This window comes from Perca fluviatilis, chromosome 3 (genome assembly GCF_010015445.1).
Source record: "Perca fluviatilis chromosome 3, GENO_Pfluv_1.0, whole genome shotgun sequence".
NCBI lineage: Eukaryota > Metazoa > Chordata > Actinopteri > Perciformes > Percidae > Perca > Perca fluviatilis.
The window spans coordinates 2,821,731-3,110,088 of NC_053114.1; the positions used below are offsets into that span (position 1 = coordinate 2,821,731).

Sequence of the window (288,358 nt, forward strand, 5' to 3'; positions counted from 1 at the left end):
AATTTCTGTGGCTATTTTGCATCCCATATGTATACAAGTCTGTGGGGATTCAGAATAGTTGCAAGACTCGATAACACTTTATAATAATCCATCGCTAATAAATGGTAAATTGGTAGTTAATTAAACTTAAATTAATAATTATTTTACTGTTAGCTAACAACAAATTGATAATTTATAATGTTTGCTAATTATTAGTTATGCTTTAATTTATGTTATTTTAAAAGTTTATTGTTCACATCAAAACATTTTATGTATTACATTAACTTTTTGTAAATGATTAAGAAATCATTTGTGAACCATCAGTAAACATAATTTGGATGTCTACTGTAAAGTTGCATCTGATGAAAATAATACCTTGTTATTGGTTAATAAAGACTTTGTAAAGCATCTATAAACATGATTTAGATAGCTATTATCAGTGCTCAAATAATAAAATAATCATCTCTTTTATAGATCACCAAATAAAGATCTAATGGGGCCAAATTAATGTTACTTGATGCTTTATAAACCATTTATTAATCATTACCTTATTATTATTTATTATTAATCACTGACAAAGTATTACCTATCTATCTGAAGTTATACACTTATTATTGTATATGACACTAAACTAGTGATAAAATAACATTAATTATAACATTTTGAATGAGTAAACATTATAAATCATCATTTCATTGTCTTTTAACAGTAAAATACCTAATAACTAAAGATGAATTAACTATCAATTTACCATTTATTAGTGATGGTTATTATAAAGTGTTACCGTTAGAATTACTACAGTAGGGTCTGATTGTACACATTGACAAATAAATGCCAAAAGGACGAAATATCCTCCAGGGTTATTACTATGCTTCCATTAAGGTTCCTGTGCCATTCATTTATCCACTAATATCACATTTACAAATCATGTTGGATTTGCAAACACAGCATACAGATTTTTAAATTAATCTAATCTCATCTTTAACTTTGCTCTTGCACGCTATGCAACTCAAGTGGGTAAAATACAGTAACGTGGCCGTTTTGTCAATACACAGAGAATCATTAAAGTTTTACAGCCGCATGTTAACCCTCTGAAATTGGAAGCCTCCACTCCCTCGAAACGCACAAAGTCAGCCTGAGAGGTAGAATGGTAACACTGGCTGTGAGCTCACAACATGTAAAGGAAACAAGTTTGTACAAGAGTCACACGCAAGACTGAGAGGACAGGAAGTAACACACACACGCTACAGTGCTCTCCTTTCTCCATCCCTCTCTTCATCCCTCAACTCCCTCCATTTGATTTTGTCTGGGGTCAGCAAAGCTTCCTTTGCTCTCTTCCTCATGGATGCATGCCAGGCTGAGTTTCCACATATGCTAGGTGGTAGGGAAAGTTGCTGACGCCGGTGTAACAATGCGGAGCCCTGTAGAGCACATCTGTGATTTCAGCCCTTACTGAAACCATGCAGCGCAGCAGAAATTAACCTACTCTTGTACACACTGGTGGAAGGCTAGAATAACATGTCAATTTTTCCCAAATACCACCAAGTTTTCCTGTCTTTTTTATAGATTTTTAAACCTGCACTTGAGTAAAATAAATATTTGCCATTGATATTCACATTGAAGTTTCATCGCCTGCAGTCACGGCAATGCTAGCAGAAAGTGAAAAACACACAACAACAGAAAAAACATTGCGCTGTTTAAAAAAAAGTGAGTGAATTTGTCGCAATGCATCATTTGTCATGCAACCATCTGTCATGCTACACATAGTCATCATTTATAGTACAACATATTGATCTGTTCAGCTTTAAGAACAAACAGTTGTCATTAGAATTACTTTGACATAAAGCACATTAGTGTTTCCAAATCAGACTGGAAGTAAAAACAGCACCAAACCATAACAGCTGCTCGGTGGCCACCCATATTCAGATCAATAAGACAAATAGGGACAGGGTATGAAAACAAAGAGTGTGCCGTCCAGAATGCCATGAACCTATTTATAACTGAGGCTTTGTCCATCGGAATAATGTTCCCACAGCAAGGCTGAGACATCTCCCCAGGACGGGATCCATATCCCTGTTAAGGCTGCCACCGCTGCAGCCAAACACAGGCCAGGAGCAAGAAAATAACCCCTGGCAATAGCCTCTGTCATGTCTTGCAAATTACTCAAACATGCACAGTGGGCATCATCAATCTTCTAAATGATTGTGGATGTTGTTTGTTAGTTTGAAACTCCCAAAACTTGACCTCAGCAAACCCGATAAGCTTATTAACTTTGGGTACAAAGAACGTGTAGTCTCCTAGAAACAGTGATTTGGTTACTGTGTAGATAAATTCCAAATATCTAATATATGCAGGCCTAAGTAAAGTAAAAAATGAAATACATTTTAGAGGAAAGGCTGCATGCAAATGTTTCATCTACGCACAAGCTAATGTGGTTTTCAGGGAAGACGAGGCACTTAAATATTAGTAAATTCAATAGATGGTCTCATCCACTGTGGTCCCTATGAGAAACCAAATGCAGGAAATGCAATTACATACTGTAGGTTTTTGTCTTTATTTCCTTAATGTAGAGATTTAATGGAATTACTTGACTAAGAGCAGGATTTCCATTTATCATTTGAAATTCAGTGGGGAGCATTGTGGGGAAACTTGCTGACAAAATTGAAACACATAAAAGTGAAACACAAGGCTGTTTCACCCCATTTAATTAGACGGCAGAGGAGAACAGAAAGAGAGAGGAAGCATAAAGACACTCAGAGTGTGCTTACAGAGGAATATTAATAACCTTTTTTTTTTTTTTTTAACAATGCTGTGGAAAATGAAGACTAAATACTCTGCTTGATCTCTATTATGTCACTATCAGTCACGTTGGGGCAAACACACGCTGGCTGACAAAGCTATTGGATTTATAATGCATCAAGCTAATATACTAGCACAGTTTCATTAAAGCCAAGGCCAAAGCTTTGACACATTGATCATGCAAGGATAATTCAGGGTTAATGTGTCTGTTTCCTCATCCAGCATCCTCTGCATGTATACATTTTGTCAGATTGTAGTTGCTTTGAATTTTTTTTCTGACAATGCAGAACTTTCTAACTTTTTAAATTATTATTTCTTAAAATTTGTATTATCTTTTTTTTGCTTCAGGCAGTATTTAGGGAGGGTTTTTATATTTGACTTTTATTTTATCTTTTTACAAGACTTACTGAGAAAAAAACAACCATTTAATACGTACTTCATAGTTACGTCTAAAAATGCCTTTTGTGTGTGCTACGGACCATAAAGATGCATTTTGCCGTATGCAAAATAATCTTGTCTCTATGTTAAGGCTTTATTTCACACCCAACATCAATGCTAGTTTTGAGACACAGTACATTATATTATATATATTTACAGTTAGTAGGGTTTGAACACACTGTAATCTCTGGAAAGAGAGCCATTAATGCTAGGCAACAGTCAGCTTCACTTTTTCTGCCTCATAACAGAAGTACAGTAAAGTTAAATAGATCATATCGAGTATAACATAATGCATGTTCACAGGGGCATAGGTTTCATTTCAGCATTGGTGGGGATATATACTAAGTGCACACATTCCACATTTCCTACATTCTGCTGAATGTTTCTGCACCAGTGTCTGCATCAATAAATGTTGGAAATGTCTTTATTTGTGTAGCCTAAAGGAAAACAGGTACAATTCAAAATATATAAAACATAATGGAATATAACGAAGTAAGGCTCTCAGGCATTCTGCGTTAAAATACAGGACTTTCAAACCAGAGAGCAGGGAAAACTAAAGCCTTTCACCCAGGAAATGTGTGTTCCTTAGGAGTGTTTTAATCCAAACCATGATCTTTTTCCTAATCTTAAATTGTTGTTTTGGTGCCTAATCTTAACTCTCGAACGCTCATATTTTGTGGACTAAATTTAACCGTAATGTCCGCCGAAACGACCGGCAGCACGCTGTGCTTTGTATCTGGCTCAAAGTCAGCTATTTTCGTGTAACTGAACCATCAACTACCGTTGATAGAACGGAGGTCTGTAGCCGGCGTCACGAAGCTCTGTAGCGGCTTAAACAACTGACTGCTGCTGCTCGGCGTCATGGAGCTCGTAGCCAGCCGGCGCCATGGAGCTCGTAGCCGGTGTCACGTGACCAGCCGGCCGTCTCCTAATTTCGTCGGATATCATACATTTTGGTGTGCAAACATTTTCGTATGATATCATATGGACCCATTCAGGAGAATGGGTTGAACACACATGTAGGCAAGATTTACTCGTTTGTCCTTTTTTTGTGTCTTTTGTTTAGGGAAGTAACCACTTTAAATGTGCACGTGGCACCTCCCCATCCTAATCAGGGGGGCCTCCCTACCCATCCTAATCAGGGGGGCCTCCCTCCCCATCCTAATCATTCTGTTAGTCCCTAAGTAAAAATAATATCCTTTAAGGAGAAGAAAGTGAGAACAATGCATTTTTTTTTTCACCAGTAGTAATGACCACTGCAGATGCAAGCTCATCAGAAACGTTGTTCCATAGGACCAATCCATGGCAATTCTAATGATAGTGCTTGACATAAAATCATAATAGACCTTTGAAATGCACACACCCACGCACGCACACACACACACATGCATTTTATACAAATTGAAAACGGATTCTGTTCTGAAAGGTAGTGTGCGTGGAGAGCAGCACACTGCAGAAACAGAAGCGCTCTGCACACTTGGCCAATCATTGGACGCTCACTTCAGTTCTGCTCTGCCGCCTGGAACACCAATCCAGGGCACATTCTGCAGTCATCTAAGTAATCAGTTAGTACTTCCACCATCCACAAGCTGCATTTAGAACAAGTGTGCCATTTGGAAGAACACAATTAAAATTTAAATGTGAAGCTAAACTCTTTGTGCTTACTTATGTGTCACTTACCGTTGTGCAATGATCACAGTGATGATGAGATGATGAGAATGCTGTAATTCAGTCTGAAAATAAGCTTTTGCTGGAGTTTTTCTTTTTCTTTTTCAGCTTTGGACAAATCGTGGAATTCATCATATTTTTTTCTTAAAAGCAATCAAACTGCAATTATCACAGCTTCATGTCATGTTATTGGTGTCAGGGGAGTGTCTCGCATTTCCCCATTCACTTTCTATTCAACCCGAGAATTTCTTTCAACATGCACAAACTGAGATGTTTTTCTCACTCAGTCACAGATGAACTTTATTTTGGACTTTATAAATGGAAAGCCGTGAATGGGAGCTGATGTGGGCTTCCACAGGAAATTCACGCAGATACAAACATGTTTGGCTTCTAAATTGTGTGCAAACTTCAAGCAAATATCCATTATCTTCTATGAATTCTGGTTGATTTGGTGACATTGGTGATTACTGATGTTACCGGCATGCACATTATAATAATACAGATCCCAAATAACACAGCAGTAAACATGCCTCGAGCAGCTACTCCCAAAAAAACGGTGGGCTGAGAGGAGTCGGCATGTCACATCGTTTCAGTATAGAAAACTAAAGAGGACCTTGGTGTTTGACACCCAACACATTCATACTTCATAACACTTCATTCAAGCTTGAAGTCTTCGTTGTCATATATGCACAGCAATTACAGTGGAGTAGTCGTTGGCAATGAAAATCTTAGATGTCAGTCTTCGTCTAACAAATATGTATGAAAAGAAAAAGTAAAAAAAAAAATTGATCTAGGACATAAAATAGTGCAGAAGTTAAAATATAGGGATACAAGATAACATATAGAAAATGAATAATATATATACTTGTGGTAGGCAAGTATATAAATAATAAATAGGTGAATAAATATAAAGTGATTCTGATACAAACCCATATATATTCATGTTTGACAGTGTTTGGATAGATATTGAACAGTATTTCTGAAAAAATCTTTTTTCATACCATTTGTAATAGTATCACAAATGGGGTTTCATGTAATTAAAATCATAACGATTATAACTTTAAGGTATAAAGTTATATTGAGGGTACAAATTGGTAGTATAGATAGAATAACAACATACTGTAATATAACAAAACTAAAACAAAGGATGCTGATGCTGAAGTTGAATGCTTGCAAATACCGACAGTATCCACCTGTGATGGTCACACTAATTCCTGTGTTGGCACTGAATGTTCTGGTTGGCTGCTTGCCTTAAAATCCTAATGGCTGATGTACAGAGATGGGAAGTAAGTAATAGTTTGTTACTGTACTCAAGTAGATTTTTCAGATATTTTTACTTTACTATTTATTTTTCTGCTGCCGTTTTACTTTTACTACTTACATTTTTAACACAAATATGGGTACTTTCTACTCCTTACATTTTACAAAATTGGCACATTACTTTAGTTTCAAATAATTTCAGTGGAGTTACTATTATTATTTTTCACGTCATCAATAACGAATTCAATCTAATTGGATGGGAATATACGTTGCACTTGACGCATCTCTACAAGACGATGCGACAGATTCGGCGGCATTCATTCGCGGCAAATCATTGCGGCTCGATGGCAGTAACAGTAGCACATAGTAGTAGGGACGGCGACATGATTGAAAATGAAGAAAACAGAGATCCCAGAGATTCGGCATGTTATCCTTTATTTTCTTTCCAGAAATTATATTTGAGCAAACACACATACATGTAGATTCCATTAAATGTTAAGGGGAAGATTAACAAAGAGAAACTAGATCTGTGAATTCTCACAGAATCACAATTGAATTCATATCTTGCTACTCAGTCAGAATTATGTTAACCTGGAGTCCCAGTCTCTGTCACAATAATCATATATATGATGTTTTAGGCCTATTATCCATTTAAAGGGGTGATAGAATGCAAAATCGATTTTACCTTGTCATAGTTGAATAATGACAGTTTAGTGGGTAAGTAGGACATACATAGAACCTCTACATCCCATTGACACCTCTTTTCTCTGCAAATCTCACAATTTGAAACTGCCTCTGAAAACGGGCAAATCTCAACGAGTTGACATCAACTATGGGGCTCCTCCTCATTTGGCTCTAGTCTCTCTCTTTGTCACGCCCCAACATTTGCATAGGCTACACAACTGACCTGAGATCAGTTAGTCTTCTGACTCTAGGTCGGGCAGATCTCAGAAATTGTATACATTGTTCATCTGCTATTTTACCATTCAATTCACTTCTGAGACTTTTTTTATGCGAGAAATCAACAATGTAGAGGTCAAATATGGGCCATTTTACAAAAATGTATGTCTAATTGCAAATTTTGTCCGACTGTGTGTCAATGAGAGCTAGCTAGCTAGCCTCCTCTTAGAATTCCTCTGGAATTCACAAAAATTCATTAACTTGAGATCGGACACCATTGTTAGCTTTATAAGACCCTTAGGTAGATGTTGTATACGTGGCGAATTATGCCGAAAATGAAGCTAATTATCCGTGATTTGTAGCTACACATAGCTAGGATTGAAGGGACAGTCGCAGCTAACGAAACAGTCTTCACAAATATTCATTAACTTGAAATCGGACACTGTTGTTAGCTTTATAAGACATTTAGTTAGATGTTGTATAAGTGGCGTGATGAAATTCAAACTGTAAATATACTCGAATTACACCGAAAATGAAGCTAACTATCCGTGGTATGTAGCTACACATAGCTAGGATTGAAGGGACAGTCGCAGCTAACAAAACACCTAGCTAGTCTTCACAAATATGCATTAACTTGAAATCGGACACCGTTGTTAGCTTTATGAGACATTTAGGTAGATGTTGTATAAGTGGCGTGACATGTGTGTAACATGTGGTAAGAGATTGCTGGTGTAACAAGCTCGCTGACAGCGCTCTCACTCTCACACAACGGGCCATTTAGCTAGCAGGAAGAGGGGAGCTGAAGGCCCTGGAGCTCTGTCAGGGCAGCGGTGTTGGTAGTCCCTGCTGTGGGCTGCAGCCGTGACCGAGCTCCAAGTACCTCATAGCAGGCCGGGGTCTGTGAAGGAAGGCAGGCCGGGCGAAGAGGCAGCACCGGCGGCTGAACTCCGACACACAGTCTTACCAAATTTGCAATTAGCCATCAATTTTCGTAAAACGGCCCATATTTGAGCTTTATATAGTTGATTTCTCGCTTAAAAAAGTCTCAGAAGTGAATTTAATAACAAAATAGCCCGACAAACAATGTATAACTTTGCAGTGTCTGAAATATGAGACCTGCTGTCGAGTCTCCCATATGTTTCTATGTAGTTTGCTCAAACCAATCAGCGCGTAGCTCATTCTGAATATTCATGAGTATACCATATTTGGAAGAAAAGCTCTTGTTCCAAATAGAGCCATATTCACAGGGTAGTTAAGGGCCTGATAAAATAGCATTCGGGCAATTTTCAGCCCAACCAATGTTACATTCCCTATTAGGAGACCCTAAGGAACAGTGAAAAATACCCTATATAATCATTGTCAAAATGTAGGCAATGGCATATAAAAAGAGCCTTTTCTCCACGTCCACTGAAGTTTCTCAGCTTGCACTCTAGTAACATTGTGTGGTCCAGGTAGCTTTGCATAAAAAATGATTGTCATTCGCAAGCCTACTTTTACTTTTATATTTTAAGTAGCCTGTACTTAAAATATTTCCAAGCCTGTACTTTGTTACTTTTACTTGAGTAAAGAAGTTAAATCAGTACTTCTACTTTTACCAGAGTATTTTTTAACACAAGTATCTGTACTTCTACTTGAGTACGGAAAGTGAGTACTTTTGCCATCTCTGCTGATGTAGAATAGATGTGAATGGGACCTTTGGAAGACGAAGGGTTTTCTGGCTGAGGCTACAGAGGCAGCCATCAATATCTGCATTTTACTGTAGCAGCATGTTAATCATTACATGTAATATCCACAAATACATTTTTTTCCTCTCTTGTATTTAGTGTGGCACAAACATCAATTCAATATTTTCCCTATGGTATACAACTTGAGTTCCATTCTTTTTCCATATAAATAAGCTGCTTCTTTTTAAATGCTGTCAACCTGACTTCAACAAACCTGGATTAGAATCTTTTCAACTTTCAAAAACCATCAACAAAGTACTTTTGTACTTTTATAGCGGCCTTGAACTGTAAAGCAGAGAACATGTTTTATTCAGATTTTAGACTGAGGTGGAATTGGGTTCCCTCCACTTCCAACTGCAGCTGAGAGATAGCCAGGGATTGATGCACAATCAAGAGAGGAGGGTTTCAGTGTAGTGGAAATCATATCTCTCTGTGTCTCTGTCTCTGTCTGTCTCTCTCTCTCTCTCTCTCTCTCTCTCTCTCATTCCTTCTTTCTTTTTTTCCTTTTTCTTCCTCTCTGTTGCTCCCAAAAATCAGTGCTGTTCATGTAGTTTTCGCCTGCTTGTCTGCCCATCGTTACCTCTCTTTCTCCCTCGCACTCACACCACTGTCGATGGCTCCCGCTGAATTAGTTACTTGGGGAAAAGGGTCTGTGAATGCACGCCGATCATGTTGAAAGAACAGAGAATCTAGAGTGTCTATTACCTGAGAGAGAGAGAGAGGGAAAGACAGGGCCTGGGGGTGGGGGAGGGAGGGGGGAGGTATAGTAAGAGAGGAGGAGGAAGGAACAGGGAAAAAAAAATTGTGGAATAGGAAAAAAAAGGTTTTGAGCGAAGGGGAGGAGAGGAGTGCCGTTGTCCCCAGGGACATAATTAGGTCTAAGAAGGCTAATCATTGGACATAAAATACAACCTCTCTTCCTGTATTAACACATAACCTCTTCCCTTCACTGCCGGGGGGGGATGGAGGACCCCATAATCATTTATCCGGTGTCACATCACATCCAAAGAGCCGATGCGGTGGGCTGGGACCAGGCGCGTTGAAGAAAAAGTCATCTGCATCAAAAGCTTCCAAGAATCAAACGCATTACCATGGGATTGCGTAATGAAGTGCTCTTCCTGTCTTTCTTTCTGATCTCCAGTTTTTAGAGAGGGGGATGGGGGAGGGGGCAAGAGAATGATATGGAGGATATGGAGAAAGTGTGAGAAAAAAAAGTAAACCTATACGTCTGGAAAATAAGTAGGCCTCATATGTTCCGTTTTCCTATTAATGACTTTAATATATGGCTGCCGGTTCGGTTCCTGTGCTCTCCTGCTGTTCTGTTGCGTGGTAGGTATGAGCCATTTGCCAGCTCACCGGGGGGGGGGTCTTTAGATCTGTCTCCCAGTGGCCACTTGTGGGAGAAAAAAAAATCTGAGTGTGAGAACATATTTGTAATGATTAAAACATGCAGCGGTTATAAAAGATTCAAATCAAATTTTTGAACTTTCAGTCCGTTTTATCCATCCAAGGTTGTTTGAGGAAATTAATTGATTTTAATGATGCATGGATCGGAGATGAGTCAATAATGAAACAAGCTGCTGTTGACCTGAATACTGTATGCTGTCAGGGTCAACACAGGAAGGACAGTGTGTAAACTTGACAGAAATTCAGCTCAACCAGAATTCAGTGTCTCTTGATAGCAACATTTGGCCTACAACAACCTCAGCAGTGTTCCCATTTTTTTTCCGCTCTCTATCTCTCAGTCTCTGTGTATGCCTGATTCTGTCTTTCTTCAAATACTTTCCTTTCTGGCTGTCCTATCTTACCTCTTGCCGGCTCTGTGTCCTTTGGTCCCCTGGTCGCGTCTTTCTCTCTCCTTCTCGTAAAATACAATATTTATCTCAGTCTGTTTGAGTTCACTTACCCTTATCATTGGGTGTGCTCCCCACGGCTCCGAGGTGGATTAGTCTAGGACTCATTGACATTACATTGGTCATGAAATATGCATATCACGATCAAAGGTGATGGCAAGAGAGACGGCATCTCTACAAGAGCTCACAACCTGGAGCTGATACGCTCCTCGAAACATAACCGTCTGTGGATCACATCTGGCAAAGCTGCGATGTTACAAATAAATGACTCAGATAAAACGTAATTTGAGTGGATGTATTTGTGAGGATTCATGTGTATGCGAAGGAGGAAGAGAGAGAGCGACTATCCGTTTATCTGTTTCATATATACACATGTGCTTAATTCCTGGATTTGGGTACTTACTATACAGAATGTTTAGGTGAGGGTTAAGATATTAAAGAACAACTGTAAAGTGTCTACAGCCTTGCTAGCAGTTCTGTGGGCTGTACTAAGGTACAGCTGTGCTTTGACGTTAGTGCTAATGTCACGCCATCGAACTCTAGGGGCAGTAGTAATTATGGCAGGCGCAAACGAGGAAGTAAGGGGACAAAGTATAAGAGCGCCAAACACCACATAAAGATGCAGGTTGCGGTGGTGGATTAGTCAAACGAACAGGACTTTGACTCAGGAGACCTGGGTTTGTGTCCCATGTGTCACATTCTTTTTTGATGTTACGTTAAATAGAACAGTTGCGTGTTAAGGTCACGTGTATGGTCACGTGGTCATGTGTTTAAAACGGTCACAGTGTAGCCGTAGCACAGCGTTGAATAGAACACTCTATACTATACTCTATATGTCATTTTAGGAGTCATTGGCAATCAACCTATTCTGTCATTTAAATATTTTGATTAGCAGGTATGATCTTCACCATGTTGCATGCTTATATTGTGCAGCTAAGGCTGATGACAATGTCATTAATTTTGTAGTTATTTCGTCAAATCACAGTATTGAAGATATTTAAATTTGACCTGATGATGGTGCTTGATAAAATAATAATAATAAAAGAAATTTCCACCTCATTAAGGTGGAAAGTCACGGCAACACTAAAGTCAGTACGATTCATCCTCTGAGGATCATGGATGTCAGTAGAAAATGATATAAATTGGATGGATGGTCCTTTTCTCCTCTTTGGTATATACAAAATTAATTTTAAAGTATTGGAAGGATACAGAGGCCCCACCGCTACAGCAATGGAAAGGAATAATGAAATATTATTAAAGTACCAATGTTTGAAGACCGGTGTGTGTGTGTGTGTGTGTGTGTGTGTGTGTGTGTGTGTGTGTGTGTGTGTGTGGTGTGTGTGTTTGTGTGTGTGTGTGTATGTGAGAGTGTATGGTTGGGGAGGTGTGTATGTAAAAGTATGACTATGAGCATATATGAGTGTGGTTTAAGATCCTGTGGAGTAGAGGAATATTGTTACTAGTAGGAGTTGTACTCTGATTGGAGTATGAAATTACACAGTATGCTGGTATATGTATTACTTCTTGATGGAAATAATTATATATATTACACATAAAAGAAGAAGATATAAATAGTCCTTCTGTTGGATTTCGAGATATTTCAGGCTGGACTGAGGTGGTGGACTAACCAACCGACAGATCAACATTTCTAACCCTGAGCCATGCTGCTAGCTGGCTAAAAAGATCTAGCCTCCAACCACAGAACCATTATAATCCTTTGTTATGTGCTTCAATCTTGAATACTGACACTTTTTTGGCTGTAGACATCCATGTAGACCACCTTGATGTTTTTTCTGTTATGTTACACTTACATTTAAATTCAGATAGTGTCGCATAAGTTGCCATGCAGAAGAGGTCTTTTTGATCGACTTGGCTTTGATTTGTCTAAACTTTTCCACTGTGAAAATGTTGCCTCACATAGCAAACTGCACCCATCTGTCACATAAGTAAGTTCAACTAAAAGCAAAAGGCAGATCTAAACAGTTCTCTGGCAAAGATCTTTAGACAAACAGACACTCCTAACAGTTCTCTGGCAAAGAGCTTTACACAAGCAGACACTCCTAACAGAACATCACAGTTTGAAGTGAAAATGTGGGTCTAAGTCATTTTGGGCGGACCAAAGTGGCTCTGAAAATATATATTTAGTATATTGTAACTTTAGTTGCTATATAACATGTTGCTTACATACATCATGTTAGGATACAAGTAGCATACAGAGGGTTTTCAGAGCATTTTTCCTGAGAAAAGGTGCCACTGTGGCCAGCTGCATCAAGCTAAAAAAGCTATTTAGAGCTGAAGGGGCACGGCAGAGTCAGATGATAGGTGTCTGAAAGTCCATCACCATGAGTGACCTCTTTCACATTTTACATAGTCATTTGATCCATTGTAAATATAAAAAAATATTGATTATAGCCGCTTTAAGGATGTCCGTCTGTTTCAGGCTTATATATATTAATCACTGCGTTTATGTGTAAACCGTTGGACTGCAGCGTCTAGTCGTTTTAAACATTTTCGTACCTTTATAGAGTTATGGACAATTTTGAGCATACATAGAGATATAAACAACAATATAGTATAAGTTATAGCTTCATATTCTCAGGGTTTCTGAAAAGATGTTGCTGTAAAGTAACCAGCTGTAATAACTTCCAACAGAGCAGTGTCCAACAAAGATAAGCCAAACACAGCCCCATGCATCTGCTCATGAGACCCGCTGTGTAGTCCAGCAGAGCCAAGCTTCGTTCATCCCATGAGCAGCTGTGAGGGGACCAGCCGGCTCAGGAACTGATTTAGGTCCCAGCAGTCGTTTGGCTGAAGCCGAGACAGTGGTGCACCGTCAAAACGACAGGACAGTTATGGTGCAATTCTGCTGGCTTTGTTATCCACCAACAGAGGTGCTAATTAATGTTAATTGCAAGAGGGGGTCAATTATACACTCCATGGTGCATGATTAGGACCACCGTGTTGGCGACCAATGAATCAAAACAACAGCTATCCTCTCGTCCGCTGAAAGCAGAACACAAAAACATATTGGTGTTGAATTAAAGGTGTATTACGAGGGATTTTCTCTTCCCCTCAGCACAAAATGACCATAATATTTCTCTAGGGGAAGGATAGAGTTGCAAACCAATACCTTTTAACAAATACTTGGATTTGTGCACATATTTCTTACTTTACTTTTGACTTTCCAGCCCGTACTCTTTGTGGTTTGGAACAATAACTTTACACCCACTACAGTCTCAAAACAGCGCAGAGGTGGAAGAAGTATTCAGATCCTTAACTAAAGTAGAAGTACTACTACCACACTGTAAAAATACTCTGTTACAAGTAAAAGTCCGGCATTGAAAACGTTACTTAAGTAAAAGTATGTAAGTATCATCAGGAAAATGTACTTAAAGTGTTAAAATTAAAAGTACTCAATGCAGAAAAATCGTCACATTTTAGAAACTGGAAAGGTTCCAAACAGTTATGTCAATCAACTACGTGTTTAATCATCTAATCATTTCAGCTGGACTGGACCTGTATATTGTTGGGTAGTTTAATTTATAATAAAAAATTGTTTGTAAAAGCGTTTTGTGTGCAAAACTCTTAATTTGTAAAGTAGCAGATGAATGTAGTGGAGTAAAAAGTCCAATATTTCTCTCTGAAATGTAGCGGAGTAGAAGTCAAAAGTGGCATGAAAAGAAAAGACTCAAGTAAAGTGCCGCATATTTGTATTTAAGTACAATACTTGAGTAACCCACCACTGAAACAGCGAAGTTCCTACTTGCCCCCACCCACCTGCGTTTCCACTGGTTGGGCAGCTGAGGATGCTGGGAGAAATAATTAGCATGCAGATACATTGTGATTTTATCAGACACTTCTTCTCCTGGCTTGCTTTCTCCTCTGAAAACGTGACTTTATTGTCGTTTTAATTACAGGTTGCTATAGGCCAAGCGGGGGATGTGAGAGAAGGAAAGTTCCAACTTGAACTTTACTAGGTGGCAGCGTTTGCTGAATTAGCTTTGGCCACATAGTCCTTCATGTCAACAAAACTTGAAAAGTGCTAGCAGGATGAAATAGACCAGCAGCTGCGACCATATGGTGTTTACGAGGTTTGGCGGTTCAGTGACCCAATGGTGAAAAAACACAAGATTGGTACGACCATTAGTGTGATCTTTCCCAGAACAAAACATTAACAGGGGCCCAAAATACTTTGTCCACTCCTGAAACAAACTTTGAGACAGCCTGCCTTTACACTTTGATGATTTCCCGTTGTTTCGACGAGTCTACTTATTCCACTACATATAGCGGCACCTGATCACACGGTTTACTTTCATTTTCTTTTGTAGTGGTGTTGTGGAACATTTCACGCAGCAACCTCGCAGAAGATCAAAGTGGACTAAATTAGACACTGTTTGATGGAACTTAATTAAAAAGGTACAGTTAAGGTTATTATGCCTGAATATGTTCAATCATAATGAGGGAATAAATTCATATAATAAAGAAATGGGTTTATTTGTGATCGCATCTTGGGACTTTGTTATTGAGAGGAAAGGTGTGTTGAAGACAAATCACAAAGGGCTTCTTTTGTAATACAGTCATATGTACACTGTACATATATGTGTTTATCGAGGCTCATGAACTAGTTTTAACTAAAACAAAGCCGTTTGAATTGTGCTATGAATTAGATTACAGATAATTAATGATAGTCATTTCTGAATTCTGAAACATGTTGTCATCCATTTTCCTATTGGCAAAAGAAGGACCCCAGACTCCAAGGGGCCCCAATGCCCTCAGGATGATGGTGCTTCTCTTGGTCTGTGTTAATTTATCCATCCATCCATCCATCCATCCATCTTCGTCCGCTTATCCAGGGTTCGGGTCGCGGGGGCAGCAGCTCCCGCAGGGGACCCCAAACTTCCCTTTCCCGAGCCACATTAACCAGCTCCGACTGGGGGATCCGGAGGCGTTCCCAGGCCAGGGTTAATTTAATTTGTGCAAAAATATTTTGGAACATGTATCATGTATTCACAACCCGTTCTCACTCTCAACTCACATACTGACGCCCGGTCAGTGGCTCTCAGCGTCAAAAACTGACTCAAAAATCACCCTTTAGCATCTGTATTAAACACAGCGGGAAAAGCATCAGCTCGACCGTGATGTAGATGACGTTGTATGAAGAGCGACAACAGTAGTGAGTAGTAAGACAGACCGACCCAAAGGAGGTTGGTTTGGGTGGTGGATGGGTCAAAAAACGCAGGACTTTCACCCAGGAGACTGGGGTTCGTGTCCTGTTCTTGTCCCGTGTGTCACTAAAACATACATTTTGTAAGCCCACCCACCATCTTCTCCTGAACCTAACTGTCCCTTTTTTGACTTTTTCTTATGTGTCAGGGTAACCGAAGCGATTGTTGCCTGTACAGTGCAGATACTGCAGATGTGCCAATAAGGTAATCATATAGGCTAAACTATACTCAATACTGAGACGTTCAGCCATGTTCATCATCAATAACTTCAAAAAAGTGCATGCTAATGAGCATCATATTTTTGTTCATCGCTTTCTGTTTTTATTCCAAACATTTCAAACATAATACATTTTCTTCCAGACCTCCTCCCGCTGCATGCATAAAATCCTTTTCTTTTGAAAAAGGCCCCATGATCTATTTGTTGTATCTATAAAAATCTGAACACAATTTGTAACAGGACTGCACTTTACACAGGGGCGTTGGTGAGTTATCCTGAGTAACTGGCACATTGTTGGATCAGACTTGCTATTGATTTATTCAGCTCATCTCATTTTTTTATGCTTTTAGTAGCAAATAAAATTCACTCTGGCCCAAAATAAATGTAATAACTGGAAGTGCTTGATACTACTTGAGGTAGAGAAAGAAAATATACAAATACTGCATTATTAACTATTAACTTGGGGCTTCTGCTTGTAGAGGGCCCATCTAGTTTTGCAACCTTTATTACTTCTGTTGATAATGTGCTTACATGGTGCGTATTTCTAAATGAATTTCTGTTTAATCTAATTCTCACAACTTTATTGGCTCACAGCAAACCTGGGGCCAGGTAGATTTCCAGCACATGATGACTTGAGCTTTAGGCAAAATGAAGCTTAGCGAAAATTCAGAAAGACCCTCTTTAGGCTCTCATTCATTCATGCACAATCTCTAGGTTTAACCAACCAGATTTCCCTAAGCCTATCAAACTTTAAACTTCTGCTGCTGTCAGTTGCCGATGCAACCCTCATTCACCTCCAGTCTCCATTCCATCCCTTGCCCAGTCCTGCTCCACATCCAATCATCCAGACCTTCAGCCAACTCGCTTCACCTCATCCCCACCCTCACCAGTGTCTAGACCCCAGGGGAGGGGGAAATATTTCTGGACTAATCATATCATTACTACTCCCTTAATATACTATGTCACGATGGGGTCTAATCGCCCAAAACCCTTCGTGATTCACTTTATTGTGCACTATGTAATCCATTCATATGTCATTGTAATAAAGACTGATTGGAATATCATTCATCTGTCGTCTGCTGTGTGCTTGATGGGTGCTTGAAGGGGTCTGGCTACATATGCAATACAGAGAGAGGTAGGGACAGAGCTAAAGGAGTTAATCTAGCCATGAAAACACTACACTGGTAAATATGATGAAAAAAAAAAACATGGGGTGCGACATACTAACCAATTATATCCCAAATCCCATGAATTCTCAAAATCCAGAACAGAAAGTGGCTTTCTTAATTTGTATGCACCAAAGTTTGTTTGTAATTGAGGGCATCTCTGCCAGGCAACAGTAATTACAGTTTCTACATCACGCGAGCAGGAGCCACAGGCCTGCCTTATAAAATCTGGCGCATATCAGCAGGGAACAACAAGTGCAAGGTTGTCACCCGAGGGACACTTCCATTACGTGACAAAAGTGAGAAGATAATTTGATTTACTGTTTAGTTAGGCAACCTCTGTCAGACCTGCAGCCATACACGGCAGTGGGGGTGCATGAAGATTGACTACAAATGAGTCTGCTGACCTGCTGGGGTCGCACATTCCGGAAAAACAATTTGTGCTATCATTTAGCAGGAGATATCAGTCGCTAAAATGTGTTCCATGGCAGATTTTTTTGACTAATGGATCAGGTGCGTAAAGATAGCAGCCTTCAGGTTTAACATCACTTCCAATCCCAGAGGGCAAAAGCATCTGAAACACCAACACCACTTTGGAAAGTTTGGAAAACGTAGATGTATGATGCAACGTGGCATCAAACGAGAAGACGTCTGATATTTCAGATTTTTTACAACTAATGTATCTAATCTTTTTGAGTAGTATCCATATTGTTTTCAGTACAAGGACATTATCAAGTAGTTGTACTGTCTTCATTGCGTGTGTGTGTGTGTGTGTGTGTGTGTGTGCGTGTGTGTGTGTGTGTGTGTGTGTGTGTGCGTGTGTATGTGCGTGTGTGTGTGCCTGAGTGTGTACTGCAAGCTCTATATATAGGCATATGTGCGAGTGGATTTGTGTGATTTTGTGCCTTTGACTTCAGCGAGGCACAGCCGGTAATTGATACGATCAAAAGCTTTTGTCATTTATGAGAAACCGTAATATCAGATAAAGCCGAACAGAGAAGTCTAATCTTTCAACAAGATTAACAAAGAGGAGACAATGTAAAAAATAAAGAAATAAAAGAAAGAAAGGATAAAGAATAAAGGAAATAAAAAATAAAAAAAGGCAAGAGATGGGAAATTGCATTACATCTAATCTCCTTTGCTCATAAAAAATAAAATAAATAACAGGGGCAAACGAGTATTACTGTAACACAACACCACAATTTACATCCCAGACTAATTAGTATAATGCCCTTTCTCATGCAAAACTTTTATCTCCTTGGGTACATCTCTCAGATGGGAATAACAAATCAGGATTAATACAATGGTCTTCAGGTCTTATTTATTCCTCTTCAATAAGACATAGATAATGATAGACAGCAGATTAGGTTATGCTAATCAAATTATGTCTTAATGTTTAGAATGATATATACCGTCTTGGACGATGACACACCACATATACAGTGCTTGTTGATTTTATCCTCTTACCCTCTGATACATTGTGGCCATATTTGAAAGGACTGCGATGTTCCAATCAATGTGGCAGGGCCCCCTAATGTTCAATCCTGCAAGTTATTTGCACATCACTGTTGGCTATATCCTTCTAAAAGTTAAAATGTCACAACTTCATAATGTCAAACTGATAAAGCACATGCTTAAGACAGTATATTTTCTGAGCAAGCAAAATGGCAACGTTTAGGGATGAAAGGTTGCCTTTAACATCAGAGGCGTTTTCAAGCCGAGGAAAAAAGTGCTGGCAGTCAGAGACGATAAGCATTTTACCTTCTTTTTTTCTTTTCTCCTTGTTGATGTGTTTTCCTATCCTGCTGCTGTTTTGGGGTGCAGGATCAGTCTAAATCTGTAATAATAGAATGTTGAGTCAAGTGGGTTAAAAGTCCATTTTTGCTTTCAACATCAGCAGCAAACACAGTGAAACATACTTTTATAGCATTCAAGGAGCGCAAGGCCAGAATATGCTAGGTGACTAAGTGAAGAACAGTCTGGGAAATATAATGGTAGCCTCCTGGGTTTATTTTGTGTGTATGACACTGTTTGATGACGCATAAGCCAGCCAGAAGCATTTTTAGAGATTCAGCACAGCCGTCCTGTTGTTTTGACAATGGCTCCAGTTGTGCTTCTTGCTTTAGGATTCTATTGTTGGATCTATTATTCTGTGATGTTCAAGGCTTTCCAGGAGCTATTTTGTGATGAAATGTTGCAATTTACTTTTTTGGTGTATCTACTTTCAGTCAAACTGCTTTGTTAACTAGATACATATTGATCCAAAATACACTACATACTCTGTACTGCACTAATTTTACCATATATATTATATTGTGTGGATGTTTTGGGAAATACCAACAAAAGCACCTTACAAAATATTTCCACTTTGCAAAAGAGAGCAATCAGGATAATAAATCACACCGGGTATTATGAGCACACTAATCATCTGTTTTTAAATTCACATTTGCTGAAATCTATGGACATTGTTAAATTCAAAACTACACAATTTATGTTTAAAGTTAAAGAAAATAATTTACCATGTAACATATGTGCAATGTTTAATGAAAGAGACGGGGGGTATCATCTAAGAGGACACTGTATGTTCAAACAAGCTCTTGTGCGAACTGCAATTAGAAGCATGTGTGTTTCAGTTTGTGGGGCGACCATATGAAATGGACTAAACAATGACTTCAAACAGATTCACAATATCAATCAGTTCAAAAATATATTAAAGAAATCAATCCTTGACCAATACAGAAAGAAATAGACCGAAACATAGGAATGGAATTGTAATGTAAAGGTATTGTTGTATTGCTGTAAGGTATTGGAAGATCTGAAAGATGGTATGCTGTATTTCCATATCTATTTGTTTCGTAATACGATATTGTGAAGTAGGGGCAGAACCTTCTTTTTTCGTTCTTTTGGGGAATGATTGTAAAGATTTAAAAAGAATATTTACAGCATTTAATCTAACTGCAACATTTTGGACCCGATTGGCGGAGATTACTATGAAAGAAGTACACATGCTGAATATACTGGTAAAAGCAGACGACTTTTAACCATGTATCCAGCTAATTTTGAGAGCTCACGTTACTGTTTTGTGTGAACAGGTAACTTCATTTAATATTGTATGAGGCGTTTTCTTTTGCGGGGTGCAAACGTTCCACCAAAACAAGTTTCTACCCGAGAACATTTTTCAGAGCTACCGTCGCTGCGTCCGGAGCTTAGCGTCGCCCGAGACGATTGTGATTGGTTTGAAGAAATGCAAACAACTTAGAGCGTTTTTTCCTCCTATCCTAGAATGTATGTGTGGTGTAGCCAGACCTTACTTCATTCAGCTCTGTGGAGATAGATCTGCCGATGCGAGACTATACTCCTGACGACAAATAAACTGACCCTCGTGTAAAATTGGCCAAGTGCCCCTTTAACAGTGTTAATGTTCTATCTGCGACTTTTGATTGTCCGTAACTTCTGCGTAAGAAAACCACACCCATTCAGCAATATTTATAAAAATATATTTCACAAAGTAGGAAACAATACAGGGTATCTTAGATTACAGTACAGGGAGTAAATAATTGAACATACACATTTATAAGCATTAAAGCACAGTACAAAATATGATCTGCATGTAGGACTATTCCATATATATTGTTTAGTCTACCGAGAACCGAGCCATAATACTGTATCAGTACAAACTGGGTATGCACGCGGCTGTAGTGCCATTGAAATTCTCATTATGTGCAAGAGCTAACGTGCAGAGACAAACCTACCACCTCATTGAAAGCTAATGACGTTAGCAGTAACTCTATGTACAGTACAAGTCTTTTTTTTTTATTGATATCATACAGTGTAAGCACAATATGCACATGGTCTAGATTTGTGTCTTCATTTTTCTTGGGCTAATTGCAACCTGCGTTTCCTAAATGAGATTTGATGTTTGGAGATAGTCACATACTCAGGTATCAATTGGACTATTGTGCTCAGACGCTCACTGGCTGTACCTCAGAATATGTTATGAGATATATGTTACAGAGAATTAGCATGTGTCAGAAAGGTCCCATTCCTGCAGTCCCAATTAATTTGATCATCTGTGTTGTTACAGTAACTTAGAGCTTGTGTTTGCTTGCTTACATCTAATCTATATTATCAACTGCAATAAATTCATGATATGGTTTGACTGTTATGAAATAGTATTCAAGTGGTTGGAAAAAAACAGCTGAATGTGAAATAATCTAAACACACTCACTATAAATTGTCAGCACAGGAAAAAGTGATTTAAGATAACAGAAATACAAAAACTCATAGAACAAGAAAGAAGAATCAACACATCTCTTGTCAAAAAACAGTAGATTACAATTGTATTTAATGTTGCTTCTGTAAAAAGAAGGCCTCAGAGTTTCTACATTTCTCTTTTTTGTCTCCGCTTCAGTCTTTTATAGGCTAGTAACACTTGCGACTCACACCTGTAGCGTGTAAATACAAAGAGTTGTATAAAGCAAGCCTTTCCGGGCTTTAGATAGTTTATAAATGTGGCCACCAGAGAACATATCAAATAATAACAAATTCATCTTAAAGCCAATACTGGTTTGTCTTATGCTTTTTCTTTTTTTTCAAATCATACATACATTCATCATTTTAATGTAGACCATATATTGCTTTTTCATTGTCACTTTGTTTCAGATCACCGGCCAGCTGGGTGGCTTCGGCAGACATGAAATACGAGTCTCTCTGCAGCTTCTGAGGTCCAGCTTGTTGTCCATGGAGCATGGAGTGTCTGCTGAAGCTTCAGGGAACCCAACGACATCCGTGATTTCCTTTCATCGGGCAACTACCAGCAGTCCCAGGGTTTTTCTGCTACTGGCAGTCATAGCAAATCACTAACACCCAAAATACTGTTAGACACTCCACAACGGAATCTAAGTTACACTCCACAAGAATCATAGATCTCCTAATAAAGACATTGTTTGGCTCAACAATTACAATGCGCTTGACGTAGTGGATGACGACTGCTATACCTCACTCTAAGAAGAATACAAAAAGGTGGCCTCCCTTGTTATTAATGGTTATTTTTTTTTTTTTTTTTAAACACCTGTTTCTAAAAGCCAGCGAACCCCCTAGCGTTTAATACACAAGTATGTGGACAGGAAAGAAATCGGAAAAGGTCTTTTTTTTCTAACAGACCAAAGGTCAGGTCTCGCGGTCGCTCTCGCCCACAGAGTAGAGCTCCCCAAGTCTTCTGAAGCGCGGGCCCCACTCTCTGAGATAGTCATAGTTCTGGTCCGAGTCTGACGACGCCGTCTCCAATGAGCTGAGGGAACCGGCGATGGATCCCCTTCCCTCGTATCCATAGATCTGGATAGAGTCGTAAGGCGGTGCTGTGGGATCATTGTCTGCCTCATGGAGCCGTACATTGATGAACTCGTCCACGTCCACGCCGTTTGGGCCAGAGTGCTGTCCCGCTCGGGGCATAAACTGCAGGTCGGGCTTGATGTCCTTGCGTGGCAGGTAACCATTGATGCCGTCCGGGTTCTGCAGAGTCGCGATGTCGAAGGCCTCCGTGTCCTCCTCGCCGCCTCCTTCGTCATCGTAACGGATAATATTCTCCCTCACATCTTCATCATCCTTTATAATCAGAGGCTCATTCTTGTGTCTCCTCAGGGTCACAAATAGTACTACTATTACTGTCAGAAAGACAGGTGGAAAGAAAAGAAGAAAGAAAGAAGAAGTCTAGGTCAAGCTTTGACGAGTTAGTACAAACTGATCATTTATTGAGGATTCTGAAAGCTTTCATCTACATCTTTTAAAACTGTAAATGGTAATAATGGGTAACATATAATGGGTAATAATGTGACACTGTAAAAAAGAAACACCTCACCTAACAGCAGTATAATGCAGGCCAGGATGGCAATGAGAGCTCCCATACTAAGGCCAATAGGTAAGACGTAGGCCTCCACGTTACAGGACTGGACAATGCCGTCTTTACTGCACCCACAGACCCGGATGGTCAAGGTGTTGGTGCTGCTCATCGGTGGATTCCCATTGTCCGTCACAATGATTGGCAGGAAGTACATCTCCTGTTTCTGTCGCCGGAAGGTATCGTGCTTGGCCAAAACACTGATTGAATTGTCTGTCAGAGAGATAAAAAAAAAAATAATATTTAGAATGTGTGAAAAACCCATTATTATTCATGGTAGCAACAGACTGAATTTCTATTATTAAATTGTGTGAAGATCAGTGCAGCGTGAGGGTAAACTAATTTCACATCAATCGTCACCGGGCTTTCTAGCACTCTTGCATCCCAATGCCGTAGATGCATTTCAGCCACCTTCCTTTTTCTCGACAGTCCAATTTGGGAATTCTGAAGGAAGGCGAGCTCGAGTTTTCTGTCCCCCTTTGAAAGCTGAGGAAATGAAGGGACCACGGCAGGCGACACCAACTTAGAAGATGGCACATGTCGACCCAGAAAGGTGCCAGCTGCTCTTTGATGACACTTCTGTGAAGCTGTCTGCTCATTAGCTGGCTCTCCTTACCCTGCCCACATTATCAAACACTCGCATTCCCATAAGAATCTACTCCTGCTGATCTTATGGAAAACGTACAAGATTTCTCATAGTCTAACCTTTGCCTCTCTGCTTGAGGGTGCACTTAAGAGGGAGGGGAAAATAAATCTGGTGATATACACGCTATACCAGAGACGGGCCATGTTGAAACATCGGCATTGACTGAGCCAACTTAATCAAAGCTGGAATGCCTCATGATAGAATTATTTGCTTTGCACAATCTGTAATTGATGTGAACATATGCTCAGATTTATTTTCTTATGAGTGCTGTCACAAAGTGGTACACTCTGCTTTGTGAGCACCAACATGTCCTATTTCATTTGGCTCATTCAGCAGGGCATATAGAGTATGCAAGTATCTACTATACTGTAGTCAACCATCAGGGCTTGTCCTCGTATACAGGTCATTTTCTTGGCAACTATTGATGGTAAAAATAGAACTAAACACGTCCTGCCCGTCAGCCCATCCACATAATCAGCCTGCTACTCAAAGAACCGGCAGTTGTGAAGATAACCTTTAAAGTGATTGAACTCACTGGAGTTACAAAAATGCTGTTTTTATTATCTTTACATATATTAGGGCACATTAAAAGTGGTTCATGCAGCAACTGATGGAATTTGATGAAAGAGACGGTGTACATTGTAATATTAATCATCACCATAACAAAAGCTTAAGCTCATTTGAATTAAGTTTTAGCCATAAATAACTTAATATGTGGGAGGTTCCAAATGACAGCTGTGACAGCAAAAGTGACACTAAAGAAACTTTTTGCACTTCTGAAGTCTCTTCAGATTATGTGTGCCTCTCAGTACGCACAACACATTCAGCGTGACAGATCAGTCAACACATTCTCACTGCCAACTCGTCAAGTACCGACGCTTGGTCCGGACCCCTTGGCGTCACTTTTTAACGCTCTGGGTGCCCCTTTGGTGTCATTTTTCAACGTGTAAGGTAAAACCGCTTAGTTAGGGTTTAGGAAAAGAATGTGGGTGGGGTTAAAAGATGTCCGTTTAAGTGACACACGGGAAAAGAACGGTGCACAAACCCAGGTTTCCTGGATGAAAGTCCCATGTTGTTTGACGTAATTTTTCAACAAGCTTGGTCAGGACTCCTTGGCGTAATTTTTCAACGTGCAGGGTAAAACAATTTAGTTAGGTTTAGCAAAAGATCTTGGGTGAGGTTAAAAGATGTACGTTTAAGTGACACAAACCCCGGTCTCCTGGCTGAAAGTTGTCTGTTGTTTGACCCATCCACCACCCCAACCAACGTCCTTGCGTGGAGTTCCGGCCTTTCATAATACTCACTACTGTCGCTCGTAATACTACGTCATCTCACAGTGCCGCGGTCGAGCAGCTGCTTAGCCCGGGGCGGCCCATTCAGACGCTTAAGGGTGCCTTATGTGTCGCTATCTGACGCTGAGAGCCACTGGCCAAGCGCCAGTATGTGATTAGTTGGGAGTGAGAACGTTTTGAATAAGTAGGACTTGAATGCTTTTATAGTATCATAATACAAAAGGATTGAAAGAAGCAGAAGAGGCAATGTTAGGCCTACCGGTGGATGCAAAGTGTGTATGATTTTTTTCACACTGCATACTGTTTGTTTGTTAGTATGTGTTATTGTGCATATGTAATTGTATATGCAAATGATGCAGTATTGCATGTGTATGCAACACAGAGATGAAATAATTGGTCCCTAATTACCTAATCATAATACATTCAACCTGCATGTACTTATACTTAATTCATTATAATTATATACTTACTTGAAGTCCAACTGAAATCATAAAATGTATTATTTTTAGAATTCAAAAATCACTGTCAAAAATAGTTTTAAATTGTTACATTGTTTTACTGTATTGCTAAAGGCAAATTTTGTTTTTACTGTATGGCTAAAGGGGAAAAAAGGTTTTCAGAGATACACCAGAAATGCTCCTTTAGCCTCCAAGCCTCTTTGTGGATGAGCAGGGTGATTGACAACTGGTCCGGCATGGGCACCTACAGTACATATTAATAGCAAACCTGCAATAGGAAATGTAGCTTACAAGATAAGGACATTGTTGTGTTGGCAGTGGTATTAAAGAAAAATGACTGCAACAATTAACATCTAAACTGATGATTTGAACATTTTGCAGGTAGATTTTTATACTGTCTAGTGTGCTTTAGCTGCTAGCTAATTTGCCTGAAAATCAGCAATCATTAGCAAGCACTTTTCCCTTGGTGGATGTTTCTCTGGTAGCTGGTTCAGCAAGCCGATGTGCAACACAAGACATGTCTCCGTGATTGTAGGAGGAGAAGGAGACAGCCACAAAGCCACAGCTGGTTTTGGCTTTTTGTGTTTTGTCACAACTGGCTATTAGTTAGTGTAACTGTCAACCTATAATTAAACAATGACGCATACTGCCTAATCCCACTGTAATCTAAATATAAAGCAAGGATCCTCTGTGTGTGTGTGTGTGTGTGTGTGTGTGTGTGTGTGTGTGTGTGTGTGTGTGTGTGTGTGTGTGTGTGGGTGGGTGTGTGTGTGTGTCCGTTGTCTTTAAATATCTCGAGAACCATTCATCCAATCTACTTCACCCTTGGCGAGGTATTGCTGTGTACACAATGAACATGGCGTTTGGGATTTGGAGCAGTTTGGACAGCGTTAAATGTGAATAAATATGAATGAAACTAAGCATTCAAGTTATTTTCAAGTACTGTGGTTCTGGAGAAAGCTACAAGCAGCAACACAGAAGGCCGAGCAATCGGTTTTGAACAGGCACTGCACTAGTAAGTTAAAAATGCAGTGATTTGAACAGCTTTATGGAAAAATGATTCTCCGTCTACATAGACAGATATTTTGTTTTCCAACAGCAATTTGGTTTACAGTCTGCATTTCAGTTATGAAACCAAGAAATGCTAAAGATAAATTTCCCCTTTTTGGGGTACAAATCACGCTCTAACAGAGGAAAACATGACACCATTTTTTTTCAGTTGGACTTCAAAATCAGTCTTTGCAATTTTTACTAAACAGCAGCCCCTGTGGCCACAAGTAACGATTATTGGATAAGACTAAAGAATAAACATGGTATGTGATTAGCATCGGTAGAGAGGAGTCATAACGTCACTGAACTGACTCATACTGTCAGTTTTAACGCAATGCAGTTTGCTAACATTAGCCACCACAAGGTCCTGTTCAACAGACCAAGTTAGGCTGTATCTGCTAAACCCTTGATTGAATTGAGCAAGGGTGAATTTTGCTACCAACGCATTTACCTTTACATTTGTAAGAAGATGCGATATCTTAACACAATTTGAAAGCGTCTGAAAAGAGTTTCTATCGGCAGAATTTCATTCTTGGCAGAAAGGTAAATGTATGTTGTCTCAATTACTGATAATGGGATGTTGAAACTCCGCCTGCTGAACACAGTCGTCAGAGTGCTTGATATCTTGTATACAGCTGGTCAGAACCTTAGCCATCTTGCTCAGAGTGGGCAGCTCCTAACCCCTTCACTGTGCAATCCCTACAATTAGACTCATCATCGCAAACAAAGGCAGCACACAGGGGCTCACAGGAGCCCGACGCTCTTCACTCAAGTGTCTCCCACAGCTGCCGATTCAGATAGAAATAGTCACTGAAGTGCTGGGGGATATGGTGCGGTGGGCTTGGGATTAACAATACTATAGACAAGTGGTTGGTGCAGTATGTACGTAATATATAGAGAGCTGAATCTTAACATATATCTGCTGTGGTTTCAGGCAAGTGAGAAAAAAAAATGCAGGCTCTTTTTGTTGTACACAGAGCTGTGCTTATAGTGGTGAAACATTTCTAGTGGCGTTTTTATCCGTTACATCATCTAAAGAAACTATTAAATCTCTTCTTACCGAAAGGGCAGGGTTCAGGAACCTGCATTTTTATACAGGTTTAGGTTGATCCGCAGTTAAGACTGAGTGTTTTGCAGCAAGTCTCTGCCTGTTAAACAGACCTTCATTTTCTGACAGGGCTATTTGTGACAGGAAAAATATGATTTTTGTTCCTTTAGTTATTGCTCAATGTGTCAAAAGAGGTATACATGTACTTAGCCAAGGCTATTTCTGAGTTGCCTGCCATTATTACACTGGCATATCATGTTCCTGCCTGATAATGTTTCAGAAGTAAAAGGTTTTACCATTCTTTAAAAAAATGCAGACTCTATTTGATGACCTGATTTTTATGGCCTCTTTCCTCCGTCAGAGTGTGGTTGCAGTAAGTTAGCCTGCAGCCTCTGCGTCGAAACAGAAGGCTAGTACCATATGAAGATGATTCGCCCCGAGCTGAAAACATTACACAATGTCATCATGAACGCAGCCTGTTCAGAGCCCGTTATGGAGGAGAGGCAGGAGAAGAGCAACGAGATTAAGGAAAGAGAAAAAAAACGGCAAATAAACCAATCAGAGTATTTAGCAAATAAATTTAGCACCATCTGCTGCAACAGCTCATCGGAAGTCATCCTACATTGAGCTGCAAGACTACCAGGAAAAGCCATTTGGATCTCATTCATTTAGCTTCCCTCAAAACGCACTCGTGAGTAAAAAGAAGCTGGTGTCCAGACAATTTCACATCTGCTAATTGTGAGCTACACTGCTTCACCAGATTTCATCTCGAGTACGGCTAACGGTTCAGAGATTAGACTGGAAAGCTATTGGAGAAATGTAAAGAACCCTCGGCCATTCTGCCAGGAAAAGACTTACTTCGCTGTGATTTTCTTCTTTTTTTTACTCACCTTGGTTGTTTTTGATGGTGAAATTGGGGTTGTTGAGCATCTCCGGGACTAGACGGTAGTCAAAGTAGTGGCCCTGGATTGGGTCGTCTTTGTCCACCGCGCTGACAGTCTGGATCACCTGTGTTGAAAACAGAGAGACACAAAGATGTACAGAGGAGTGCTCAAAGTCATTAGAGCAGTGGTGTCAAACTCAATTTCACTAATGGTGTAGACAAGTATAGCTGACGGGCGACCGCTGACAGAAAACCCCGTCGATATGATCACCTCGCGTCCCCGAGGTCCAAAACCTGCCACAGAACAGACCAAAAAGACGAGAGGAGACGAGACGTAATACATCTCTATAACAGCAGGCGGCGCTAATCTGTAATGTTGCCCAAGAAATGAAAACCGGCAGCTGATTGGACAAACGCGTCACATGGGTTTGTTTTCTCCGGAAATTCAAAGCCAGACTGTCATGGTGGCCGTTCAGAATACGATCTCATATTGTACTAAAATAGTTCACTGAAACATGTTTCTGAAAACATTTTAAGCGAGAAATAGGCCATGCAGTTCCTGAATCTGTCTTCATTTCAGATCAACAAAAGGTCAGTTTAAAAGATTTTCATCAGATTTTGAGAGACTCTAGTCACCTCATCCCGCTCGCCATTTCCTGGTGAGTCCCAACTGCCCTGCTGCCGACTGAACATGTCAGGTCGGCCAAAATGAACGCCGACAGCCCCCCAGACTGACGACGGCACGGGACACACCGAACAGATTTGAGTCACTGACCTCGCCAGACTGCCCCACGGCCGATAATCGGCCTGATGTGTCCCGGCCTTTAAGGGCCACACTGGAAAAAAGGAATCACATCAAGGGCCAGACATGTATACTGTAGTTTATTGACATGCTATTCATTACGACATACCACCGCAGATTGCCTCAGTGTAATACTGGCTGGATCACACCTGATGAAATACATGCTCTATTCATTTCTGGAGTTTGAGATTCTTCTTCTTCTTCATATTATTATTATTATTATTATTATTATTATTATTATTATTATTATTATTATTATTATCATCAATGAGGTCCTGTCTAGTCTGGCACACTTTCAGGCTCCTGGCTCTATCTGTTAATCTGTCATCATAGGTCTTATCGTGCTGTATGTCTTTATGATTGATTGGAAATTAGAATTCAGGCCCTGCAGGATGGTTTCCCTTTTTTTTCTCCTTTCAATAAAGCTCCCCATTGTACGTACACAGGTCCCCTGAATGAGGTCGATTGATGAGAAGGAGAATGCTAAGTACTTGTCCAGATTTTTTTTGGCTGGAGGAAGCATTGTGCCATCTGGAGGAGGACATGAAAGACAGTCTTGAATTATGACCCACTCTGATCAATCCTGACTGCTCTCATTTCCCCTCTGCTCCATGCACACTGTGTCAAGGGAGAGGACTGTTGCGGGGGGGGGGGGGAGAAAAAAGCACTGCACTCCCACCTCTGTAGTTTCCCAGTGAAATAAATAGGCTATAATTCACTGTGGCCAATCATTACAGTGGAGGAGTGAGAGACAGAAAGAAAGAAAGCGAGAGAGAAAGAAAGATAGATGACTGGTTTGATGAATGAGCCACTTCTTTCCTTACCTGTCCAGGTTTTCCATTTTCACACAGAAAGGCCTCGTATTCGGTGGCAAACTCCGGGGCGTTGTCATTAATGTCCATTACTCTGATGGCCACAATCGCCCTCGATATCTGACTGTGGTTTCCTAATATACAGTGTGAAATAAAGATAGATAGATAGAAAAGGGGAGAGACAAGAGGAGATAAATAAGAAAAGACAATGAGCAAAATATAAAACTGGAAGAAAAAAAAAAACAAAGTTACGTGTGAAATCCCAGGTAAATTCTGTGACCTAGTTTTAATTTCCTTTATTTTCCATCTTTATTTCACCCTTCATTTCCTGAGCTGATGGGAGGACAGATGATAAGCCACATCAATCTACATTTCAGCCGGAATAAGCGATGCAAAGCAGGATTCGAGGCAACAGAAAAAAAGAAGGAAAAAAAATCCCATTCAAAGTGCTTTTGAAAATCCCCTGTACACTGCAATGTTTAAAACATGAGGGTTAAAGTCATGCATATTAATGAGTCATTGGTAACTAAAGTCGAAAAAAGACAATAAAAGGCAGTTTAATTAGATTAGATTTTGATTGGAATTATTCATCACTGGTAATTGACAGTCCCTTTCGAGAGTCCCTCCGAACGGTTGTATTTATTAATTAGTAGCAAATGCCAACTTTTAAAGCAATTATGTATTAATGTTGCCCCAAGAGGGCTGTGTCACTGTGGCCAATGACACTGGTGTGTTTTTATTTTCTCTTCTATTGATTGATTTATTAATTTGGTTTCGTGAAGCATGCCCCTGCTGTCACATAATAAGAAAAATGAGTGGAAAGTGTATTGACTTGATGCTTAGACAAACACCTGAGATCTCCCTAGCAGTGAGGTTGTCTCTCATGGTAGTCAATTGCAAATAGAGACTCTTAAGGGTTTTATTTTCCTTTTATCAAAGGGGGTTTTAAATCAAAGTAATCTTGAGTGTGTCAACTGTTTGGTTAAAAACTGGAATTAAAGTGAGCCTGAACAGCGGCCACTGTAATTACAACATAATGGCAAATTCAATTTGCCTTCATTTCCCAAGATACTCCTTAAAAAAGAAGATGTTTATTAATAATAATGTATACTTTATTAATCCTGCTAGTCCCGAGTGAGGGGGCTGCCCATGCAAAGGCACCCCGAGCAGTTGGGGGTGCAGTGGCTTGCTCAAGAGCACCTTGGCAGTGCCCAGGAGGTGAGCTGGCACCTCTCCAGCTACCAGTCCACCACCCTACATTGGTCCGTATGGGGACTTGAACCAAGAACCCTCCAGTTCCCAAACCAACTCCCTACTGACTGAGCTACTGCCATTCATGTGTAAATGTAGTGTAGCAGGAGCACAAGCACACATACGGTCAGCAACTGTACTCAAAGTCAAAAGCAAGTAAGTTAAAGTAGCTAATGTTAGCAGCAACTGGTCGTACCAGAGCTGTAGCAGCAAAGTCCTGAATCTTGTGTAATGAAATGTGTTTGAATTAAATCTTTCATTTACAAGAGGAATTGTGGTATTTCTTCTTTAAAATATATCACTTTTACTGCTACTTTCCCAGACAAATGTGTTGTGTTTTTGTCTATTATTTTTACTGTTGAAAATTTGCCATCTGGCTATCATTTACAGAAATGATGATTATATGTGCATTGTTCTAATAAAATAAATACATCTTAAATCTTTATTCTGGTTTATTTTAAATAAAACCTTAACATTGAGCGGTGGACAGGATGCCCCAGAAAACCAAGGCCACCAGACAGGCTAGGAGATAAGTTGAAAAAGAGGTAAGCAGTGAGGAGAGTGGAAATTGACAGTTTGATAGACAGTGATAGATGGATTAGGGCAGAGAGAGAGAGAGAGGGAGACAGAAAGGCCCCCCCCCCCTCCCCACCGCCACAAAAGTGACTTTCCTCCGGCAGCAGACAGGGAATAGAGTCTGATTAGTCAGATGTCAACTGGTGCGAGGCGGCAGAACGCGCCTCCGTTTGGGTGGCAAATGGCATCGGGATAGAACTGGGAACACATCTATTCCTCTTCACGCCAGAGAAGACACCGGCTTCCCTCCCATCCGTGAAGAATAGCAAAACTGCCGTATTTATTTTGGCAAATTCCCATTAGGTGGTCTCAGAGATGCCACTATCTCGAGCCACAGTTACTTTGCCAAGAGGCATGAAAACACGCTTTAAATGTATGGGTGCGAGGAATGACAAGGCAACCGGCTTATCAAATGAGACATATTCAATTCCTCCAACGGGCTGCTACAATGGTGGGATTTGTCTGTGCCGCATGGCCAAAACATTATGACAGCGTTTGGGCTTTCATTTATTCTGACAATTAATGTGTGTTTCCTTTGATTAAGAAAAGAAAGGAACAGATAGAGGATGAGACAGAGAGAGAAGGAGAGGGAGATAGAGTGGAAGAGGACAGGGACAAAAAGTTACAAGCTGTGTACATTTCTATTCCAATAGCTTTAAGGGCTACATTAAGCTTTATCACAACATACAGCCCCCCTGAAACAATCTGTATGCAAATAAAGCCTTACATCTGGTTTGAGCTGTTTGTAGCTCTGCCGGCAAGATTTTCTACGCAGTCAGTGAGTTTTGCGGTTCGCAGATGTTCTTTAATCTGTAATGGATGCTGGCGTTGGAGCAATCCACTCTGGAGCATGTCTTTAAAACTGTTTATTTGATACGTCTTAATGTTCTTGCACTTCCACAAATTGACTACTGAGCTGTTTAATTCAATCAAAACTCAGCAAATTAACGTATTTAATGCCTCTGTGGATTCAAATGCTAATTGTTTGTGCCATACTCTTGGAGCGATTAAAAACGTTGGTTTACAAAGCGCTATACTGTTGAACAGAGGATTGTGTGTAGCAGGTCAGTGATTCCTTTGACGGAGACAACCCAAGAAGTGGCTCAGGAGAAGGAGATATGGTACGTGTCTCCCTGCAGTTCTCAGTTTTTAAACCCTGCGTGCCAATGAATGCCTAATGGTATGTTGATTTTCAAAATAGGACATTACAATTCACTAGGAACAGTGTTCACATCAGGGGGGGCAGAGCATAGTCAGGAGAGGTTACTTACTGACTTCTGTGGCTGTTACTGTGATGTTGTGCCACATGTCCGTCTCCCGGTCCAGCGGTTTGGCCAGTGTGATCTTCCCATCGTCCACGTTGATGTTGAACTGCCTCTCCAGGTCCGTGTGCCGATCGATGAAGTACCTGCAAAGACAATCAATCATCAGAACATACATTTTTTTAAAGATAATTTTAGCATTTTGGTATTTGATAGGACAGCTTAGACATAAAAGAGAAGGGGAATATGCAGCAATGAAGATTTGAGCCCGCTGCTGCTGCAGCGAGGACTGAGCCTCTGTAAATGGGGCGCACGCTCCACCAGGTGAGCTACCCAGGCGCCTCCATCATCAGAAATTTGAGACAAAACTCTTTAGCGACCCACCACTGCAGCATCATTTGCAACCCAGTTGGGTGTTGTGGCTAACGTTGCTATCCATCAAAAGATATTTGTAGATGAAAGCACGGCAAAAAAACAGTTGGAAATCAATAGTTATCTAAGAAATTATTGCAGCCTTCACATGAGCAGCAGGGGGCATTAAAGCCTGATAAGGTTTCAAGAAGCCCTCCCCCACAATCACAGCGACACCTCCCTCCTGCAAAAAAAAGACCGTTAGTATGTGATATGTCAGGGTAAGAGATGGGGTGTTAATAACCCTGTTTGTGTGTTGTTAACCCTCTCTCAACACTAAATGGCCCCCAAAGGCTTTGCATTAATGAGTTAGGACAGCATTGTGTCACACAATGGGGGGGATGGGGGGGGGGTGTTATGGATCTAATGAAGATGAACCAATGACCTGCCTGTTTTGTTGGACCTTGTATGACCTTTAGTTAAATGAATGTGTTTGCTTTTCAAGCCACTAGCCACTTTTTGGTCCCAGTCAACAAAGCCGCACACTTTTAACATTAATCAAGAACTGTTGCAAAAGATACATTGGTGAAGCGTTCCTTATCCTGATGCTGTTTTCTCTGTGACCCTTCCCGGGACACACTGACGTTTTGTGAGAAAGTGTTAAGAATACAGTGGCAAGACTAAAAACTCCCCAGAAAAAAAAAAAATAAGAAACCCAAAAACTCCAGCAGCGGGTATGAAATTGGAATGCACATAAAAGAGAATTTTTCCGTCGCCACTTGAAGCTGTGAAATCGCTCTTTCATGTTGCAACTCGCACAGCGCCAATTCTTGGGACAAGCCCACACAAAACTGACTAAAAAAAGAATCTGTCATTATGGGTCATCTTTGGTTTCACACGTTTCATTTGCCATTATGCGTGACTGTCATAAACATCCTACTCACCTAAAACGCTGGGCCGCGGTGATTCACGTGAGCTAAATACACCGTGTACCGCACAAGTGTTTCCTCTCCCTCTCTGTCTCTGTCTCACTCTCACCATCTCATCCCCCTCTTACTCACTCAACAGTCAGAAGTTTTTATTTTTTATTTTATTTTCCACCCAGCTGGGTCTCTAGCTCTTCCTAATCCACCCCCCATCCATATCTTTGCAGACCCCTTCCCCACACAGACACACTGTCTCCCTTCCTTCCCAACCCTGGGTCTTATAACAGTGGAACTGCTCATCCCTATCAGTGCAGACCTGTTGGCAGGAACCCTACAGTGTCTCTATGAGAGAAAGAAGAGAGAGAGAGAGGGAGGAAGGAAGGGAGGGATACAGAGGGATGGAAGGGGGAAAACAGAGAGAGCACCAGAGAAAGCCAAAGACAAAGTGACAATAACAACAATTTATATGAAGGAGGGTTGCTGCTCATACAAGAATGATGGGAAATGAAATAAATAAACCACTGGCCCAGTTTTCCAATTGTTGGGGAGATGTACCGAGCCGTGACATTTCCATTTTTGAGATGAAATGGTGTAAAATCCTCTAGACGCCGGGCTGGGAGAGGTCCATGAGGACCCCCCCCCCCCTTTCTTTCTCTCTTTTGCCCTGCAGACGCAGCGCACTTTCAAGACAGGCAGACAGCAGCAAACCACCTGGGAGCAGCCTCTCTCCTGCAGACTGAGTGGATCCCAGTCAGACTCTGACAGCCTCACGTGGAAGCGCGGGGAGACAGACCCTGAAATGTTCTGCCACCTGTCACTCAAACTGACAACGTGATGTGAAAAGAATTAAAAGCAAATAAAAAAAATGATATCCAGCGTTATACGTGCGTGGTTTTCCTGAGTGTGATGCGAGGATCTGTGCAAATGTGTGCGCACACGTCTCGGGTGTGTGTGCGCCGTCTCGTTGCAGCTTCGCTTTACTTTTCACAGGCCTTTAAAGGGGCTGACCTCAGTCTAAAGGCTAAACATGGTGGAGAGGTCCTTTGTGCCAAATATCAGAAAAGAAATAAATCATTTTTATTTCAGACATCAAAATATATTCAACCTCTATACGAAACAATAGGCTTAACGTAACATAATAGGCTAATCAAAATGCATTATGTGTGACAGAAGCTGTTCCATGCATTAAAAAAAAGATAACCATAAGTTGTAATCGGTGAGATCATTATTCATTTTTTTTCGCTCATTTATGGTCCTTTGGTGCATTGATGCGGCGTCTCCGCACTGCATCACCTGTCAATCAAACAGTGTGTCCAGGACATCTTCTCTGCTTGCGTTTCTGTGGGTGGTAATCCTTTAGCCTCTTTAGTGCCGGTGGCTATCATTGCTCATGCTAACTACCCAGTGGTTTTTCTTTTCCATCACATAATGTGTGTCAAAGGATTTTCTCTAGGAAAGATGTACCATTGGACCATTGGAGAGCAAGTGTAAAAGCTTTCAGCAATAATAGTTTAACTGCAGTTGTGCTACATGCAGTAACACAAAGCATCACAAACATTTATTAGTATGACATAGTCTTTTATCTTAAATGTAATCAGTCCCTCCAGAAAAACGCGATTATGCAATCGCATAATTCAATGCATAATCAGCCAAAGTCCGCATATTTATGCGGGGGCCGCATTTTTTCAAATAAGCCGCACTTTTGCCGCATAAATTGCCAATTTCCGCGCAAAATATGCGGGGCTTGCATGATTTCATAATCCCCGCATTTTCGTTGCAAAAAAGTCCCATATATCTTAGCAGAAAGTTGAAAAATGTTGCGTTTACTTCACACAAGAGCAGCCTTTTCCCCTGTTGCCATGGGAACGTTATGAAGTGACGTAATTACGCGACGTGAACATCATCGAAAAGCAGGGTGTTGGGGGAATCACTTTTTTTCTCTTTTTCATCAAACCGCAGTTTGTACAAGTTCCCGCAATTTTTGCAAGTTCCAGCAATTTCATCAAATAAAATTGCATAGATATCCATCATATTCCATCGCACTTTTTAAGAAAGCGTGCCGCATAATAAAGGATTTTTGCCCGCAACAATCACAAAAAAACTCCGCATTTTTCTGGAAGGACTGTGTAATGTCAACATTTGCTGTACAGCACCTTGAGACAATGAATAGAACATAGTAATTCATTTGCACTGCAATGTTAAATATCAGAAATGAAAGCGAAACTAATCACACTTTCTGTCTGACTATAAAAGTTGTGTCCCGACACAATAATATCAGAACCCCGTGAACCCCCCCTCCGAGCCCTCCACCGTAGCTCGACGTACACCTCCAAAAATGTGTAACTTTGCATCGAGGCGACGCAGACCGCAAGGACTGTGATTGGTCAACTGGTCCTGTGTGTTGATAGTTGCTGTTTCAAGCAGCCTACTGTGAGGAGTAGCAACATGCTAGTTCACTGACATAGGCTTTGCAAATAAACTCAGACATATTTTGGTTACAATGACGGGGTTATCCGTTTGTAAAGGGTCTATATGTCAGTAACGTTTCGAAATTAGCACTTCGCCAGAAAGCAGTACTTGGTGGGGAGTTGTGCTAAAGTTAGCTTGCTGACACAGCATAAACTGGCTGGCAGAAACCTCGCAAATAACCTCAGACTTATCCCCCCTTAGCGTTAAGGCGGTGAAATGCACCGCGATGCAAATCAACCCCGATGCAGAACTCTGAATGGGTCACGATGCCGTAGGAGCTACGGCGTAGCTACGTAAGCATAAAAACAGCCTTTAGGGTTAGGGTGGCTCACAATAACCTCCAAGACATTGTGTTGACTGAGCTGAACAACACACAGCATCACTGGACTATTACTGCATCGAGTAGCAGCATGGACATATTTTTGCTACAACAATAAAGTCATATGGTAAATGCGTAATATTGTGTCACAGTAGCATAAGTAGTAAAAAGTAAATGGAAATGGAAATGGACTCGGTAATGTCAGTTACAGTACAAAGCGATTCCTATCTATAATTTGCTAAAATTCTGCATACCAGACCAAGCGAGGCTGTATAAGCAAATCTCCTGAGTTTATTTCATTAAATAATGGTGTTTTATAGCTTTTGAATTCAAAATGTCTTATTGTATGATGGTGAATGTATTTTTTTCTTTGCTTAAAATGTACATATTGTCCCTTTAAATTAGCTTTTTAAAGCATTGTGACCATCTGAGCGATCGTAGCACATTACAATTGAGAATTAAACTCGTCAGTGATCTCTGATGAGCCGTGTTATAATAATGACAACTAGGACTGGGTTCAAGTAATCTGTTCTCCATTTAAAACCAATCTTTGTTTGAGTAATCTGATATCGAATAATACACATCCTGAAATTGATCTTTTAACATATGCCTTTTCCCCATGGATGTATAAGGGCATCAGGTGACTGGCAGGGAGTTCCAATTTCACAGTTTTTTTATGTTCAATTACCTTCAAATTTTAGGGTTCCTTCTTGCATGTACAATTTATATCATAAGTTCTCTGAGAGTCTTTTTTGTTTTTTTTTCCAAGATATTTTTTAGGGATTTTCCTTTATTTAGAACAGCTGAAGAGAGAGAGGGGGGGATGACATGCAGCAAAGGGCCTCGGGTTGGATTCAAACTCGGGCCGCTGGCAAGGACTGAGCATACATGGGGCGCGCACCCTACCAGGTGAGCTAGAGGCCACCCCCTCTGAGAGTTTTTTATATCCAAGCAAAATTGGTATTGTAACTTTAAATGTTCCTAACCTAATTCATATTGAATGGAATCGGGACCTTGTGAATCGGAATTAAATCGATTTTGAAAATCATTGTCAAGACCCAGCCTGAATGACAACACGTTATGTAACGATGATTGTTTTGTGAGAGAACTTTCACACTTATGTTCATAAATTCACCCAAATTCACATGTCTGTGGCGCGAGTCGCCTAGGAACAACAACACAGCTGCTTGGCGGTTATTCTCTGCGCAAATTTGGAATTAACTAATGTGAATGACTAAAGTAGCTATATGAAACAAAAGGAAATTTAAACTACACTCTTTCAGAGTTTTCGTAAGCCCGCCCCTGAAGCTATACTGCCGCTTCGAGTGACGCTGCAGCAGACGTTAACGTTAGACTACAGAAACTACAGAAAAAGAGCCAGATGAGGCTGATGCTTTACGCTGTAACGTTACAAAAAACCTACGGGGTTGTCGCTGTCGTTGCTCCGGGACGCGCCTCTCAGGGACGGGCGAGTCTAATGCTGGGAGAGAAAAAATGACAGTATACTCACTACAAAAAACTAGACTACCCCACTGGTTTTATCTCCGTTAAGAGTGTGAGCGTGTGACTGAGTGCCTGTACAAGTTGGAGGGAGAAGAGGTGAACAGATCCAGAACAAATGTTTCATTTTAGTTTTTTCCTGCAGAGAACAAAATGCCTCTGTGACGTGCCTGCTTGTTATCAGGTCAGTAATTCCACTAGGACCAAGTAGAACTCATTTTGCCGTCCCCTGAATGCTGACCACTTGCGTTTCTATAATACATTGTATTCAGGTTGGCCTTTTTTTCTTTTTTTTTTTACCAAGAATGTGATTTTCCTTGAGCGTTCAAAGTAAATCATGAATAGCAAACTATCAAGTCCTACGTAATGTACCTTCCTGACATCACATTTCCATCCCCTTTACATGACTGCTTGTATTACCATATGCAGCGTGTTCAGCTGTCAGCTGTGCTAAAACAACATAAGGAAGTCTGCAGTAAGAAATGAGCTTTACAGAATTCCATTACAATTGCCCTTAACCATAAAAGAAGAAAAAAAAGAACGGGGAAAAAAAACAACAAAGAATGCGTTTAAAATCCAGTGCAGATTTGTGGCAATGCTTGTGACAGTATCAATACTTTGCAGTTTGTGTCAGACAGCCATGGTGACTGCCAGATGACACATAGCGTTTTATTTGTGATCAGTCAGGTAGAAAACGACAGAGCGCTGGCTCCAGAGAGAAGCAATACTGAGGGAGGATTTCACGGAGTGCACCTGAAATGTTGTTGGTTGGATGCATTAAGTACAGCTAAGGGCTTGTTTGTCTCCTGAGTGCAGAGGACATGGCAGCCCACCAGAGCACTCGCCCCGAGTGCTCTCGACTCAGACTGGTTCAGTCTGGTCCTGCTGCAGGGGGTGGGGCGGGGGGGTGGAGAGGGATTCTAATCAGAGGGGTCGATTGAGAGATTGTTCGGTGGCGGTTCAGGAGAGAAAGTCCACGCTCAGTCTGCTATTACTACTGCCACTTCACCACTACAGACCCACCTTCACTAACTACACCTTTCATTATTTTTGGGAGCACCTTCTCTTACCAGTCGTTGAAACAGAAAGTTAAAGAATAAGAGGGAGAGAAAAAGCGACGGGAGGGAGGGAAGAAAATTGTAGGCTGATAAAAGTATAATTTACGGGTAATTCAAGGTGAATGTGTTGGCTGATTCGTTTTCAGGACAAATACTGAAATATATACAAAATAGTTACACAGTTAATAAAATACTTTCTTATTTGTAATCGGTTTCAAAAGGTGGAAAATAACATCTTTTCTCCAGTAACAGCCTTGTTCGCGTGTTTTTTATTCACCGTTTGTTTTGTTACCTTACCTAAATAAAGACCAAAAGACAGTATTTGCATTTAGAGCTGCAGCCATTCGTCGATTGATCAATTAGTTGATTGGCAGAAAAATAATCAGCAGCTATTTTTGACAGCTGGTTACATCATTTAAGTCATTTTTTCAATCAAAAAGTCAAACAATTTTCTGGTTCCAGCTTAATTAATAATTGTTAACTGCAGCCCTGTATGTCCTGCGAAGTCTAATTATTTGGCTTATTGTTTATGGCTTATTGGCTTATTTGTAAGAGGCATTATTGAGGCTACAGCCTTCTGTTAGCCAGTATATCTGGAAGGATTACAACCTTCCAGACTGTAATCATTCTCCCAGCCTGAAGCTCAGAGTTACAGGGTAATACAAAAGCAGTAAAATCAAACAGTATTTGGTGAGGGTGATGCGGCCTATTAAAGCCCTCCATGACAATAGTTTGTTTCATCTCATCCCCCCAACAAAGCAAACACTTGACCTTTGTGATAGATCACGCTCATCTTGAACATTTGTGGGGGGCGTTTGGACTTCAAAGAAAATCACATGTTCCGGCAAAGCAATTTGTTGTGACAAATGCAAACTGGCAAGAAAATGTCTGGTTGTGCATGTAATCTTTGAGCATTTTTTTCCTCCACGCTGATCAGTGGCTTTACAGGAGTTGGCAGACGATTAATGCAGCATTCTCTTAGCCACAACTTCCTCTTCTTTCCCTTGGAGAATAAAATTGATACTTTGAGAATGAGCTGCAATGAATACATCTAACAGTTCTTTTTTTATTTTCAAAAGGGTCTATTCTGTTTCTCAGACTGCAGTGGGACTGTTTGGGGACTAACAGTCGCACTAGGGCTGCACAATTAAACGCAATTTTATCCAAAACGCAACATGGACTAGTGCAATATCCAAATTGCAAAGGGGACGCAATATTTGTTAGAGCAAACAAATGTGTCAAACCATCCGGACTACAAATCCTATCCTACACACTGACAAAAAAAGTCTTTGTTTTGTACAGATCCTCATATCGTCATATCGATCATATCGTGATTCAATATAAAGGCAATTACATATTTTCCTCATGTCGTGCAGTCCTAAGTCGCACAAAACCCATGAGCAACAATCGATTCTGAAAATGACAACTTCTACACAAAAATGGGGGAATCGGCATATAAAGCTATAGCGCGTAGTTTCTGTCTCCCCCATGAGGAATTCTAAGTAATGACAACACTACTGTCGTATCCACGTGACACAAGCATTCAGTGATCGCGCACCATAAAAAAAGTTTACGCACTAAAGCTTTAAAAACGGAGCACTTTGAGAGCAAGCCAATGACCTCAGGAGAAATGAAAAAAGCAAGACAGAGAGAGTGCAAAGAGCTGAGTGACCTGGTGCATAAAGACGGCAGCCTACAGGATGACTTAGTTCCACTGCATCGTGCTCAAAGCATTTAACATGGAGGTAAAACAGGATGTTGATATCTGGACAGTATCGCAGCAGCAAAAGTGTGAAGAGATCATGTCAGCAGGGTGCTGCCATCTGCATGCACACTCATTCATTATTCACTCACTTTTTCTTTCAATAATGATGCACTGAAGGAGGCTAATAACACGAATGTAGGCAAACGTAACTAGCTATTAACACTGCACACAATTCAGAAGGAAATGCTATTTTGAGGATATGAAATGTAATAATAGGCTAAACCAGACTTTTTCCACTTAAAATTAACACCCCCGCACACTCATTTACAATAACAGCCCTGTCAATGTATGTTTCCTTCATCATATTTATTTAAATAAAGACCAAAAGATGTGCATTTAGAGCTGCAATGATGAGTTCTTTAATTGATTGGTTGATCAGCTGGTTCATCATTCAGGTCCTTTTTAAATCAAACACTAGGGCCCCGTTTACATGAAGGGAAGACGCAGATATTTTCCTGCGGTTTGGCCTCTCATTTACACGAAAACCCCGTTTTTATCACAGAAAACGATTATTTCTAAAAACTCTGGCCAAAGTGGAGATTTTGGAAAACTTTGTTTGCACGTTTGTACGTAAACTGAGACAAGCGGATGTTTAGGCAGCCGAGAGAGAGAAAGAGGACGTGACTGGTTGCTGTTGTTGCTATTGTCGGGATTCTGATTGGCTAACGTGGGCTTGAGCTTCTCGTTACACCGCCACCTACAGGTCTGGCGTGCTCTTGACGGCATATATACACGGGTACATATAAACGAACACTTTTCTGAAAACTGAGAGGTTGAAATGTCCGTTTATGAAAATAGCCGGCCACGTGTAAACGTAGCATAGAACAGTTGTCTGGCTCCAGCTTCTCTAGTGCGACAACTTACTGCTCTTCTCTGTTTCATATCCTTATAAACTAGAGCTGGGCAATATATCTATGTTATATCGATATCGTAATATGAGACTAGAGATTGTCTTCGATTTTGGATATCGTAAAATTGTAATATGGTTAGTGTTATCTTTTCCTGGTTTCAAAAGCTGCATTAGAGTAAAGCGATGTACTTTTCTGAACTCAGCAGACTGTTCTAGCTGTTCTATTATTTGCCTTTAGATAATTCGATTGACAAGTGGATGGAAACTAAGCTATTGTAAACTTTCTCTGTTTCTCATCATTGTAAACTAAATAACTTTGGGCTTTGGACAAAACAAAAGACATTCAAAGAAGCCACTTGCACGAAATTCAGAAGAACATTTTTGTTAGATTAAATGTAATGATATACTGGACTTTTATGCATTATTCATGCATTTAGGATGTACAAATAAATAAATAAAAAGCAGTCATTTATAATACAAGCCCTCTCTGTGTCTGTTTCCTTTATAATTTTTTGATACTTCAACTAAATAATGACCAAAAGACTATTTAGCATTTAAGAACTTGTTTGATGAAGTTGATTATTCAAGTAGTTCATTGGCAGCTGTTTTGACAATTGGCTAATCATTTCCTTTTTACTTTTACTCATTAACTCAGCTATCACCCTCTAACAAACACAGACTTGCTCAACAAACATAGGAGCTCTGCTAGGACACCAAATAAGGACAGAGAGAAGCAAAAGATGCCATTACATTTGAAATATAATTCTCTTTTACCAGGGTAGGGACATCATGCAACCTAAGGGCTCAATTCCTCCTGGCAATCTCATCACTAAACATGAGGATGCCACCAGAAAAGGAAAAAAAAGAAAAAAGTAGAATGAACCAGCCTTGCTCTATAGCCTCGTCCAATCTATGAAACCCAGCCTACTCTCTGCTCGCCATGCAATTACACACAACCTGTTGAGTGTTGTCCCGGGAATGCGGTCAGCAAGTCGCTGGAGAATTAATGAAATGCCAAGATGGAGGGAGAGAAATTGCCTATATAACCTCTCCACAAGGTGCCCTTGTGGTATTTCCAAGAATAAGTCACACAAGAGGAGAATATAGCAGGGCTGGGCATACATTGGAAGTGAAAGTTGTGCTGCCTTCAACTCATAATCTACATCTGTGGAAATGAGAGCAATCATTGGGTTGCTTCCTCATTGCCAAAGACTCTACCATAGTCTCCAAAGGTCACAGGCATGAGGAGATTTAATTGCATACCTCAGTGTCAACCCTTTTATTAAAACAACTCATTATAGTCTGAAAAGGCTCATTGTTAACCTATACTCCCCATCACTTCTTGAAGTTACACTAAAGAGCTTTTTCTTTCTCAGTTTATTTATTTATTTATTTTTTTACATTGTATAGTAGGGTTGGGGGGGAAAAAATCATCGATTCACATATGTATCGTGATTTCTTTTGTTGGGACAATTTTAAAAATCGATTATTTTCCCCAGAACCAATATTTTTTATTTTTAAGATAATTTGTGGGGCATTTCTGCCTTTATTTGATAGGACAGCTTGGATATGAAAGTTGAGAGAGAGGGGGAAGACATGCAGGAAAGTGCGGCAGGTCGGATCTGAACCCTGCATTCCTCTGCGTCAAGGAATAAACTTCTATATATGGGCGCATGCTCTAGGTGAGCTACCCGGGCGCCCATTATTTATTTATTTTTTACCAATGATTCTCCAAAATATTTTCTGTTTATATGGTACCACAGACGGCGACTACATAATATCTGTTTCCAGCAACAACAAAAAAATACATGTTATGTACTTTACAAATTAAATAAATGTCAGACTGACTGAAATGTGATGTGCATTTTTCTAAAAAAACAATTAGTTTTTAGGAATGTTTTTGTAATGTCTCTAGAATTGTATTATTTAGCTTTTGTTTTTGTGAAAGAAGGTAAAGAAAATCGCAATACTCAATTCTATCCAATCGCAATACTTCTAAAATCGCAATACAAATCCAATCGGCACCCATGTATCGTGACAGAATCAAATCGTTCCAGCCCTACTGTATAGCTCCTGTCAGTTAATAGCAAATATGTAAGCAGTAAAGGTTGAGCTCTCTGTAAACTGCATCCACTCTCTTACCTGACGAGGCTTCCAGTAGAGTCTGGGTCCCTGGCGGTGACTGTCCCTATGACCGTGTTGATGGGGGCGTTCTCATTCACTTCCAGTAAATACACTGGTTTGACGAAAACAGGAGGTTCATCTGAGTCTTCTATCACGATCTTTACTGTAGCTGTGTCCTTGAAGGGCCCACCACTGCTGGGCTCCGAGCGGATGTTGGTGGCTTCAACCTTCAGGGTGAAGGCTCTCTTGGTCTCGTAGTCTACAGGCTGTAGGGGGGGGGGACAAAGACACAGGTGGTCAAGGGCTGCTTCATTGTCCAGAAGAGGTATTATCCTGCGTCCTGACCTGTCCAAATCACACATTTACAATCTAGGCCTAGTGGTACATTTACTCAAGTACTGTATATGAGTATAGGCTTGGGTATCGTTTGGGTTTTTCCAATACTGGTGCTAAAATTATACTTTTAAAAACGGGGCTGGTGCTTCAACAATAAACAAAAGACAATTGGCGACAATAAAGTTGTTTATTGCCAAGGCCATATCAAATTTAAATAATATGTTTGAAATGGAATAAAAATAACTTATTTCAACAGTCAATTGATGTTAAACAACAAAAAGCACAGTTAAGTCCCATTGGTGTTGTTTCTCCTACAAATATGACTCAAAGTGCGCACACAAACACACACACACACACAGTGTCTTTAGTTGCCGACTGTTGTACGTCTCGGTGTTGGAATCCCTTCCAGTGAAATACAGCCACACATTAGACCGTTCAGGTTTTAGCATTTCGACCGTGTTTAAGTCAACCAGTAGCTAACGGTAGGTTAACATTACAGGTGCTGGTCATATAATTAGAAGATCATCAAAAAGTTTATTTATGTCAGTAATTCCATTCAAAAAGTGAAATTTGTATATTATATTCATTCATGCATTCATTACACACAGACTGATATATTTCAAATGTTTATTTCTTTGAATTATGAGGATTATGACGGACAACTAATGAAAATCCCAAATTCAGCATCTCCGAAAATTTGAATATTACTTAAGACCAATACAAAAAAAAGGATTTTTAGAAATGTTGGCCAACTGAAAAGTATGAACATGAACATGGGCTCCTGTTGCCTGAATTACTGCAGCAATGCAGCGTGGCATGGAGTCGATCAGTCTGTGGCACTGCTCAGGTGTTATGAGAGCCCAGGTTGCTCTGATAGTGGCCTTCAGCTCTTCTGCATTGTTGGGTCTGGCGTATCACAGCTTCCTCTTCACAATACCCCATAGATTTTCTATAGGGTTAAGGTCAGGCGAGTTTGCTGGCCAATTAAGAACAGGGATACCATGGTCCTTAAACCAGGTACTGGTAGTTTTGGCACTGTGTGCAGGTGCCAAGTCCTGTTGGAAAATGAAATCTGCATCTCCATAAAGTTGGTCAGCAGCAGGAAGCATGAAGTGCTCTAAAACTTCCTGGTAGACGGCTGCGTTGACCTTGGACCTCAGAAAACACAGTGGACCAACACCAGCAGATGACATGTCACCCCAAACTAGGCCTGTGCAATTAATTGAATTTCAATTTCGGCTCCCAACGATCACCAAAATAGTATAATCGAGAAAAAACGATTATTTTGCCATGTTCTGTGTTGCAAGAACACTTATTTTGTCTTGTGTTCTGAATGACACGCGCATGCGCACATCCGCACACGCACATCCGCCCCTCCCGAAGCCAGTCAGGGAGGCAAGTCGTGTGCATATCATCCGCTGGAATTTAAAAAAATCAGCGCGAGTAAAGATGGCAGCAGCGTTTGGTGAGCAAAAAAAGGCAAAACCAACTCAGTTGTCTGGGAACAGCTAACGTTAGCTAACCCTGCGGTCCCTCTGCCTTTGACCCCCCCCGCTGTAGTATACTGTCTATAGACGTTGTATTCCCCCGACACGCTGTATTCACTTACTGTTTAAAACTTGTATTTCAATATTGACCAAAATAATCGTGATTATTATTTTTTCCATAATCGAGCAGCCCTACCCCAAACCATCACTGACTGTGGAAACTTTACACTGGACTTCAAGCAACGTGGATTCTGTGCCTCTCCTCTCTTCCTCCAGACTCTGGGACTCAACCCCATGGCTTGCATCCGTCTGTGCGTGGTGGTTCTTGAAGCACTGACTCCAGCTGCAGTCCACTCTTTGTGAATCTCCCCCACATCTTTGAATGGGTTTTGTTTCACAATCCTCTCCAGGTGCGGTTATCCCTATTGCTTATACGCTTTTTTCTACCACATCTTTTCCTTCCCTTCACCGGTCTATTAATGTGCTTGGACACAGAGCTCTGTGAACAGTCAGCCTCTTCAGCAATGACCTTTTGTGTCTTGCCCTCCTTGTGCAAGGTGTCAATGGTCATCTTTTGGACAGCTGTCAAGTCAGCAGTCTTCCCCATGATTGTGTAGCTGACAGAACTAGACTGAGAGACCATTTAAAGGCCTTTGCAGGTGTTTTGAGTTAATTAGCTGATTGGAGTGTGGCACCAGGTGTCTTCAATATTGAACCTTTTCACAATATTCTAATTTTCTGAGATACTGAATTTAGGGTTTTCATTAGTTGTCAGTAAGTTATAATTATCAAAATTAAAAGAAATAAACACTTGACATATTTCAGTCTGTGTGGAATGAATGTATACATTATACAAGTTTGACTTTTTGAATGGAATTACTGAAATAAAAACTTTTTCATATTCTAATTATATGACCAGCACCTGTACCTGCTTCCAAGTATAATGGTAACTAGCGTCAGATGCAGTGATGCTTCTGTAGTCTGTAATGTCCGTTTCAGAGCACCAGAGAGCAAAGCAGGAATTTAAGTGGCACCGAAATCTGGGTTGTCATTTGATCCGGCAGATACCGGTCGCTTGTTTCGGTAACCAACTCTACTTCAGTATATTTAGTTGAATATGTTCGAGTCATTCTATCGTCTACTTCTACTGCAATGCATTCAAGAGGAAAATAATGCACTTATATTCCTCACGTTGATCTGACAGGTAGACAGATTTTACATGCAAAATATAATGTATGAGCAACTTATAAAATACTATGCATTGTTATAGAACAAAGGGCACTCCACCAATTTTACAACTCAAGTTTAGTTATCGTTATTAAGTTTCATTATGGGCAAGGTGGGGTCCAATGTTTTTGGAGGTTGGTTTTCTGCTGCTTTGATTTTGACCTTTTTATTATTATTTTTATCTGCCTTTTGTGTCCTCTGACTTCATTAAAATGCTATACTTGGCTAGAGTACCATTTTAAACTACCCAACAATATATATGTAAAGTAAAAGTTACCTCCACCTCAACCAGCTACAACATCACAAGCAATACAACAATCTAAAAACAGCCATTCTGTACAATGAGTACATTTACTTTTGATACTTTAGGTATATGTTGCTAAAGAAATGCATCTGTACTTTTATTTAATACCATTGGGAACAGAGGGATTTTACTCTGTAAATGAGATTTTTTTCTGTTATTGCTACTTTATTTTTAGTATTTATTTCAACGCTATTGAAATCATATTTATTTTTTGTTAATTTTAACATCATGAGGCATACTGTTTTGAGATGCATCTTCACAAAGATGCTACACAGGGAAAATTAAAGGGAAATTAGCATTTACAGTAATGTGAATTGATTGTGTCATTGGCTGCAATTCAAACTTAAAGCACATGTGAGTAAAATTTGAACATTTCTAAATTAGGCGCCCCCCCAGTGGTAGTATCCAAAATACCCCGGGCAGACAGTAATGCATGCTGCTATCCCATCCCTGAGCTGAGTCGATTGAGCATCCAAACTGTAAACAATTTTCTCATTTTCTACTAAGAAAAATCATGCCATCATAATCGTTTAAAATAAGTTGTAACAACATAACCATTACACACACAGGGGCCCTTAATCTGAAGAGATAGAGTTTGAGAGTGACTGTGATACTGTCTAATGCAGCAAACATAATTTATTTGATCATCATTTTCATTTAAATCAAAGAAACACAATAATTGTAAATTTCAGAGTGGCACAACCTGAAAATATTTTACAACCTTTATAGGCATGAAAGAACACAAATCTCCCTGCTAATGCTCTCAGTGACAGCAGATTATTAAAGCTTTCATACTGCTTTCATAACCAGCTCACATAAAATACAAACAGGTGCTTATTCAAGACTATCAACAAAAGGTGTAATTCCCCAAAGAGAACTAAAAACATTTTGCACGGAACATGTCATTGTGTGACTGACATATCCGTTTAATCGGAATTTCAATTTCCAATTGCTATGCCAGTATTTCCTTAACAGATGGCTCATCATTAATATTTAAAAGAAAGAGAAGAGTCACAATTTTAGTCTCCTGGCATCTACGAGGACACCCCGGACTGTCACAATTTCATTCTGAATCACCTCTGGTCGCTCTCATACTACGAGAATAATGGGATCAAGTCACTTCCACGCTCCATAACCGGGATTTATAGGGAAATCAAAAGTGGGCCTTGCCGCTTGAGGGGATAGGAGCTGGCTTGGGGAGAGAAAAGGACGGAGAGGATGGAGATGAACAAAACGAGTAATGTATTCAGTTTGAGAAAGAGGCAGGGAGTAAGAGGGATTGTCCCTGGGGTCAGACAGGGCCAGTGCTGAGAGCTCCGGGGGCAGAAGGGGGCCGGTGCATGGAGGGGTATTTGGGGGTCCAGCTGTGACTCCTACACTCCTGTCATCAGGAAACTAGTAGGCAGACCAAGCCCCTGAAGTCTCTCCAAGCCCACTCCTCCATGGTCGGAGAAGCTATTTGGAACACTTTCATTATTAACCTCCCCTTCTTATTCTTTTTCTCCTCCTCCCCCCCCCCCCCCCCCCCTCCCCCTTACCTATTCCTTCCTTTTCTCTCTCTGATCCTGCCATCTGTGCTGAGAAAGTACATAGTGTGGCTGGACCTGGAGCCAATGGATTACACTTAAATTCAGAGGGTAGTGGAGAGTAGGAGCCTGTAAAAGATCGTGGCTGGATAGTCAAAAGGATTACATGGAAATGGAGAGCAGGACATTTTAGTATGAATTATTTGAAAGTCATTTACTTGGTAAAGCTAACTACAATGTAAGTATATCATTTTAAAATGTTTAAGCTGGTGACTACAGTCACATCTGAATATTGTAATTCTAGCCATTCCATTGGCTTACTGATAGCAACCAACACTGGGCATACAAAATTCAAGTGATCCGTTCTCAAAATGAAAGCTGCACCGTGTAAGGAAACTTATGGGGAGAGACATCAAGTTTCACTGGCATTACCACAGCATGTTTTCCCCCACCCATGGGGCAGCAGAATAAGCTGTAAACACAACACTGAAATACTGATGAATGTGTTGGCAAACAGTTGCCTATACGTCCAGCAGACACAGAGCAACATTAGCATCGTATTGTGGCCACCTGAATGTAACCTGAATGTCCAACATTCACTCTCCTTTAGCTCTGTTTTGTATACTCCTGAAAAATAACATATCCGTCTCTCTAGCTGCTGAAGGCTGTGGGCCGTAAAATAATGAGCGAAAAGACAGTAAAACACTCAACAGCTGAGGGGAAATTCAGAGTGGGATGCTAAATCCTTGTATGTTTGTCACTATGAGCAACAACTTTCACGTTACACATAGTCATTTTATCAATTGTTGAAACAGTCATGATGAATTATCAGGTCCTCCAAACCAATAAGACCACATAGGTTGTTTATTCCTACCCTCCAATACGACACATAGGAGCATTCCATCAATTAGCGCCCCTAGCAGCGGCAGGTAATACAGGAGCGTTTTTTCATCCTTATACCTAAACGTAAAGGTTGCGGTTTTAAACACATGGTTAACGTTGTTGTCGTGTTGCAGATTGGTTAGGTTTAGGCACAAAAAATATTGGATATATGGATTGGGGTTTGGGTTAAAATCAGTAAATTTTTTACATTACTTTACTGTACTTCACTGTACTGTTTGTGCGTACATGAAGTAATTACGCAGGCGGTTTGCTCCGTGAAGTCAAAATAACTTGACGTTTACTTTTATCTTCCAACAGAACAACGGAACACGAACACCAGTCTCCCTGGTGTAAGTCCTGTGTTTCTTTGACCAATCCACCTAATTAACAGCCGTTCTGGCTCTTAATACTACCTGAAATTACTTCCTGCTTTGCTCCTGTAATTATTACGGCGGCCACTAGAGGGCGCAACCTAACAATAAAACGTTGTAATAAGGTGCTAGCACAAACGACCTACGGGGTTGTTTTTCTCTCAGCTTTAAGAGTGCTAGTAAATTTTGTGGGCTCACATTTACATACATAACTCACCATTAAATTCCATGAAAAATGGCTTCTACCGTATCAATATATTTCAGTTTAATTCCCACTTGACAGGCATGCAGAAACAACTAATTGTATTTGTTTCCTGTGTCCTAACAGAGAGGAGAAAGGGGAGAAGGGGACTCTTACTGTTGCTGCTGCTGACATATTTAATTACACCAATCTCACTTGTATGGTTTAAAGAAAACAGTGGTGAACAGCTTCTCTGATTAGCCTAGTTAAATTTGATTCATTATTTATATATTTAATATAAATTACAAAATCCAAGAGGCCGCTCTTTTAAATAGTGTATGCTATCCTACCCATGGAATCAGAATACAAGTCGTATTTTGACCAGCTCAAATGATTTATTCAATAAACGCACACAGCGCTTTGAATGAGTAATCCAGGGAGAGCCACTTTGATTTGTATTAGCATGCATACTGCTGCACAGCTACTGTTGACTATGAAAAAGTGAATTGCAAGTACAAAAGAAAAACAGTAGAGCTGTGTACGAGACATTTTGGAGTCGAGGTTGCATGGCCAGTTTCAATTCTTACTGTACATGTTCCTGGTAAACAACATGGCTTAACCAAATGACGCTAAACTTCTAAATGGGGGACAACAACAAAGAGCTATTCTAGTTTCTCCTGTGTAAACAACCCCTCACCGTCATGTCCCACCCCACGTCACCGCTGTGTCATTTTTTCGGTCTCTCTCAAGCGTTAGCATCAAATCAGTATGTACACACAGGCCATTTAGATACATCAAAGTTCAGCGTTGGCTGCAGGGGTGAAAGCTCAGCATCCCACTAACATCCCTCGACAGGCCTGGGGACTGGTAGATAAAAAGCTTAAAACCCAAACAGCAAAAAATCTCTCGCCTGGCTTGTGCCTCTCCAGCCTCAGTTGGATCAATATGTTTTTAACCTTGCCGCAAAGGATCTGTAATAATTTGAATTCAACGTGCGATGGCAGTTTATAGGCTCATACAGCTTTTGACAGGGGGAAAGAGTTACACTAAGTCTTGTCTTCTGTCACCCTGGGTGCAGGATAACACCAGTGAGGATATAGAACAAAAGAGCAAAAGCACAATTCCCTTTTTTTAACTCATCTCAACTTGAGACGCTGCCGTCTGGAGGGATGCAAATACAGTAAGTGTGGAAATGCCTTGCTACTTCTCCCAAAACATTATCATCTATCTTGCTTTAGTGATGTAGGCAACCAAATCAGGAGACGAAGCTGAGAAGGCACGGGAAGAGCAAGTCTCTCTCCGCGGGACATGGAAGTAGAGGTTGCCTAAAAAAAATAACACATTTGACATTTGCTTTGTCAACAGTTAGGGATTTTATGACTTTGTGTCGGGTTTGTTCTCCAGCACTGATGTTTTCTTTACTGGCAGTGAATCGTAGTCCCGGCAGATTGCCTAAGCTCGTACATTACATACATTCCACGTCTCACGCAGTTCATTGTTCACACTTTGACAAAGTCACACCACATGTCCTTGGGGTAATGTAATTTTACATCACAACACAACGGCATACCACATATGATGATGTATAGCTTTTCTCTCCAGACACTGAACCAACCATGAGTCAAGACTGAAGAACGCCCATCCATCAATCACGTATTATTCAATACATGCAAACATCCTCGACAGAGCCGAGCAGCTATAGACTTAGAATATAGAATGCATGCATTTATAAACAGCTATGGTATCTTTGATGCCATGTGTTCAAACCTCGGTTTGATTTTCCACAGATGTCCTTGAGATACAGCTATGTCTAAACTTGCTCGCGGGGTTACAGTGTTATTAAAATGTATCACGGTTTTCAAATGTAAATTTCACACATTTTCCATATTGAGAAAAATAAGGGATTGGGTGCTCTAATTGTCTACAGGCAAGCAATGATATCCAGGCTCAAACCTCTACGGCTTTTATCCTGGAGGAAATATTCATACTACATTTGTACTGCATATCTAGAAACATTTTACATCATGAGATCATGGGATTCCTATTCTATCAGCAGCAAAGCATGTGTATTGTTTATACTTCAGAATTAGCTGATTAATACAATGCTATTGATGGGAACATTTCACCAACATCACATTGTACCATGCCATGATATGCTAATGTGTTTGCCTCGAGGTTCGAGATTCAGGTTTTGTGACAGGAATGTCACTAGCTAAGACAGCTACAGCTAAACGGGCAAGACTGTAATGTGAAAATAAGATTATCTTGAGAAAAAAAACAATTCAGACCTCATGGTTTCCACAGATTTGCTATATTTGCTTACATGTCCACACCCAGAAAGTCCAGCAAGAAAGCTCATACTTTACTTCAAGCAACAACCGTGGGAAAGTTATAGTTGAATTTGGTACTATTTTCTTTCATAGATTTTTCATTTTAAATGGAAGTGAGAAAAGAAAACCAAATGCCCCCCTTTAGATACTCACACCCGCCCAGTGTCTTAATATTTAATGTTGTACCTTTGAGTGAAGCCTCTTATATCAAAGGCACAGATTCTAACTGGAAGTTGTACATAAGCTGAATAGGGCCTTATGTTAGGACACTATTAAAAACATACATTTATATACAGTTTTTTCTTATGTCTTAAAGAAAGTAGCTATAGCAGCTTGATGCAGGCCAGGGCCGTATGTAGGGTCAGTGGAGATAAGGGGCTTACATTGATAACTATTGCAATACAAATCACTGCTATATGAATAAAGTATTACTATTATTGTTATTACTATTATTATTATTATTATTATTATTATTATTATTATTATTATTATTACTATTAATTCAAACACTCCCTGACCACTGTTTTTGGTACACCTATGCAATTGAATGCAATCCAAAAGATCTGCCACAGAGTTACATTTAGAAAAGTTATAATGTTCACATTTCAGAGAGGTGTTAATTCAACTACAAGTGTATTAATGAGGCCATAGTTAGTGGTGGTGTTGTTGTACTGGATTGCAATTATAATGGAATGTGTTTCTAATATTATTCCCGCTCTCATGTTTGTAGATGGGGTTGACAACATTTCAGAAACACCTAACTAAATAACTAATATTCCAGCCACTCTGGGTTTGAAATAAGAGCATTTAAATTTGATTTATACTGTCAAATCACAACAGGAGTTATCGCAGGACACTTTAAAGATAGCATAGGGCTAGACCACACTATAATTAACAAAGACCCAACAATACCCCCCAATTTCCCCCCCAAGCATTAAGTGCGACAGTGGGATGGAAAAACGTCCTTTTACAGGCAGAAACTCTTGGTGGGTGGCCATCTGACGCTGCCGATTGGGACACAGAGACACTGATACAGATATACGGAGAAATATAATTCATAATAATTCTAGCAGTTGGTATGATGAACAGTGGCAATTATAGTACCAATAAAGGAAATAGAAGTATGACTGTATTAAGGCACACCTGAGGGGCTCGTGGTTGTTGATGTTTGGGATCCAGGGGAAAGGGGAGAGTCAGGCAGTCAGCAGGTTGGACTGTAACACTTGTGGATCATCGTTACCAGAGACAAGGCGGCGTCTGGTACGTGTTAGTGTACTTCAAACTGTAATACTATGGTGAAGTCCCCCAATTTGAGTATATATATATATATATACACTATTGGTCAAAAGTTTGGGGTCACTTAGAAATTCCATTCCACTCCATTACAGACAGAATATCAGCTGAGATCAGCTGCATTGTTTTTTTAATCAGGGCAGCAGTTTTCCGATTACATTATGTGCTTACATAATTGCAAAAGTGTTCTCGACTGCTGTAGAAAGAAGTGGCTGATCTTTAATGCAATCTACATTGTTCATTATCAGCAACCATTCATCCAATGTTCCAAAGATACATTCTGTTTACTAATCTGATATCATTTTAAAAGGCTAACTGAGAAAACATTGGAGAACCCTTTTGCAATTATGTAAGCACATAATGGAATCGGAAAACTGCTGCCCTGGTAAAAAAAAACAATGCAACTGATCACAGCTGTTATTCTGTCTATAATGGACTGGAATGGAAATTTCTAAGTGACCCCAAACTTTTGACCAGTAGTGTGTGTATGTGTGTGTATATATATATATATATATATATATATATATATATATATATATAATTCCTACAAGGTTGAAATCACTTAATTGGAAGTCTCTTTGTAAAAAGGTGTCAGCTAAATGACATGCAATGTAATGTAATGTTGTGAGTAAGCACTTTTACAACGTAGCTGTCATGTGTTGTGTATACTTTTCTTGCTTTGTTGACTGTCAGGACATATGAGCTGGCCACTGGGAACTCCCCTTAACTGGTGCTCCCAATATCAGTGGCAGGAGCTGAGAAAAAAGTCTGTAGGGGTAGGGGCTCTCTTTTCCAATCCTGCCGCACTTGGCTCAGGCCATTCCATTTAAAACACGTGGGTTTCTATGACTGCATATAGCACAAAAAAATAACACGCATGATAAACCGTAAAAAAGCCGGGCTTTGCTCTGAACATTTGGCCTTTGCTGCTGCCCATGGCTTAAACTAACTATTTTTCCAGCTAACATTAGCGTGTGCAACTGCACCTTGCAAAAACACATTACCGTTTGCTACCAACTGCTCCATGACCCTGTTGTGTTTGACTGTCAGTGACTTATGAGGAGTTGACTTTAGCCATTGGCAGCGGGCCTCAGGGTCTTACCTTTTTCAGTCGTAGAATCCCTTCTTGTGTCTGCATGTCTGTGACAATCTCGAACATGCCTTGGTCGTCTCCCTCGATGATGTTATACGTTGACTTGGCATTTTCGCCGATGTCTCTATCGTTTGCCTTCACCTTGCCGCCCATTTTCCCTATGGGTAGGTCTTCAGGTATCACAAACTCATACAAACCTAGGGAGGAACACACATAACTCTTTGGTTTCCACAAATGTTGATCAAACTGAACAAAGTTAGGAAAGCATATTACAGTACTGCATCATCATTAGACTTTCCAGCAGTTGGAATTAGTTTCTGAGGAGCCTGTTTGATTAAATTTACAAAATAACATTTATTTTCCCTAATTATGACCAATCAGAGAAATACTCATTTAAAGCAGCAGTTATTTGTTTCTCCTTCAAATTTGATTTGGGACGTTTAAAGTCATGGCGTTACGTACTTTTAGAGAACTTTGGTGGATTGTCGTTGATGTCCGTTAGCGTGACGGTGACAGTCGTAGTTCCAGACAAGCCCCCCATGTGTCCTCCCATGTCCTTAGCCTGAATGACCACCAGGTACTCCTCTCTCATCTCCCGATCCATCCCATGAAGAGCGATTTTTATGGTCGCTGGAGGTGGAAACATTGATGCAATTATAAACATGACTGATACACTCTGCACATCATTGTAATGATGCTCATGCGAGTATACACAAGCACGCACAAGAAAAAGCCAGGCATACTGTAACCTTCACGCCCCCCCTTACTCCCCAGTTTTGTAGGTTGCATTATTTTAGATCATCACTTTACAAAACAAGGACTCCATACAAAGCAGAGGTAAAACACATATATATATATATATATATATATATATATATATATATAAAATCCCTGGCAGGTTTATTCACAGTCTGAGCAGAGCATGGCAAGGTGGCCATGGCTGAGCCAGTCCCAGCACCGAGAATCAGCTGTGTTTGTTTTTTGAATGTGCTGTTCCGCCGTCTGCAGTCATTTGTATTCTGATTGAGTGTGAATTATGCTGTCTGTCTTGTATAATCTTGAATATTGTATGCAGAATGGACCTTATTGACTCTGCCACGGCGCTGAATATAAAAAGGGCTCAGCACCGGCATATACGGCTAATCCACTCAGGAAACAGAGGCCCGCAGGATCATCAAATGAATATAAAACCCCTCATAAAATCCAGGCTTTGGCATGACACCGTGCCTTGGTCCTGTGCTGCCTCAGACAATGAGAATATGCTTGGCTATGATGAAAAAAAACGTGGGAGGGGTTAGGATGTTGTCTGTGCCTGCATTTTCTATTCTTCTGATAGATTTTCCTTTGAGATGTAGCACAATTTCAGGGTCAGTTTTGGTTTTGGGAGTCACGCACAACGATTATCTAAAAAACTAGAGAATGTGAAGGACATTGCAAACAAAATAGCCACCTAACTTCAACAGCAAGACCACATTGGAGGAAGGCGCCATTACCTTGTTGTGTCACCTCCACCTCAAGCATTACATGTTGACATTGCCATAATTCCCTTCGCTCTAAACATTAATAACATCTCCACAGTAATGAACAAACAAGCAAAAATATACAAAAATAAGTATGTGTATTTGGTGACCATGGGATGAGCACTAGAGCTGACGATCTTTGCCCGAACCCGACGGGACCCGATAATTTTACACGTGCTCGGGCTTGCGCTCAGGGTTGCGCGGTAAATGAGCGGTCAGGTGATGCGTTTCGATTAGCGCAAAAATGGATGTTGAGGAGGTGAAACAGAGGCTGGCCTCTGGAGGACTTATTTTATTTCTCTGTTCCAACTTCCAAGTGGCCTATAACCTACGTTAGTCATGAATAAATGATGTTAAAAAATATATAAATGACTAATTCTTGACAAAAGGCAAAAGACTGTGTGCGTGCTCACATTTGAATAATGTCGGGCTGTAAACGGGTTCGGGCTTTTAAAAAGTTGTCAATCAAAATGTACTTATTGGGCTCGGGCCGATTTCTGTCGGGCTCGGGCCTTGTTGGGCTGAACTTTTAAGACCCGATTACAGCTCTAATCAGCACAACGAATCGATGTGGACCATTGGATTTTGGACATTAGCACCATAGACCACTACTCCCAGACCCAAGACCATAAGTTTACTTTCATAGTATGTCTCCATGTCTATATTTTATAGATCTTCCCATCCACCAAGTGAAATATTTTGATCTTGATTTTTGTTCATTGTTGACATTGGCTTTAGTTCATCATTGCTTGGGTCCCACAGGCACCACTGCTATACAGTATATGTTAAAATAACATTACATTTTTTGTCCTTTAAATGCAATAAAAAATATGTTTATGCTTTTCTTCTGAACTTATTATATGTAGAAAAGTATTAAGGTTACCATTTTAATTTGCCACGAACTGGGCTTGTACTGTACTTTTGATTGTATATGTTATATGGTCTATGCATGAACTTATATATATATTCTTATGTTTGTGGTAAATTAGACCACAGAGAGGTCTGACGTCCTGCCAGGCCTCTTATAAACAAGCTGTCCAAACAAATCCAAATTATTTGGGAAGTGAGAGGGGTAGTTCAGCACAAAAAGTACCGTCGACACCAATCACACCACAGCATACAAACCTCCACTCTATTTAATGTTCCATTATCTGTAGTGGACTTCTGAAACATGTCATTAGTTCAAAATCAGGTTTTTCAAACAATATCAAGGTGATAAAGTATGGTTTTTTTAGCTGTTTAAGTTAGGGTTAAGATTTATATTTTTCAGAGGATGTTCAATTAAAAGATTTGTTTAAGTTATATTTGAATGTTACATTCATATATAGATGCTGGGACCAGTGGCATACCATTGTGAATGCAGTAACAGATAAGGGATCCAACAACACATTGAACCCTTTAATTCAAAATTAGTAATTATTAATTGTACATTATCGTTGTAACCCCCCCGGTGTTATTAATCTGAGCTGCTGTCCTGTGTTTTTGGTTTGCTTGTTTGTTTCTTTTGTTTGGTCTTTTGTACTTTTTCTCTCTCCTGGGGATGTCATAATGTATCCATATTCTACTTGTTGTAAAAGTGAAAACCAATACATATATTGGCAAAAGAAAAAAGAGCACTGTAAGAGACAATGCAGCGGCCGAGTGCTGAGTTTCAAATGCAGTAAATCCAGATAACCTTTAACCTTTAAATGCTCTTAAAGATAAAAAATGAAACCGGGCATAGAAAAAGGTTTATTTTAAGCACTCCTAACCTGGAACACAGTACAGTATGAAGTGTATCCTCTCACTTGTCCTTGTAAATGTGCATGGGACACACACAGAGCATCTGAATGATAGAGTGAGTGGACACAAATCTGTCATCAGAGAAAGAAATGGGTCGCCCTTTTAAACCATTAAGATGCCCAATTAAATAAAGGATTTTAATCTAACTTTTCTCCCACCTTATTCTAATATCTGCTACGTGTAGCAATAATCAAACATATATGGGCGTATGCTTAGTGTGCAAAAGCAGAACTTATACTCTACATCAGGGCTTCTCAAAGTCCGGACCAAGGTCGGATCCGGACTGAACGGCAAGTCAATGTAGACCCAGCCCATACCTTGTGTAATCAATACAATACGTTATTTATATACAGTATACTGTTGGGGACAAAAGTGTACCGAGTACTCAACTTGACTGGATGTTACTTAAAAGTTACAAGTGAGTTGATTGAATGTTATTTTGTTATTGCCAATCGTTCCGGACCTATAACTTAAAAAAAAAATAATAATAATCAGATGCAGATCTTTGAGTGATACGCCTGAGAACCCCTGCTCTACATGCTGTATTATGTCACTGGTCTAAGCAGTAAAACATGAGCTTTGACTGGCATCAACAACCTACCTCTCCTCCAGTCACGTAAACAATAGAACCCATACATAAAAAAAGGCAACACAAACAAGTCACTCATCCTCCAGCTTCCACGCACACACAAACACACTTCATGCTAGAAGCAACACTCATCTGTGTTGATCATCGTTAATTATTCAAATTAATTCCTAATCACTGAAAAGGGAGGATAGACAAACACTCATTTCCATAGATATTTGCCTCAACTTTTTTTTTTTTCTTCCTCACCGACCATTAACCAAGTGATGAATTGGGGCATGATGTTTATTTATTTGCTGAATGCTTTTCATTTCCAATGTGGCGTTGTAAGTGTCAAAGACATTCTAATGGTTGTTTTCCCCCTTACCTTTTATTTGTCATTAACATTCATTAAAACATCTGGCTCACTTGAATGAGCCATCTGCATGTGTGCCGCGATAACACAAACATGCATGCTAATCCTTAAATTGTCTGTCTGCATGTTGCTCGGAGACGGAGACACCTATAGCCCTGAGGAGGACCAGCCCGATTTTTGTGTTGAACTAAGCCTTGGTCCTAATTATGTGCATACATTTAGAGACTCCCTTTTCTTGAAGCTTGTTTATTGTGTGCTATTTTCCAAAATTGTGAGCAGTCGATTTCCATCTCATTTCTTATTAATGTAATTTCCACCATTATTTAATCATATTGCTTACAGACACATGTTAAAAAGTCAGCTGAAAAAGCAATTAAAGATCCAATCTGGAATCTGTTTTGAGATAAATTTATGCATGGTGACGCTCCTGAAGAATGTGCCATGTGAAATGAGCAAGTAATTATTATTATTATTATTATTATTATTATTATTGTTGTTGTTGTTATTATTATGAACTCATAACGCATGATGATGTTACACAGCAGCATATGAGTACTGGCCCATTTAGCATTTAGGACGACCAATAAGCTAATGGAAAAACTCTCCACCACTCATTGGTGCCCTTATGAATGTTATAATTCAGTAGTTTTACTATGTGAAATGACTTTCATGCAACCCATTGTTGAAGCATACAGTATGTTACTGACGATTTATGGAACTAGCTAAAACAGGCCAAACATAATAGAGAAGCCATTTGTCTTGATGTAGTCTGAATCAACGGAAGAGCATGTCCAGGGTAATTCTCACCCTGGACATCCTCACCTTCCTCTCTCTCTGTGTAGCCGTTCTCAAACTCTGTTCGTTTCCAGGAAAGCTACACGCTGGAAATGGCAACTTTTGATGAAAATTTGGATTGTGCAACAAGGCAGACCTACTTGGTCCTTTCGGGGAATGGTTGTAAAGATTTACAAAGAATATGTTTACGGCATTTATTATCTAACTGGGACATTTTGGGACCGGTTGGAGAAGATTGCTCTGGACGAAGTACACACGGCGATACACTGGAAGAGCAAATTAATTTTTACCATGTATCCAGCTAATTGAAATAACTCACGTTTTGGTATTGTGTCAACAGTTAACATAATTTAATATTGTATGTGGCGTTTTCTTTTGCGGGGTTCCGCCAAAACCAGTTCCTTCCTGAGACTATTTTGCAGAGCCACTGGGTACGTCCCATTGCCCTTAAATTGCATCCCCGACTCCTCCACTTGCCTCCCTTCCTCGCGAAATCATCAGAGAGAGAGGCAACGAGCAAATGTTCATGTTCAAGTTCAAGTTTATTGTCATATGCATATTAGTACGAATTACCACAGCAATGAAATACAATGTACCTTAGCACTCTCTCAGCACCAGTCAATAATAACATAATATACATAAGTGACTTAGTTCAGACCACAGCCCTCCTTCCTGTTGTGCTATCGTTCAATAACCTTAATAATAATAATCTCTGAAACGTGTTGTGTGCGTTTGGATGCTCTGCAAACGTCTCCCCGATGGAAGATGGGAGAAGAGATTGTGTGAAGGATGACTGGAATTCTGTATAATACCTTGTGCCTTTTTAGTGCTCCGTTTCCAGTAAATTTGTTGGAGCGATTCAAGGGGAACCCCGATGATTTTAGATGCAGTCCTGACCACTTTTGTCAGTAGATTAAGGTCATGTGAAGTAGCCCTGCCAAACCACACTACAATATTACCTGTCAGTATACTCTCAATTGTACAGCGGTAGAAGTTCAGTAGAATGTTAAGAGACACACCGTATTTCTTAAGACACCGCAAAAAGTAAAGCCTCTGATGTGCCTTCTTAATGGCACAGCTGATATAGAAGGACCATGTGAGGGTGTCTGAAATGTGGATGCCTAAGAATCTAAAGGTGTTAACAATTTCAACTGGAGAGTTGTGTTTTAGAGGGATGAGCTGTCCTTTCCTCTGAAGCGTCACATGAACTTGTCAGCTGTACGGGCGGAGTTAGCAACTCCTTCAGCTGCACGGCTTTCGGGGAAGGCTGCTCTCGTGTATTCGCGGCTATAGCTCCTTGATGATCCTTCCTCGATGATCCCTCCTTGGTCCTCGGAGCAGAAATAAGAGCTTTAAGAAGGCCTTCACAGAGGAGGGACAGAACAACTTCCGGTTCAGGAGTCGAGGAGTTATCAAATAAGGGGCATGAGCTGCAGCCACTGTCACTCAGGCTGGAGCTTAGCGATTGTGATTGGTTTAAAGAAATACAAACAACCCAGAGCATTTTTTTCTCCTATCCCAGAATGTGTGTGTGGTGTAGCCAGACCTTACTCCACAGCGCTGTGGAGATTGCTATGATGTATCCCACTGATAGAGACATCATTTTGTCCTCACCCACATAGCTTTTACTTCCTGTTGTGAAAGGCTACATGTGTATCACTCTTATTCAGCAGGCCCAGGGTGATTGTATTATCCAGATTGCAATCATGCGTGAGTGATATCGTGTGTATATAATACTTTCCATTAGTGATGTCAGTAGCTGCTGACAAGCCTGACGAAGATCTCTGAGAGATCAAAAATGTTTCCTTATTAAATGTATTACTGTAGGAGCCACATACACAGAGCGGGGTCTTATTCCTGTTTCCCTCAGCATATCAGCTGTGTGGGTGCTTTTTTTGTTTATTTATCCATGCAACGATATTTTTCTGTATTATTTCATTATAATTTTCCTCATTTTAGCTACAGTGCCCCTGCTGATGTGATTGAAACATAAGTGTGCAGCTGTAGAGGGAAGGGGTAGAGAAACGGAGCGAGCCCCGGAGCCCAAGTTATTAGCAGCCTCATGCAGCGATAATCTACAAGCATTTCAAAAACAGATGGGCTGAGTTACCTGCAGTCCTTTTTTAAAGCTATAACCAACATTGTCAGCTCCCGTTTAGCATGCGTTTGCTAATGTTGTCCCTCACAGGCTTGCCATAAAGAAGTTATGCAGACATACACATGGTGGTGAACACCACGCTCGTTAACAAAGTTGCCAAGTTGTCTTCTGATAAGTGTTTTTTTTCCGTATTTACTATGAATCTCTTTATTGCCCTTTCAGAAAATGTATGCATTTTTAGCCTAATGCACAGCAATAGTGTGAGGTGACTTTAGTTGAGACAGCAGGTGGGGAAACTGTTGCATCTCCACCTGCTGGAACCTGAACAACCTGTTGCACCTGTGGGCAGTGCACATGTACATTAAAAACCACCCTCTCACTGCAGTCACATCTGGCTTTCTTTTTCATTTCAATCTACACAGAACGGAGAGCTCTGCTGCCAAACTCAGGCAGTGTTATAAATGCATGTAAACTGATTTACGAATGTCACGTCGTAATCCCACTGTGGGCTTCTAATGGCCGCCGGGCTGGGCTTATCTGTGTCATGGAGCTGAAAAGCAGAAATGAAGCAGACTCGAAAGGACGTGTTGTGTTGGAACTAAAGCTTAGATTGGGCCCAAAAAAATCAAGCCCGACCCTACCCGAGCCCGTGCACGTTGTGCCCGAGCCCGGCCTGGCCTGACACATTAACTGACATATAACTGACGTTCTCAACTACAATTCAGAGTTGTTTAAACTACAGAAATCTGTAATTAAGAATTATCTTAATGAATAATGCAACAAGGACGAAGCATGTAAACTGCAATGTTTGTTTACTCAGAATGGAAATGGATCCAAATGAAGAAACTTAAAAAAAAAAAAAAAAAAAACTCAACCTATAGCTTCCTCAGCTGAATAGTCTGGGTAACAGATCAAGGCAGCAACATAATCAAAGCCCTGGAACCATATAGGAGACTTTCTTGTCTCGATCACCTAATTAATACTGTCCTTCGCCACGGTCTGCATGCCGACGCGCTGGCCGACAACAGTGCTGGATATAGGAGAGACCATATCTTTGCCTGTTTCATTACTGGTTCTGTAATGGTTTGCTTGCTTATCTGGACATTTCTTGTATTGTCAACTTGTAGTCCATGGGGTGCTGCTGTAATGTATATTGTGCTTGTCCTGGAAAAACTCAATGAAGACATTTAAAAAGAAAAGAAAAAGGAGAGACTATATCTGCTGTCGGCCCGGCCCGAGGATAGTGGCGGGAAATATCGGCCCGACCCGGCCGGGTCAAGTTCGGGCTCGGGCTGGGGCAGAGAATCTAAACTCTAGTTGGAACGGCTCAGTGAGAGAACTGCTAAAGAGGATTGTGTTTTCTGAGTTGTCGTGACGTTTCCCCCACTGAGTTTGTGTTAATGTTATGTCCGCGTTTTGAACGCCAAACAAATGAACTGTCAACTGGGTGTTGACATTGATTATTTTTCAATCGATTTTATATTTTTTTATTAGACAGTGCAGATCTTGGCTCTACATTTCAGTATGTAATGCATTTAATTAATACATCTTACAGATTATGTTCACATGGCAGTGAATAATTTGTTTATAACTACATTTAAGCCATCACACAGCAGCAGGACCGATACCAGCGTCTTTGGTACGTGTGTACCAGTTATACAGTCAAAGTCAAAATCTTTATTTTTCAGAAAACCTTCTTGCCTTTAGATGAAAGAAAATTGGTATGTGCTGTGAAAATATATTTTAGTAATCGAAAGAAGTAAAAAAAACTTGCATTATAATTGTGCACTGCATACTGCTTGCTTCAAAGGTGTATACAGTCTATATATTGAGTTGTTTGTTGTGGGTGTGATACACAGAAAGCATAGGCCTCACAGTTAAGGTAGGAGCTTCCCCTATATCTGCATCTACAATAAATAAGACCCTTCTAAGGTAAATGTATTCCCGACAGTGAGTTGGGACATACTTCCATTGAGATAGCCCACAACTTGACCTGAGGTGACTTTGTAAGCTTATTCTAATTTGAAGCAGGTATTGAAAAAGTCAAATGTTTAAATACTGAAAGGTTCTGGCCTGATGTGGATGGCTGTGTCGAGAAGAAAAGGACCACTGAAATAATCCATAGATGTAATCACTGTCTCACTGTTAAGCCTATTTCTTTCCTTTTTGTCCCATTATGGGCGTGGCGTTCATTTGCTACATATTGTACTACATTATGCTCTCCATTGGTTAGAAACTGACAAAGCATTTGCATGCTGTATAAATAGCTCCCATTAAATGTAATGAATTAAGGTTTCGATCTCAACGAGATCTCCGTCAGGCTTTGTCAGGCAAACAATGAATAACACAAAGAGCTTTGCCTGCCCCACAGAGGTGTCCTCCTTTTGTGTCTCCTTTTTTTCGGTCATAATGATCAGACTAGACCTCTGTATTATTGCTTGTAGCATTAAGCATGCTAAATAGTGTAATAATGTAGCTCAGTGCAAATTCTGTCAGGGAGACTTCATTAACGTTTACACTCTTCTCTTAAACTGATAACTGACAGCTGGTTTGTGGGAGTGACGTTTGTGTAAACGTAAACCAATGATTTACGGGCATGTATGTTCAAGCCAATCACAGCATGACAACCATGTTTTAAATCTGTGCCAGTCAGTTGTATTTTCAGTGTTCCCGGTCTTCTTCCGGCTGACGGTTCCCTGTTGGCTTTTTTTCATCCGGTCTTCGGGTTTTTAGTCGCCACCAACAGTGTCTAGGCTCCATCGGGGGATATGTTTGGTTTTTTTAGTCTAATCTCCAAAGTTATGTACCTTTTTACTTTGCACTTGTAACAAATGTTTGCATATCTGATTGAACTACAGCTGCTTACAGTTAGCAACACATTGACGTGACCATCCTGCACAGGTGACTCTTATATCCAATGTGTCAAATATGTTCCAAAATGGCCTCCAGTGTGTGACACTTACTTATGGTGGAGGGACACAACCCTCGCAGCTTTGTGCCCACAGAATAGAAATGAATCTTAGCAAACACCAACAAACAGAGAACTGCACTTACCAGAGTTGGGGTCTACAGAGAAATATGGTTGTCCCTCCAGTATGCTGTAGACTAGTTTAGCGCTGTTCCCGTACACTGGATCATCAGCATCTGTAGCTGTTACCCGGGTAACTGGGGTACCTGTGGGGCAAAAAGACAGACTTATGAACTATACCTCTATAGGCAATCATCTCTACAAAGCTGTGGCAATCAAGATGAGCCTACTCAACCCTATGTGGGGTTGATTTGTTCAAAAAAATCTGATGCCATCTGTTTCAGACAAGCTTGACAACGCATTTTCAAGTGTGTTGCTCTGAAATATTAGCCATTTATATCAGTATATTTGGAATTCAGTACATGAGGGACAGTATGGAAATTATTGGTATGGGGAGGGCAGCTCACTTTAAAAGCAAGGCTTTATCAAACATTTCACAGAAAACTTGATATAGAAAAAACTGCCAAATCCTCCCAGCCCCCCTTTATATGTCAACAAAATATACAAGTGTTGAATTGGTACAACATTAATAATGCATATATTTAAAATTGTGTACTTTTTTAAAGGTAATATGCAAATGGAACAATAACTTTATTTTAATTTATGCCAACTTTGGAATACATCCCAAGCATTGCAGCCACTGAACCAAGAGCTACTAACTGAACAGACTGTCAGTGAGTAAATAAGCTGGGCACAGGCAGCACTTTTGTGAAATAAAAAAAAAATAAAATGAATATAGTGTGAGGTAAATTTAAAAGACCCTCCACTGCTCTTCCAAAAATGTTGCACTATCCTCACAGCAGAAATAAGACATACACACCGACTAATAATTGCTGTACAGTCCTTACACACAATAATATAATAAACAAACTTTTGAGTCATTTTTAGTCTGAACAAAAAGCAACATGATATTTGAAAAGGCATGTACACATAAACAAACTGTATCTGTCATTGTGCCACCCCAGGTCCTTAATTCATTAACAGTTCTGGCGTCATAGTGTCAATTACTTGCGGCAAATGTGACGTGACTTCAGATTAAATATTTTATAATGGGTGTTTGGACTAAGTGAGCAAACCAGTCATGTCAGTGTTGATTAGTCTTGTAGCCTCTTGTAATGCTAGCTTCTGCTGGACACGTTAGCTGGTGTGCAAATCAACGTGACTGAGATGGAAGTGTCACATCCTTATTTTGTAACACAGCGGGGAAAGTAACCTGCCAATCAACCGATGGCCAAGTTATGCATTCACAACTGTTGGTCTTGAAGAACTGCAGACCTCTAACGTACACACTAACACTCTGTGAAGGTTATAAGATAATCCAATGAGCCGAGCACAAAGAAAACACGTTCTGAGAAGAGTTTGCCCAATTAAAAGTTTGCCTGTGTTAATGCAACCGTTGCCCCATGTATTCTGTATTCTTAAAATGCTTATCGGATATCACTATAGCACTAGAGCAATTAGCCATTACCTTCACACCAACAAAACTCAATGTAGCAGAAATGAGGTCTTTTATTAAACCAGCTCTATGAGGTGTGCAGGAAATGTGCAGGAAAAGGACCTTCGACAACGTCACCTCTGCCATTAGTTTTTTGTTAATGCGATTAGTGACAATTCAGTCCACCAACGGTGGCTCCATTACGAGGTATCAGCGAAAAAAATGCATTCAAAAACTGAATATAAAGAGACTATTAATGCAATTAAACTCCATTTTAATTCACAGTGACCTAGCTTCTCATCAGTCTCAGTGTGAGGGAGTGTTTGTGTGTGTGTGTGTGTGTGTGTGTGTGTGTGTGTGTGTGTGTGTGTGTGTGTGTGTGTGTGTGTGTGTGTGTGTGTGTGTGTGTGTGTGTGTGTGTATGTGTGTGTGTGAGGGAAGTATGGAGAGCAAAGAAGCTGACATGCTGACAGTGAGCAACACGCTGGCAGGAAGCTACAGATGGTATGGTAATTGTTTCTGTGAAAGATGTTTAGAGGTGTTCTGACAACAAAGGGAGGCGTCCCTCGTCGCAGACGGCACAGGTCCTGCCACAGGCACCTAAGTCTGCCCACTGCAGATGAAAAGGCTTGTAGTATAGACCTCCGCCATGTACCAGTTTGGGCTCCGACATTGCGATTCAGAGGTTTGAAGTCATGGAGTAAAACATGACAATAAAAAAAAAAGCCAAATGCCAGATGTGATGGAAACACAATCGCTGCACAGTATTTATCCTGCAGCTCAGACATCTGTATTCTGTTGGCTTAACTGTTTTTGTTCTTTTTGTTGCCTCTACAAGCACTGGAACAACCTCCAACTGACCTGCGGACCAATGTGCAGCACAGAATGACTGAAGATACATCTGATCTACAAACCATTCATACATAGCACTACGGCAAAGACGGACCGTCCTGGCCCAGAAAACAACCGAATAGGTCGATGGCACAATCTGCTCATAACGCCTCATAATTATGTTTCTTCTTAGGCGGCAAACTCTCGTGGCTGTAGTGACTATCGCAAGAGCAAACGAGAAAGTGTGGAAACAAAGTATGACAGCGCCACATTCTGTGTATTTTGGGGTGGTGGATGGGTCAAACAAACACAGGACTTTGACTTAGGAGACTGGGGTTTGTGTCCTGTGTGAAACCAAAAGTCACCTGTCACTTTTGGAAATGAACCCAGTTTTACAGACTTTAGTCCGTGACGTAGTGACATCTGTGAAGTCATGTTGCATCCTCCTTTTAGTAGTGGACTAGTCACGTGACTTATTTTTAGCCAATCCCTAAATAACTAACTAACCCTAACCCCACTAACTAACAAACTCACTAACTAACCCTAACTGAGGACTTTTGTTGTATATACCTAAGTAGTTCGGTTTTCACAATGTGTTTAAATCTGCGCCAATTACGTTAAATAGAACGGTCACATGATTAAAATTTCCACTGCGGTCATGTGTTACAGTCACGCGTTTAAAACGGCCACCGTGCAGCAGTAAATAGAACGCTCGTTGCCGTTTTGGGAGTCATTGACGATCGACCTATTCTGTCGTTTAGGTATGAGGATGTGTTGACCAAAGAGGTTTTTCAGATCCATACAGTCATCTCCCTCTATATGACGTCAGCTCCATGTGTCAACCATTGATTAATAATCAGCGCAGCGTCTCTGGTCTTGTAACAGCAAAACAAAGCAAAAGCCACCTCTGCACTCTACACACTGGAATAGCAGTCTCACTGTTGCAACCCAATTATTTCACAGTGAGAGAGCCTCAAGTGGTCCTCCGAGACACCGGGTGTTCTAGTAATTTATAGTCTTATGATGGCCCATGCTGTTGTGTTGCCAAAGCTTACCTTGTAAATTTCATACTGCTTGTTACACCCCTTGCCTTTTGCAGTGTTAAGATCACAGCAAATCAATGAGCTCTCTTTCTTCCTGTGTTAGTGTTTCTGTTCGCTACGATAGCGCTAGCAAAAAAAAAAAAAAAAACATAACTTGATGTCAGCTGCTGATAGACTTGGAATTTTCTCTACTTTAATCCACTAACTGACACTTGGATCACTTGCTCTCAATTGGCATGAAAAAAAAACTGTGCGCATGATATTTCATTAAATTGATTGTACTCACCATAAGCTGCATGTGTCCCAATACTACTAATATCTACACACCACATTGGAGAACACCTCAGTATGAGGTTTTCCATGTCTGCTATTCACAGTTCTGCCGTTATGTGGACGTTTCACACAAACGTCTTAGACGAGTAAATAACACATTAAATAAAATGGGTTGACAGAATGTAAGGAAACATAATTATATGAATAATTAGTGGTGTGCAGTAATCCAAATTGGTGTTCTCATGCAGAAGCAAATTATATCCTGTTTGCCATAGGTGTTTGCCAATTGTCAAATGAACAAAATGAGAAAGAGCAAAAAGAAATTGCACCTCCTTTTATTCAGAGATAAAGAGCCTTATCTGCCTTAAAGTTAAATTACTACTACTACAGAGGGAGAAGGCGGCCATCAACACATCCCTAATTATGAAAAGTACCTTCGTGATTCTAAAAGGTGTCAGACTATTGCAAACAGGCTTTCTAAATTCAGTTACACTATGGATTGAAGTGGGGGAAGAAGAGGGTAGGAAAAAAAATCTTCATGAAAACAGTGGAACTGCTGGAGCATTAAATTGCTCCCTCTTTCTTTCCCTCCCACAGGGGTAAAAGGCTCCTCACCACCCCTGATAAAAAAATGAGGGATTAGGAAAGCCAGTGTTTTGGTCCTGTTTCAAATCAGTGCAGATTAGCTCGTCCTTCCCCTTGATAATGCTCCGAAATTTCAGGGACACTGCAGAAATGGATGCAGCTGTAGGCCAGGCAATGGGCACAGAAACGCAATTGTAGGAGGAATATTGTCTCTAGCTTTTATTTGAAGCCTGTAGCATTGTGGCGATTACAATAATAGCAACACCTAGAAACATCCAGGGATAAAACCCAAACAAAAACTGAATGGCTGCAAAAAAACAAAAGCAGTGCAGGCAGGAATTAGGTATGTAAAAAGCCTCCAAATGCAACCGATGTCCTGTGCACCCCACTGCTCTGGCAGATATTTTTATTTTTTTTAACCTAAAAAGTGTTGCTTACAAACCATTCTTGATCAAACCTGTTAGGAATATGGCGGTGCAATCATGCTATTTCCTGTCTAAATGGATTCGTCCCACTTTTCTCCTGCTGCCGAGCAAATGCCCAGACACTGAAAGATTACATATAACTGTTTCCTGGAAAAGCAAATCTCCCTCTGTTGGTTTGGGCAGTAGCCCACAGAGTGACACGCATTAAGAATGTATGAAAATACAGCCTGCATTTACACTTGTTTTCCCACGCTAAGTGTAATCTCATTAATCATGTCCTGAAATTCCCGGGATTTATTACCACACTATTCATTTAAACGCGCATCATTTTCAAAGGATGCCATTAACGTACAGTATATGAGGCATTAATACAGCTGTTGTTTTTTGATTGAAGGGCCTGCGGTTTCTAAAGGGGCCCCCAGAATAAAGACATGGGGGTCTAGCCTCCTCTTTTATCAACGGACGGAAATAATAGGGCAAACACTTCCTATTTACTCTGTATACTGCCTCAGTGATGGGAAATCAATAGGAATCTTCCTTGAACCAGAGAGGGGATAAATTGGGGGCTGCAGCCCGATGTGACACACAATGGCTGTGGAAGGACACTGCAGCTTATTTCTGTAACACATTATCCCACAACACAGCTTCATCTGTATATAGCCTGCTTATTTCCTTAGAAGTATTGCACACATAATCAAACAGTGGAAGGTCGTAAAGATGTCGCTTTGAGCCATCACGAGATGCTCATTTGCAGACGCGTACTGTACACTGCAGGGTGGCAGGAAAAGGAAACGAACTTGAACAATACACTTGCCTACGTGTACAAATATGAATAAGCATGATTAAGTACCCAATATGTTAAAATTCAAGATGCTCGTTTACCCCAGCTGGTCTCAAAAAAATGCTGCTGGATGATGAAATGAAAATGAGGAGTACTGTATTTTTCTTTTTGTATTTTGTCAATCAACCCATTATTGTATGAAAATGTGTGTGATGGGCTCCCCCGCAATTAAGAGCCTTGAAAAACTATTAAATAAAACATGAACTACTGTGAAAAATAAATATTCTGCAAAGATACGCTCTCCCTTTATGAAATAATCTGCAAAGGAAAAAAAAAAACTGCATTGCACAAAACTATTACAAAGTCTTCATTATAACGTGTATGTAGACAGGGGTTCTATTTTCCAGTTGATCTAACAAGAACATGATCTGCTTTTTCCCCCCATTGCCCAGAATTCACCCTCAGCATGCTTAGTGCAACTCAGCAAACCGCACCACAGTGAAGCAGTCTCCGCTCAAGTACCGTCATACCTATCTTCGCTCAAAAGAATGTGCCATTACAGTTCATTTACTAGTGCTGGAAGGCTAGACTTCTCCTCCATACCCCGACGTCCAACAAGCATGGCAGCTGTGTAACATCTCAGCTCTGCTCAGCTTGGACCAGCTCAGAAGCGTGAAGGGTAGAAGACAGGGGCCATTCATATGCATGCAGGCACTGAGCCATAGAGAAGGGATATCACTGAGGCATGGGGAGAGCTGTGGGCTGCATGAGGCGTGGGGCTAACAGTGCCCTGCTGTGTGCCCTACCCGGGTAAAACAATACTGTTTATGTCTGACTGGCTTTACACTGCGGGGGACGAAAGACAAAGGGAGAAATAAAGACAGGAGCAGAAGTATGCATCACAGCACTGAATTCCTGGCGGTTTATTGTAACAGTAAGGTATGGACAAAGCAAATATTAGATATAAGAAAATGTTCTTAAAACAGGGAGCTTTCAGGTGACACCAAACCCTTTAAGTAGCCATTTTCTCCAGCTCTCTGTCAAAATTAGCTCTGAGTGGCTAAAAAGTAAAATGCTGCTGTCTCAGGCGAACTGATCAGATAGGGTTGTTTTTGACCATTTCTGAAAAGAAAAACTTATTTTGGTTTTATGTAAGATCAGCCCGTTAGCTACAAACAACATTTCACTAGCTGCTTAAAGCAAGCGGCTAAAACACTAGCAGTTAGCTAGTTGCTACAATAGAGAGCCGTAACTTCTAGGTTTTCTAAATGTCTGATGATCGAATGTCATTGTTTGTTTTGACATTTCTGGTTTTAGTGGCCTTTCATGAAGACCATTTCCCAAAAGCCCTAGACATTTTCCGGCTAAACGTGCCAGCTTGACAAAAAAAAGCGAATCAGTGGATGAGCCAAGGGGCTGCAGTTAGCGTTATTACAAACATCTTTGTCTATAATAATACTAATAATAATAATACTATTTTTCAGAAGACCAGCTATAGAAATGCTGAATGAGAGAACAGAGGACTGGAACAGAGGCTAGTCAGAAAGTGACGTCATAGCTTTGGCTTTATATGTTAACATTGGCTGCTTTGCTTAATTAACCTGCAGGCTATATGAGCTGTCAAACAAAGCTAGCTGTTCTCATCCTAGTGTTGCAGTAAAAGCTTCTCTACTTACATTTGTCAGGCCACTTACAGTATGACTCCAAATGAATGTTAAAGTGCTCATATTATGCTCATTTTCAGGTTCATAATTGTATTTAGAGATTGTACCAGAATAGGTTTACATACTTTAATTTTCAAAGAACACCATATTTTTGTTGTACTGCACATTGCTGCAGCTCCTCTTTTCACCCTGTGTGTTGAGCTCTCTGTTTTAGCTACAGAGTGAGGCATCTCACTTCTGTTCCATCTTTGCTGGGAGTCGCACATGCTCAGTAGCTAGGTAAGGACTACTAGCCAGTCAGAAGCTGAGTATGAGGGCGTGCCCTGACAGTACCTAGGTAAGGACTACTAGCCAGTCAGAAGCAGAGTATGAGGGCGTGCCCTGACAGTACCTAGGTAAGGACTACTAGCCAGTCAGAAGCAGAGTATGAGGGCGTGCCACGCTAGCAGCTAGGCGAGCATTATAACATGTATTACAAAGTGACCATGTTTGTCTCTGAAGTAAAGGCTGGACTACAATAGAGCTGTTTGGAGCAGTTGGTGAACAGTGTTTTCTGTTGGAGATGGTAAGTCCCTTTGGGGGGGACTTTGGGCTTTTTCACTTTGTAAATCTATTACATGCACAAAATAGATATATAACACAATAAAGGAAAGGGAAAAGGTCAAAAAGCATAATATGAGCACTTTAATCCATGTCTGCTAGACAGACAGGGGGAAATCCCACGCATCCCCTACCCACCCCCCCAAACCTCAGAATGCATCCACTGGCCAATGTAAAATTGTTCAACAAAGCCATGTCATAAATGATGCTGAATGAATAATAACCTGCATACTGCCATTCAGTCTTAGACAGTATGTCTGTTGGCCAGTAAATATTTGTCTGGTCTCATAACAGCCCCTTTTCTTACAACAGCACAGTGCAAACTAATGTAATGAACCCAAGCACAGTGAAAATGTAATAATGCACCCCATGGCAATGAATGTTTAAATGAGTCCAGGGTTCACTTAGCCACTGCTCCCCCCCCACCCCCGCCTCCCGCTTTTCTAGGTCAGAATCATGGCGTGCCAAACCCTTTTTTTCCTAAAATGGCTGGCCTGTCCCCTGACAGCGCCATTGCGTTGACAGGAAAGTGATTATGTATTGATCATGATCACATAGAAACTGGTGTTGCTCTCTCTCCTGTCTGTGGGCAGAGAGGATAATAGCTCATGATCAGACAGAGAGACAGACAGCCCATCTCTCCAGGCAGTGCCGCCAGCACTATTTCTGGACAGTACCACTACCACCAATGTGATTGAAATGCATGTGCACGGATGGGGAATAACGCAAGAATTAAGAGGCGATTAGCTCTCTGAGGCAGAGTATTGTCAAACACAAAGTGTAGCGCTGTGCTGTAGTGTGGCAGGCCAAAGCTCTTGATAACACAGAAACGGTTGTAAAGAGGTGGAGAAAACAAGCGTGTCGAGGCATCCTTTCATCCATCCATCCATCCCCGTCCGTCTATTCTCTCAAAGGAGAAGATGACATACTTGGAGCACCGCCAGTAGATTTTTCTACAGTAGTCAAAGCCAGTAGTCAAAGCCAGTTTTAGATTCATGGGCTGCAGATGGGCATTTATGGCAACATTACAGCTGGGCATTGAGGGATACCCTTAAACAAATAATCAGGCTCATAAACAACTGGCATGTGTGAACTTACTTTTTTTCATTTTTCCAATGCAGCCTCAAACCTCCCACCCCTTCATTTGTCACCATTTCCACCAACACTCATATGATCTACAGCCCAGGCTGTGACTAAAAGTGGTTGCTCTCCTCTACCATGATGCTTTTATATTTATATCTGAAAGATATAAGTATTTTGGATTACATGGAGGCACAGTAAATAATTGCAGGGCAGGAAAAAACATGGTCTCTCTCAGCCCATTAGTCTTCATAACAGGACTAATGCATACTCATGCTAAAGTGCATGTTTCAGCAGGGCCGCAGGGCCGCAGAACGCAGCTGAGGAACAGGGCAAATGAATGAGGAACACCCTGCGGAGGCTGAAAAGATTAGGATATATGTGTTTATATCACGACGTAACACACTTTTCAAAATTAGACTTGGCCGTATACAACATGGGCCAGAGGAGGGCTTACAGCAAGGAAAAGAAATATATTGAAGATAAGATATGGTTGTCAGCATTTAAGACATTGTTCCCAAGAGCCAGTGATAGATAAGGGATGCTGCACTTTTGAAGAGTAAGGGGGCCGTCACACTTAGGCACATATATTGTCATTGTTGTTTTACAATTACTAGTCTTTCATAAGACAGAGAGGGAGCCGTCACAGAGAAACCAGGGACATTGTTTGAGTGTGTCCGTGTGCTTGTACATGTGTGTGTGTGTGTGAGTATAATACATGTCAGTGTACGTGACATCCCTATTTCAAGGAGCCGGCTACTGACTCTACTGCCTTGACAAGCCGTTTACAGGAGCGGCAGGAACCAAATAATTAAGAGGGTCCTTTGTTCCCCCGCTGACATGTGCTGCCATTTTAAAGGGTTCTGTCATTGATTCACTTTAATTAGTTCATAGGAAATGTGTGCAACATGCAGATAGAGTTCAGGACTGAAAGTCGAGGACGGAAAATTGGGCACTTCACATGTTTAATTGCTCCCAAGGCATTTACAATGGCGAGGTAATAACAAAGAATAAGGCAAAGTGTATTGTCTAATGAACAACTTTATCATGGCTAAATGAACAAAATGTAGCTTAATTTGAGAACTCTGCCACAGGGGCAAGAGTATTTAATGTGAATTATGCTTCCTCAATAAAAAAAACTAAAATAAAGAAGGGAAAAAAACAAGTTTCAGCATAATGCAAAACTGTGGTTGGAAATAGACTTGCGGTTAATATTTTGGCCGCCCTACATCAGCACTAGCTCCTCAGAGTGGTAAACCAGAGATCAAAGTTATTACTTAATTCCAGAAATGAATTGCTTATGTATACACTGTTGCCAAAATGCCCTTAACAAGGCATGTAGCCCACTGAGCTAAGCTGCTCAGAGGCAGTAGACAACTTTGAGTGTGTGTGCTTGTATATTTCTGTGTGAATACAGAGCAACTGTGCACCATGGAATAACACATATAATAAAACTATCCCTTTTTTGACAGATAGATATAACAAGGAGGGAATAAGGAGTGAAATAAAAATACCATGTGCCGCCCACTTAAAGCTATAGCGCGTAGTTTCTGTCTCCCCCGGGATGAATTCTACGTAATGACAACAACACTGCAAGCATCCACCCCCACCCCTCCTCCACACAGTTGATAACATGGAGGATGAAAAAAAAAAATGATGGAAAGTGTCATGACACTAAATAAAATTGAAATGTCAGGACGATGGCGACTATGTTTCTCTCAGCACTGGCCCATACTGTCCCTGTGCGTATTGCATTTTGAGGAGGTGCAGCGTTCATTTTTTTGAGGACGGGCAAACCCAAAGCTCCAAACGGATGCAGGACACCCGAGGCAGCCATCATGCCCGTGCATTTCTCCGGCTTTTGAGGATTCTTGTTAAATTTTACTGTGTAGCTTCCCTTCCTGTCCATCAAGCGTCTCACAGCGAGTTAGCAGCAAATCTCCTCAGTATTAAATCCTGCTGTAAAACTATCAGGCCACATCAGCAGGGAGAAAAAGAACAAAAGATATCTCAGCAAACTTGACTTGACAGACAGCACTGTGCAGACAGAGTAGACGCCTTTCCGACCCTGAACACATATGTTTTCAGTGGGTTTCTTATTGGAAGATTTTTGGGGTCCTAGATGAACACAAAATAATCTGCCAAAGTAACAATTGTGTAGAATAGAGCCATACTATTGCGTACCACTCCGCTTACTGTCATGCCATGGATACACTCATTTTTACCTGACTTCACTCACTCCTAATCAGTGGTCTACTCTGTAAGTCCCGCCCACTTCCTTTTTTTTCTGGCTGGCAGCAACATGAAGCAGCATGTGAGGGCCCTCTGCGTCTCTGATTCAGATACAAACCTATGGTTGTGTGTGATTTAAAAAAAAAAAACACAACTGTCAAGCCTCACCATCTCCTATCACTCTTAATGTGTGCCTAGTGACAACAAATGGCTTAAACAGAAACATCAGTTGGCCCCTCCTACACTGTTATCGGTGGCGATGTACCACGGTGATGCTCCATGTCCTGTGAACCAACCCGCAAGATAGATTCCACAAACTCTTTTGGTGTTTTGGTGCTAATTTCACATTAGATGCGTGTTTTTGTCTGCCCTCTTATCACTGGTTACTCGTGGGCAGGGCTAAATTATAAAAATGTGATGTCCCATTCCCACGTGCCAATCAGAATTCCGAGCTATTTGAATCGGATTCTGATAACTGTTGGTGGGTTGTTTGCTCACTATACCAGGCCACTGTCAATCAATTCTGATCGAACCACAGCCACGCAGTCTTGATAAAACAGATGAGTTCTTTACTGTTATATTCCTAATAAATAATACGAATAATAATGAAACAATGTTTGATGCTATTGAGATCAACTTTAATACTGGATCACAAACCTAATGAACATAAAGTAATCTCAGATCTAAGTATGTGTATTAAAAATGCAGCTACCTGTAACAGACTACATTTTCTTTAGGTGCTAGCATGAACATTTACATTCTTTTAGAGTGTGCTATTTCCATATTCCGGGGGCAGCAGCAGCACTGGGGATGACGTTGCATTAAAAACCAAAGGACAGGGTTGGAGGGAAGCGTTTTCATCCCTCCCTCAGCAACGTCTCCCCCCAGGCTGCTGCAGTGCAAGGTGTGCTCCGTCAACTACATAGTGTCTATTCATACAGCCTGCAGAAGTAAAATAAAAATGACAGTGGTAGCCCATAACCCCAACAACTGGCCCATCTAAAAGCAACGTGTTACAGAGGTCCCCCACCTCCCACACAACTGCATTAAGATGCTGAACTCCACTGAATCCAGCCATACAGCGGGTTTTAGCGCCGAGCACCTTCTAAGTAATACACTCTGTCATCTGACAGCTGTCCTGGAGCGAGAAGGGTTAAAGCGTTTTTCCCAGAGGAATGTTGAAACGTACCACGTCTACGTGACTGGTGACTTAATGTCTTCGTCAGCCGGTGCTATGCTGCCGTCTGACAAGCAATCCATCACAGAGAACACACAGACAGAAAGCTGCACGCCGCCACATAAAGACAACGCCCACGGCGTGCACCTATCGACACACACATGCACGCTGTCTCTACCACGTAGAGAGAGACACACACGCTTGTGCACTTGTTAACATGCTGACAGTCATAAAACACAGGAAGGCAGACAGATGCACAAACACACTCCAAATACTGAGCAAACCCCTAACCTGCCCTTTAACTCTCAAAGTAGGTGGCCGACAGAAAAAAAAGGGGAGAAAAAAGAGAGAAGAGGAGAGCGACAGGAATGTTGGAATGTGGATTTACACCCCTAGTAATCCCAAGGTTTGTTTACACTCCCAGAAGTGAAGTGAAATTTTAAAGGGCTATCTCTGTAGCGTGCTGGAGAGCAGATTCACCCAATTACACAGCAGCCCCCAGTGTGACATAGTAAACCTGCTGTAGGATTGACTGTGCTGTGTGTGCGCGTGGCTTTATGTGTGCCTGTGTGTGTGTGTGTGTGTGTGTGTGTGTGTGTGTGTGTGTGTACACCAGACTGTGACTGTGGTAAAACCACAAACTGACTAAATCCATACTGCAGCGTTGAGTGCAATACAGCTGCCAATGCTCCAATACACAAACAGCGAGCACCGGAGAAGGCTGCGTGATGCCACAAATCAGCCGCCTGCATGACAGCAAGACAGGAGGGTAACACAAACAGTAGCCAGACCTGAATTTGATATCGTAAAATACGATAAAAAAAAAAAAACGGAACATTTAAAGTACTACCTGAACAAGAAATAAAAAAAAATAAGGTTAAAAAAAAACTAGATTACGAGCAAGGCCATAAATTCAGATGACAAAATATAAGCAGTGAAAGCACGGCATGGCGCACGAGTCTTCTTTTTTTTTCTACTTTCCCTTCATTGTATCAGACAGCTGAGGCGTGGCAGTGACTGTGCGAGGCGAGCCAGGCGAGGGCTTTAGTTAATGGGGACAGACATCAAGAGGAGGGCCTCGCCCCGTACTGGAGATTTGATCCTTTCGTCTTATCAGCTTCTTTTTCAAATGACCTTGCTGTACGGACTTTTATGCCTCTCCCCTTTTATTCTCTGCCGGTGATTGGATGGGCTTCTCTAGTCTCAAATCTCTACCACCTTGATGAATGTGTTCCACCCCTATTTATGTTGCATTGACCATCTCCCCACACTGCCAGCTACAGTATGGCACATGAATCTTAGATCTGTGGAAGATGTACTCACACAACACATGACCACATACTACAACAAAAAAATGCCAATAAAGATATTTGCTAAGCCTCTTTTTTTCCCTCTCTCTTTGTCATTTTGGTCTTTTTTTGCAGTTACATCTACACTGTCTTTGTGGGAGCAGAATGTAACTTTAAAGAGTGTTAGTATGTCTTTCAATGGGATGCAATCGCTGCTTTTAATTGTAGGCGCTGGGAGCCTGCAGGGTCCAGATAGCTATGGTTGGTACCTTAGACAATTAATAATGCAGACATGGAGGGATGAGAGTACAGGGGTATCCTGTTCTTGCAGCTCAACACTGTAAAATCACCTGAAGCATTAAAAGGGAGCACAGCCGCCAACACACACACACACACACACACACACACACACACACACACACACACACACACACACACACACACACACACACTCATGTGTACTCTTGGCTGCAGAGCAAAGGTTCTTGTCTTTTTTGAAAAAAGCAAAGCAAAGAGTAAGTGAGGATGATCCACACAATACAAGATACAGCAGGAGGGAGACGTGAATGAGCAAAGAGGGATGAATACCGAGCAGGGAAAGTGCACCCAAAAAAAAAGCCCTACAACACAACATTAAATATCCACAACAATCTTCTTCAATAATTAATAGGTCAGCCACGACTGTGTACTGAAGGATGCGTATGAGAAAGCATCCTGGCGTCGTAGCAGATATGAGTAAGCATTTGCCAAGTTGGCGGTGTGAACTGAAGAACCTTCTCATTTTGCCTGTTGTTATAGAGGCGATGCAGAGGACCTCCCACTCCACAGCATGACTTCAGACAGTCCCTTGTCACTTTTGGCTGATATATAACACAGCTGATAAGGACACCACACAGACCCCACTCACAGGGAAGCTAGATTACTTAGAAGTAGAGCTTTTGTGTCATATTGAAGGATAAGGAAATTGTATAAAGTCCATAATATGGGTTAGGGCTTAATCATTTGAAATGGATCTCTCCACAAGTCAATAGCATTAGATATAAAATTACAGAGCTGTTCTGTGTACGCAGAAATAAATTAAGAAACATCAACAACAATGTTAAAAACAGTCCTTTGTCTTAACATTGTAAACACAAACACGTCATATACTGTAGCTGTACAGGAGAGAGAATGTGTGGGGAATGATCCCAGCTCAGTGTGGCACGTTTAGAATAGGGGGCAATTAGTGAGGGAGAAAATAGTGTTTGAGCAGAGCTACATCGGACCTAGTCTATATCCACCAGGTTTCACTTCCGGGATTGTTCTGGTGCTGCTGGAAATTCTGCCGGATGTCCCTCCTTTCAGATGTCCGTTACCTTTTTTGTGTTGGCGTTCTAACCTCCGTTGTATTTCTGAGGACTATGTTTAACTGCTCCTCAGATCTCTGCAGGGTAAATCCAGACAGCTAGCTAGACTATCTGTCCAATCTCAGTTTACTGTTGCACGACTAAAACAACCTTTGAATGTACACGTGTTCCACCAAAACAAGTTCCTTCCCGAGGCTATTTTGCAGAGGCACCGTGGGTCTGTCCAAGCCCAAGACGATTGTGACTGGTTTAAAGAAATGCCAGTAAACCAGAGCACGTTTTTCTCCCATCCGGGAATGCTGTGTGGACTAGCCAGACCCTCCTTTGCGGTGCTGTGGAGGAAGGTCATGTGATGCAAGACTACAACAGACCTATCTCCAGTATGGTAATCACTGCAGGCATTCGCAGCAAACTTCACTGATCTCAGATCAGGCTGTTCTCATCTACTGTTGTTGCATCTGTCTATTTACATTTACAGTTGCACACTCTTGCCTCCGATGCAGCAGCAGAATAGAGTACAGTGTAAGATGTGTTCAGTGCACACACAGGATGCGTTTTTTGACAGCTGGTTCCCTTTAGGGGTAAAAAAAAGACTATTCAAATAATTTACTAAAGTATCAATTGAATATCACTCCATTAACAAATTACATTTGACTTTAAAGGGGGTACATTTTACATTAATGTTACATTAAGGTCCATCTACAAGTCATGGTAAGAATCAATCAGCGTTGGTTTTGAGGCGGGTTTAGGTGTGACGCAATGAGAAGTGACTGTTCAGTCTAACCAACATGGCAGCTTCCACGGATGAGATTAGCGTAGCTATTGCTTAAGTTTTATCCAAATTAGAAAGTATTCCTTCATTGAAAGAAGAGCAAAAAACGGCACTGGAGGCTTTTCTCTGAGGAAAAGATGTTTTTGCTCTTCTCCCGACTGGTTACGGCAAGAGTTTGATCTGATTGGTTGATTTGGCCCGTCTATCACCAACATAGGTGGTGATAGACAGATGCTTTATCCAATCAGCTAACCAGTATTTTCGTCCCCTTCCCAAAGGTTCTCCAACGGAAAGTTCCCAGATGGATATGCTGAGCAAATGCGAAGCGATCCATCTGGCGGAGTCAGGTTAATTATGAGGAGCGTGCGGTTCAAAAGATGTGGGTGTAAAAAAGACTCAGTTGCATTATGGGAATTGTAGGATCCAGTGCTTTTTCCGCCCGGTTCTCACTCCCAACTTGTCACATACTGACGCTTGGTCTGTGGCTGTCAGTGTCTAAAATCACCCTTTACTGTAGTGTCTGTATGGGACGCCCCGGGCAGAGCAGTACCTGGACTGCTGTGTTGTATGAGGACGTAGTATTAAGAGTGACAACCGTAGCGAGTAGTACGAAAGACCAAAAAGGAGGTTGGTTGGGGCGGTGGATGGGTCAAACCACACAGGACTTTAACCCAGGAGACCGGGGTTCCTGTCCCGTTCTTGTCCCGCGTGTCTTGTCTTGTCCTGTGTGTATAAATCTTATTCCTCATTCATTTTTTGATGGATGTCTTGTTGTGTAGACAAATTTTTGATGAATGAGAGCGGTCAGCACTAATCTCCTGTGCCCACTTCATAATAAAAGTCAACTTGTGTTTCGCCACAAGTCCCTGCTGAGCACACCAGCTCCGCACACTCCTCTCAGAAAACCCCCGTATCGTTCCAAACTGTGAACCCAACGCAGCTGCTATATCCCCACAAGACATCCCATTCTTTCGGTTTTCTAATATAAAACTAGCATATTTGTCTAAAAAGATTCATACACACATTTTAATTTCCGAGTTCCATCTACAAACACATCAAAGAAAATCGGATAACGAGATAGTTTTTTCATTTTCCGTTTTTTAATATCAAAACAAAAAACGAATAATGGGTTGTTTTCCGTTTTTTGTTTTCCTATTTACTAATGGTAATTGGGAAACTGGCCGTTTTTCGTTTTTGTTTTTTTCCTTTCAAAACGAAAATCCGTTGGCCGCCAAGTACACGGACCGTAACCCCACCCACCATCTTTTCCTAAACCTAACTGTCCCGTTCTTGTCACTTAAGAGCGTCAAAAAGTGACGCCAAGAGTCCAGATCAAGTGTGTCTAAACAGGACTCTTACGGAGACTTTCTGCGTCAACTACCAACACCAAAGGCACCTGACCAAGTGTCGCTTTTTAATGCACTGGGAGTGAGAATGTGTTGGGTTTTTGGAGCTAGACCCAAATTAGAGACTACAAACTAGGATATATCTTTCTCTCCTGAATTGAATTGAATTTCATCGTTCTTTGTTTTATCTTTCTCTTGCAAGTCCCCACCTTTATGGAGGTGCATTGCTGAAGTAGTGTTTTTAAATGAAAGGTATGTACTCATGATAAATGTTCCTTTCACGGCATTGAGTTATTATTTCATTGTGGACAAGCTGTCTCTGTTACTGCCTTACATCAATGGCTGAATGAAGCACACATATTGAAATCAGAGCCAATAGATAACAAAGGTTTTACCACCCACTTTGGCCTAGCAGAAAGCCGTGGATGGCTACAGTATTTTCATTATTGACTCAATCTGTTTCATTCTCTCAAATAATCCATTAACCAGTTAATCATTTGGTCAATTAAAGGTCAGAAATAAAGTGAAAAGTGCCCATTACAATTTCCTAAAACACAATGTGACATCTTTAAATAGTGTGTTTGGACTGTTGGTTGAAAATAACAAGCAAAACTTGCAAACAAGCTGGGCATCCTTTATAGGAAATGTCGGGCATTTTCTTCTTGATAAAAGGACTAAAAACAACGAATCAATACCATATTAGTTGCTGATTAGTAATCTGTTTAAGCTTTAGTTATTAAAATGCTAGTTTGCACAAGTCCATCCTACATCCAGAGACAGTCCGACCGCAAGATGTTGATGTAAGATCAGATAGTAACTCAAACCTCAAATATTCTTGGGCTGCAACTAACGATTATATTCATTGTTGATCAATCTGTTGATTATTTTCCCGATTAATGGATTACTTGTTTGGTCTATAAAATATCAGAAAATGGTCAAAAATGTTGATCAGTGTTTCCCAAAGCCCAGAAAGACGTCCTCAAAGATATTCAGTTTACCGTCACAGAGTAGTAAATAAACTACAAAATATTCACATTAAGGAAGCTTGAATTTGGAGGGAAAGAATAATTTCCATTAAAGAATGATTCAAATGGATTAATCGATTATCAAAATAGTTGGGGATTCATTGTATTAACCTGTTTAAGTCCAAATCTTTTTGCTCGATTTTCGCCTATTTGCCATACCCAAATGGAAAAGCTTATAACAGAAGAACTCCAAGGCCAAAATGCATGTATGAGGCTTCATTCGGAACCAAAATTCTTCTCGTTTCTGGACATGTGCTTGTATGGCATGTGATTAAAACACAACCTAGACTACAGCAGTTCAAACATCGTTCAAAACAGGTTTTTTTTGGTCCCCGTCTAAAAAACGTCATTTTTGAATAATAATAACTAAGACATGCTTTATGCCAGCGTATGCGGAACACCACATATACCTTCTACATCTGGTCAACAACACCTGTATGAAGGTTTAGAACTCTAGTCCTAACCTAATTGGAGCTAGGGAGTTTTCTGTATTTTGTATCGCTGGTGTCTATTCGTGTCCCCGGAATCTTTGCAGCTCTAAAATACTCACTCAGTCACTCAGGCTCTCACTCACTCACTCACTCACTCACTCACTCACTCACTCACTCACTCACTCACTCACTCAACTCACTCACTCACTCACTCACTCACTCACTCACTCACTCACTCAGTTTCGGTGAGGGGATGTGCCTACCAGTGGCTGTAAGAAGGCATTACAGTGTTTTCAGAGGATCAGTGCATGGCTCTCCTCCCCTGCAGCACGGCTGAAGGGAGGATGCTGTGTCCTTGTTTTCACTCTCAGATTGATTAACTGACCTTGATACAATGATCAGCAGTGTGTGACAGTATGACAGCGAAAGATGAGTTTTACATGCATTTCGAGGCTGCAAAAATGTTCCTTACAAACCCGTAATTAAACAGGACAGTAACCTAGGACGTCACAGTTGATGTGTTTAAAAAAATAAAAAATAAAAAAGGCTTTTCAGATGATAATTCCAACACTGCAGCGGCATAAATGTTTCAAAAAATAAATAAATCCATTCTGCCGAATTTCACTCGTAACCTTTGTTTCCCTCATGTCCCATCGTACCACTGTTGACCCTGTTGCATGAAATCCATTTAATCACATCCACTCACATTTGTGTCACATCCTTCTCCTCATCGTTACAAGCACAGGCACACAGCGGCTTGCATACATGCTCTGACACTCAACACACTCTCTCATTTACCTTCCCTTTCATGGATTTTGTTTATTTGCTTCCTTCCTTTTTCATTTTTCTTCTCTTTCTACATCACAGGCAAGGCACACACACACACACACACACACACAAAAAAAAGAGGCGAGTCTTTTGAGAAACGACACTGTGGCTGAGGAGAAAGCTGCTTTTTGTCCTTAGTCTAATTGAGAGTCTTTTGCTATTCATCGCAAGGCAACCAGGCCAGCAAGGGAGGCAATCTCATGCAGATCACACTGAAGGGCTTCATTACCTAGAAGCCGGCTACTTTTTTTGTTCTCCCTCAAGGGGAAGACCGAGAGAGAGCATTAGCGTCGCAAAAAAAAGAGCGATGGCGAGCGGAGAGGGAGAGCGAAGGAGGGAGAAGTACAGAGGAGAAAAGAAAAACAAAAGTGTGTGCATAAGAGAAAGAGAGGGCGTGAGTTACAAAGAGTGAGTCTCTGCGGGCTACACAGGGGAGCAGGGACAGATTACACCTGAGTAACAGCATCTTCACGACGGCACGGTGGCTTTATGCTAGCACGGAGAAGGCATGTGTTTTAGTGCACATGTGCACTTGTACGTGTCCTCATTTACATGTACAGCGTGTGCACGTATGTCTGCCTGCACGCTTTAGAAACAAAAGAATACCCCATGTGGCTCGAAAGGGCTTATATTACTGTATCTGGACCAGTGACTGATGATGTTACATGCATAATTCAGAGGTACATTGGATAGTAAATAACATTTGATGAATTAGTAATACACATTTGTATGTGATATTGAGCAGCTGTGACTGTGCGTGTGTATGTTGTGTTTCTTTCTTTTCTTCTTTTTACTCTTGAAGAACATGTGTTAGCTAGGGAATATCTGTCTTTCCCTTTCTTTCTTATTCACAGTAATGCGATAGGTAAGTGTGAAAGAAAGAGATGCTGAATTAGCAATGACTCTGTATCAGCTGCTGGGTGTAGCTACAGACAAGAGCGGCCGTGAAGAAGAATGAATGGACACGGAAAAAAGGGCCACGAATAAAAGCCTACAAATAAACCCACATGCAACGTACCAGTGGCGTAGTCGAGTCACCAACTGTCAAGTCTGAGTCAAGTCTCGAGTTCCCAGTGTTCGAGTCCGAGTCCGTGTCACCAAAGAACTCTAGTCCGGGTCCAGGACTCGAGTACTACATCGCTGCCTATTACACATAAAGAAGAAACTTCATCCGATATGAGAGTCCTATTTCATGAGTCCTCGAGTCCAAGTCATCAGTGCGCGAATCCAAGTCGAGTTCAGAGAATGGCGACTCAAGTCCGAGTTCAGGACTCGAGTACTCAATCACTGGCACACACACACACACACACACACACACACACACACACACACACACACACACACACACAGACAGATGCACAAGTGCAGATGCTGTTGCCAAATGAGGTGAGATAGATAGGAGTAGCAGGTTATTTACAGAGAAACTGCAGCATGTCAGTTAAATCTTTTCTGCCTCGGAGGCCTGTCCTATCCCCATTTAGCACGGCCACAGAAAAGGGCAGGCTGGCATCCACGCTGCTTGGCAGTTAGACAGGCCTGAGAGAGAGCCACAGCCTTGGCCAGGTTCACTGCTCTGACCCCCTTTCACCCCCAGCTCAGCCTGTGAGCCGCCCACTACCATCAGCAGAGCCCCGGTCTGCCACGTCCCTGCCCAGCCCCGGAGCCTGCTCGTCAGATGTGCCCCAGCCCAGCACTGGCCCAGCTGCCCACTATGTTAAAGGGCCAGGGGCCCCCTGCCACTCAGTCCATCTGCCAAGCTGCAGACCAGCGTCTAGGAGCAGAGAAGAACGGTACACAAACACCAGGCAACCTCGCTCTTAGCTCCCTGCTCAAAGCTCAACAGAGATTCACCAGATAAAAGATGCACAATAATTGGCTTTTTTCTTTTACTTATGTGGGTTGCTGTGACCCTGAAGTACTGCTAAGATGTATTCAAGTTGAACTGCATTTAACGCATTCAGAGTCAGATTTACCAAGACCAAGATATGTTCAAGATTTACTGCAAGATCAGCATAGCACAATAATATGTTTAGGTATAACAAGGAAGGGGATTTATAATAGAACATCTGGTCCAAGTGGAGCATGAAATGCTCTGAAAATAGCTCAGCTTTCCCTGTATTGATCTGAAAGAAAATGCGTAGCATAATAATATATGTGATTCGTATTGCTCTTCACAAATAGCTATACAAATCGGATGGATGGATGGATGGATGGATGGATGGATGGATGGATGGATAGATAGATACAGTAGAACGAATATTTTCATTGTCGATTATTCTATTATTTTCTTGATTAATGGAATATTTGGTCTATAAAATGATGAAAAATGTTCATCAGTGTTTTCCAAAGCCCAAGATGACGTCCTTACATGTCTTATTCACATTTAACAAGCTGGTATGAGAGAATTTTTACCTTTTTGAGAAATGACTCAAAACGAATTACCAATCAAAGTTGCCAATAAATGTAATAGTTGACTCTAAGAAAGATAGATAGATAGATAGTTAGATGTGGTGAAGTATACACCAATATTTAACAACGTTATCCTTCATGCAGGATTATGTAACAGTGTATTTAAGTCATCTGTGATCACGCAGTGCGCTTTTCTGCTGCACGTTGGAAGTGCGAGACGATCCACTCTGATAAAGGTCTGCATCTTGCTCATTTCCATACGTCTCCCCTTGATCAAGTCTGCTCATTTATCGTCCAAATCTGTGATGACAAGCCTTTACTTATTTCTCCCAGCTGCCGGTGGTGATGAGAGCGTAATCAGAAACATCATTAAGGCCCCTACATAGACGGCTGTGCCTGTTAGTCCTGTTACCCACACCCATAATAACTCTGAAAATGCAAATCAACTCCAGGTAATCTATTAATGTCACTTCAATTTTATGTCTGCGCTCCAATTTAGCAGATCTTGACACATTTGGCGAGGATCCGTGCTTCGGCACAGGTACTCATTTTGCTGGGGTTTCAGAGAGCACGGCCTGTGTGAAGAGGAGACGGGCCATCTGTCTACGCGTCCGTGTATTAATCGTCTTGATAATGAAGCACACTCACAGCCTAACACTCCTGGGGCAACTCTCACGCAAGCTCCATCCGGCAAAACAACTTTCTGCAAGTTTGTTTCGCAGTGTAGCAATTATTGTCATTCGCACCCCCACCCCCCTTAGCGCAGAGAGGATGGTCTAGCGACCTCCTCCTAATTACCTGAAGCGTCACTTCAAGCAGACTTTGTAATTTCCAACTACATCACAACCCCCTTGTTAGTTGCAGAAGGGTAGCAGAGCCTCGCAACGCCTGCATATGGTCGACAGACATACGGGGGAATTTGTCAGCTTGTACCGGCCTAAAAGTCAAAGACCCCATTAACAGGAAAACGGGATCCACTAATCCTGCGAGATCTTTGCAATCCGTGCAAATGAATTGGAATTCTTATCATGGCCAGACTTTGACAAACAAGCAGCAAAACGAGAAAAATTATGTAAATTGAAATGACAGGGAAACATAATTATCTAACGAATATACGCATGAAACTCAGAATATCTGAGAGATATGGAGAGGTGGAGTATATCAAATATGAATTTTTATTTGAATTCTTATCTTTCAAATTAAAAGAAAAATGTACATGGTCCTTTATTGCCTGAAGACTTTTTTTTTTTAAGATTATTTTTTGGGCATTTTAGGCCTTTATTTCTATAGGACAGCTTAGACTTGAAAGGGGAGAATGACATGCAGCAAAGGGCTGCAGGTCAGAGTCGAACCCGCGGCCGCTGCGTCGAGGAGTAAACCGCTATATATGGGCGCCGACTCTACCAGGTGAGCTACTCATTGCCAGAAGATTTGATGCAGAGGAAATTACACAACCCATGGATTTATAAAACACATACAAAAATCTATTAGATAATCTAAGAAAAACACATGTGATTAAAGCTGCACTAATGAATATCTTTATATTGACAATGGATCAAATGAGGACTGTATGTGTAATGTGGAAAGGGTTGTTCATAGTGATAAGCCTACAGAGAGCTGCAATACCCAACAATACTACACAACCGTATCCCGATCGTTACATTTATATACTACTAATTTGCAACACCAAATATGTTTTGGAGGGAAAATATGTTGTGTATCTTGTGTTTTATATGAATATAATGTTGTTAAGTAACGTATTTACCAAGTCACAAAGTGTTGCTACGGAACTTATCAGTAAAATGTTTTGTATGTATTTTATTAGTTTGTGAATGTGAGATATTGTAATACAACATCTGTTCCTAACAACTGAACCCTTATGAAATTTGTTATAGTTATGTTTAGGCACTTGCAGCACCTGATCAAGGTTAGGGAAAGACGGGGGTCTTAATGCAGTGACTTCATGCATGAGACACAATGTGTTTATTAACATTTGATTGAAACCACAGTTTTTTCCTAACCTCAACCAAAGACCTTTTTGTTGCATAATCCTTCCCACATTCACTAAAAAAAACGTCTGCCGTCAATTTAATACAGGCAGTGATTATGTTTCTCATCAGAACACAGTTAGTAGTATAAAAAGGCAATTTCTCGGAGATAGGGTTGCACTACAGTGCTTTTTCTACAGTGGCCAAAGAGAACTAAACACAACTTAATAAAACACAGGCAAATGAAGACACCTCATCCATTTTCATGATGCATATGTTGCATTAAGATACAAATGCTCTAATTAAGATGCTGAGTCTAAAAGTCGTTACAACAGAACAAAGTCTCCAGGGGATACACTAGTGTAATGCTAACACTAGTGCGTAGCTAATAACTCAGAATCACAAACGTGCAATGTTAAAATGACGTAGTTAGCTTATTTTTTAACATTATTGACAAGAAGTCTTCAAATTCATCAGTTTTCAGTGACTATGCATTTCCAGTGTTTTAAGCCCCCAGCGTCGTCTTCCAGGCAGCGCTGCCTGGAAGGCCCTAGGATTAGGCAATGGTTAAGGTTAGGGTTAGGTGCCTTGAAGTCGACGGTCGCAGCGCTGCCTTGAAGTCGATGTTGGGGGCTTAAAACACCATCGAGCTGCATTTCCATCTTGTTGTGTTGGACTTATCGTTTCTGTATTTGCAGCTAACTTCTGCCTAGATTTTCTACAGTTAGGGTGTTGGGCTTTCCAGTTCACTGCACTTTAGCTTCTGTTTATCTGTTGATTCGGTGTTTGGGTTTTCTAGCCCTCAACCTAATTTCCAGCGATGGCAGGCAGCTGTTTTCAAAATGGCGGACATACAAAGTTAGCTCCTAGCTAGCGTACGTAGTAGAGCAGTTAGCAGCAAAATAGCTTTTTTTTTTTTTTTTTTTCAGGAAACGGTGCATAGAGAAAAACAGAGCTAAAAGAAGAGTGGCCAGTTTTGTCAGGTGGCCAGAAATTCGAAACACAACCTAATGTTGTCTGCTGATGTGTAAATATGTAAGAAATAATGTTAGGGTTAGTTTGCTTCATTGCCCCCGGAAGTGAGAACAAGGCTGTTTTCCCTCGTTACCATAAAGTTGACATTTTGGAGAATTATTTCCCTCCGTGTCAAACAGAACCGTATGGTAACACCCAGTCAAGCATGGCGGTCACAAACCCTCTACTGATATCTCGCTTATCCTGGCTCCTTCCTCTAATGAGATCAAACTCTATTCTGACTGGCCGTCTCTCCTCCAGCACAGCCACCACCTTTTGCTCTACACTTCCTCTCATTGTTAAACTGTACTTCGCGAGACGGTCTGCCAAACAATTAGAACTGTAGTCACCTCCACTCTCAGCCATTCAGGAAAATGAAAGTCACAGAAAAGTCACAGAGAGCCACACGTCTTATCCGACTGGCCCCTTTTAAAAGGAAGAACAAAAGGTCTTTCTCCTTCATTTCCCATTAACCTCTATGCTCCTCCACACACAGGAAACATGGCGACCTCAGTGGCCCGTGTCACATATCTCATCCGGCTGTGGGGGCCGTTTTCCTATATGGGGAGGGTGGGGGTGATGATGGTGAATGAGGGGGGTTTTCTATCTCGCCATAGTCCTTGGCAGATAAAAGATGGGCGTTGATATTTGTCCCTGGTCTCGCTGATACGCCGTGGACACTCTTGATAAGCGAGGAGCTGGTAAGACATTGATAAAGTCTGGAGTGGAACTGACAAGCTCTGTAAGTGGATAACATTGTCAAGAGAACCAGCCTGTTATGGTCTGGATTAGATTTTTTTGATTATTCCACGCAGGTGGGTTCCCCCGCTAAGCAGAAATACATCAGCACGCTCAGCACCGTCTGAACTCAATACCGGACGTGATGCGGCATCTCTTACCACGTGCAGTAATTACATTGTAACGCTTCCCAGTTTCTTGCAGTGATGGGAGATTTGCTCGTATGCAGCAGACTTCACCTACATCTGCTTATTTCCTACTCCCTTTCCTGTGGACTTTATTAGTTATCCACTGCACAGCACACACTTCCACTAATCCACTGAGGCCTGCACAAATTCTCATTTTCAACGCGATAAATATGAAACAGCAGTCTGAGAGAAACTGGTGATTTATGAATATGAGGCGAGAGAGATGATTGTTTGCTTGTCCGGCGCATCAGATTCTTCCCCCCATAATGCCGCAGCGCATGAAAACTTAACAAGAGGGAAACTAGTCGCAGAAAAGAAAAAGCCTTTCAAGCAAACAACTGAGCAAACGTGAATGTTTAATTAATCAGCAGTGACAAAAGGGAACAACAATCAACAAAGAGACGCCGATTTCCATTTCTTATGCATTATTCCCATTGGCAAATCACAGTGCTGTCAACTACCACTTTGCTCTCTACCCCATCGCTATGGCTGTCCCTGCACTGCACCGACAAAAACCCTCGGGGGGCTGCAATCCGTTTCAACTGAGATCCAAAACAATGAGCAGCAGGGATCAAGTAACCGAGTTCACTGTTGTTCCGTGTTTACATGGATTCTTTGGCACTGTTTTGTTCCTTTTTGCTTCCGCTGCCGCAGCGGTGGAATGTAACAAAGTACATTTACTCAAGCATTGTACTTTACTTGAGTCTTTTCTTTTCATGCCAATTCCTACTTCTAATCTGCTACATTTCAGAGAGAAATATTGTACTTACTCCACTACATTCATCTGTTACAGCTTTAGTTACTAGTTACTTTACAGATTAAGATTTTTGCACACAAAAACACAGGTCGTTTAATAAACTACCCAACAATAAACCAATCAGAGTGTCGTCTCTCATTCCCTTTAAAAGCCAGGCGCGTTTGGACCTTGGCACATTGCTATTATGATGGTGGATTTCCTGAGCAGGAAGGAGAGATCTTCAGGAGAAGGAACTGGTCTGACTTGCGCGTGAAGTGAAAGCGTGCAAGCAGATCATATAATGATACTACTTCACATTGTAATATTTTTATTTTTAATCTTTTGCGTGTTTATGTGCTGCTGTGCATCCCTGTGTGTGTGTATCAAGCACAGTGTGGCCACGCTGTGCACGAGCCTAGGAGCACTTTACTAATTTGCTGTTAAAATAATGAAATGCTGCGTTATTGACTTTAGACCAGGTTTTTGTTGGTCAATGGCACGATCACTTCCCGCTGCCTCAAGATAGCAATACTCCCAGAATGCACCTGAACACCACCACCATGGGTGCAAAGATGGGTGCAGGTGCATTTGCTATTTAAAAGAGATGGGCGCTGTATGGGAAATTACTTTCTTAAACTAGCAAAGACACTTGTGTCGGGCTCTGCGCTACAAGATAGGGCCCTGTGTTGATTGGCAGAAAGATTTTAATTGTTTCCAGTTTCTAAGTTCCAGTTCTTCTGCATCAAGTACTTTTACTTATAATACATCAAGTACATTTCCTAATGATACTTATATCCCTTGTGTTGTCCTTCGGGTCCCAGTGACCCGAAGGACAACACAAGGATTATGTACTTCCGTTTACTTTGTTGAGAATTGCTCTCTAAACAAGGGTTAATACAGCACCTTAGTTCTTGTTTGTACAGCATTTTGGTCAGCTTAAACTGTGTTTAAATGTGTTCTAGAAATAAACTTTACTTACTTACTTTACAAGAAACAGGGTTTAGAGAGCAATTCTCAACAAAGTAAACGGAAGTACATCATCCTTGTGTTGTCCTTCGGGTCACTGGGACCCGAAGGACAACACAAGGGTTAAACATTTAGTAAGTAAGTAACATTTTCAATGCAGGACTTTTACTTGTAACACACTATTTTTACAGTGCGGTATTAGTACTTTAACTTAAGTTAAGCATCTGAATACTTCTTCCACCGCTGCCGTCGCAGCAGCAACAGCAGCTAATAAAAGTCATCAGCATCGTGGCCGGGTTGGCTCAGTGGGAAGAGCAGGCGCAAATATACTGGGAGGTTTTTGCCTCGACACAGAGGTCCAGGGTTCGAATCCGACTTGTGACAATTTCCTGCATGTCTTCAGCCCTCTCTCTCCCCTTTCTCAGCTAGCTGACCTGTCAAATAAAGGTGGAAAAAAGCCCAAAAATAATCTTAAAGCTGAAGCTAAATCGCCGTTACCTCAGAGAAGTGACGTAAAGGCTGCAACCTACAGATGGGATTCACCAAACAGATTCCGTTACATACCTAGCACCATCTGCCCTAGCATGTTATGTCAGCTTTGTGACAAGTAACAAGGGGAAGCTCGATGAGAAAACACAACAACAAGCGCATAACGCCCAACATCAGACCTCGGCATAAAGACACACTCTGATCTCTTCCCTGCTACTGATGGAAACATTTTCTACAAGACTCCTGCTGCTCTGGGGTCAGCGGCGAGGCTCCCCTGAAGAAAAAAAAAACAAACAAAAAAAACTGTGTACTGATCCACTTAGAGGCTTCTGCCAATCCTACATGAGCTGCACATTTGAATTATGTGATCATCCTGCAGTGGTCATTTAAATGCATGGATGGAATAATAATGTGAATATATGAATATATTAGCATACAGTGGACTAGAAAGTGTTTGCGGCGGTTGGTGTAACCGTTTGTGGGGGGGTTTGACGGAAGGTAGCTCGTGGCAATTAGCATCAGTCAGAGTTGACATGCTAAGTGACAGTGTGGCGAGTGTAAATGCAAACCCTTTAAGCTTTCATTTAGCTTAGTCTGTGTCATCTATGATTATACTAAAAACGCTAAAAAGAATCTTGAATAAAAAACTAACCCACTGCGAGGTTTGTTAAGCCAAATTCTGAACAGCTTTCATACTAAATAAAGTGCTCCACGGTGGTTTCTGCTCCTAGTCCCTTTCCCACAGATTTTCCAACATATTACATTCTTAACTCTTTTCTAATCTTTCCATAAATATTTGATCGTAGTGATCACCAGCTTATACCACATTAGTGAATGCACACATAAAAATGTTCAAGAATGCCATACAAATTCCACATTTTCCACAAATGCTCCACATCATAAGATAGCGTGGCCGTTGACCTATGCAAAGTGGAGAATAGGCTTTTTTTTTTTTATGCGTGCCAGAGGGCGAGTGCTGTATCTTCATATGCTGATGTGGCTGTGCGGTGGCGTCTCTGAAATGCGCTCATTGTGCTTTTTCAGCTTCTGGAGAACTCAAGTTGTGTGTGGTAGAGTATTTAGTATGGCATTCTATGCGATCCTGATGTATTCATAGGTGTAATTTACTAATAATTTACTAGTAATATTCAAAACTGGCTGGGGTAATAAAGTCAAAGAGTTTAAATGCTGTGGCAAGCAAATATTTGTTGTTAAGATGAACATTATCCCTAATAAAACATCCCGAAACGTGTAAGGTTTTGAAACTGCAGAAAGTTTTGAGAAATACAGGAGATTGATGAATTAATAATAACAGTATTTTCATAAATAAAGACATTTGCATGCAGAAAAGGCACACATTGTTGCAGAAAAATTCACCAGAATGCGGGAAATGAAGCGTTTGATGCTCAAAATTTCCTGGGGGACTATCCAGACACTCTGGTTATAATTTGTCCCCCCCCCAATGTTGAAACAAATGTTTTCACTAGAAACATTTGAACCCAAAGTTATGCCCTTGGATGTGTTTATGAGTTCAATTTTGCTTAATTTTTTTTGCATTTTGTTAGTTGGACTTCTTCGTTATTGGGCTGTTTTGTAGAGAAGTGGTTCTCAACCTGGGGGTCGGGACCCCCAAGAAGGGTCGCAAGATCATTCCTGGGGGTCGCCATATTGTTGGGGATAAAAAAAAATAATAATAACATATTGTAGACTGGGGAATGGTTTCAAAGGTCCCATGACATGGTGCTCTTTGGATGCTTTTATATAGGCCTTAGTGGTCCCCTAATACTGTATCTGAAGTCTCTTTTATATAGACCTTAGTGGTCCCCTAATACTGTATCTGAAGTCTCTTTTATATAGACCTTAGTGGTCCCCTAATACTGTATCTGAAGTCTCTTTTATATAGACCTTAGTGGTCCCCTAATACTGTATCTGAAGTCTCTTTTATATAGACCTTAGTGGTCCCCTAATACTGTATCTGAAGTCTCTTTTATATAGGCCTTAGTGGTCCCCTAATACTGTATCTGAAGTCTCTTTTATATAGACCTTAGTGGTCCCCTAATACTGTATCTGAAGTCTCTTTTATATAGGCCTTAGTGGTCCCCTAATACTGTATCTGAAGTCTCTTTTATATAGGCCTTAGTGGTCCCCTAATACTGTATCTGAAGTCTCTTTTATATAGACCTTACTGGTCCCCTAATACTGTATCTGAAGTCTCTTTTATATAGACCTTAGTGGTCCCCTAATACTGTATCTGAAGTCTCTTTTATATAGACCTTAGTGGTCCCCTAATACTGTATCTGAAGTCTCTTTCCCGAAATTCAGCTTTGGTGCAGAATTACAGCCACTAGAGCCAGTCCCACACTGTGTCTGTAGCTATTGAGAAGGAGAGAGGGGGGGCAAGGTGGAGGGTGGCGGTGTGGTCTTGACCAACTGCCACTTTGCTCGTTTGAAAGCCATGATGTCTCTCTCTCTCTCTCATGGGCGGGCCAAATTCTCTGGGTGGGCAAAGCAGAGAAAGGGGAGGTAACCTTTCTCCTTATGACCTCATAAGGAGAAGATTCCAGATCGGCCCATCTGAGCTTTATTTTCTCAAAGGCAGAGCAGGATACCCAGGGCTCGGTTTACACCTATCACCATTTCTAGCCACTGGGGGACCATAGGCAGGCTGGGGGAACTCATATTAATATTAAAAACCCTCATAAAATTACATTTTCATGCCATGGGACCTTTAACATCACTGTGTGAGTTTGGTTCATTCATGTGTTTTATTTAAAGCTTCATTTGTAAATCAGGAGGTCCTGGAACACAGAAAGGGGTCCAAAAGCAGGTCAGGGGGAGAGAAAAAAAATCCACAGAGCCTGGAGCACATTGGACAAGGCTATAGGTGCTAGTGTCATTAAATCGAAGCATTATTTGTGAACATGTCAGAGCATTCACTAAAATCACTCAAAATGAGCATCTCTCTCTCTCTCTCTCTCTCTCTCTCTCTCTCTCTCTCGTTGTCGAGGGGGGTCATTATTCTTGCGGGACGCGACTGGAAAAGGTTGAGAACCACTGTAATGTAGAGGATGTAACATTAGCGTTACGCTGCCTAGCTAAGTGTGTGTTTACACTGGCAGCAGTTGTTCACTGCAGCGCTGAGCTATGAGTGAAGTTCTATCGTTTTTGATTTATCCTTCTTGCACAGTGTTTTCATTTGCCAAGATGCTCATAGCAGACAAGCATGTAAATAGGCACACTCATTTCCTCTAGTTCCTATTGACTCATTATTTTGATGCAATAGCCCATTAGAGCCTCAGAAAATCTCACACACTGATTAGGCTGCTGCGTGCGGCGCAGACCAGAAAGGAAGTCTATTTGTTGTGACTCACCGACGGCAGACATTTCTGGAACAGAGGCTCGGTACGGGCCTTCGTTGAACTGCGGCGGATTGTCGTTAATGTCCTGGACTTTGATGATGAACTCAGACGGCGGCTCCAAGGGCTCGTCCGTGTCGGCGTTAACCACCTGGGCTGTTAGCGTGTACTCGGCCTTCTCCTCGCGGTCCAGCCTCTTCATGGCGTGGATGTCGCCCGTTAGTTCATTGATGGCGAAGATGGTACCTGCGCCCTCGCCCGCTAGGACGTACTTAATGTTCTTGCCGCCCACATCCAAGTCCGTGTGTAGCTGCAATTTAAAAGGAAAAGAAAAAAGATTAAATGGAGGTGAAAACGTGAAGTGGACTCCTTAGGTTGATCCCACTGTGTAAATGGACACAAGGAAGGGTTAATGAATGCAAGTTGATATGCTCAGCACATTCTAGAAGTTCTCACTGTGTAAATGCACATAAGGTGTGACTGTAATGTGTTGTTTTTGCTGCTGTGCTTTGCGGCAACTAGTGTAGCAAGGATACTAAACGTGGCTCAACATAGCCTACACTTTGCTAAATGAGGCCCGCTGGGGGCAATAACTTTATAAGTAGCACAGGAAATGGACCTTAGCCTACATTGTTCCTCATTATACTTTGCAAATACATCATACAAACACACATTGTGGGGGATTTTGCTCCCTACAGTGTGAAATTCACTGAACAAAGAAGCTGGAAGTGCTTTGACTGTGCATTTCATAACACGGTGAGCACAGAAAAGTATCAGAATCCATAAAAAATTAAAGAGGAAACGCTGCACATGACGATCCACGCTCACAAATAACTAGCCCTAAGTTACTGGGCGATACTGCATGTACCTCATTATTTTGTAATTACAGTTTAATTAGTTCACTAAAGCTGCATTACGGGCAAGGCCGAGTGACTGGCTCCCATTTTGCAGAATGGGCTGAGTATAACTAATGAGTCTGACAATGCTACATAAGGCCGTTGAAACATCTGTGGACAGAAGAATAGGCAGAACCTTCAAAGGTAAATCTGTGCGGGACGAAAAGAGGTCAGCGAGAATAAGAAACACCAGGGCTTTGACACGAGGAGAAGCAAAGAACTTTGCTTTTATTCACATAAACAGAAAGAGCTCTTCTTTTACTGTAAGTCACCTTTCATAAGCCTCTTGATCCCCAAGGTGAGTGACTTTCAAAGGGGAGGAGAGAGGCACCGAACAGAGCATTTACAAATCCAGCAATGTTGCAGTGTTGTAGTGACACGGCTGGCAGCCCTCTTCTTTTTGGTTGGTGTGTTTGTTAATGTGCATGCCTCTAAAAAACACAAAGACGCACACACACACACACACACACACACACACACAACTGAGCACACAGGCATGCATCACAACATCTGTATTCAGCAGCTTTAATTTCATTTCCTGCCACAGTGTTTCAACAGAGATCCCTGCGGGAGCGTGGTTAGGGTGCAGACTACCAAGGTAAAAATCTGTCGTTGAGAATCCCGACCTCTAAACCCCCCACCCCCCCCGCAATGTTTTTATATGCCGGCTCTTATGCATATACTCGGAGGTGTTGTTTGCAGACACTGACAAAGCACATTCACTTAAATTGTCACACCTTGCACTTTTGTTTTCCTAATTGTGCCATCATTTCACATGAATGATGTAGCTCATTAACACAAATGCCTCGCAACATCCTGCACACTGAGAATCTCCTTAAATGAGCTCAAATTAATGATCTGGTCTGTCATTGTTTTGTTTTTTATCCTGCGTGACTTCTAGTGTGTAGTGGTATGCCTGCAGCTCGGCATGTATGGCTGCATGTTTCCACCATAGGGGTGCAAATGGACTATTTTAGCTTGCATATCGGTTTTGGTTGTGCCGTATATCATACATATTTTTAGCAACCCATCAAGGATTTGATCCTTAGTGTACTGCGAGGTCACTCGTGTAATAAAGTAATGCACAATAATATAGAAATGAAGTGTACAGCTTGACTTTGAAGGCGACTCGGTTAAGTTTGAACACATGCTGATGAGGACCATGTGATATAATAAGCATGTAAGGGGACCTTGAGTTGTTTTGCCAACTGCTGTTTTTAAGGTCAAGAATGAACTGTTAAGCACAATGATGTTGATTAGAGTCATACCTATATAATTCCATGGAAACTGATTGAATGAGAGTGCACTTTTTGTTGTTTAGTTGTTGATTATTTAGCTTTGTATTTGTAATCTTATCAGAAAAAGGATGGAGATGTACGCATGCGACGAGGGGCCTTTGTTGCATATCATCACCCATCTCTGTCTCTCTTCCTTCACTTGCTGTCATCTCTCTATTTTAACCCTCATGTTGTCCTCGGGTCCAATTTGACCCGTTTTCAAAATTCCTAAATCAGAAATATGTTTTTGGTTTGTTTTTGGTTTTGTCTTCGCACGTACAATTCATGATCACTGCTCGTATTGAATTTTGGATGTTTTATTCTAGTTTTAGCATTTCAAAAACAATTGAAATGGTTTCAAAACTGTATTCTGACTAAACTTTGACTCTTTGAAGTCTCTGATTATCCATCAGCATACGTTCCTCTAATATTAGTCTAAATATTTCATAATTTCTGCTTTTTTAACTCAAAAATGAGGTATAAATTCCTACAAATGAAGATTATTGTCCATGAATTCCAAAAATAAGTGTAGATCTAGTGGTAATAACTTGGTTTTAGTGGTGTTTGGTGGTTGGGTAACAAAAGCATCAAAAACGTAAAAAAAGCGACAAAATCATAGACAAAAAGCATCAAAAGTGTCAAAAAAAGGTGTTTATTTTGACCCGGGAGGACAACCAGTGCACGGTCGACGGGAAGACAACACAAGAGTTAAACTATCAAATAAAGGCATACAAAATGCCCCACAAAAATAATTTTAAAAATGTTTTTTATTCTAAACTCAAGGTTGACTTACTAGCTTTGCATGCTCAAAAAAGCTAGTGATTGTCACCTTGAAATTACAATATTTTACCACAGTTAAAATGTGTTGGTTTATAAGTATGAATTGCTATATTCATTAGTTAGACTCATTTACTTTCTAAAAATCAACATAAATATATAGAAAATATAAACGTGAAGTAATAAAACCATTAAAACAGATAATATAAAAAATTAGGCTAAAGAAGGAAGTTATATAGTTCGATATCAACACTTTCAGCTGCTCTCAGATCCGCTGGCAGGCCGTTCTCAACCAAACATTTTAGTTAAAGTTTTTTAGTTTAGTAAAAGACTTGTGCCAAATGAACTCTTACTTATATTCACTGATATCCACACACCATGGCTTGGGTCCTTCGAGGGCAGGGCCTTGTACAACTATAAAAGGTGGAGGGTCATGTACCAGCCAAGCACTTTCAGGCTCCATGCCTGAAAACAACACCAATGCATATCTACAACACACAACACGCGTACTGCTTTCATTTGCCTTAGAGGATCAATTCCTCTTCTTGTGACATCAGTTACCACTTTGTATGGCTGTCTAGGTAGAACAAGCCATGGTGCATTCCGGCTGACGAGTTAACAAAAATTACGGATGGATGACTAATTCCTCTACTTTATAAAAATGTCGCACTGTGTGCTTTCTTTTGAGAAAAAAAAAAAAAAGTGCTGTGCAATCAATCATCACTTTGCGAGAAACGGCCACCTTAACACCACATTTCCTGAAAGTTGAGCAGAGGTGGCTGTAACCAGCTGCAGTTCTTAACAATGATGTCTGCTTTAAATGCCCTGGTCGCCCACTTCTTAGACAGCCTTCGCACTGGAGTGCACAGGAGACCATCAAAGAGTACAATTACTAAAGGGGGGGGGCTGTCACGAGTCCCTGTCATTAACTGAGTTGCCTGGGCAACTAAAACAGTCCCAAGAGTCAGTGACTTTAACTGTGGAATTCAGGAAACATGCAGCATACAGTACTGTCGCCATGATGATTATGTGCTAATACATAGACTGGAGTGACAAAGCACCAATACAGCATTCTGAGCACAGGTGGTTTAGACACATAGGTCATTGCCCTGCCAATTTCTTTTTTTGTATTTGAATAGTTACAGTGGCAATAGTCTACATCGATAATGTTTCATTTCCGGGATTGTTCAGGTGCTGCCCGAAAATCCGCCAGATGTCCCTCGTTTAGGCCGGATGTCCGTTTCCTTCCGTTTTCTTTGTGTTGGCGTTCTAAACTCCGGTGGATTTGTGAGGACTCTGGTTAACTGCTCCTCAGATCTCTGCAGGGTAAATCCAGACAGCTAGCTAGACTATCTGTCCAATCTGAGTTTTCTCTCGCACAAGTAAAACAAGTTTTGAACGTACACATGTTCCACCAAAACAAGTTCCTTCCCGTGGCTATTTTGCAGAGGCACAGTTGCTCCGTCCGGCGCTTAGCACTGCCCAAGATGATTGTGACTGGTTTAAAGAAATGCCAATAAACCAGAGCACGTGTTTCTCCCATCCCGGAATGCTGTGTGGACTAGCCAGACCTCCTTCGCTTCTCTGTGGAGGAAGGTCTGGCAATGTGAGACTACATTAGCAATATAGCGCTTAGTAGCCTTTTTTCACTTAACAGGATGAGTCAAAAACATCTGAGAAGAAAAAACTGTTTGAAAAAGGGCAGGCACTTTCAAGAAAAAAACCTGGCAGGAGATCGGATGAACCATCTGTCCATTACGTCCGCCACTGTTGTTTTGAACGAACAGTTGCGACCGCCACAAACACCTAAACAACGCCCGTAGCTGCTATAGCTGCTCAGCGGATGCTGATTGGTTCGGTTAGCTGGTAGTCCAGACAAAACGCAATATTCATTCAAGCCTGAGAAGATACATTTTGGTCTAAAATGTGATCCTATACTTCTCACGTGATGTCGTGATATCGCGAGAACCGTGCAAGGCAAGTCTTCACTGGCTGTAAAGTCTAAAAAAGACCTTTCGACTCCTCGAATGAAACTGAAGTGTACTACAGCTGTCACATTGTACTTGTTCTCAAAGTAAACAGTTGCTTCATTGTATGAATGTAAACAGAATATATCATCAAGAGGTAATAATGCCATTGAGTGCAGCGTGTGTATGTGTGTATATACAGACTGGGGAAGTTATTATGAGTCTTTCCTTAGCCACTGTTGACATCCATATATTTTGAAGCTGCAACTCAGGGTGATAAAGAAAACCTTGGTTGCCTGAAGAAATTATCTTGTGGCAGTATTTTACAGCACTGTCTGCTTAGTGCCAGAACTGTTGTGCACGCCCATGCACACGCACACACATACACACTCACACGCACAGCTCCATTTGCCAACCACAACTCCCAATCAGGGGCTGCATGGGACTGCTTATCCTGTCAGCGGAGGAGGAAATATGTCAGTCCCTGCTGAAGATGAGCTTTTATGGCAATCACTTGAACAATCACTGTGTCCTAATGAGAAAGATTCTACAGATTCTACTCCCACCCACCTACCCCCCTAACCCCCAACCCCCCCAACCCCCGCCTCGGGCCTGGCTTCCACATACTTAAGTGTAACCCGACAGAGAGAACTAATGATTTTGCTCCTTGTCAGGGCAAATGGTAGATAGGACATGTGCTCCTCCTATGTATGTACCAGTAGGACTGGAGAAGGAGAGGGAGACTGCAGCGAGGAGCGAGAGGGAGGAGATGTTGTCACTGTGATGCAGCTTGTCAGCTACTGTCTGCTAGAACAGACTGCACACAGTACGTCCAACTGCCTTTTCCAAATTCTACCTCAGTTAGTCCTCGCTAAGGGTCACTACGTTTGCGGAATTTTGTCTGGGAAAAAACTGTTTTACACGCATATACTGCATGAATACTATTTGGCATTGGTGAAGGATGTATTCAGTTCCTTTACATGAGTACAAAATGTAAAAATGCACCATTCCTGCATTCAAAAGTATTATCAGCAAAATGTACTTAAATGAACAAAAGTCAAAGTAGGAGAAGTAGGAGAAACAAGGACTTTGACTTGTACAACAAAAATGGCCGCTGTGACTGCTATATTGTTAATACAGATGCAAGAATGTGTGAGTAGCATTGTACTTTTGTAGCTGGTTTGGTTGTTGTTGTCAGGCTTGCTTTGACTATTTTACATATACATGTTAGCGCAACACATCCTCATACCTAAACAACATTATGGGTTCATTGCCAAAGACTCACAAAACGATTTACTGCCGCACTGTTGCGGTTTAATCATGTGACCGTAATAATGTGATCCTTCTATTTAACATAACGGGTGCAGTTTTATACATATTGTGAAACAGAACTAATTGAGTTTAGGCAACAAATATACTTAGTTAGGGTTAGAAAAACATCAGGGATTGGGTTAAAATGGGTCACATAAAACTACTAAAACGAGGAGGTAACGTCACGTCGTTGTGTAACGGACTAAAATTTCAAAATCGGTTAATTTTAAAATGACCGTTGAATTTTGGTTTCATGTGGGACACGAATCCCAGAATTCTGAGTGAAAGTCCTGTTTGTTTGACCCATCCACCACCCCAACCTACCTTCTTACATAGAATTTGGCTCTTATACTTTGTCACCTCACTTCCTCATTTGCTCTCTCGATAATTCCTTCAGCCACAAAAGGTCAACGCCTAACAAAAAACTTAATTTTGCGTGCGGTTGCATATTCTACCCATACGGTCGTTTTCTGGGTGAGGACACATGGTTAGGTAGTTCAGTCCAAAGGTTCACTACCTAAGGGTCCTCCAAAGGGTAACAATATAAATCCATGTGAGATGATATCTGGGGTTGGAAAGAAGATAAAAACAAAGTTCAGCTTTACAGATTTGTATTCATTTTTGGATATGTGTCTTATCTTTGCCTTAATGTGAAATATTGGACAATTCTAGGCCAGTTTTAGCTCCCAACTGTTTTTCAAATGAATATGTGAGAAGTTTGGAGCAACTAATACACATATGAAACATGTTACAAGGGGCCCCATCTACACACTGCTTCTATGGAAGCATTTACAAATGTGTACTTAATTACAGTATGTGAGTACACAGTCATTCCACCACTGTGTTTTATCACAATATGTAGCTTTTGATGTTATTTAATGTAGCAAATGATGCAAACTGGCAAAGACATAGCACAGCATGAAAACCTGCTGTATAATGCATCACTGTGTTGACTCTAAATGTCATGTTTGGTGAGATCCTAATGTGGTGAAGACCACAGACTTGTTTAACCAAGATTGCATGACCAGACGAGACGATCCTACTGGAAAATGTCATGTTTTGCATTAAATATGTAGTAGATTGCATGTTGTTATGTAAAATGTATGGGAACCCCAAGGCCATGTGCTGCGTGGACTAGTTTACATAGCACTTTTTTGTAACAGCCAGATGTTGACCTTTTTCTATCCAGTTCAGTCACTTATTATGACCCAGTTCTCTTCATCTGGCCAATGTGACCCAGTCTCACAAGAACAAATCCATAGAATTCATTCAAGAGGGCCTAATACTGCAAGGGGTACAGTAATTCATTGGCAAAAGTGGTAAAATTAGCGCTACCATTTTTTTTCTCCCATCTGTACACCCCTAGGCAACTGTAGCCTAAATAGTTACTCCAGATAGATTCTGCTCAAACATGTCTGGAAATGAATTGCAGCTTCCTCCCATTTGTTGGATTTTGACTCTGTTAATTACACCTACATGAATAATCTGTAATTCTAAATATTGCAATAACATTTTGAATGTACGGAACAGATGGCGCGATGCATGATATATGATACACTTAGCTATTCTTGGGAACATTTTCCCTCCAGTCTGTCTCATGGCACGTAGCGTTTTATCAAATTGGACAGAAAAGTTCCCTTCTGGTGTGAACCATAACATATTTCATCAGAGGAAACCATATAGTGAACATAGGTAGATGCTGGAACATTGGAAATTAAAAGTTTCATTCAGAAATATTTTAACCTGAATTATTGTAGGCTCCTCAATTTTTTTTCTTAATAAATGAGGACAGATTTTAAGTGTTGCGTATTTATAGCTATAAGATCCATTGCTTTTTACTGCTGTATACCTTTCTTATGCCTCAGTGAGAATACAACTCTATAAGTTATATTGTTGTTCTCTTACACTGGCCACACAGGAATTAAATCCATAGGGCTTTGTGGACATTTGTTGCAAAAAAAATAAAAATAACATTGCTCTTTTGAGAGAGCAAACGCCGTATTCATGGAGGCCAAAAAGGGGAAAGAGCACATTGAATATTTCCCTGTTAATTTATTATCACTGCAGACACTCTTCCTTTATTGAGACAATGGGAAAGAGATAGTGTCACGACCCACATACAAGCAAAGGTGCCGCTTTGTAATTGAAGCCAGCTCCACTCAGAAAAGGTACAGTAATTACAATCAGTACAGAGTCTTATACCTTCTCCACACAGCTTGTTTTTTCTCTTCCTTTTAATGCCGAGAGAGATCATCGGCAAGCTTTCGCTTCCGCTTCCATTCTGCTTTATTTTCCTCTTGGACAATCATGAATTAATGAGACAAACACAAAAAGGAGACAATTTGAACTGGATTTGCGTGCAGTCCGTACCAGGGTCAATCAGGGCTAATGTGTTCCGTGTCCATCCCTGCACTTTGAGCAATGGCACGTGTGTTACATCCACACCCAGAGGCGCATTATTGCTTCTGGAGAATAAGTCAAAGTCAAAGCAGCTACCTTTAGTACAAGAGGGCAACGCAATTAGATTTAGCCACCCATGAAGAGCCTTTTGTTTGTGAGTGTGGATGCATGGGAGGATGCATTTTAATCATAGGAGGGTACAGTGTCATCACCGAGAGAGAATGGGAAATAAGAAAATAAAAACAACTCTGCATAATGCACCTAGCATGCAAGCATTCTTCACTATAGATTTTTACCGCCTGCTCATTACATGCCTGTTGTTACAACAAGAGAGCACTGGACAATCAGTCTGTTCATTGGTGTGTGCCCAACCTACAACACCAGAAAACAAGGCTAAGTAACAGAACACCACTTCTGGTATGAAGCATTTGTCCAATGCACGGGCAGCGCCACATGTGTCCCGAAGAAAAATCTGTGATTCAAGCAAAGCGAATAAAAGAAAGAAAGAAAGAAATGGTCTAAACAATGAAGAGACAGAGCCGTGAAAAAAAGTGTAAATGAGCTCGGCTACGAAGGCTGTGGCGCACATGCTGAGTGTTAAATAGAGGGAGATTGTTTAGCATTAACCTCGACTACTGTCATTACCCTACCTGTGGGCCCCAAACTCATCGGTATACACAGTGTGCTGGAGGTGGTGGTGGTGGGTGGAGGGGGCAAAACAAAACAAGCTTAATCAAGAAGCACAACAGTTTTCTTTTTCTTCAGCGTGGCTGACCTAATCAAATCAAGGAATGAGATTGATTTCACGAGGTGCAGATGGATCCCGTAGCAAGTCTAATTCAATGTGCCGGCTCTCCACTATGATGTGTGTTTTCTCGGTCCAGATGGTGCCGCTCGGGTTTGTAATTCATATTTCAACATTTTACTCTCCCCCCCTTCCCTCCCTCCCTCCCTCCTTCCTTCGCTTCCCTTCCTCCCGCCCTGCTTTCAATCTCTCACAGGCTTTTTTTTCTTCTTCTTTTTTGTTGGTGGTTTAACCACAGAGTATATGAGTGTGGATGTGGAAGAATCACAGACTCATGCGTTATCTGTGTGTGTGTGTGTGTGTGTGTGTGTCATGTGATCTTGTTAAATGTCACAAACAACACATGCCGGCTGGTGAGTTTCATGTGGGAAGTGTTGGAGCTCATGTTTAGGAAAAGTAAAGCAGGAAAGGAGAGTCCGCGCAAGTGTAGCATACATCCTTACGTCAGGGAGTGTACAAAAATGAAGAGGTGGAAGAGGATGTCAGAGAAATTGTAATTTTTCTTTTGACTGAAGGCAGGGTGGTCTGACTTTTTTTTTACGACAGCAGGGGAGGTTCCGTTGATATTTTTCTCATCCTAAATATATATTTTACTCCAGCCTTCCTTTGCAGTGTACTAAATAGTTACACAAATAGATAAAAAACAACACAAGTTTCATCTGTGCCATGGTTCAAAAAGGTGCACTTTGCAGTGGACAAATTTATCTGCCTCTGTCTATCGACGTGTACGTTGGTGGTGGATATTAACAGCTCCCTTAAGATATTAGGGTTAAATTGGTGCACATGATTAAGAAGTTGAATTAATTACAAATATAACAGTTTTGTCACTTTTTTTTCTCTCAAAGTCAAGAGGAGTGTTAAAAGAAAACAAAAATAACCCTTGCTTTTTTACAAAGTAAAACATAAAGTTCCTAAAAACAGCAATACCACACTATAGAAATTCTCCATTACAAGTACAAGTCCTACACTTCAAATTGCACTTTAAGAAAAGCACAGTTATTATCAACAAAACATAGTATCAAAAGTAACATTCTAATTCTTTTTTTATTAAAGTACAATTTGAAGTGTAGGAGTTGTAATTGAGAATTCCAATAGTCAATTATTTAAAAAAATATCTTTTGATATTAAGGTGGTTTAATTTATAGGAATCATATTCTTTAAGCTGATGATTGGTTTGTATGGTTTTACTCGAAATAGTAAAAAGTACAATGTTCTCAGTTCATTTCCATCTTTGAAAACTAGCCCTGCCAAACTATAAATTAGAAATTAAATTATAATAATTAAGGAATGATACATGTATATAAATTAGTGAACACACCTGAGTCGTAGTTCTAATTTAATTTGCATTGCAAGCATGTTTCAAGAGCTGTTTCATATATAGTATATATAGACATGCACATATTTCCATAATTGGAAGACATGAAGTGCTGGAGCCATTCTTTGGGGCTTATTCCTGCGGAAAAATGCAGATGTGCTCCACAGTGCCTGCTCGAGCTGTCATAGTCATTGTTCTCAACCTGAGAAGCCTTGCAAATTAGCCAGTTTCAATGCCAACTGCCACTGCTGGGAAGGCATGCATTGCTGTGTGTTGAAAACTCCTGCAGGTATTCCGCAAGTTTTCTGGACTTGAATAATGGGCTCTGACAGCTTTTGCCGAGCACTTTTGTTTGTCCTATAGCAAGTCTCTGCTGTGTTTCTTCCAACTGCGCTGCAGGCTCTATAGCTTTATTATATCAATAGTTAATGTGCACTAACTGCACGTGATCAGTCAAATATGTGTAACTTTGAATGCCAAAAGCTGCTCGATCATATAAGGACAACTATGAGATTTATGGAGCCAGACCATTCCCTGCCAAAAAAAAAAAAGTTATGATCTGTATGTCTAAAACATCTAAGAATATGCGTTCTGATCTAATCTCCAGTCGGATCAATATCCCAGCTACATTATTTGGGCTAAGAATATTTTTTGTACATCAGTAGCTTATTCCAGCATTCAAACTGACAGAGAGACACACAAACACTTTGCCCGTATCTGCTGTGGTTTCTCCACCCTCAAAGCCAACATATATCTCTATACGGGATACGGCTTTTACAGTAAAAGGCAGGTATTGGAAAGCAGTATTTGCTCAGGCCTAAGAACAAAAGGCGGTGTAAATGAGGGCTTCAGCGGCTATATTAATAATCATCTGTGCCTTCTCCTTTGAGAGGCCTGTGATATCGAGTATCATTAGACATGCAAATAACAGCTCCATTTTCCCGTCCCTGGGATTAGGAAGGAAAGAGAGAAAAATGAAGAAGAGGCATGGCTGTGGCAGAAACAATTAAGCTATCCTCTTCTTCGCGGAAGCACTTGGCAGCCGGCTTCAGACTGCTAAGGGATGGGGTGGGGGGGCAGCGACGTCAACACGCTTGTCTGAGCGAATGTGCAATTGCGCAGAGCATCGCTTTAAGATGTCAGATCACCTTGGAGTGGACGGCAGCTACAAGCACAAGCACTCCGTGTGTGTCATGATGCCACTGTACGTGTTTCACACTCTTGTCTGGAACACAGACCAGGAGACGGAGTGTAAGGAGGGAAGGAAGGAAGGAAGGAAGGAAGGAAGGAAGGAAGGAAGGAAGGAAGGAAGGAAGGAAGGAGCAAGTAGCAGGGAAAAAGTAGACACAAGAGAGGAGACGGTGTCATCTCTGTTGTTTTAACACGGTGGACAGTGATGACATGTTCCTTTGATCTGCCCCCCCCCCACACACACACACACAGACGACCTTTGAGTGAATAACTATGTTGCTCGGAGACCCTCAGACTTCCTCCGTCACATTAGACAAATATCCAAGGCCTCTCTCGCTTACATAATCATATCCTTTGGCTAAACAGGGCCAACTTTTCTGTCCCGTTGCACCACTCCAATAGCACATAACCAAGAGAAATGATACCAAAGCCATCCTGGATCGCTGTACTTGACATGAGGTAGGACAAAATATTTTCACAAACTAAAGTAAAAGTCATTTACCCGTTCCTTCGGTGCTTGGAAAGAGGAAGTGGGCATGGAATTTGCCTCTCTTAACCCATTTCCCTGATTCCCTTGTTACCTCCATTTCGTTTCCATGTTATCTTCATTTTTCCACTTCTTGCTATCACATAACAAATTTACCAGGACTGGGATGAAAAAAATCTAACCAACAAAAATCAATCTTTGTCTGTTAAAAGGTTACCTAAAGAAAAGTAAGAAAACAGGTTAGGCCTAGAGGGTATTATAGCTGTAAGATCCAGCAGGTGAATTAAAGGGGCTTTTTTTAAGACCAGTTAAAACAGGTTGTTTCTTTGTGTCAGCCTATAAAAGAATGGAGGGAAAAAAAATAACATGGCAAATCTCAATGAGAGGCTGAGGATGAAAGCGTGCAGCCGACAGAGCGGAAAAAAAACTAAGAAAGTCAAAAGTGACTCCCTGAAATGCTCACGTCTCCTCACATCTCTCTCTCTATCGCTCTCTCCTTCTCTCTCTCTCACTCTCTCTCTTTCTCTCTCTAGCTCTCTCTTTAGCTCCTTTTCCCTCTTTATCTCTCTCTTCCCCCTCTCCTGCTCTCGCTCTGTGTCTTTTTCTGGAATTGCCCGTCGGTAATGTCAACAGAGATTTCACGGCACACTGCCGGTGCATCAGCCGGGCTCACATTTCCCCTACCTGTGATTTACATCAGAGAAGAGGCTCATGGGGGATTTTCCATGCCAGCGAAGGGAGGGAGTGGCGGTGGTGGGTGTGGAATAGGGTGGAGGGGCGGTGGAGCTTGTACCCTGGGGCTTGACGCAGTAAGGCACTCTAACAATGTTGGCGGAGACCACCCAGCTGAGGGATGCTTTTACTGCAAAGAGAACCTGCATGGCTGCTTTCAGGCCCTGCTCCTTAAATGTCACCATCGTCCTTGTTCAGCACACAGGTCGGATTGAGTTATTCCCAGAACATTTTGGTTTTTTAAATGCTAAGTGTTCAATTTAAAAATAAAAAGTGTTACAATGTTTTTGAATGCTTACAGTGATATTATTTTGGTATGGTAAAAACTAGAGCTGAACAATATAGTGAACAAACGCTAAATGTGACATATCGCAAAAGACACTCAGAGATTTTTGTGTTAGTTGAAAGAAAATATCTGTAGAAAACTGCACTTTAAAATGTAACATCAATGTCAATGTCATTCTGTTTGTAGCGCTTGTTACGGCCACAGCAGATAAACACTATGGAAAATGTGACCATCAACATATTTAAACACCAAACCCGAGGGTAGTAAAAGCAAATCAAAGTTTATTCACAAATTAACTACAATTAATTAAACCAAAACTATGGGAGTCTGGAGGTCTGGCCAAAAAGAACAAAAGAAGGGAAGAAGCCTGAGCCAACCCATCAAGGGCCGTCGGATCCAGAACTTCTTCCCCTAACTTAGGAAGTGATAACTAACTAACAGAAACAAAGCCGCGAAAACTAGACTACCAGACCTCCATCCTCAAAACAAGAAAAGCACAAAAGAAAAGATAACAAAAGATAACAAAAAGAAACAACGCGTTCAAGCTGCTGCAGTCACTGCCCTCCTGGCATGCCAGCCTCCCAGCCTTTTATACCCAGGGGCGGAGCCACCCACAGAGATCAGAGAATCAGGAACACCTGGGTCAAAGAGAAAAGGAAAAGCAGGGCAGGGAGCACGTAACAGCGCTGCCTTTTAATATTCAATTCAATGTTCAATTGGTTCAATAAAAGAGTTTGGACATGGTTTGTTTTAAATTCAAAAGCAATTTTTTTGTATTTTAGCAAAATACTGAAAGCAGTAGAACTGTTTATTTAAATAACTGCTACTTATTGAAATAACGTTATAGCGATATTCAACATCCTTGCATATTGCATTTTTTCCTTTATCCTTTATATTATACTTGTTGTACGTGTCCTTATGGCACCGTGGGTCGGAGAGAAACGTAGTTTTTATTGCTCTGTATGTCTGGCACATATTGCAGAATTGACAAATAAAATAAAGTTGAGTTGATATCCTGCAGCCCTAGTAAAAACTCTCTGAAACCATCTAGACCGTCATGTAATATCAAAAACCAAGGGTAATAAAATCATTACTACCTCCTAAAAGGGTTGGTTCATCCAAATAAATATAAAATATAAAAATAGATCAAAATGAGAATCAATTATAGGGAACACATTCACTTCTTCACTGTGATGCAAACAGAGAGTCAACATTTAAAGAGAAACGTAACACTTAATCCACTTTTTTGAGTTAGTAAATTACATGTACAAACTTTACTTCATAGTGTTCGTTGCAAAGGAAGTTGTGTTCCTTTTTCCAGAGAAAACCCAATAATTCTGTCCACTTGACCCCAAAAAATCATACCAAATACATAAAAATGGGAATTTGGAAGGGGGCATGTTCAAGCTAAAATGGGGTGGTAAGTCCCTATAAAATGTCTTACACCGGCTGCATTAGAAGCTCTTGTTACAGGGCAGACTGGGCTTAAACTCAGCTCTATCTAATACATGTAATGCAGGAATTTCAACATATGCTCACATGTTCTAAGAAAGTACAGAGATCCAGATATTTTGTAGTGAAAGATTAAGTGTTCCCCCATAATTAGATATGATTTGGAGTCAAGACCCCAAATAATCTTTACACACATATATCCCTGCAAAGAATAACCACATGTGGAAACATAGTGGGCCTCGTTGGTCTGGGCAGGGGTTAAATACTCCCTGCAGGAAGGAGCTTCAGAATAAGATGACATTACACAGTGATTCAACTGTACCGCATATCTCTATTCTCCTCGATGGAGCCGAGGTGGACACACACACACACACGTTTAGAATTTCTAAAGATGTATCTCCAGTGACAGATTGGTTTAAAGAGGTGTTGAGAAAACTTATGGCAACCAGTCAGACACCGTGGATCCCTCCGGGCTGGAATTAAGTGTGTGTAGGAGTGTAATACTGTACCTGTTTTGATGACAAATGTGGATCTATGTATTTTGGACTGGACTGATGCATTTTGATTGGACGTTAATACCATTTCCAAAAACAATGTGCCGGCTGCTTTAAATAATCCACAGAGCGAACAGGAGTACTGTATCATGGACATGTTGCTCTTTTTAATGTCATTTTTTATGCTGTAAAAACCACATTCCAGGTATTCTTAATTATACTGGGGAACCTGGGCACATGAATCCAAATCTGCCTGATTCTACCAGTGGTGATTGAAAAATGTGTGTTGTTTTTTGTTTTGTAATTTGGATGAACCCACCCTTTAAGGCAGTGTGACCTTACTGTAGGATAAATGTCTATTAGTGTCAATTTACAGAAAACATCATCACTATCATACCATAAAGGCTAACATCTATATACTGTATTAATTAACTAAAACCCCAAGTCAGCCTGATATATAACACCATGTGAAGAGAACACAGTTAAGCGAAACATGTTCTGATGGTTGTCTTGTCCGGAGCTAACGAGCGGGGACGCAGCGTTTGTGCGACATGTCATTTGTCTCCCATAATAAGACATGAGCGCTCGCAGACATTTGAAGGGAGTCAGCATCGCAAAACGACTCCTTCCTGGAAAGACACACACAGTGGAGCTTGCCAGGAAGGCTTTTTTTTTCCCTTTTGAGTCAGTGTGTTTGTGTGTGTGTTTGTGTGTGTGTGTGTGTGTGTGTGTGTGTGTGTGTGTGTGTGTGTGTGTGTGCAAGCTGGAGTGTGTGCATACTTCACTTACAGGCCTGTGTGTGTGTGTGACAGATATGTGTGTGCATCCTTGCTTGCTAAAATGTGTAGAAAACACAGGCTTTAGTGTGCGTATGTGCTTGCCTGCGTGTGTGTGTGTGTGTGTGTGTGTGTGTCACTGTACAAATGCCCCCTCCCTATTACAGCTGACTAGTAGATGGATGCTGGCTGTCACACCTGCCTGACTTTGTTCCTGCCAGATGCGGCGGGGTCACAGGGAAAGCGCCCAAACACTCATCAATCTCAACCATTGGCCAACATTCGCTCGGCTCTAGCAACAGCTTCCAATATCCATTTAGTCGCTCCAGATGCTGGCAAAAATGCTTACATACACAGAAACGGGGTGGCCAAACCTATTGACCTGCGCCGTTGGTACGGGCGGATGAAAAAACAAAGGACGTCACAGGATCAGGAATAATGACTAAGAGCTTATGAAAGAAAAGTTCAACTTTGCATTTTACTCTGCGAGGTCGTCATTGTCATTAGGCTGGCAGTGAAAGAAATTGAATTTGGTGTGTTCCCAAATGTCGCTGTTGAGTGTGATGCTGTGAGCAAGTGCCAGTATCCTCCCGGCAGCCTGAGGTCTTTTCATCTAATAACACCAAAGCCAAAATGGAGGAGCTTGGGAGTCACATTGAGAGGAAGGGTGGGGGTGGGGACGACGACTGGAAGGTCTAAAGGACGCAGGTATGAAACAAGACCAATCACAACATTAACAAACACTTCCGGAGGGGGATTTTTGGATGCAGGTGAATGTAGCTGTGCTAAAGGTTTGGCGGCGTTTCCAAAATCGAGACAATGTGCGTCGTTTTGGTTGCTAACGCATCATTTTGCCTTTGGGAATGCACCAAACTCCATTATATTTGAAATACACTCCTGGCCTTATAGTTGCGCCACACAGGGAAGCCAGAAAAGTAATTTCCATCATTCTGGCTCGTGCAGAGTTTTGCGGTTCCCTTGATAGGAAGCAGCTCTTAAGTAGCCAATCCGCTAATCGAAGGGAGGGAAATGGAAATAGAAAGTATAAACCCGACAGATACAATTTATCCTGGTGTTTTTGTGTCCTAGCCCTCCCATTACAATGTTTTCGATGAGTATGTAGCGTTTGAAATATCCATGGCAAAATATGTAAAAGTGGGAAGACAGAAACTGAAATGCCTCAGAGCAAACACAAGCTCCCGTAACGTCTTTAAGCATTCAAGTTGGGTTTACAGTTGGGTGGTCAACTGCTTCTGCTGTGGGTCACGCTGTCGTTTTCCAGAAAGATGTTTTGATGGAGCAGCACAACACTTTTTTTCTACATAGGGTAGTTACTCAGGGTGCTAAAACGCTCTACAAACAGTGAGGGTGTAAAAATACAGCCCTCTCCTACTCTCCCCGCTCTGCTTGCCTCTCAGCAGCGTTTTTTCTCTCCGTGTCTTTTCTACATTTTCGCTCCTTAGCTCTTTTTCTCCCTTTTTAATTTTCCCTCTCCTCCACTGGGCCTCCTGAGGGTTGGGAAATAATGTACACAAACATAACAGGGGAACGGGATAAGCGCTCATGTTGTTTACGAGAAGAAAAAGAGGAAAATGAGGGAGACAAAAAATAAATAATACAGCAGGAAGAAATCATCACAGCGTGCGTTTCCATTCCCGTAGCCACTTTTAATTGTGAAGAAATCAGAAAGTTGGGAGCATTCCCCGCAGTAAGCAGATGCACTTTGATGCTGTCACTCACACGGTGTGGGGCTTTTGATTAGGTCTCGTCTGTGCACCCGAGGCTCATGACCACACTTGGCAAGCAGGAGCCATTAAAATCCCAGCAACTCTGGCTCCCCCCTCAGTCTTTCTTTGTCTTTCTCCCTCTCCCAACTGGGTCACCCACTGCGACAGACTTGATACTGAAGGTAACTACGTTAATAACTAGTGCTTGTTATGCAGGAAAGGGGGAGTTGGGGGTGTACTGATGGGGGACATTACAACATGTTACGGAGTGAGTAGTCTATATCGACGACGTTTCATTTCGTTCAGGTGCTACCGGAAATCCCACCGGATGTCCCTCATTTCGGCCAGATGTCCGTCACCTTCATTTTCCTTTGTGTTGGCGTTCTAACCTCCGGTGGATTTGTGAGGACTATGGTTAACTGCTCCTCAGATCTCTGCAGGGTAAATCCAGACAGCTAGCTAGACTATCTGTCCAATCTGAGTTTTCTGTTTCACGACTAAAACTACTTTTGAACGTACACATGTTCCACCAAAACAAGTTCCTTCCAGAGGCTATTTTGCAGAGGCACCTATGGCTCCGTCCAGCGCTTAGCGCCGCCCAAGACGATTGTGATTGGTTTAAAGAAATGGAAATAAACCAGACCAGGTTTTTCTCCCATCCTGGAATGTTGTGTGGACTAAGCAGACCCAGACCCTGCTCCGCAGCGCTATGCCAGACTATGGAGTTAGTTAAAGTTCTGCGTAGACGAATGATTTACCCTTTGAACCCAGTTGATCATTCATATGCATACTGAGGGAATTAGCATGACTGCTTAGGTGGAAACTACTACTAACTACTACAGTAAGTACATTTGGTACTGCAATTAAGGCTATTTTTGAGATACTGTACTTTGTTTGTACAGTTCCTCAACGTATTTCCAATTCATGCCACTTTATCCTTCTACAACACATTTCACATAGACATATTGCATTTGATTTACTCCACTAGATTTATTTGACAGAATATTTACTTTATAAAAAAAGATTACACTACACTTTTACACTAGAACATATTGTATCATTTAAAATTAATTATGTTACAGATTAAACTACCCAGTAGTGTATAAATATGAGCTCCCCGAGGAGCATTAAAATGCTACTTACACATAGATGCATCTCTAATAATATTCAAATGATATAATACAAATAATATCTACTCTGAAAGGGACCTGTCTGCATAGAAAGTACTTTCGTTGCTGATACTAAGAGTACATGTTGCTGCAAGTACTTCTGTACATTTGTAAGTGTATGCATCGTTTTGAATGCTAAGAAATATGTTGTACTGCTGTTACTGCTGTTACTAAAGGATGTAAGTACTACCTCAACCGTCGACATTTTCTTCAGCATCAAACCCTAACCCTTACAAAGCATGATGGGAACCCGGGTTGTAGAACCTACATATTCATCTCAAATGAAAATAAGAAAAGATAAAACAATAGGAGTGACAGAAAATTATGATTGTGCTATTTGTTTTGTTTTATGAATATATTATTTGACAGAATGTCCTATCAAAGTGGTTCTTATAAATCTCTGGTACTCGGGCACGCTATCCAATTTATGTACTGTAAAACTATTATCTGTGTGCTTAAAACCTGTGGAAGTGGCCGGGTTGGCTCAGTTAGTAGAGCAGACGCACATATACTGAGAGGTTTATGCCTCGACGCAGAGGTCCAGGGTTTGAGTCCAACCTGTGAAGGTCTTCCCCCTCTCTCTCCCCTTTCTCACCTAGCTGTCCTGTCCATTAAAGGCGGAAAGACACAGACAAACAAAATAATTTGATACTTTTTCTCCATAAAAAGCCTCCTCCCTCTGTGGCTTCCCAGCAGTCTAGTAAATGAGATGCATAGCACATAACCACAATGTCCCCAGTTCTGCTGCTTTGTTGGACCTTTGTTGCACGTCATCCCTCTTTTTCTTTGTCTGTGTTTCCCGTCTGTGTCTCTTGTCAATGAAGACTAAAAAACTCATTTACAAAAGTGACTTAGAAGAGTTACCCTGCGTCTTAGCCCTTCGATAGATGGAATTGTTTTTGGAGTTGTTTCTGCTTCCCAGGCACTCACAACAATGTAGATCACTCAATCAAATCGTATACTCCATTACGTGGAGTATCAGATGTACTATCAAGTATATAAGACAGTACTATTCTTTTCCCTGAAAATGTACAAACACTGTAACTGTTGTACCTGACAAAAAGCTAATTTGGGCTCAAAACAGTAAAGTTACAGTACAGTCACATCTCATTTGTACTACTACCACTTGGAGTGGCAAAACGTTTCAAATATGAATCTGTTACTTTCTTCTCATTTGCTCCTTTTCAAGTCTTCTCATTCTCAACATATTGGTGCTAAATATCGAACCTGACGAGCCAGATGGTTTGTTACACAGAACCATCAGAGAAGCCGTCATTGGAAACTGTTTGGGAAAGGGCAGGCACTTCCAAAAAAAAAAATACCTGGCAGGTGTTCGGATGAACCATCTGTCAGCACATCCGCCATTGTCGTTTAGAACAAAAAGTTGTGGCCGTCACACACACCTAAACCACGCCCGTAGCTGCCTGTAGCTCCTCACAGGACGCTGATTGGTTCGGTGAGCTGGTAGTTTAGACACGACGCGTTACTTAAAGCCTGACAAGATGGATTTTTCTGTGATATGTCGCGTGATCTCGTGATATAGCGAGTATCCAGCTGCCGTGCAAGGTAAGCTAAAGATATTAAAAGTGACATTATACAGCATACCCATAAGACGTGCTGGGACTGCCACAGGCCTTGTAGAAAAAAAGTGCCAAAGCAGCCCAGGGTTCAATGGGTTAAAAACATGTTTGTGCATTTGTGTGCTCGAACATTTGGAAAGCGACAGCAAGTGCTGTGCAAAGACACAGCGCCCATGTGCCACATACAGACAGGGAACCAGAGACGGAGTGACACTTACAGAGAGGATGACACTTCCACTCTGCCGCCCACTCCCCTGCACGACCACACTTCCTCTCCGCCTTGCCGAGTCCTGGGGACATCTTCCACGCATGCTGGGTGTCAGAGCAGACGGATGACTAGCTTCAGCAGCACATTGCCATTTCCCCTTCTCACACTAAACTGTCACACCCAGCCTTCCTCTTCTCCATGCCTTCCCGGCCTGCCGGGCCTTACCGCTTCTTGGCCCAAACTGCGATTCACAACCGCGCAGACAACAAGGAGGGCACACACACACACACACACACACATATATGCATACGCGCACACTCACACAAGTACAAAAGTTCATGCTGCTCTCTTCCTTTCTGTGATTAACGCTCAGTGGGAAACTGCTCGGCCAGTCACAATGATCCCACTAACCGGCTCCGGGAGCCTCTTCTCTCGGGCTAAGCGAGGACCAGATTGCATTCACGCTGAAATGCTAAAAGGTCACGCTACGAGATCTTACCACACAGCCCTAATGACTCAACACAACAGCAGCCTTTGGTCGCCACTGTTGGGTTGTAAACTGTTTTTCTGAACAACATCAGAATACTTTACATAATATGGCTTGGAATCCATCAACGCTGTTTCACAAAATACACTCTTGACCTCACATAAACACTTTGTGAAGTATATATGATAGATGATTCTTTTTTTTTCTTCTTTTTTTTTAAACGGCCGGTCACATGTCAAACTGTCACATGACAGTTAATTTTAGCAATCTTTACAGTTAAATTTAAATTTTATTAAAATTAAAAATGTGAGGGGTCAGCCCCAAGTTTGCCACAGCCCTGTGTTACCACATTTCTAAGAATTGTTTTTTTCACTGAAAATTAGGCCCTATGTTCCCACATTTCTAAGATTGTTCTTAAAATTAGGCCCTATGTTCCCACATTTCTAGGACATTTTCAAAATTAGGTCTTGTGTTCCTACATTTCCCTTCAATTTAAGCACAACATTTGTTAGGGTTAGGGGTAAGGGTTAGGGGAATAAAATCTGATACAAATTTATGAAAAAGGAAATGTGGGAACATAGGGCATAATTTTGGAAAAAGAAATCTTAATAATGTGGGAACTGTGGGAACATAGAGCCTAATTTTCAAAAGAATCTTCTCATTTGTGGGAACATAGGGCTGTGGGAACTTAGGCATGCTCCCAATGTGAGAGCCAGGTACAGGGTAATGTGAGGTTACCGTGGTTTTGGCAGCCGTTGCACTTGAGTTTAGGCACCAAAATGACTAGTTATGATTAGAAGAAGGTTAGGGTTAGGGTTGGGTTGGGTTGAAACACCAGTGCCCTTAAGTAGTACTGGAACACAAACGCCCATTACCTGGGTCAAAGTCTTGTGATTTCCTTTTCTGTTATCCCGATTAAAAACGCTGTTTTAGGACCCATCCGTCCACCCTTCCCTGACCCCTGCGTGGATCTTCGCTTTCTTAAACAGCAGCAGTCAATGTGGTGCTTACAGTAATGCATATATAGAATATATATGTATTACAGTGCAATACTTTTCATAGCAATATGTTCTTTGTACGAATGGTTCATGAGAAAAGCCTGGTTTGGTGCATACTATGAACATAATAAAAAAGGGAATAAACAATAAGGCAACGTACTGCTACAGTCATGGACATGAATATAGATATTCCAATAATAAAGTAGGTAAAAGGACACTATAACAAAATAACAAATATGTACAATATAACTGTTTTAGAAACGCATTCTATCCTGAACACACACACACAAACACACACACACACACACATGCACACGCACACGCACACACTTACGCTGTGTGCACAAGCCGCTCCCACTACCAGTAATTATTATTAGGACAGTTGCAACCACTGCCAGGAAATGAGCATAAGCAGCCTTTCCTCTGCCTTCTAATGATTGGAGAATAAACTCGAGAAAAAACTAAAAAGAACATAAAACAAATGCTACCCCCAAGACAGCACACAACAAACAGAATATTCAAAGGAGGAGAATACTATGGGCAGGGAAAAAGAAAAAGAAAAAGTCTTGCCCGGAGAATTCAAAATGTGGCAATATGGAAGCAGCACGATCCCACAAATCAAAATTTGTCACCAATTTGCTCTTGTTGAAATTTCTGGAGGGGCCCTTGCCTTGTTTGTGTCCCCTGTCAGAGTCAAGACGGTTCTGAAATGAAGCCCGTGACCAAACATGCACAGCAGTACTGGAAAAAGACGCTCGACCAACAATGCAGACTACCATTAATTCTTATCAATACTCGTGCAATTGGGTTTGTTTGAAAAACCACATTAACGCCTCTGGTTAAATCTACCCCTCCTCTCTTTCACCTTTAAAATCACTCATAAATCTCATAGCATCCCTTCTTCTACCAGTGTCATCGCAGAGAGCCACACTTTTCAATTTCTGGAGCGAGAAAAGGACAGGGGGTAAAAAGCCTCTTCCAGTATTACATCTTTTCTACTTTATTACCAGTCTTCTGGGAAAATGGGGGCAGCTTTGCAGCCTGGCTATCTGTTTACATTTTCTTTACAAGACTATATTGGAATTATAATTGTGTTGTATGGCGCCTTTTTTTGGTGCCTTGCTCTGTTTAAAGGTCCTGTGGACCTGGGGAGATGAAGAAAAATGGACCCCTTTTGAGGGATTCGATTACTGAGGAAGAAAATGCAGCTGCACACCCTTTTTTTTCCCCCTTTCCCTTTTCTGTTTTCCTCCAGGTGCCAATCTCTGGATGTGCTTGATATTAGAGCAGGAATGGGGCAGAAGCTAACACACAGGTATCATTATATATTATATATATAATAATACCTATATTATATATATAGATAAATATATATTGGGAAATTATTTCTTTCGGCGGACATAGATAAAAGAAAATATAACTGTGAGGTCATTATGAATTAAATTGTTCAAACTGAGTTTCTGCGGCTGATCCTGCTGGACTGATATTATTTGATTTACTGACTTGGGTGACTCGTTTGTTTTTTTCCTTCTTTTTCTCAAGGTTAGAAGAGGCCACGGTGTTGAAGTGCTGCATGTTTCTGGTTGCTTTGATGTTGCCTTAGCACCGGGCTGAAAACGGGCTTTTGAAATGATATATGAAAAATAACAAAACATGCAATGCATTTAAACAGTTTTTGAATCCAGCCTTTGATTTATAATTCAACAGAGGCAAATTTCTGTTGACACAAACTGAGCACAAGGAAAACTTAAAAATCGGTGTCCATCTAAATACAAATAACGGTGAAAAGGCACCTTTTCCAGTCTGCAATATATTGCTTTTTGAGAAATTAATGTTTGGTTTTCCAACTCTTCGGTTTCACCATGTAAAAAATAAAAAAAATAAAAAAACACAACACAATGTTGTCATGGTTGCGATTTTCTGTTAAAGTTTTACCTGTTTTATTGTGTTAATTCATTCCCTGTTTCCTTGTTTCCTGTCTCTTGTGTTCTCTGTTGCGTGTTACCCTGTTTTCATCCTTGTGTATGTTTTATGCTTAATTTCCTGTTTTATTTTGTAGTCCGTTTTCTCCCATGTCATGTCTTGTTTTACTTCCTGTCTTGTGTTTTCCCGCCTTTGTGATAGTCTGCCCCGCCCTGATGTGTCTCACCTGTTCCTGGGCCCTCGTGTCACCTGTCCCTTGTTTCACCTCGTTACCTTGTGGATTTAGTCTGTGTTGTCAGATCATTGTCTGTGTGTCTGTATTTTGACCCTGTTTGTCTTGGCGGTCCAGTTTATTGTGATTCCTGGTCTTTTGGATTCCTCAACGTTTTTCGGAACAATTTTTTGCCTGCTTACTTCAGGACTCTTTTTGTTGTAACCCTTTTTATTTATTAAATCTTCAAACTCAACACTGCCTTGTCATCTCTGCATTTTTGGGTCCGCCATTTCTCTAAATCCTGACAAATGTGACGTGCAGGTTACACCAACGCAGCACACATATTCCCTGGCAATATGGATAACCAGGGCTTTAGTCAAGTCCACCTTTGTCGAGTCCAAGACCAGGAGTAGTCGAGTCCAAAAAGGTATGAGTCCAAGTCGAGAACGAGTCCAAACAAGAGACAGTCAATACTGAGACAAAAAAAAAAGAATCCTCTTCAAGAACGCTCATTTACAGTACCTGTTCATAATTTATGTGATGTGAGAGACAGTATATCTTCTACTTTAAGATGATTTGTAACAATCAAAAAGCAAGTGCAGAGTAACACACTATATGATCACATCAGGCCATATTATTTACTTAAAATATAAAATGGAAATTCTCTTATTACTTGTCCTAAAGAATCCAGAGTACAGAGTGCTCGCTGAAATTGTGTCTGTGTCTAAATGAAAAGGATTGATAGCTGATGATTGAGGTATATGATGCAGCAGGTGTATCCCAGGCGACCAATAACAACGCCTGTTCTAGATGGATTTTTTAATAAACTAATACCTGTTTTCTGAATGAGCCCGCTTCATCAATGGTGTTGTTTTGAAAGAGAAAGTTTATTTAGAAAAAAAAGATATAGTGCTGGACTCGGTCGTCACCAACTAGAATATTTGGCAAGTCCAATGTCCAAGTCCAAATACAGAGTCCAGGACGAGTCTGAGGCAACAGAAAAGCGTCTCGAGTCAAGTACTACAGCCCTGTGTATAACTGCTGATATCCCTGCAGCTCCACTACGTTGCGTAGTGCAGTGGAGCGAGACAGGGAATTTGTAACCTTAATAATGTTTGGACTGAATTAAAATGCAAAGCCACAAGCCCAGAGTGCAACCACAGGTGGCGGTGAAGAGAGCGCAGCGAGAACAACTGTGACGAGGGCAAGGCTCCATTTGTCCATTTAACTCATGATTTCTAATTTTATTACTCTTATTCTTATTATTTTTTCGCCAACATTTCAATGAGATGAGTTTGCCATTTCATACAACAATTTCCTGTTTAATATCATTCTATCAATAAGAAATTACTTGCTTGGCAAATTGCTGTGCAAAATGTTCATCGGAGGGGAGAAGATCCATATCAATAGTTTATTTGCATAATGCAAATAAATCCACCGAGAGGAAAAAAACAACTTTTTTGCTGCCATCGCTGACAGTTGGATGCCAGCACTGCTGCTGGAGAAGCATAAGTGCCTTTACTACAGAGCAGCACAAAGGTCTACAGCATTTTGCTGTTCTGAGCCGGAAAGTAAACTGAGCCCAAACCCCAAGCCGATGGAACAATTTTCTTCCTTGATTTTGTTTTGTACGGATACAGCTTCCACTGGCGGGAGAAAGAAGGAGACCAATATTTGACGAGTTGCTTGGTTTGGGAGCAGTTGTCCATTTGTTAGAACTCAGGCATTAGCAGAGGATGAGCTCCCCGCCACTCCATTAGGCTTTCCCCTGATAGAGTAACACCATTTTAGCCCCCTGTTTACTTAATATGCAGGATCCGGCCCCGTCTATTTGCTTCTAATCAACTGATAAGACGCAAGGCCTTTTCTACGGCCCCTGGAGGATGAAAACCAAACTCCTAATGGTCATTAGTAGCAATTATGTTCTGTAACATGCACACCCCGCTCTGCTTTTGCTGCGTCGGCTGCTTAGACGCATGTGGATCCGATGTAGATGCTAGGGGATCCTGAACGCAGCTCCGGAGCCTTTCAGGATACACTTTCATACGGCTCCCATTTGATGATGGACAGATTTAGTTTCCTGTCTGATTGCCTGCTGCGATTGGGATTAAGTTGCTATTTTATTTACACATTATTCAGTGTGTGTGTGTGTTTATGTGTGTGTGTTTCCTCTATTTGAAAGCATGGCGACAGTGTGTCAATAGCTGCATGACTTAAAACAGGGCTCTACTCTCCTCCGCTCTAAAAGCATCATTAACACAGCACTCTGACTTTACCGTAATTGTGGCGTTGTCAAAGGCATCTTGAGGTCTCTACATGAAGCTACAATGTGTCCATCCCAGCATGCAGCAGCACCGCCCAATTAGCTAACTCAGCTCCTTTGCTTCAGGATTCGGGAGACTTGCGATTTTTATGCTAAACCACCAAGATCAAACGGCCTCTGCCCTAATCCCCGGAGTCGAACCTGGGGAGTGTGATCCTTATCGACAAACGCAGAGCCGGTGCAGAGTAGGATCCCATTATGTATGCACAGACACACTTCTGACATGCTTTTTTCCCTCCACGCCGGTGATGCAATAAAGGCAGGAATCCCGCTCCTGTTTTTGCATTGTAAATGTTCACACACATATTGTGTGCATAGATCCCGCTCAAGACACCTGATCCGAATTCCATCTTGATCTGATGCGGTATTTGTTGTAGTAATAAAGCGCACTGAGGAATCTGCTCAGTTAAATCCCTCCATCCTTTTTTCATTCTCTGTGTAACGTGGATATATGATCTATTTATGAATCCCCTTAGATCATTTCTAAGGAGCTCCGGGAGATGAAAAACTGGATAATACATGAAATAGTATGGATATTATGACTATTGTTGAGCTAAACTGACATAAATAAAAACAACATGACCCATTGTCTTTATCAGGTGTGTGTGTGTGTGTGTGTGTGTGTGTGTGTGTGTGTGTGTGTGTGTGTGTGTGTGTGTGTGTGTGTGTGTGTGTGTGAGAGCAGCAGCAGCAGATGCTTTAAGGACTAGTGAGGATTCAGCTGTGTAAACCGGACAGTACAAAGATGTGCTGTTTTTTTTATGATGTCTGCAATTTTAGAACAAAACAACAATATCATATATATTATAAATATTTGTATTATCTTAGCAACATTTCACATTCACAAAAGTTAATTCCCTAACAGAAAACCTCTATTTAAAGTTCTTATGAATGAAATGCAACAATACATATAAATTATTCAGCACTCTACAAACCCTAAAGCCTTAAAGACTCTTGGTATATGTGGATTTCTTAATTGCATGAACTTTTGAAATTTCTGTTATATTTTTTCTTTTCTCTTTTTCTCATAATGTATTTACCCCTTAATAAGCCCTGGTACCCCTGGTATGTGTGCATTTTTGCCTTTGTACTTCTCTTGCAATAAAGAATAAAAAAAAGAAGAGATAAGCCTCACACACACACACACACAACACACACATACACACACGTACGCATGCACACACACACGCACACATACAAACAGCACTCAGCGGTGAATAGGGAGGCCATTGTCAGAAAACTAATAAAGAGGCATCGTGTTGATGCGGTGCAGTAATTACACATCCCAGGATATCAGCACGGTATTTACAAAAAAACACCGGGCATCAACAAAGAAGAAAAGGTCATCAAGGCAGATATGACATTAGCATTTTGACTGCACATGCATTGTGCGGACACATGGCTGCACACGCACACACACACACACACACACACACACACACAAACACACCGACACAGGTACACCAGACACACCGAAAAGATAATGTCATGTTTTCTTATCTGGCCACTCAATGAGACACAGACAATGTGTGTGTTTGTGTTTGCATGTGCATCTGTGTTCATGTGCCGGTGTGTTACTGTGTGCACAGAGACACTGATAAACATTCCGTATCTTGGCAAGTGGCGAACCAAGCGGGCGCCGGCCGTAAACACTGGGAGTGCCGCACAGATTGAGATGGAGGAAAATGAGGACCTGTGTGACTGCTTCCATCCAGATGGAGGCTACAATGGTTTTGGGGTTGGCCCAGGTCGTTTCCCCCCGGTGACACACCATTGAAAGATCTGTGGAGCTATTAAAATATTGCTGCCTCACCACAGCTGCTCCTCGTCTTCATCAGCTAACAGCAGCGACGCGGCGGCGTCATGACGCAGAAAAAACAACAACACAGAAAGTAACATAAAAGGGCACCGTGCCATTTGGCAGCGTTCCCTTTTCTTAGAGGCGAGGAGAGTCATCTCGGGAGACTCGGAGGGGGTTCCCCCCCTCCGAGGCACAGCACTCCTCGTTTTTTGTGAAATTTAAAGTATCTTTGCGCTTGTTCTCACAGCTTAGTACTGAAAGAGAATTCCCTTAAAGGATAATATTGTTGACAATGTTGTATTTTTGGATTTTCAGTTCAATGCATTACTTAACTGGCGTTCTTAATCGCACCAGTGAATAGCAAATCCAGCTTTTATTTTGACCTTAACTGTCATTCAGCACTATTTTGTTTTATTGTATATTAAGACAAAACGTACTACCCCATAACAACATTAATTAATGCTGTTAACATGCAGGTTAACTGGTGAACTAGAAATTCTAAATTGCCTGTAGGTGTGAATGTGAGTGTGAATGTGTGCTGAGGCCTGTGATAGATTGGCAGCCTTTGAAGGTGTACCCCGCCTCATGCCCAGTGCATGCTGGGATAGGTGCCAGCCTGCTGTGACCCCGAGCAGGATAAGCTTATGGATAGCTCTGATTATGACAAAGTTGTTCATGTGTTTACATGTAATTGTAACATTGATTTATAGAATTTTAAGTTTAAGTGAAATCATACCTGACAATGTAAAAGTTGTAGAATACATATATGCACTGATGTATCTCTTTAGTGGGTTGAATGAATAAGAGTAGTAGGTTGAGGAATGAAAGGGTATGGGGGGAATTAAGTTATCGGGTTTTTTCTTTCTGTTTGTTTTAATTCTGAACTTTTGTACCAAATGTTCTCTATAAAGATGTATTGAATATAATCTTACTTTCACTTTCCTACAAAAAGTCTGCACAATAACAATTGGCTCAATAAAAAACATTCTGAGAAGTGAAATTCTAATTCTTTTTTCTTGCACACACTGTATATTCTCTGTGACTTGACTTGTGTACTTATTTGTTCAAAACTGTAACTTCCAAAGAAGAGGAAATTAAAGTTGTACAGTATATATACTTCTGTGGTGGCAGAAAAAGTGCAATAGTGTTCTCCAGTGGTTGTGGATTTTGGTTTCTGTCTCAGTACTGTAATTTCATTGGTGCAAATTCTGTGTGGGCGAGCAGTAAAGATAATTTCTTATCACTTTACTGTAATTCCAAGTGCCACACATACAGTTAAACAGCTCGTCGGCTGACATGGTTAGCCGTTGCTCGGTCCCATGTGTACTCTGAGCACTCTGTACGTTACTGCGTGTAATACTTCGATCCCTGAATAACATGCAGAGTGCTGAGGTTACAGGACAACTCATCGCTGTGTTCTCTCAAAAGAAACAGCTAACACTAGCTTAACCCCATCCACTGCATAATGTGGGATGAACACAACACTAATGCAACTAAAAATTGCGCACTTCTGTACGTACACTTGCTATTTTAAGTACATAGTGCATTTACACTGAAGTGTGGCCACATGCAGTGCACTACGAGTACCCAGATGCTGCACTCAAAGCGGTTAAAATGTTGAGTGTGGAACGCTGGACACTACTCGCACCCAGCAGTCGCCATCTTTGCTACGGAGCAGAAGCTACGGGACCAGCAGCGTACTTTCCAACTAGTGAATGCGGCGGCGAGGAAGCTGCAGCGGTTATTATTGAAAGGACGAAACACAAACTATACAAATGGAATTTATAATTTTTTTTTCCATAAGTAACACTACACTGCTGTCAGTGAGAAAACAAGCCAGGTGGACGACAATAGGTGGCAGTAATGCTCCGCCTGGCTGCAATTTGTCATTAAACAGAAGGCGTATTTTCTGGTCAGTGCATATCGGCCGTGCGCAATTTCAGACAACACAACCCTATTTAAAAGTACGCACTACACAAGTGAGTAAATTGGGTACACAGTGTACTACATGTAAGCATGTGTTCACATAACATGATCAATAAGTACCATCTGGTGGAAATCATTGCTAATGTTTGCAAGCTAGGCTTCCACTTTGTAAAGACAAGCTAGTTTGTTACTTTTCTGATTTGACCCTACTTTGAAAAACTGAAAAATATGCATCATAGTTTTTTTTACACAATAAGTGCAATCCAAACTTCAGTTCAACTTCCTTAATTCCATAATTCTTAATATAAGCACTCCACAGGGGTTCATTGTGTATGAGGTTGTCAGCGCGTCATAAGCAATCAACCTCCACCGCCCTACCACATTCAAACACTTTGATAACTTAACTAAATGTTCACTCTCCTCCAACGTTACACCAGTCCGGTCCTTCATCAAACTCATCTGCGATGATGTTACACTAATTGGATGTTCTATTATTCATGATAGCAGAAGTTTTTCTTGGATCTCTGCCTTTCATTAAAAACACAATAGAGGAGACCGGGTGTTAGCAAAGATTTGTTAATATTTCATCAGATAGACGGTGCATGTCCAATCCACAAGCACAACAACAGTCAGTTGCGGCTAGGCTAGAGGTAATTAGCCAGACTTCGATAACAGACGGCCTCTACCCTCTAAAAGCTTTTCACATGTTTCTGGCATTCTCTATTCACTGTCCCTCAACACCTCATTTCGTTGCCATCGAGAGAGATGGAGCAGCTGAGAGAGGCGACGTTACATGCAGTGCTCCTCTTTGTGCACGCGGCGCTGGCAGACAAAGCGCATACACCCAGGAATCTTTGAGAACAATTTTAACATCCAGCATGCTCGGCCCTGATTCCCATTAAGCATTTATGATTCATCTGGATTTTATATTATAACGTTGTGAATTTTTCATGCATCTACTCCCCCCTTCACTTCCCATCCCTTTTTTTGTGATCCGACAGAAGAAAAAAAAGAAGAATTAATCAAACATTGGAGGACGAAAGAAAAGAAAAAATATCCAAAGTGTCACTTTCACACACAAACAAAGAAGCGTGTGTTTCCATCATCACCACCTGCTTGTTACATCCAGGGTGTTTTTTATTCTTATCTTCATGTCAGTTTGTTTCTACGGTTCAGGCTAGATGCATCACATGCACCTTGGAGACACAAACAGCAGGAAGAGGCATTATTAGAGGGATACAGGTGTCTACAGGTAGAGTGGAAGTAAGGTTGGAGAATAAAGTATGGGGGGCGGTGTGTGCTGCCCTTTTACATTCCCACCTCTCCTCCTGTGGCTATTATTTCAGCTATCTTTTTGTTCATTCTGCAGAAGGGATCATTAAACCGAAATAATTCATTTGTGAGAAAGGTCAAAGCCACAGTCTGTTGGCACCCTGATACCAGAGTTAGGAGCATTTGCAGGAAGAGAAGTGTGTGTGTGTGTGTGTGTGTGTGTGTGTGTGTGTGTTTTTATTGTCACGTCAGTGATTGAGGTGAGCCACCTCCTGCCTTCCACTCAGCAGGGATAATAATCATCATCTTTAATACCTGTTATAGGTGAAGACACCGATCTTCAAGTAAATGTCACATCCACTGTTTACTGAGGCCGCTTTGTTGTTATTATGTTCTATGAGGCGCGTGAGAAAGGAGCTAGGGAAGGAGTGAGGAGGGAAAGTAAAGAGGCGGAGGAAGAGCGTTAAGGACTGTCATCTTTTAAGTGCCAGAAATAGGCACTCACCCTGCAGATCCAAAAGTCCCTCCCCATTGTCTCTGCTGCTCCAGCCCACGTGTGCTCCCAGCTAACCGTGAAGCAAAAATGCACATCCAGTTGCACAATAACAACATCCATTCTTAACAAGATTACTCCGGCAGTCCCAGTTTGGCTGATGGGACGTGTATGGGAGCAGAGGCGCAGGGATAAGCCGCCTGCAGCCGCCTGCAGCATTTCACATACGCTGGGCTCTATCCATAGGAGAGGAGCTGCCTGGGGAATGGAGCCAAACATTGAGCCCACAAGAGCACACTGGCACAGGGAGCAGGAATCTTTAGCTCCTGCCGCTGCTGCTGCTGCTGCTGCTGCTGCTACTGCCGTGGCTTATGCCCACAACTACTATGTCAGAGGCAAGGGCCAATTAGCAGGTTTCAGATAATCATAATCTTTTGATTTGAATAATCAGATTTGAATAATTGTAACCTCATTTACTGCTACTGATGCTTGGCCAATGTTTTGACTGGAAAACACAGCACAGATTCATAAGTAAGCAGAATGTCCAACGTCACGCTCTCTAATGCTGCCTTAATTTAGTCGCCTATTGCCGCCTGTTTTCAATGCACACGGGCCGGCGATTTGTTTAACAAATCAGCAATCATTTAAATGTCAGCGCAAGACAAAGGCCAAGTGGCTTAAGCCTATTAAATTGCAAATGTATCTCTTGATGCTTTGAGAATGATATAATTCAAACAAAGCAAAATCCCCTATTTTGAAAAGAAACCAGACTAATTTAGCCAAAGCGGCACACGAGCCAAGTGTTTGAGGTGAACCACTTTAATTCCTATAAATTAGTTAGAGCAAAGTTCAAGGCGGAGTGCCAGATGATTTAGCCTGCTAAGCGCTCCACCTCCGCACAGCCATCCCAGGCCAAGCCCGGTGAGCCAGGGAGTGTGAGGGAGGCAGGAGGAGAGGAGAGGAGAGGGGAGGGAGAGCCATTAAAAGCAGGCTGTGGTGGGGGATTGTTGGACTTAATTAGAAGAGAGGGCTTTTCTGGATTTCCAGTGGAAGAGTTTGACACCGTTGACTGACAAACACTGACATGGGAGACAGCTAAGCGCGGCGACGCAGTCCAAGGTGAAACCCTAAAGGGGCCATTTGCTATGAATTAGCACTGCTGTAGAAGCTGAGGAAAGTGGCCCCCGCGTGAGCTACTCACCGTACAACATGGATTTAATCACGCTGAGCCACAGATGTGAGTGATAGCAGCAAGCTTGTTATTTTGCTCAGGGACTCTGAAGCCATGTGAATGGATGTGCTTTCCTGTTAAATTATAATTGCAGCTGATGCATGTACACAAGAGAGCTACCAGGGATCGCGGACGAGACGCGTCATGTGCCTCCTTACGATACACTGAACTGAAACATGATTTCAGCTCCCTTATGGCAACGCGGTATGTGAGTTAATGCACAACAGTCGCCCGGCACATGTGAGAGGAGAGACAGGGCACTGTGAGCTGTGTATGCTCCATGGTTATCTGTGTGGGTGTGTTTAGAAAGACATCACGAGGGACACAGAATGAGTGATGATTCAAAAAATGCCATTGGTACAATATTATAAACATACTCTACAGCACTTTCAGTAACACTTTGTTTGAAGGGATGTGCATAACACTGACATGACACCTTCACAACCATGACATGACCCATGGCATGAACATGAAGCAGTCTTTATGATTGTTTATGACTGTTGTCTATAAGTGTCATTTGGTAAATTATGACACTTTGAATGCAAAGTTAGCATTCTTTGAGATGTTTGTGTTATGACAACTTGACATTAAGTGAGACAATATAACCTGTCAATGTCTTTTGTAATGACAAATTTACATTAACCTAGACAACATATCCTGTCATAGATATGTCATAGCAGGCCTAATTATCAAACTTTAAGAAATCATTACACGGTTGTTTTTTACATTGGCTGTCATGAGACCATTATACTTGTGACATGAATATTTTTCCTTGACCTTAAGTAAAGTGAAACAATTTGGACTTGTCGTAAAGATGTCATAAAGTTTGATTACAATTGAGACTTGTCGTAAATATGTCATAAAGTTTGATTACACTGTCAAATGCTTTTGTCATGAATTATTCCCTTGACCACAAGTAAAGTGATAAGATGAATGACACCTAATGACAACAGTCATAAACATTCACAAAGACTCATTCGTGTTCATGATACGTGTTCATGAGATGGTTATGACAGTCATGTCAGTCATATGCACACACCTTTGAATAAAGTGTTACCGCACTTTCTATTAAATGAGCACTGGCAGGCTGGTAAAACGACTCGGCAATAACATTTGAGATACAGGCAATGGCGATACGTTTGCTTCAAAAGTAATAATGCCAGTGAGGACGAGGTCAACAGTAAATTGGAAATACCACAGAATTCAGACTGCAATGTCTTCGCAAAACACATAGAGAGCAGTTTAGAGAGAAATCTTTCATGAATATGACTCCACTGACACCCCAGCAAATGTTTGCAATGATACAACGGCTATGAAGCTTCATGGCCATGTATTTGCTGGTGCACATATAACCCTCATGTCTAAATATACTCCATCCAAGCCTTTGTCTGCTCATCTCATTTTAGTCCATAACACTCCCGAATGGACTACTGTACGACACACACATGCACACACACATACACAGCTTGTTAATGGGAACCAGGATGACGACACAAAGCCATAGACAACCTGTCAAGCTTTTCGAGGGCAGCACTAATGTGATCTCACAGCTCTATCAGAGCCACCGCTGGGCCCAGTGTTTTATTACAGACCGGGAGGGACAGACAGTGGGAGAGATTGGAAAGGAAGAGGGAGACTGTGACCATGGCCCATTGATATAATGGCCCTGCCGGCATTAGTGATATACTGTACAGGTGAGCCTCGGGGAAAGAGAGGAGCGCCGTCACAGAGCAGGCAAAGGAGGTAGAAGCAGAGGACAGAGGGATGTTAGCATGTTTTTTTCTACTAAATTACACAAGAGGAGGGGATGGAGATCTAAGGGCTGAGAGACAGAGGAGCTGCTGCTAGACTGCAGCTCAATACGGGTCTTTGTGGTGCTGCCTGGAGAGAGATTACAGAGCTGTATTCCGGGGGCTGTTGTGGGTGTGAGAACCCAAATGGAATGAAATGAAGTCCAACAAATATGGATTTAATGACAGCTTTTTTTGGATTCAATCCTCTCACTATGGCACTGGAACCTGTGTCTAATTTGGGCTATATTTCAGAATGTATTATATCCGAGCCAATGCTTATAATTTATGTGTCGTAATGGCTATCAATCACTGGCAATAATTCGGCTAATATTCTCGTTAACTCCCACTCCTCATCCATCAGTCAAAGGCAGAGCCAGATGTGCGTTCAATTGTTGGAGCCGGGGTAAATGCAGATTAAGGTGGGAGATCCTCGCCGATCAGAGGCCGCGTTGGCACGACTCGGTCAAGAAAGCCGGGACGTTTGGCAGCTGCATTCAGGACTCAATCTCGCCTTAGCTTTGCCTCGCTGCCTCGCAATGCCAAAGCCAAACACTTGGAGAAATTCTAACAATGTCATTGTACCACACCACATCAGCCCTGGAGGCAAGCTTACTTGGGCTCAAGAGTCAGTCTCTCCATAATCACCCCGTCACAGAGAAGGAGAGAGGTGGGGGACAGAGACGGGGAGAGGTAATCCAGCCGAGCAGAAGTAGCTCGCATCAGTATTTATAGACATCTTGTTCTGGCAGTCCAAAGTGCAGAGAGCAACAAAAGCTACGAAAAGTTCTGAATTGAATTCGGCGGAAAAAACATCCCAGATGAAGATGGTTTACCAATGTCCAGGTGGCAAACAGACAAAAGAAAAGTTACTGCAATCTTAACTTGTATCGTGGTGAACAGATACACCATTCAGTAAATAAATCAATTAATAATAAAATATTAAGGGCACCTGTTTTTTTTCCAAGGAACCCTATGAACCAATGAATCCAAGCTGTGTTCTCTTGTCAGTTTCACCTGAAAGCACCTCAAAAGGGGAAGACAAGAAAGACTTGAAAAAATATTTCAGACAAGTCACTACTTGAAAAAGGTCTTCAATTTTTAGGGCAATGCAAACATCACTTATATTACACAACATCTGCTCTGCTTCAAGCTAAACACCATGCAGACTTCCATTACACCTCCTATCTGATACTACGGTGGCCCTTCATGTTGGGAATCCTGTCAAACAGCTTGTTTGGAAGAATGAAGCTTGTGTTTCATTCCCACGGCACGCACACGCACACACATACACACACACAAAGATAAAGGTATTTTTTCCTTCCCAACATATCCGTTTCCTTTGCTGAATCAATAATCAAAGCCGGTGTCAGTCCTTGCAATCTTGCAGTTCAACCTGAATTGATTAATACTAATGGTTGATTATCAATTCTCTTTGTGCGAAAATACATATATACGATGCTGTGGTGGATAAAAGTGTTGGACAATGGGATGAGGGATCAGTCAATTTACCACATCTGCGCTACTATTCAGCAGGCTGGAAGCCATCATTATCAATCCTAACACACCATATGCTAAATGATGGCCGGGAAGTAAAGGAGTCGAGAAAAGTTAACGCCCTTAGATATCCCGGCACTAACTGCCATCAATCTGCCTCACACTACAAAGAAAAGAATTCAGATTTCTCTTTGGTGCAAACACAGCAATTTGTCCACTGTTTGTCTTTTTATTCTAAGGCAACGTTTTGTCTTTAATGGCGTGGTGTAAATGAGCTGCTTCTTTGTTTGTTTGAATAATTGAAATGGCTTTGATCAAAGAAGGGAAGGGAAACGTGGCTGAGATTGCATTAGGGTTCAGATAGGCCTCATGCCAGAGTGAAGAAAGGCTGTCAACAAGAGTACAACAACCTTATACACCAAAGAACTGCCATTTTATTTTAAAACCCAGGCTACACTTTCCCATCATGGCTGTGCAATGGTAAATCAAGAGCCGCTTTACCTAAAAGTACCCTCTGCTTGCCTTCCAGTGGCCTACATGAGAGTCTTTTCTCGTTGAAGTGATATCTCCCACTCGTCGTCAACAATGAGCAATCGCACGTCCCCAAGCTCAGTCCGAGTGTGAGCGATACGTTCGAGCCTATCTACCTTAACACTCCATTTGCGTACTTCTATTCCTAATGACGGGTTATTTCTGAACCGTCCCTGGCTCCTGATGAGTAATCCTAAAATCCCTTCCAACACCGTGTTCGTTTTAAGCTACAGCCGAGCAACAAGCTTTCACAGCTGTCTCCCCTGCTTCACTTTAACAGGTACTGCATGTCTGCTCCCCGACGCCAACGGGACTGACGGGGGCTGACGAACACGGCGCTCAGTGAATCACAATGTCAAGAAAAACGACGCGCTGGAGAAGAACAGCAAAAGGGAAGGGTGCTGTCACGCCTTGTGGCCATCCTTCTCACTCTCCCACACCTCCGCCTCCTCTAACCCTCCTCCCCTGCCTTTTTTATGCTAATCGTCTCCGCTGAGAGTGAACACCGAGAATGACACACCGTTAAAAATCGATGGCACAATCTCCCTCTATCCCTCTCGCAAACACCATCTCTCACTCTCCTTCCCCGGTGTCGGTGTAGTCGAGGGGAGCCTGGTCGCAGACACAGGATTGGGGATGCACGTATAATTAAACCTCAGAGCGCAATAAAAAACTATGGGATGGAAAGAGTCCAATCTTTGGCCCTGGACTTCCTTGATAATAGGCCCACAACCTCAGACACAGGCGGTCTCACAAGCAGTGGAAGGAAATTGTGCAAAGTACACAGAGAGCCGTGTGACCCATTTGAATCACACCTCCCGCCCATTTGATTCATTTTTTAATTAAGCGTGAGAAACGCAGAGAAAGGGGAAGAAAAGGGGACTGAGAGGGAGAGAGAGAGAGAGATTTATAGTCTTAAACCAATACAGTGCCATCTTGGTTTAACATAGGACTTATCTTAGCTCTGCCAGGCATAGTCATGAGCACTTAACCTTGCAGTGAACGCAACCCATCATCATCATCATCATCACCTCGCAAAAAGGCAAGTCGAGTTCTTCTTCATCCCGCCCCTACCCAACTCCGCGCCCAATCCCTGCATGTCCTTCAACCGGGAGAGGCCTATATCTATGACAAACCTATTCTACAGTCACATTTGTTGCAAAGCCTTAACCGAGTCCTTGAGAGAAAGCATCCTTCATGACCGTGAACACACCTTGATTTTGTGCCACCAATCCTCTGTCGGCAATGCGAAGAGCATTTCACCCTCGCAGGCACACAGCCTGGTATACAACGAGTGTGTGTGAGCTTGAAATTACGAATCTCTTATCCACGTTCGTCGTCATTAAGTGTTATAGTTTTTTAAAGAAACACTTTCAGGTAAAACAGCCATCCATACTGAATATATCCAGTTGATATGTGAAAGCCTCGATACTGGGTATGTCACAGCTGAGATCTAACCTTTAAATTCCAGTCTCACGGATGGCCACTGTGGCCCCGGAGTGTGCGCTTGTTTGTTTCAGCATTCTGATGAGCAGCCATCGTGGAATCCAACAGAGGCTGCCTAATTGACTCGCGTGAAAAATTAATGCATCACTTAACAGCATTTCTGTGTTGGTACGGTATTTAGAAAACACAGGTGCAAATCCCACATGGTGGCGAATGGTTAATTGATGCAGCCATATGACAATGCTCGGGATAAAATAAGTAGTAAAAAAAACAAAACAAGAGGAAGTAAAGTTAAAAGTTTTTACTTGGATCACAAGTGGCTTTATTTTTTCTTGTGCAACAGCAGCTGTTTTGCGTCAGTGCTGTCAGCTCTGATGGGGTTGAAAAAACATATATTGCAATGCACTACAACGGCAATATGTCGTAAACAAGAAAGGCATACCCACCAATTATCAAATATTAGGCACCACAACACTGTTTGCAAAAGCTATTACTGAACAAGATCAAATATGCTCGATGGCCTGCGTTCCCGTCCGTGCCAGAGTGGCTGGGTGATATTCTGGGGGAGGGAAGCAAGCGTTGGCTGCCAGGCTGACTCTCCCCAGGTGAGTCCCAGCAATGAGCTGTGAACAAGCTGCTTTGGCCGGGCTGGCCAGCAGCCGTCCCGTCCCTCCCCTGAAAACCTGCCTGACACTTCCACACAGGCCAGGGAGCAGGTGGCCCAGAGCCGCAGGATTAGCCTGCAGTTCTGTTCATTATAGAATGGAAAAACTATCCATAACTGAAAAAATAAATAAAAAAAAAACTCTCTTATGTAATGCACAATTCCAATTTAATCAGGTCTTTACAGGAATGAATGGGTGTGGGTGGAAATGGGGAATTAAAAGAAAAAGAATAAAAAAGAAAAAAAAAACTTTCTTTCTCGTGCATGTGTATATTTTGTGTGGAAATAGCAAGTGTGTTAAAAAAGAAGGGAAGAAACAATCTGTGACTGCTGCACAGTATCTCGGATTTCAAGGACATCCAACACAGCATAAAATGTTGCCACCATTATTTGATGAGAGTTTAATTATTTCCAAAAGCATTTTGTCAGCCCTCTTCCTCCCTGCCTCTACACATCCCTCTCTCTTGTCCCCATATCTCTGCTTCCCCCTTGACAACCAAAACCCTCCCGCTGCCCATGGGAAGGAAGAAAAAAAAATACGGACGGAGCATTCAAATGGCCGAATTAATGTTTCCACACGATAAGCGAGCTTAATATAATGCTGACAATCACAGCACTCACCCTGCCAACTAGAATTGGATCGGGTCCAGAAAATTCCTCCAGCACAAACATTTGATTCCAAACCCATCCTCTCTTGGCGCGGCTCAGTAATCTTTGTCCTTCGCCAGGACCACTCGCCACCGCTGCGGACCCACCAGTTTGTGTACTTTTGGACTGGCCTATGATAGGAGTCATAGACACGCAGGGAACACAAGTAATCCACACCAGCAGCAAGGACATCCACAGATCCATCAGCATCTCCTCGGACCGCTTTGGCATCCTGTCGTCGTGTGTTTGTTTTCTTTGATTGTTTTACGAGTCTCTTCTCTCTCGGCCTCTCGTTTCCAGCGCCTCTCTCTTCAGATCAACAGCTCCTTCTTAGATAACAAGAAAAGGTTACTTGTGTCCTCTTTGAACGGCGGAGCTTGCATTCATGGCGTGATAAAGGTCACTTGCATGGCTTGGCATGCCTCCATAGCAGTTGGTGAGGGGGTGAGGAGCCCAGCACAGCATCCATTTGGCGTTATTCGGAGGGGGAGACCTAGAAGGGAGCAATCACAGTTGTTTGTTAGTTGTCTTTTTAGTCTTGGGAGGAGTTGTCAGGAGGAGGTGGGGAAGAAAGAGGGAGGCAGGGATAAGAGCGTAGAGACATTACAAACATTTGAACTAATCAGACGAGACAGACAGAATGAGAGAGGGAAGAACAACAACAAAAAACGGTTTCTAAGGCAAGCAGAAATGTTTTAGAAAATGATTAAAAATTCTCATTTCAGTATAAGAAGTCAATATGCCACTTCATCATGACAAATGATGTATCTGTCGCTGTCATGACCCTTCATTCCAATCTTGTTTTCATATCATGCTGCTACAGTGGAACAACAAATGGCTATGTCTGTACTCCGAGGCTATCCAGCCCACAACATCAGATTGCATTGCTTTAATCTGTTGTTCTGGGGATTATCATGGAAAGATTTTGAGCAATTACATGTTCCTTGTGATTAATGTTTTCACAATACATTCGGGGTGAAATAGTGTCATAGGCTGCAATAAAATTCCCTAAACCTCCATGGACGAGGGCATGCAAGAGTGTAAGCTTCAGATGATAGAGAGCGGGGGGGGCTGCAGGTGAGCGCTACAATGTCAACAGCGCTGCAGCTCACTGATATCATAGTAATCCAGATGAGATCATTGTGACGGTATTTAGAGGAGGTGTTTAAATCATTGAATCAAATGTGTAATATTACACAGGAACTTTTTCTAATTAACATGAACATTAACTATTTTTATTAACGCAGAACGACTGCAATAAAACAAAATAAATAAGCTAATTAAATACAACAGAGTGACAATGCTGTAAAATAAGAAAGCATGTAGCCTAATGTAAATGTTGCCCTTTAATATATATAAGAAACACAGTTTAAGCTTTGACGTGCCTTTAACCAGCTCAGTCGCTTCAGTGTACAACACACTGATGTGCATTGCTCACCAGAATGCAAAACCAGAGGGGGGAAACAGCACAGACACAAAGGCTTGGATTTGACTTGTCCTCAGCTAAAAGTGATGCAGGTGGACATGCTATCACAGCCCCGGATGGCTTGCTTTTTAGGCAGCACAGTGTCACTGTTAGTTCTGGTAAAGTTTTACTACACACAGTATGCCCCTGTGCTCATATGCTGTGTGCTTCCAGGAACGCATTTCCAAGGACAATACGCTGTAACGTATTCCACCTGGAGCCAACTGCACTATCGTAAAGTGTGGAGTGATCACAGTTACTGTGACATTCTCCAACTATAGGCACTAACACAGAGACTAAAAGATGCAGGACCAGGTTAATTAAAAAAATATTTTAAAAAAAGAAGGAAAATAGTGGAAACATATGAAGAGGAGAATATAAACCTGTTAAAATATCAAATTTCACCATAAATTGCTGACGTAAAAAAATGTGCTTTTTCCTCTCTTTTTTTTAATTGCATTTTAAGTCACTGTGGTGCGTGACTATGACTAAGCAAGTGGTTTCAGCACCACGGGGGAAGGACAGCTCCCCGCCAGAAAGCAGCCGGTCCAGACAGCTACAGCCGCAAACCGAGCGCCGGCAGCGGCGGAGCTGTCCAAGGTAGTCCACTCACAGGAGCATGGATACATGTCTCAATGTCTAGTCACCCGGTTGAAAAATCAAACCACGAATTAACCCACAAAGTTTGATTGAACTACTTGCCATTTACGCCTCTGCGATGGTCTGCAGCATGTACCCCGGTTTCCCAAATTCGCCCTCTCTCTGAAGTTTTTACCCTTTGAGGAGATATTGTTTCCAATGAGCCCTCCTCAGTGCATCAAATGTGGCACCAGAGCGCAGAGGCAGTCCGATTTACGGGAAATGAAGCATATACAGGCAGCATATGTGCGACTTATACCGCGACAGAGGCAAGGCAAATGTGAATAAAGAAGGTAGCCTAAGTTGCAGACCTTTTTTTTTTTGGAGACTTGCTCTGTCGCTCCGTGCCGGGGGAAAATGCACTGTATCTCCCGCGATGGAGAAAGGAGCTATAAGAAGTCCTCATAAAGCCCTCCACTAAACACCATGTAAACCAGTAATACCTGTTAAGGTTTATAGATCATATATACCATGGTGGCGGGCTATACTTACTAGTGAGACTTGCATCCTTTTCCGCTGCTGCATCGTTTCACCGTTTCTTTTTCTTTTTTTCTTTTCTCTCCAAAATACGCAAAAGAAAGTCCAATGCGTTTGATTCGAGTCGGATGGGGGAAATGAGCAACAAAACGCGGAGAGGCTAGAAATCCTTCCTGCAGTTTGTCAAGGCGGAGTGACAGTGTTGGGGTTGTAGTTGCAGGAGCTCCGTCAGGCTTGCTGGCCGACTGGAAAAGTGAGGAGGAGATGGAGGAGAGATGCACGGCGGCGAAGAGAGCCTCCCCTCCACGGCGCTCATTGGGTTGATGAGGAGCCGGGTCAACAGGCGCACAAATGAACGCATGCCGCTCTGCCCAGCCACTGACGCGCAAAGGTTATCGTCTCAAATTGCCGGCTATACTGTAGCTGTAGATATCACAAAGGTCTGTGTGTGTGTGTGTGTGTGTGTGTGTGTGTGTGTGTGTGTGTGTGCAGGTAAAATCATACAATTCTGTATTTTCTTCCCCCTCTCTATTCTAACTCTTCTCTTTGTTGAGGCTGCGACGCATAACTTGTCCCTCACTTGTCTCTGTTATTAGTGAAATGAAATAGGGCCCGGCGGTTAGTGAAACGACACCGAGGCTGCTCATTTACACAGTCACTTGATAGGGCTAAGCAATGGACACACGGACACACACATTGTGTCCCTGTTGGCGCATCAGAAAGCAGAAATATTCAAGCTATTTGGGCGTACTGCATTCCTCATAACCCTCAAACTGACTGACAGTTGTAAAGGTTTAGTTTATTTGTAGTCTTGCATGTGTCTGTGCATGGAAACAAACTAAAGCGCACATTATTACAAGACAAGGAGCAGGGGAAGTGTTACTCACGTCTTATTAAGACGGTTAGTGGAAAGGTCATGCTCATCACTGCATAGCGGAATGTGTGTTTGTGTAAGTGTGTGTGTGTGTGTGTGTGTGTTTGTGTAAGTGTGTGCGTATGTGTGTGTCTGTGTAAGTGTGTGTGTGTGTGTGTGTGTGTGTGTGTGTGTGTGTGTGTGTGAGAGAGAGAGAGATAGAGAGGATGTGTGTGTGTGTGTGTGTGTGTGTGTGTGTGTGTGTGTGTGTGAGAGAGATAGAGCTAGAGAGTGTGTGTGTTTGTGTAAGTGTGTGTGTGAGAGAGAGAGATAGAGATGGAGAGAGAGAGTGTGTGTGTGTGTGTGTGTGTGTGTGTGTGTGTGTGTGTGTGTGTGTGTGTGTGTGTGTGTGTGTGTGTGTGAGTGACAGCACAGGGCTGTCCATGGAGAGAGCCCTCTAGTGTTTGTCCTGATACTTGTCAGCAGCCAAGCAGGCCTTGGGGGAGCAGGCTTCATTAGTACAGCAGGAGAGGATGGTCAGCATCCTGTCTGACACACACACACACACACACACACACACACACACACACACACACACACACACACACACACACACACACACACACACACACACACACACACACACACACACACACAGCTTCTTCTTTCTTTCTTCAGCTGGGAGAGAGAGTCTCTTTATGAAACTCATTTCAGCCCACAGAGTATTAGGCATCCCTGTGTTCCAGTGATGGCATCACTTTTTTTTTTTGCTCTTGATCTCTCGATTTTCTTTCTTTTGTCGGTGTTGCTTTTGTTGTTTCACCTGGCCAAACTTATGCTTGTCTTTTCTTTTCTTTTTTTTTATTCCATGCTTACTTGTATTTAATTTGTAGATTTCAGGACTTTTTGTAATTGTTAATAATACATTTTATTTATTTTTTTCTCTCCCTTAGGTGAGATTGCTTCGTAGGGGTTTTCTTAATCTCACCTGCACACTTATTTTTCTTGTTGTGTTTTCGTTGCCTTCATTTTTTTGTGTGCAAATAAATAAATAAATTGCTTTCATTTCTATGTACATGCTTATATTTAATTTTTTACAGGTTTTTCTGTCTTGCTAATGTTTGGCCCCAGTGTTAGCTGGTCTGCCAATGCACTTTGTGAACTCTGTTTTTAAAAGTGCTAAATAATGAAAGTTATTATCATTAAATATTATTCCCACCACCTGCATGCATAATCAGTGAGTCAAAGAGTGGAAGTCTGCGAGCACAACATGTTATTGTACCGTACCACCTTAACACAACAGGGCCGTTCCTCTTAGGCTTTGCCTGGTGGAGGCCTTTTGACCCGAGTGCCAGAGATCCCAATTAGCAAAGACATCAAGTCTACCATTATTTATTTCTGTACCATTTAATTTTCTTCCCACTCACACTTTGATGTTGCAGCTGCGTTTCAGATGGGAATTCTCCAATCATCTTTTTTAAAAGCTTCTGCTGCATAATACATTAGGCTGAAAACGTTGAGCCATGTTTCTCTTTGCTCGATATGAATGAAGATATCATTGACAGACACATATCGTGTGTGTGTGTGTGTGTGTGTGTATGGATGAAGATAAATGAGAAAAGGACTGCTGCGAGGGGCTGTTCATTCAAAATCACTTTACACGTTTAAAGTAAATAAATGGCAAAAAGGAACATGGCAGTAGCTGAAGCTGCTTGGTGTAATCATTTTTATGATGCAGTATAATCTCTCTCTCTCACACACGTGTGCATTGCCTAGAAAAACATTGTAAACGTGTCAAAGCACACAAACTCATTCATGCAACAGTTATAAAACTGAATTAATGTTATTCATGGCACGCTCTTTAATAAGTAGGCTAAAAGCTCCACTGACATCAGGTGAATCTGCAACTATCTAATCATTCAAAATCTCCTTCTGTGAGCGGAGTTCTGTGCAAATTAGAAGGATCCAGCTTTAAATTAGTGATTCATTCCACTGACATGGCCCCTGCCAGTGATCAAAATATCAGATGGCTTTGAAAAAGGCAAAGCAAGTGAAGGGGAAATGGTCTTTAGAATCCAAGCATCCTTAATCGATCATTAGTTACTGCTTTGTCAGTGGTATTAATCACAGAGCTGTTGCAGTGTGCACCACTGACTTCCACATCTGAAACGCCGCACAACAAGTCAGCACCGCAGGGGCCGATACAATATGGACATGTTGTTGTTTGATTTAGATTTTCTTGTATGTTATTTGGTCACTGACCACATGCCTGCCCACTCTTATGGTTGTCCACACCAGGGGTTTCTCAGTTGCAAGTACACAAACCTTTTAACCCTCCTGTTGTCCTCGGGTCAAATTTGACCCATTTAAAAAAAAAAGTTTCTATATCAGAAATTTGGGTTTCTTTTAAACTAATTTTCAAAAAAATGGTGGTTCGCTACAACGCTCTTCACAAGTAAAGAAAATGACCAGTTCACTTCTTTCATTGAATTTGGGTTTTATTCAATTTAATAGCATTTGGAGGGAAAAAAAACATAAAAGAAAGTTGAAAAAAGTGTCAAAAAGTTTGGGAAAATATTCAATAAATGTGGGAAGAAAAGACACAAAAAAGTCAAAAGGTACAGAAAAAAATCGACAAAGACATCGGGAAAAGTGACACAAACATCGAAAAAAGCAGCAAAAACCTTGGGGTTAAAGCGACAAAAGTGTTGAAAAAGACGACCAAAACAAACCAAAGGTTAAAGGAGACTCCACTCCCCCAAAAATGCTCCCCATAGGTTGTTTCTTCATGCAGCAGTTATGACCTATATTTACGTTTACAGTGAGGGTGCCCTCTATTGGCTGTAGTAATTTTCTTTTTTACTTTTACGAACGCCATCACGTGCATAGCCGAAATTGAGTCTATATGGGCGACAATTAATTTAGCTAGCTAGACTATCTGTCCAATCTGAGTTTTCTGTTCCACGACTAAAACTACTTTTGAACGTACACGTGTTCCACCAAAACAAGTTCCTTCCGGAGGCTATTTTGCAGAGGCACCATGGCTGCGTCCGGCACTTAGCACCACCCAAGAAGATTGTGATTGGTTTAAAGAAATGCCAATTAACCAGAGCACGTTTTTCTCCCATCCCGGAAGCAAATATTTTTCCTTACTATGGCTACGCCAAGACCCGCCCTTCAATAGCAGCTTGATTGGTTGGGGTTAGGCATTGACCTCGAGTTGTTAAGGTTAGGGTAGCTGATTGGTCAGGGGATAGGACCTGTACAGGTACGGGTTACGTTACCTTGCGTAAGCATGGACTCCTGGCCAATAGTAATGTGTGAATGCTATTAAAGGGCGGGTCTTGGCGTGGCCATAGTAGGGAAAAATATTTGCTTCCGGGATGGGAGAAAAACGTGCTCTGGCTCTTTTGCAGCGCTGTGGAGGAAGGTCTGGCAAAGCGAGACTACTAGAAGAAACGTCTGATTTTAACCCAAACCATGATCTTTTTCTAAACTTAACTAATTTCGACGCCTAAACATAACTAAACTTCAAACCATTTCGCAATATTAAAGAAGTGTTTAAAACCGCAACCGTTATGTTCAAAACTGCGACTGGTGTTCTCTGGTTTGGATATGAGGACGGAAAATGTTCCTGTGGATCGTATTAGACTCTAATTTTAATGTATGTGTCAGGAACAGACTACTTATATCGTCATATGGTTTGAAAGACAAAGAGATATTTTTGCTAGTAACCCCACCACCACCAATGCTTCCACATCCTAATTTGGACAAGTTTCCGACTCAACACCTACCACTCATTCCGATGAGTCTTCATTGAAACAGCATCCAGCCTGAGGTTGAGATGACCAGCAATGGCAAACTATGCTTTTAGCGTGCTGTTCCTTCTTTGCTTGACTTTACTTTTCCTGTATTGCTGTTGTCCTGTATTGCTGTTGCCCCCCCACTCCCCGCGCTGTGTCACCACAACCCTCATCTTGACAGCTACGGCTGGCCAATCGCCGTGACAAATGCTGCAAAATATTTTCCTATTTGAAATGGTGCCTTCGAGGGAAAACTGTCATAACGAGAAAAACAACTCCATGTTTAGGTTTTTCTGACCAGTGACCCCTTTTGGTAACGAATCTTCTCAGAAACCCAGAGGCCATTTTTGTTTCCCGCTTAAAGACACTTGAGTCACTTATTCTGTCCAGTTATTTTCAATCGAGAAACATTCCAAAGCTACGGCCCTTCTTCTCTTTCCAACAGCTCAAACAAAGCCTACATTGTTCTGTCTCCTCTTACATCTTGACTATTGTAAAGCAGTGTGTTCTCATTGAAGCCAAGAAGCTATAGCACATCTACAAGTACTTCAACATTCTGCTTTACCATTACCTGCTACAACTCCACAGTGTTCCCATGTCTTCCTGGTCCTGCTTTTGTTACACTGGCTTCCTGTCAAATATAGATTGAAGTCAAAATCCTATTAATTATTTTCAAGGAGTTAAGCAATTCAGCTTTATCATATGATCAGTGTATAGTTGATCAAGTGTAGGTCCACTTGATTAAAATATTTATTCAACTGCTGTTTTTTTAAAGGAAGAAATGTACATGTATATTGTATTAGTCTCTCCCGAGGAAATTCAGTTACTTCACACACACACAGGCCCAAAGTACACACTCACACACGGGACCTTAACATACATTATTGTTATGGAGAGATGTTGGAGTGATGGGCGTTACTTTTTTGTTCAGTGAAGCATTTAGTAACCTGTTTTTAAAAAGTGCATTATGAATTAGGGCCAAAACTAACAATTATTTTAATTATTAATTATTCAGTTAGTTACTTTCTCAACGATTCAAATTCTGTCTTAGAAGTGTCAAAAAACAGTAAAAAAAAATGCAAATATGATTTACCAGAGCCCGACGTACCATATTCAAACCTAAATATACAGTATATTTTGTTTACAATGATAACAAACTGAAAAAGACAGTGAATCCTCAGATTGAACAAACTAAAACCAGGAAATGTATGGTATTTCTTGTAGAAAATGTATAAAGTGTGATTGTATGAGGTACTTCTCCATAGTCAGTGTGTTAGCTTCAGTAGATGGAGGTCGGCACGCCTGCGCCAGTTTGGAGAAGCAGGCAGGAGTACCGGCACGGACGCTAAGCAGTGTACTGCTGTGGACGGTGCAGCAGCTACATGTATTTATCCACCTAAAAGAAAAGTGTCTGCCATGTTTAGAATATATTCACCACTTCACCGTCAGACAGCACTTTCAGACGGGGAACTAAAGCTGTTATATCCATCTATGCTCTCTTGAAAGCCGCCAGACTCCTTTGACAAAAAAACAGTAATTTCACCTCGAAGAACACTACCGCTGCATCAATCACTTTGTTTGTTTGTGTGACTTACGTGAATCGGTGAACTAACCCTTTAAAACACAGAAGTCACTCAATAACACTAACTAACTACTGACTAACCAAACCATGGATAAGTACCTCGAAACGCTCATATTAATCTTTTTTTAATAACAATCATAGGTTTTTTTGGAAGGCAAAATACATATTTTTGGTTGCACACCTTGGATATCTTTTTGGGTCAGTTATTGAGTCATTAAAACACAGGAACACATTCGGACTGAAACTGTGTCATATGTCAAACTCATCTGGTCCCATTTTATTGTTAACAAAATCTCCCATTGCAGCTTTAAAGGAAGTGGGACCGTTGGGACCAATTCTCATTCACTTCCTCCTCTCAGGATTTCCCAGGTTGTTTCCCTCCGATCACAAACATGTCTCACTAAGGTTTGGGCTACTGCCACAATCATTAGGGCAAAAGAGAGGTTATTATGACGATATCGATAAGTTCCAATGCAGTTCAAGTTTTGGGGTTGATGGGGTTGATAGGAGATGGATTTGGGGGGAATGGCTGAACTGACCAAAGTGTCTTCTTCTTTGTCAACACGGTCTCACTCCCAGCGCGTCAAAAACCGACGCATAGTAAGGAGCCTTTGGCATTACTTTCTGACCCAAAAAGTCTCCTTTAGCATCTCAGTGAGATGCAGTTGTGTTTTAAAATAATTCCAATGTAATCCCTTCTTCAGCGACATTTGAAGATTGGGGTAGCCCTTTTGGTGTAATTTTTCAACGCGCTTTGTCGGGACCTTTTGGCGTCACTTTTTGACATTCTGGGTCAGGACCGATTTGGCATCATTTTTCAACGTGCAGGGTAAAACCACTTAGTTAGAGGTAGGGAAAGATTGTGGGTGGAGTTACAAAATGTACGTTTAAAGTGCTCATATAATGCTTTTTGGCTTTTTCCCTTTCCTTTGTTGTGTTTATAATATATCTTTTTTGTGCATGTAATAGATTTACAAAGTGAAAAAGCCCAAAGTCCCCCACAAAGGGACTTACCATCTCCAACAGAAAACACTGTTCACCAACTGCTCCAAACAGCTCTATTGTAGTCCAGCCTTTACTTCAGAGACAAACGTGGTCACTTTGTAATACATGTTATAATGCTCGCCTAGCTGCTAGCGTGGCACTCCCTCATACTCTGCTTCTGACTGGTTAGTAGTCCTTACCTAGCTACTGTCAGGGCACGCCCTCATACTCTGCTTCTGACTGGCTAGTAGTCCTTACCTAGGTAATGTCAGGGCACGCCCTCATACTCTGCTTCTGACTGGCTAGTAGTCCTTACCTAGGTACTGTCAGGACACGCCCTCATACTCTGCTTCTGACTGGCTAGTAGTCCTTACCTAGGTACTGTCAGGACACGCCCTCATACTCTGCTTCTGACTGGCTAGTAGTCCTTACCTAGATACTGCACATGTGCAGTAGTGAACAGAAGTGTATGAGAGGCTGTATAGGAGGTAATTCATATGAGAGGCCGTATAGGAGGTAATTCATACTTCTGTCTTACACACACTATCATAATCTTGCATATACACCACTATACTCATACACACACACTATTATAATCCTTTTACATGTATGTATGAGAGATTATAGTAGTGTGTGTGTGTGAGAGTATAGCATTGTATGTGAGATAGTATAGTAGTATATGTGAGAGAGTATAGTAGTGTATGTGAGAGAGTATAGTAGTATATGTGAGAGAGTATAGTAGTATATGTGAGAGAGTATAGTAGTATGTGTGAGAGAGTATAGTAGTGTATGTGAGAGAGTATAGTAGTGTGTGTGAGAGGTATAGTAGTGTATGTGAGAGAGTATAGTAGTATATGTGAGAGAGTATAGTAGTATGTGTGAGAGAGTATAGTAGTGTATGTGAGAGAGTTATAGTAGTGTATGTGAGAGGTATAGTAGTATGTGTGAGAGGTATAGTGTTATGTGTGAGAGAGTATAGTGGTGTATGTGAGAGAGTATAGTAGTATATGTGAGAGAATATAGTAGTATATGTGAGAGAGGTATAGTAGTATGTGTGAGAGGTATAGTGGTGTATGTGAGAGAGTATAGTAGTATATGTGAGAGATTATAGTAGTATATGAGAGAGTATAGTAGTATATGTGAGAGTATAGTAGTATATGTGAGAGAGTATAGTAGTATATGTGAGAGAGTATAGTGGTGTATGTGAGAGAGTATAGTAGTATATGTGAGAGAGTATAGTAGTGTGTGTGAGAGAGTTATAGTGGTGTATGTGAGGAGTATAGTAGTGTGTGTGAGGAGTATAGTGGTGTATGTGAGAGAGTTATAGTAGTGTGTGTGAGAGAGTATAGTAGTATATGTGAGAGAGTATAGTAGTGTATGTGAGAGAGTATAGTAGTATATGTGAGAGAGTATAGTAGTGTATGTGAGAGAGTATAGTAGTATATGTGAGAGAGTATAGTAGTATATGTGAGAGAGTATAGTAGTGTATGTGAGAGAGTATAGTAGTATATGTGAGAGAGTATAGTAGTATATGTGAGAGAGTATAGTGGTGTATGTGAGAGAGTATAGTAGTGTGTGTGAGAGAGTATAGTTGAAAAGGAAGTTGGTTTGATCAATCAGGAAGACAGTTTATTCTTATTTTATTTAGTTTCTTTTTCAAGGTCAGTTTTTGGTTCATGGTAATGAGGAAAACATTACTATCTTTTTCACTGATACACTGCGGTGTGTTCAGAGAATTGTGAGGGAAACTGACAATTTGGGACATGACATTTTGGAAAGATTAATTTCTGAGCTCAATGGTTATAATTATAATAATAATAATAATACATAAGTTTTATATAGCGCTTTACATGGAACTCAAAGACGCTTTACAAACAAAAGAAACAAACAAACAAACATACTCGGACGATCTCTTTCTTGCTATTGATTAACCAGCAGTTTGAAGAGGATGACAATCAGGGAAGCTTTGGTGTAGAGCTGAAGATCTTTGACCGAACCCGACAGGACCCGACGGAGGCCAGCCGGCGGACCCGACAGGACCTGGCGGGGACCTGGCGAGGACCTTAGTTTCTATCATTTTACGGGGCGCGCGATCCGAGTTGCGGCGCAGCAGTGCAGAACATTTTAGTTAGGAGTGACAACGCTGGAAATGAATGAAGTACATTTTGAGACTTCAATGTTGTTGTTCCAGAAAATGACTTTATTTTCAATTAAACAGTTATGAACAGAATTCTAGAAACTGTAGACCCACTAGCCAATGATGGTAACCATGGCATTCTATTATTTTTTAGCCTAGTGATCTCTATCAGTGAGCAACTTCATTAGTGTCAAGGCAATTAATAAAGGTTAATAAAAGGCCAGTAGCGAAAAGTTTTCTTTTTAGTCAAATGATTATTCTATTCCATTTTATAAATAGATTTTATTGATTGTTATCGAAAATAGAACATAACCAACATACAAGTCAGAACAGGAAGGAAATAAACCACCATTCACACCAAAATGACTTCCAGGTAGCGCACGACTGTCCTTACCCCAACAAGTTAAAGAAGAGGAGAGAAAAGATAAATAAATTTAAAAATAAATAAATAAATAAAAAAATAATTAAATTAAAAAAATAACAAAACAAAAAATTAAATAATACAAAAATATATATATATATAAAATAAATAATAAATCAAAAATTAAAAGGAAAAAAAAATACGCACACACATATCCATATATATATATATATATACACATACATACATACAGATATACAAATAAACATATATATATACATACATACATATACACATAAACATGTATACCTACATACATATACATGTGAATTAAAAACCAAGTAAAAATAAAATCAGTCACCCTATACACATACCTTGCCTTCTCTCAACCATGTATAGTGGAGTTAAAATATAAATTTTACCAGTACACAAGACAATAGCAGGGGGGATGATTATTCCATTTTTAATTGTTTAAACAAGACATTAATAATGTATTAGGAAAGGGTGAGTTATTGACAACGATGCCTCTTCAATTTAGTCAAGTTCAACAGGCAACAGATTTTAATAATGTATATTAAGAGTGTTTTTTAATGCAAAATCCATAGTTTCCTTAAAATCCTCAAATTTTTTCGGGACTGGCAACCGGGCAGTTCTTAATGCATGTGTTTGCGGTGGGTAAATGACGGCCTTGTCTGAGGGGCAGCTCATGGAGAAAAACCACTGAAGGTAGTGGAGAGAAGACCAGGGGTGGAATATCATTTGCTCCCGTCGCAAAGGCCAGGATACCCCCAAGTTGCAAGGGTCCCTCTTGCTCTGAAAACGAAATACACCAAAAACAAAAATTAAACCTAGCATGTAGAAAACTTTTAAAAAGGAGGGAAAGACAAAGACAGACAGAAGGGCATATGAAAAGATTTTTATTCCATAACTAGCAATAATACTTACCCTCAACATCCAGCAGGTAGTCCCTCCAAAATGCACATTCATTCTTCTGGCCTTCTTGTTCCTGCCCACTGCTGACAGTTCTAGTACATCCGCTGTGAGTGGGGATGGCTCGTGACAAAACAGCGGTCTGAAAGCATCTGGGTGCATTCTTATTGCATCAAGAACACCAAGGGTCTTCATCCCCTCCCTGAACCTGTAAAAATGTATCATGAGAAGATACAAATATAATTTTTCAAATTGGATAAATTATCACACAGCACATGAAAGGGATGACTTATAAGACAGTTCAGTGTTTGTTGACTATGCAAAAAGGCCTTGTCTTTGACAACTATCTAAAACGTGATGTTCTTTAAGTTATTTTATATGATACATGCAAGCCTTTATTCAGAGTGTTTGGTTGTACATTGACTTTTAAAAATATGTTAAAATCTTTCATTATTCTTAATCCTTGTAAGCTGTTCAGGTCTGTGGGACCCGTTTTCAATGTTTGCTAAAATAAAAATGATGCTATTTATTATTTCTTCTAACTCAAACTCATTGGCCTTGGCTCATTTTCTTTGAAGAACATAAAAAATAACTTATTTTCAATTAGTGTACACGGTACACCCCCCTACACATAACTAATACAAATGAGGTGTTCGGGTCTACTAGACCCAAGTGTAATTATTACAGTGTAATAATTGTAGGTGCTATGAAACTTTGTACCTGCTATTCTCACACAAAGTTAAAAAAATTGTTACATTTCAAGTACTTTCACCTGTTCTGATTAAGTTCTAAGAAATAAGCACCAATAATGATAATGATTGATGATAATGAATGAAAAATCTTGTTTCTATTTTATTTTATTTTTACCTTTTTTATAATTGGAGTAAATGGCAAATATGAACCATAAATGATGTATCTATAATTGGTAATTGAGCTTAAGTAAACCTCTGTTTAGTATTTTTATATACATGTTTATGGCTGTATTGATTTAAAAACCTAATAATGTGGTGGGTCCAACATTGGCTGTGGAACAAAAATATGAACACCTTAGAAGGGTTAATTATGTTTGCTAAAAAATGGAGTTACACAAACCTTTGAAGTGCTCCACTAACTCGATGAACCAGCTGAAACATGATGATATCCTCCACCAAGAGATCTTTGTCTTCTATGCGTTTCAAAGGCCTTTGACACCCAGCATTGGCCAGATAATCTGTAATAAATCATTGTATAGTATGAACAACACAAGATTAGATATATTAAACAAACTGTTCTTTACTGGAGGCCAGGCCTGTATGTGATGATGAAATTAGGTGATGCATGAATTTATATGAATGACATCTTTTATTTAACTCCTTTAATCACAGTAGTATATTTAGCACTAACCAAGCCTGGTTTAAACATTCATATGAAAGTCAGAAACAAATCACACAGATTGCAGAAATATAAAAACAAATATGTGGCTTCACCACACAAGAGTGACATTCTAAAATGCTTAATAAGCACTTGAGAGCCCTGCTTAGCAGTATTTAGATTATTATTCACTGTAATAAACATATGTAAACATGTATATTGCACTCTTTAATAATAATAATAATAATAATAATAATAATAATACTACAATTTATTCATATAGCGCTTTTCATGGTACTCAAAGACACACACAGGCTAAATATCGTCACCCAGTCAGATGATTGCAAGACCGAGCATTCTTATTTAACCTATCTTTGCTGTAAAACGCCTACGCCTACTCTCTCTTTACCCAAAGATAGGTGAAATCCAATAAATGCAGAACTACGTTGCAATAAGCTGCGCACTGATAGCAAATTACAATGTGTTTGAAATTTAATAACAGGAGCGCAGCAATGGGTACTACAATTACCAGTATGCTTCCATAACTGCTGCTGCTAGCTGCTAGCTTTTTCTCCTAGTCAAAGTCAAATGTACATTGTACAGTAAAATATACTGTGGTTAATCAAAGGGCTTTACAGACAATGTGTCGTCTCTCTCATGTAAGCAGATTTAATTCGGAAACCTGATTTCTGAAATTATTTCACACAGCTTGATCAAACTTGCTTGATCATATTAACTAGCACTAGCTAGCTAGTGGAGATATTGCAAAGTTTTCAATGGAAAATGGCTAGCCCGTGTTATGTGGGTAGCAACTAGTTAGCAGCGCTAACGCCACGACCATGCTAACATGAATTTGGGGGAACACTGCAGATAGAATGACGTTAATAAAAAAGGGGTCCTATGTCAATGGTCCTTGGCTATTTTTATCATCAACTTACCTCTTCCTGGATTTCGACGACGATCCACCGAAACGCTGTCTCGTCTGGTAACGGGGTCCTCCGTGTTCCATTGAGCTAGCTAGAAGTAGCAGTGCTAGCCTGGAGCCAGGTCTGACTGGATTTGCAGTTCCACCCATGAATAATTTCTGCATCTCCGAATCAGAGCTCTGTTGGACTTAATTTAATTGTCGAGACATCGTTGACAATAGCTCACCATTTCCTAAAATATTATTTAGCAGACCCACAGCTTCAGTTAGCCTCTTTCTATCCATTACAGCTCCACTTCAGCCAAACTATTATAATGACAGTGCCGGAATTTGACCGTCAAATACCGCTTCTTCTTTGTCAACCAATCAGGAGCTGAGTAATCAAACTGCCTTCCGTTTCAATCAAACTCCCTTCCGTTTCAATCAAACTCTCACACACACACTACTATACTCTCTCACACACACTACTATACTCTCTCACATACACTACTATACTCTCTCACATACACTACTATACTCTCTCACACACACTACTATACTCTCTCACATACACTACTATACTCTCTCACATACTACTATACTCTCTCACATATACTATACTCTCTATACTCTCTCACACACACTACTATACTCTCCACACACTTTCTCTCACATACACTACTATACTCTCTCACATACACTATATACTCTCATACTCTCTCACAAACTACTATACTCTCACATACACTACTATACTCTCTCACATATACTACTCTCACACACACTACTTCTCTCTCACACACACTACTATACTCTCTCACACACACTACTATACTCTCTCACATACACCACTCTCTCACATATACTACTATACTCTCACACACACTACTATACTCTCTCACATATACTACTATACTCTCTCACACACACTACTATACTCTCTCACATACACTACTATACTCTCTCACATATACTACTATACTCTCTCACACACACTACTATACTCTCTCACATATAGGCCTACTACTATACTCTCTCACATATACTACTATACTCTCTCACATATACTACTATACTCTCTCACACACACTACTATACTCTCTCACACACACTACTATACTCTCTCACATATACTACTATACTCTCTCACATATACTACTATACTCTCTCACACACACTACTATACTCTCTCACATATACTACTATACTCTCTCACACACACTACTATACTCTCTCACATACACTACTATACTCTCTCACATATACTAGGCTACTATACTCTCTCACATACACTACTATACTCTCTCACATATACTACTATACTATCTCACATACAATGCTATACTCTCACACACACACTACTATAATCTCTCATACATACATGTAAAAGGATTATAATAGTGTGTGTGTATGAGTATAGTGGTGTATATGCAAGATTATGATAGTGTGTGTAAGACAGAAGTATGAATTACCTCCTATACGGCCTCTCATAATTACCTCCTATACGGCCTCTCATAATTACCTCCTATACGGCCTCTCATAATTACCTCCTATACGGCCTCTCATAGAAGTGAGATGCCTCACTCTGTAGCTTAAACAGGGAGCTCAACACACAGGGTGAAAAAAGAAGCTGCAGCAATGTGCAGTTCAAAAAATATGGTGTGTTTTGAAAATTAAACCATGTAAACCTATTCTGGTACAACCTCTAAATACAATTTTGAACCTGAAAATGAGCATAATATATGAGCACAAGAACAGGACACGAACCCTGGTCTCCTGGGTGAAAGTCATGTGTTGTATTGACCGATCCACCACCCCAACCACCCTCCTTACAAGGATTTTCAGTCTTTCATACTACCTGCTACCATTGTCACTTTTCCTTATTAAATACCTTACAGCGCCATGGTCTAGCCGCTGCTATGCCTAGATCCCATACCAACGCTAAAGGGTGCCTTGTGTGTCGGTATCTGATGTTGAGAGCCACTGACCAAGCGTCAGTACAGTATGCGCTGAGTTGGGTTTGAGAACCGGTCGTCTTTTTCTTCTTCCTCCTCCTCACCTTGTCCACCTGTCTTGGTCAATAAAACATTTAAATGGAATATCAGTAAAAGTGCTCAACTCAATAGGCATGTGTCTGGTAGACATGAAAGACTTGGAGACACTCATCGTTCTTCATTGTCAAGTGTTAACCTCTCCCTCTGACAGTATCATATTAACAGGACAATTGAGTACCCAGGCTGGTTCCTTCCATTTGCTTCCTTCAAAAAACGTCCGTGGCTCATTTCAGGCAGGTTTTAAAAAAATCCTTTTTCTTAAGCTTTGAATTGTTTAAAATGTCAAAATATGCAAATCACTGCTGACCTATTTTGAATCATAAAACGTGAAATATAATCAAACTTATATTCGAGTGGAGTGTGAGAAAAATATGAAAAAAATGATCCCTCCTAGACTTTGAGTATTCCTGTTCAGACGATATGCAACGTGCACAACCAATCCCCCCCGCGCTTTAAGTCGCTGAGACATTTCTGGTGTCTGGGTTTGAGCAGGCCGAGATTTAAGTACAGCATGTGGCACATTAGCATTCCTAAAAGTCACACTTTAATTGGTTGCAGATTAAAGTTAATTGATTTAGCTGATAGTTTTAAAGCTCCGGAAGATAATTAAGTGCAGTGTTGAGAATTCTGATATGTTGACATTTTGAGAATGTACAACCTGTAACGCGTGGGTACAACATAGCGTTAACTAACATCTTAATCATGCAAATTAAAAAACACGGCAGATTTAATTATCATCGGTCCAATCATTGGTCCTCATTAATTACATTGGCCTTATTTATTCACTTTCACATATCTATTCCACTTACTTCCCCATTTTGTAGGACAGTCCTCAAACCCCTGCTGATATAACAAACAGTAATTCCATTCCTGCTTCATTAGGGGATGCATGTAATAAGACACTGAGAGGATGGAGGGACAAATGAGTATCCAAGGTGAAAGAGTTGCAGCAACAAGAATCCAGAGCATCAGAAATTATTATTAGACTTTCTATAATACGCACATATGTGTGCATATTCAGTCTACTGTAGGGGGTATGAAATGTGTGATGAGAGGCCTTAACTTACTCTAGTGATAAACATAAACATGAATTACACACAGCTCACCCACAAAATGTAAAAAAAAAAAATGTTATCTGCTGTTTTAAAATTGCTAGTTGACGCAACAAGTAGTGGATAGTTGTCGGTTACACTGTGAGTGAAGTATTAATTAACTTAACTGATGGATGAACAACATTCAAATGATAGTTGTCTTGTCAGGTAAGAGGAGAAAACAGCTGCTGCAAACTAAAGATTTTCTAAAATTTGCATGTAGTGTTTGGGGGTCAGGATTGAATTGGAATTTTAGTCTTGGAGCGTGCCACACCCACACACACACACACACACACACACACACACACACACACACACACACACACACACACCAGTATTGGGTCCATGCAAGGTTATATATCCCATTTTGAATGCAACATTAGTTTTGGCCATTTCCTAGCACTCCATCTAATTTAATCAGGAGAGACTTTGTTGCAGATATGCAAAGGTGTATTATACATACACATAATGAAATGTACAGAGTCTTTGGAGATTAGACTCCATCGTTTAAAATAATTTTTAAAAGGGGTAGAGAAACAGGACTAGACTCCGATGGAGTCTAGACACTGGTGGTGGTGGTGGTGGTGAAGGAGCCCGAAGACCGGACCGAAGGAGCCGACAGGAGCGGTCTGCCAGAGGAGGACCCATGGTTGCCGTGGGTGACAATGACTGGAGGTGGAAGGGGAGGTGGAGGGTTGCACGCTTTGCCTGAAATGACAGCTGACAGCAGCAGGGAGAGAAACAGATTTAAAGCAGGGATGTAATGTTGTGATTGGCTCTTGAAATTCATGGCCGATTCTGATTGGTTTAACTGAAAAGTGAATGCCTCTAAACAGCTGATCTGTTTTAAGAAGAGTGATTTAACTTATTTGAAGTCTTCCTGAAAGAATTTATGCTGAGCTCCATTAGTTGTTGAGATATTTCCAAACTGATCTCACAGAAATACATGAAATGACCACAGTCTTCTTAATACACGTGACATTGACTTTCTGGTCAACGTTGACTTTTGGTTTCACACAGCACATAATTAGCGGTCTCCTGGGTGAAAATCCTGTTTTGAAAATCCTGACCTATCTATCCATCCCAATGATTTTCACACATTACATGCCACCACCACGTAATCCAGTGTTATGAGGTAAGAGGTCTGGACTAACAGACAAACATTGCCATCCCTAGAGCTGCTTGCGTAATAAGGAAGCTATCCGTTTTTTTTCTTCTTCAAAAGTCTAGTTGCTAATGAACAAGATGCAACAACCTCAGTTAGTGTTTGTTCAAGTTACTGTACACGTGTTCGAGCCAATTATTTGGAGCGGTTCAAAAGGTGCAAAATTAAAGTGGTCACAACCTACAGTTGTGAGGACTGTCAGGACACCGAGCCAGTTAAAACTGTAATGGACACAGTTTTGTTTACAATGCATTACAATGAAATTTATTTTCATTGGACAAAAGCCTTTTCTTCTGATGGTCAAGCCCCAAAGTAAAATACCCAACCCGGTCTCACACCAGTTCGTGAAATGGTCACGTTATTTTGATTCATTGATTCGTGTACAGGTTCTCATTTATTTTGTGTGAAGGTCACGATTTTCGAACGTAACCATTTCACAAACTGCCATGATACTGGGCTGCTCTGGGGGACGCAACAACGGGGAAATGAAACGCCACAACGGGGAAATGAAACGCCACACACCGGCCACAACAACGGGACGGTTGTGGTTAGGAAAAGAATAACGGGGAAAGGTTGTTGTAAGGAAAAGAAGAACAGAGAAAGGAACCTTCACACGCAAGAGACGCTGACAACAACGGGATGGTTAGGAAGAGAATAACGCGGAAAGGAACTGCAAAATGTGGGAGGCGATCCCCGGTCTCCGGGGTGAAAGTCCTGTGTTGTTTGACCCATCCACCACCCCGACCAACCTCCCTGTGCGGATTTTCGCCTTATCAATACTACTCGCTACCGTCATCGTTCTGTGAACACGAAATATGCTTCCCATTGAAATACATTACTTTAAAATTCGTGCTCACCACACGAAAATAACGACATTAATGTGTTCGGTACACAAATCAATAGATTCAATAACGTGACCATTTCACGAACTGCCATGAGACCGGGCTGAAATACCCCCATCTAGAATCGGCATCACCTGGTCGAGCATATTTAGAGGTTTACTCCTCGACACAGTGGCAACCTGTGGCCCTTTGCTGGATGTTATTCCCCCTCTTTCTCCCCTTTCATGTCTTCAGCTGTCCTATAAGAATAAAGGCCTAAAAATGCCCAAAAAAGAATCGGCATCTATGAATGTGTGGTAATACAGTAAACTCAGAATTACAAGACACAAGTAACCAACAGAAGTTCTGAAGTAGATATCCAGGCAGCACCTGTAGCTTGAGATTGACAAACCCATTTTGTATACATTGATTTGATTAACTGTGAGTTTGTTTCACTAAACTGCATTGAGTTTTTAAGGGAGTTCTTTATGGAAACTCACACTTAAGAGAAAGCTACATCAACACATGAATGCTCTATTTATGAACATCAGACAGAAAGTCTCTCTATCTCAATCAGCCTCTCGGAAATCTGTGATGCTGTATGAGCATTGGGACACAATATCAAAACTGAATGTGGCAAAAAGGAAGTCATTTGACATTAATGTGTTGTAATGTGAGAGGGAGGTTATAGATGGAGACAAGTGGTAGCAGAAGAGTCCTATGATTAGATGCAGACGGACATCAATAGACATTGATGGTTGTAATGAATAGACAGAGTGCTGCGGTAATGACACTTTACCTTTAATAGTGCTCATTAGGAAGACTAGCCACTTGGTTAACGAGGATGAGAGATGAGCTCTGTCGTCAGGTCACAGGCGGAGGAAGGCTCCTAGGAATCTCCATTCAGATAAGCGGTTAAAAAAATATATATAGAAGCCGGAAGGTTCTTTTTGTCAAGTTTAAACCAGGACTGTGTTTAAAGGAGGGGGGGGGCAGACTGACACATACACTCAAAGAAATTTAAAGACAAGAAATGTAAAACCCTTTCTCTAGGCCAGTGTTTTGTCAAAAAGGGGCATGCATACACCTAGGGGTACTTTAGAGTACTGCAGGGGGTACGTGAGATTCTTTTAAAAGTGTTAATTTAAAAAATATCAGTCATGCATATTTCCTAAACTAATTATACACTACAGTCATGAATTACACATCCACGGTGAAAAGGCATATATTAAAATATCCATTTTGGGAATGTATGAATCAGAACACTTAAACAAAGATGGATTTCAATTGGAGAATTTATTATTTTACCCAGCCCTAAATGCATACACTATACACTCACCTGAAGGATTATTAGGAACACCATAGTAATATTGTGTTTGACCCCCTTTCGCCTTCAGAACTGCTTTAATTTTTCGTGGCATTGATTCAACAAGGTGCTGGAAGCATTCTTTAGAAATGTTGGCCCATATTGAGAGGATAGCATCTTGCATTTGATGGAGATTTGTGGGATGCACATCCAGGGCACGGAGCTCCCATTCCACAACATCCCAAAGATGTTCTATTGGGTTGAGATCTGGTGACTGTGGGGGCCATTTTAGTACAGTGAACTCATTGTCATGTTCAAGAAACCAATTTGAAATGATACGAGCTCTGTGACATGGTGCATTATCCTGCTGGAAGTAGCCATCAGAGGATGGGTACATGGTGGTCATAAAGGGATGGACATGGTCAGAAACAATGCTCAGGTAGGCTGTGGCATTTAAACAATGCCCAATTGGTACTAAGGGGCCTAAAGTGTGCCAAGAAAACACCCCCCACACCATTACACCACCAGCAGCAGCCTGCACAGTGGTAACAATGCATGGCGGATCCATGTTCTCATTCTGCCAAATTCTGACTCTACCATATGAATGTCTCAACAGAAATCTGGACTCATCAGACCAGGCAACATTTTTCCAGTCTTCAATTGTCCAATTTTGGTGAGCTTGTGCAAATTGTAGCCTCATTTACCTATTTTTAGTGGAGATGAGTGGTACCCGGTGGGGTCTTCTGCTGGTGTTGCCCATCCGCCTCAAGGTTGTGCGTCCTGTAGCTTCACAAATGCTTTGCTGCATACCTCGGTTGTAACGAGAGGTTATTTGAGTCAAAGTTGATCTTCTATCAGCTTGAATCACTCGGCCCATTCTCCTCTGACCTCTAGCATCAACAAGGCATTTTCGCCCACAGGACTGCCGCATACTGGAGGTTTTTCCTTTTTCAGACCATTCTTTGTAAACCCCAGAAATGGTTGTGCGTGAAAATCCCAGTAACTGAGCAGATTGTGAAATAGTCAGACCAGCCCGTCTGGCACCAACAACCATGAGCTCAAAGTCGCTTAGATTACCTTTCTTTCCCATTCTGACATTCATTTTGGAGTTCAGGAGATTGTCTAGACCTGGACCACACCCCTAAATGCATTGAAGCAGCTGCCATGTGATTGGTTGATTAGATAATTGCATTAACGAGAAATTTAACAGGTGTTCCTAATTATCCTTTAGGTGAGTGTAGATCAGATATAGTATAATTGTAATACTCTATTGGTCAGAAGTATGGACAGTAGTATAAGATATATGGGTATGTGAGAGTTTATATAGTGTAAAGTAAGTATGTGCAGTAGTTTGGCAGTGTTTAGTAAGTGTGAGCTAGCAGCCAATATAAATAAATAATCAGCATCTGTAACTCCCAACAGCTATACAGAATGAGCAAAAAGTGCTTTCCAACCCAGATCTTACTAAGATTTAGTTTTATTTACAGTAGGGTATAGGACAACCTGTAACAGCTGGACACATGAGAAGCTAACTCACTAACATCTATGTGAGCTTAGTGAGAAGCTGCAGCACAGGGTTACCTTCTCATGTCCTTGCATCTACCTTTTGCATCACTCAACATTTTAATAAGGTCACATTTGAAAGTTGATGGTACCATTTAAAGTCTTGGTTGTATGTAATAAATGCACTTTAAAAGCTGAATTGATTTTGCACTAAACAGTCAAAATATCAGCCTGATTCTTGCCATTTTCCTCTTCCAGCCTGTTCATTTACTGGAATACTAGTCTCGCATTGCCAGACATATCTCCACAGCGCTGTGGAGTAAGGTCTGGCTACACCACACATACAGTACATTCTGGGATAGGAGAATAAAAATGCCCAGGGTTGTTTTCATTTCTTTAAACCAATCATAATTGTCTTGGGCGAGGCTAAGCTCTGGACGCAGTGACCACGTAAAAGAAAAGGGCAAAAAAATGTATAAATTAAGTTAAAGGTGCACTATGAGTTCCTGCATGGTTTCAGCGCAATTTCATTTTTGTCTCAAATGGTAGGCATCTCTCATTGATCCCCTAGCTGCCTGCCCCCTGAACACACTGTGAAAAAGCCCGGTCTCGGGAGACAACACAGGGGTCGTAAACGTCAAACAAACAATAGGGGCCCAGGCTGTGCACCAAAATACAACAAACCACGTTCCAGCCAATCACCGACAAGATGGTTGTGGGAGGGGGTAGGGGTTCATTATGCGCACTAACCCCCACCCCCTCCATTGGCTGGAACGTGGTTTGTTGTATTTTGGTGCACAGCCAGTGCTATTTTTTGACGGTACGACCTGTGTCTCCAGAGAACGCTTCGAGCTCACAGTGTCGAGGGGCAGGCGCTAGCTGTATCTAGAGGAGAGATGCCTACCATTTGAGACAAAAATGAAATCACGCTGAAACCATGCAGGAACTCATAGTGCACCTTTAACTGTTCACAAAATACAGTAACGCGAGCTACTTAAATTAGCTGGATACATGGTTAAACCTCATTGGCTCTTACCAGTGTATCTCCGTGTGTACTTCGTCCACAGCAATCCCACCAAGCAGTCCCAAAACCTCCCAGTTAGAGAGGAAACGCCCTAAACATATTCTTTGTAAATCTTTACAATCATTCGCAAAAAGAACCGAGAGAGAGAGAGAGAGAGAGAGAGAGAGTGGAAGGTGATGTGCCGGATATCAGGCTTTATCCTGGAAATGCACTTCCACTGATGCAGACAACATGCATGCTAACTCTAGATCTTTAAGACCCTGCTACTCCCTACTGAACTTCATTTACCGGTGTTCCTGCCGTTCACTATCACCTGACTGCCCCACCCACCAGTTCCCACTTCCCTCAACATCCCTCATCTGCCTGCATGCTGCCCGCCTGCATGTACCTCAGACTTTTTGCCTAGCCCTTGACTGGTTATGTTTGGCTTTCTTTGTTTGCCTGCCTGCTTTCCTGACTCCTGTCTGCCTTTAGACTGAGACTCTCTTTTATCCCTATCCACTTTTGTGTTCATTCTTTTGTGTCATTTTTTAGCTGAATTTAGGCTTCTGGAAACACTGAAACCCCTTTTGTTTGTGAATAAGGACTGAGACAACGCTACACTAACCTACGGAATAGTTTAATTAAATGTGCTTACATTTTACTTAAGTAATTAAAAACGGTTGTATTGAGTGCTCCTGTACAATGATTATGAGTGCATGTAAACAGCAAAACTGAAAGCGTCCATAAACATTTCTTTTGGCACGATGGAACAAAATATGCTGTGTAAGCACACACAATTGTGTTTGGAGTTCAGTTAAATTGAAAATGTCCTGACAGCTCTGATGGACCACATTATTCATGTGGTTGGCCACTGTATTATTCCAAATTATTTAAGAGAAACTATAAACTCAGAATATGTGTGTAGAATGTGTATGTAGCGACCCAAAACAGCCAAAGAGTGAATACTGGACTTAAATTCATAAGGTGAAAAGAAACACGAGACCAAATGAATGAAAATGTTGCTCCGTAACAGCTGGATGTGTAAATATTTAAGTGTTTTTATATATATATATATATAAAAACACTGCACAGATTTAAACATTCCAACTGCACCTTAGCAATTCCTTGTACATATTTATTCCAAGCAGTATTACCTGTAGATCGACTACAACTCAGCAATGTGCAATATCTCATCTAGTCTATATCCACGACGTTCCACTTCCGGGATTGCTCCAGTGCTGCCAGATTTTCATATTTTATTTGTCTTTTTTTGTAATTACTGTTTTATATGTGTGTATGCATGTCAGGACTGCTACTTAATGTTATTGTACTCTGTGCAGTGACAATAAAAGTATTCTATTATATAAGCAACTGTTTGCTAATGTTTTCCATATCAACTTAAAAGTGTGCTCCCAAATGGCCAAAACCATCAGTTATTGTCGGTTTAAATGATAAATGACTAAAAAATGACAATGATTTATTTAATTATGATTTATTTCAGTTTCAAGTTAGGTAATTTCTTCCAATTTTGTTGTCGAAGTTGTTGCAGTAACACGCAGTTAAACAGCAAGTTAATGTCCACAACCCAGAACAAAAGGCTCATGCAACTGTTTCACTGTGTATACACACACACACACACTCACATGCACGCACGCACACACACCATACAATCTCACTTAAGATGTTTAGATTTATCTATCCGTACATCTCTTGGATACTTGGCAGTACACCGTGCATTTGAAGATGAACTTGGAATAGCTCGCAGCTTGGCAACTATGGGACAACCTAATTCTTTCTTTTTTTTCTTTCACCAAGACGAGATCTCAGAGGGATTTCCAGTTTCTAATTAATAATTGCTATATGTGGCTGACACTCTGTGAGATTATTTGAAGTCATTAGAAAACACCCCCTTCCACTGAATCTTAGGAGAGAAAGAAGGCGACCAGCAATCCTGCAGGGATTCAACAGCCGCACCAAAAGTGTTTTGTTCAGGAAATTTAATTGCGGCATCCACAAACTTGTTCCTGTGAGTATTACAAAATAATGACTCTGTTCTAACATGAAATTAAAAGCGAAAATGTTTTTTTTTCTCCAGGCTGGAATAATCTTAATGGAAAAATATTAACGCTAACACCCTAAGTCCTGTTGTTCCCAGTGCCTTACTTCATTGTTTTTTTATGATGAATTGCCACTTGTCCTGACTCTCAATCAAATTCCCTCTGTGCTTGGTTTCCCATATCTTGTAGCTTTCATAGTCCAAAAAGGCTTCTCCCTTGGTGCTGCATACAGAAAGTTTCCTTTGTTCTCTATAAAATTAACCAAAACAGACAGCCAAGTGTGAAGTACTGTTTGATGACAAACACTGTGAAATACTGTGAAATACAGTATAATGACAAATTAGCAGGCAACGCAATTTGCAACAGCTTTTAGATCATGTCTGACAAATAAGCTTAAAAATGAGATGTAAAAGAAGAACAAAGGGACATAGCTATCAAAGCCGACGTGTGGAGAGTAGCAAAAGGAAAGAAAGGCATTTCAGGACAGCAGTGTATGGAAGGGGCTCGAGGAGAATGGAAAGCACCAGGACAAACACATCTAGGCTATTGATTTATTGGAGGGTATAGTCTCAGAGACGGGTGCAAAATTGATCAAATGGAAGGTTATCCTTACTCACAGAGGCAAGCTGTTTGCCAATATCCATCACTGGAAACTCAAAATTGCTCAAAGGATCCTTGACATTCCCCAACACTGCAGAGGCAGTAGCTGGACAGGTCAGGAGATTGTCTGCATGTAGAGGCGCTGTTTTAGACTCCACACCCAAAAGGCCGTACAGTATCCGTCATGGAGGCAAAACCAAGGCCAGAGTCAGTAGATTGATTTCTTGTCTGAACATACATTCAGAAAATACTTAAAAGTCTAATTTGTTATCTATTTAGCTGCATGCCTACAGTTTCTACCTACATGTCCATCTATTTACCATGGCTGGGTGATATTTTTATCACAAATATATTTTTCAATTATTCAGATATAAATTAACAAAATTTTTCTGTTGGGATCTCTTCGTTGGAGATCTAGAACCTGATGACCAAGATCTGAATGAGCTGCAAACATGCATTGTACAAAAATAAACAAAAATCTTAGTACACAGAGGGATTGAATATATTGGGTCTGTCACAATTCACAAGTTATTAGTTTATCATGCGAATCAATATGTTTTTTGCAAATAAATAAGCAAGTGCCCATGTAATGTGGCTGTACCTGGTGGTGTACTAGCACTGTGTTTAATCCTGAAGGGGATGTTTGTTGGCACAGATTTTTCAGTAGAGCTAACACATTTTGGTCACTTGGGGCAAGGGAAACAACACAACACTGACACATAAGCACCTTTTAGGTTGATTAGGCTAACTAGAAAACATTTGCTTAGGGGGCTGTAGTAATTAAGACAGGAGCAAAGCAGGAAGTAAGGTGACGAAGTACAACCCAGTCTCATGGCAGTAGGTGAAATGGTCACGATATTTTAATCTATTGATACGTGTTCACGGGGACGTTTTTGTTGTTTGTTTCGTGGTGGCCAGGACGAAGATATAAACTAATGTATTTAAATGGGAAGCATGTGTCGTGAACACAGCACGACTACGGTAGCGAGTAGTATTAAATGCCGAAAATTGTGGACTTTCACCCAGGAGGCCGGGGATCGCGTCCCGCGTGTGGCGTTTTGTTTCCCTGTTAACCGTCCCGTTATTGTCGTGTGTTCCCCGCGGCCATTTCCCTGTGCGTGAGGCGTCCTTTCCCCGTGTTTTTTTTCCTAAACCCAACCTCCGCCATTCCGTTATTGTCGCGCTTCCCCCCGCAGCCGTCTGCTTTCCCCGTTAATCTCCATATAGACCATTTCGTCCTGGCCACCACGAAACAAATGACAAAAATGTCCCTGTGAACACGCATCTATAGATTAAAAATAACGTGACCATTACACAAACTGCCGTGAGACCGTGTTAAGTATAAGAGCGCCAAAGTCTGCATGAGGAGGCAGGTTGGGGTGGTGGATGGGTCAAACAAACACAGGAAATAAAAGTAAACTGCAAGTATTTCTTCAACTTTACGGAACAAATGGAGCTATGTTCAGCGCCACATTCAGCGTCAAGTGCGTAACCAGAAGTGAAGTAACATCTGATTTGAACCCAAACCACAATGTTTTTCTAAACTTAACTAAGAAGTTTTCGTGCCTGAAAATAACCAAATTGCACACAATGTTCACGACGATGTTTAAAGCCTCCGAACACCAACAAAGTGATATCAGTTATTCTGGCTGATTAAACTCTGGTCAGGTTGAAGGTGAGCCAGAGCTTTGATGGGAATTTATTAGGTCACAAATCTTTTCTACCAATAAGAATGATGAAGGTGTCATTTGTCCTGCCTTAAAGCATGATTTATTGTTATGCAGAGGCTCCACGCAGAGCTTTTTCACCGTAGCCTACGTAAGTGGCCTGAAGTTTATACTTGTGCTTTGGTGTGTGCGTCAATCTCTAGAGAAGAGCAGGGCCGGCATGTGAGTGTGTGGTAGAGTGAGTGAGAGAGTGACGGTGATTAGCTTCGGAGCGAGTAGGGACTCTAGAGTCTCCCCTGTTCTTTCTGACCACGGTGGGAAATCTGTACCAGGAAAAGTTAACCATGTTGTTTATGAAGGAGAACCAGGAAATGAGTCGGGGGAAATGCAATGCTACCAAGCCACGGCCAGGCAACGTTCATCGCCGCCACGTGTAGTTCAATTTTTTTGAGAGGTGCACATCAGGCTACGGTAGCGTCGGTATCTCCATGTACCTATGTACGTAACCACGGCGTTGATTTAACGCAGAAGCATAAATCATGCTTAACAGGCGCAACAAAGCCAACAAGAGATGTCAGTCAATCAGTCTATACACACCCACACATTCCTGGGAAGAGGTCCAATCAGCCACATTAACTCAAAACACCTGTATGAGTGTTCAGTGCCTTTAAAACCGTAACTGTTACGCTCTCTGGTTTAGATATGAGGACGGAAAAACTCTCCTTTGTTTCAGATTTCCTGCCACAGCTAGGGGCGCTGATTTATGAAACGCTTCTGTGGGTCTGTTACACAATGTTCACCCACAAATGGCAAGCTTTTTTTAGGCAGTCATTTGGTGCTGGGCAGGTAGCGTACAGTGGGTACAGTTTTAGACCTTTTTCACTGAAAATGACGCTGAGAGGGGTGAGAGTGAAAAAAAACAGTAAAGTTGGGGCCATAAAACCACAATTCGCTAAAATTATAGTAAATCACTCCATAGATCTGAGAGAAACTGCAGAGTCGGGTAATGATTACCTGTGTGTTTATCACCTCTTTCACATACATGTTGTCATTTAATTCATTATTAATATAAAAATATTGATTATTGTAACTTTAAGGACCCCTGGCCTCTGTCTCTGATCCCATTCATGTCTGAGCAGGGCCTTAAATAGCCAAAGTAGAGCCACACCACTGCTGTCTTGTTACCTCATTTAAACACAACAGCTCTTTACATTCAAGGTTGTTGTGACTGTGGAGCTGTTGCTTTTCTGTGCTGGCAGTTGAAGTTCCCCCTCCTGTTTCTATCTGACTTTTGATACCAAAACAAAAGCATGTGATGTGTTGCTCAACCGACGCTGCTGTGTCTGTTTCGGGAAGGGGACTCTGTGTTCCTGCTAGGCTGCCATATACTATGGGTGCTTAGAAATAGCTGTGTTTCTTTGATAGTGTTTGTTCTTGTCAAGGAATGTGTCTTGCAGCATATTAAAGTTTACAATTCTCTTATTGAGGAAATGTTTTGATCGCAATAACAGAGTCGTTTTGTAAAGGTTACATTACACGTAGGGACATTTAGCTGATTCATGCACTGTACACAACACGTTGACCCAAACTGTGAGAACAAGTGAAGGAGACACACCAAGAAACAATGTTTTAGTGCTCCAATGCTGAGAGGGCTCCGTGCATATCCACTATATATCCTGAACCTGCCCAGACTGCTCTGGGAAGTTATGGCCTGTTGAGCATCTATTAATTTGCATCTGCACTCGTGTTGACAAGAATCACCACCAGGTTTACTGGCCTGATTGTTTCATCTGTCGGGGCATGGGTGTAAAATGAGGCACAATTAATTCCTGTGAACCCAAATCCACCCTGTCCATTAATCTTGTAATTGTACCAGAACACGGCAGTGGAGGCAGCGGTGGCAGCTTCTCAAGTGGAGGACGTGAGGTGAAGGAGATCCAGTCATCCTACAGATTGACTGCGAAAGCTTTAACGCACCGGTGATCTTTCTAAAGACGTTTTAGTTTATCACTCCTGTTTTGTTTTAAGTTTGATGGAGCTGAATATGAAATCAAATGCATGGGTAACAGACAGCAATACATAAACTTAGGTTTATACACATTAATTTTACAAATACATTGATAGGCTGCCTACAACCATAGACTGTAAAAAGTGGTGGACGTAGCAGCAGTGGCGTCACTCATTGGTTTGTGGACTGACCATTTTGAAGCCTCCAGTTTGATCATTTGGTTGCGCCAAGTTGGGTTTGGGAAAACCAGACGTGATGGTTTTTGGAACAAAGGTTGGAGCTAGGGAGGATGACTTGGCCAAGCCAGTGTTGTTTATGGCTGCAATGGCGAAGATAAAACCATAAATAAGGAGAGTTGCAGATTTTAAACCCTTCTGAAGCGAGTCATCCAGGGGGCGATTTTACGAATCCTACTATGGCCACGCCAAGACCCGCCCTTCAATAGCATTTAGTGGCCAGGCGTCCATGCTTACCCAAGGAAACGTAACCCCATTTGTACAGGTCCTATCTCCTGACCAATCGGCTATCCTACGCTTAACCACTCAATTTCAAATGCCTAACCCCAACCAATCAAGCTGCTTCGTAGGGCGGGTCTTGGCGTGGCCATAGTGGGATTCGTAAATCTGCATCCAGGAGAGATTTACTGGCGGCTAGCCCTCCACGTACAGATGCCATTCATCTGCATAGCAGTACAGAAAATGTGTTGGTTGACAGAACACTGAACAAGACCTTTTTATGTGACAAACATGTTCCAATTAACTTTGATGAAGTAAAAATATGCAGCAAGAGGGTCAAAGTTTAAGACGAAAACAGAGACAACACTCCAAACCAAGTTTGTTTTAATGTACACAGTGCCATGTTTAGCATTGCTAAGCCTTTGTCCTATTGACAGGTCGGCGTGTAGCCACGCCCCTAAAGCATCCCCTGCTTTATCGTCTATTTTAAAATAAATGGGACCAGTTTTTTTAAATGAACATCATGCTGTTTTGAATAAGGCCTGAAACCAGCGATTGAGACCATAAAATAATAATGAAAATGTTTACAGAGGTAATAAATCAAGGAAGAAGTAGGGTCATTTTCCCATAGACTTCTTTTTTTTTTTGCAACCTGTGGAGTCGGCCCCTGCTGGAAGAAAAATAACCCACAGAGATTCACTTTGTAATACTAGAGAAAAGCTGTAAATTGATGGAGCCAACAAATATTTGGCATTTATTTATTTATATTTGTATGTACAGTAATAGTTCATTCATAGCACTGTGGTTTAACCCCCCTATTCAGTATTCATAATGCTAACTAATTATGCAGAGTAAAACATTTGATTTTTAAATGTGCTGTTGACTATTGCCCTCCAGTACAAAGCACAAGCTTCTCACAAAAGAATTGAAATTAATTGTGAACGGTAGTTAGACAGTTGCAGAAAGATCATGAAAAACAAATCCAAAAAATGACATTTTTAAAAAGACGTTTCATTTCTTTGTGTGAAGTTTAATTGGCAGCGCCATTCTAAAGTTGCAGTTTGACATCTAATCAACTAAGTCATTTCCTGTTAGTATAAAATCCGTAAGTCTGTTAATTTCTTGTAAACGAACTGTAAAATAAGAATAAGGATTAGTGCGTAGCATATACATTTAGTTACTGTATGTATAGTATGTGCTCCAATGAAGATAAATCACTAATGCCAAATTGTTGCATATGTACGTGGTATAAAAGGCATAAGGGACGTGAAAGGAACTATTTCTTCAGGACAAAGTAGTTCCAAAACTAAAAATGTCGACTGCGTCCTCTGTGGATCACCCAGAGTAACTGGAACACTTTTTTCCAGAAGGTTGTTAAGTCTTTCATGTGTCATTTTCCAATGCTTTGAGCAGCACAAACAAAACTCCAGTCACCTCCATTGCTTTGGGTTAGAGGCATAAATCTCTGAGACAAGATCTCCGCTCACACAACCAAAATGATCTGCATGAATAGATACAGTGCCACAGAAGGTAAGTCATGAAATCTCTTTTTCTTTTTCTGATTTGGGTGAAGTGACCCTTTAAAGAGTGTTGTCATGCCATATCTGCACCTTAAAATTAAATTTTTACAACCAATGACATAAGGATTAAATTAATCACATTTGACATGCCATGTTCAGGAACAATCAATGCATCACATACACTGTCTTATGATTTATATAGTCTATATTTTGAGGTATAACAGCATAGTCTACAGTACAGATAAGCTGACACAAAGCTGCATGTTTGACTGCTTTGTTATCACCATTTTCAGTAATCTTTGAGCTGTTATACTTACTTTACCTGCATATGCTGTATATGATTACATTATAATTCCTCTGCACCCTGAATCTCCTCTCAAAGAGAAGCGCCAGGTGTTCCACAGATAGCGTGATTTGTCATCTGGTATGTTCTGTTGGTGTGTAGGCCGCTATATCATAGGAAAAGTCCCACAGTTTCGACTGCAGGCGCTTGTGTCACGCTCATCACGTTTGACAGCTGTTCAAACTTCACCGCATCTGCTTATTTGGAGGAAAAGTCTGCTGCTATCATTAGCGCATTCAAAACATTGCCATGTTGCCCCTTTTTGCATCTGTTCTCAGAAGTAAACTGTAACTGATGGTATTATCTAAAGCCGTGATTCAATAATCTGGCTAATCCTTTGGGACTTCTTAGAACTGGATGTTGTAGGACTGAACACTTGCTGTGCTCTTGGAAAAGTAGGGAGCCTTAGAGTCAAGAGTTGAAATTATGGGGTGCAGGATAAAACTATTTTGGGGATTAGGAATATTTCATTTGGATAATGAATTACATTTTCTACAGAAATGAAAAAAAAACAAAAAGAAAAACGTCTATGGTCGCATACCGACGATGAACACAATATAAAAAACTATGAATAATGAAATAGGTGTTTTAAACAAAAAAAGGAGGAATATTCCCATTTAACACAAACAGCAGCGTTGGAGTGTGACAGTGATTAAAATGCTTGCATTTAGGGGACGCACTGGATTGGAAGGCTCCATTGTATTTGCAGCTGGGCTATGTTTAGACTGGAGGAACACTAAGGTCATAAGAAGCTTTGGGGTGAAAAAAAACACACACACACACACACACACACACACACAAACCACTTTCTACCCTCCATCCCTTATTCCTTCACACTTTCCTGCAAACCCTGCCATTTCAGAGATTTATAAATAGTATTAAGCCTGTTCTTGGCTCTCTTGTCGTTTTGGGCCGCTCAGTTTGAGTGGCGGTTGTCACAGACAATTTCTATCATACTTTTGTAGAAAAAAGGCTTTTCACCGAGGAGTAGAAAAATTCACTTTGAGGATGCAAAGTCTTAGTTAGAAGAAAATTGAGCACACCAAATGATGATCTACTTTGGCAAGTAATAGTAAAAAGCATCAATATTCCAGTGTTGCCAAAGGTCTCCGAAGCTTTCAGGTAAACACTTTGGATTCAAGCAAATGATTTCAAGAGTTAAGGCAACAGAGGAGTATGATTTCATAACCTGCAGCCATTTTAACCAAGTTTATATTCCTTTACATCTCAGGATTTTGGCCTTTGCAGGTGGTCCCTCCCACTGGGACAGCAAAAGAAAAAGTTTCTTGGATTACATAAACTAACCTGCGGCATATTTACATCATTAGCTGCACGTTAGTCTAAATAACTTTTACATTTTACCTCTAATTGTGCTGCATATTCAGAAGGTGTGAGTGGAATCAAGCCTGGCTGAAGTATCAATAAAACATCGTGGCAGACGCATTGTGTGCCTGATTGCCAGGGAGGTAAAACACATGCCAAACAAAGCTGTAATGTATATTTCAGTGTTCTGATGCAGCGGGTTTAGGTAGAGACTCAATGCACAGTCTGACAGGCATCAGGGAATATCAGCAAAAAATGGCAAATCCCTTTTAGACTCCGAAGTGAAAAAAAAAATAACTGATGTAATTGGCAGAAAATGTCTCGGGTCTGAAGCCTTGTGTTTTGCAGAAGTTCTCCATTCGTTCTGACAGAGGAGTCAAATTTCCACACATACTGCAATAACTAAGAAATAGCCCTGACTCTGGGAAGGTTGCATGGAGCTCTGCTCTTTTCGTGAAGCTCTTTGCCCTCAGGTCCATGAGAGGCCCTGAGATCTATACACCAGACGCTTCCTCCACTCCTATCCTTTTCAACTCTTTTCACCTACTTGCTCAGTAACAAGACACATTATTTCACTGCTTACATTATTTTTTACATTACTTACTGATGCTATATGTCGCAGTATTTTAAAGGGTCTGATGTGATCACACCAGAAACATTTTAAGCAGTAAGATGCAGCCTTTGCGTATAATTGTTTTTAATGAGTTTGAAGCGTAGCATGCTGTTTCTGCGCCACAGGCACCTTGCGTTCACCTGCTTCTGGCAGTTTTGAGGAAGCGCCTGGTATTCTCAGAGCTGAAAATGATCCAACTCTTGATGCGCTCCCAGTAGAAAAAGCACCCTACGTTACTGTCATTATTTTCTCTTATTGTCAAACCGTGTGAAAACAGAGGAGGACCTTTCTTCTGACTGTAAGCAAGACAAACCGTTTGATGCTTCACCAACTGAAGAGTTTGATGAAGAAAAAAGCAGTATCAGGCTTGGATTGTCATTGTCACCCTGGCTCCCTCAGTTGTGTTTATTTGTGGCGATAATGCCTCTCTGTCCCTCCTTCCAGCCCCATTCTCACTTCCCCAAGTCCCTGCATCTTTATTAAAGGTCCAGTGTGTAACGTGTTTAGTTGTTCATTATCAAAATCTGTGTTGCCCGTTCACAAACTTGTCCTTTTTCATGAATACATACCACCACCATCAATTCCAAGTATTCCTATTGACTTGAAATTGTACATTTGCATTTGCATGAACTGGGGTAGACGCTCCATTTTCATGCGCTATCTTGAAATACGTTGGTACGCTGGTAAGGGACATACAGGACATACTGCTCCACCTTTCGCTTTTTCTCTGTCACATGATAAACTCACAGGTGCTGCTAATGCTGCTAATGGGTATCATAGCTTCCCGGCCCTGGCAAGTTTGAAGAAGGAAACATGGAGGACCACACGTATTCAAAATCCAAATTCTTCTTCGCCCAGAAAAAGAAAAAGGATATTGAAAAGAGCATTAGACCGGAGTCATCAGAAAAAAGCGGGAAGGCTACCGTAGCTGTAATACGTACTCTGAACTGCGTAGCTGCATGATGCACTGACTGATGGTTCTCTGCCTAAGCTGCTGTTATTTCTGAACCATTGCAGTCACAGCTAAAATGAATGGTAGTTAATGCTAATTGACCTGCCTCGTCCCCTGGCTATGCCTGACGTAATTTCCAATCTGCCACAGCACATATGCAGTTTACAATGATACTGTGGCAGATTTACCACTCCTTGAATTTACACAAGTTTACAAAAGCATGCTTCTTATGTCTACCATACTTTGGTTTTGTCAGATTTGATTTGTCAAATCACAACTGTCACTGGCAGAATTAAGCTAGCTAGGTAATGTATGCTAACTCCCTGAGTTGGTTGGAAACTCAGTTTCCTGCTGAAATGGGAATGTTGAGAACCCTGAGAAAGTTCCTTAAAAATTAAAACTCAATCAAAAGCGATGTCTGCATACGAATGCAGAATACGTTGGCAAAGGGAAAAGAGTTTGGTATCGGAAATGTTCTACTTTGCATTTGTAGTCCGAGTAGTATTGACCCATCAGCCGGAGAAGCTTAAAGTTGAAGCAAATACAGATGGTATATGTAAAAAGGCAAATCAATGGTTGTTCTTTTTAAGGAAGTTGTCAAGGTTTTATGCTTCTTGTATCATCTGTCCTTTCATTTTCTATGATTTGCTGGTCTTAATCTAAAAAATAATGAACTGGTAAAAAAATTGTGGCTCTGTGCCTTAACCCTCTTAATAACTTTCAGCACCTGTATGAAGTGAGGGTCATCTCAAAGGCACAGACTGTTGCTTTGGACCCTCAACATCTTTTTCATGTTGAGTTCTAGATGCTTCCATCAGGGCCGAAGTTTAGTCTCCCCAAAAGCTAGCACTAATAGATACAGATTGTCCTTTGCTCCATCTGCTATTGGTGTTTTAAACAAACTACAACTAATGCATCTTCTTTTTCCATGATTCATGGTGACAGTGTAGATGACCTGGATCTTGTGATGTGTTGTGTATGATGTATTGAATGCATTTGTGTCTGTAAAGCAAATTACACCTTAGGGACATGTTTTTATATTAAAAGGTATCCACTCAGTCTACAGTATTAGAAAAATCAGATTTCCTTATTTCGTTGTAGGATAGCCTTGTTCTAATGGTTACTACAGAAAGACATACATGGACAAAGCAGATGCTATTTACGCTTTAGTCTACATGTTTGTATATAATATATTCCTAATAAGTTTTTACAAGAGAGAAAAGGCTTTGAGAATGAGGGCTAACCGCTGAGTTAGGGATATGTCATTTTATCTTGGGTAACGAGTTTGGCTGGAGTGTAAACTTCACACACAGTGGATGTGTTGGTCCACAATATAGATTTTTCTAACATAACCTATTATCCCACAAATAAATATGGATAGCTAATGATATTTGTCATTTGCTGTGGAAGTAATGCCTGCTACATTTTGTAGACAGGGAGCAAGTTAGCATGCTGGAATTATCATGAAATAAACCGTGATCGATATAGACTATCGTTGCAGTAACTGAAAAATATCAAGATTTTTAGATCAGATATTCGCGTGTTGTTATGCACCAGATATAACCCAATGGGGCATCATTTGATGGCCTCAAATGTACAGCTATTTAAAGAAGTGATATACCCTTTTGACATCGATTACCATGTCCATCTGAAGTCAGAACACCCTCCAAGCTATGAAGCTCCAATTCACCAACAACAAACTGACAAATCAAGGTTCTGTGTCTTTTGGATGAAATGATAAGCATCCACTTTTCATGCGAGGCAGGCTTTAAATGTGTGGAATTAGAATTCAGCAACAATAACGGGGAACTTATTTGCCATTCATATGAAATATCTTACAGTACGTACAGGATTTGCCAGCTCTTGACATTTTAGTGTTCTGCTCATGTTGTTAGAGTTCAACAGGCAAATCAATGGTACCAGCTCCAAAACTATCTGCAGCCATGTTTGCCCAGGTTTATTTCTTACCGTCTCAAAACAACAAGCCCAGGAAAATACTAAAAATATGTTGACAAGGGCAGACTGCCTACACAGCCTTCAGACAAAAAAAAACAAGAATAAGAAGAAAAAAATGGTCTTCTCCCCCCCACCAACCCCCCCCCCTCCTTCCATTTGGATCACTTGCTCCTTGTTAAAAGGACCCAGCCCTGGACGGAGCGGGGGTGGTGATACCCCTAATGAAGATGAATATTCAGCTGCTTTAAAAAGGCTCCTGGAAGGCTGCCCGGCCTGCACTCGCTGTTCCAGTCAAATTGGCGGCACAGTGAGGGAGGGGCCCAACACACTGGGCTGAAGTGGGGATGTTGGTTGGAGGGGGTGCAGTGGAGATGACTGGGGTGGCAGACAGGCAGGGGAGGCAAACAAGCAGAAAAGGATGCATTGTCTGTGTTTGCATACATACATGCAGTGGTGGAATGTAACTAAGTACATTTATTCAAGTACTGTACATAAGTACAAATTTGAGGTACTTGTACTCTACTTGAGTCGTTTCTTTTCATGCCACGTTCTACTTCTACTCCGCTACATTTCAGAGAGAAATATTGTACTTTTTACTCCACTACATTCATCTGACAGTTTTAGTTACTAGTTACTTTATAAATGAAGGGTTTTGCATGCAAAACACATGTAGTTTATATAATACAATGTGTTATAAATTAAACTACCCAACAATATAACAGCTTACAAGTCCAGCTGAAACGATTAGATGATTAAACACTTACTGTAGTTGATTGACAGAACTGTTTGGATCGCATTTTTCTGCTTTAAGCACTTTTTCCTGATGATACTTACATACGTGTAACAGAGTATAAGAAAGAAAATAGACACAGTAATTTTTATGTTGGGCATATTCTTTCTGACCCTCACACCATCCCCTTTATGAATATTTAACTTTTTACGTATTACATGATTCTGATTAGGAAATGAATAGCTGAAATTGGTATAATAGGGCATTTTGGTGTGGGGACATGCTTTTCACCTGTGAGAGAAGAGAGGGTCCAATTATAAAACAGGTGTATTAATCTCATCTAATACTGACGCACAAGTTTACCTGACACAAACACACACAGACAGGATGAAGCTTTGCAATCGCACAAAATCCGGCAATACGGCACGTTACAGCAGAGGTGTGGGTGTGATTATTTATGCTTTAGATACTTTACCGCCGTGAGACAATCAAAAAGTGATAATTCATTCCTCCAATTCCCCTCTCTCTCTGTCTCTCTCCCTCTCTTTTTCTGGCTCGTTGAGGAGGTGCCAACTTTGAACGCCATGTGTTTACAAGCACTTAGCAATACTTACTACATAATATACCATGTTAAAAACATGTTTTATTTTTATATTACTCCATTGCTGGGATTTCCCATGTTTTACCTTAAGGCCACATTGTACAGTTAGGCTGCTTGTTAGGATAAAACCATGTTTAATGCTGAGATGATGTAAAACTATGTCCCTGGCCACTATGTTTTCAGTGTATACACACTGGCAACAATGGACAGTGGTTTATATTATGGTGTTAAGGGGGCGAAAAGAACCCAGCAGGGTTTTTTTCTCTATGGTACAGTACTATCATAAATATAGGTAGAATAATTCGGACATTTCATCCATATTCCAGAGGGTGGACTAGTGTGGAACAGGGTGCAAGTAAGGAATAGGAGAGAATTAGGAGAGAGCATGTAGCCATACAAATAAATTGTATTTCCTAAACTGAAATTATGCTTCTGCGAGCTGCACGGAAGTAAACATAAACAGATGTATGTGTCCACTTGGAAGCAGTGCCATGTTAGCAAACCATAATGTAAAGGAAACATGGAATACTTTAGAAAATGATTTCACCACCGGGGACACAAGGGGAAACAAACATAAATGGAGGGGGATTTAGTTCCCAATGCTCTGCTAAACAATCACTTATGGCAGTACTATGATGAAAGGTATGCCCAAACTCTGAAAGAATCGAGAAAACTTCCTGATAGGATGATATCAACTTGATGGACGTGCAGGTCCACACTACGCATTGTTGAGAATTAAAAGGTATTACATCAGCTTTCCTGCCTGGGACCAGAAAATGAACATTGAGGTCCATAAAATACATTTAAAAAAAAACTTGAGCATCTATGTATGTCATAAAAAAAGCTTTCCAAATGCATATGTTGATTATTTACAGCTATAATTGTTCCAAAGAATTGTGATTTTTTTTTTTTTCCCGTGCTTTTACCCAGAGTCAACAAAAAAGATCAGATAAAAAAATACAATTTGCAGGTTTTTTTTAAGCAAATCTGATTCTGTATAAAGACTATTCATAGCCTATTTCAGTGTTAAAAAAATCAAAACGATTAATTTCTAAGTGGCTGTTGATGCCGTTCAGCGCTGTGCCATGGGCTGTCACAGTTCAGGCTACCTTTGGCCGCGGCTCCGAGCACACTCCTGTTGCCAGGTGGAGAGGGGAGATGGAGAGAGCCGCCGGCCATTAGCCATGTTGGCTATTGGAAGTGAAAAGAGAAGAAATGTGGGGCAGCTTTGCCACCCGTTTGAAGTAGGGACAGCTTGTTTGTGAAGTGGAGGCCGAGCGCTTGGCTTTCATGTCCTGCTCTCATGTGACCTGGGGAGACCTCAACTTCATAAACCATAATGACTATATCGCCTGGAAGGAACAAAAAGAAGAAAAAAAAAACACTGACACAATTCCAGCACTTATGGGGCTCGGAAGCCTGAAGCTTTATGAAGTGAGATGAATGAGAGTGCGCTGGGAGTTTCAAGGCCAGCCCCTTGACACGACTTACAAACATTGATATGTCTTCAAGTATTGACCTATTACCTGAGGAATAAGTAAGAGGTATAAGGGAATGACGTGATACTTTAATTTCAGGCTGCATAACAATACCAACGCTGTGACATTTGTTCATAGTCCTTTTGTTGTCATACTCCAGCAGCACTCCCTCTGTGGTCCTGTAAACGATTGTGAGATTAAACATGAATTAAAAGTGAAACCATGAAATTGCAAGTCCTCCCGCCACCTTCTCTAAAGTTGAAGTCTTGGGCTCTTAACGGGAGTTTTTCTGACACAACTGCTGATCCAGCTCTCGGGGATGAGGGCTTGAGAGACTTAGACGTTATTTTGTCGTCTCTGCATTTCTTGGGAGGGAATTGGCAGATTATTTGGTCAACCTCGATCAGTTCCACCGCAGCTTAGGGGGATACTTGCTCGCTGACTAATATTGCCCGGAAATCTATCAAAGTCAGAGGGCTTGTCCCCCTTTTTAAAACGCGTGTGTTCCAATCAAGCGCCCAGCGAGTCAAAGCCATCACAAACAGAGGCCATACTCCGTCTGCAACTGACGCTGACACATCCCGATGAAAATAAATTATGCTGCCTCTGAGCATGAAAGTAGCTACTGTAATGTGGAATGAGACGACCGTGAACTTTAATCTTCAAAGTGCTCCTGTAACGTATTGCAGTTTTCTTTGCTGGTTTAATATCCCCAAAATAAAAAAGTTAAGATGGTTTTTACACTCTCAAGAGTTTTGATGTAGGACACAAACATGTCTTTGTCTGCCATGGCATTTGATTTTTATACTTGATAGTAAGGATGCAGTCATTGCTAAAGGAACATTTATGCACTTTGTCTGGGAGTGTGACAAAATTAAAACATCCTGGAGGGAGGTCATCATAAAAACTATGTTCATCTAGTCTGTGAACATTCCACTTGTATCCAACCAATCTGAATCTAAAACCGCATGAATATGAATGTATTGATGTTGCAATCCTACAGGCAAAAAGTACTATACAGTAGCTCTCATCTGGAAGAAAATGGAGGCACTTACAAATGGTGCTTGGATCAAGAAAATGGCACAATGCTGTTAAATTCAAAAAGAAAATATATGCAGTCATGTATCCCAGAACAGGGTTAAATTCTGGACAGGTGACTGCAATTAGGAAATACCAACCTGGTCTCACAGGATTCCGTGAAATGATCATGAACTGTTAACTCCACATTATGTGGTGGTGGCACAGAATTTGTGAAAATTCTGTGTGGCCACCAGGGAAAACAATGCCAATGTAAAGTCAATGAGATGATGACGTAGCATTAGGAGCGACTATGGTAGCGAGTTGTATGAAAGCCCGAAAATCCGCATATGGAGGTTGGTTGGGGTGGTGGATGGGTCAAACACAGGACTTTCCCCCAGGAGACCGGGGATCTTGTCCTGCGTGTCACGTTGTTTCCTAAACCCAAAAGTAACCGTCCCGTTCTTCTTTTCCTAAACCCAACCGTCCCATTGTTGTCCCGCATGTCATGGAAACGTAAGCCCACCCACGACCTGTTCCACCGTTTGTTGAAATAGGGCTTATCACGGTCTACTCTGGCTGTAGATAGGTGAGCCAATGCATTTTTTGTCTCAGTGCAAGTAATTAGGTTGTTTTTTGTTGGCCTACTTTTACTCACAACATGTTAACCGGCAACATAGGATTCCATTCACTACGCTAAGCTAACTAGCGGCAGCGCTGCCGGTGTTGCACCGGACTAAAACAATGCATGCACAAAAAATGCGTTGGCCCACCTATCTACAGCTAGAGGAGACCGTGATAAGCCCTATTTCAACAAACGGTGGCGTATCCCTTTTCTTCCGTGGGCCCATCACGAAATGTTTTGCGATTCCATGAAACTACCACAGATTCTGAGTTAAGGGGCCGTGTTCATTTCACAGAATTCTGTGAGATCAGGTTGGAAATACAGTAAGCCATTGATAAGTAGAGTCACTCGGGGGAAAAAAAGGGCAAAGACAGAGTTGCAGTTTAAAGCTTTAAAGTGTTATAGGGAACAACAGCTACCATACCTTACCAGGTGTGCCAGCTGATTGTTCAGCTGTATCAATTAGGCTGATGATGTCACTCGCTTGTAAAGCTGTCAGTATGATCGAAATGAACAAACTCGTTCATACGAAGTGTTTGTAGCTGTTCCTAATGGCTACTTGGATGGGGGATTATAAAGTAAGCTGTCAGAGAGGCAGGAGAGATGCAACGACATGTGAAAACAAACAGGGAACAAATATTTACAGGGACAAAATCAGAAATGAAAAGCCAGAATTTTAAACTGCAAGCTGAAATTGATCTTTAACCCTGAAAAAAACACACATAACCAATCTAGAAATATTGTTTTTTTTCTCGATTCAAATATACATATGTTTTCTTCTTAAATTCCTAAATGAATGAAAAAATCTAATTTGTTTTGTTAATTTCCTGACTTTTCCATTTTGTACTAACAGGAACGTGTAATGTCAGACATCAATCAAACTGCGTTCAAAAGTATTAAGCTGTGTTTAAAAGTAACTAGATAAAGTGATGTGTTGAATTGAGTATTTTTTCATCAAAATCTTTTTTGGAGTAAGTCTACTCAAATAGAATGCTTGGAATCTTTCTTTCTCTCCTTATAACAAGCAAATACATAAAGTCACTGGGGTTTTAGGTGAGTTTTTATTTGACAGCATGTGGTTAAAAGTAAAAAAAATCCATTGTTCCTTCATATGGAGATGAATTGTAATAGGAAGTTGTTGTTTTTTTATTCACATGAGACACAAATAAATTTCAGTTTGAAACAGAAACGATGAGTCAAGTTAAAAAAAACACGGCATTATAGATCTTTGCCTTCCTGCGTCTCAGATACATTAACTATTCTCTTCTTACCTCCAGCCATTACAAATGCCAGTGCTCTGCTTTGCTCAGCAGGCGGCCCAACACACAAACACACACGCTTCCACACACACTTCCACATTCCTTCTGGTCCTCAGCTGCAGCACGTGACAGAAACACAGTTATTCAGCACAGGTCCCACGGGTTGGTTGTCTGCTCGTTTGTTAATGACGAGCATTTGGGGTAGCCATCGATTTCCTGTGGCACTAATTAAGAGTAGACTCATTAAAACGTTTGCAATACATCCTGCGTTAACTTTGCAGGTTGCTTTTTTTCCCTCTCTCTTTTCATTCTACTTTGATGATTGTCTTTTCTCTTGTTGAGGCGAGTGCTCGTTCGTCTACGGAGAGACTGATCACAGAGAATAACAAGGATCCTCCACCCTCTCACCTATCTCTACTGAGAAACAGACTAGTCTCGCATTGCCAGACCTTCCTCCACAATGAAGATTTTAAGTCCCGATACTATTTACACTGGTATAGGTCAGAAAGTAGGATGGAGGTAGACCTAAAATAGCCTTGTATATGAAGATATGCCAGTGTTGAAGTCTTCATGTTGATAGTGTGAAAATGAATTAAAACCAGTGATGAACCTCAGCGATCCATGGTATACAGTGTCCAGTGCATGTAAACTTTGAGACAAAGCATGCATGTATAAAACTTCACCATAGTCAAGTACAGACATAAAAGTTGCAGTGACTAGCCTCTTTCTAGATTCAAACAAAAGGCAGGATTTGATTCTGAAATAAAAACCTAGTTTAAGTTTGAATCTTTTTGCTGGCTGCTGAATATGAAAAAGATTTGACAATAAAAATACCAAGATGTCTGTACATAGAAACACATTCAATCTTCATACCTGGGGAAGTGAGGTTTGAAGGCAGGTTTGGATTTTGAATTTGAATTGAATTTTGTTTTTTCAGCAAACAAGTTTTAAATCATAAAGATTTTGTTGGAGCGTGTTAAAAGCAAGTTGTAACTGGGAGAGGGACTGGTCTGGGGTGGGTGCAGAACAATACAGTACAGTGTTGTCAGCATAAAGCCAATCACAATAGTCATGGGCGGCGCAAAGCACTGGACGGAGCCACGTTGCTGCTGCAAAATAGCCTCGGAAAGGAACTTGTTTTGGTGGAACATGTGTACGTTCAAAAGTAGTTTTAGTCGTGCAACAGAGAACTCAGATTGGACAGATAGTCTAGCTAGCTGTCTGGATTTACCCTGCAGAGGTCTGAGGAGCAGTTAACCATAGTCCAACAATTACAATGCCAACAAAAAAGAAAGCAGAAGGCACCGAAAAGAGTGACATCCGGCGGAACCGGAGCAATCCTGGAAGTGGAACGTCATGGATATAGACTAGAAACAGCCAATCTGCAGCTAAATGTAGACACAGACACATAAATAAATTGTAGGTCTTTAATATGTTTCAATCATTGACCAGGTGTTCTTAGTTTTACCCTTGAGATGGTTCAGCAAATTTGGCATACTTTTAATAAATAGAGACAATTTGTATTCACATATTCATGCACCTGAGTGGCAGCACAGTGCTAAGGGTTTAAAAAAAGTGAGATGGAGGGAAAACTCTTGACTCTAATTCCAACTAAGCTGACTAACACTGGGAGGTTTCTGAGCAGACATTCACATCCATTTAGGAAAGCAATCTGTATTAAAAGCCCAGTACTTCTTATTCCGAGCAGCCATATTGATCCGTGCAACTGTCCTCGCTGTGTGTGTTTACGTCTGGTGCCAGGTCGGATATCTGTTCCTGGTGCCTGCTGATGTGCTGCTGCCTGATCACGGTTCACAAGGTAATGTTGTCCTAGTCTGACCTGTAAAGGGTTAGTTCGCCAAACTAACCAACACACTGTCTAACTCGTCCTTTGTGGTATCTAGCAATGTCGTTTTGGTGATAGTTTTGCTTCTATGTTGCAAGGTTTTTTGAGATAATCATCAACCTCTGACATGTCTGCTCTGAAGAGTCTGCAGTTAAAATAGAGGTGAAAGCAATTTTGTTCAAATCTTTGAAAGATGACATTTAAAAAACTTTCCAGAAACAATGTCCCCAGTTCCTCAGCATAATCCACGGACCTTGCTGCCGACAGTTTTCACTGGAACTACTGTACTTTTTTTTTTTCCCCAAAAAAGAAATTGTCAATATAGTCCTAGCAAGATATGTGGATTATCCTTTGTAACCAGCACATTGTTTTTTGGAAAGACATGTTGCTGTTTTTTTACTCCAGCACAGTCCTAGAATACTAATATGAATTAATGTTAAAGTTCCAATTTCAAAGATCTCCTATGGCGTTAAGCGATAATTGCAGATGTGTTTTTGGATCTCACTTTTCAGAGATCCAAATAGAGTCACCTGTGTGATGTCAGTTGGCAGATGAAGAGTGAGTCTGTTACCTTAGCTCCGCTCACCCTCTCTGGTGGCGGTGGGCCAACCACTGCCGGGTGATGGAAACGCATCACTAACTGTGCCGCGTTTCTGATTTTTCCCGGTAATGTCCCAACAGACATCCAGTTCAAAATATTGCAAATGCAAGGGCTTTCATCAGTGGGCCATAGGCTTAATCAGCATTGTGTTGCCTCATTTGGGATTAGATAAGTGAACATGTTTGAGAGTATTACTTTAATTCTGTTTGCTGTGTACATTATTTTAGTTAGCAGTCTGCTTCATGTTCTATGTGTGAGCATGTTACTAGTCTCGAATTACCAGACCTTCCTCCACAGTGCTGCAAAAGAGGTTCTGTCTAGTCCACACCGCATTCCAGGATGAGAGAGAAACGTGCTCTGGTTTATTGGCATTTCTTTAAACCAATCACAATCGTCTTGAGTTGCGCTAAGCGCCGGATGGAGCAACTGTGCCTCTGCAAAATCGCCTCGGGAAGGAACTTGTTCTGATCGAACATGTGTACGTTACAAAGTAGTTTTAGTCATGCAACAGAAAACTCAGTCTAGCTAGCTGTCTGGATTTACCCTTCAGAGTTAAACATAGTCCTCATAAATTGACCAGAGTTTAGAAAGCCAACACAAAGAAAAGGGAAAGTGACGGACATCCGGCCGAAATGAAGGACATCCGGCGGAACCTCCGGCAGAACCTCCGGCGGAACCTCTGGCGGAACCTCTGGCGGCATCCGAACAATCCCGGAAATGAAACGTTGTCGATATAAACTAGCACGTTATGGATAAACATTTAACACACCGAACAAGTGAAGAAGTAAGCACACCATACTTACATACACTGGAGACCACATTTAGCTTTTTGTGCTTTTGTGGTTACACACTTTCATGCAACATTCACTTTGCAACCATTTCGCCATCAGTTTGTTGACATTCTTTACTCCAAATGGGAGATTCTGCAGCCAGAAGTCAGAAATTACAAAATTATAACCAGGAGCGTTTTTCCCACTCGGCTGCTGTTAATTATGGTCTTTACAATGCAGCACATATGGCAAGCTATCTAATGATGACATCATTACTAGAGAGAATCTTGGGAAATGAATCCTGTCATAAATCTGTAAATACAGCACCGTGTGTGACCACAGTGGCTGCTCTTCAGCAGACACTTTATTATCTCACACATACTGCAGACAGGTTTTTTTTCTTCCATGCAGCTAGAAAAGGATATACTTGTTTTTTTAAATAATGTTTCAAGAGTTCTTCTTTTCCTGAAAATCATCTGACTCATACGTTCTCATTGTTGACTCTGCGCATCTTAAACCAAAAAAATAAATCAGCAAAACAAACAAAAAACATTGTTAATGGCAAACCACCTTTTCCGTCTACATGATGAACTGTTGGCTCCGTTGGCACTTTTGAAAACAACATTTGTCACATTATAATGGCAGGCACTCTCTTCCTCCAATCGTGCTCTGCTAGTGGGCAGCACTTGGAAATGTGTGGAATGAACAGCCTGCAACAATATCAAGTGTTAGCAGTCAACTCAACAGAAAGCTAATGAACCGTAGCAAACAGCTTGTGGGGTGTAGCAAGAGAGAGCAGTTGCATCAAAAGCCCTTCATTGGCGACTTGAGCATGCTTAAGTGAATAAACTATATCCTAAGGCTGGTGGAAAATAGACATAATCCATTGACATGTATACAACTCAAAGTGAGACGTCACACATAAACATTCCACTCAAATAACTTTAGAAATAAATCGCATTGGCTTCTATACAGCAACTTTGCTTTTCATTGGAATAGTAGCATGTTTTTGGGGTAATGTTTATTATTCAGTAGTGAGAGAAAGCACCTTAGACAAAGTTTGTCTATATTATGTGACAGCCCTTGCTAGTGTTACCGGCACCAGACCTAGACCTAGGGGGAATCTGGACCAGCAGCAATGGCTACACAGGCTAGGAAGCACTGCGTAGCTGAAGGAAACTAGGAATCACAGAGAGCACGTTAGCGTGTTGCTCACGGCAAAGCTCGTTTATTTCTGAAACAATTGCATACAATTCCCATACATTCACATTGTCTCTACTGTATTAACTCTGATAAAAGTGCATATTAAAATGATAATAAAATGTTTAAAAATTAAATAAATGGTGTAACCAAACTGATGATAAATACTATGAAACAGTCTGACAGAAAATAAATGCAGATAAATTAAAATGATTTAACACATATTACACATACAAGACTTGGCTTAACTTAAGATACTAAAAGATACCAAAATAATATAACTTCTAGGTGTGTGCATTGGCACTGCCCTCACAATTTGATTCGATTACGATTCACCAGGTAACGATTTGATTCAATTCGATTCTACGATGCATTGCGATGCATCAAAATTCTACTGCACACAACAAGGCAAATTTTTCATCAGTCATAAGGCAATCAGTCAGATATCCTGTTAAGATTCGGCTGAAATTTCATGCTTTTTGGTCTAAACGACATACCCAAATTAAAAGTAGTACAGCTCCCACCTACTTTGACACTCTGGGGTGTGCCTGACATCATTGGAAACGAAACACTCTAAATTTTTTTGTTACAAGTGTTTTGTTACATACAGATACACTCAGGCCATAGCAACATGTCTCAGGTTATTATAGAAAAAATCCAGATGCCAAAAGACTAAAAAATTGATTTTTCTACAGAAATGTCTGTCCGTTTTGCTGTCATCGGCTTGTCCGCTTTCATTGGCTATATCAGAGGCAAACTTGAACGGATTGGCTCATATGAGATGTCTATCATAAGCCTAGAAGCTAGGGAATTCGATGACGATGACGATGATGATTTCCTTGGACTCTTGGGGATTTATGAAAATCAAGTTTTGGGCAACATACCACTTTGTTGCTGAAAGGACAACGAAAACAGGTATGGATGCACTCTCGACAGCTGCGCAGATTATGGCTGAATTGTTTTAGAGGCTAAGCTTTCAATTGGTGTGTATATTTGGAAGATTTAATGCTTCAAAGTTATAAAAATGAGTGGAAGTTTTATCGAGGTTACAGCGACGCAGTGTCCCTTCAACGGGACAGTGATCCTTGAGATGATATTGAACAACAGATTTTATTGGCTGCTATGTGTGTATTATCACTCTCCTGTATCTTTGATACAGAAGTAATTGAAACTTTACAACTTTATTGTCCATTCAAGGCCAGAAAATAAACAGTGACATAATCGATTATGGCACTTTGCCGCATCGATGCTGAATCGTGCATGCCCCGCATTGCAATGCATCGCCTAATCGATTATTGTTGACACCACTAATAACTTCACTTCACATTCACTGGACTCAGACACCTATAATCTTTCACATATAACCAATGCTATCCTGCTAACACAAATTTAATCGTAGCATAATACACACCCATACATACATTCTTACACATCATGTTCTCTCATACGTGTGCACTTAATACTAGCGCTTGACAAGATGGCGTCGCCATGTCACTGAATGACCGGGAATGTAAAACTAGCTTAAAACAGTATTTCTCATCACCATTTCCTCACTGCTGGCTGGCTAATACTCTGAACAAAATATAGAACGTGTTTTCTTATGTTACAGGATGCTAATATCAGTAACTTAGACTTACAAACTACAACGAAACACTACATTGTAAAACTGAAGTTCATAAGAACTACTCAGCCTGCCGACACTGGTCGGAACAACTAGCTTCACAGTTACGCTTTTTACTCTTACACAAACACCTCAAATTCAGCTCACAACATCACACAACGATTTCTATAACATTTAGATAATCTGCTGATACAAGCAGTATGAGAATACAATATGAAAAAGTAAGTTTTTCAGTACCTGTGAATCACAAAGAGCATGTTAGCGTGTTGCTCACGGCAAAGCTTGTTTATTTCTGAGCTGCGCATGAGCAGAGCTAAGAGCTACAGTCTCCCTAATGGATCCACAGCAGCGCCATAGCGCCATCTATTGACGTGGAAGCGTAATAGCTTCAATAAGTCAGTAAGGATTAGTTACAATGGTTCAAATATTAACAAAAATTGGGGGGGGGGTTGTCTGTTTAAACAAAAACTAAACATATAGCCTTTTCAACCTACTACACTAGCTGTGTGTGTGTGTGTGTGTCTGTGTGTGCATGTGTGTGTAATTGTGTTTAGGATCTGTTGATGAGTCTGATTTGGAGCACCGTGGCTCAGGGCTCCACAGGAGTTAAAGGCCTAGCTTCCTTTGTGCGGCCTCTTTTCTTTGCTCTACTCTACCAACGCCGGAGGCTCGTTGTTTGTTAATTTTTGCAGTTGTATTATTTAGTTCAACCTTATATCTTTTCTGTAATAAATTCTTTATATGATTGGCACCTTGTTTCGCTTCCCCGTCTTTTGTCACGACCTAGAGCCAGGTTTATGACAAAGTGGGGGCTCGTCTGGTTGCTGGGGATTGGGTGGAAGTTGTAGCAGGCCATGTGGGGAGTGCAGAAGGAAAGTTGTTTTTATATTTTCGTTATTATCTTGCCACCTAGGTAGTCAAATTTGCTTTTGTTATTTTGCTAACTTAGGTAGTCAAATGTACTTTTGTCATTTTGCCTCTTGGGTGGTCATTTAGGAAGCTAAATTTACTTTAATTTAATTTGGGTTTTGTGTATTTTTGGAGGGTTAGTGACAATGTGCCGGTGATCTCTATGGGGACCCCACAAATGTATGGGAGGGTGGTATATATATACTATATCTCTTTTCTGTATTAACTTCTTCATATTATTGGCATATTGTGCTGCTTTTCAATTTTTTTTGTCATGACCTAGAGCCAGGTTTATGACCCTTATAATTCTTAATTCTTATAATTAACATTCTTTCCTTTATCAAGCATTGTTACCCATGTAATACAATCTAACAATACTTAATCCATGTAATGTAAACTGAGTTCCTGACAAAGGAAAGGTATTTTCATCCTCGTACCAGTGACAGGCGCACATTATGAAATGGTCGCAGTTTTATACACATGGTTCATTGTGAATTTAAACAAAACTACTTGGTTAGGTTTAGAAAGAGATTGTGGTTTGGGTTGGCTTACATACACAGAACATGACATAGGTTACGTGATGTAAATTAAGTGTTTTACGTACCTTCTAAGTTAAAATAAGTCAACCCTGTCTTTTGGTTTCACAGGTGGTGAAGGGAGGGGGGGGCAAATAAATACAAAGCAGTACTTTGAAACTGGGCAAAACAACCAGCACTACTTTATTTAAACAACTATGTAATTTTGTATTTAAGAAGAGCAAGACAATATGATACAAGATTGAAGTTACAAACATAAGAAGATAGTGACTCTGACTGAGTTTTTTTTTAACTATATCCTCCCACCCACTACCATTGCTGGATCTTGACAGTCTATCTTTACCAAACTGCATTCTCATTTACTTCTCGAGAGAAACGTATTTTCACCCGGATTAAGTTCATCTTTGATTTGGCCTATCACAAATGTACAAAGTCTATGTAGGGAGGAGGTCGGGGTGGATGGATGGCTCACTTTATCCAGGATAGTAGCAAGACGCTCTTTTAGTGCAGTAGCAATGGACTCAGCTGTAGCTGACTGCACAGGGAGGAACACAAAAAATCTTTCCTGCACGATGTTTTTGTCAGCTCCACAAAACGTCACACAGTCTATTATCCTGGACAGTATGTGTCAATTTTTTATCACCAATAGTTAACCGATTAAAGCCAGTTTTTATTAAATGCTGAGGCTCTTACTACCAGCCGACACATTCCTAGCGCCCTCTATTGACAAGCTGCCACTGGTTTGAGCCATCCATCCACCCCGACCTCCTCCCTACATAGATTTTGTACATTTGTGATAGGCCAAATCAAGGATGAACTTAATCCGGGTCAAAATACGTTTCTCTCGAGAAGTAAATAAGAATGCAGTTTGGTTGTATGGGAATATAGAGTAATTATTAGTAGATAGGGCTGCTATTAAAAAAAAAAAAAAAAAAAACATAAATTAGAGCAATGCTGGTGCACTGGCACTGCAGTTTATTTTGAGTCAACTCCACATACACTGCACTGCTGCCGGATCATAATCACTAAAGCACCAAATGTGTTTTAATCCACTGGAGAAAATACTCCACAGCAAATGCTCTATTTACTTCTGTCTGAGTATCGTTTGCTGAAGATTACAGTGTCCATCTGTTTTTGAAAATTGCATAGCCCTCTTCAAAATATGAACCAATATTTGTGACCCATTTTTAAAGATTTCACTAGGAAAAAAGTGCCCCAGACAGAGGAAGGAATTTGCAAAATACTTCAGTCAGACTAACACACTGTTGGTTTTGTTCTGTTTATTTTTTATTTTTTGGAATCGTCAGTATAAAAAATATAGAATAACAGCAGACATTAAGAAGTGCATAATTTATGAGACAATTTAGAGACACATGCTGATAAACACCAAGGTTCTTATGAATTTGTTGCTTTCTCTTCCTTCACCATTGTAGCATTGAGACAGTGGTATAAATTAAAATTCATGTCCTATGACTCCCCGCTCTGAAAAGTATCCCCCTCCCCAAGTCATCAGCCCAAGCGCTGTGATCCTCAGCTAGGCCTCCTCACCGCAAATCCTGCCCCTGTTTCCCATGCAGGTGTTGGGCTCACCATGTGAATGGCAGCATGAATGCTAATAGGCCGTTGTAATAAGGTCTTTGAAGTATGCAATACACTGTTGCAGAATCATAATGTGAAAATCCCTCTTTGAATCGGCAGACTCGGCCCTGCTTGACACTAGTGGGCCCTCTCTCTCTCTCTCTCTCTCTCTCTCCCTCCAACTGTCTTTCCGACACCCCCCTCCTCCCCATCGCCCCTCCATCTTTTAATAATCACTTCTGGCAGGAAGACTCGCCTTGCTCTGATAGGTCTTAGATGACAAGCAGGGTTTCCAAATACCAACATGGGATGTAGCGATCCGTGGGAAAAAAGAAAGGGAGTGGACCCAACAGGGAGGGGGCTGGATTATTGGTTTAGGAGAGAAATAGCGGGGGTTTAGGAGGGGGTGGGATAGGGTAGGATTGGTCCGAGGGGGGGGCAGCTAAGGTGCATTATGACGTCAATGTTCGAGGTGAGGATGCAGTGGTTATACTGTAGGTGGACTTTTTTTCTTCTGATCTCTATCATAATTTCCATCCATAGGAGATTTAAAGAACCGTTCAAAAGTTAACTATGAATACTGAATTTCTTAACTTTTCTACAATTTGAATATAGCAGTCAATTCAGATAATCGATGAAAAAGACAAGCGTGAAAGCACACCAACACATTGCCATGTTTGCTGGTTGTGCTATGAGAGGCACTGTATCTATTAGCATGGATTCCATTCATTGGCTTGCGTTTCATGTCTGACCATGAACTGTTTCGAGAGCTGCATTGGAAGGCTGATGAATTGTGTAAGACTTCTGAAGTCTCGATTTGACGAACTGGAGCCTAAAGCAAGAAATCATCAAGCCACTTGAAGTCCTGTCTGTGATACGGTCAAGACCACGTCACATTTCAAAAGGCATCTCTACAAACAGTTCTCGTAATTAGGGCCCGATCACCGACCAGCTGTCGGTCAGCAAAAGCCCTATTGAAATTCCTGTTTATTATTCTCTCCAGTGACTGGCATTTTTGAGGGACTAAACATGCTCGAAAACTCACCAAAATTAGCACATACATTAAAACTGGTGAAGAATTTGATATTCAAAATCACATAATAGCACCCTCTTAAGATTTCCAAAGTTGAAGCCCCCTTCTTTACATTTCACATAGACTAACAAAAATTGGTATGCCTTTGTAACATGTTGAGACCTACAAAAAAGCCTCTTTGGGGTGTACCCTAACAGGAAGCTAGTCATTTTTAATTTACTGCCCACCCATCCACCCCGACCTCCTCCCTACGCGGCCAGCCGCGTTCTTATACAGCACGAGTCAATGCGCTGCACATAGCAACAAGAAAAAAAATGTGGAAATCATACGAATTACAGAGCTTAACTTTTCGTAGCTTTACGAACGTATGGTCCATGAGAACAGGCTGAAATAAAACACGTCTTTCAGAGATGGAGAGAAAATGTTTGGCCTTCTACCATATTTAAATATTGTAATGTATAATATAGCTGCTTTAAATAAACGTCCATACTGTATTTCTTGTTGAGAAACTACTTTTTAAAAAATACTCTAATATCTAAATATTTTTTTTTTTTTTTTTACTTAAAATCTTTTTGTCCTAACTTTTTCTTCTCCACACGGAGCAACCTGAGGGTGCAAGGAGTAAGGGGCTCCCCAAAAAGAGTGGAAATTCTAAGAATCTGTCAGGAACATGTCAGATTCAATTAAACTCATATTTAAATCATTGTGGAGTGAAGACCTTGGAATTACACTGAATTTACTGTAGATTATACTACCTTGTATCTGTTTACAGTGCAGCCAACTAGATGTACTGTATGTGTGTAGGTGTAAGTGAAAAGGGTAGCAGACTTGCGCAATAGAATGTTCTGTGGGATTCTGTTGGATCTTCATATTTCCACCTAAAAAGAGAGCTTAGTGCAACTTATGAACAAAATGAGTAATTGTTGTAATGCAAGAAAATGTGGAATTAGTGAATGAGGATTGAACACCGTTAATATCCACTTTACTCTGGAAATAATGACTTTGGACTAAATGGCGAGTGATTCATTTGTTGTACTTTCTCTCATCCTCCATTGTCTACAACCACTTCAGTCAGTGGAATTTTACTTTTTTCCCAGAAATGTGTTTTTGACAAGCTCTCAGTATAAAGGGCGTGCTGTGCTGTGTACATGTAGGTGGAGAAGTGATAACAGCAGCACAGGAGGCTTTCTGTAGTCGAGAACAAACCGTAGACAGGAAAGCACTGCTGTAATGTGCCATTTCCAGTTGTAAAAATATACATACATAATATAAATATATTTCAGGTTGGACGTTTTCCTTTTTCATTTCTGTGTTCTGTGTGCCTATTTGCATTCATCCCCCACTCATCTCTCCTCCTCCCTCCCATCCATCTCTGCTGTCGCTTCATCACTTATGCCGCTGTCAATCACCCAGTCATGCTTATAAAGCGGCTGAGTTATGAAGTGCTTTTCTTTGCCGGGAGCGCCATTGAACTTGACCTGTGATAAAGCCTTGACAGAGAATGTGTTAATGATGAAGCCCCGCTGACTGATGTGCAGCCATACAGGAGTCAGGAGGGGAAGTTATGAGAGGCTGACCTTTGGGCTTCCACTTCTCCACTCAGTCACTGGCTGCCGCAATATCGACCTCATCCACATCATCATCCAAATAATCGTAGTAGTAGTAGTAGTAGCAGATGGGGGAAGAGTACAAAAATATTCTACTTAAGTACTTTCTATAGATCCGGTGTCGTTGTTGTAAATGTGGTTGTTTCTATGTGTCTATATACCTGTCTTTATGCTATCTGATGAAGTATTTGTCTGTGTATATTGCCATGTGCATTAAACAGGTTAGGAAAAAAAATATCCCTTATGGGACAATATCTATCTATCTATCTATCTATCTATCTATCTATCTATCTATCTATCTATCTATCTATCTATCTATCTATAAGTATTTACTTTGATAAACTGTTGTCAGTCAAAAGTAAAAAGTAGCTCATTTAAAAATTACTCAGATGAAAAGTTACTTAGTTCCTTTTTAACAGCAAACATTTTTTTATATATTTATGTGCATTTCATATCTTTTGGGGGCATTTTTAGGCCTTTATTAACAGTACAGCTGAAGACATTAAAAGGGCGAGAGAGAGGGGGGAATGACATGAAGCAAAGGGCCGCAGGTCAGAGTCAAACCTTGGCCCGCTGCGTCGAGGAGTAAACCCCCATATATGGGCATCCGCTCTACCAACTGAGCTATCGGGGCGCCCATGCATTTCATATTATTTATACTTATTATGCCTGTTTAATTAAATCGCAGTCTTTCGCGATGTTAAAAGGGCACAAAGCCATTTCCTACGGAGCCCCCCTGGGGTCAGCTGAGAAAAGAAACTAAACCGTGCGCACAGAATAAAAATCTGTTCCCTCGGTTTTATAAACTGTGAGCACGGATTCATAATCCTCCAACCTGGAGAAATAAGATTGGTCTCTAGTAGCAACCGGCGGTGAGACTGCAGTAAGACGAGTGCTTAGGGACCGTCTACAAACTACAACACCGACACAAAAATATCTATTCATTTAATGATTAAATAAGGTAGTGTCGTAAAACTTACCTCAATTATAACTTGCTCCTGCTAGTTGTACTACAGCACTTACTTAAAAAAAAATAAGTTTGGAGACACTACCTTATTTAACTGAATCGAATAGATATTTTTGTGTCGCTGTTGTGGTTTGTAGATGTTCCTAAGCACTCGTCTGGTCTTACTGCCGTCTCACGCTGGCTGCTCGTAGAGACCAATCTTATTTCTCCAGGTCGGAGGACGGCTCGTTTTGATGAAAATGAGTTTGTGGCTCGTTGTTAAGCTTACTACGTTAGGAAAGATGCATCGTTTGCGATTTAATAACATTTTCCTATAGCGTAATTGATCCCGGAAGTTCAAATCTGTGAATATCTTTCTAACTTTGCTCACTTTTATAAAACCGAGGGCAGGGATTATGAATCCGTGCTCACAGTTTATAAAACCGAGGGAAAAGATTTTTATTCTGTGCGCACGGTTTAGTTTATTTTTCTCAGCTGACCCCAGGGGGCCTCCGTAATTTCCATTTTAGTTTGATGATAGATTGACTTTGCGAAAGCAACGTGAGAGACCTTTCTGATTTACTTTTTGTCTTTCCTCAGTAACGAATGTGATCTAAAATGTAGCTAAATACTTCAAACAAAACATACTTAAGTAAAAGTCAAAGTACATATTTTAAAGTACTTTTTAAAAAGTAAAAGTAAACAAAAAAAACTACTCAATTACAGTAAGGCAAGTAAAAAAAGTAATTGTAATTTGTTAAACTGAGTAGTAGTCCCGGTTCCTTCCTGGTGCTGTCAGATTATACATTCAATAGACCACAGGGACTAAACACATACACAGCTAACCCGTTCTCACTCCCAACTTGTTAAAGTGCTCATATTATGCTCATTCTCAGGTTGATAATTGTATTTAGAGGTTGTATCAGAATAGGTTTACACGGTTTAATTTTCATAAAAACACCATATTTTTGTAGTACTGCACATTGCTGCAGCTCCTGTTTTCACCCTGTGTGTTGAGCTCTCTGTTTTAGCTACAGAGTGAGACATCACACTTCTGATCCATCTTTGTTGGGAGTCGCACATGCTCAGTAGCTAGGTAAGGACTACTAGCCAGTCAGAAGCAGAGTATGAGGGTGTGCCCTGACAGTACCTAGGTAAGGACTACTAGCCAGTCAGAAGCAGAGTATGAGGGTGTGCCCTGACAGTACCTACGTAAGGACTACTAGCCAGTCAGAAGCAGAGTATGAGGGCGTGCTATGCTAGCAGCTATACAAGCATTATAACGTGTGTTCCAAAGTGTCCACGTTTGTCTCTGAAGTAAAGGCTGGACTACAACAGAGCTGTTTGGAGCAGTTGGTGAACAGTGTTTTCTGTTGGAGATGGTAAGTCCCTTTGGGGGGGACTTTGGGCTTTTTCACTTTGTAAACCTATAACATGCACAAAAAAGATATATAACACAATAAAGGAAAGGAAAAAAGCTAAAAAGCATAATATGAGCACTTTAAATACTGGCATCAGTGTCTCTCAGCGTCAGATACCGATGCAAAAAACACCCTTCAGCGTCTGTCTGGAACGCACCGGGCAGAGCAGCAGCTCCACCGCGGCGCTGTAAGATGACGTAGTACGATGAGCGACAACGGTAGCGAGTAGTATGAAAGACCGAAAATCCGCCTAAGGAGGTTGGTTGGGGGGGTGGATGGGTCAAACAACAGAGAACTTTCACCCAGGAGACCGGAGATCATGTCCCGTTCTTGTCCCGTGTGTCACTGAAACGTACATTTTGTAACCCCACCCACCATCTTTAACCTAAATGTCCCATTCTTCTCCGTCAGTTAAACGTACACGAGCCAGGGATGCCAAGAGTCCCGACCAAGCGTGTCTGAATATGACGCTAAAGGAGACTTTTTACAACAATAACAAATGCAAAAAGACGTGTGTTATTTATTGTTTATCTTTAGTATGTCTTCTACTTTTCTCCCCTATCCCTTGCTGCTGAAACAGTGTGAATTTCCCTGCTGTGGGATGAATAAAGGATTGTGAATCTTTGAATCTTTGTTTCGTGGCTCCCCTCTGCCTCTCTTCTTCCCAACCGATTCCACTTCCTGCTTGATTTTGTGACCAGATGACTCATTGTCCTCTCTGCATCTCTCATTCCCTCTTGTTTGAAGCTCCCCTATTCCATCGCCTATCTCTCCGAACAGCTGATTCACCCTGTCTCTGTGTCTCTGCTCTCCTTGCTATCTCTCAGTCCTTCTCATTACAAAAGGTGATCGCCTGTTGAGCTCATCAACCAGGAGTGAACTCCCTCCCCCGCCATCGCTGACCGATGAGTCTGAGAAGAGGGGGGGGGGGCCTGTCGCCGAGCCGACAGCTTCTTCTCAGGAGAAAACATATTAATGGCTCCGCTTCCGACTAAAATGCTACGCGTGGATCCTCCCGTCCCACCCAGCCTGCCCATACCGCTGCGACTTTTGCTGGTATTTCTTAAATGCCAACGTCAGTCACGAATAGGTCAGGACAACAAGCACTTAAATAAGGCTTTGTCACTGATTAATGAGAGGTGGAGAGGACTGCGATAGGCCTCTGACTGCCTCGCGCAGATAAAACAATGAATGTTTGGTAAATAGCCATGGGTGCTTCTCTCTCTCTCTCTCTCTCTCTCTCTCTCTCTCTGTGTGTTCTGTCCTTCCACCGGTGGAGAGAAAACATCGGCGTCAGTAAACTGACAGCCGCTCTGGGGATGGCAGAAACACATGTTCCCAGCCGCAGGACTGGGGGGAAATCCAATCAGATCCCAGCGAGCCTACAGTGGCTCAATTTGCAAAGCCAACGGGCCTTTTACCAGTATTGTTGTAATGGTATTAACAGGTTGGATCCCAGCCAAGGAGCACTACGGCAGAAACATGCTGATGTTATTGACTACTTATCCATAAAAATGCATCCCTTCTCACTGCATTATACTCCAGCGTGGCACAAATCGACTAATCTGAGCAGATTAAAGTCACTTAGAGGAGATTGGAGTTCACCCATGGTTTTATTAAAATGCACAAATCTAATCAGAGACAATGTGTAAATTGTGCGGCTAAAAGGCAAAGATGTTACGTGGTGTAAAACGTGATGATGAAAAAAGGAGGTTGATTGAGTTGGCTATCATTTAGAAGCATTCATAAATGAAACCATGTGTCAAATCACAATCAGATTTTGGACTTTAAATAATGCACAAAGGTGGAAGAGGACAAACATATTCGACTTAAGTAAAAGTACTATTACTTTGATACACTTTTACTTAAAGGTCCCATGACATGGTGCTCTTTGGATGCTTTTATATAGACCTTAGTGGTCCCCTAATACTGTATCTGAAGTCTCTTTTATATAGACCTTAGTGGTCCCCTAATACTGTATCTGAAGTCTCTTTTATATAGACCTTAGTGGTCCCCTAATACTGTATCTGAGGTCTCTTTTATATAGACCTTAGTGGTCCCTCTACACTGTATCTGAAGTCTCTTTTATATAGACCTTAGTGGTCCCCTAATACTGTATCTGAAGTCTCTTTTATATAGGCCTTAGTGGTCCCTAATACTGTATCTGAAGTCTCTTTTATATAGACCTTAGTGGTCCCCTAATACTGTATCTGAAGTCTCTTTTATATAGACCTTAGTGGTCCCCTAATACTGTATCTGAAGTCTCTTTTATATAGGCCTTAGTGGTCCCTAATACTGTATCTGAAGTCTCTTTTATATAGACCTTAGTGGTCCCCTAATACTGTATCTGAAGTCTCTTTTTTCTAGGCCTCAGTGGTCCCCTAATACTGTATCTGAAGTATCTTTTATATAGGCCTTAGTGGTCCCCTAATACTGTATCTGAAGTCTCTTTTATATAGACCTTAGTGGTCCCCTAATACTGTATCTGAAGTCTCTTTCCCGAAATTCAGCCTTGGTGTAGAATTACAGCCACTAGAGCCAGTCCCATAATGAGCTTTCCTTAGGATGTGCCATTTCTGTGTCTGTAGCTATTGAGGAGGAGAGGGGGGGCAAGGTGGAGGGTGGGGGTGTGGCCTTGACCAACTGCCACTTTGCTCGTTTGAAAGCCATGATGTCTCTCTCTCTCTCATGGGTGGGCCAAATTCTCTGGGCAGGCAAAGCAGAGAAAGGGGAGGTAACCTTTCTCCTTATGACCTCATAAGGAGAAGATTCCAGATTGGCCCATCTGAGCTTTCATTTTCTCAAAGGCAGAGCAGGATACCCAGGGCTCGGTTTACACCTATCACCATTTCTAGCCACTGGGGGGACCATAGGCAGGCTGGGGGAACGCATATTAATGTTAAAAACCCTCATAAAGTGAAATTTTCATGCCATGGGACCTTTAAGTACAAGTAAAATTGCAGGTATAAAAATCTACTCAAGTACAAAGTAAATCATTTAAAATGTACTCAGAGTAAAATTTACTTTTTAACAGCGAGTGGTGAGATATACTTTTTTGGGTCTTATTTATACTTATTATGCCTATTTAATTAAACCGCAGTTTTTGCGATTTGAAAAGGGCACAAAGCTATTTCCGTTTGAGTTTGTTGACAGATAATTTGCCAAAGAAACATTAGAGACATTTGTGATTTACTTTTTTTATACTCAGACAGAAATGTTATTTAAAATGTAGCAGAGTACAATACATCAAACAAAACATACTTAAGTAACAAAAAAGGTACATATTTTCAAAAGTACTTTAAAAAGTACTCAATCACAATAATGTGAGCAATTGTAATGTGTTACTTTCCATCTCTGATAACGCATTATAGGATTGTACCATTCCCTGAATGCAGTGCCTTGGAGTTTAAAAAAAAACAAAATCCCTTTTTAAAGTTAGACTAATCCATAAAGAGCAGCAAACACGGATCAGTGGGTGTGATCCATCCGGCTGTAAGTGGGGGTGTTCCCTCGGTACACAACTGACTCTCACACTCAGAGCACGGATGCCTCAGAGTTTCACCGTGTTCCTTTTTTTTTTTTCTTCTTCTCCTTCTTCCAAAGTAATTAACTTGTGGAAATGATTTACCCTTGAATGGTTGTCAGATCAATTTCTCATTGGAGGTCTGTGTAAACCTGCCGTGGCACCCGTAGCCTGTCAGAGCCCAGCCACTGGGCACATCACGTCCCACATGAGTGGCTGCAGAGAGGAACACAGTACACGGAGCCTTTAACCCTTGTGTTGTCTTCCCGTCGATCATGAACTTGTTGTACTTCTGGGTTCAAAGTTTAATTTTTGGTGCTCCTTCCGACGTTTATGTCATTTTTTTCCGCTGTTTTTAAATGTTTTCGTCACTTATTTCAACGCTTTTAATATTCCTGTTCAATAAACCTAATTCACATGACTTTATACCTAATTGTTCAGTTTAAAAAAAGCAGAAATGATGTGTTATTTTGACTAATAGTTAAGATCAGAGGATAGGTTGAATACAACGTATATCATGCATCCGTGTTATTTTTTTAGGCAATTTGGTTGAAAGAAACCCTGATATAAAAAAACTTTGAAAACGGGTCAAATTCGACCTGAGGACAACACAAGGTTTAAACAAAGAGCCGAGTCCTGCAGGTTTCAAGTCACGATTTACAGATGACATGAACTACAGTACTGTCAGGGTGCTTCATGGTGAAAGTCTGCAGTCAACAAAAGTCTGCACTGTTACAAAAAATATATTTTCAACATACAGAATACAACAAGCTTAAAAATAAATGTTTCGACAATGCCTGTAGACGTAATGTTTTTTTTTTTTATATGAAGTAACAATTTTTACAGTTAAGGTTTGGGAAGGTTTAGGATTAACGCAAAAACTTGTGTGCATGAAAACAACATAATGGTTTAGGTTCAAATTACTTTGTTAAGGTTAGGGGACTTTCATTGTCATGGTTACAATAACAAATAACAAAACTCTACTTTCAGTCCCTCCAGGATTTCGCAGCCTCTTTTTGAGATTGTTGCGGCCCAAAATGCCTGATGTGAAAATTACGATAAAAGTTGCAATGTCTTTTGTATGTTTGTATGGGTTGGTGATGGCGCAGTGGATATGACACAAGTTGCTCCAGAGGTGTGTTACCTTTGACATATATAGCAATTATAAGTCGCTTTGGATAAAAGCGTCAGCTAAATGACATGTAATTTAATGTTTGTTGCAATTAAGTTGCGGGAGACGGAGAAAGTTGCAAAGAAAGTAGAGGTTTTTTTGTATAGTTCTTTAAAAATAAAAAGGAAACTTATTTTGGGGAGAATAAAACTACTCTAGGCTGAGTTTTCTTAGTGACCTTACCAAAAATGCTCAGGATGCTGCAAATGTTGGTGTAATATGTAAATGGCCAACCCGGTCTCACGGCAGTTCGTGTAAATGTCAACGTTATTCTTAATCTATTGATACGTGTTCACAGACACGTTTTTCTCGTTTTTTACGTGTAAATATAACATTATTTTCTCGGGGAAAGGACGCCGGGAGGCGGCCCAAAAGGAAGCTCCATAAGCCGAGAGGCGCCTGCGAGGCGGCCCGCTGGGGACGCGCCACAATAACGGGATGGCGGAGGTTGGGTTTAGGAAAAAGCTTTTTATATTACTCCCTACCATTTTCATGCTGTGGCTAGAAAATATGCTTCCCATTGAAATACATTACTTCACATTTTCGTGTTGTCCACCACGTAAAAAACGACAAAAACGTCTCCGTGAACAAATATCAATAGATTAAGAATAACGTTGACATTTACACAAACTGCCGTGAGACCGGGCTGAAATGGCAGGTGGATTTAAGACAAAAAAATTATTTACTGAATGAATCAAATTTGAACATATGTGTCAGTGGCTTGGTGATCTTTACATTGTTAGTTAATTTCCTATCCTGACCTGGGACACACATTCATACAGTTTGATAAAGTACTTATTGGACTTTAACTTATCATTGCAATTACATTAACGAGCGTAGCTGTCCTCAATTTAGGTCATCCTGTAGGTCTCATCTGCGTTTCTTTGTGCATCCACCATGTGTGATTGTGTGTGTGTGTGTGTGTGTGTGTGTGCGTGCATGCGTGCGCACGTCAGTCGTGGGGGAAATGGAGCCGCCCCGTTCGCTGCAGAAAGCCGACAGGATTGAAACAGCAGCAGCTTTTAGCGACTTTATAGTGAAAAATCGTTACAGCGTACATTGATGTTAAAATGTATACAGGTTGGCAGGACGGTCTGAAATGTTTTGCACGGTCTTTTGCTGTACATTTTGTTGGTAAATGTGAGATGTTCAAGTCACACAAAATGAATTTGGTGACGTACGTGTGGCGTTAACCCATTCCCGCTTAGTCATTGGCTCTCAGAGTCACATACTGATGCAAAGTCTGGCACGTGGGACAGCTGGGATTGGAAACTCCGGTTACTGGTAAGAAAATTTGTACCAGAGTCTGGTAGGACCAGGCTAGACCACACTTCACACTGACAAACACAAACAGCTCTGCTCCATTACACTTACTGTAGTGTTAAAATCAGACGTTACTTCACTTCAGGTAACGCACGCGCTGCAGACCGTGGCGTGAAGTTAAAAAACTTACTTTGTAAGAAATTATCAACAGTAAAAACCAGCAGACATTCCCATGTCTTCTACGACTATGAGTGTGACATCATAATATGGTATTAAAACTCTGACAATGTATTCATACTTTTATATCCATGGTGTTGGACATAAGATGGACACACACCAGGCTGCCCTTTGTCCTGTAATGACTTAGCTTGCCAACACATCCTCCTGTATATACCTAACAGCCAGCCAAGGAGTCTATTTTCAGACACACAGACATTTCAGCCGCTTCATTTGACAATTCCATGCCTGTGTGTAATTGTTCATATTGGAGCTAAGGTCTTTCTCACATTCACATTATGCGCCTCAGCCTCTGATTCTTTTTTTAAGATTATTTGTTTTGGGCTTTTCCGCCTTTAATTGATAGGACAGCTAGGTGAGAAAGGGGATAGAGAGGAGGAAGACATGCAGGAAATTGTCACAGGTCAGACTCGAACCCTGGATCTCTGCGTCGAGGCATAAGCCTTGAAGTATATGTGCGCCTGCTCTACCCACTGAGCCAACCCGGCCACAGTCTCTGATTCTTGACTGAAGGAATTCATGTTTAAACCTCTTCTGTTTTAAATGAAACCTACTGCCACAGATGACCAGACTGACTTTGTGTTTGTGTATGTGTGTGTGTGTGTGTGCAGTGTTAGTCTGTGCTTATACTATGACCAGAATGATTTAGTGTGCTATGGCGTTGAGACATCAGGATGATATTTCTTGCCCTCTCGCAGTCTTCCTGGCAGCATCCCAAGGACAGGCAGCAGAAAGCAATTGCTATTAGTGCACATATACAGTCCGAGCAGATAAATATAGGCTGCTTTTAGCAGATGAGCCACAGCGCCATCAATTAAGATTAGGGCAAGTGCTATCACAGTCTCATAAAGAACAACAAGACGGCATTCCCTCAATGTCAAAGGTAAGATGAACATGTACAAGCCATTGGGAAAAATCAAAGAAAACCCCATAGCTCATATACATAATGCTCACATTGACAAATAGCTATTGATGTTTCTTCATCATTGAGAGTGACGTGGATCAAACAGCTTGAAGAGGATCCTTGATTGAGCACTGAAATGAAATTACCCCAAAATTTGGCGAGGATGGATGGATTTATTTTAAGGTGTCAGTGTTATTTTCTGGAAGCGATGGGTGGGAGAGTGAAATCTTGGACTTGTTCGTGCAGCTAGGGAACTTATTTTTTTATTTTTATTTTTTTTAGCTGGAGTTGAAGACTACCTCCATCCCACAGTTTGAAAATAAGACTTGGAAAGAATGGACAAGGGAGAACAGAAATAGAGCAGCTGGTCGTATGTGAAAATGAGAAATGGCAGGGACAGAATCCGTCTCTGCTCTGTTGTCCAATCACAGTCCACAGCCGCCATGCGGCTGCACCGACCCTGTTGTTGCCCGGTGTTCTCGTGTCATTCCCCTGTAGTGTCCTCTTTTCTCTGCCCTGGTTGTAGCAAAGAGTATGGCAGCAATCTTCATGGCAGGCCAAAGGGACGTGGACAATGTGTGTACCCTGCTACTCTCCAGTGGTTTCCAAGTAAAGGCCATCACTCTCCCTAATTAGCTAGTCTCTTTTGGGCTGTGACTAAAATCACCTCTGTGGCTCTTTCCTCCATCGGATCACACCTAATTTTAATTAGACCCCTTGGAATATTAGCCGGGGTCTTTGTTCCGCTTCCTCTCATTAAAGAGCCAGACAAATGAGTCTTTAAAATCCTTTATACATTTCTTCCTCTATCTTCTCCTCTCTCTCTCTCTCTCTCTCTCTCTCTCTCTCTCTCTCTCTCTCCTCTCTCACCATTGTCCCCATCATTTTCTTGTGCATGCTCTTTTACTGTGATATACTGTACATAATCAGCCCCCGGCCTAGCTCAGACCTTGTGAGTGGTGATTGCCCATTCTGTCCAAATATCCACAGCATTGTTACTTGTCTGCCTTTGTGTCTGCATAGGGGGTACAGATACAGTTTGACATGGATCATAGAAACCTGCAGATGACAGAAAACTGCAAACTGATGGAAGAGGAAGAAAGAACATATCACTGACAAACCAAATATTCAGTCCAAATATTCACAATTCACAAAGTTTTGGTCGGAAAAAGATTAGATTATCTAAACAAACGTGATATTTGATACGGACACTGGCATGTACTGTATTTGTTGTCATTGTGTTAGTGGGCAGAAGTTATTAAAATAACACATCCACCTAAAAAGATTACTTTATCATTTAAGCCGTACTATGTAAGTGTAGTATTTTGAACGCTGTCAAGGTGGGATTTTAAAGTTTTCATCCCCCCAGTGCAATGTCAACGAGTGTATATGGGTTGCTGTTTGACATGGTTGGCACTGGTGGCGGTATCGCGCAAAGACGCGCTGCAACGCAGCAACATTATTGGGCCAATGCTTTCTTGTCCTGCAAGTTTGAACTACATATGTAGACATGCTGATGTGCAGCCATGTGAGGCAATTGTTTTTCTTTTATTGTTGTTTATGGTTTTACTATATATGTACATCAAATGTCTATTTTACTTGAGCTAATTCTCTGCTGAATAGTGAGTACAGAGTTCACACTGGGGCATCTGAGTGTCCTCTGTCCCCTCTGGTTACTTTGTGCAAAAAAAAAAAAACAACCTTTAATCTGTTTCGCAGAGGCTAAAAGGACCGAAACAATATGAAACAATTCTCTATGCAAATTGATTTCTGAAATTCGGTTTTATCTGACTATCAAAGCTATGGATCACATTACAAAGAATGTGTAACAAACAACAAAAATGTAACCCTAAACCTACAGAGCACAAAGAAAGCAGCACTCACACAAACAAATCTACCGCCTGCAGGTGACTCAGTTGTTAAGTTGTTTGGGGTACACAATAGTTTTGGAAATTAAAAGGTTCAGTCATCGGTCTGTTGGGTACCTTTCCATACAGCACATATGTAATTTCTATCTACACCTTCATAATCTACTCTCTAATTCTTAATTGTTTAACGTCTTGTTTCCAACTGTGGGTTGTAGTAGAGCTAAACGGAGCAATAATCATACTGTAGCTCATTAAGAAAATATGAGCATGGAGAGAAAACATGGCCATAGCACTGTGCCCAGTGCATATTACAAAGAAAATGCATTTTTGTCTTTAGTGGCTGCTGGAGAAATGAGTGTTTCCTGTGTCATTCCGGGTTCCTCATGACTGGCCGACAGTGACGGCTAGTGAAATGCACCGTGCCATGTGGGTTCTTGACACTAAAAGCTGACCTTTACTGTTCTATTACAGAGCAGTGCTTCCCAACATCTTTACTTTGTGACCCTCTTACCCTGTGCGGGTGTCATAGGTGACCAGTTCAACCTTTTTCTGTCTTGATTTATTTCATTTGAAGAATTGTTAAGGTCCAGTAGGGCGGGAAGAGTCCAATATATAAAAAAAAGCAACACTTTGAGAGAAAAAAAGAAAAAGAAAAGAAAATCCCTCAGATTTACCCCAGGTTGGGAACCACTGTCCTAGTTATTTGTTAAATGTTCTGCTCTCAAATGCCTTTGTAGATTTACTTAAAATAGCTGAATGTGACATGACTATGTCTATATGATGACAAAAAACATAAACCATTGAATCACAAAATTGTCTCCGAAATACAAAGTACATTCGTTAATCAAGACGAAGAGGAATGTGGCGAAGCAGGAGAACATACTTACCAGTAATCAGTGTGAATTTGATCTGTGCCATCCCAGGAACACAGACTGGGACAAGCAGTCCCCTTCTATGAGGAATGCTTTTAACTATTGACATGTTAACCCCCCAAAGATGCCAATCTTTTCAGATGGCAGCAGCACCTGTAGGAAAAAACATAACACAAAATTCAAAACACATTAGTATCTCCCAGTGGAAACTCACCAGAGTTCAAGTTCATAATCTTTCTAACTCACAATGTTAACATCTGCAACCATTTAGCCCACGTGCATTTCCGGTCTTTGTGTTTGTCTTGTGCATGTGTGTGAGTGCACGCACAAGCACACACACACACACACACACACACACACATTTGTCTGTATAGAGCAAGTGTGAGGATGCACTCACGGGTGGTTGAGTTATAGATGCTGGTGCTCTGCCAGTGCCACACGCCCTTGTTCATGAATTATAAAACCAAGAGCAATTATGGCTTTTACACAAATTAACCAAAGCATGCTGGATGAAAACCGTAATTGGGTCAGTGGTTATTTCCTGCAACACACCTGGGCTTGCAGTAAACGTTGGGTATCAATTATGAATGGCTCTTGTCCTACCCAGGGTGTGTAGCAGACCATGGCCTAACACAGCATATAATAGTGCATTAGCATACACATGATGACTATGAATAGTCTCCATGATAAGGCCTTACTGTCTCTTAGTCATATTCTAACAGCGTCTCAGTGTGTGGATTTCAGGGTCAAAGGCTTTGCTGTTTTAAAGTTCTCATTTTGAATAACTTGTATTATGAACAGCAAGGTCAATTTTAATCAAAGTCAAAGTAAACTTTTTTATCCCACAAGGGGAAATTCATGTGGTCTTACACGTCTCCTCAAAAGAAAACTTGAAAATATGGTCAGTTGTTTTGTGCAGTGTGTAATTGTGCAATGATACAGTTAAAATACCAAAGACTGTTTTAGGTTTTCATTGTGCAGTCAAATTGATGTAGCCACAAATGAGTTGAGCAGGATCATTAGGGATCTGATCTGTCTTTTTTAATATTAATAATAATGATTTTAATAATATTTAATAATATGTTTTAATCATAAGCTCCTTGTACAGCTGAGCTGCAGACACATGGACAACCCCAATGATCTTGCTGGCTGTCTTGATCATACACTGTCATTTCTTGAACACACATATTTCCAAAAATGGAGATTAAGCTAAAGGAGAGAACACTCTACAGAATAGATTTGTTAAACATTTGAAGAATGTGACTCTTCTAAATTGATTCAAATTTCTAAGAAAGAACATCCTCTGTTGCAGTTTCCTAAAGTTATTCCCTGCGCATTCATTAAATATCAGTTTATCTGCAGTTTTAACTCCCAGATATTTGTAGGTTGAGAACCGCTCTACTAATTCCCCATTCATCTTGGAGGGAGGAACTGTTATTCTATTTCTAGTAAAATCTTTCACCACTTATTTAGGTTTTTTTGTATGTTGACCTCAAGAAAGTTACCTGAGCACTATTGAATAAAACCTTGTATCTCCCTTTCAAAGCCAACCACAGATGCCATGACAGACTTTAAAAACCAAATACTGTGTCATCAGCATATTTGAAGTAATGGTGAGCTAAGGGAATAGGCCTGACACTCATTGGTATACAAAGCAGGGGTGGAGCGTGGGAGGGCTTCTGGGGCTCCAGCTATGAATGTTTTCTCAAAAGCCCTGAATCTTTTTGGTCTTTTTTGTCATTTCCTCTCAGTCTCTCTGACTAGACCAGCAAACCAATGGAGAAAAAGTTCTGTTAGTGGGGACATATCTGTGAACTCTACTGAAAACTACTTTTAGGATTAGTAATTCTGTTTATGCCAAATTCCTACCCTACCTACGTTATGTAGCCTAAAAATAGTAACATCAGACAATTTCTTCCTCTTTTTAATAGGCAAGAGTGAACATGAGTGATTCTCATCATTTGTTCTGGTTTCAGAATGATGAAGACTCTTGGAAAACAATTAGATAAAAAACAGGATGTCTGCTCTACAGGAAGATTTTTTTCCTTTCCAACTGTCATGTTTTTTCCCAAATGATGAATACAACAGACATTCTATTCTCTCAAATGTCTTGAAAATATCTGCTGGAAATGGGAAAGAAAAATCTCTCCGAAGCACGCCCCCGGACCCTACTCGGTTTGGGTTGAGCCCCGAATGTTTACATTTCTGGCTCCGCCTCTGATACAAATAATATAAAATAGGGTACATGTATTATGTCCTTTCATTTCTGTAATTTTAATAACATATGGAGATATTTCTACTAGATAATTTATGATTCGGCCGTTTTCAGCGGCAGTTTCAAATTGCGAGATTTGCATAGGAAAGAGGTGTCAGTGGGACTGTATGCCCATTTCACCCACCGAACTGTCGTTATTCAACTATGACAAGGTAAACTCGGTTTTGCATTCTATCACCCATTTAAGTTTAAAGTTCCGTTGTGCCCCCAGATCTCTCTCCTACCATGTAATTGTTAGTAACAAGTCAAACCCACAAATGGCATTATTAAGTTAGGTTGAGGTGCAGACTGCCACCTACTTGCCGCACTTACGTTTGATGTATCTGATGTGGTTTCCCAAGCGTCAACCAAATATTATCCAAAATGTCGAAAGACATGCTGCTCAGCTGGTTGTTCTTAGCTGGGCCATTTAGTTCAGAGAGAAACCGCCTCCAGTTGTGAAAGTGTGATGAAACATTTGGCCAAAATATGTTGAGCCATACAGATAACCGCCATATGTGACCTAAAAGTACAGTACATGCCATCAGGGAGTGGTGTGTGAATAGGCACAGCAGGTGACAAAATAAACCAATTTATCAATGGAGTGACTGTCAGGAGTACTTTCAGGTCCTGCATGTGTTTAGTTGTGCAGTAGTGGAGTAAAGTTGCACTAGACAAATATTCATTGAGCTTGATTACAACTATCATAACCACTTTATAAGTTTTACATTGAATACAGTTAATGGCAACATCTATGAAAATACAGTCAATCTTACTTAGTGCCAATCTCACGGCAATGGGTAAATTGGTTTTATCTACATAAGAATGAATATGGATTTACGAGACTGTCCTTCCTCCAAGAGCCAAAAGTAAGCTTGCATTACATAAATACCTTCCATTACTGTATTGTGTAAACAGTTCACTTAATGTAATATTATATGTGACATTTTCTTTTGCAGGGTGCATATGTTCCACCTAAACAAGTTTCTTCTCGAGACTATTTTGCAGTGCCACCAGCACTGCGTCCGGGGCTTAACACCACCCAAGCCGATTGTGATTGGTTTAAAGAAATGCACACAACCGTTTTTGTCTCCTATCCTGGAATTTTTCTGTGGTGTAGCCTGACCTTACTCCACAGCACTGTGGAGATACGTCTGACAATGCGAGACTCATGGGAATTGATTCCCTTTTGGAGCCGGCCTCAAGTGGCTATTCGAAAACTGTTTTCAGCACGTAACGCAATTTTTCAGCACTAGAAGTTGCTGCTTGAGCTAAACGGAGGGTAGGTGAATGGGTCAAACAAAAGAGACTGGTGTTCTACAAACGACAAACTTTTTCTATTCTTAACCAAGTTGTTTTGTTACCTAAACAAACCAAACTGCGACGGTGTCACACTGTTAACGACATGTTTAAAACCACAACCGTTATTTTTAGGTATGAGGATGGAAAACACTGTGATATATCCCGCCACCGCTAGGGGTGCTAATTTATGAAACGCTCCTATTATATGGGTCATATTAAAGGGTAGGAAAATATGACCTATGTGGTCGTATGGTTTGGATGACTTATTGAGATTTACATAGAGAGCATGTAGCATTGCTTTAATGTTATACCATAAAGGCTTGCTGTGATGTAAATCTAATTTATGTACTACAGCATGTGGCTGCCTGAACTACCCCTACACACAATTTATACATACAGCATTTTAAACATTCATTTAGGCATTAAACGTTTTATAGTTGGAGTGAATATCTTTAGCAATGTCTGCATATCTGCATGTGTAAAGATCTGCCTCGGAAAAAAAGTATTATACAACTCTTTGACCCGAGGCTCAGTAACAATATTGGCAAATATACTCAAGATCTGTTCACCTAGCAAGTCAAGAGCCTGAGGAAAGTTTCCATATTTGAATTTATAATTGATTGTTATTTGCAAAAGAGCTATTAGACTATTGTAATGCTCTGTGCTCCCTCAGTTGCACAGTGTAACTTAAAAACTGGATGCTTCAAAAAAGTATAAATAATATTTTGTGAGCATCTGAGAATCCAAGTTTATTAATGTCATAGCCTTTGGTTAAAAACATAATCCCGAAGAATAACAAGTGAGATGTCACAATGGCAAAAGCAACCTCGGCTGACATATCTGCTTTTATAGCTATTAAAAGGGGATCAAGTAAAAGAAAATGTATTCCACTTTTGGTTTAAAAGAACATAATGAGCAGACAGCTGAATAAGCTCTGGATGTTTCACACAAAAGCTTCAATAGTGCTTGTACTTTCTAGATAGTAGTGTGATTAGACTGGAACATAATTAAATGTTCTACGGTCTTGACAAGTTATTGAACCACACAAGTATATGTCCTAATTTGGATGTTAAACCAGGAGTCTCTGTAAGATGTGCAGGGATACAGACTTTATTTGAATGAATTAAATGAACCCTTGTGTTGTCTTCCATTCAACCACGCACTTGCTGGTTGAAAACTGAAAATCAACACTTTTTCTGATGTTTTGTGTGTTTTTTAAAAATGTTTTTGGCGCTTTTTTGACGTTTAAAGCTTCTTTTCACTACCAAGTATAAAGACCACTAACATCAACTTATCACCACTAGTTTTACACTTATTTTTGGATTAATGGTCAATAAACCTAATTTATAGAAAAGTATATCTAATGCTTGATTTACAAAAGCAGAAATTATGAATTATTTACAGTAATATTAAAGGAAGGATAATCACAGAAGGGTAAATGTCAATGTTCAGTCGGGATACTGTTAGAAACATTTCCTTTGTTTTTCAAATGCAAAAAAAATTAAATAAAACACACCAAAAAGCAATCAACGTGGAGATCCGATATTTTGTTGTACTTGCGAAGCCGTTGTGTGGAATCATCCGTGTTATTTTTTGGTAATCAAAATTAGGTAGTTAAAAAGAAACCCATATTTCTTATACAGAAATTTTGAAAACGGGTCAAATTTGACCCAAAGACAACACAAGGGTTAACTAATGTAAGACATTGTCAGTAAACGTTTTACTAATACATTCAGTATCAACAATTTGCGATTGGCCAAATACGTAAAATGTCCTTTCCTTTTTACGTTGATTAAAAAATAATAATCTGGGCAGCTTCCTATGAAACATATTTGCTGTAGTAAATAAATATTTAAGTAGACTACATTTGTTAACAGTATGCCAAGGTATAACAAGCATCCTAATTTGACATGTATTGATATTTGAAATGTTACTGTACTCACCCATACAAATCAGTAAAAAATAACGTTACTACAGAGTTCTTATAGGCCTTAAAAGCATATTGTCGCTGTCGGGCAGAAATATTGTATCTCCATATTTCGTCATTTTAAATTTTGTTCACGAATAAATGCTATTGGTCACCCTTTACGTCTGTCTTTGGGTTTTACAAATATTTAAACAGAGACGAGGCATAATGTATAATATATAATAATATATATAATGTAGTCTGTATAATACGTAGAATTAAAGGGCTGAAAAAGTAAATGACCAAAAACAACTTTTCAACAATCAGCCATAATTAAGTGACAATTAGCTATGTTGAACCATCTATGCCAGGAGTCTTCAACGTTTTTTAAGCCAAGGACCCCTTAACTGAAAGAGAGACGGAGCAGGGACCCCCTACTACATATATTGTATAAAATGAAGTTGCATGCAACTCGGCCTACAAATACATGTAGCCTTCATACATAGTCTTTTGTCATAGAATACTAAGCTATTAAAATAGCCTAATAATTGTTTGCAAGATTTTATAAATCATGTTTTAATGTTAAAACATACATGTGGCACAGTGGATTATTAATTAATTAACTATCTGGGGATGGCTATCTTAGTGACTACCTTACCAATAGGCCAGTATGCCTATCATCAGTGTGGATTTATATTTGCTAATGATTATGTTGGATTCATGTTTAGACTTTTTAATTTTTAAATAAACTACCTGAACCCCCTGTTGAAGATCCCTGATCTATGCATTTATGGCTTATTACGGGTGTATCAGGGTCTGGTCTGTTAACAAACACTGTTAAAATAACTACAGTATGAAAATGTATAAAATTGGCCTTTAGTCACATCTTAAGGACATAAAACAACAGTATGTTTTGACTTGAGACTTAGGAGATCTGAACTGGGACAGAGAAAAGACTTCTAGTTGTACCTTCTATCTAAAAAAGCGTCTGTGTACAGGGAGTAGAAAGCTTTGCAACAGATAAAGTAGGGCCAGGCCCTGTATTGATTTAAAAGGGATCATAAAACCTTTTATTATAGTTGAATATAAACACAACAACCAGATTAACATGCCTGGAAGTTATTACTAGACTGTGCTATGTATGAAAGCTGATCACGGTGATCTAACCATCAGAGACCATCTTTAATCGTACAGTCAGAGAAGAATAAAATGTAAAATCATGTGAATCAAGGTTGGATTTTTCAGATATCTCCTGGTGGATTCAGCCCTTTCGGCAGCTGTTTTTTAGACCTTGTTTCTCTGCACCTACTTTGCATGTATTGATCAGGGCTTTCAGAGGAAAAAAACAAAACATAATACAGGAGTTTGAAAGTGTAAGAGCTGGATTGCGTAGTGGCAACTGGATTGTAGCTGTAATGATTTTGCAGACACAGATCCCTGTTGAGCTGCAGTCTATTCTATCGCCAGGTAGACCTATATGAGGCCTCTGGCAAAAAAGCCATTGCGACTTCTCCAAAAAGCCCATCTACTGCTCTGCAGGTGCGCAAGTATAAAACTGAGCATGTTTTTAGGTCAAAATGAACTAAATCATTATTCTCTCCAACAGCTTGCTTCCTTTTTTTCAATAACGTTGGCATTATAACATGAGCTTTCTAACGTTACAGAATCACTTATGAAACTTGATTGAATATAATACTATTCGGCCTTTGTATGACATTAACTAGACAGACTATTACAGGCATTTTATTAAAAAGCGTTGGCTTAAACATGGTGACATTTCAGACTCCAAACCAAATTATTGGTGAGAAAGCCAATGTGTGATGACGCTCTGCTGTGCTCATATAACAACATAAAATGGGAAAAAAAAGAGTCATATCTAAATTGGTTGGAAAAGAAAAAGGGCACGACAGCTAAAGCTAAATCCTAACCACGGTGTTTTTACCCAAGTCATGTGTCTGAAGTTCCGGTACAAGTCGAGCTGACATCAAAGTTGCTGCAAAAGAATGACATGAGTAATGCAAAAAAGGTTGCTCTGCAATAAGGCAGCTTTGCAGCTGGATCAAGAGAGCCATATCAGAATTCTCAGTAAATTCATGCATCATTTAAATTCCCATGAATTCATCCTATATTGATAGTGGCCATATTTGGTTCTTGCACAGAAAGCTCAGACAATACATATTTCAACCCAATAAATCTAGTAGTTTTCAAAAGGAAGCACCCTATTTCAAGCTGCCCTTAAATGCAAAGGAAACATATTTTACCCTCTGTCTTCTATTACCTATGGGGGCATAAGCAAGTTCACATCAATAAAAGAAGGAAAAGCTAATGTCTGACATTTCTTCATACATAGGCTACATTGCAAGCTTTTTTACTGGACGGTGGAACATATGATGCCCTCATGATATTATGCCTTTTGGAAAAACTGAAGTTGATATTTTTTTTTATAACTTTTGCCTCAACTTTGTTGTTTTAGATTTTTTGCAAAGGTATTGAGTGGTGTATCGATGAATGTCATGCCCCAAAGTGCTTATTATCAAATCAATAAAATTACATTGTTATAAGACAAGATTTTCTTCATTCTTCATGCTTCATTCTTCTTTACATATTAACAGTTTTACGTATTGCATTCTATACATTTGAATTTCAAATTGTAGGCTATTTCTGGACAGAACACAAAGATTTCCTGAGTGTCATCATGAGCTTTAAGTAGTAATGTGGAAACAACATGGACGATAGAAAAGATGTCTTGTATTTTATTGGTTTAGAGCGTTTAAACACGTTGAGAGCTGTTTACAATATTTGCATGACACTGAAGAGCAAAGTAAATGGATCAGGGGAGCCGTGAAATATGATCAGGAACAATTTGTTTCTGTTTTTGTTCAACACCACATGAATGCAGCACAAATGTCTTATCTCACAATGTTTACAAAAGCGAAAAATCATTTGTGTATTAGCCTCGTGATTTAGCTCTTCTCCACAATGGAATGGGCTCTTCCTTATTCATATTTTTACTCTATTTATCTATGTTACTATTTATTTATTTGTATGATGATTTATTTTACAATGTCTTATCTATATATGTAATATTGAACACATTGGGGGTCCATACAAAGCTAAGCCCAAAGGAGTTTTTATGTACATCCGTACAAATAGGATTTTTATTCATTTGTACCTTTCTAAAAGAGAACTAAAATAGTCCTCTGACGTGACGAGAGCATAACAAGCACTTTCATATCTGTCTTTAAGTTATTTTGGTAAGCGATAAAAGCGTCATGTGTTTCCACGGCTTCATCTGTTCACTGCGGGCACTGTGAAATCTGATGCTCCCGGCTATATGGACAGACGTCACACTCTTAAGTGATACAACTGCGAACAGATTTGGAGGACAGAGAATGAAACATGCTGTTTGTTCACCAGACTCCTTCCTGCAAGAAAACAAGCAAGGGGTTCTCAGCTATGTGGGTCAATCAGCTTAAAGAACAGTGGAAGCATAGAAACTGTGAATCACGGCTTTCACATTTCCAATGCCATGATCCCTTCTCCGCAAATTTGGCTCATGTCACTGAGTCTTCATCACATTGCACACCAACTTCAATTATGGATTAGGGAGGGAGAGTGAGTCCAGAAGCATCAACCTTGAACTAGAGGATGCAGCTCTCTGAAACATATGGTAAGAATGCACATACTTCACTATGTGCCTCGGCTCTCCACCTCCACAAAGTATTGTTTCTCTTGCTCTGTTTTGACTATCTCACCTTGAGCTGTTCATCTGTTTCTATGGAGATTCGGCGTTTGAGTTTTCTCACTTTGTTATCGCCATTGTGTTTACAATACTTTGGGCATTTTCTTTATCAATGCTGTGCAGGTGATGATATCTCGATAAGTGTCATAATGTATTATTATGTTCACCCCATTAAACTACTCTCAATTCAACATTACATGTGAATGCATCCGACTGACAGTTGACAACAATGTCTCTTTACAAGGATGGGATTGCCTTTCACAAACCCAACTGTGCAGATGAACCATACATCTGACCAGCGGAATACATACAGTGGACCAACATTTGTAATTATATAGCAAAATACAGAAATGCCTAAAATAGCACTTTTGACTTGAAAGTTTTATATGGGCTGCATTTATTAGGATTTTTTTCCAGCCCTAGGCAGCCTACAGGCAATGTTCCAGAGATGAACACATGCTAATAAGATAAGGAAATCACTGGAATAACCACTTTTAGGAATACTCTTTTAGTGTCATCATCATTCTCTGGAGGTCATGTTGGGCTTGCCAGGAGGTCAGTTTAGCTTATGAAGGAGGAATGAAAAGCAAAATGAATTACTCCAAATAACACATATGTGAAGCTTACGACTGAATTGTGACACTTGACACTAATTCAAGCTTCAGTGATTTAATTTATAGCACAAGTTTAAATAGTAAAAACAATCATCCATGTGTATTACAGTACCACTGAAATTCCAAACCATATTAGTGCCTCAGCAAGAATTGTCAGTCAAAGCCCATGCACTACTGTACATGCTTTTTTAAACACATGCCCCTGAGCAAGTTAGAAAAGTATAGTTTGCAGAGAAGAGAGTGACACTTTTGTCAAATGTTATGAAGTTGCTTATATTTAAAGGTTTGAAATCCAGCAGAACTTCACTAACTAACAGAGTTCTGCACAAGCTTAAAATGGAGACCTGAACTTGGTCCATACCAAACTGTTACTACCAAACTTAAGGCCGAAGGTGTGAGCTTTTTTTATACATAACTTTAAGATACCCTGTGGAGTTTTCTACCACTAGAAGCACTATGGACAGTGGCGTTTGGTAGTTGATGAGGTGGGTGTAGTACTTGGTACATGGGTACAGTACGATACCGAGAATTCCAATGGCTTTTTGGCTGATAGGTGGGTGTACTGTACATACAGTAGAGTGTATCCATACATGCAGTATAGCTACTGTAGTACCCACATTAACTGCCGCTGTTTAAGACCACAAAGATCTGGGTGGAATGAGGTGGTTAGGTCCTAAAACACAGAGCTTTCAAGCGGCGGGGACATAATTTGTGTCGTGAAAGAAGTACAGGGGAAAACACAAGACTTTAATCCAGGAAACGCATGTTCATGTCTTGGAAGTAGTACTAAAGGGGACTTTTAAACCAAACCACAAGCTTTTATTCTAATCTAAACTAATCATTTTGGTGCCTAAACTTAACTGTTATGGTCGCTTTCATGATTGTCGTGTACGCTGCACGGTACCTGCTCACTGTCACCTTTTGTCAGCTACACTTAACTGTTGTGTCCGGTCTGCTAAACTTTATTACTTGACCGGTTGGGGCTCACCGTAAATTTGTAAGATATCATACAAATTGTGCATACCTTTTTGTACGATATCATGTTTTTAACAGTAGGTGTCTGTTTTGGTAGCATCTTGTACATGTGGTTAACACGATACGCAGTCCTGCCAATGATTGCACGTTATTCCACTGATCAAAAGTTCCAATCTTTATGGATTAAGGACAAACAAAATGCCAGAACTCCCTGTTTGTAAGAAACAGTGAATGTAAACGGTGAATGTACACATAACTTACATACACATAACTGTTTTGGTACCTTCAAGGTTAGCTCACCAGGCTAATGTAACGCTACTGTCTCTTCCCCTCCCTTTCCCCACTGAGTTTTGGGTATCTATGTAATGTAATCAGACGAGTGGCACAATCAGAGACAAAAAGAAAGAAATGTCTTAATAATTCCCTTACTAATTAGAGTCTAGTAGGCGACTCTTGTCATCCAAGGCAAAACATTGAACATGAATTACTTTAAAACACTGGCCTAAAGTTCACTTTCATCTGCTAACTGCTAAATTGCTGGCATTGAGAATTTGTGGGACTCGGGAAGGGGTAAAATAACATGTCAAGTTGTGGTACTTCAAAATCAAGTATCACTTGGAAGTTTCAGGGTGAAGAGGTCCCTTTGTCCTCCGTATCCTCTAAAGTATATTGCCCACTTTCTCATTCAACCCACAGGCCCCCACTGCTTATGAAAGTCATTCAGAACAATTTAGCTGCATCGTCCCTCAGCCTCATTGTTCAGTACACTATGAATACACTGCCACCCAAGATAATGCTAGCGCAGCAAGCCAATCTCCACAGAGAGACACCTCAAGCGTGAATCAATACAGCTGACTTCTATAAGACAAAAGATAAGACCTTGCCAAGCCAAGAGCCACTTTGCCAGGGACATGTACTCATGACTTTCCCATGTATGGCAAGAGCCCAAAAACACTGGATCAACTACTGCATCAAACAGTGACAAAGCCTGGCTTAGTTCAAATCCACTTTCATTTTAGTCCATTCACATAGCTGCCATTCAGTCATATGCAGCCAGTGAATGCAAATTTTCGTACAAATTGCCCACAATTTGTAGTACAAACGCAACAATTCAGATGTAATGCTCTTTTGATTATTGCACAATCATTCAGCTTGCATCCTTGCTATTTTCTGACTTTCTAACTGAAAGTGAAGTGAACTCTGTGTCTGTGGCTTGATACAACAAAGGTTCTGCAAAAATAAGACTGCACACAAATATACACCCACACAGGGACAGAGAAGGAGGCAGAGAGCGACAGAAGAGAGGAACACAAGGAAATCCTGCAAAAGTGAGTTATAAAACACTGAAATCACGTCTTACCTTTTCTCCTTAGGGAGTTGTTGAAGAAACGATGACACATGAATTGCTCCAAACATTAAAAAACTGATTTTTTTTTTTAAATAACCTAAAGTAACAATAGATAAAAAATGTTTTACAGTGCTCTGGAGTACAAAGAATAGCAGTGGATATAATTTCTCAAATGGTGACTGCTTGTCAGAAGAACAGAAAAAGTGTGCGGGAGGCAGGATTGTGAGGGTGGGTGCGCTGGTCGATGGGGGAGCCACAAATCTGGGGTGCTATGATGAGTTTGTTTGGAGCCCAGCTGTGTGTTTGCCTGTGACGCCTAAAATCCATTAGATATCTGCTGGGGGTCAGGGCTCCACTTCGACTGCGATGGCTCTGTGCCTTGGAGAGGCCTGAGTGGCCCACCTCAACCTCATTTTCTCCACAGAGCACGGGCTGTGAGGCAATCAGGCTCCACAGGACAGATGCCTGGAGAGCCCTGGAGCATCAAAACATGCTGTCCAACCTTCCCCAGAGAGCCTAACACAGTGTGGCCGGCTTGAAAAAGATCTTTAGGTGAAGACTGATTATGTAGTGGTGGGCCTGTTGTAATGCACCAATGGCTTTGTGGAATATAATGTTTGAAGTCTGTTTTTTAGTTTTCTTTCAACTGAATTTTGTTTTGAGGGTTTCTCTTTCATGTCGTGTTTTTAAGTTGACAACAATCCAACAGCAGGTTGCAATTTTATCTGAACAAACATTTCTGGAGGCAGAGATGCTCTAGCATATCCAGCCTCCGAACGTGTTAGTTGCAGGAAAGATGATGAGGAAAATGAGCTCTACTCAAAATGCTACAACCAGAACTATTAGTATTGTTATAGTACAGTATATGTTGTTGCTATTTTTCTACATAAAGCTTAAACAGAGGGGGCAAAAATACAACTGACAACTCGTGGCGTGGGGTGCATTTAAGCTATTTTGTCTGTGTGGACAAAAATGCAAGCCAATGCTGCAAATGAGAAGTAAAAAATAAATTAAACATGATTCAACGATCAGGCAACTATAGGCAAAACTTGACCAATCAGATTCTACAATGTAAATTCTTAGTTGGGGTCACTCCTAGGTTTTGGAAAAAGAAAAAGAAAGGCGAATAGTAAAATCATTACCCAAAGTGTCCCTTATAAACATCCTTCACAGTTAACAGACAAACTTCCTTGTTCAACTTTGACCTACCATAGGATACTTGCTGTAGATATGTGCGGGGCACACCGTTTGGAAGCGCTATCCTTCAGTTTTAACTAACCTTTCTGAACGCTTGTGTTTCGTGCTCACTTCATTTCAGTGATGTTGCTATGTTCCCAATTCCCAGCAATCGCTTTGGTAAGTTCAACTTCATCATAACCTATAGCAATAATGGCCAAAGATGTAACAGGTCTGTATTTTCCCCATCATTTCTTTGGTCAAAAAAAAAAAATCAAATGTGTTGACATCCAATCCGATTGATAGCATCTCCTTTTATCCCCAAGCTATTGGCAGGGCCAGTGGCTAATTCCAGGTTTCCTTGGGCAGTCCTTGAGCCATCACAGGGACAAGTTGACAAGTGAGTGATATGTGCAGCAGCCAATCGGTGCCACCTGCTGTGAAGCAGAGACAGAAAGCATCTTTAGGAGAGGCAGATTTACCAGGAGCCCCCCCCCCTGTCTGTGTTGAGAGCTGGTAAAATGACCAGGTCTTGACAAGACTTCAATTCACGGGTCACAAAACATGTCAGAGTAATGGCAGAAAGGTTGAGAAGCACACTTAGCTTGACAGGTTCCTTTTAATGCTAGCTGCCTCCAAGCTGTGATCCACATGATATGTTGCACATACAGATTAACTTTCAGCAGACATTTGCATGTCAGATTCTTCTCTAACCCCTTGACGCCGACTGTCGCTAATTTGCATCAAACCCCTTCCATTCCGACTGCAGGCGAGATAGCGTGTGTATTCCCCCCAATGCCGGTTTGTTTACATGCGATACATACCTAGGAACCTTTTGCACACACTGGTTTCTCATAGGACCGGTCGGAGTGGGAGATACATCCGGTTCACGGAAACAAAATTAACCCTAACCCTACCCCTACACCTAACCCTACACCTACCCCTACCCCTAAACCTAACCCTACCCCTAACCCCAAACCCCAAACCCCAAAGAAACTACTGTCAATGTTAAGGAGTAGGAGAGTGTTTTCTTTCTTGCTGTTGTCAAGATTCATGTATTTGTCAATTACAGTTTAGAAGTTCTAACAACTGTGTGACATGAATGAAATCTACAATGTGTTTTATTAATTTTACCATTTTGTAAAGAATTTTACCATAATGCCTGTTGTCGCTAATTTGCATCATACCTAAATTTATATCTATTCCATATGCTATAGACAAATTAACAATCTCAACTTAATTTAGCATCAGCTTGGAGCCAGAAACACACATAATATTTTGTTTATATAATTGTGAATAAATTCAGGCGTCAAGGGGCTAATGTCAATCTGAGCAAGTGGAGGGATCACTGGTGTTTTCACCATGGTAACAGCAAGCATATGTTATCCATGCATCTTTACACCATATAAATTGCTTTGAATGGAAAAAAAAAACACTTCTATGTTTACAGAGCCACCCACACTGTTTTACAGGATGAGATTAAAATGCTTAAAGAAAAATGACTTTCAGATGTTAAGGTTTCTCATCGTAGCCCCGCTAATCAATGGTTATCCTGCATGGTTAGATAGTAAATGATTTTTCTCTCATTTGCGGCCCTTTCAGAGGTGACTACATCATTGAAGTCTGAAAGACATGATGCCCCTGAGTAACAAATGATTACCTCTGAATGAATCCCTAAAGTCTCGCTGCTAATGCAGAACAATAGGTAGTGAGAATAGGGAGGCTGTGCTTTGCTTCAAAATCTATTTTTTTTTTTTCATACGCGGCATCATTTTTTGCTTCACTGATCTATCACTAAACAACAGCTGCTGAGCAGGAGCCAGAGAGACACACTGCAGGGAGGATGAGGCAAAGTGGGAGAGGGAGAGACATGGAGAAGGCAACAAAGAACGGAGGGGAGAAGAGAAAAGGCATCTAAAATTGGAGACAGACAAGTTTTAAGAGGCGAGGTCACCGGTGATAGCCTGAAGCTCTTAGGTAGAAGGAGGGGGGAGAAGAGGGATCCTGGCAGGTCTGCCTTTCTCATGACGGATAACAAGTCACCTGAAATGGCTTCCTGGGTGGCAGCCATTAGACAGACAATTTGCAATCATCCCTGGCCCAATTTCTCTCACCTTCCCTCCCTCTCTTTCTCTCTCACTTTTTTCTCCTATTACTCGGCTTCTCGCTCTGGTGCCCCGTAGACCTTGGCAGCTTGAGTGACAGGGACTTAACTAGTCCAGTCACACAAATGTGAGAGGGGAAATGAGGAAAAGAGAGGGGAGAATTTCATTCATCTCACAAATACCAAATAACCTCTGCTGCCTGGCCCATTTACATAGTCTCTCCACATTCTCTGTTGGCCAGGTGCACTATCCTGTTTCCAAGTCACCTCATCTGGAACTCGCCGACACCGTGTGACACCACAGAGGCATAAAGCAGAGGTGTAACTACAGTAGCAGATGCGAGGGCACAAAGGCCTGGACTTATGTCTGCGTCATCACAAATATGAGATGCAACATGTAGCGTAGTGGGCTGCCGCCTCAGATCCCTGGCACTGGTAAATACACTATGTTGGGCAAAAGTATGTGGCCAGCCAGAATATTACACCAATATGTGATTGTTGAACTTCAGCATTATTCTGCTTATTTTGTTTGGAATCTGAGGTATTTCTCTCTAACATGAAATAGTTATAACTAAATAAACAGCAATCAGAGTTAAAGTTCAGGAAAAAAAATATGTTTTAGTGTGGTTATTATGATAACACTCAAAAACCCAGCTGCTCTGCTTCATCAGGACTGTGTAGGTGTGGTTTGATCAGATTTAATTGACAACACAGATTTGTCCTGTCAACAAAAGAAAACAAGTTGCCAACTCTGGTCCACGGAAATATGTGACATCATAAAAAACTGAGAGAATGATCTTGTGATATAACCAACACTGTTCCAGCTTAGACAGAAATTGTTGTTCATGGATATCCTTGCTCATAGTAAGAAGCTGACCGGAAATAAAAGTAAACAAAAGTATATGGTTGACGTTGTCCACATATGGCCATATAAAGTACACCTCATCATCATAGTGGCTTGTACTGTTACGTGAAATGTGCTTGTTGAAAATTTGTTGTCAAGAACTATGTGAGGACTGTGTTATGAAGTGTCAGACGGGTGCAGTCGGAGTGATGAGGCACACAAAAGCCAATTGCCTTCTTTTAGCCAGACATTCGCCTGACAGCCAGCGAGAAATAAATTCCATCCATGACTACCTACAGTCACCAGTTTGATTTTTAGCTTGTTACAAAGTTCCCTCTTAAAATTAACCAAGGATGCTCTCAGCGGACAAGAAGCCATGACATGGTTGGAACTGAAAAAGCTGCTGTAATCAGAGGTAGAACTATTCTTTTTATATAGCCAGAGCTCCACGAGGTGAGGAAAAGATCCTCAACTGGTGAGCCAGATGTTGTCCTGTTATTCAGTATGTGGCAGAAGTCTGCGGCGCTGACACTGTTTCATCTTGTCAGAGTGAAGCCGTGGGTGGTGTGATTATGTTGGTGGTCTTGTATTGTAGTAGCACCATGCTACAACAACGGGCATATTAGCAATGTGCACTGTGCTGATAAATCTCACTTAAAAAGATCTAACTCACCGGCAGCTTGGCCCTGGTTTGGGTGTACAGCAGCGGCACAAAAATGATTTTTGAATAATAGGGGAGACATCCAGCTTTGGGTGATGAAATAGGCTAGTGAGCTTTTTCACACCATCTTTCTTTCAATCCCAGCCTAGCCTTACATTTTTGTACAACTACATATATGGTAAGAAACGCATTTCCTCTTCTCATCAGAGTACTTACTGATCAAAATGGTAGCAGCTTAAACCGCGGTGAGCGTGCAAGGCCTTCTATGATGCGTGGCACTCTTCTGAGAAGAAACGATTCATACAACAGAAATTAAGGACAAAGGAATGCTGACTCAAAAGGAGCATCCTGGCTGTTACATTGTTACAAACCAACCAATATGCCTACAAAAATACAAATAGACTGCACTGTAGCAGAGACAGTTTTAGTCCACTGTAAACCCGGATTAGTTGATTGTTCTACAATCAGTGGCAAGTGGTTGCACATTAACAAATTAAGTCAGATTGGAAGATTGGAAGCAACAATTTAAGTTCAATACACTAAAAAGCCAAATAATTTGTACTTAAAATCTGCTGTAGATTCAATTATCCTGACTATTCAACTCAGCGTTTTGAGTTACAATGACTTAATATTCCAGTTTAATTGTGTGTTCTTTATTATGAATTTAAGTCAAATATTTAAGTTGAGAAAACTCAATGTGTGTTTTGTTTTTATTTAAAATGACATAAGAGCAATAAAACATAACATGGTATTATGTAGAGACAAAACATTTGATTAGAATTTTCATCCTAAAAAATATTGTTATAATGTTTGACAGGCCATCCCTTTACTCGTGGAAGCTATTTTTAGCTAGATTTTGAACGTCAGCTCACCTCTGTAGTTCAGCATGACATGTTGACTGAAGTTTAAAGGCAGTTCATAAATTGGAGTTCATAAATTGGGCCAGACAGGAGGCACTCTGCCTGAGGTGGGTTCTTCACTTAATCCATGACAACACTGCGTTCCAGGCAGGTTTCGGGCCTCATTTTCCTGAAGGCAGAGGACTCCAACAGGACAGTCTTTCAAGGTGTTCTCATCAATAAAATCCCATCGGAGAGTGCGAAACAAGAAAGACAGGACTTAATATTGCCAGTTAAAATGTGTAAGTAGTACTCCCACTTTACTACTGAACCATGATTGTTTGCGCAATCTGACTGGAATCATGTAAAATAAAATGAAGTACTACTGTGGAAGTACCTTCCCCGAAACTGATCTGAACCCCCCCATGAGACCAGGCAGCTGATTTCTGTTGGAACAGTAATCTGAAAGAGGAAAGTACAGGGTACATTTAGCAAAAATGTGTCCACATTAATGATAACTTCATTCCCCACAACAACAACAACAACTACAAAAATGTACTCACCTTTGTCTGTTGCAAAAATGTTCATCAGGCTCGGACAGACAGCACATCAAAACCTTTGTTCCTATGAAAAATGAGCCAGGTTTCAAATATCGGCGGTTGAAAGTGGTTAATCACATTACTTAAATATTTTGACATTAATTGTGCCATGCAATTTAGTTACATAAAAATACAAGAAAGTCAAGCCTCAACTTACTGAAATTTCCCGATATGAAGAAAAGTTGAAGGGAGAAAATGGCGTTCATTGCATTCAGCGTCAAACTGGTCCATATTCATTCAATGACTATTCAAAAATGTTAAAAAGAGAAAATGGCAGCGTCTTTGTCTGCAGGTAACTCAGCTAGTCCAAAAAACATATCCACTGCTGAGGAGAAGGTGCCTTTAAAGAGATACAGACTGACAATGTGAAGCGAAATGGCGATAGGTTTTTCAATGTCATCATACCCAGACGTTGAGAGAAGTTGAGTGAATTAGCCAGTTGGGGGTGTTTCATGCTTAACAATTTAACCCTAACCCTAACCCTTATCCATGTATTTAAGTCTGATCAACTCAAAGATGCTAGTGTATGCCCTCATTGTAGTGCAATATACTAAGATTAATTAAGTAATGCAATCAACCTCAATATTTTAAGAATTATTTACCTAAACTGAAGTAGAAACTACTTTCGGGGCTAACAGTTTAGGATTATTTTCCAAAATATGGAGTGTGTCTATCACCCCCAAAGCAAAAGCTATTTAAGCGCTGTTCATGTCCAAGTCAACAAGGTCTTTGTGGATGTTAGACGCCATAGGCTTAGACATTATTGCAAAACATTCTATGACCGTAACACCCGGCGTAGATGTTACTTTATTACCCTATAAGTGGGGGGACAAAAAGTTTTGTTGTCCTCCCCTTAGAGCTTCGTTCAGGCCCAAAAAGTCAAGCCCGACCCAGCCCGAGCCCGTGCACGTTGTGTCCGAGCCCGGCCCGGCCCGACACATTAACTGGAATTATGAGCCCGAGCCCGATTTCAACCCGACAGCGGCCGCACTTAATGCACTCAACAAAGCCGACACATATGTTGTCACTGCCCACGACTTGTTTAAAATGGCTCCATACCTCCGATTTCCTCCAAACTTGCTCAAAGGTAATTCTCCCGTTTTTCTTTTTTTCTTTACATCCTCAAGCTCCATGTTGTACTTAAGCTCCACAATACAGCCCGCAGCCCCGGGGTGATGCGTGCGAGAGGAGGAGACTCCGCGCATGACTCATGTTGCATTTTGTAACTGTAGTCCAACTTGTGTAACTTTTTGGACACATTTGTTACTTTGGCCTAAATAGATAATAGTTCTGATTATGGCATAGCTTTCTCCCCACCCAATTAGGCTAAAGTAATGATTAAAAAAAACACAAATGCTTGTTCAAGGGTCCGGCCCGGCCCGGCCCGAGGATAGTGGCGGAAAATAACGGCCCGGCCCGAAGTCGGGCCAGGCTCGGGTCGGGCTCGGGCTCGGGCAGAGAATCTAAACTCTACCTCCCCTATTCCAGCGCCAGTGGTCTACAGTGATGAAGATGTTTTAGACATGTAATGTAATGCATCAGACAACACCAAATGCATGACATTTGGTGTTGTCTGACGCATTACATCATTCTTACCAGAAACTGGGACATTTTAAGTTTAATGAAGACCGACTGATTGCTCGCACGCTACACTCGAAAAAAATGAGATCCAGCTGTTCATGGGCTTCTCTCATTTTGAAATGTCAGATTGCCCTAAAATGAGCATCAGCGGAAGAGCAGCTATCAGACCTGGTGTAGTCTTACTCCAAAGGTTCAGCCGTCTGTTGCTGCCTGCTGTTGCACCCCCCACACCACACCTACATGTCCCAATACCCCTATCTTCACACAACAGACATGCACACATGCTTGCTCACAGTGATGCTAATTTCTGGAGAACAGCAAGCAAATGTTGGGCAGTGATTTAACACATCATTAACACCTGACCCACCAGACAGACAACGGATTTGAGGCCAATATAAAACGAAATTTCCACATTATTATTTGTATTTTTCTATGACTTTTAGGAGCTCTGCCACGTGTCTTCCTCCCCCGTGTTGTGTACAGATATGCGCCGCACTGTCGGCTGAGTCATGCTCGTCTTCCACTTTCAAAACATTTATGAACATTTTATAAAGGAACACACTGCACCGTGCATGTTCATTTCCTTTAATAGCACTTGAGCTGTGCAAAACAGAGGAGTATGAACGCTGTGTGGGAAACAACTATAGAACTATAGATAGAACAAAATGGCAGTTAAGAACAGTGTTGACAATAACACCCTAGAGAGAGAGAGAGAAACAAAGAGAGTGAGAGGCGGAGAGTGCAAACGTGAAAGTTAACAGTTTTCCATTAAGAGTTATTTAGCCGCTATTGTCCACTTTTCTTCACACAGGTTTAAATAACATTGGATTCTACGACTGTGGGATTTATGCTCTAAACAAGAATACTGACTTGTGCAATGCCATATGGATATGGATATGACTCCAAACTATTTCGTATATTTAGGCAATATGCAGAACAATCAAAGAATGATTTACAATGCAACATTCACTGGTTAGGTAAGGATTGTCCCATCAATTCATCAATAGAAAGACATCTCTTACCCAGATCTCAAGGAGTAATAAACTGAGCATCAATCTGTCTTTGCTCCAAATGGAGTAAACTCAGAAATCCCATAAATCCAGTCACATCTCAAATAACGAGGATAGGGATGCACAAAGTGCATTTTTGTTCCCACAGTGAAATGGGGAAGAGGCAAGATTAGCTGGTTTGATCCTCTGTCCAGCCTTTAACACAAACACACACACACACACACGCACACACACAAATATACAGTATATATATGTCCCTTTTATACCTTAATGTAACCGGATGTAACTAAAAGTGGCCTGCAATCAATATTTTTATCGTAAGAATAGATCACATAACTTGTATGTGAAATGGGTTGCTCGTAGTGACAACCCATATAGAATTATAGAACCATTTTCCCTTTAGTTCTATTAAGCTTTAACCATAATGTATCATAATGTATTTGAGCTCAGCTAAATATTCAGATATCCCCCTCAAGAGCTGATGGAGACAGAACTAAAATGAGAGTGAGTATTGGACTTAAATTCACCAGGTGGACACAAACACAACAAACACATGTAGCTCCATACCAGCTGGAAATGTAAAGAAGAAATATATATTTATTTTGATTAGGACAATGCACATTAATCAACATTTCTGTAAATGTGCCAGTATTAGCCAGTCAGCTAATTTTCAACTGTAGTCCTAGTTGCATGCATGTCTTTATGGTGGGAAGAAACCGGAGCACCCAGAGGAAACCCACGCAAGCACGGGTAGCCAACTCCACACAGAAAGGCATGAGATGACCTGGGTTCAAACCCAGAACCTTCTTGCTGTGAGGCAGAAGTGCTAACTACTGAGCCGTGCTGCCAAATAAACAAATGTTAACAGATTCAAAATATCATCTTAAACGGAGATAATGTGTCACATCAATGCCCACATGTGACCAAACATTTTTTATTGCAGGTTTAAAAGGTCCTTTTAATGGTTTTCAATGTAAACATCTTTTAATTTTTTTTTTTAGGATTAAGAAACTTATATTATTGGCACAGACCGAACCAGAACATGTGACTGAATGAATGTGCAAGTGAAGCGCGTAACAGAATGTTGTCTGACACTGACAAATAAACTACATTGGTCAGATTATGGCAGTTCTGCTTATTAAGGTCAGTATGAGTGCAGATACTGAGCATATGGGATCAGTGCATCCTTAGATAGGAATGTGTGTCATATCAGCCTGTGCATGCCCATCCTCATGCACATGTTGCAGAGGATACAAATATCCAACCCAGTCTCATGGCAGTTCGTGAAATGGTCACGTTATTGATTCGTGTTCACGGGGACGGTTTTCTCGTGGCCAGCACGAAAATGTAAACTAATGTATTTCAATGGGCAGCATATGGTGTGATCACAGCACGACTACGGTAGTGAGTAGTATGAAATGCCGAAAATCCGCAAAAGGAGGTTGGCTGGGGTGGTGGATGGGTCAAACAATTCAGGACTTTCACCCAGGAGGCCAGGGATCGCGTCCCGCGTGTGGCGTTTTGTTTCCCCATTAACCGTCCCGTTATTGTCACACGTCCCCCGCGGCCATGTTCCGGCGTGTGAGGCGTCCTCCCCCGCGGACGTTTGCTGGCGTGTGAGGCGTCCTTTCCCCGTTGTTTTTTTCCTAAACCCAACCTCTGCCATCCCCTTATCGTCACGCGTCCCCCGCGGCTGTGTTTCGGCGTGTGAGGCGGCCGTGTCCCGGCGTGTGAGGCATCCTCCCCCGTGGCCGTGTCCCACGGTGTGACGCTTGCTTTCCCTGTTAATCTCCGTATAGACAATTTTGTGCTGGCCACCACGAAAAAAAACGAGATTAACGTGTTGTACACGAATCCATAGCTTAAAAATAACGTGACAATTTCACGAACTGCCGTGAGACCGTGTTGAAATATCCCATCTTGCACTTCAAACGTTGTTTTGCACGCCTATGAGTTGTCCAACACTCCACAGGGTACCTTAATGATTATAAAGTCTCTCTACAATATATGATTATAAAGTCTCTCTACAATATTTGGTTCCAAGTGGTGTCACAGTGTTTGTTTGTGATTGGCCCAAAGTGGTCTGTACCATTTATGGGATATGACATGTTAATTGTTGCCTGCTACTTACACATGTCATGCTGATAGCTCAAATGAATTTTAAATTATAAGAAAGACTTAATTTAATTGATGTTTGGCAACTTTATAAATACATCTGTTTATGTTCTAACTTCGTGACAGAGTCATTGACATTGACAGGTCTGGCCACAACGCACATTGTTCTCGCAAAACAGCCGTAGCCAAAAGATGACATATTGCACAGACATTGCACCTGTCTCATTTCAATTTGCATTCGGTGTCTTTTTTGGAGACCACCCACTGCAGTGCAGGCAGGGGGGCTGCTTCCCAAGAATGTTTAGTGAGCATCTGGCACTCCCTGATGTCACTGTACTATTTAGCCGTCTTTCAAGGACTTAAACTTACACCCATAATGCTTTTAATACCACCTTAATTAAAGTCAACAGTGCACTCTGATGCTCTACTACATTGCGGTATCTAATGCTATTTCCCAATGGTGTGATTTACTCTATGATACTGCCTATCCTTTAATGCTTTGATGCCTATGGCTTCCTGTTCTGTCTGTCTGTCTGTCTGTGGTACCTATCCATCTAGCTGTCTAGCTATCTATCTGTCTGTCTGTCTGTGATATCTATCTAGTATCTATCTATCTGTCTGTCTATCTGTCTGTCTGTGTGTCTATGGTATCTATCTATCTAGTATCTATCTATCTAGCTGTCTGTCTGTCTGTCTGTCTGTCTGTCTGTCTGTGATATCTATCTAGTATCTATATATCTATTTTTTTTTTTTTTTTTTTTTTTTTTTTTTTTTTTTTTTTTTTTTTTTTTTTTTTTTGTTTTGTTGTGGGGCTGGGGCGGGGGGGGGGGGGGGGTTTTTGCCTCCCCCCTTTTTCCGGCTGCTTTTTTTTTTTTTTTTTTTTTTTTTTTTTTTTTTTTTTTTTTTTTTTTTTTTTTTTTTTTTTATTTATTTATTTACTATCTATCTATCTATCTATCATATTCATCCACGACATCTGCTGTGGATTGTCTATTTAAGTTTAAGTTTGTATACCTAGACTTAAAATTGTACCTTGATCTTTGATGCTAAGATACACAGGTTAAGGTGGTGCTTTGTTTGTCACCAAAACACAATGAGTCTATCTTTCAGGTCTCATAGGCCGATATGTGTTGAATGCATTTCCCTCCTCATAACACATTTGCAGAGACGATATTTTAAATATTTTAAATTGTGCATTGTTTACATCAATGCAGTCTTTTTCATCTTCCATTGTTGGTGCATTGCTGAGTTACTGTAAATATTTTGTGTTTTCATTAGTCTTCTCACGTATAAACCTTTCTGGGTAGCTAGCAGAGGGTTGTCTTATAATTGTTAAGGGTAACTGATATATTACTTTAAGCAGTAACAAAGCAATATAACATGTTACTAATACAATTTCGGTAGTATTATTACATTTACTATATCAAGTAACGCGTTACCCAAAATTAAGTGTTTTCATTCTTTTATTCATCTGCGGCAAATTCCCCAAAGGATCCTGTTTAAGTTTTTTAAAAGGGGTTATACTCCCTACTTTCAGTTTAACAAAGAAAAAGACAAAAATAGTCAAGCACAATCTATGGGTGTGTACGTAAATAAGGTCTCTGAGCAATAGAGCGCACTCTGGCACAAACTGGAACTTGGAATATATATAAAAGCAACAACTTTGCTGGGTGAATTAAATTAAGTAAGTCTCATCATAATCATCTCTTACATTGTCATCCTCACTTTCGACAAGCTCTTGCACAAGATACATTACATTTTGTATTACACGTATCAATAGAAAAGTTTTTCTTTTATCCATTTTAAGTTACCGTTCGTTAATTGATATAGAAATAGAACATTACATTTATTCGTACAACAGTGCTCATTTTAGTGTGTAGCATCAGCGTCAAATTGGATTAAACACATCCTATTTATATCACCTCTTTTTGCTTGATTTTCACCTATTTGCCATACCCAAAATGGAAAAGCTTATCACAGAATAACTGCAAGGCCAAGATGCACATATGAGGCATTATCTGAAACCTAATTATTGTAGTTTTTGAAAATGTGCTTGTTTAGCATGATTACTGTAAAACATAACCTACGCTACAGCACTTAAAACATGGTTCAAAACGTTTTTTTCGGTCCTAGTCTATAAGTCATATTTGAATAACAATAGCTAAGACATGCTTTATGCCACACTAGGCAAAGAACTACACATACCTTCTACATCTTGTCAACAAAACATGAGTCAAGTTTCAGACCTCTAGGCCCGAAGCTCTCCAAAACTTCTCCATGTGACCAAATTGTACGAAATGCTTTTACTCACTTCTATGATATTAGAAAAAGCATACTGAAGCCTTTAGATGACTTACAAATCTTTCTACATTCATTCATGTGACTGCTGGCTCTCGGAAAAGGGACTCAGCGCTGTTGCGTTCATTTAGACTGGTTCCCATTGGACGTTCCTATCACACCGTTGGTTGGCTAAAACCGACAGGATTGACGTGTTGAGAGCCAATCACAGCTCTTTCTATGATGGCAGCTCAGAGACATGACGCAGCTTATTTATATTCCACACTGGAAGGCTTGGTGGACGTTGGCCTTGCTGGACATTGGCCTTGCTGGACGTTGGCCTTGCTGGAGTTTGGCCTTGCTGGACGTTGGCAGATGTCCCAGAGTGAAACCTAAACAGAAAAATTTAGGGATAGTTTCTTGTTTAGGCAGCAACCTGATGAAGACAAGCATACCTAGCAACATGGTGCCGGAAGAGGAGGAACGATGGAACAAGTTCAGCAAACAAAGGTAGCAGACATTTAGCAGACAGTTGGCAATGGACTCTACAGTCTATGATGATGTTCAGAAATTGAAATCGTTTTTATGAAAAACCCTTTTGATTCTTTTGATCTGTGGACACTTACAAACTAGAGGGATATAAAGAAGCCAGGAATGGACCCATATTCAGCCTTTAAGACCAGCTCACAGGTAGGAAATCCTCATGATTTCTACTCTCTCTTGTTCATTAGCATGAGCAGTAAAATTATGAATCATGCTTTGGTGCTTATGGTTTTAATGAATTAGAATCAAACCAATCTAACGACGTGTAGCATGTCCATATTGACAAAAGTTTTAAACTTTTGTGGTTAAATGCTTAATGTGAAACACATCCAAACTTGCATAACTGGGTCGCCGGCGAACGGATATAAGCAGGTAATTTTAAAACAAAGAGGTAAAGTGAATCAGTCGGATCTGTATTCCAGAGGAGAACCTTCTTTAGCCTGTACAATTTACATTTTTAACATTGCCTTCTTCCATTTTAAAATGCCTAGTTCTTCTGCATTACTCTACACAGACAGTGATATCGTAAAGTAACTTTTAATTAAAGTTTAATTAATTAATTAATTAATTAAATTAAAGTACCTAGAAATATGTAATGTATTACATTCTGAAAGGAACTTGCCCAACACTGGTCTTTATTGTCTTTAAGTTGCCAACAACTAGGCTGCACTAGGCTTCGTGATGGTTATTTTAAGTGTACCATGTATACCATGCACCAAAACAGGGCTGGAGATTTTATTTATTTTATTTTATTAGTTTATTTGTCAGGGACAATGTACAAAATACATTAATCTTACAAAAAGATGTTTTGTATCAGAGTTAGCTAATGCTAGTTTCCATCTGCAGTCCCCGGGCAGGTGCACACAATATTAAAACATTATATTACAAATAACTGTCAATAGTACTAACAAATACATGCAAGATTACACTAATCAGATGTTTAAATAAAAAACTAATTAAAAAACCATCACAGCCTAAAATATATACAACATAGTCAAAAACATTTACTTCAATATTACATTTGTAAACTTTTAAGTGTGCTGATGCTCACATAGCTAGTTATCGAGGATGTATTTCTTTAAGTTTCGAGAGAAATTATTCAATCTACAGACAACTTTAGACTGCCTGGGAGTTGATTCCATTGTTTAATGGTTTTAAATGAAAAGGCTGTCTGTAAAAAGGCAGAGGATCTTTTCAGGATAGCACAATTTCTGTGAGCAGTGGAGCGCGATGTTCTGTTCGTATGTTCAGAATAAAGTTCTACGAATTTTTTCATTGAGGGTGGAGCAATATTATTAACAATTTTGAAAACGGTTCTTAAGTTTGTATATCTAATTAGGGAATCAAAACTTAATATTTTATATTTACTGAGAATATTGCAATGATGATAGCGAAGGGCTTTTCTATCAAGTACTTTTAACGCTTTGATAACCCCCCGGTTTTTTAGGTTGTTTTTTTGGCCTGAGACCAACAGGACAAACAGTAGGTGATGTGTGGTGAGATCATGGCATTAAAATACATGAAATATGCTTCAATTGTCAAACTATTCCTAATGTGTCTAAAAACAGAGATATTATATTTAATAGAGTTGCACATTCTTTTAATATGTTTTTTAAAACTTAGAGTTTGGTCAAATGGACACCTAGATATTTTATCTCTGTGACAATGTTAATTTTTTGTCCATTAAAATAGATGTTAGGCATATCTTTGTTGGACTTAGCGAAATACATTCCAACAGTTTTTTCTATGTTTAGTGTTAAGCAAGAAGATTTAAGCCAATTACTTATTTTGTCCATGGCTGAGGACAATTTAGTAGCTACTTGCTCCATATCCCTCCCACGTAGATGACGGCATCATCCGCGTACATGATGATCTCTACGCCCTTGCACACAGCCGGAAGATCATTGATGTAAATACTGAACAACAAGGGTCCCAGAATGGATCCTTGCGGGACCCCAGTTGTGCAGGGCTTCAGAGAGGACAATGTATTTTTCACCCTCACACATTGCATCCGATTTGAAAGATATGATTGTATCCAATGTAATGTCTCCATGGACAGATTATACTTAGAGAGCTTAGACAGGAGTACACCGTGGTTTACCGTGTCGAAGGCTTTTTGCAAGTCCAGAAACACGGCACCCACCGTGCCCCCTCTGTCCAAGTTGGAATTGATACTTTCTATCAGATAGCAGCAGGCTGCGTTGGTGGAATGGTTGCGTCTAAAACAGAACTGCATGGAGTGCAACAAATTATTACAATCTAAGTGATCGGTTAGCTGCTCTATCATGGCTTTCTCAAGAATTTTACATACTACAGGCAATATACTAATAGGCCTGTAATTGCTTATTTCATTTTTGCTTCCTGATTTATGAATTGGTGTTATAACTGCTGTTTTAAAAACACTGGGGAAGATACTCTCATCAATGGATTTATTCGCAATATATGTAATAGCTGGTGTTAAAATCTCCCTATGTTTTTTAATGAGAGAGCTATCAAGTCCCCAGAAATCTTTAGCTTTTGAGTTCGATAAGGATTGTATTATTTTATCTGTTTTAGAATAATCAATGTGTTTAAAACACAGAGCCTCATGATCATAAGTGGAAGGCTGAGGTGATGAACAAGGATGAGGCAATCCAGAGGCATGTTGGATAATTTAATTCACTGAATCAATAAAATAATTATTAAAATAGTTTGAAACTGTTAGACTGTCCTTGTGATTTTCGTCATCTATTTTCAGCTCTATTATTCCACTCTTAGTTTGCATCTTTCCAGTTAGTTTGTCTGATGACAAGAACATAAACGCTTTTGTGTTCAGTTTAGTTTATTTCGATCACATAGATGTGTCACCTTAGTTCATGCAGTGTCATCTTAACTCATTTATAATCAATACTGATCGAAAATTTGGAGGTTGAACCATTTGCTTATTACACATACCCTATTTACATTCTAGTTTATTCTTATTTTGTTCTTAGGTCCCTCAGGATATTATCAGTCTTATAAAATGTATCATTATTAATGTCTGTATTTTATATACATATTAACACGTTTTCAAAATCTTACCCAGGTTTTTTAAGCCATACTAAGGCCTGTTTTTCAAGACATGAGCCCGATTCGTATTGCGGCCTCCCACACTGAAAGTTCACCCACTCACAGTGCTGTAAAGCACTTTCCCCAGTCCAAAATGGCACATATAAATGTATGTGAAAATGTGAATGTGTGATTACCAGGTGATATGTGCTTATGATGAGCTGTTTGATGGCTTACGGCCCCTCTCAACACATTATTAATCATATCTAACGACTTCAGATACTGCACTAAACAGTTTGCCCTACAGCATTTCCCCACTGCTGCAGCCAGCGCTCAATATGCTGCCCAAGGCATGACTGTGTAACACATGACCAGATGTGTGTGTGTGTGTATGTGTGTGTGTGTGTGTGTGTGTGTGTGTGTGCTTGCATAGGAGAAAGAAAAAGATGGTGAGGAAGAGAGAGGGGGGGAAGAGAGGAGAGAGAGGGAGCTGCCTGATCTCAAGCGGCAAATTAGGGCCTCTCTGAAATCGATAACAGGGGAGCCATGCACAGATTTCATTAGTTGGCAAACGTGTGCGGCTAAAGGGATGCAAACGGATATTGACATTTGAGATTGATTGATCTCTTCTTTTCTCAAAAATGTACACACCGAGTTGCAATGCAAAGTTTGTTTTGGGTTTGTTTGCTCTCTGAGTGCACATTCAATCTTAAATAGCAGTTTGTCCGTGACCTTTTTCTGAGAAAAACAAACTCACATTTTATTCAACAGATAGTCATCTGTTGGAAGTTGATCTCACAGATATATAAAATGGACTTGCTAGGTCAAATGACAGTCATACCCTCCCCGCCCCTATTCTCCACTACCAGCCGCAAAATATTTCTCCCACAAGATCTAAAAATCAATAAACAAAAGTGACATTCAGGCCTTTTGCATTTTAAGCAAGTCCACCTTGTCACAGAGGTGGCATTACAAAATACATCTAATGCACCATCTCGAGTAAATGTAACAGATAGGCCTGCATGGCTCAAATTCTATCTGCCATTACATTTAGCGTAAGTAGGTCCCAGATGGGTGTGGTTCGCCACAAAGGGAAAACCGGAGACAGCTAGAAAGGTTATGCAAAGCCAATGTGGGGTAGCATGAAGTGATGGACTACTTCCTCTATATCATCTGAATTTCTCGGATAAATTAAAGCCCACTCATGTGGCGGTTAGAGCAGGTTAAAACAATGCAAAAGAAATAATAAAAAAAAAGGTAGCATAAAAGAGTCAACACAGGAGAACTGGAGGTTGACAGATCCGAAAAGGCCAATGCAATATGTACCGCAACAAAGGATTCGTGAATGCATTGATTCAACGAGTACCGATCCGATACCAGTGTGACGTATATTTTATTATGTTTTAACAACTGTATACTACTATCCCTGTATGGATGTGATATGATTTCTATCTCTGTTGTCTGACTGGCTCAGGTTAAACTCTTTGTGAAACATGAATAAGAAGAACTTTCTTCTATTATCCAGTTTGACAGTCAATTATAACGGAAAAAGAACAAAAAAAACTACTTTAACATAGATTTTCTTTAGGGCTTTATTATGTGGTATCGGATCGGTGCATAAACTCCAGTACGTCCCGATACCGATACCAGCATTTTAGGCAGTATCGGAACAGTATCGGACCATCTCTAAAATAAATGTATAGTTGTTAAAAGGTAAACTTGATGTACGGTTTGAATAATGTCCCTTAAAGGTCCCATGGCACTTTATGAGGGTTTTTAACATTAATATGAGTTCCCCCAGCCTGCCTATGGTCCCCCAGTGGCTAGAAATGGTGATAGGTGTAAACCGAGCCCTGGGTATCCTGCTCTGCCTTTGAGAAAATGAAAGCTCAGATGGACCAATCTGGAATCTTCTCCTTATGAGGTCATAAGGAGCAAGGTTACCTCCCCTTTCTCTGCTTTGCCCACCCAGAGAATTTGGCCCACCCATGAGAGAGAGAGACATCATGGCAGTTGGTCAAGGACTTCAGATACAGTATGAGGGGACCACTAAGGTCTATATAAAAGCATCCAAAAAGCAGCATGTCATAGGTCCTTTAATCATGTATAGTTCAAGTATTGTGTTTCTGAATATTGTGATGTTATTATTTTTGTTAGGTTGTTATACATTTAAACCTTGAAATAACTACATTTTATATGTCTTAATGTGTACCCTACCACACCACCACTCCAAGAAAGTTGATCTAGGGTGGAGGTCACTAATAGGTGACTTTTAGGTCCGGACCCAGACACCGTCTTATCCATGCAGCCAGTGCTTAAAAATATTAGCGTTTATCCCTGTTATTGTATGCAATTTAGGCAATACAAATGTTGCTTTATAATAATATAATTATCGATACCTGCAGCCCTGTTAACCATGTTATATTTTTGCTAAACATATTAAATATGCTCAGTGGAAAGCAGCAGATGTGGCTTTCTCTGGGGCTGTACATTCTGGGGCTTACGTACTCTCTAAGAAGGAAGGCTTTATGGGTGTTGCTAAACTTCCTTTGTGGACAGGCCAAGCTGGCCACGTGGCTTACTAGGAGAAACCAGCTGAGGGGACCCAGTGTTGCTGTTCAGGGTTGCGAATATGCATATTTTAGTTTGGTGAATAATATTGTGGGGTTTCAGAGGGTGTGGGGATTGGAAGGGGCACCATGTACTGTTGGGAAGGGGGGGCTTGTCTATAAAGATATAAACTGTTACAGGCTAATGGGGCTGCATGGCATGACACTGATATGTCATGTTTTACTGTGTATTGTGTATTGTATATGGATATGGGGGTTGGGTTGTTGTGTGTGTGTGTGTGTATAAAAAGGCAAATATTGTGTTTTCCATATTTTCTTTTGGTTTCTCAGTGGGTGGTTGTGGCGTGTGGATGCGTGAGTGAGAGTTTGTGAGTGTATGGGTTGATTTTAGGTAGGGATGTTATCGGCCCTGGCCGATTATTGGGCAGTTTTTTGACATTTGCCTGATGACTGATCTAGTTAAATAATTGGCTCGGCTACAGCTCTGTGTCTGTCCCTCTGCTTCGGTTCGACTCCCCAGTCTGACTTAATGTCCCCCCGACAACACTATCCGACTATCTATTACTGTGTATTATCTTACAAGTGTCTAATTTATTAAATAATTGCCTAAAGCATTTAAAAGAAGTTTTGTGTTGGAGTTTGTAACATTCCAAAATCTAATTTTGACTTAAAGATTTTAATTTTCACTGTAAATGCATCGGTTCCAAATATTGGTTATCGGTTTCATTAACTACTAATAATCGGTGTCGGCCTGGAAAAACCAGTATCGGTCGATCCCTAATTTTAAGTATATAGGTTGAAATTTTGCTGTTATGGTGTTTTTAATAAGTGAGATGTTTCATTAAAGAACATCAAAAGTCGTCCCCCTCCCCTTCTTTTACGCCCCTGGCCTGATAACCGTGCCAGATACAGTCACAGAACTTTACAGGTGTGTAGCTGACATCAAAATGAAGGCTAAGATCAAAGATGGGTGTGAGCAAGGGTGCTGTATGTTGGAGGGTAGAAAGTAAGGAAGACGCCCACACACACCACACACACACACACACACACACTTTCCCCCCCTTGGCCCGATTTGCCATCGTTGACTTGCATCTGGTGTGATCCCATTGCAAAATGGTCTTTAGTTCCATACAGACATTGATACAACTACTACTACTTGAATATGTATGGCACTGAATCATAACACAAGTTAGACATTATGATGTCCCGGACCGTTGCTCGAGGATTTCTCTAAGTGGACCTTTCATGTCATAATGAACCAAAGCTTTTGGACCAGAGTTGTTTGATTGGTACCTTCCCATAGAGTTATTACGATTCAATTAAAAGCCACTGTCCTTGTCTCAGGTGCATTTACATCACTTTTTTATTTTGCATGCACTGTCGGGCGGATCTATGGGACTTGGCCAGGTGCCGTAGCAATGTGATATTCTCCCATCTTAATTTTTCATCACTCCTTTGATTTCCTGCAGCCATCTGATAAAAGTGATGTTGTGATAGTCTTAAATGATTAATTGAGCTTGAATATGTGCTTTAAAATTTCCATTCATTATGGCGCGTCACATTTTATCTGCCGCACATTTAATCATTTTCCATATGCATATTAATGATTACAGTGGTACCTGTGTAATGAGAGTGAGTCACTTGATGTAAGTGTCTGCTCCTGTACAGTCACACGGCCCCACAGCGCTGTCTGTGTGACACATATTCCCTCAGTGGAGAATGCTCGGCTTCACTGTGTGTGAGATTTAAAGGTACAGTGAGATGACTAATACTTTTCTCACCTTCTTAGCTGACTTAACTGACACTAGATGCTAACAAAAATACAATATTGTTTATTTTATTAATGTTAGAGCGTTTTCTAACCTCTGGTCCGAATCAGTTGATGAGTTTGTAAACTAGCAGCGGTTTCCCCTTGGTTCCGTTTCTTTTCGCAGAGGAGAAAAATCCAAGCTAACCAAAATGCGTCACTTCAAACTACGCAAGCACGTTTACTCCTCTTATAGGTCGGATGTGGTGGGGGCGGGAGCAAGAAAGTAAGTACAAGAAGAAGGTCCTGTGTTCTGGACTAGTGCATATTTCTTGCATCTCCATGGTCAAACCAGCTCATTTCAGCAGCGAGTATCTGCTCTAATCACCGAGACTTCACTCTGCTCTGTCGGTGTCTGTCTCCAACTTTAGCCCGTGGAAATGCGAGGGACGGCGAGCTTGACAGTGGTCTATTATTATTTATTTTTTTAACCTTTATTTATTCAGGGAAGATTCACTGAGAGGTAGCCTCGCTTTTGCAGGGACGCCCTGATCACATTCACACAGTTACACATTCATACCTGGAAGCTGCCCAGTAGAACCACAGTCTGATCTGCTGGCCACCTCAGTGCGGTTAATGAGGGAGGGACAAGCGCTGCTCGTTCACTTTCCCCACCCAGATTTTATCCTGTCGGGATGGGGATTGAACCCGGCAACCTCCCGGTCACAAGCTCGCATTTCTAACCTTTAGGCCACCACTGCCTGATGTTTTCTCTGTGGGAGAAACATTCCAAACTGCTATATTTTGCATCCTGCATCGCAGATTGCAAATCACACCTCAGTACAGGAGCTGTTGAGCTCAGACTTGCGGAGTACACCTAAAGTAGTGGCGAACCGAACTTGAGGCAGGTGTGAAAAGCAGGTGTGAAAGCGCCCTAAAATCAGTAACTGCTTGGAAACGATACCAAGAGACGTAGTAAGGTTGTATGTACGGTGTATGTGGCTGAGTTTATCTTTTTCTTTTCTTCTGTAAGCTTAAGATTACAGTATGAGCAAAGCATTGATTCACTGTCTGTGTTGGTTCTGGTGCCACCTGCTCAATTTTAAACAGCCTCTCTCGACTTAATGTCCTGCCGCATCCTGTTTCAATTGGAAATTAGTTGAATTAACAGAGGCAAAATGCCATCATGAAAGGAGGACAATATTTACAAAATCAAATAAATATTACCTTGCATGAAAAGTAATGGAAATCTGCTTCCTTATTTAAATAGTTGCATGGAGGCAGATATTTAGGTAGGGTACATTTCTTGTTCAACTTTTTTTGAAAGAGGTAAGGTGATCAGTACGTCCCTTTAATTGAAAGGTGGATATACAAGGAGAAAACTTGCTTGTCAAGCAGATGATCTGGGCCGTATTTAAAACACGGATGTACTAAATGGCGGAAACCTCTGACAATGAAAAGAACATACAGTCCTGAACAAAAAAGAGAGCACAAACTCAAGGCAAAGCAAAGGAGACAATCTTTTTTCGTGGAAAGGCAAAAAAAATAGATCCATTTTCCAATGATGAAGCATTTAGGGTCCTACTCTTAGGACTCGCCGTACAAGCGTTGTAAAAACTTAATTTAGGAAAATCACGTCCATCTGACCGTACGTTTAGGAAAGCTTTAGAGATGTCCTACCCTGTTAGGAGATGATATTCAGGCAAAGACAGGAACACACATTCTGTAGAAGAAGAGGCATTCATGGCTTACTATATGCTTTTTAGAATTTCACCCCTGATATATTTCAGCTAGGCCTAGCTCAGTCATTTACTAAAGGAACTCCGTTTCAGCAAGTTAAAAAGTTTCAGCAATAATTAAATACTGTTTTGATGGGCGTTGGGCAGAATGCAAAAGAGAGCACATGCTCTCTCCAGCTCATTGCAATCTGTAGGATTGTCTCATTCACTGTTTGTTCTTAGACCTACAAAAGTAATGCCCTATTTAATGTGTATACAACCCACGTAAGCATGAGCCAGAACATGCAGTTGCCTCTAGGGGGAAGTCTGGTAGTATAAAGAGCAACAAAAGATAGGTCGGTCAAACACACACACACACACACACACACACACACACACACACACACACACACAGGACTTTCACACAGGCCGCTGTTTGTGTGCCGTGTGAAACCAAAAGTCTACGTTGACTTATAACTACATCAACAACAATATCTTTTCCTGAACCCAACCAGGTAGTTTTGTTGCCTATACAAGTTCTGCACTGCAGGGTCTCTTCAGGCGCATTGATGGCTCGGGTTGCTGGATATTCGTAGGATAATCCACGAAAGATTGGGCGTAACTTTTCATAAGATGTTATACGAGCCGATGCATTTGGGTACGTTGCAACCTCACGGCGACAGGAACTATGCAGCTTTGCAACAGTGATGACTTGTCACATACACATACCATACCACAAGCCTGTACATGAAGAAGTGGTGCTATTTCCTGCATTTCAGTTTTTTTTTTTCATATTTCAAAACACACCTGTCAGATAATAATTAACTGGCACAAACTCAATAGGGTTCTAGCCCTACACATTATCATATTTTCAACTTTGTGTCTGACAGTAACGTAAAATAGCGACATCACACTCTTTGAGGAGTATGGTCCTCCTTGCTGATCGTGTAAGTGTAAAAGTTTCATATGCAAATTAAAAATAAAATGTTTCGGGTGCCCGGATAGCTCAGTTGGTAGAGCGGTTGCCCATATATAGAGGTTTAATCCTCGACAAAGAGGGCCCGGGTTGGACTCTGACATGCGGCCCTTTCCTGCATGTCATTCCCCCCTCTCTCTCCCCTTTCATTTCTTCAGCTGTCCTGTCAATAAAAGCCTAAAAATGCCCAAAAAATTATCTTTAAAAATAAAATGTTTTTAGTCTGAGGTTAACTTTCTGTGGGATTCCTATATATTCCTTTCAAGTTTTGCGCTAAAACTGGTCACATTCGATTAGCATGAAAACATATCCCAGAGAACAATAGATGTGTTATTAACAACTAGGTTTTGCGCCGGAATTGTCCTTTAATAGATTAATTATTATAGATAGTTGTGGCTATGGACAGGTGAACATATAAATGATGCTACATTAGCCTTTGATGATAGAGTAACAGCATTTGTATTTTTCATTCTGTATTCCTGAGTAATGCTCATGAATCCAGAAATTACAATAATAATCATTTACAATCACAGATTGTTTGCCTGTATGTTTTCACTGTATATATATTAGTATTCACAGTGATTTTTGGCACATGAGACTAAACACATGTCCAGTCATAGCAAAACCAACCATTTCAAACTATAATGGGAAACTATCTTAGATATCAAATATAGCTTCAAGTTATCCTATGAAAAAATTAACAGCAAGAATAAAAAAAGAGCAAAACATTAGTTTCTTTTGCACCACTGAAACATTTTTCTAAGTACACACTTCAAGACCTTTTCTCATGAAGATCTCAGAACGCAGTCCTTTTTTAAACTGGAGCGTCTTGTCATGTCTGACTGTGTGTTCACTTTGAATTTTTCTTATTTCTAGAGGAGCGCAGAGAAAAATAATTGATTGTGACATGAAAAACGCAAGGTGGGAATAGAGAGCGGCGGGGTTGTGGCTGGGGGAGGGATAGAGGGGATGAATACCCACGTATTTAGCCTGAGTCGGAACCACCCCCAAATCCCCCAGCCAGAAGGAGAAGAATTTTCTCTGTGGGACATCAATCCCATTTCTTCATGCCTCCTGCTGCGCACAGGTCAATTATATCTTTATTACAGTAAAATGTGGATCATTTTCCTGCAGAATGTAGGCACAGGAAGACTGATGATCAGGGAAGGTTGCAGAATCTCTCATTTCCAGGGTATGTGCTGCTTATACAGTAGGCATGTTGCGAACTGGGAGTTCACGGTCATAAACAAAGGCAGGATTTCACTGATCTAATCGTGACCTACTCTGAAACCCAGCCATAACCTTAAACCACATTAGTGTGGATTCGGCTTGACACTTTGAGGCATCAGCACCTTTGCCTGAGTGCGGGGGAAAGGTGTTGTTTTTGGCATCCCACACCATAGGATTGATGCCAGAGCTCAAAAGGTAAAGGTTTCCGGCTGGTGCTTTTTATTCATTTCACGCAATATTTAAAGACCAAGGGTTGGGAGAACAATATGGAAATCGCTGTTTGCAAAAAGGCTTCGCCCAGTTTTATTCCACTGCTGAAATGTGACCCCTAAATTAGCCAACTATGGGAATTCTGGTGTATTCAGCGGTTTTTATTCTTCAAGCTGTAAGCATGTGCAGCATTCCCACAGTCCTGGAAATCCTGGAAAAGTTGAGGAATTCAAAAATGTCATTACAACTAGGGGAAAAACCAACATGGGAAAGGTCATAACGATGTGGTCAAAATCTTTTCCCTTTTTTTCAGCTGTGGAAAGCATTTAATATCAAGCTTGTCTGTTGGTAGATTTAATTAGTCTTGAAGGAATAACAACCGGTAAACATGTTTCTGTTTACAAAATGAGGCAACAAAGCCTCAGACATCGAGATCAGCATGGAGAAAACAAATATTGCTAATGAGAATGACTCTACATGTCAGGTAGTGCTTATGAAAAAGTCAATTATGTTCAATAGCCCCTCTGTACAGGTTTTGGTTTCTCCCAAAGCGGGGCCTTATTGGACCGGCAGATCATAAAACTCCACACCTCCTGATTCCTGTTTAGGGTTGAGAGCAGCCCCCCAGGGACAGCGCTCAGCCTTTCTGCCAATTTTGTCCAGGGGGCCACTGGCGGTGTTTCAACAAAAAATCCCCCAGCGACCCAAAAACTATTTCCGCCATAGGCCACCATTGTAAAAGAGACGTCTGTAAAACTGCTGTCAGGACACCTCCAACTGCAGGAACGTCGGTTATGACTCTTTCTATTCAGTTTTTTTTTTGTGATTAACAATTTATTATTATTATTATAACACAACATACCCTACAATTTGCAACATGAACATGAACATATCTAGCCATTTCATTTGTCCAGAGAGTCTGGCCACCCTCCATTGACAAGTGTTAACTTCCTTGAAGGCGGGTACTCTGTTGAAGTTTAAAACTATTGGATCTGCCCAGAGCCACTCTGGATCTGCCAGAACCAATCCCTGACGTTTGGTCGTGACGTCGGCTTAGCATCGCTAGCGTTAGCCTTAGCCTTAGCCAACTCCTTCACCACTAACGGAGCAAGCTGGAAAATCAAACTTTTCCCGAACCCCGTGGGGAGGAGGGCTACAACATCATGGCCACTAACACAACTCAGCAAAGATTGTTCTAGCTCGGGCTTTAACTTCTGGATATTCGGCAGCGTTGCCATAACGGACCGAATGGCTTCGCTCGCATCTTTCTCCGCCGCCATTACGGAACTACAACTCAAACTAGCGCACGACCTCAACATCATCGTTCTCAGCCACTCCCTCTGTTCCCTGATTGGACAGGTAAAGATTGGCCAGAGGAAACCCGCGAATATACCGCAAACCCAGACGACGTACTGAAGGAAAATGAAAATTGAGCGGAAGTACGTAGGAGGGCGGAGCGAGGCTAGAACATATCCCCACCCAGACAAAAATGAAGAAAAGATGACAGAGTAAGAACAATATATTTAAGACCATACAACAAAATAATAACAAAATAGACAATAAACTATAGACCAAATAAACATATAAATGTCAACACCATAAACCCATCATACATGCGTCCCCCAGCACAAAGCTTCCTAGGAGCCCTCCAGACCCCTCAGGTACCTTTCCTATTTTTCCATGTAGACAACTCATCGTATTCAGAAATTTGAATCCATGGACTTTTAATATTTGAAAAACTTCGGTAGCCGAAAAATTTTAAAAACCTGTGACGTCACCACAGTGTAAAGGCTATAGGCCGAGCAGGAACTTGCAGACGGGGCCAGAGGGAGAAACACTCAGTGGGTTAAATATTATGGAAGTAAACCCGGAAGCTAAGAAACTTTTTGTTGGCTTATGCTCCAGGCAAGCATCTCCATTGAACTGAATGCGCGCCATTTTGTAATCTTGTATCCAGGTCAATATAATGTATCCATGGTTGAGGGGGGTGAAGCCTCTCCCAGCATGCATTGGGCAGGAGGCCGGGTAAACCCTGGACAGCGTCACATCTCCTGTAGTTACAAAGTATAGAAAATAGAAAAAGATACATGTGGGTTTAACAAGAAGTCTCCCTACGTTAACCATCAACAACTGGGTTAACCCTCGTGTTGTGATGTCCTTTGACCCATTTAAAAAAAAAAAAATCTTTATCAGAATAATTTTTTTTTTTTTAAATAACAGATTGTTCCACACAATGCTCTTCACAAGTCAAATAAATGATCAATTCACTACTTTCTTTAATTTTCCATGTTTTATTTAATTTTATAGCATTAAAAAAAATAAAAATTACGAAAGAACCTTGAAAAAAGTGACAAATGTCCGCAAAAGCTTCAAAAATGTGGGGAAAACCCCCCCCACAAAAACGTCAAAAGGCGCAGAAAAGAATTGACAAAAACATCGGGAAAAAATGAAAACAGAAGTTTTGAAGAAGACGACCAAACCATTGAAAAATAATTTTGAACCAGAAAAACAATAAGTTGCACGGTCGACAGGAAGACAAGACAAGGGTTAACGTGAGCCCTGGTGACTAAACCCAGCACTCCAGAGGCACCCTTCTCACAGTAGTGCGTGAGTACGTGCGTGCGTGCGTGCGTGCGTGCGTGCGTGCGTGCGTGCAAGCCTTTTAAAAGTGTGACTCCTACAACACACCATGAATGTGTTGTCTTTATTCACAAGCTCGTTACATTAATCTGAGCCGGTGACCCACAATTCCGTGTTTTCCTCGTTGCTGCCTCCTTGTCCTTGTTATGCCAGATGCCTCACGCGCTACAGATGTTTACCGAGCACGTGCGTCAGCCTCCCCACGGCGAATGAGCCACTGCGAGGATAGATGGAAGACAAGGGGGGGGGAGAAAGCACCCCCTTCCCGCGCAAGGTTAATCTCGTCCTCAGCCGCAACTAGCATGTCACCCTAATGAAGCCCCAACAGACGAACACTTAATAAGAGTTAAGAGTAAATTAACCTTGAAGACTTTAGCGCACATCTCTCCTCTTTTTTTTTCTCCACACACTTTATGCATCCGTTTCCCAGGATCAAGGACGAGCGTTCATTTAGCCGGAGGAGGTCAGAACAAAAACATTCCCTTGACGGTTGCAAATTTCTCTCTGACATCTCTGTTCAAGACGTAGCAGCGAGGAGAGGATCAGCCTCCGTTTCACTCTTTTAATGTTGTCTGATGCAGATAAAAAAGCTACAACCTGCCCCCCCACACACACACACACACACACTCACTGTTTTTTTTCTTCTTCTTCTTCTTATGGCTGTTGATCAATGCTCTTAATGGCGGTAATCAATCAAGAAAATGAAAGATTTACTCTCCGATATTAATTTTGCTCGGCATCGATTGAGGAGCGAAGAGTATTACTGCCATTAATGCCTCTTGAGGTGCTGTATTGAGTCGCTCGCCTCCTAAAAACAAGTCATTCATCTTTCATTTCAGCAGTTTTATTACACCTTTAAACATAATTAGGAACAGATAACAGTCACCCGAGGTGATATTTACTAAACTCTTTGATTGTCTTGTTTTGTTTTTGTGTGTGTTTGAACATAATTTTGTTCAAATCAGATCTCGATTCCCGTGTGTAAATGTTCTGCTATGCTGAATTTCTTCATCTGGCTAAAATCTCTTTTTGACTTTATTGTGTAGAGACAAACTCGACTGCTGTCGCGTAGGCAGCTTTGATCTCCATCGTGTCAGCTTTCCACAAACGGGAAAAAAAAACAAAGCCTTGATTTTAGCCATGATTTAGAAATCTGGTTCCAAACCTGCAAACTTCTACTTGTAGTTGCTTTGCATACTTGCATTTTCTTTTGCATCCTTATTATCCTAAGTTATTTATCAAATAATTTTCCAATTCTGGATGTTTTATTGTCTTTCTACATTTCTTATGATTCTAATTTCTGTGTTGTTGTTCTATCTTTGTCTCTCAGTCCCTCCAGAAAAACATGATTATGCGATCGCATAATTCAATGCATAATCAGCCAAAGGGGCCGCATGTTTTCAAATATGCCGCACTTTCGCCACATAAATTGCCAATTTCCGTGCAAAATATTCGGGGATTGCATGATTTCATAATCCCAGCATTTTTGCGAAAAAGTCACATATTTCTTAGCCAGATACCGTTTACTTGGCCATTTACTTCACACAAGAGCAGCCATTTTCCCCTGTTGCCATGGGAACGTTATGAAGTGACATTATGAAGTGACGTAATTACGCAATGTGAGCATCAACGAAAAGCAGGGTGTTGGGGGAATCACTCTTTTTTTCCTCTTTTTCATCAAACCGCAGTTTTTGCAAGTTCCAGCAATTTTTGCAAGTTCCCGCAATTTCATTGCATAAAATTGCATAAATATCCCGCATATTTCATCGCATTTTTTAAGAAAACATGCCGCATAATCAGGGATTTTTGCCCGCAACAATCACAAAAAAAGATTTCTGGAAGGACTGGTCTCTGCAATCTGACTCGATGACTATAAACAGATTTTAAAAGGTGCCATGTTCTCACTCTGTTTCTCACCTGACAATAACAATGTTCTGTCTTCACTAAGCCCTAATGCACACGTAGAAACCCAACCATCCCTCCGCCGTGCCGACTCGAGGTGTAGTGATGACAACCGGCGCTAATGATACGCCACTCAGTGAACCACCAGGGGCACGCAACATGCCAAACCGACGAAAGGATTTATGCCACGAGCCGATTCCGCCTGCGATAGGGTGTCATACTATGGCATCAGCTGATCAAAGGCTGATGGGAAACTTAAAAGCTCTGCACTGCTCTTATTGCCACATTTTTTTTTTTTTTTTTTTTGCAGTTTGAGTGCTGTTCTAATCAGTGTTCATGGTCACATGACACGGAAACCAGAATCAGCATCAGGATCACAAAACTGTTTATTGCGTAAGTAAAGTAAGTACTTACAAGACATTTTCCTCGGTGGTTGGTGCATACATAAACACACATATTGAACATGATTATATACATGAAACAAACAATAAATACAGAAACAAATATTTACAAAATAGCTGTTTAACATGAGAAAAGAAAAAAAGGATGAATGGATTGAGTACAGAATGTGCAAAAAATCCTGCATCAAACGGGAGAAAAGTTTTGTTTTATAAGCATATCTTTGATCAGGGCTTTACAATATATCTATAGTCTGCCTTCATTCAGAAAGTGAACTTTGTGTTGTTGTGGACATCAGAAATGCGCAGATAACGATCCCAGTTATGGTCACTTTCTTGTTATCTTCACACGTTTAGAGTGGCTTTTTCCGCCCTGTTATTCATGTATAACACAGCATAATGCTTTTAAGCCAGGTTGCCGGAGCGTCTTCTTTATCCCCTTCTTTCCTTTCTTTTGTCAGTAGTGTACATACTCCTCAGCCAGAGTGAGAAAAGTGGAGCAGGTTTTGTTGATGACTTAAGGGATGGAAAGCACACCGGGGCTTCTAATGCACCTAGTATTTAAATAATCCCCGGGTCTCCTCCATCCTTTTGATGCCTTTGTTCACTTTGAAAAGTTATCACCATACAGCCTGTACTGTTGGCTTGGGGATGAGGAGAGAGAGGGAGAGAGAGGGAGATGTTGAGTCGCACCACTCTACCTTTTTCTTCTGCATCCGGTTCCCAGAGCGTGAAAGAACATCTGAATACACATTCGAAATCTTATCTCGCTCCAGCTGTACCGCTGAATTCTTCCTTTTCCAGACACTCTGGAAAGCAAAGGCAAAAAAGGGAACCCAGAAATAATCAGCCATGCTTATCTTTCTGCAGTACTGAGGGGAGCTATAATGAGACTCACTCATCCATAGTGGAGAGCTTAATAATTCATTGTGGTAGCTTTGCAGGTGAACCCTATCACATTACAATTTAAAAGCTCTAAAGCTAGTATTGCTGAAGGGGAGAGCAGCTAGGATGAATGCTAGGCTGAAAAGCCCATCGTGCATACGGGTATATGGAGACACACACACACACACACACACACACACACTTAATGAGTTCCAATTTTCTCTAAATAGACTTGTATTGCAGTGTGCAGGCACAAGCCTACGAACACTATAAGCGACAGGCAAGTGCTACTTTAAAGTGGTAAACACAAACAGCGTTTATTGTGAAGTGGTCCTCCTTTTTTCTTCTTAATTTGAGAAGTGCTCATCATATTAACAAGCGTAAATCACTCCTCCCCTGGGAACAAAAGTTAACATTCCGTAGGCGGTGAAGCAGAAAGAGAAAAAGACATAAAACAAACAATTTTTACTTATTTTTCTCTGAAGGGCAAAGAGAGTTACTGTCCAGATTCTTTTTTATATAATGCCACCCATCTTCCCCATCTCACCCCTCCCCTCTACTCCCCCCCCCCCTTCCCTACCCGCTGGCAAGGTGCCATAAAAATTCTTGCAAGGAAGGGGGGAACATTAGTATTTCTGCGCTTTGACACCCTTGTTTTCATGCGGACCTTTGCTCTGATTAAGGATCTAGAACAGGCTGCTGGCATTTTTTTTTTATTCCCTCCTAAAAGTCATTTTCTCGCAGGGAACCTTCAGACATTCAACAAAGATGGGGTCGGCTCCGTCAGTGACCTCTGGCACCGACTGTCTGTGGAGCGCATCCCAGATGGGTTGGACCGTGGCCCGCACGTCTTCCAGCTACCTCTCTCTCTCTCTCTCTCTCTTCCTGTGTCTCTCCCCCGTCCTCCTCCCTCCCTCCCTCCCTCCCTCCCTGTAGGACAGACCAGAGAGCCCGGGTCGCTTGGCACAAACACAGCATACTGGAGTGACCTTGCAGGGCTCCCTAATGGAGAACTTGGCTTTGTTCCACAGTTCCTCAGCCAGCAGACATGCACCCCAGCCCACCTCACCGCCACCACCTCCTCTTGGTCTATAGATCCAGGGTCTATACTCACCTCTAACCCCCCCCATCCCCACCCGAGAGCTGGAACGCATCACATCGCTGACATTAATTGTCACCAGGGACGGCGGCTGACAAAAGCTTCCTCCTCGTTTTGACTGGGGGGGACACTGTTGAGTCACGTGGGAATTCACTTTGCTCCAGGAAGCTATACAATAAGAAGACAGCAACACGCGCTCTTGTGTGTGCAATGCATGCGTGTGTTGACATGTTTGCACATGCAAAGAAAATCTCAAAACATGTTGGAATCACATTAGCCCACTGTAAGCCTTCAGGAAATAAGTGTGATGGGATTAACCGATAAGTAGATAATTCACATCTCAGAGTATTATCTCGGGATAAAACAGTGCTTAAGTCATCTTAGATGATGCGCTGCTGCAACACACTCCCTACAGCCAACCAACAATAATCGAATGATGTATCTTTTGTGCAGATGGATTCCCAAAGCCAGTATCTATAATGTGGTTCAGAATGTCGTGAATGAATATGAATATTCAATAACCTAGTTAATAGAAATGCATGTGGTTGCACATTCCTACCATAAAATACAATATTGCTTACACATGAAGCGCATGAAACACATCAGGAGCTAATTCAAGGAATTCAAATCTTTTAACGGAGCTAATCAAATCCACAGATTCCCATCTACTCCAGTGGTGCTGTCTTATAACGGTATATTATATTATAAGGATATCGTTTTTTAACCGCTCTTTCCAAGAAATATGTGAATGTAGTGTAGATCCTGTACTTGTTACATGTGGAAATTCATACTACATTAACAGTATGAGGTAGGGCATGCCTTGGCGGAGGTCTTTGCTAGTTAAATGATGTATTTCATTTGTTAACAATGCAATAAATCATTGGATTGTTGATTTATAGCCATAAGCTAGCAGGTAATGCCAACTAGGGATGCACCGAATCCAGATTTTTGGGGTTCGGCCGAACACCGAATCCACAGGTTAAGATTCTGCCGAATCCGAAAACGAATACCGAATCCTCCTCCCCGACTGGTTAACACCAGTTTTTAGCTGTGACTGTCCTTCCTTTGCCGTACCTGAAGTTGCTGCATTTTTCCTGCTGTCTGTAGATTCCTTCATGCACAACTCGTATTCTTTCAGATGTTTCATACACAGATGTTTTAACAGCGGCCATGTTGTGTATTGTTTAGGGTCCTCGCCACCACGAGACAAATCAGCATTGCAAATTGAACATGTAGATGGACTTGAATGGCCTTCTTTTGACTGAAAGTACTGCCAAACAACAACTTTTTCTGCTCACGTGTTCCATTTCCACTTTCTCACAGCCTACTGCATTGAACGCTCCACCTACGTAAACACCTTCCCGTAATCAACAGCACTGTCATTATGGCGACCAGCGTAGCACGCTGGTGCAAGCGTAGAGTTCGGTTCGGTGGAAAGAAATTCTAAGGTTTGGCAGAAACCAAACCCCGTCAAAAAGCCCAATATTCGTCCGAATCCTGGATTCGGTGCATTCCAGATGCCAACCAATCAGAAACTATCACTTTGAGACTGAAATTCTTCCCCAACATGACTGACCATTGACGTGACATGGCACGACATGCTATTTTGAAGGGGGCGACCGCTGACCGTGATCAACCCAAACATCTCAGCTTTCGGGAATGCAATGACTTTGATTCTGCCACTACTGCAATGACGGAGGGTGATACAGAGCCCAACACATAAATCAGCCGCCATATTTATAGAAGGAGATTTCCAATGAGACGTCTCGCTAAAACACAGCCCCAGCGTCAGCCTGGGCGTCGGAGAAATTCAAATGTCTACATGCTATGACCTTGATTCACATATACAATAAGGTTTTCCAAACCCTTAGCCCAGAAATGAATCTCGTATGTCATCTGAGATCCTTCGCACCAAAGTCATCCTCCCATTTTGCTTTAACACGGTCCAAGGAGGGCGAGGCAACAGACTGGAACATCATCATAAATCTGAGATATAAAGATGTCAGGATCTACATGAATACATCCCTCCAGCCAATTGCTAAGAATTTGAAAAGGGAATGCAGGAGAGTTTTCTAAGTTTCTAATTTGAGGGTCAATTCCCTAACCATCTTGGTCTTTATCTTTGAACAAGTCCATTACTTTGCTGTGACCTTTTCTGGACCACAGCTGGAATGCTGTGTCTATCATTGGTGGTGTAAATAATGGAATATTTATGAATGGCAAAGAGAAGAATGGTCGTTTTAGTCCAAAATGGGTTTCCTGCAGCCTTCAAGTTAATAGGTAATGCAGAGACTAATACTTGAATTTTCAGGTCTATCCTGGCCGGTGCCCACACTGGTTTCAGTGGATCAGTGCACTCAGTCACATGCTAAAAAAATGATTTTGAATCAAGACCTTGGAACAAGTGAAAGGGCCCAGCCTGAGGATCTCAACCTGCACTCTGGCTTGCACAGGACTTCAAGGATTTTGATATAGCCACGGGACATAGCCAGCTGAGCCATGAAAGTAGAATCTTAAAAAATCAATTCTGAAACTCACAGGTTGCTGCAGCAAAGATCATTTCTCCTTTAAGCGTTGCTGTAGCATTTTGGAGGAGTTGTAAGGGGGGAAGAAACACTTTTTGGAAACTGCAGCGAGGAACAGAGTGAGTCACAGTAATCTAAATGAAAAAAATGGAGAAAAAAAAAAAATTGGAGGACTTTCTCCACGTGTCCCTGGGATGAAAAGTCTTCAGTTTACATGCATTTTTACAGTCGGCAGGTGGTTCACTTGGATGTGCAGGTCAGCCAGGTAGATAAGATATAGCTATTGCCTACTGTCACAGTGGATCAGTTGGGAAAACGCTACAGTGATGTGAATAAGAAAAGGTAAATAAGCCAAGTCACTGACACCTCACATTTGATGTAGTAGCACTTTTTATGTGATTTGAAGGTGGCTTGGTGGAGGAAAGAGAGATGCAGGGTTTCATCTTTCCCGAGAGAATCTATACAATCTAAGAGCAATTTTACAGGCATGGAAAAAAGTAGAAGGCGATGAGAAATGGTGCGTCCTTCCAAAGAAAATTTCACACATTTTTGTCATTCTTTTTGCTCCCAGCTAAAATAAATTGCGATAATGTCCAATGTCCCCGCATCAACTGTCAGCTGAATTTTGTTCAGTTGGAAGCTAAAGTTAAAATGCCATGAGCTGCTCTTGGTTATTTTTTTTAACATTCAGAATGTCTCACACCTTAGACCCTTTGAATGAAAATCTTCTGCCAGACATAGAAGATTAATGAAGACAGTTCCATGAAGCTGCACTTGTCACCGGTATATAGATATAAAAGTATAATCACCACTAAACTTTTTAGAAACACAAGAAATATATTTTCAGTCAATGCCAAAAGGTTGCATGTCAAAACGCCATTAACATTAGTTCAGTTTAAAACAAATTTGCTTTCTACAAATGATTCCTGGATTTTAGCATATATTATTATAATATATTTGTATATAAATTATATATTTATAATTGGCAGTGCCTGACATCTCCTAACCTCCTGCTAATCCAAATATGGGCATAGCTAGGTGGAGCGTGGATGAAGCCTACAATCTATAGGCTCGTTCGACATGAGCCAGGCCTGCGCAAAATCGACCACCAGAGATCGCCGCCCAATGCATGCCGGTTAGCTTTGTGTCCGACTTGCTCTGACGTCATGAACCACGATAACCTCACGAGATCAAGGAGGCCGCAGGTTTGAGAGGCAGGCGTGGTTGCTTTCCACCGACTGCAAGACCCAGGCGGACCCACGGCATGCTGGGAAACGCCTGGCTCTCAGCTGATCTAACTGGAGCTACAGTATGCGCCTGCATTTGTGCATTCTTGGTCTTTAAGCAGTAGTGAAATGTTAAGCGTCAACTAGTCTTCCAGACCTCTACAGCGCTGTATCCGTGCTAGAGAAAGATCTTGAAGGACACATTAGCATTCTGCTATAGGGAACAAATGCGCTTCCTTATTTGAATTTTCATTTAAACCAATCAGCCCATTGAAGCCCTAGATGCACCGGCTGTATCCTTACATTATAGATGGCGGAGATACTGGAAGGGGAGGAGAATGCCGGCTGAAATAGATAGATAGATAGATAGATAGATAGATAGATAGATAGATAGATAGATAGATAGATAGATAGATAGATAGATAGATAGATTTTTTTATTGATCCCAAAAAAAATGGGAAATAATGGTGTTGCAGCAGCAAAATATCAGACACACAGCTCACATACAGAGTATACATTAAATAATAGGAAACAATATACATTAAATAATTGAATACTACTCAAGCAATATTTAAAATATATACAATTTGTAAATAAAATGTACAACTGTTTCAATAAGTTGGGGGGTAAAAATGTACAACTGTTTCCCTAGTAATGATAGGATGTATAGATAAATAGTTGGCCAATGGCAGGCTTATAGTCCCAGTTTACATCCAGTGAGTCAGACTACCGTCTACACATGCAGCTGATGTTAAGTTGCAGATGTACAGTGGAGTCCAAATGTTCCCATAGTGATCATTCACCTGATGTGGCTGATTTAACCTCTTTTTAAATATGTGCATATTAAGTGACATTAATGACCCTGCCAGTAATTACTTTTGAGAGCCACGTCTTTCAACTCAAGCTTCATAGACATTTTTCACAAAGAACTTTTAAGGACAGCACGGCAGAGAGGAAAAAGAGAAAAGAAAGTTGCATTAACTTAATCCTGCAGCTTGCAAAGATTTATAACATTAAAGGAGAATTCCGGTAGATTTCAACACGTAGCTCTGTTGTTTGCAAATTTGGAGTGCTGTCAGTAGCAAGAAAAACGAAAACAGTCGGTGCTGCTACACCGTGTTATCCTCCTGCTAGCGTTAGCACCGAGGAGGCTGAAACAGGGCAAGCTTTAAACGTGCTTTTAGTCTCTTAACATGTTGGAAATGTCATTACAAGGGACTATCCATGTGAAGGGATTCCTTCTGAGTGAACACAGTGAATCTGACTGCAGTATATGTGAAAGAAATGCATAAAAGTTGTGCTCTGTTTAGTTCTGGTGTTGAGATGGCAAGACTTAGGGACCGTCTACAAACTACAACACCGAAAAGAGATACAACAAAAATATTTATTAATTTAATGATTAAATGATAATTATAACTTGTCTCCTGCTAGTTGTACTACAGTACTTACTTTAAAAAAAATAAGCATTTGCTTAGTTTTGTATCTCTTTTCAACGTTGTAGTTTGTAGACGGTCCTTAAGCACTCGTCTTACTGCCGTCTCAACACCAGAACTAAACAGAGCTGAATTTGGATGACTTTTATGCATTTCTTTCACATCTACTGCAGTCAGATTCACTGTGTTCACTCAGACAGCAATGCCTTCAATCAAGACTAAAGCACTTCTAAAAACTTGCCCTGTTTCAGCCTACTGGGTGCTAACGCTAGCAGGAGGATAGACCAGGTAAGTAGGCAGCACCACTTTTTTTTTCGCTACTATTTACCAACCTACAAACTACAGAGCTACGTGTTGAAATCTACCGGAATTCTCCTTTAAGGACTGACTATCAGCAGTTCTGTTTGTGTGTGTGTGTGTGTGTGAGTGAGTTGAGTGGTTAGAGCTGCCCATGACGATTGTGATTGGTTTAAAGAAATGCCAATAAACCAGAGCACGTTTTTCTCCCATCGCGGAATGTTGGGTGGACTAGCCAGACCTTCCTCCAATGCGAGAATAAGCTAATATCTAAGCATCTCAGGACTGGTCTCTTAATCACTGTCTGTTAGTCAAAGATACTTCCTAGAAGAGTAATTTATTAATATCTGCCTCTAACACCAGCTCTGGGTCAATGGAAATATCTGTAACATGCCAAATTAAATTCTTTCTGGGCACCCTGAGATGAAATTTGCAACAGCTGCAATACAGTAAACCATCATTTTGCTTTCATTGTTTTAGTGTAGCAGTGTGTAGCAGTTTATACACTAGATGCTTGACAGTTGGTGGTCCGTCTTGGCAGAAACATTTTATGTCTTTGCCAACTCAGTTAGCAGGATATTATATCTAACAGCCTATAGAGAAGAAAGCTGGAGGAAAGACATGCTGGAAAGACATGACGCAAACACATGACATTTTGAACACCAGTTTAACTTGTTCTGTATGCTTTCCAATACTGCCATGTTGTCAGCTGTGCTCAAACAGAACCACCAACATCATGAGACTAGTTATTGATCCATGCAAATGCTTAACTATTTAAAAAAAAAATATATCTGTTACAGAGGCTCATCCAAATGACTTCAGCTTGTACATCATTGCACAATGGCCATTGTTCAGCCAGCTGCCCATTGTGCAATCTCAACAGAGACTGGCATTAGTGTGTGTTTGTTTCTGGGCAGGTTTTCACACATCTAAGCATGTAGCTGGGCCTACTGTCTGGTTCCAGCTGAGATGAAACAACAATTGAATAGCCTTTCCACAAAGTGTCAACGGATAAAGTCAAATTAAATGAATGGTCAAAGAACTGTGTTTCAGCAGACTACTGATGTGGAGTTCTTAATAGAAAACTCTCTAAGGGGGCTTTCACACCTACCTCGTTTGGTCCGGAAAAACAGTACTGGAACAAACACAGCTGTGTGTATTGTACCACACAGGAGATCCTGTTACTTGTGTGTACATTTTTGTTCCTGCTGGTTTTTAATCAAAAGCCAGATGAAAGACTTTGCTCTAATAATGCAGGAGGCAGGCACCCAGATAGTTCAGTTGGTAGAGCAGGTGCCCATATATAGAGGTTTACTCCTCAACACAGCGGATCCAGGTTCGACTCCTATCTGCGGCCCTTTGCTCCATGTCATTCCTCCTCTCTCTTCCCTTTCATGTCTTCAGCTGTCCTGTCAAATAAAGGCCTAAAATGCCCAAAAAATACTAATGCAAGAGGACCACTCACTCAAAGTGTTTATCTTCCATTTTCTTTTAGGATTATTTTTTGGGGGCTTTTCCGCCTTTAATGGACAGGAAAGCTAGGTGAGAAAGGGGAGAGAGAGGGGGAAGACATGCAAGAAATCGTCACAGGTCAGAGTTGAACCCTGGATCTCAGCGTCGAGGCATAAACCTCTGAGAACCAAGGAAAATAAGTTTTTTCCTAATCATATTTTTTGTGATTCCATACCTGTTTAAGGTTAAAAAAAAACATCCTACAATTTACAAATTTTGATTTATATTTACTTACAGCATTTCCACTGTAGTGGACAACAGGATCATTTGAGTACGAAAACAGACACATTTGGTAGATGTGGAGTCATTATTTACATGAAGATAGTCCTGATGTCCACTATAATTGACATTCATAAAATGGCAAATATTTCAAAAGATACATAATGTAGTTGGTATCAGAACTCAATATATGATTCCTAACACCTTAATGAACAAGAAAATATATAATTACCATAGTAACAAAACCATAGACAAACAATATTTGACTTATCTCTTATCTTTCCATAAAATGTGCTTGTTCCTATGCCGTCCATTTTGGATTGAAAGATAGAGGCGGTTCCCAGCCTCCCAGCCAATCAAATAACATATCACTGAAAAGCCTAGGATGTCCTCTGTACAGTACAGCAGGAATTAAGAGACTTGCACAAAAGATTCCAAGGAGAGGAATGAAACTCAAATGTCCACTACAGTGGACATAAGTCAATGGGCTGGGTCTCAGTAGGATATGTGCGCCTGCTCTAACCCAGCCACTATCTTCCATTTTCAATGTAAATAACACACACACACACACATATCAATTTAGCACAAAAAGTAAGGAAATTTGTGTTTGGTAGATTATTTCTCTGTGGTAACAATGCTTTTTGACAATAAATCTTATACCGTTGGAAAGCCTGTTTAGTTCCCTTTCAAATGGTGCCCCATTTGTAAGGAACATGTATTTGTGGGATGAGCAGCAGTGCTGAGTATGTGGGTTGCGCCCATGAAAAATTTGCTAAATCTTCTCTGCCAATGCCAAACAGCTTATTCTGCCATTGACCCGTTTGGTGTTTGGTGGATTGGATGATTCTGCCTACGGCAGTTGGATCTTAGGGTCAAAGTGTGGAGAAGACGCGGAGAACGCTATGCTGGTTGCTGCACCGATAGAGTAACACCTTTTTTTGGAGGCAGTGTGATGGTGTGGGGCGGCATCTCCCTCACTAGAAAAACGAGGCTTGTAATCATTGGAGGCAATCTCAATGCAGAGAGATATAGAGATGAGATTCTGCTACCAGTGGCAATCCCATATCTCCACAGTCTGGGACCGAACTCTCTCCTCCAAGATGACAACGCTCGCCCCCACAGGGCAGGGTTTACCAGAGACTACCTGTGGGAGTGAAGAGGATGGAATGGCCTGCCAGCAGTCATGACCTCAACGTCTGTGAAACGCGTGCTGTCCGTGCCAGAATGACCAACACAACCACGTTGGCTGACTTGCGACAAATGCTGGTTGAAGAATGGGATGCCATCCCACAGCAGTGTGTGACCAGGCTGGTGACCAGCATGAGGACGAGGTGCCAGGCTGTTGTGGCTGTGTATGGTTCATCCACACGCTACTGAGGCTCCTGTTTGTGAAATGAATACATTGTTAAATTGCCAATATGTCTTGTTTCTTCAAACTTCAATCATCCAATCCACCAAACACCAAACTAGTCAATGGCAGAATAAGCTGTTTGGCATTGGCAGAGAAGATTTGGCAAATTTTTCATGGGCGCAACCCACATACTCAGCTGCTCATCCCACAAATGCATGTTCCTTGGGGCACCATTTGAAAGGGAACTAAACAGGCTTTCCAATAGTATAATATGTATTGCCAAAGAGCATTGTTACCACAGAGAAATAATCTACCGAACAAACATTTCCTTACTTTTTGTGCTAAGGTTATATACTTTATATATATATATATATATATATATATATATACAATATATATTAATACACAAATATAAGTTTAGTGACAATTTAAAAAACTGGAAACCTAAATTAATAAGTATTTACTTTCATATACAGTAGAACATTCAGAACTGGAGATACTCATCCATGCATTAATTTCCTCCCGTATTGACTATTGCAATTCACTCTTCTCCTCGCTCAACAAATCTGTCCTTCGCCGCCTGCAATCCATTCAAAATGCTGCTTCTAGGCTACTTACTAGATCAAACAGGCGCACCCATATCACCCCTCTACTCTGCTCCCTTCACCGGCTTCCTGTAACTTTCAGGATCCAATTCAAAATTCTCACCATAACCTATAGGGCTGTACATGGTCAGGCCCCAGCTTATCTTGCCAACATAATTCACCTCCACACGTCTCTCAGGTCTATCAACCAAAATCTGCTATCCATGCCACGCACTCGTCTGAAGACACGTGGGGATAGAGCCTTTGCCGCTATGGCACCCAGACTCTGAAATGCTCTTCCAACCAGCATTAGGTTTGCTGAGAATGTGGACTGTTTTAAGGGACAGGTGAAGACTCATTTGTTCAGGCTAGCTTTTGGGTAACCTCTGTCTTTTATGTATTGATAATTTTATCTGTTGTATTTTTACTTGATTGTATTTTTAGACTATTTTTCTATTATGTTTTTATTGTCTATGCACATTGTAAAGCACTTTGTGACCCTGTCTGTGAAAAGCGTTGCATAAATAAATTTTACTTACTTTTACTTAATTACAGTAGAACATTCTGCATTTAAAATTGGTCAAACCAATTTGCACTTCCAAAAACATGCTGGCATAAACGTCTACAGGTGTACTGTAGAGTTTCATAATTTTAAAATTGCCATATTTTAGAGCCATAATCAAGGAATCCTTGACAATGATCTAATTGCACATTTTTTCAAATGTCATCTGGGCTGATTGTAATTACTTGTTTTTTGTAACCTGTTTAGTAATCCCAATGGCATGTAATCCGTTACTACCCAACCCATCATCATGTCAACTTTAAAAGGTGATAGTATGCCAATCTTATCAACAGCTTGTTGTGCTGCCCTAAGAGTCCAATCAATTAAATACTTGCTGTAAAAAGAATATATGTTTCATTGAAACACCTGTGTGCAGAGAAATGTTTGTTTGAATATGGACTGTGATTGGTTAAATGACAGACAGTGTTTTTCAGTCTCCTAGAATCGTTAGTCTGACTGATTCCTTCCCCTCTGACAGACAGCCAACCATGACAAGCCATTTGCCTGCAGCCCTGCCAATTCCAATCAGTGCTGGTCAATGAAAACCAAACTCTATACAATGACTTGCTTACATGTATTGATATGCTGACAACCCAAAGAATGGCTTGTTTGTCCAGAGGCTTAATACAAATCAATATACGTGTCTAAGTTCAGTGGCGTTCTGTTCACTGGACATCACAGGACTTAATGATGTGTTGCACAGCTATATATCTACATGTATTTCCCCTCTGGTATTAGCGGTTAGGGATGTGATCATGGTTAGACCTCGGCATACTTGTAGAACCTAGGACAGATTCATTTACAGCCAGCAGATTAAATCAATCAATTCGCTGTCAAATCTGACATAAACCCACTCTGGGATCCAGATAATCTCTGAAATAAGCACAAAACCCCTAACCTGAAAGTGGTTACATAATCTATACCCTGAGACCCTACTTTAATTTTGCTGTGTAGCCAGGTTTCCTGAACAAAATTTGTAATGAAATACTGATCAGGGCAAATATTTCCATCTTAATTGTCAAGAGCATTTTCGAAGAGTATTTCATAAGGCTGAGTGTCCATACAGCGTTTTTTTTTTTCTTTTTCTGAGCACCAGCATCTTTTTTCAATAGTTCCCAATGAGAAGAGAGCGTATGATGGCTAGACAAAAAGAGCTGCCCCATAGCGTCTTTTTTTAACTTTTTTTTAGTGCGCTCCACCCTGAGCGCTTCTAGATGAAAATCTCTGAAGTTTCAGAGAAGTGCTGGTGTCGTCAAAGCTCATTTGTGGGAGTTAGCATTGAGTTAGCCACTTAGCTATTACTAATGCCGTTGTCATAGAATCCAATCCACGAGCAGTGCTTTGAAGCACTGGGATGAAGCCCTCCCTTGTGCCCAGCTAGCACATTCTTCCAGAGAAGAATTTGGCCGTCGCCATCTTGGTTTCTTGAAACCGGACGTGAAGATTTTTGGAAGAGAGGGCAGAAGGGAGGAAGACACATCCGAGCCAGTGTTGTTTATGGTTGCAATGGCGCTGTGCTAAGCTAAAATTGCTAAAGATGCAGATTTTCAAACGGCTGAAGCAAGTTTATTTATTGTCTCTTTTAAAATAAATAGGACCATAATTTACGACATGAGCATCATGCTTTATTGAAGAAGATTTGAAACTAGCGATACTAAGGTAATAAATCAAGGGAGAAGTAGGGTCTTTTTCCCAATATACTTCAGTGTAATCAGACTTCTTTTTGCAACCAGCGGAGTGGCCCCCTAGGAAATTAGATAGAATTCAGGTTTAAGGCACATCCGCATTGGCTTAACTTTTCAGACCTGGAAGTTCTGCCCATATTTTGTTATGTCACATTATTTTGTCCGACATTAAAAGCCTATAATTTTTTGGTGCCCCACGGGCAAAAACGCAGCTGAAGGTAACTAAACTAAACAAATGTTCCAGAGCTTCTTAAGACACTCTGGTTTTGGACAGCCTGCTGTACCATTTTTGTACTATTTGGCCAGTAAAAACTTATATCTAGTATAGTATATTCCAATGAATCCTGTACTCCAATCACGATTGAGATTGACGGGCCACTGAGTTCAGTAGCTCCAACACGCAATGACTGATAGCAGATGACCGACAAAACTAAATGACATTTCAGTTCATTATAATAGACTGACACAATTTTTCTGCTCAGATTAATATTCAGTCGTAGCTGTGTGGTTATCTGTTCATATATGAGTTTTTACATTTAATGTTATGTTATCAAAATGACTTGGTGGAGATAACGTATCAGTACTTTAATTGTGGTTTTGGATTTGACAAAATGTAGGCTATATTATTAAAACATAAAATTATATTTCGATTGAGTGGGTTTGAGGCTTTCATTGGGCTGTTTGGTGTCTGTGAAACCTGGCAAAATTGGTAGGAGGCACTCGTTTCTAAGAGCCATTTTGCTTTTGGGAAATGTGACCTGCAACTTTATATCTCCTACAAAATTCATATTTCCGAGATATATCAAGTATGTGTTGGCTGTCAATTTATTCTGACAGAGCAATTCATAAAACTGCCCTTCTAGTAAACCTGATGTGTAAGGCAACCTCTAAAAAACTGCATATAATATGATTTCCCAGACAGTTGACATGTTTAAGATGATGTAAATATTGCAAAAGGAAGTTATGTGCCCGGCAATCTCATTTCTGCAAGAGAAAAATCAATGCAATTTCAGCGTGGACAGCAGAGATGCATTTTAATGTCAGTTGTGAAAGCAATCCGACTAAATCATATATAGAAAGGGTCTGGTGCATGTAAATGTCCCATGTAAACTGTGACATTGATTTGGATTTTGTAATAATATTCAGCAGGTCACAATATCAGTGCAAGCTTTATTTAATTTGTGACCAAATGCCATCAGTCACTATCCTTATGCATTTCATTCTTTTCAGATACCCCAGGTAGATTTGGATCTTGATCTAAACACGTGCTAGGATCAGCTGCAAGTGTCACGGACAGATATTATTACCTGCCACATGATTGTTCCCCTAGCTTCATAGGGAGCTTTGCCAGACTTAATTTTAAAACTATGAACTTCCATGTGAGAAGTGCCAACACCATATCATTTTAAAAACTCATTTACCGCGATGGTAGAAATGCTTTAAAGCAATGGAACAAAAGAAAGGAAAGGAACAGAGAGGATGAAAGAAAGGAGGAAGAGAATAAAAAAGGAAGTGGCTCTCCACGGATGGCTTGTCATCTGAGGTGAGACTGAACCGAACAGAGGTAAACAATGGATGTTTGGTAAAAGGCAGAAACAGTCAGTCAGGCAGTAATAAAAAAGAAAAGAGGGAGAAAAAAATAAATAAAAAACAGCCGCAAGTCTTTCTGAAGGGAAGCTGCCAGACTTCATTTGTCTGAGCACGCCGCACACTCTGTCACCTGCCATAACTACCCATCAACCCCCTGGATTTCTCAGCCCCAACAATGCTCTGAAGTTATGTGGTGAGCTTTGTGTGTGTGTGTGTGTGTGTGTGTGTGTGTGTGTGTGTGTGTGTGTGTGTGAGTGAGTGAGTGAGTGAATGAGTGAGTCTCTGTCTGTCTGTCTGTCAGTCACATGGTCCAGACTTGTTTTGAAGTGTATGAGAGAGACGCAGGTACTGATACCAGATGACAGTCTCGACTGTGTTGTAGCGCCTTGAGTGTTGATCTGCTAAGATGGCGATGCCAACGCAAGGCTTCTGTCTGTCCTTATCTAGACCTTTACTTGGCCTTGCTCGGAGACAGGGGGACTGTTTGCATTTCCCTCAAATAGGTATTAAATGAGCGACCGCACTACACAAAAGTAAAATAAAGTCAGTGTTTCAATCACCATCATGTTGTCAAAATTCATAATTTTGTGAAATGAGCATGAACACTTAGACAGCCAGAATACATTTGTATTGACATAATGAGGAACATTAAAAACCTGCACTATTTACTGCAAATGCAAAATGTTCACACTGAACGTGTCTACAGAACGTCAACATATTTAATTTGCTTTTCTTCTGATATATATATCCTTTCATTTGTTTGGTTATGTTTAGTCAATTCAATTTTTTTGTAAGATTATTTTGGGGCATTTTTAGGCCTTTATTGACAGGACAGCTGAAGAAATAAAAGGGGAGAGAGAGGGGGGATGACATGCAGCAAAGGGCCACAGGTCGGAGTCGAACCGAGGCCTGCTGCATCGAGGAGTAAACCTCTATATATGGGCGCCCGCTCCACCAACTGAACTATGCGGGCACCCAAGATTTCAAACTTATTCTTAATAAAGGAGTCAGTCAGTAATTGGCCTTTTGCTATCATGCCGTCTGATTTCATGGTGTGCAGTGAGTTACCTCTTGATCTAACAGCTCACTGTGGCCGCTCCTGACTGTTTCATTAGGCCTACACGTACTTCCAACTGACTCAGTTTCATACAATGCTTGAAACCAATCACAATCGTCTTGGGCGGCGCTAAGCACCAGACGCAGATACGGTGCCACTTCCAAAATAGCCTTCGGGAAGGAACTTGTTTTGGTGGAACACGTGCACGTAGGGAGGCGAGCTCTGGATGGAAAATGGCTTTCTAGAGTGTGATGCGAATTTTACTCAAGAAAAGGTAGGGGAGGGTAGATCAGCTGCTCACTAACTTAATTCCTTTCTGTAGGGAGGGGGCAATCCTAAAGTGTTGAGCAATAGGTAAAACCGTTTTTGCAGCAATTTACATTTTGATATTATGTTGGTGCATATATATATATATATATAACTAGGAATGTCAGCAATCACATTTATCTACATGGAATGGTATTTTCCACATTCAAGTGTCTTGTTTTCTTCAGTTTGGCTCACCCTCTAACCACCAGTACAGGTGGTGGGTGCCAACCGGGTGAGGCTGGGTTAAAAAGGTTTGAGGAGAAGGGGAGCGAGAGGGAAGGAATGGGTAGCTTGCGGAGAGGTTGCTGGTTTCGCTCGTTTTTTGGGGGGGGGGGTTTTGTGGCGTTGTTTTGTTAATAAGAGAAGAAGTGCTAATAAGAGTATGTTACTACAGCTTTCACTACTGTTGATGTATGAAGCAGCCATGTTGGATTTTGAGCTTGGGGTTGTCCGAGTTCCGAGCTCGGAAATGCGAGGTCAGGGAGCGTGTTTTCCACTTTGACCTCGTAAAATCCGACTCCCTAGTACAAATGGAACGCACTGTTTTACTTTGTCACCTCACTTCCTCGTTTGCTTTCACTACTACAGGCACGAGAGGCCCCCACCAACAAGAAACAAAATTATGAGGCGTCATGAGCTGCTTGCATCAAACGGTTCTGGGGACGGACATTCTGTCCTCTCAAGTTGTTAGATTTAAGGTGACTGTATCGTCCTATTTCTATGAATGTCAGACTGCTACTTGTGTATCGACAACTCCACCTGATTATTCAAGGATAAATAAATAGATTGATGGGACACCAGCCTTAAATAACACATCATAGTGTTTTCTCTCCCAGTATTAGCTGATAATACTGTCCGTCATGTAGCGTTCACCCACCTGGTTTGTTCCTGTGAAGGACAGCAATTCCAGGTGCAACGGGGAGCGATGCAAATCAATCATTTTACTCTGAGAGAGATAATTTATGATGTGCTCGGAGGGTTACAGATTCAATCTCCACCATGTTCCCACTGTCATGTCCCATGTTTAGGGCTGTCATCAGTCTTCATCAGGTGCCCCACTCCACTCCTGCCACCCCTATCTCCAGAGTCGCGATTTATCCCACAAATAATTGATTATGACAGGTTGCATGCAAACAGAGAAGGAGCTAAATGTGATTAATCACTTTGTTCGATTAATTACAGCTGATTATGCATTTTAAGCGCCAATCTCACAGCAGATGATCACTGGAGAGGCACCCACATATTCATCAGAACCTTCACCTGGGATTGACCATCCTGTATGTTGGGAAAAGTGTGTGTGCTTTTCCCCAACATACAGGATGGGGCTTTGCATACTCTTTCAGGAGAAAACAAGTCTTTTTGTCGGTAAATTCAGTAAAAAAAAAAAAAAAACAGTTAACATGTTAATGGCCTTTTTTGAAAAGAACAATTTAACTTGTCTTTTTTTGGACAATTATAATCTTTTAATTCTTTGAACTATGATTTATGCCATTAGAAGTCGTGGAAAGCTTGTTGCCCTGTCTGACTTTCCTTGATATTCAAAGTAATACAATGCCATTCCCACTGAAAATTGCAAATCAGATCACATAAGCAGGTTCACAAAAAAGCAATTAAGATTCAGTGAAACATGTAATTTAATCAGACAAAAAAATGAAATATATTAAGGTTAAGAGTGGAGTATTCAGCCCTTTTTTCCTTGCCTATTATTCAAATGAAATCACCATGCAAATGGAGTTTTTTGACAAGCACACACCTGTCTAGAGTGACAGACAGTGCCGACTGATTGGGAAGACAAGGAAATGACTGAGGCCGAGCATGCGTCGCGCCTCTTAAGTCACTGTGTCTCCAATAACACGATCATGAAGAAGAGGAGCACTTCTACCTGGGTATGGTTGTCAAGCATTCACTTGTTCCATCGCTTTTTTCATTGAGAGTTCTGCTGCATCGCTTAGCATCAATTTAGCTTGCCTTACAAGAATCCATATCAGTAAAGCGTGTTCTTGTCGGACGAGGCATTAAGTCGATTCCTTCCAAATTACAACAAATTAAAGGAAAATAGACAACAGCTGCCGATATGTAAGGAATAGCTTCACTAACTTCTAATTGTAACAATAGACTACTGAGGAGGGTTAATTTGATGAGCGTCAATTCTTCAGGGGGAATTTACATCCTGTCCGCCTCTTCACATAGCGGTTTCTTATTCCTCTTAAGAGAAAACCCAAAGTGGTAGCTGCATATGATAATAAAAAAAAAAGGATTTACAATTCATAAGTGCTTTGAAGGTAATATCCAGCGTTGTGTACTGTATACAGTTTAAACACCCACGCAGAAGACAGAGAGAGTGAGTCTCTTGCCATTGATTTGGATGTGTATATTGAGATATACTGTAACTTCTCTCTGCTAGAGACATTTTTAAATGCTGCTGTACAGTTTCATGTAATCCTTAAAACACTTCCATCATTGTATCAACACTATCAGCCAGAGAGGGAATTGGGAGTTCATGGCACGGATTGGCCAGAAACGGCAGCAACAGGACTCTCAGAAAAAGGAAGCCCTGGACTATGAATTAAGAGGTTGTTGAGAGGATAAGGAAAAAGCTGAGCGCCTGTCGTCTCTTGTGAACGCTCCAGACTGCTGATCTAGTGAGTCTATGAAGTCTGACTTGAAGTCGAGTCCTATTCCTCAGAGTCTGTCACGAGGAGCCAATACTTAGTCCCATCACAATGATAGATGGAGGTATAATCACACGCTGACACTCTTGACTGAGAACCGCACTGGTAAAAACACTTGAGTCAGCTCGATTGATCATGCGTTTTTTGGACGCTGGATACTTGAGAGAACTTAAGTTTGTGACAGTTTTCCTTTGTAAGGTCAGGCCGCTCCAGCTAATGGCCGCTTCATCACGACTGTGACCCATCGTGTAGGCAGCTGGCTGTATGATAAGAACAAGTTAAGGTTAAAAGGATTTTGTTGGATTGACCCTCTGTCCTACAGTTGCATACATCTGCCAGTTCGAGACAGATATAGATTTAGTAGAGGTTGAAAAACTGAAAGGCGGAATGACAACTTGAAGACTGCCTCCCAGTATAAAATATTACAGCTTCTAAAAGCTATGATTAAGGGGAACTGAACAATTCCAAAGATTATAGTGAGCAGGATGGCTGTAGTAAATCATTCGTGTTGGACAACTCTTTATTGATCCATCAGTCAGGCTTTTGCTATGAAGCACCTTAAAGTTAAAGCGCTTAAAAAAAAAAATCAAGAAATTTAATCTGCAAGTGGTGATTTGCTTTGGAAGCCAGTTTGTGTCAGGAAAAATATGAACGCATAGAACAATAGCTAAAATGATTAGACCATTAATTAAAAACGACATTCCCTGTCTATGACTACACTACACTAACTGCACTAACTAGGAGTCACTAAATTCTGAGATAATATTGACTTTCCCAAATCCACAATTGTTTAATTTAATGAGTCAGAATTTGCATTTTTCTTCCTGATTTAATGTCACCATTTGACTAAAATTTACTCTCAGTATTTTCATATTAACAATGGATCAACTCACCGTGTATATGTGAAAGGGGTTCGCTCTGAGTAACGAATACAAAATGACCACCATCCTCTGCACTTTCCTCAGCTCCACTGAGCCATTTAGTATCTTTGTATCCATTGCTTTGGTTTTCCAGCACACATTTTAACAGTTTGGTTTCATTATCACCAATCTCATCAGTGTCACCCACTGTATACACTGTACCCACCCAGCACCAAACAGACGGCACACAAAGTTAGTGACTAACTTTGCTTTCCTCAAAAGCAAAAGAGAGCTAAAAGGAGAGCTACTATGTGCCTGCATGTGTATGTGTCGGGGGGGGGGGGATATGCAACCGTCTGCTAACACTGCAAACGTTTTCCCAACCACCCTCAATGTTCCATTGACTGGAATCCTGCAAATCTAAAATTCCCTTTTGTTTTCTGTCTGAACACACACTTAGTATCTAACAACCAGTAATGGGCTTCATTACAATCCAAACCGTTATTTAAATGTTAAGACCCACTGCTCAGCCAAAGTGGCATGTCTTAAGTGGCAAGATCGTATATTTGTAGATCACAAAAGCCTCCAGACCTCAGGAAATGCAAAGGAGTCTCTCTTAGCAAGGACCATTAAACCCGCTTGTGGAGATCCCATAATCTATCCGTGGTAGATTACGTGCTCAGTGTAAATAAAGCCTAGTACTGTAAACACAATGTGAGACCTTATCTCAGCACAACGCAATTTGTGCATATGTCCTCTACATGTGCTTGAAAATATTTTTGTTTATTTTATATAATTATGATATTAATTGTATTACTATAACATAAGATATAATAATATAACATCCAGAAGTCATCATATATCCACACTTTTTACTTGCATAATACTTCCCTCGGAGGCATGAACATGCAGCATTGAAATGTCAGCGTGGTGACCCTTTTCTTATGATTGGAGGCATCCCATAATGGTGGTAGCTACTAATGATGAAGGAAAAAAGTCTTGCAGTTGCACAGAACCATTTTTTATCCTCAATTAGAAACCAGAGTGCATTTGCAAAATGAAAGCAGGCATTTATTAAAGAGCATAAGAAGTCAGATCAAAGGTAAGTGAGAAAGCAACACAACATGATAAACACAACAACGAGTCAACCTTCCGATCCCTGAGAGATGTTAGAATATGCAATTAAACACCGGGAACAAACCAACATGTCAATCAAAGCCTTGTGTCTTTGAAATCCAGGGGAGAAATGAAAAAAGGAATGCTTGCTGTGCTGGAAATGTGCTCACTGAAGAGAGAACAGAACCAGCATATTTATAAATGTACTTTGGTTTTTACTTGATAACCCCTGTCCTTTTTTTAGCGATGGTGCTGCCGTTTCGGTGTTGTGTTTTCTTTGTGCTCCTTTTTTATTTCCGTACCGAGCTTGAAGCATCATTTATTATTTTCCCATTTGTTCACCATACCTAATATCTACCCAATCCTGTTGTCAAGGGGCGATACAAGTCGGTGAAAACAGCCACTTAAGACGAATGACATATCGCTGGGATTCTCGACACGAGCATTTGACTCATCGGATTAATAAAATCATTAAACTGCATAAAAGCCCTTGCCATTCAACTCGGGTTCCCCACAGTGTTTCACCTTGTCTGCTTGGCAGAGCGGGGCCCTCTGTCTTATTGAGAAATGAGAAGGGGTTAGTCTCTGCTCTCGCAGCTCTCGTCGAGGCCCTCCACAGGCCGCCACGTCCGCCTCGCTCGCTCATAGCCATTGATTACGTGATGCAAGCAAAAGCCAAGTATGCCTCTCTGATCATTAATCCTGCTGCAGCCTTGCTCTTAAACAACCCAACCCCCCCCCCCTCTCCCTCCACCACCAACGCTTCTTTCCATCTTCTTCCCATATCTGGCATTTATTGAAGTCACAGGGGCATGGGCTAAATGAGGCCTGAGTGATGGAGGCTTTTTTTTTCACATGGGGGAGGTGGAGCTCGCCGTCAACTGACAAGAGCTTGACATTTTCACTGTAGGCTTACTTTATGGCGGAGGAGAAATTCCCACTGAAATCAATATTTCACGGCAGGGGAGAATCCCAACAGAAGAGGCTCTGTAAACTGTTTGGAACAGATATCAGAACAATGTTTAGATCTTCATTTTACAAAATGATGGGGATGCTGAAACAGAACAGGGTCTGTATTTATCAAACTTCTAAAAAATTGCACTCAATAATGCTCTAAACTGCCAACAGTTCTTCATTTGAAGTATGTGCACTAAGACACATTTATCAAGCTAATTAAATGGGACCTGTTTTTGCTCACTTTCAGGTTCATACTTGTATTTTGGGTTTATACTAGGACGTGTTTACATGCTTTAATGTAAAGAAAAAACATTATTTTTCCTACTGGCCGCCTGAGAGTTTTTAGCCTTGTCTCTTTAAGCCCCTTCCAGAAAAGCCCAGTCTGGTCTGATTGGTCACTATTTTGGGGTTTTACACATCTGCACTCTTGACATCTTCTTCGCTGTCATTACATCTGGGTAATGACTGTAACGACATTTACAGAATGTCTGCCATAGTAGAAATTCTTAAAAATAGGGGCCGGGTTGCGACCTGGTAGAGCGGCACCATATACAGAGGCTCAGTCCTCGACGCAGCGGCCGGGGGTTTCGGTTCCGACCTGCGGCCCTTTGCTGCATGCCATTCCCTCTCTCCCTCCCCTTTCATGTCTTAGCTGTCCTTCCTCAAAAATAAAGGCCTAAAATTGCCAAAAAACATAATCTTTATAAAAAAGTTTTATGTAGCAATTCAAATGTGAAATAAACATCAATAGTATCGTAATTTAGATCATAAATGTGATCTCACAGGGGTAAATGGCAAATAAGAACCATAAATGATGTATACATTGGTAATTGAGCTAAAGTAAACATCTATTAAGTATTTTTACATACATTGTCATGGCTGTATTGATTTAAAAGCCTAATAATGTGACCCGGGAACATTGGCTGTGTAACAAAAATATGAACACCACACAAGGGTTAAACTGTCCTGTTCTAAATTACCAGCATTGCTTTCACTAACATAACGTCACCTTCCTAAAATAATTGCCTAAGTCATTTTTTCAGGTTTTTCAGAAAACACAAAAAATAAAACTGCCTAAGTCACATGCTTGACATAGGCAGTTATACTAAAGTTGTAGAATCACATGACCTGTTCAACTGAGGATGTAGGCAATTTTACCAGAGGTGGCCAGCACCATGAGGAGATGATTTAGGCAAAGAAATCATTTTTGTTAAAAAATGACTTAGGCAATTATTTTAGGAAGGTGACGATAATATTCATGACCAATACAGTATCTCTGAAACATGTCTCAGAAGGTTTGTGCTCACCTGTTTATGTACTGTAGTCATCTAGGATCTACTCTTAACTACCTTAGGAGAGCTCTGCAGTATTTTCAAATGTACGATATCTGATAAATAGCTTTAAAGAAAAAGAAAAGGAAATCAAAAAGGAAACCCATTATTTTTAGAATTGCTTTTGTACCGCTGGGAGAACACCTCCAACACAAGCATCACCACAATAAGCTCTTTGCATGTCCTCACTACCGCAGTCAAATATGAGTTCTGTGACACCCACAGACACTGACTGCGAGGGAAATTTCACACCAGGTAATTATCTACTGTTTTTCTTTGCCTTTGGGGGGTGGGCGAGGCCGGCCGAGGGGGGGTGGTTGAGGAGGGTGAGGTCTCCCTTACACCCTCAGATGTGAAGGTGAAAATTACACAGCCTCTCCACAGGGCTTGGAGAGCCACCAGACCTCATCAAGCAGCAGGTGAGCGCTTTTTCTTTTTATTTGTTTGGTTGCATTTCTCCCTCAACGTCGCCCCTTCCAGTATAAATAGAACAGTATGGCGGCACAAGTCACATCTCATTTGGTGTGTTGTGTTTCAGAGCACCTCCGCTGAGACGCCGGGCACCGAGGGCAGCCGGGAGAAAGCAGAGCCTCGCTAATGGACGGGAGCCAGGCCTGGAATTTACCGACCCCGCTTAGAAACCGTTCTCCGGGCCCTTCAGTCGCACCCTGGTGTGTACAAAGACACACTGAGCGACATTCAGGTATTGTTTTTTTTTTCTTCTCTCTTTGTGTTGGTGGAGTGTGGGCGCCATCCCGATGATCTCAACCATCTTGTGCTTGCAGAGACATACTGCATGTAAGTCATAGTTTGATATGAAAAGGCCAACAGCGTATTCGTTCTGTGAAAGCACACCATCATACTGTTAGATTGGCCTCCGTGGTGTACTTATTAATGAGAAATCAGCCACGTTTGATCCCGTAGGAATGTCAATCATGGAGCGAAATGAAATGTGATCGAAATGTTAATGAGCTCTCATTAATGCACCCAATATGGGGGCAAATCTAACCGTGGGCCGGCTCTCTGAACCGGTTTGATTGTGATGTTCCATCGCTGGTGAATAGCGAGTAGCGCATTGTGTGTTCTGCTTTTACAAGGCATCCCTGCAGAAACTAAAAGAAACTCGTTCGGGCGGGCCTCGGTTCGACTCCGACCTGCGGCCCTTTGCTACATGTCACCCCCTGTCTCTCCCCTTTCATGTCTTCATCTGTCCTGTGAAAATAAAGGCCCGAAAATGCCCCAAAAAATAGACGCCAAGGGGTCCTGACAAAGCTTCAATATTTGACGAGTTGGGAGTGAGAACTTGTTGGCCGGGTCGAGTTATAGTTGATTCATTGTTGATATTAATATATGTATACTTGAGTTGGTCAACATTTCAGTTGCCGTTTCACCTCTGTGTTTGGTATTTAGCTTTCTACAGGGTTTTAGAGATGATACAAAACCAAGACCTTTACTTTCTACTAAACACACAAAGACAAATATGTAGCTGGAGCTAGTAGCAAAACACACTAATAAACATGTTATATGTCATTTGTTTGATCTGTACAAAAACCAAAGTGTAACCAATTTTACAGGCAGTTCTGTCACTGCCACACACGCACGCACGCACGCACGCACGCACACACACACACACGCACAGAACAAAGAAAAAACTAGGACAAACACAGTAAATCGTATATCAAACTGCAGTGAGTCAATCAAAGTTTATTTGCCCAAAAGTTGATGCATTCCTTCAGCCTTCATCAGATAAACACTACATGCCTGCATTTCTCTGTATGTATAGCTATGAGCCAATGGGGGGGAGTTAATAACATCATTCTCCTTCATTAGCCATACAGTAGGTGCAGGAGAGAACAGGAGAACAATAGAGGACTCACCAGCATCTCAAGAGGCTCCCAGCAAAACATGGATTAGGTGGAGATTATTAAATGTCAGCTCTTAAGACGAATACTTTTTACAGCCTCAAAGTAAATCAATACTACTTATCTTTGATAAAAGAGGCAGAGTAGATGTGCCAGCGTAGCAGTCTGACAGCTCTTTCTTTCTCTCTCACAACCTTTACTAATCAAATTGAAAAATTCCCAAAGGAATGCTCTCAAAATGCATTATAGTGCATTTGGGATTTTTTACATATGTATGTGTTTGTTTCTTTATGATATTAGTGTACTGTCCAAAATCTCTCTTTTCATATCTGTCTTCTTCTGCCGCTTGACTGTCTCGCTCTTTGTTTTTCATTTTAAAAAAGGCTTTACAAATCAAATTTGAAATTCTAATGGCACGTTTCCAACGTGCAACACAAAGCACTCGGAATCTGTCAGTTTTGAGAGAACCAACTCTTTCAGGATATTATTGGGCACTTCATAATCTCTCCCTCTCTGGCTGTCTTTCTTGCCTGTCTGTCCGTCTGCCTGTCGGTTTGTCGGTCTGTCTGTCTGCCTTTCTGCCTGTCTGTTTGTATGCATCGGTGATATTTTCAGGTGCATTTTCTGCACCTCCTGGTGTATCACATCTGTCTCTCTCTCCCTATATATATATATATATTTATATATATATTTCTGTCTCTTACTCAGTCTCTGGCAGCGCTAATAGCAATGATCTCTCTGAACATTCTGCTTCATGCTGAAAAATCAATTTTCTCAAAGGCGCCAGATTGACATCTGCAAATATTGATGGTAAACAAACCAATCAGAAAGGCTCTGTCGATGGCTATACGAAGCCTGCTCGCGGACCTCATCTCCATGCTTTCAAAACAAGTGCAGGATGCACCACGCTGTGCCTGATCCCACATTATTCCTGCGATGATGCCGGCTACGGGCAGTTTGAAGTTCCATGTGCCTCCAGCCAAGGAGTGTGTGCCATTACTGCACCTTTGCGCTCTCTCTCTCTCTCTCTGTGTGCGTGTGTGTGTGTGTGTGTGTGTGTGTGTAACCATTTTTGTACATTTGTAGTGCGCCCTCGGTGCTTTCTCAGTGCCTGCATCCAAATCATAATTACAATGTAATATCACGCGTAAGGCAGTGCCCCCGCTGTTGTTTCACTTTCTCCTACTCTTCCCTTCTATGAATATCAAATGGTCTCACGCTGAGCTCTGAAAGCTGCACAGCTCTGTCCCAGACACACAGACAGAGTGTGTGTGTGTGTGTGTAGCTGGATAGTTCTTTCCTCCTTTGCCTTTGACAGGAAAAGCCAGCGGCGGGACCTCCATTTTAAAAAAAATGCACCCAGTATCCCTCTGCTCTGTTGTTACCCCTGTCCAAGCTAGACAACCTTAAAGCCTATTCCGCTCTCCTCTGTAAAGGTGTACGTGATATTTGTTATTCATGTCACATAAATTACAGGAATCACAAAGGCTATCTGAGATGCCGTGTGCGGCTGCATGCCAGGGTCTTGGCATTGGTTGTCGTATGGAATAGATGAAGCGTCCAAGGCTGTAGCTATGCCAGTGGCTTAGAAAAGCGGACATCTGTCAAACACTCACTCAAAAGAGCCATTTTTTTGTGTGAAACACTACTTTTTTGGTATATGGAATGCGTGTTGTTTGTTATTCAGTTGTCCACCATGTACCGTACTGTGCATGTCATTAGTTTTCCTGTGTTTGCTCCACTGGATGCAGAGTTTCTTTCTTTTAATTTGGGAGTTTTTGTTCCCTCACAGAATACAATTTATTTTTTGGGGGATCATTTGACAGCTGTTGTCTTTTCAACACGCTACCACAGTCAAGAAAAAAGTAGCACTTCCCCACTAAGCAGTGTTTATTGAGTAAATCACAAATTCAAAGACACTGCCTCAAGCAGTAATATAAACAGATTATCCATTCAACTCAGGACTGGGGGTGTCTTTTATCTACGAATCTGAATCGACAGACACATAGTACCCAGTCTGATGTTTGCTCTGCAGGCAACAAACCGATGCAAACACAAACAAATTAAATTATGTTTGAGCGCTAGATAATATCAATTTGTGGGAAATAGAGACATGTTTAACTTTGTTGAAGTGGTGACTGACTGACAGAAAATACTATTTTAATAGAGGGAACTTAATGAAAGTAGATAAATTCATCAGTATTCACACAAGCAGGGTTTTTTTTCCCCCGGGAGGGAATACATTTTTTTTGTGTAATAGTATTTATTTCTGTATCATGCCAAACCATTTGGCCGATCTCAAATTGAATCACAAGACACCATACAAACAGTCACAACATTAAATCCACTTCTACGTACTTTTAAATGACATATGTAGCAGAAGAGAGAGAAATCGTTAAGTCTAATTTAGCCAGATGAAGGGCTTTTATTCTCATATTTCAGGCTCTTTCCAGATAACTGGCTAATTTAAATGTTTCATACGTTTTGTGCATTATCCATGTTCAAGCATCAATTTCTGTTTTTATCTTACTAAGTAAGTATTGGGGAGTTCCTACTGAAAGGAAAATAGAAAACAAAATCTTATTTCAGCTATATCAGTGAACGAAGACATATATCACATTTACATACAATTAATTTGCAACCGCAAGCATTTTTATCAGCATAATAGAGAAATCATATCATGTGATATTATGTCATAAAAAAAAACATCTGGCAAGTCGCTACATGTTGACAGCTACAAAACTACAGAACTATTGAACTTTATGTTTAGGTAAAAGTTATGGACATGTTGTGGTCTTGTTTGATACAAAACAAAGTCTGCAGTGACTTGGAGCATGAGAAAGGATGGGCCAGCTTTATTAACTTTTAACCAAAACCATCATTTTCCGTAACATTAATCAAAGTGCTTGTGTTGCTTAAAGCTCTAGCGTGTAGTTTCTGTCCCGTGTAGTTTCTGTGTGAATTAGTAGCCAAGGTGGACACGGAGGATTAATAAAAACATGATGGACTCTTCAGAAAAGGTCATTATCTTCACCTGAGTTTCTGTGCGCGGAAGTCGCCGGACGCCACCAGTTTCTGAACATAGCCATACTGAGAAATACAGAGAGAGTTGTGTGGAGCTTAACTAGCTTTGTATCAACTCATTTGGCAATTCCTTGAATGTAACGGACGTTAATTAATATCAAAAAGTTACGCACTAAAGCTTTAACCCTAACCACAGGATGCCACAGTCCTGCTCTCTGTGCGGTACTAAAATCATCCCAGTCTCACAGCAGTTTGTGATGGCATCACGAAAAGAAATCTATCAATATCGATATTTTCGATATTTTCGTGATGGTGTCACGTTTTTTAAACTAATGTATTTCAATGGGAAGCATCTTTCGTGATCACAGCACGATTCTTTCTGCCAGTCGGGCTGCAGCAGAGAAGCTGGATACAGCTTTGATATTATTGGTATTTTTAGCCCAATAACCGCTGTTTTAATCAACATTTATTCACCCAATCTTATCATGGTTTATATGCATTTATTTTAATGTTATTATTTTGGTCTTATTGCCATGGAAGCTGGATTGCTTTGTAGTTTATTTATAATTTTAAAACTATAACGCTACACCTATCAACATTTATTTAGATGTTATCATGGTAGGCATTTCTTTATTTTAATAATATTATTTGGCCATATTACCAGTGAAATATTACAGTAAATAAGACAGAACAGTAGGCTACCATATGAGCCGAGCTGGGTGCATTCAAAGCGGATATCCCACAATGCAATGCGGGCATTCATATCAGAGAATCTGACAGCAATCAGCGGGTCTTTAACATATTTAATCAGATTTCTTTTCGTGATGCCATCACAAACTGCCGTGAGACTGGGTTGACTAAAAAAAAGATTAGGTTTCTTACCACAGTGTATCTGGGGAAACAATTTAGTACTAAAGCAACATGCATTAAGAAGGCACATGGAACAAATCTGCCTTTCTTTTCCCAAACTGACCTTGCAGTTTCAAGATTGAGTGATAAAATACCAGCTCTCAATCGGGCACATAAAGATCTGCATTAATTAGTCTAATTTTATATATCCACTGTTCCTTACTATCACTATTACATTTCCTCCAATTATATCTACAGTATATGCCACAACAGGAACAACTTCCTTTTGATTATCTTGAAATACAGCAGCCAGTTTGCCATATTCTGTGACTGCATGACATTAACTGAGACATACATGATTCAGTCATATGACAAAGATGCTGCGGTGCGAGTCAAAATCCATGTAGCTGTGATTCAGTGGGAAATGCCAGAATATCGAATCAGATGAATCTAATGAAGAAAATTCACACTGTACTTGGCTGTAAACATGTTGGCTATAATTAATTTCTCAACCTGCCTCAACCTTATAAAGTACTTGATAGGAGTCGTGTTAATAACGATGTGTCCTCCCACTAAAGCTGCTGTATAGAAAACTATCAAAGCAGCACAGATTTCACACAGGCACATGCTTTTTCTTCTGTCAAGGCTTGTATTAGCATTCTTCATTAGATATGGAAGATTTGGAAAAATAAATCAATTCAACAGCATTCTCCATATTAGTAAGGTGCTTCTGCTGCCTGCTGTCTCATGGGAACAAGTGAGATGATGGCTGCAAATTAATTTGTGACACTCTGAATTGATTTTCTAATCCCGCATGGTATTTGATAAATAACCCTTCAGAAAACGAACACCTCAGACGATAAATGCAGTTATTATCTCTTAGAGGGATAATTAGTGTTTCCTGCTAAGATGGAGCACCCTTGGTCCTCTGCTGCACCGCTGCAACCCCAAAAGTAACTCAACTAATGAAAGTTACAATATTCAATGATCCACAAATAAAAGGAAGAGTAAATTATTTTGACTTCAGGTGATGCTGGGCCTCTGGTCACAGGTGGCGCGAGAGACAGACTTGTGAACAGCAGCAGCAGCTTTCCCAGAAGATATAAAGTATCAGCTGTAATATTTAGCCAATTATGAAGTGTGGTTTTAAGTGATTAAACTCACCTGAGGGCACGTGCTGACAATGAAATATGTTTTGGGTGCTGTCGTTAGACCGGTTTTCTATGCCTCTGGACTCTCATTAATGGATTTTAATTGATGATGCATATCCTCCCTACATTAATTGAGAAAGGTTTGTTGTTGTTTATTTGTTGGTACTGAAGGTATGAAGTAAAAATCATCTTTAATGGTCCTACTAACTTTCCTCATCTTGTGAAGTCTCCAAGTCTCTCCAAGACTTTTTCAGGTAGTTCAGTGGGGCATTAGTCTATATCGACGATGTGCCACTTCGGGGATGTCCCTCTTTTTAGGCCGGATGTCCCTCAACTTCAGCTTAATTTGTGTTGGCGTTCTAAACTCCGGTGGATTTGTGAGGACTATGGTTAACTGCAGGGTAAATCCAGACAGCTAGCTAGACTATCTGTCCAATCGGAGTTTTCTGTTGCACGACTAAAACTACTTTTGAACGTACACACGTTCCACCAAAACAAATTCCTTCCCGAGGCTATTTAGCAGATGCACCGTCATTGCGTGCTGGGCTTAGCGCCGCCCATGACGATTATGTTTGGTTTAAAGAAATGCCAATAAACCAGTTTTTCTCCCATTCCGGGATGCGATGTGGACTAGCCAGACCCTCCTCCAGCACTGTGAAGGAAGGTCTGGCAATGCGTGGGGCTAATCGGGCATTAGCAGAAAATACCAGTCAAATTTAAATTGTATTCATATTAAGTACAAGATTGAAACTTTATCATTGTTTGTAGGCATGCTAGTGGCGTGGCTCAAGGGATGACATTGTTGTCCGGTCCACCACTTTGGTCCAGATTGAAATATCTCAACAACTACTGGATTGATTGCCATGGAATTTTGACATTCATGGTCCTGATGGGATGTATCTTAATGACTTTGAGGACTTCTCCTCTGGCACCACAATGAGGATGACATTTGTGGTTTTGAGTAAAGTATCTCAAGTATCTTTCTTGCCCCCCTCAGGATGAATTGCAATAAATCTGAGATATTTTTCGCTTTCCATAATGTGCCATCATTGGGTCAGCATTTTAATGTGTCCAATACTTTGGCTTAGGAGCTTAATACCTGCAAACTAAATAAGCCTTTGCTTCACTTTGTGTTAAGTGGTAATTAGCAGATGTTAGCATGCTAACACGCTAAACTAAGATCAATGATGTATCAAAGAACAGGATACCGAACGGAAAGATGCCACCTACTCACTTGTTGGCCCAAATTGTTGCGGTACTAGGAGTGGCCACTGGGACTCACTGGGTGAGCATTAGCATGCTGACATTAGCATTTAGCTCAAAGCACCGTTGTGCCACGTCAGAAGACAAATGTTAGCTGTAGTGAAAAGCCTGCCAACATAGAGAGGGGCAAGATGCAATAGATGTAAGAATCATTGAGAAAATGGAACACTTTTTCAGGCAGTCTCCCATCATGCACTTTAGCAGGTTGTGTTCTCTTGCATGGTCTGGGATAATTAATAATTTTGAGGGATTCAAAATGTTCATAGTTTGTATTTCACCATGTAATGTACTTATATTGACTTGGGCTAACTGTCCTGAGCACAGATGATCCATTTATTCCTTAAAGTTAAACTAAACTTAAACTTAAATTCCTAAAATCAGTGCTAAACTAGCATGATTATTTGCACCTGTTCCATGTGACTGTTATCTCAAGACCAATCCGGATTTCCCCTTTGTCATTGCACTCTTTGTCATACTGTGTTATACGGGTAATATTTTATGCATTTATCTGTTAGTTTTCATGATGTTTGATTGTCGTTTTTATTTTGTAACACCTAGTCCATGTATTTTTGTTTATTGATTTAGACAGAGCGATAAGAAATGCGCTATGTCTATTATCCCGAGACCAATGCAGATTTCCCCTTCGTCATTCCACGGTCATACCGTGTTACAGAAGTGTACGTGAAATAAAGCAACCTGTAATCCACTTGGTCGTCTGTGGTGTGTAGAAGCAACGGTAGTGTGGAGCTGCATCTCATCACATACTGTACAGGGAAGTGGGTGGGAATATTGGTTACAGAAAGTCACATAAATTGTTTCCAACGTTGGAAAGGTGTGGGGGGAGGGGTTTCCAAAGCTGTTTGACCATCCGACAAGCCGTTGTGATGGAGTACCTGGGCCCCTCAAGTACTAGCCTCACAAAGAAGTCTTGTTTACCGATTATTATCTCTCTTCTGTGTTATCTCTGTCGAAGCAGTGACCCGGTGCCAACTTAATGATCAAACTATGCAGCAAAATGTTCTCAAATAGTCCAGGTGATCTAATGTGGCTCCATTCAGGGGTTCTTGATTTCAAAAAAAGGTTGAGTACCCCTAGAGTAAAGTATATGGACTGCTGCTAGCTCAATTTTAAAATTCATAGAATTCAATTTTGCCAGTTTCGACACGCTGAGATTTAGTTTTTTCGATCCGCCCTGCAAAATAATACTTATCATTCTGGTAAGGACTTTTTGCCGTAACGCCAAATTAGTGTGTCAGATGCCTCCCCATCACAACTGACTATTGTTTTACTCTCCATGTTCTGCAAAGTAGGAGGCAGAGAGGCTGTGAGGGGCTTTGTCCGAGTGGAATGGAGCCTCACTGACAGTATGGCATTCACTCTAAATGTAAATGAGAGGGTTTTAGGAGTGTGGTGGTCAGGTAACATAAGCCTACAGTAGAACGTGCTCCTTTAGTCTGGTCTCAAAGATGACAAATACTGTTACCAAGCAGGAGGCCCATCGATTGCCATCACACTCTAATGTCATACATAAAACGCATGCAGTATGGAGGGCAGGCACATGCATACAATGCATGCACAATTGACTAGAGTACACGGAGGCAAACAATAAGGCCCCTAAACACATACAAAGTATGTTATCCACACGTGTACACATTTGCAAATACACATAGTACATACAAAGACACAATTGGCATACGTTCACACTCACAGAGTCATCAGATTAAAACACAGCCAGACTACCAGTATCTTCAGATCACAGCGGGCAGCTAAAAGAGAACAGCTGCCTATTTCTGTTTTGGTTAAAACCACCATCCCCAAATGCTAACTATTTTCTCTACTGCATTACATATACACATTACAACACCCTTTTATCTGTTTTATATTTCTGTTATGGCTTTGTTGGTCGGTTGGTTCGCTTTTAGAGTATTTTATCTTTGCATTTGCATTCTTAGTTATTCACAAAAACAAATTTAAATGTCCCGGTGAATCCATTAGGAAGCTACTCTCCCTTAAAACTAATCCACTTCAGGATGCCACTATCTGCTCTGTTTGTTTCCCATGTGTTCTGTAAAGCAGTACATCTACTCATACAGAAGTGTTTTGCCAATGACTTGTGGGAAATCAAGTTTACATACCATTGCAATACAACTCCAGGTAGAACCAAGGAATATATACACTTTTTCAATATTGTTTTTTAGCGTTAAGCTGCTGGTGGTGACGCTCTGGATCTAGTTAAAATTCAAATGATGTAATGTATTGTATTTCAGCCTCCATTGTGACTAAATAACACATCAATAGTATGATACATTGTCTGTTACCTGGGTGAGGCTGGCAGTGAGTTAGTTCAGCTGATAATTTAAGTAGTTCTTTACCTTAGTTTTCCATTATCCCAGTCTCCTCTTTGGAAAGATAGTGTCATCATAATTGCAAGACCCTAATTCAGACAAGAATACAGCATTCAAATGATAAGGGGAATAGATGAGGTTATAAAGAGAGCAGGGGGAGCACAGAACTGAAATGAAGTTTAAATCATGGCAAGAAATAACTTCTTTATTGTACTGGGTGGGACACATGAGGCGGCTATGTGAACAGAAAATCCTTTCATAGATTCCATGTGATGACATATCATTGGACAAATGGAAAGTATACCTACTGCCTCCTAATGACAGGGTAGTAATACCTATACGCATCTACGCTATCTGCCATTTACATCCAGTAATGCCTGATTTAGTAGCAGGAATGCTATTGACTGTAATAGCTCCATTCATTCATCGGTTGATCCACTTTCTGTCCATGCTTATTTCTATTCAGGGTCAAGAGGAGGCTGTAACCTCACACAGCCTGTCAATCACAGGGCTAACACATATACTGTAGACAGACAAACATGTTCACACTCGTACCTACAGGCTAGTGTACTGTAGAGTTTCCAGGTCTAATGTGCATGGTGTTGGGGCTGTGGGGAGAAACCAGAGATTACAGAACAAAAGGCACAGGGTCAAGGGTGTAGAGCTGCTGCAGCACACTTTAAGGACACTGCACTTTTTTTCTCCAAGTGAGGAAATTTAATATTTTCAGTTTGTATAATGTATAATAAAATTTTCTTAAGCGCTTAAAAATCAAATAATCACTAAAGCGTATGTCATGCAAGAGAGACAGTAAAAACAAATAGGATCATCAAAGGAATATATCCGTATATATATATATATATATATATACATGGCTGTCAATCAATTACAATATTTTACCGCAATTAATCGCATGAGAGTCCATAGTTAACCCCTGATTAATCGCAAATTAATCACACATTTTTAATTTTTTGTTTTTATCTAAATGTACTTTAAAAGGGATATTCAGTTTAAACTTAGTTTTTAATGTTCTTACCAACATGGGAGTGGGCAAAAATGCTTGCTTTATGCAAATGTTTATTATCATTGCAACAATCCAAAAAATAATGACAAATACTGTTTAGAATATTCTCCAGAATAACCTGAATAGTACTGTATTTGAAAAAATATACTGAAAGCATAATATGGCAAACTCAAGCCCATCAAGCAACAACAGATGGGCACATTGACCTGAATGCAACATCACTGGGTAATGATGATAAAATAAAACCCAATGTACTGTCCCACTTTGGTCTTGGAAAGGTTAACTAAACATCCCATTTTTTTAAGCAGCTAAACCCAAAACGGTACAAGTGAGTTAAGGTATCTTTGGCAGACTTCACTCTGTAGTATGACATCATAGCCTGCAGCGCCCACTAACCCACTGTGGGGAACACAGTGATTGTGTTTGCACCAATGGTAAGGTGACCGTGACTTCAGCCTGAAATTTCAAAGGTGAAAAACATATGGACCTTTTTTTGGAGACGGTTCCAGAGTTGTTGGATCAGAGCTCTGTTAAGTTTTCCCTGAGGCCAGGACTGAGGATGCATTCAACGCCAGAGAATCTGTATGTGCTGCAAAGAAATGATCAAAAGGCAGTGCAGAGTGTTGGTATCCAAAGGACAGAGTGATGCTTTAAAGCAGCAGAGGGGACTGGCAGGCAGGGCCACAACCTTAACTGCAGGTGTTCTTCTGCTGAGGGGAGGGCGGGGGGGCCGAATGGGGGGGTAATGGGGAGGCTGAGCCAGGTAGGAGGCAGGCATGACCCAGCGGAGGGATGTGCTTGTATATTCTGTGTGTGTGTGTGTGTGTGTGTGTGTTCACAAAGGAAAGAATGGGCACCAGAACACACACACACAGCACCTCCCTGGAGCCGAGCAGATAGTAGGGGGTTGAGTGGCAGTAAACCGCCTTCCAGTTGCCATCAGAGCACCCCCTGCAGGAGAAGAAAATTCAACAGACACATACACAAAGTGTCCATGGGCACAAACACTCCTCTACGTGTACACACACACACACACACACACACAAACACACACATGCTGAGGCCTCCTCCAGGCACCTTTCTTCACTCTGTCAATTTGTAGGCCCCCTCCCTTCTTTGGCCCGTTGGACTGTGGAAGAATTTAAACTTGCAAGAGAGGACATGCATAGCACTTAGTATGAAGAAAACAAATTTTCCCAAACATAAACAGCCTGTGGCTAATCTTTGAAGGCTCATATCAAACTCCTGTGAGTATCCAATTCAAACACAAGTTTGTTTGTGCCATGCTGTCAAATATATAATCTGTATTAAGGTAGCAGTCAGAAACAAAACATGCCAGGAATAGAGGAAATTAAGTTTGAATAAGACCTACAGGTTAGACCCTGAATATGTTTAATAATCACAAAGCTTTATTAAGTTATAACTCCATCATGTTATTTGCTGTTGGCCAGGAAATGGACATGTATTTATTTATTATGGAAGGAAACTAAAGATGTCATGTTTTTCATATTTTCTCAAAAAGACTCAATTTACTATAAGCAAAAGCAGCCGTGACGTACATTACGGTACAGTCTCGATTAGCACTGAGCTGTTTGTGTCCGTGTGCATGTGCAGGGTAATTGTTGCGGGTGGAAAACAAAAGAGTCAAGTCCTCTGGGTACCTTTGATGGGGAGGACGTTTAATCCAAATTTATGCAGCTCAGGTAGAGCTTCAGGTCAAGGACAGTGTGGGCTTGGATCTTAGAGCCATGTTGTAAACAGAGCAGCCACTTACCTGCCAATCACCGGCCCATCGCTGGAGGACCGGACACGGATCTGCAATATCCACAGTCAGCAGGCAAACAAGGTGTGTGTGTGTGTGTGTGTGTGTGTGTGTGTGTGTGTGTGTGTGTGTGTGTGTGTGAGAGAGAAAGAGAGAGAGAGCTTTGCATCCAGAGTGCTTTTGACCTCCAGGGTGAGACAATTTGGAGTTCCTTCAAGCAGTATGAGTGGAGACGGCGTGGCAGACCTCGCTGGCCCCGTCCTCCTCTATCACACCGCCGGTTAGTCCTAATCAGAACCGACATATTGTCTGTCTGTCAGTTCATTCGGCGGCCATGTTGGCTTCAAAGTTTGCGCTATTGCCAGAAATTGCTTTCTGAGCTATGGGATGAAGGACAAAATAAGAGTCACGAAATGTGGAGTTGAGTGCAGCTATAAATTGCCTTCCAGTGTGTGTGTGTGTGTGTGTGTGTGTGTGTGTGAAAGGCTTTGTGCAGAATCATAATAGTCATAATGTGAAAAACACAGATGCAAAGAATACAGCTCACACAAAAAGGCAGTGCCATTAAATTCAGTCTCTCATGTGAAATCAAAATCACATGGAACACTTTTTCTGCCTCAACCTCGCTACCCATCTCTCTTGTCTGGCTTTGATTGGTTGATGGGATCCATTAAAATGTCCAAATGAGATTTGTCTTGCATTACTTCTCAGAGAGATGTGAAAATGACTAAGAGTGCAGCAAATACAAAAGCGACCTAGATGTACATGCAATAAAGGCTCGAGCTAAGCAGGGGCTTTTAAATTAGTAGGTGAGTGCTGGGCACCGCGCTTGATGATATTTGCATTTTTATTTTTTATTTAAATTTCACACAAACCTAATTATTTAATTTCTGCAAATGTGTCCCATTTGTAAGACTCCTGTGATGGCACTTTCCAGTCTCCTATAGGCAGAGAATGGCAGACTAATGACACAGTACCCCGCGTGGTATTTTAGTGCCTACATTTTCTTTTCTTTATGTAAATGCATGCTGCAGTGCAGAGAGTGGCGAAATCTAGATGTGCAAAAAATGTTTTCCCCAATAGTGCCAGTGAGCAAGGAATTGGAGTTGCTGGAGTAAACACACTCACGCACACACACAAAGGACACACAGATGTCCACAGGCACATGACAGCTACCAAAAAGACACTTTTAAGAGTTAGTTCATTAAAAAATAGACACATTCTTTGTCAATTTCCATTGGGGAGATTAGTTGGGGAAATTGTAATGGAATTTATTATAACCAGAAAATAAAACGTTCATCATAATGAAGACATTGCAACAAAGTTTAGAAGTTTTGCGTGCCCTTCTTCACCAGAACTAAAACAATATGCAGTAATTTCTGTGATTTACTGGATCTAAAAATCAAATTGAGATTGCGCATCCATAAAATAGATCTAGTCATTATTATCATGGGGAGATATAAGGACGCGAGAGTTAGATTCTCGTACGGCTGCGGTACAGCTTTCATCTCGGTGTGATTGCTCAATTGCATGTTTATCATCGATGACATTGGCGAAATGTTTCTTTCTCGGAGTCACCTCATAAAACCCTCATTTACAAAAGTTTAGCCGAGATTAGTCCATTAGCCAAATTACCTAGCCAAGCAGTTGATTTCCGAACGCAGTTTCTTCAATTTGCAGCACAGCATGGGACCTCGCTCGGAGAGGAAATAAGAGGGAAAGGGAGAGTCAAGGGGGAGAGGCTCGGAGTAAGCGGGGAAATCGCTGAGAATCTCTGAGCTCATTGCTTATAATGTCAGCTGCCTTCATAAAGACCAGAGCAACTCGGCCCTGACCCCGAGTCCTGCTCATCCTTAATTGCGATGGGGTAAGAGTTCATTCTGAGTGTCCTTCCTAGCCAGGGGGTAAATATCCGAATGAAGCTGAGCGTATGCAACATGGATCCCAGTCACCTCTCTGATTAGAGTCTGATTCCTCACTCCACGGCTAAAGAGGGAAGGGACTCTTGAAAGGGGTTTCGTAAGGGCTCTCTTGAGAAGTTCGCCTCAGTTTGGTTGCCCTCTCATATTAGATCAATAAGTCATTATTTTTGCAGAGGCACATTCATCGTGTTGCAAAACTCTCAACGCTGTTTTTTTTTCCTTTTCCATTCATTCAGGCTCAGGGACTGATTAAAAGGCATTAATTCAGACGTACAATTACTACATGTTCTTTCCCCAACTCTTTCTAACTCTATTCACTCATCCTGCTCTGCTTTTTGGGACAGTTCTGGTGTCTAAACTAAGGCTTGACCTCCTATCTGAATAAGTTAATGCGACGGCCTGTTTGTGGGGAGAGAAATGGAGGGGAAGCCTGTATCAGTTCCATACAGTTGGCTCTGGGGAGAATATGATTCCTTTTCATCTGTCACTCTCAAGGTGTCATTCTCCACCCCAGGTTGTTATCGCCACGCAGGGCCTGACAGCTTCAAGCCGCTTCCACAAGGAAAAAAAAAAGGAAAAGAATGCCGCAAAGCTCGACGATGAATGCATTTGGAAGGAGACGAAAATGACATATCGTCGTGCACAGACGTGGATTGATGCTGCATTACATACCGTTCTAATAAACAAAGGGAACCAAAGCACAATGTTCGTTTTGTGTTATTCAAGGGTATTTCTTGGATTAGTTTGTACCCATTGTAATACCTATAATAACATTATGTCGTGCATTAGAAGGCCAATGTAAACAAAGCCATGCGAAGTATGAGTTTTCCATTATGCTGTGGCAAGATACAGCGTTTAGCTGCCAGTGGTGGAATGTAACTAAGTACATTTACTGTACTTAAGTACTTCACGTAACCCTCATGTGGTGTTCATATTTTTGTTACACAGCCAATGTTCCCTGGTCTGGTGGACCCACCACATTATTAGGCTTTTAAATCAATACAGCCATGACAATTTATGTAAAAACACTTAATAGATATTTACTTTAGCTCAATGATATATACATCATATACATTTCATATTTGCCATTTACCCCTGTGAGATCACATTTATGATCATATGATAATTTTCGTTTTTTGTGAGAAAATAAGGAAATTCAATATAAAAAAGGTTAAAAAAAAATAGAAACAAGATTTTTGATCATTATTTGTGCTTATTTCTTAGAACCTAATGAGAACAGGTGAAAGTGCTTGAGATGTAACAATTTTGTAACTTTGTGTGGGAATAGCAGGTGCAGAAAGACAACATAGTTTCATAGCACTTAGCACTTAGTTGATTGACAGAACTGTTTGGATCGTTTCCAGTTTCTAAAATGTGAGGATTTTTCAGCATTCAGTACTTTTACTTTTTCACTACAGGACTTTTCCTTGTAATTGAGTATTTTTTACAGTGTGGTGTTAGTACTTTTCCTTAAGGAAATGATCAGAAGACTTCTTAGCTGCCATGTGCAAGAGCAGCAGCAGTATGAGAGCACTGCTGAGCCCAGCGGACATCTCAAGCCAAGAGTAGAATGGAATCAAGGCATAATAATGCACAGATAATGTATAACCAATAACTGTAACTCATTTAAGAACTCCACACTGTTTTTATAAGATCCCTGTGAGCATTTGCAACATCATTAAACCGGCACTAACTGATTCTCTTATTTGGGGCCACTTAGAGCAGTGTAAACAAGCTGTAAACACAACACCGACATGTTATCACCTTTTAAGTTGATATGGAGACTGTTTTAGCAGACAGTTGCACATGTACACATCCAGCAGAGACAGAGAAACAGCATGTATTTACTTCCGGGATTGTTCAGGTGCTGACGGAAATTCTGCCGGATGCCTGTCCCCTTCCTCTTTCTTTGTGTTGGCGTTCTAAACTCTGGTGGATTTGTGAGGACTATGGTTAACTGCTCCTCAGATCTCTGCAGGGTAAATCCAGACAGCTAGCTAGACTATCTGTCCTATCTGAGTTTTCTGTTGCGTGACTAAAACAACTTTTGAACGTATACATGTTCCACCAAAACAAGTTCCATCTCAGGGCTATTTCGCAGAAGCACCGGGGCTCTGTCCGGTGCTTAGTGCCGCCCAAGACGATTGTGATTGGTTTAAAGAAATGCCAATAAACCAGAGCACGTTTCTCTCATCCTGGAATGCTGTGTGGAATCCTCTGCAGCGCTGTGGAGGAAGGTCTGGCAATGCAGGACTATCCTTTTTAGCTTGCTGTAGCTGCTAAATGCTCCACTATGTTCACCGGCTATAGTCTGTCTGCTGTTTGGTGTTGGGTATGTAGCGAACAGTGGGTTTTACAGCTTGTTGGAAACAGCTTCCTGTTCAGGCTGAATGTGAGGCCCCGAGAGCGTTAAGAGTGAACAGTAATGATAACAGTACAGTTGCGGGCAAAAACCTAAACAATCAGCTGAAAGACACAAATCTCCTGAGAGCTGAGGGGCACAGCAGAGTAGGGTGATAGTTCTCTATGGGTTTAACAAGCAATCCCTGTCATGTGTCATAAAAAATATTGACCATAGCTGCTTTGAATGCAGAAGTGCAGGTTGTGGAATGAAACTGTAAATTTACACAATAGAATATCTGTATGAAGGCAACTTTTTTTTAAAACATACAGCCTTGGCTTATCAACTCCCCAGAAGTAAGCCACATTAGAGCAACTTTTCATTGATACAATATGTCATCTCATTAAACATGTGGAACATTTTTTATTCAAAATGTCCACCTCATCTGCCGCAAGGGCTGTGCAGATCAGAGTGCAATTCATTGCATCAATCACTCTTGGGAATCCTGTGAATTAATTCCAGCACACTGAATATGCAACACATTGCATTTATTATTGATAACTACAGTCAACTAATGTAAGCCACCTGTAATGTAATATCAGTCTGCTTTCATAGGGAGAGTGGCCTGAAAATGCAACAGACATGTATTATACCTGTGATCATCGGGGTGAACAAAGTGTGTCCCTTGTACTATCTGATAATAATTCAATAGTACGCCTACGTACAGTCCTATTAATTAGTCATTTGTTTGCAGGCAATGTTTTTGTGCACATCAATGAGAATTTTTATACATC

General features: G+C 40.8%; 1 protein-coding gene across 2 annotated transcripts; it reads right to left on the minus strand.

Moving 5' to 3' along the window:
* Nucleotides 1-20,712: 20,712 nt before the first annotated feature.
* On the minus strand, nucleotides 20,713-139,854 carry cdh8 (cadherin 8). Of its 2 annotated transcripts, none has more exons than XM_039795904.1 (12): nucleotides 139,499-139,854; nucleotides 136,876-137,395; nucleotides 96,824-97,118; nucleotides 65,788-65,907; nucleotides 56,060-56,227; nucleotides 55,607-55,794; nucleotides 44,586-44,833; nucleotides 33,215-33,351; nucleotides 30,129-30,250; nucleotides 28,510-28,627; nucleotides 23,087-23,338; nucleotides 20,713-22,892 (listed from the first exon to the last, which is right to left on the minus strand). In XM_039795904.1, the coding sequence occupies exons 2-12, from the start codon at nucleotides 137,131-137,133 to the stop codon at nucleotides 22,399-22,401; spliced, it is 2,400 nt and encodes a 799-aa protein (XP_039651838.1). In that variant the 5' UTR covers nucleotides 137,134-137,395; nucleotides 139,499-139,854; the 3' UTR covers nucleotides 20,713-22,398. The 2 variants fall into 2 exon arrangements, with proteins under 2 accessions (XP_039651838.1, XP_039651839.1); XM_039795905.1 differs by having other exon boundaries at nucleotides 20,713-22,886; nucleotides 139,499-139,853.
* Nucleotides 139,855-288,358: the final 148,504 nt, after the last annotated feature.

Bases quoted from the DNA above. Each gene is read 5' to 3' on its own strand.
- cdh8 (XM_039795904.1), bottom strand. From the start codon at position 137,133: ATGCCAAAGCGGTCCGAGGAGATGCTGATGGATCTGTGGATGTCCTTG. The intron at 55,795-56,059 runs GTACGTAACGCC...GTTCCTCCCTAG, and splicing joins TCCACCAAAGTTCTCTAAAA to GTTTGTATGAGTTTGTGATA. The intron at 23,339-28,509 runs GTGAGTAAAAAA...TCTCTCTGACAG, and splicing joins CACCATCAAAAACAACCAAG to ACAATTCAATCAGTGTTTTG.